This window comes from Rhinolophus ferrumequinum, chromosome 27, assembly GCF_004115265.2.
Source record: "Rhinolophus ferrumequinum isolate MPI-CBG mRhiFer1 chromosome 27, mRhiFer1_v1.p, whole genome shotgun sequence".
In the NCBI taxonomy this organism is placed as follows: Eukaryota; Metazoa; Chordata; class Mammalia; order Chiroptera; family Rhinolophidae; genus Rhinolophus; species Rhinolophus ferrumequinum.
Window position 1 is genome coordinate 16,499,864 of NC_046310.1, and position 288,358 is coordinate 16,788,221.

General features: G+C 40.1%; 5 protein-coding genes and 1 pseudogene across 6 annotated transcripts; 1 reads left to right on the forward strand and 5 right to left on the reverse strand.

Moving 5' to 3' along the window:
* Window positions 1–53,499: 53,499 nt before the first annotated feature.
* On the reverse strand, window positions 53,500–94,694 carry DESI2 (desumoylating isopeptidase 2). 2 transcript variants are annotated; one of them, XM_033099619.1, is made up of 5 exons: window positions 94,145–94,687; window positions 69,108–69,180; window positions 66,473–66,566; window positions 64,852–64,993; window positions 56,574–56,959 (listed from the first exon to the last, which is right to left on the reverse strand). In XM_033099619.1, exons 1-5 carry the CDS (start codon window positions 94,184–94,186, stop codon window positions 56,726–56,728), a joined length of 585 nt encoding a protein of 194 aa, XP_032955510.1. In that variant the 5' UTR covers window positions 94,187–94,687; the 3' UTR covers window positions 56,574–56,725. The 2 variants fall into 2 exon arrangements, with proteins under 2 accessions (XP_032955511.1, XP_032955510.1); XM_033099620.1 differs by lacking the exon at window positions 66,473–66,566 and having other exon boundaries at window positions 53,500–56,959; window positions 64,852–64,988; window positions 94,145–94,694.
* Window positions 94,695–97,928: 3,234 nt separating this feature from the next.
* Window positions 97,929–179,388, reverse strand: CATSPERE (catsper channel auxiliary subunit epsilon). The gene is made up of 22 exons (XM_033099352.1): window positions 179,289–179,388; window positions 174,809–174,857; window positions 174,186–174,259; window positions 173,581–173,650; window positions 171,360–171,430; window positions 167,224–167,248; window positions 163,089–163,166; window positions 158,227–158,333; window positions 150,412–150,904; window positions 143,351–143,828; window positions 138,709–139,151; window positions 131,187–131,245; window positions 125,764–125,839; window positions 121,736–121,788; window positions 119,225–119,275; window positions 118,782–118,815; window positions 118,634–118,713; window positions 111,357–111,456; window positions 109,871–109,957; window positions 105,598–105,755; window positions 99,001–99,054; window positions 97,929–98,082 (listed from the first exon to the last, which is right to left on the reverse strand). The coding sequence occupies exons 1-22, from the start codon at window positions 179,351–179,353 to the stop codon at window positions 97,929–97,931; spliced, it is 2,859 nt and encodes a 952-aa protein (XP_032955243.1). The 5' UTR covers window positions 179,354–179,388.
* LOC117018414 (proteasome subunit alpha type-1-like) lies at window positions 127,191–127,962 on the reverse strand (annotated as a pseudogene).
* On the reverse strand, window positions 132,210–133,715 carry LOC117018413 (transcription factor Dp-2-like). Its single transcript, XM_033099353.1, has 2 exons — window positions 132,617–133,715; window positions 132,210–132,406 (listed from the first exon to the last, which is right to left on the reverse strand). The coding sequence occupies exons 1-2, from the start codon at window positions 133,591–133,593 to the stop codon at window positions 132,223–132,225; spliced, it is 1,161 nt and encodes a 386-aa protein (XP_032955244.1). The 5' UTR covers window positions 133,594–133,715; the 3' UTR covers window positions 132,210–132,222.
* A 2,382-nt stretch (window positions 179,389–181,770) lies between the features above and the next one.
* On the forward strand, window positions 181,771–214,412 carry ADSS2 (adenylosuccinate synthase 2). The gene is made up of 13 exons (XM_033099657.1): window positions 181,771–182,079; window positions 189,751–189,853; window positions 190,737–190,805; window positions 192,763–192,813; window positions 201,697–201,763; window positions 202,025–202,132; window positions 203,104–203,185; window positions 205,188–205,314; window positions 206,577–206,731; window positions 208,273–208,397; window positions 209,964–210,061; window positions 211,545–211,694; window positions 213,267–214,412. The coding sequence occupies exons 1-13, from the start codon at window positions 181,897–181,899 to the stop codon at window positions 213,317–213,319; spliced, it is 1,371 nt and encodes a 456-aa protein (XP_032955548.1). The 5' UTR covers window positions 181,771–181,896; the 3' UTR covers window positions 213,320–214,412.
* A 4,172-nt stretch (window positions 214,413–218,584) lies between these two features.
* On the reverse strand, window positions 218,585–259,209 carry C27H1orf100 (chromosome 27 C1orf100 homolog). The gene is made up of 6 exons (XM_033099370.1): window positions 259,083–259,209; window positions 257,099–257,287; window positions 237,298–237,366; window positions 230,806–230,901; window positions 226,344–226,513; window positions 218,585–218,676 (listed from the first exon to the last, which is right to left on the reverse strand). The coding sequence occupies exons 2-6, from the start codon at window positions 257,116–257,118 to the stop codon at window positions 218,585–218,587; spliced, it is 447 nt and encodes a 148-aa protein (XP_032955261.1). The 5' UTR covers window positions 257,119–257,287; window positions 259,083–259,209.
* Window positions 259,210–288,358: the final 29,149 nt, after the last annotated feature.

A 288,358-nucleotide genomic window follows, 5' to 3' on the forward strand; every position in this document is an offset into this window, starting at 1 on the left:
CAAGTTTGTTTAGGGCCAGTTACAGTGAAACTTGGGTACAGAGTCCCGAATTACCATACCAGCTATTAATAAATAATTCATGCATCATGAATTTAATGAGCGTGGTAAACCCAGCACCAGATCTGTTACACATGAGCTGACCACTCTGTGTATAGGCCACCACGCCTCCTTCCTGCTTCGCTGGCAGCCTCCTAGTTGGTCTTTCAGCCTCCACTCTAGACCCTCATATGTGGTCTTTTTCCCCAAAACAACAACCAGAGTTAGTTATTCCTTCAACACAAATCTGAAAAGTCATTCCCCTACTCCCAACACCACTGGCTGGCTCATCATACTATTTAGAATGGAGTCAAAGTCCTTAGTATGGCCGGCTTGGCCGCCATCAGCGGGCCTCTCTTACCCGCTCTGATCTCATCTGCTGCTTTCCCCTCTTCATCCTACACTCAGGCCCCACTGGCCTCCATGTTGTTTATCCAACACACATGCTCATTCTTATTTCAGGGCCTGGAATGCCTTCCCCCAGCCTGGACGTCTCCTGGTTCTGTGCTTCTCACCATTCAGGTCTCTGCTCAAATGCACGTCCTTAAAGAGGCCTTCTCTGACCACCCTAACTAAGGAAACACTCTTCCTTCCATGACTCTCTATCCCTTTAGCCCACTTTATTTCTCTGCTTAACCATGATTGTCAGGATACATTGCATTAGATATTGGTTTATTGCCTGCTCCCACGTATGCTTGACCATAAGCTCTTAGCAAATATTTAACAATTTCATTCTCAGTTTCTGGCACATAGTAGGTAGTCTGTAAATATTTGTAGAATGAATGGATGAGTGAATCAGTAAATGAGCAGGCCAGGGAAATCTTGACTACCTCCTGTGCCTGCCATGGCCACATTTAATCTACTAAATGGCAATAACTCAGGAACAATCTTGACGTACTTTATTATCAATGTAGAAACCAATAGGTACTTAGGAAAGAAGCGTTAACATTTTAGTGCTCACTATGTTCCAGGTACTTTGCACATATTATGATTGTTATTCCATTTCATTTTTTCCCAGCCACTGCATGAGATAGATGTTTTCATGTTATAAAGAAAAATGTGAGATTGAGAGAGATGACAAATTTGCCTGGAGTCACAAAGTTGGTTCTATAAGCTGCACAGTCTTACAAGCTACATGAAGTTCTACGTGCCATGCCCACCTGAGAGTCATTCATTAGGTATGTCATTGAATGTTAGTGCCGGGAGGAAATTTAGACCTCATTTAATCCAGTCTTCTTTCCTTCACAGGCAGAATAGCTAAGATCGACTGGAGTACTTGTCTGCCTCTTTCTGTTCCACGTATGTACGGTCTTTTCCTAGTTATTTGCAGATTCCATATTTGCAAATTCACCTCCTTGCTAAAATTTATTTGTAATGCCCATATCAATAGCTGTGGCACTTTTACGGTCATTTACAGTCATACACAGAGTGGTGACATTTTTGAGTTGCTCGGTGCGTTCGTTTCCAACTGAGACTGAATAAGGTGACACTTTGTCTTCTTGTATTAGCTCTAATACTGTAAGTTAAATGTCCCTTTCATGGTTCTTTAATGCCTTGGTGTTTTTTGTTTGTTTGTTTGTTTTGGGGTGTTTCTTTTTTTTTTTTGCATTTTTGTATTTTCTTTGGGGATTTCGCTATATAAAATGTCCTGCAAGTGGAAAGCTGCGGTGCTGTCAAGGGTTCCTGAGCACAAAAGGCTGTGATGTCCTTTACAGAGGAAGCGAGTGTGTTGATAAGCTTCGTTCAGGCGTGAGATACAGCGCTGCTGGCCTTGAGTTCAATGTCCATGAATCAACAATGCTTATTAAATTAGGTGGCTTGAAACAGAAACACACATAGACCAGGTTATGTATTGATTGATTGACAAAACTGTTGTGACCAGCGGTTCCCTGGAACCTAACCCTGTATTTCCTCTGGGAATTCACTAACTCAGTCTTTGGGAGCAACTTTATACAACATAACTATGGTGAATGAGAATCGAGTAGTTTTGTAAGATACTATAGAGTTGCATCTGGTTACAAAGGACAGTAAGAAGGGGCGATGTTAAAAAAAAAAGAAAAAAAACAAATCCCAATCCCTAAGAGAACTACTTAGTTGTCATTTCAAAATATGAAATGTGGTTGCCGGTTAAAACCTACTTAAATCTCTAGAGCTTTAGAGATTTGCTCTCTCTAGAGTGCGAACACTGTGAGAAGGTAAAAACAGCTGTTCTTATTGTCAGTTTCTGATTGTGGGCTATAATTTTAGCATTCTTATTTTTGACCTTTTCGAAACACAGCCATATACTCTCATGGTTAAATGGGAGATAATTGTACGGTGGATAGAGCACTCAATTTCTGGGAATGAGTCAAAACTCTGATGCCTCCTGGGTGTGTGACCTTAAGCAAATCTCAGAACTTTTCTGACCTTCAGTCTCTAATCTGTAAAAATAGAGACACTAATCAATATTAGCTAACTTTCAATCTCAGGTATTCTAAGGGTTTTTCACCTAATCCTCATAATCCTGTGAGGGAGACATTAATACCGCATTATTCAGAGGAGGAAATTGAGGTTCAGAGAGGTCAAATAACTGGCTCAGGCATCACACAGCTCAAAAGCACAGAGCTGGGACTGTGAGCCCAAGATACTCATTTTAACCACAGCCCTCCAGCCCTTCGGTGGCCCTCATCACCTGCATCCCAAACAATGCTGGATGGTGGCGTAAGTGTATAAACCCCAGTGCTGATAAAATATAAGGTATTAGTATTTTTTTCCACCAGGTTTAACATTTTGAATGTTACCATTTCAAAAGGGAGTTTTCGCTTATGATGTGTGGTTTCCAAAAAGTTGGAATCATTCCATATGCTTTCATCCATCCATCCAGGGACCAACTTTTTTTTGGGGGGGCGGGGGTCAAGACTCATTTCTCATGTTAAACTGAAAAGGAAAATTTTAAGTGGACATTTTCTTTGCAGCAATACTCTGTGGAACTTACCTTTTGCATTTAGAATGGGATATTTGTGTTAGGATTTGAGTGTGATTTTCCAAAGGCACATGATGTGAAGACATAAATCTGAAAATCGTTTCACTGGCAGTAACACACACTAACTAAATTTGTAAAAAAGGAAGACAAAAGGAGAAAGAGGGTGAAAAAGTAGCAGCCTACAATCAGGGAGCCATTAAATGTCTGTGCAAACTAATAAAACAGCCCCTGGAAACTACATCCCTCTTTACCCCAAAGAGTTTGTCACTAAGTTGGTACTAACACTTTTTCCGGTGGGTTTCACTCACTCACTCCCTCGCTCATTTATTTACAGATCTTTTTTGATCGTCTGCTTTGTGCCTGGAACTCCTCTAGGCGCAGAGGATATAGCAATGAGCAAAATAGAAAAGTAAGCTTCTCTCAGGAAGCTGACTTTTAGTGAGGAGAGATGGGCAAAAGGAGTGCTGTGAAATGACACTGTCTTAGGCACCCCCTCTCTCTCTCTCTCTCTCTCTCTCTCTCTCTCTCTCTCTCTCTCTTTCTGTCTCTTCCTCACTCTGGGGGAAGCAAGCTACCATGTTATATGCAGCCCTCTGGGGAGGCCCAAAAGGTGAGAAACTGTAGCCCCCGCCAAGTCAGCGGTAAACTGAGGCCTGTCAACAACCACATGAGTGAGCGTGGAGGTGGGTGCTCCAGCCAGCAGCCTAAGGAGGCCGCCTCCTGAGCACCACCACAGCCAATCCCGCTCGGCTTCGCTGCTCCAGATTCCTGCTGCTCAGAAACTGTGGGAGCTAATAAATGCTTGTTGTTTTAAACTGCTAGCTTTGGGGGCGATTTGGCCTGCCACAAGAGATAAGGATCGCAGTTCTAAACTCTTGTGTTTGTGCTTCTATTTGCATCCTTGGCCAACCTCCAACAACGAGGTGAACCTGAACATCCTTCTATTGTGAGCTCAGAACCAGGCAGCTGAATGGTGCTGGAAAATCCCCACAAAACAGGGCATAGAGTTTTCATGTTCACCGATGTCACCTGGACTCGCAACACAGCCCAACCATGCTTTCCTGGTGAATGCTCTCATTTTCAAACATTCTCCGCTGGTTTTAAACCTCAGACCCCTTCACCTGCACTCCCCCTCAGTAGATGCTCTCACCCTGTAATTGAGAGGAAGATAGAAGCATATGCTTCCTGTCACTCATCCCTGGTGTCCGGCACCCTCTCCCCCTTATTTTCTTCTGCACCAGAGAAAGAGCCGTTCCATTAAATCTAAGGTCAATTTCTTCACCTTGAGTCTTCGTTCCATCACTTCCTTCCTTCCCTGTTTACTGGCTCAGCTCCATGAGGATATAACCAAGCTGCAATCGCTCCAGTCTGTGAAAGAAAAACATCCTCTCTCCATGCACATCCTTCTCTATCTACTGCCTGTCTCCTTCTCCCCTCCACAGCTACATTTCTTCACGTCGTCTGTTGCCTACACTATACTGTCTTTATAACCTAACCTTCAGTTACTGCTATTCCGTCTGGCTTTTGCCTTCACAAAAACTACTTCTGCAGAAGTGACTCGTGATCTTCATGATGACACATCCAAAGGCATTGTTTATTAAGGGAAAACAACAAAAACATGTTGTTATGGAAAATTCCCCACACAGACATGCGTGGAGAGAACTGTGCTGTGGACTTCCACGGCCTCAGCCCCTGGCTCCCACAACTTGTGGCCAGTCTCCTTTCAGGTATCCCCACAGCTCCCTCTCCCGCCACCCTGGGATTATGATGAAGAAATACCAGCTTTCATATCGTTTACCCCCAAATATCTCAGTATCTATTCCAAAAATATAAGAACTCTCAAAGGCCCTTCTCCATTCTTTATTTCGAGAGATCATTCAACGACATCTAACATTGTGGTTTATTCCTCCCTAAGCATTGACGCCACTGCCCTTTCTTACTCTTCTCGGTTGCTCTTCAGCCTCAAGTTTGACATTTTCTTTGCTGGATTTTTCTTCTCTATTATCTCATTTCCTTGGGGCTTTTCCCTTTACCCTGATGCCAGTTCCTACACTGCCCTGAAGGCCCAGCCCTCCCAAGGCTGCCCTCACCATCCACTTCCATAGCTGCCAGTGAGGGCCTGTGGCTCCATCCTTTTTTCTGAACTCCAGGCTCTGCTCCTAACCTGACAGCTCTCCTTAGATCTCTCACAGATACTTCCACTTGACAGATTTAGAACTAAGCTCATCATCTTTCCCACCAACCCTCCCCGCCCATTGTGTTCTTCATTAAGAGGCATGACACTTACCCAGGTACTCAGTCTAGAAACCCAGGGATCATCTCTGCTCCACCCCCATCACTGTTACCCCCGCCCTACCCTCCCACACCCACAGCTAATTGTTAGCAAGTCCTATTGATTTGATTATCTAAATAAATCTACTATCTACTCACTTCTTTCCATCTTCCTTATCTCCATCAGAATCACCATCATCATTCAGCTGATTACAATAGTTTCCTAACTGGTTTTTCTGCTTCCACCCCAGCCTCCTCCCACCCACCCACCCCTGAACCATTCAGCTCCATTGCAGCCACAACATACAAAATCCTATCTTGTAATCCACCCCCTAAAACTTTTCAGTGGCTCTTTATATATTTAAAATAAAGACCAAAACTCATAACAAGGACCTGCCCTAGGTGCCCCTCATCACGGGGTCCCCCAATTCTCCAGGCTCATCCAGTGCCATTTCCCTCCTGGCTCTCTAAGTTATTGCCAAGATTTTAGAAGTATTTTAAGTGGTTTGTTGAAAAAAGCTGGACTTAGTAGGGAAGTATAAAACATTTAATTAAACTTACTTTGTGGACCCATTCTCTCTTACGGATAAAATTATGGATATGTCCCATAGCTTTTTTGGTTTCTATATCTGTCATCCTAATAACCTCATTTCAGGAAATTTTAAAGTCTCATTAATAGTTACATTGAAATTCCAAATTTCTTTAAATTCTGAATTCCCCCTTTCCCAAGGTTGGGCCCACTTCAGGCTGGGAAACCAGCAACAGTTTCTGACCCCTCTGGGTGGAGTTGGGGAGACAGTGAAATGGGGGAGAGAGCAGGTGTCCCATGGCGGGCAGGAGTGTAATCTGGTGATGGTGGGAACAAGTGGGGCCCTTCTGACCCCACCTCTAGGTGGAGCGCTTAGTGAAGTCCTTGGATGACACTAGGCGGTGCCCATCAGGGCGTCCACATATGCTTCCTGGAAACCTTCCCCTTTGCCCTGCCTCAGTGGAAGCACAGCTCAGTCCTGAGTGATTCTCTTCACTCTGCCCACAGACAGGGACAGTTCTGCCATGGCCTCTCCCCTTAGACGCCTACCTTCATGTCCCCCCCAACTCTAACTTCTCTCAAGGGGCTTTGGAGCCCTTCTCACAGGCTTGAGTAAGGAGAAAGGAGTGCAAACGGGATACACAGCACAGCTCCCAGGAAAGTCTCTTGTCCTCTTCATAAAGTTAGAAGACAGTGGGCATCTAATGCTGGTGGAACTGGCTTGGATCTCTCCCTTTACGTGTCTGGTGTAGATGGTAGAGTTTGGCTACGGCAGAATCTCAGTTGACAAAGTGGGTAACTTGGCACCTCTTGTTTACTATCTGGTCTTTGGAATCCTTGCTGAAACTATGACAATGAAAAGGGTTACATTAAACATCAGGATATGATAATTGACATTTTATTTACAGACTCTTTAGAACTCATGACTAATCAAGATACAGTCAGTCTGTTAAAAATGAAAAAGAAAAAAAGAAGAGTGAAAAATAATTATTCTAAAATTTGAATTATAACTAAAAAAAAAAAATTCAGTCTGACCTTGATTTCCACTAGTCCAAATTAATGAGATTTGAGGTAATTTACAGTGGCATAAATTTAAATTCTTGATAGAAGTAATCTTTTTTTAATTTTAAGAGATTTCAAACATGCCCCAAAATAGAGGGAATGACATAGTGAGCTCTCAAGTATCCTTCATCTGGCGTCACCAATCAACTGTGACCCATTTTATTTCATTTATATCATCCTACACATTTTTTTTTTGCTAGACCATTTTAAAACAAATCACAGGCATTGTATTATTTTACTATAAATCTTAAGTAGCTATCTCTGAGAGATAAGGGCATTTTAAAATGTATGCCCTTAATAAATATTATTTTATCTAATAAAATGACCAATAATATTAACAAGCCCAGTCTATATTCAAATGAATGTCTCCAAAATGTCTTTTTACAGCTGATTTGTTCAAATCAGGACCCAAACAAGGTTCACAAACTGCCTTTGGTTGCTCTTTTAAGTTTATTTTAATCACCTGTTTTACATGTCTTTTTTATTCATGACATTTCTTTGTTGAAGCAACAGGTCAATTTGCCTGTAGAATTCCCTCCCATGTTGGATTTGGCTGATGGATTTCTGTTGTGTCATTTAACTTGTTCTTCTACCTTTCTATTTCCTGTAGGCTGGTATGTAGCTCCAGAGGCTCGACTAGATTCAGGTTCACTGGCAAGAATAAATCATAGTGGTGCCATGTACTTCCTATTTCTCACTGGCAAAGACGGTCAGTTGATGTGGAATTAGACTGATCACTTCATCAGCCTTGCAGCTGACGAGTTTTCATAGCTATTGATGATTGTGGCCTAGACCCATTAATTAGTGGCTGCCATGCTTTCTGGTTTTACTAACTGGACTTCTAGAAAGAAGAACTTTCCTTCATCAATTATTTGGTTATCTTGAAGTACAGGCTGAATAGGAAGGCAGGATAGATGCTTGACTCGTTTCCTTCATTTACCAATTTTCAGAAAAATATGTTGTTACTATAGCAATCTCCAAAGACAGACAATAAGTTTTTGTGTTTGTTTATTTTGTTTTTGAGGAGGGATGATTTGTGTCATTATGAACTTGGATTTTTATAATTTTTTTAAACCCATTGTAGCCATTATTCTTTTTGACATTCAAATTGTTTCATTTTTGGCTCATCAAGTTGGTTCCTGTATCTTTGATAAGATCCCAGAGGTCTTTGATAGTTTCCTTACTTCCTGACATAACAGATGTCCGTGGAACAAGCATCTTGTACATTTTCTGCCATGGACCTGGGCTCAACCATTTCTCCAAAGAGCTCTGTTTTTGTTTGTTTGTTTTTAGTGGGTATAGTATTTGGAAAACAAGAACTGGTTGCTAGTTGAGCTCAGTTATGGGGGTGCCATTGCTCTTTCAGTGGACAGAGGTGGAAAGAAACATTTTGTTAAATACTGACTTAATATTGATATTCAAATTAGGACATTTAGAATCTGGGCACTAGGGATGCCCATTGCTACCCTGTTTACCCAAAAATAAGACCTAGCCGGACCGCCAGCTGTAATGAGTCTTTTGGAGCAAAAATTCATAGAAGAGCTGGTATTATATTATATTATACCCAGTATTATATTATACCTCGTATTTATATTATATTATTATATTATATTATATTATATTATAAGGCCCAGTTTTATATTATAGTAAAATGAGACCGGGTCTTATATTAATTTTTCCTCCAAAAGACGCATTAGAACTGATGGTCCGGCTAGGTCTTATTTTCGGGGAAACACAGTATTAAATGTTGCTGCTTCTTAGCTTTTTCAGTAGACAGTTACTGCCTACTAAATAATAGTGCATATTAGTGAGTTACAGGATTTTAATTGAACTTTTCTGGATGTTATGCTCATGTCGTTTATTTTATGCTAAAAGTCTTGGTTCCTAAGATTTGCTCTATCTGTCATCTATATCTACTTTTTGTCCTTGGATTCTATCCCACTAGGGATATGTAGTCAATGCTGTGTTTTAGTCTTTCTCTGTGGATATGCCACCAACTGGATATGCAGTTAGATTCATTTGTTTCAGTTGGACAAACATTTTGAAATTTTAAAAATTTCCCTGTCCTTTGTTAATTTTATAATAACAACATTTCCAGGGGATATGTTTAAATAAATATCTTGGGTAAATGCATCCAGGAGAGAAGGGTCTCCTTCCTTTGTATCTATGCTCTTCTCCTGCCCCTAAAATGTAGTTAGGGCGTGTGCAAACTCACCTTTATATGTACTAGGCACCCTGCCAGGGTCGTTGCAGATACCATCTCCAGTAACCATTTCTACTGCCAAATGAGGGAGATATTTTTGTTACTATTTTGCAGATGAAGAAATTGGTTCTCAAAGAGGTCAAGTAACTGCCCAAGTCACACTATTAGTAAGTGGAAAGGCCGGAATTCAATTTTAAGTGTGTCTTGTCTAAAACCTTATATTCTTTTCCAGTCTTCCCTGTTACTTGTCAGTAATAACTCTATCCCATGTGTAATATTTAAGTTGAGAGCTTTTTGCTACTCCAGTTCAGGAGAGATGTTTATTTTTCACTGCTTAAGACTACATTTGGCACGTTCCTAGCAGCTCTCTTGGTAATGACCCAAACTGGAAAGGGCGCAGCCGCTGTAGAATGAGAACAAAAGAATTACTGCTAATGTGACAACCCGGGTGAATCTCAGAAATAGAAGGTTGAGTGGGGAAAAAAATCATATGTGAAAGAGTATATGTTGTATGTTACCATTTATATAAATTTCCAAAGGAGACAAAATGAATCCATGGTCTAGAAGTTGGGAGTTGGGGTCAGAGAATGGAAGGAGGCAGCAGTGCTGGGTGCTGGCTGTTCTATTTCTTTATTTGGGTGCTGTTGACAGGGGAGTGTTTGCTTTGTAAAAGATCAACAATAGGTGAATATTATTATACTGACCCTTACTTAATGGAAAAGGAAACTGAGGCTTAGAGAAGTTAAATCATTTGCCCAAGGTCACGTAACAGTGGCTGAACTCGGTTCTGTCGGAGTTCAGAGCCTTTTCTTACTCACTGCATGTTCATCACAACAGGAGAGATGGAGGAGATGTCTGGATCCAGGAGGGCGCCAGTTGGGGCATGAGGCTGGCAGGGTACCCAAACCAGGGGCAAGCCGGGAACAGAGAGTGTTCCTCAGGCACCTGGGAACATCCTAGAATGAAAGAGTCTGGGTTTTGGTTCTGGGAATGAGGCATGGGATCCATAAAGAGCATTAGGGATAAGGTAAAAGCCATGGTGTCCACCCGAGTGGAGATTCTTTAGCTGTCACTGTCAATCAGCATCCCACCTGTCCACTGCCAAGATACTGTCATCAGAGTGGGAAGGATATCTGACCCCAAAGTGTTTCTAATGGACGAATATATGAAATCTCAAAAAGTAACCAGCATGAGTAATTCTAATCCATTCTAGCGCATGTATACACATGTACCCATGGACGCTGTATCACACTTTGGGGATCGCTGGAGAGGTTATGGCAAACTGACATAATAATTATTAGGGTAAAGGTGAAGATTTATCGTTGTGCTATTTATGGCAGCTTTGGAGAAAAATTCTAAAACTCAAAGTATCTTTTTTTCTCAGCCTCTGAATGATGCATAAGCTTTTTATTTCCTTAGCAGTACAAACCATCTGAGGCTTTTATTAACAGAAAGATGTTGTATCACTTGTTCTCCCCTTTGAGAATAGATAAGCAGCTATTACAGGAGAACCACTCTTTCTCACTTAAGATGCAGGCCTGTCAAGCTTAGACTGAGCTCATATCAACTAAATTGTATGAACAGCAGCCCTTTCCGCACACACATAAGGAAAGAGCGTTCTTGGATGAGCAGTCACAACTGGCCTCACCCCAAAGCCTGGGCCCTTCAGGGATCATCTCTCATTCTTCACTAGCCCTCAAAGACTGGCCCTGGTGCTGTGTTATTCTCAGTCCCCCCACAGTGGTGGGGGATGTATTTGAGCCAAGAATGTTAAGTGTTTCTGTCCCCATCACCAGTGGGCTATCATCTCTTACCAGAAGACCACTCTGAAAACTTTACCTTTCGTTCTCCACATGTTAGGTCTTAATGTTTTGTTATAATGGTGTATGAGGGTTTATCATGGTAACTTGTGAACTAAACGCAGGCATTTTAAAGGAGAAAGCTACAGTATTTTCGTATGTACACTGTATTGACACGTTGGCTCTAACTTTCCAAATAAAAATTGCTAGCCCTGAACACGCACTGAAGTAGATCGCAGGATAATCGCTTTCCTTATTGTAATACTCATGCGGCATTACGTACATTTAAAATCCCCTTTTTATCAGTGTAAGCACAGACCCTGTGGCAACAAAGAGCACAGCCAAGTGTCAATCCAAATAATTATCATTGCATTACCCAGTATAAAGGTAAGTGTAAAATCAGAACAAAAGTCCAAGGGGTATTTGTATTGCTGGGAGAAGAGTCTACAAATTTCTGCCATCCAATTTCTTTATATTATTTGAAAACTTTTTGTTGGAAAAACTTTTTGTTTACAGACTCGTAAAATCACACAAAAATGGATGGATAATTTAATGAATTATCATAAGGCATGTAATTAATAGTTAATTTAATCTTTCTATTAAACTAATATTCAATATTAGGTTACTAAATTTAAATTTAATTTAATATTGACATAGTATTATATTAATATTTAATTATAAGGCATTTATTAGTGAATCATTATAACACCCTGTAACTACCACCCAGGTCAAGACAGAATTTGCCAGCTACTAAGAAGATCCTCCATTTGTTCCATCTCAATCATATCTTTCCCCCAAGTAACCAGTAAGATAGCTTCTTGCTTGTGTTTCTTTATAGTTCTTTCACCCAAGTAAATACCCTGGGATTCTATAGCTGTCCATTTTAAATGTTTGATATGATTTAAAGTCTCTAAATCTTCAAGTTTCCCCTGATCCCTTTCTCAGTCTCACAATTTATGTGTTGGAAAACCTGAGTCCTTTGATTTGTGAAATTTCCTATCATCTGGATATTGTTGACAACATACGCTTGGTGTATGTAGTTCAACGTGTTCTGGATTTTCTACCAATTGCAGCTGAATCAAGCTGAGGCTCAATCCCTTTGGCAAGACCACAGGTGGTAATGTGATCTTGAATGAGGAGGCACAAATGCCTGGTTGACTCCCTTTTGTTATGTTAGTGACCATTGGATACTTAATGCCTAAATCCATCAATTCACTGGGAGTTGCAAAATAGTAACATTCTAATCCTATCACTTCCTTTTCATTTATTAGGTGTGATACTTTCATAAAGAGATACCTCCCTGAGTCCACTGTTTGGTTTCCCAGTGACACAACTGATGTAGGAAAAGCAAGAAAAATGCATGATTCTTTCGCATTATGTACCAATATCTTCAAGCTGGATCCTTAACATCTTTCGAATGTGACCATTTAAGTTTTTAAAAAATATATAATTATGAACATTTGGATCTAAACAATTTCAATCCCTTGAACTTATTGAAGCAGAAATTGTCCCATCTTTGGCAAGTGGATGTCTCTTGCAATTGATTCCTACATTCTTCTTCCAGGACCTAGTGGTCTTCCATCGCTTCATTGCTGTCTGATATGACAGGATGATATGACAAGCGTCAGTGTGTACATTTCCTGTCCCAAACCAGGAATCAGTCATTTCTTAAAGAAGCCTTGGTTTCTTTTAGTGGAAAATGGTATTTCCACTAATAATAGAATAATAATTGGTATTGTGGTGGTTTCGTGGGCCTTTTCAGCGAATATAATATAATGTAATATAATATAATATAATATAATATAATATAATATAATATAATATAATATAATATAATATAATATAATATAAAAGATATACCCCATGAGTCTACACTGGTACTTCAAATTCAAATTTAGGACAACAAGGTTTTTACTTCTTCTGTCTCACATTTGTATACCCATTTTTTCACATAGAAAATATTACTCTCAAAAACAAAATGGATGATAGAATTAGAACATTCACTACTTACTCATTTGTTTTATCCTGTATTACTCACAACAATTTCAAAGCAACAATACTAATACTACCACTGCCAATATGATTACTAAAAACAGTTTAAAAAAACCTTGTTTTGGCATGTTCCCTCACCCTATTCTTGAGCCCTTTAAAAAAACAGCTATACTCTGTCTACATTGTCCGAGCATATGGCCATTACAAATAATATTCACTCTTTCCTAACTCTCATTTGGACTTAATGCTACAAGTAACTATGCATTTAGTGGTTACCACCAGTCTATCTCAGTGTCTCTCCAGCAAAAGTTTTATTCCCATCAGGCTCACTTTCGCTGTAAAAAGAGGAGGATGCCCTTAATAAAATCCAACCTGCAAATTCTGTGAACTCACTTGCACTTACCTACGTGTTGGAGAATTTCTCATTTATAACCTACCATCCAATCTTTGTATTCGACGGCGGTGGCGATGAGGACAGTAGGCGGGAAAGAGAAGGCGGAACTTTCTCCCTTCCATTACCCCAAACCAGGATTTCTCGACCTCAGCACTGTCAGGATTTTGGTCCAATAATGCTTTGTTGTAGCGGCTGTCCTGTACATTGTAGAATGTTTGGCTGCATCCCTGGCCTCTACCCACTAGATGCCAGGATTGCCATTTTCCCCATCCCCACCGAGTTGTCACCAGCAAAAATGTCCAGATATTGCCAGATGTGCCTTGGAAGGCAAAATCCTCCCAGTTGAGAACCACTGGTTCTCATGAATTGCTGTTTTGACCCTTACGAATTGGGCACAGTGTCATTTTAAGCAGTTAGCCCCTGAGTGACATGAACTAATGCCATCTCATATTTAAGCAATATTAAAATTACTTGAAAGGAAAATCTGTAACTGAAAGTTAATAATTACCTCTATTATAATAATAGCTAACATTTGTATAGCATAATATTCATACAATTTACAAAACTATTTTCACTTATACTGTTTAGTAAACTCAGTAGGGATTATTAAATCTTCCTATTTTATAGACGAGAAAGCAAAGTGATTATCTTGTACTAGATGAAAAGAAAGAACAGGAAGCAGCGGAATGAATGACACGTTCTCGATGAAGCTCTCATCTGCGTTGATTGTGTTATGGATCGTTTCTACTTTTGATGCACAAGAAGAAATACATACATGCCCACATATTCACCTCTTCGTTTTGTCTCTAACTCTATGGAATGGTTCTTAAAATTTCCATTTTATTTAATTTTCTTCAGGAATCCACCATTATGGGAGGCTCATGATGTTATTGCATATTTTACCACCAGGTGTCGCCATAGTATACTTGCACTTGTTTTCTTCCATTGGTGAATTCCTAATTTATTAAATTCCCCAAGGATTGATATTTCAGCTAATTGTAAATAAATGTATCATACAACTCAAAAGAGCCCAAAATGCATAATGAGGATTAAAGAGGTGATTCTCAACCACTGCACAGAGGTTTGGGGCCTGTTCTGCATCTCTGTCCCTCCTACCAATATCCACCTGGCTGCTGCTTTACATTTTTAATTATAGGACTTCTGTTTGGCTAGACTTCAGATGGTTCTCCAGGTTTATTGTTCTATACTTTAGTTGTAATTTTAATGTGTTCACGGAAGGACGCAGGCATAGTGTTTATCTACTCCGCCATCTTGGATCCAGAGATGGAGGTCAGTTTTAAGCAAGTCTATTATGTTTGAATAAAAGTGTAAACATTTAAATATCTCAAAGTACTGCCCTTCATTCACAAAATAAATGAAAAAGACAAAGTAATATTTAAACAAATAGAAAAGCTAAGTATAAGTTAAGTACTTTCTCTCGATTTTTATCAATTATTAGCTCACTTTAGCTTTTGTTTCCTGAGTCTGAAGCCTTTTAGTGCCTCCCAAACTTTAGTGTGTACATGAATCACCAGGGATGTTTGAATATATAGCTTTAATAGGTTGGTTTGGGTTTAATAGGTCTGGCACAGGACCTGAAATGTTTCGGGTTCACCCTCCACACTTTGAAAAGGAAGAATCTAGGTCCTTGGAGGTGCTGACAGTCATCCAGCACTCACAGGTGTGGCCTCGTCTGACTTTTTGTTTTTTAATAACTTGAATGAGATGTAAGTTGGAGACCATGCACTTCAGCCACTTAAATAAAGTGTACAACTCAGTGGCATTAGTGTATTCTCAGACTTGTGCAACTATCACCGTAATCAATTTTAGAATATTTTCATCATCCTAAAGCACTCTCCTTATAAACTAGCAGTCACTTTCCTCCTCCACCCCCTACACCTGCCACTCAAGCCTTCGCACAGGACCAAGCTCCTTTCCTTTGACGTTTAATACATATTTGAACAGTTTTTAAACTTTACAGTAGGGGAATGTGGGTGGATTCCCACTGTTAACCACAGGAAAGATGGAGGGTGCTATAAGTAAATCTCAGTAATGCACATGAACACACATAGACACGTGTGTACGCACACCCCCACACAGAACTGGATTTTGGGTCTGACAGAGGGCAGCAACCCTCCATAAGTGGAATGGGGAGGAGTAGGGAAGATGACCTTTTTCCATTCATTCCGCTTCTGCACAGGTCTCACTGTGGTGACGTGATAGGGGGCAGGCCCAGGCCAGAGGACGGACTCGCCAGGGAATGGACTGACAGCCTGGGAGCCCACGTTTCTGGGCCACCTGAGGGCAGGCAGGCAGGTAGGCAGCTCAGAACTGTGTTGCTGATGCGAGGAAAACTAAGACCAGAGCAGATGGCTGCCTTCCCTTCGCTGTTTGGGAATCTGCCCTCCAGCGGAGTAACAGGAATGAACCAAAGGTGGTGATGGAGGGCTCTGATGATTGTTGGGGTGAGCAGTGGGCTTCTCTGTACAGTAGTCCCCCCTTATCTGCAGTTTCACTTTCTGTGCTTTCAGTTACGGTCAACTCAGTTCAAAAATATTAAATGGAAAAATTCTAGAAATAAGCAATTCATAAGTTTTAAACTGTGTGCTGTTCTGAGTAGCGTATGAACTCTCGAGAGGCCCACCCTGTCCTGCCCCGGATGTGAATGGTCCCTCGCCCAGCATGTCCACGCTGTAGATGCTCCCGGCCCATGAGTCACGCAAGAGCCATCTTGGTGATCAGACTGACTGTCACCGTATCGCAGTGTTTATACTCAAGTCACCCTTGTTTTACGTAACAATGGCCCCAAAGTGCAGAGTAGCGACGCTGGAAGCCATAAAGTGCTTTCTCTAAGTGAGTACAGAACAATAAGGTGTTTTGTGTGTGTGTGTGTGTGTGTGTGTGTGTGTGTCAGAGAGACCACATTCACAGAACTTTTATTACAGTCCATTATTATAATTGTTCTATTTTATTATTAGTTATCATTGTTAATCTCTTATTGTGCACAACTTATAAATTAAACTATCACAGAAAACATAGTATATATAGATCTTGGTGCTCTCTGTGGTTTCAGGCATCCATTGGGCGTCTTGGAACATATCCCCCACAGTTAAGGGGGGACAACTGTATTCAGTTCTGCCAAATCGAATTCAGACCGATATCTCTGAAGTGCCAACACAGCGCAGAGTGGTCATCGTTAAACACCCATCATCCACCCACTAGGTTCTTCTTGATAAGATCAGAGGTGTTCCATTATGAGGGAGGAATGAACAGAGAGTCAGCTGCTATGTTGCTTCTCCTAGTCAGTCTTTGCAGGTCAGTTGAGCACATTGTGATGTACAGTTTGACAGAGTGAGAAGCTTTTTACCCAATTTGTGCATATAATGGTAGTACCAGCCCTTAGGGAGGATTTTACCGTTCAGAAAGGACGGACTTTCACTTCCATCATCCTCTCACTTACTTCTCAGGCCCAGAGAGGGTGATTGTCTTACCTCTGGTAACTAAGGAGGCAATCGCCGAACCAGCCCCTCCCGGCTGAGGGCAGGCTCTTCGTAGCACACCTCCTGTCTCTCTGCCTAGGAGCGTCCTCAGGTAGGCCTCTGTTTTCTATTCAAGTCCAGGAGTCAAACCACGTATAGTTGTGCAAATTAAGTCACACTCTTGAATCAAGTGCTGTATAGAATTTTGTGCAGTGATGGAAATAGTCTATATCTACACAATTTGACACAGTTGCCTCTGGCCACAGGCCACATGTGGCTAGTCCTACTGAGGAGCCGAATTGCTCATTTGAATTAATTTAAATTCATTTGAATGCACATAGCCACTGATGGCTTTTGGCTCCAGTATCAGACTCTGCAGCTCTATGGAGAAAACAGACATACAGAAACCTCTGCTTCTGGGACAGAGCTGTAATTAAAAAAAAAGATATCATCTTAAAAGGTTTGAGATGCTAATGACGAGAAAGAGTGTCAATTACTGTTAAAATTTTTAACCAGCAGGCGAAGGTCTCATTGCAAAGAAAAAAGTTGGAGTGTTAAAAAGAGAAATCTGAGGGGTTTTTCCCCCCCTAAAAATAGGATCTTATTAAACAAAATCTTAACAGCAAAATAAATGGGCTTTGGCAACTGTGGAAATAATATATGAAGAGGAATTATAGTTGTAAACGGCATGAGCTTGGATGAACCTCATAGTCTCTTTCTTGCTAAAGGAGCCCTCCTTCATTTGTTAGGAAAACCCTGACAAGTCAGGAAAGCCCTGACAATGGCAAGGATAGATCTTGGCTCCAATAACTAGGAAATGTATTGCTTTGGCCATACCAGTGGTTCTCAATACTAAGGCAGTACCTTAGCGTCACCTGGGTATCGTTTAGTACAACAGTGGGGCCTGTGCCCCATCTCCAGAAATTCTGATTTAATTTTAAATGGCCCAGGCTGGGGCCAGACCAAACCTCAGTGATTCTACTCACTAATCACAAAGTGATTCCAAGAAACAGCGAGGGCTGAGAACCACCGACCTACAAGGAGGAGCCGAAAATCTGGTCACTCTGATCAGCTAATGCTATTAATTCAAGGGAGACACAGACTCTCAAATTCATTTAAATAAAAATTCAAGAGAGTCTTGAGTTTTATTTTACCTCCTTGCTGGTGGGAGGGAAGCGACAATAATCCTGTTCTTGTTTAAAATAAAACTCACACGTGTTTAGAAAACAGAGATATCAATTTTAATGGAATTACTACTACCAAGGAACAAATTATTAAGTGACCTAATCAGTACTGTAGACATTTTAAAGGTTCAGGGTTATTTTCAAAACAATCTCTGAAATCCGAGGATTTTTTACCAGCTCTTTTGCTGGCAGTAATATTTGCAAAGGTGGTTTATGATGCAGAAAAGCATCTGCTTTTCTCAGGAAAAGAGAGCATGCTTTTCTCCTTCTCATCTTGATTAGATGCCTTTTACCAGCCCTTAGAAGAGCCTGCAATTTTCAAGGCTAAATGCTTGTGAATTTTATCAGCATCGAGGGAAGGGAAAAAAAGCAAACCGAGAAGATGAAAACTTAAAATGTGGATAAAACAAAAAGACAGAGAGGCATATTAACAAATGGAATACGGAGCTTGCAGCATTTTGCAATGGCAGTGCAGACCTGTTAGCTTACAGAGGTCTGATCAGCTGCTGTTTTGCTGCAGATCTCACGCCATCTCTGAGGAAGCACAGTGTTTGTGGCTCTTCTCCAGTCCCAGACTCCCCATCCAGAAAAGTCCAGGGAGTCTGTTACCAGATGAAGCAGGATACACTAGTCTCTAAGGATCTGTATCGATAAGATGTCACAGCTTCTCTAGATAAGCCTGCTCCATGTTTACTTCTACTTAAAACTGGACATATCTTCCATGGGTTGAACTTGTCCCTTTCCTATTATAGCTATGATGACAGAGATCTACCCCTTTGCATCCTTTTGAGACTAGACAAGCCCTTTTTAAATCACCAGTGAAATTCTTCCGGGCCAAGCACATGCAACTCCTGTAACTTTTCTCCCTACTAATAACAATAATTTCCATCCTCCAAGTACCTACTTTGTATCAGGCACTGTGGTAAGTACTTTACACAAACTTTCATTTAATCCTTCACTAGTCCTATGAAGTGGGTACCTTTATTCCCATTTTACTGATTAGGAAACTGAGGTTTAGAGAGGTTAAAGTGTTTTTTCCAAGGTCAAACTACTAAGTGTAAGAAGCTGAAATCAGCCCACGCCCTCCCGGTCCATAGACCACGCTCTTCACTGCCTTGCTGGGCCTCCAGCAGTGTTGATGCAAAAAAAACGGGTTGTTGCTGTCATCACAGGAAAGAATTCAAGGATGCACAGAATAAGCCAAGCAAGTGGTGGATTTATTAAAGGACAGTCCACTCTCACGGGAAGACTGGGCAGGCAGAAGAAGAGCAGCTGCCCTGAAGAACAAAGAGCCTTAGGAATTTATTACTTCTAAAATGAGGGCGTGAAATATTCAAGTTTCAGGGACGGCGTTATAGGCGTTCCTAGGAGAGTCCTCACTGACCACTCTTTCCCGTAGGGAGGAGGGATTTTTGTCCTTATTTGGCTCTTGTTGGAATTGTCATGCTGACACAGGGAGCAGAGATTTTTCTTGGCTGCCATGCTAATAGTATTATAATCTGTTATAATTAGCTAAAGTTCACCGAAAGTGACAAGACGGCGTCCTGGGTCTGCTCTTGGGCCCCCAAATCTAGTTCTAGCTGGTCTGGCAGCTGCACTTTTCTTAAAAAAGATGACCTCATCTCCTTCCTTCTTTGCCTCCCCTCACCTCCTCCTTGCGTTCCTCCCCCTCTCTCCCTGCAGCTCTACTCTCTCTGCCTATGGGAACAGCTTCATAGAAGGGAGGTCAGAGAGTGGCCCCGCTGCAATCATGTCTCTGCAGTCCTGGAGGATGTAGGCTCTGAAAACGAAACCTCACGGCTAAGGTGACTGCTAAGATAGTCAGGCTGCGGAACCGACCCACTTGCCTGGGTATCGGCCTTCCTGTCTATGAAAAAACACGTACTTGTGAGTACCTGCCCTGTCGCTGCCTTGAACTCTCCTAGCCACTGGGGTATGGCAGTGACCCAACAGACAAAACTCCTTGCTCCCAGGGCATTTTATAAGGGAGACGGACAATTAAAAAGAGAAGCAAAACATGCAGTATGATAGGAGGTAATACGTGCTATGGAGGAAGAACGCCTGGCTTGTGGTCCAGGAGGGCAGTGCGGCTGGAGCAGAGTGAGTGGGTACCACAGGGGATGAAGGTGGAGAGGTGAAGGGCCAGGTGGCTTTTGTCTACATGACATGGAAACACATGGGAGGCTTTTGAGCAGGGGGATGATGGAATTTAACCAGATCATTCTGGAAGATGTAGTGAGAATTGACTACAGGGGCAAGATAGAAGCAGTGAGACCTGTTACGAGGCTATTGCATGAATCCAGGCGAGGGATGATAGAGGTTTGAACAAGGGTGACAGCAGTGGGGGAGATGAAGAAAAGTGTTTGGATTTCGGATATGCTTTGAAGGTACAGCCAAGGAGATTTGCTAACGAATCGGATGTGTGGGGGGCAACAAAGAAAACAAGAATTATAGCAATGTCTTTGGTCTGAGCAACTAGAAGAATGAACTTGCCTTGCATTGAAACAGGGAAGACTCTCAGAAGAGCTGGTTAGTGGAGACTTGGGAGCTCAGCTTGGGGCCTATTCTGATGCCTGTTAAACATCCAAGTGGGCGTCAAGTAGCAGTTGGATATGTGGGTACGAGTATGGAGCTCAAGGGAAAGGTTCTTGCTGAAGATAAAAATGTGAGAATCCTCATCATGTACATAATATTTAAAGCCATAAGATGAGATGAGATTTCCTCGGAATTCATATAGCTACAAGAGAGAAAAGGTCCTAAGATTTAGCCCTGGAGCAAGCTGACATTTAAAGATCATGGGTGTGAAAAAGAACTGACAAAAGGACTTGAGAAAAAGTGGCTAAAAGGTAGGAGAACGAGGAGGGTGTGGTGTCCTGGACACCAAGAGAGGGAGGAGATTCAAGGAGAGAAAACATCAGCTGTGACAAATGTCCCCAATGGGTCAAGTGAGAAGAGGGCTCATAGATGACAGGGAATTTCACTGGTGACCTTGAGGACTATTTAGTGGTTGCTAGGGGTGAAAGCCAGGCTGCAGTGGATACAAGAAAGGAGGAGAGAAATGGGGGTGGCAGAAGGACAGTATATTGAATTCTTTCAAGGAGTTCGGTTGTAAAGGAAGAGAAACGGGTGGTAGCTGGAGAGGGCAGCCAGGTGAAGACGCTTTTTAAGATGGGAGACATATAGTATGTTTATATGCTGCTGGGAATAATTCAGCAGAGAGAGAATATGTGATGGTGCAGGAGAGAAAAGACAGGTGTGCTGGAATCATGACCTTGAGTAGGTGAGAGGGTGGAGTCCCATCCCCTGAAGGATGTCTCGGCCAAGGCAGGGCTGCTCAACCCTGGGGGTGGGGGTGGTTGGAAGTGGTGGTGGGAGTGCTTTTTTGATGGCTTTGATTTTTTTTTTTCAATTTAACTATGCTTTCTTTTTTTTTTTAATTTTATTTTTTAAATTTATTGGGGTGACAATTGTTAGTAAAATTATATAGATTTCAGGTGTGCAATTCTGTATCACATCATCCATAAATCACACTGTGTGTTCACCACCCAGACTCAGCTCCCCTTCCATCACCATACATTTGGCTTTGATTTTCTTGGTGAAGTAGGAAGCAAGGTTGCTGAGAGGCAGGATGGGAGGGAGGTGTTGAAGTTTTGGAGAGAGAAGGTATGAAATCATCCTGTGGGTGAGAGAGTGAACAGACTATATCCATATAACATGTTTGTGGGGCCTCACTCCGGCTCCACTTGACGCGACTACCACGAATTTAAAGGGTAACTGACTCGAGGGTGAGTGTGTGTTTTTCTCCAGTGATTGGGCCAGGGCACAGGGCCAGAGTAGGTGAACAGTGAGATTGAATCAGTGTTATGGTTTCATCAGAGGGCCTCCAGTCAAGACAGGGGCAAGGGAGTGGAGAGCACAAGTGAAAGATCGTAATGATTAGTTTCAGAAACAGGAGAGAGGCGAGGAGGTGAGAAAAGGGGCAGGAGGCAGGGAGAAGGTGATCAGATCTCTAGACAGCAGGATTGTAGGTCTCAGTGGGGTCATAGGGTCATTAGAATTGGGGTACACAGGAAGTTCGCTGCACAGATAGAAGAGATGGTGTGAGAGTGAGGTCTGGAGGGGCTGCAGGTATTGGCAATGACACGGTTAAGGGCATGGCCCTGGATGTGGGTGCTGAGACAGGAGGGGAGGAGATGGGGCCTGGTAAGCCAAGGCTGCCCAGGCCAAGCTGACCAGCGCTCCTGCGGGCCAGTCAGGACTCTGTCCTCACAGGGAGTCTCTAGTATGCACCGTGCGGTCCAGGGGCCAACAGCTTTGTTTGGGAAGGAGCCCCAAAGGTGACCATTGGGGAAGGAAGAAGGCAGGGCAAGGAGAAGGGAACAGAACAAAGAAGGGCTGTTCTCGCTTTTGCACCAAGTGCTGTATTTATGATTTGGACTGCATAACCTTTTCTCCCACATAGACTCATAGGCAATAGATGAGTGATCCTACTAAATGGCCGGCCAGCCCAAGGAGATATTTTGCCTAAGTGTGCAGCCTTGAAGCCACAGCTGGGCTTGAAGCTGGGCCTGCTGAAAGACACTGCTGGCAAACTGACTTTCATTGTATTTGGCCTCACAGGAGTGGGTTTCGCACTAGTAACTTGCCGCTGGGGAGCAGACAGGAACGATCCTGCTCTAGGAGGGCAGGCGGGGGGGTGGGGCAGGTACGTGTGTATGTGCAGGTGTGCTGAGGGAACAGGATGGATCAGTATCCTCTCTCCCCACTCTGCCTGCTGAGAATGGCTGAGGGGAGCTTCTTGCGTCCACTGGAATCCTCACTTTGCAGCTGTGTCCTCATGGCTGTCACTCCCTGGGGACCTTGGACCTGGCATCTTTTCTCTGCCTGAGAGTGTGCTGCATTGTCTCCTGTACCATGCAGCCATCTCTGTAAGTTTCCATTCTCTTTGCCACGAAAGAGGCTCTCTGTGCTCACTGCTTCCATTAGCTTTTCCCTATCCATCCCATCATCCTCCTGCTGTGGCCGTCGTCGTGCAGGCTGGAGTCCTTCGAGCTGAGAAAGGGTTTGATTTACTCAATGACGTGGTATAAAGGGCTCTGGGGCTTGGGGAGACACTTACCCTCTCTCATGCCTAAATTTCCTGATCTGTGGAAATGAGCAATAATTTGTATTTTCCTATAAAGCTCCTAAGATGTTCCTAATGCGATAATTATGAAAGTGCTTTGCAAACTGTAAAAATTACCAGTTAATGTTTGGTTCTCTTTGTAGAAGTAACAGCAAATGAGGGCAAGAAATGTGAGAGGGAGGGAGGGCGCATGAGTGAGAATTACACCCTGCATGGAAGAAAGCCCTAGATGATGTAAATCTTAGAGGAGCCAGCCATCCTAGACCAGATTCCCATAAAAAATTAAAACCAGGAAGAAATAAAGAAAAGAAGTTAAAGTTCATTGCTGAAGAACCGTGTTTTTCTTTTAGCCTCCGTGGGAGGGAAGGTTATTACTTTAGTGTGGGAACAGGCATATAATTCAGTTTTTCCGAATCAGAGCCTTTTGATATGTTACCATGATTCACAGGCTATGACTCACATATTAAAATTCTCACTAGTATATTACTAATAGTTTATATTCCTTAAAAAGAGATAAGATAAAGTAGAGGGATTACATAATTATTTTCTTTGCAGTTTATACCTTGGATTTATATAACTTGATAATTTCAGGAAGAGAAACTTTTTCTCTCCCCTGCAAAGAGAACAATCTCATTATTTTTTTCAGTAATCACATTTTCAAAATGCTTATTATAATCAACCTTAGCACTGCGATTGTCACACTTTATAAACTACTATGTAAGAAATTAACTTTTCTAAGTCTAGGAAGAAGGTTAAATTGATATGATCCTCCCAAGATTTCTTCTCTGTCCATAATTATTCTAAATACACTTATTATGCCTTTTTGAATTATATTTATCACTTGGAATTGTTTATCAAGACTGAAAAATTCATCTGTTTATCAAAATTCAATTAAATACACTACTTTCCTACTCCCCACTTGTCATGAAAAGGATCAATCAAATGTAATAAGAACAGTAAGAAGCAAGCCATACGAAAGCTATTTTAAAATAAATTTCATTTATTCTATTTTATTACAGACTTAAGCATATGTAATTACAAGTACTCTAATGTGTTAAATTCAAGTCCAATTGAAGAATTGAACTTTGTGAGATCTTATTTATTTATTTATTTATTTATATTTTATTTATTTATTTTTTTAAGGAGGGCACAACTCACAGTGGCCCATGTGGGGATCGAACCGGCAACCTTGGTGTTATCAGCACCACGCTCTAACCAATTGAGCTAACCGACCACCCCTATTTATTTATTTTTTAACTAAAGTTTATTAGGGGGACAATTGTAAGTAAAGTTACATAGACTTAAGGTGTACAATTCTTTAATACATCATTTATATATCACATTGTGTGTTCACCACCCAGAGTTAGTTCTCCTTCCATCACCCTTACCCTCAACTACCACCCCCCCACCCCCTTTACCCTCTGGTTAGATCCTATTTAAATCTGTGCTGTTGAATGTCAAGCTACAAACTTTCTGAAGAATGAAGGAGTTCAAGCTCTATTTTAGCTCAATGGCCTCGACTTCATCAGGCCAGGCCTTCCCTGACTCCACAAGATATTGAAATAATGACGATGCTGCGTGTATATGTTCTTTTTCTGAGTAAGCACAGTGGTGTAGGCACTTTGCATCTATGCATTTTCATCCATCCCACAAAACTCAAGTTTGAGGAAACAGCCTCAAAGAGGTGAATGAAATATATGCCCAAAATCAGTCAGCTAGTGGCTGGGCTGGAATCGCCTACCACGTCAACCTCTTTCCAGCATTGACATGACACCTAAATAAAACTTCTACAAATGAAAGGATACACTGACTCTGAAGAATTTTAGCCAGGCGCTGGATTCGGGCCAAAATTTTAATTTGGGGGCCAAGTCGTTTAGATTGGCTTTCTGCCTTGATTGGCCTAACCAGTCATTTTCCATTTCACCGGGTGCCTATAGATTTGAATCTCCAAGAATATGCACTTGGAAGAATTCAGAGGGAAAAGAAAATTGTTTTGGACAATATATCTTCAAAAACGTATCCAGATTTCCCTTTGTGCTGTGGCTGTCTTCCAGAGCCAGATGTGAATCTGGTTTAAATCATTTTCTTTCTGCTTAGAAATTTCAAAGCAACAATGTTCAGGAGGAGACCCAGGGAGGGTAGGACAACAACAAAAGTGGAAGAAAATGTGACTGCAAGCGTCTCACGTGGTATCACCTCAAGGTAGTCAGCTTTGTCTAGATTTTCCAGCCGTGGCCCCTGCTGTGATTGGATTGGAATTCTGTGTTTTTGCAATAGTGTGAGTATCCCACAGCCAGGGTGTGCTGTTATCCTTCCTGTCCTTCCACGTAAAGCAAAAGTGGTGCCCCCCAACCCAGCTGGACTATAATTTACGGGAATCAAAACAGAAGCAGAGGAATCTATTCCCAGTCCAGGAATTTTGAGAGGCTAAAAGATACTAGCCAAGAAAATGTGTTTTCTCGGAGAAATGAATTTATAGGAGTATTATCTTCTAGGACATTTCAAAAGATGTTATCAACAGACCCAGTGCCCATTCCCACCCACCCCTTTAAAATATGTTGAATTGAAGCATAACGTACATTCAGAAAAGGATGTAAGTCCCAAGTAGATAGCTCAGTAAATTTTCACAACGTGAGATACCTGTGTAATCAACCTCAAGTCAGGAAGTAAGACATTACCACTAACAAGAAGGCCTCCATGGCATCCACTCTCCTAGCTTTAGTTGTTACAGAATAGGTTAGATTTGTCTGTTTTTGTACTTTATATAATTAGAAATGGGAAGACAAAGAAAGATGTTCTAAATGAAAGAGCAGAACAACAAAGCTCCAGAAAAAGGACTAAACAAAATGGAGATAAGCAATCTACCAGAGGTCAAAATACTGTTTTAAGAATGCTCAGTGATCTCAGTGAGAACTTCAACAGAGATAGAAAACATAAAAATGGAGATAGAAAATATTTTTTAAAAGTCAGAAATACAATAACTGAAATAATACATTAGAGGGAATCAACAGTTGATTTGATGAAGCAGAGGTTTGAATCAGCAATTTGGGAGATAAGGCAGCAGAAAACACCCAATTAGAACGGCAAAAAGAAAAAAGAATCCAAAAAAAATGAAGATAATTTAAAGGGGCCTCTGGGACAACATGAAGCATCATAGGGGTACCAGAAGGAGAAGAGAGAGAGCAAGCAACTGAAAACGTATTTGAAGAAATAATGGTGGAGAACTTCCCTAATTTGGCAAAAGAAATAGATATACAAGCCCAGGAAGCACAGACAGTCCCAAACAAGATGAACCCAAAGAGGCCCACACCAAGACACATCATAATTAAAATGCCAAAGGTTAAAGACAAACAGAGAATCTTAAAAGCAGCAAGAGAAAAGCAGTTAGTTACCTCAAAGGGAGCTCCAATAAGACTGTCAGCTGATTTCTCAACAGAAACTTTGCAGGCCAGAAGGAATTGTCAGGAAATATTTAAAGTGATAAATAGCAAGGACCTACAACCAAGATTACTCTACCCAGCAAAGCTATAATTTAGAATCCAAGGACAGATAAAGAGCTTCCCAGACCAGAAAAAGCTAAAGGAGTTCATCACTACCAAACCAGTATTACAAGAAAGGTTAAAGGGATTTCTTTAAGAAGGAGAAGAAGAAAAAAGGATCAAAAATATAAATAATAAAATGGCAATAACTACATACCTACTAACAATTACTTCCATGTAAATGAATTAAATGCTCCAATGAAAAGACATGTGGTAGCTGAATGGATAAGAAAACAAGACCCTTACATATGCTGGCTAGAAGAGACTCACTTCAGATCAAAAGATACACACAGACGGAAAGTAAAGGGATGGAAAGAGACATTTCATGAAAATGGATATAAAAATAAATAAATAAAACCACCTGGAGTAGCAATAGTATACCAGAAACAATAGACTTTAAAACAAAGGCTATAACAAGAGACAAAGAAGGACCCAGTAATCCCACATATGGGTACTTATCTGAAGAAACCCAAAAGACTACTTCAAAAAGATATATGCACCCCTATGTTCATTGCAGCATTGTTTACAATGGCCAAGACATGGAGACCACCTGGGTGTTCATCAATGGATGAATGGATAAAGAAAAGGTAGTACATATATACAATGGAATATTTACTCAGCCATACAAAAGAATGAAATCTTGCCATCTGCAACAACATGGATGGACCTAGAGGGTATTGTGCTGAGTGGAGTAAGTCACACAGAGAGAGACAAATGCTATATGATTTCACTTATGTGTGGAATCTAAAGAACAAAACAAACAAATAAACAAAACAGAAACAAGCTTATAGATACAGAGGACACTTTGATGGTTGCCAGATGGGAGGGGGGATAAGGGAATGGGTGAAAAAGGTGAAGGGATTAAGAAGTATTGGTAGTTCCAAAACAGTCATGGAGATGTAATGTACAGCATAAAGAATATAGTCAATATGTATGGTGCCAGGCGGATACTAGACATACCAGGGTGATCACTTCCTAAGTTATATAAATGTCTAATCACTATGTTGTACACCTGAAACTAATATAATGTTGTATGTCAACTGTAATTGAAAAAAATTTTTCATTGTTTTTTTTTAAAAAAAACAGCTTCATTGAAAAAAAAACAGAGAAACTTGTCTCTTTCACTGGTTTCCATCAGAAATCCGTCCGCTCCAGCTTTCATAGAATTTTATGTGTCAGTAGAATTTTACTGAAGGTTTTTGGAGTACAGGTGGCTCATAGTACTACAATGGACAGTGTCCCTGTCTCATACCCTGTCCCTTTTGCTTTCTTCTTTTTCAGAAGTTCCACCAATTACTCTCCTGTTCTTATGGGCACTAATTTAACAAACATCTTTTGTTATTTGAGAATGCCCCAGAAGGCCTCACTCTTAGCCTTTAAGGAAATTGTCACAGCATTTCTTCCAAACATACATAAGCTTTCCCAAAGAGATCTAACAAAATAAAAATTTTCCCAATTCATTACACCTCGACCAGTGGTAATGAATTTTCTCTATGTTCAGCATTAGTCTGGGCCCAGGGAGAAAGATAGGGGACTACAACATATGGTTCCCTATTCTCAAGGCATTTAGAGTCCAGTTGGAGAGATAATAAGCATGAAATAGTCAGGAAATACTTCAATGCCAAGCTGTGTGGGAATGTCCATGCAGTGGGGATTGAGAGATGGGCTAGGTCAGTGCAACTCAGTCGGGGGGTGGGTGTGTGTGGGGGGAAGGATCTCCAGGGGCTCTTCAGGATGGGCAGGATTCAGTTTGGCTGAGTGAGGGGAGGGGAATGGTTCAGAGAATGAACACAGCATCAAAAAAGTAATGAGCATGGCAAGAGGCGTGTGAGTGCATGGGGTGTGTGTGTGTGTGTGTGTGTGTGTGTGTGTGTGTGTGTGTGTGTTCCAAGAGGACATTGGGCATTTGCTGAGTACTGATGAGAAACAAACTTGGCTGAGGGGATGGGGTGAAATTATAGCCCCCAAAGCCAGAAAGAGATGTAGACCTCGGGACCCAGCGATAACGGAGATTGCCAGCAAGGAAATCAACAAGAGGACACCCAGCCTGACAGCAATGAACAGGATACACTGCAGTGGGTGAGGAAGACCAGCTGTCACCCGAGTGTTACATGTTGGGAAACGGAGATGCGAAGGCAAATCTCAGGGCAAAGGAAGCCTCCAGACTTGATCTCCAATTGACCGTAGGGATAAAGGAAAGGGGTATGACCCTCTCTGAGTGCCCTGCTTAGAATCAGAGTGAGGGGGGCCCCTGGGGCGGGTTTAAGGTGTTTTTTAGTTTAGACGTTTGTCTCTCCCTCTGCAGCCCTCTCTGCCTCTCCCGTCGTCATTCTTTCATCTTCTGTGTTAATTCTTGCTGTGACGTCGCTATACCCCACCACCAGTATGGCTTCCCGAGGCCCTGCTGAGACAAGGCTTCTGATGGCCCAGTGATTAAATAATCAGTGAGTTGATCCCGTGTCATGCTGGGAGGGAAATGCTGTCTAGGTTTTTGAGAACGTTGAATTGTTGGCTCTGAGGAAGGGAATCTTATCCTGGGAACTGTGGATAGATTTCGGGAGGTCCATGGCCTTAGCTGGGAAGTTTACTGACCTCTAACTGAAACCCAGCATTTCCTTCTTTTATATAAATGCAGCCAACAAATGGCAGCAGCATTAGCAGTCCCGATGACTCACCAGCAGAATTCACATCTCTATATCCCATTGCCACTGTGTCAGATATCAGGAATTATTCTTCATACTCCTCACTTTCACAATTTTGACAGTTATAGTAGACCTGCTGTTCGATCTTGCTGTGAAGTACACTAATAACGAAGCAGATTATCACAAATTTTAAAAATATATTTGATTTGGTTCCTTTATAATCCTATCTATGTATTTTAATGCATCCAGAAACATTAATCTTAGAAGAAGCCCATCGACTTCACCAGATTCGCAAATGGGTCCATGGCACAAAAATGGTTAAGAAATCTAAGTTCTCGTTGATTTGGGTCTAAGCTGTGTTCCTTTGCGAGGAGTTGCCGTAATTCACTGTAAGTATGATTCACACTGTACAGAACTGCCACAACATGGGGTTAGACGGAGCATGGTTGCCTGGAAACTAAGGTCTGATTAGATTGTTACTTTTTTTTTTTTTTTTAAGGAACAAAAGCATGGGGTGCCTGTAGAAGGCTGACACGTGATCTCCTTACTCCCACTATCTCACGGCTACGGTGGGAGCCTCCAGGCCCCTCGCCAGGCCAGAGAGCACTCTTCCCTCCCTGCATTCCATGACTTTCATTCCCTTTCATTTCACGGCCTGCAGCTGCTGGGGTGGGGAAGGTGGGGACCAGCATATTTGGAAATAATCATAATAGTCTTCCGTGTCTTCAAATATTTATTACGTATTTTTTACATAAAGGACCACTTGCTGGGTACTAATGTATTGCAACGAACCTCAGTTTCCTTGTGAATTCATAATAATATTTCACACTTTATTGCACCTAACAGAGTACTTTCACACTTCCCATTCAACGCTCACACTTTTGAAGATGATACTACAATAGTCTTCATTTCTCAAACGAAGACACTGGAGCTCAGAAAAGTTAGGACACTTGCCCCTGGCAGGTGGCAGAGCCAGGGCTTGAAAACAAACCCTTTGCACCTCCACTGCTGCTTCTGTGGGTTCGGGCCTTGGTGCAGGGACAAGTCCTCTGACCTACTGCTGGGGTCAGTTTCTCTGATGTGCCTTGTGACCAGGGGCTGAGGGACGGTGTGGGTGATGGCCTCTTCAGGGCCCTGGCTTCCCTAGGCGAGCGGCCCAGGGATGAGGGATGGCAGTGACAATCACCATGTGGCAGCTTGGAGAAGCTCCCAGGATATGTTCCTTCCTCGTGCTCCTAAGTGTGGCTCCCGTCATAACTGCCAAGGCCATAAATTCCAACAGGTAGTGTAAAGCCATCGTTCTGGACCAGTGCCCATCGGCATGTAGCCCGGGCCTACAGGAAAGTGCATGACAATGGAAGAGCCACACTTCACGGGCCCTACCCCAGCCGGCAAACATCCCATAGGCACCCCCAGCACCTTTGGCTTCTCATTGCAGTTTTCAGTTCCCTGAATCTTAACTCCGAACTGGTTGACCTCTGTAGATGGTTCACCTCCTGCAGTTCTGTGCTGATTTGCTGGAGTGGCAGGTGGTACATTCAGCCAGGGTCACGATGGGTTTAAGGAGAATCCTGATGACTTGTCCACTTGTGAGACGGGTAGTGCACATGGCGTGGAGACACCGATGGTGTGTTCCTTGTAGAAATCGAAGCCTCCAACTTGAGACTTTGCTGTGGCTGCAGTGTTTCAATCTGGATGTCAAGGAACACCAAGTCCTATTTTTTTTCAGACTTCTCCACAACTTCGTATCTGAGAAAGACTGAGTGTTAATGATTCCATTGACAGAACTTGAGGAATGTTCCAGTTACAAAGTGTTACGCGTTCTACTAGGAAGAAGAAAAGATTTAAAAATCTATTTGTATTACCTTCCAAAAAAAAAAAAAAGTGCAATCTGAGAAATTGTAGTGTTTCTGCCTCAGAGATACCAGGTGAGCAGTTGACTTCACAGATTCTGTCCCAGGGATTGTTCACTGTTCTTACAAATGCTTTTGTAGAATTGAAAAGCCGAAAATAGAGCTGACGATAACATTCATCACCTAAAAGTATACATAATTTGGAAGGTCTGCTAGATACATTGATTTCAGGGGCTGGCAATTTTCTGCTGAATGATAGCTGTTGTGATAATCCCCTTAGATTTTCAGGTTATAATGCTGCTTAGTGCTGAGTGCTGTTAGAGATTTTAAGTTCATATTACCTGAGAAATGGAAGCTGTATGTACGGTATATGTCATTCCAAAGGAGGTAGCAGTTCTTATTCACAGGGCATAAGCTGACTTTGAATTTGAGAAATCCCAATTCCAGCCTGATTTTCTAGTGAGATATTGTATGACCTTGAGAAATTGCTTCACATGTCCTGAAAAACCTTAGTCTGTCCTGTCCAACAGAATGCATGTTTCTTGCTTGAAAGGGTTTTGAGTGCATTGAAGAAAGGAATGGATACCAATGCATTTATGTCTATGTAAAGCTTGTGTATGATGGTAAAGCTCCTGAAGTGACATGGCTTTCCAGGTCCTGCATCCACACATACCTACCCAGAACCTCTGTCCCAATTCCAGTTCCTGGGGGAGACATTTTCTCTGACTCAGTTTGGGTTCTAATTTCTGTGTCGTGGGAGGAGTGAGGTCATTTAATACAAGGGTTGGTAGCTGGAGCAATTTTTAGAGAGGGGTGGGGCAAGCACTCGTCTCCATCTCCCTGTCCTACCCCCTGAGTAGGCCTTCCAGTCTGAAGGAGACATTCGGACAACAGGGCAGTATTCAGACCTGGTCCTCTCCAAGCTGGGAGAACAGGGCTCCCCTGTGCAAAAGAAAGCCGTAAGGAGACTACCTCTGCCAATATCCCATCATTTCTCCACACCTCCCCAGGGTGGGAAAGTCTTGAAAATATATCTGGCCTGAACATTTAAGTAGTCAATGTCTAAACCACAGAGATGTCAGCCTTTATTTTTCTTCAGAAACAATATTACCTACCCACCCACCTATTTTCTTTTGAGGTTGTGTTGGCTAGTGGGTGTTAAACAAGAAATTTGTTGACTGAAACAAGTGTTTTAAGTTTCCTTAAATAACACAATTGCCAAAATAAATAAATGCAGCCCTTGGCCAGCTCTCTTCCAACAAAGCAGAGATTGGAATGAGGCTGTTTACCCAGCCATTGAGGGCTTGGCCCCAGTTGATCTGCATTTCATGGATCTTCTGCCCGGCTACTTCAGGGGTTTCTGGCAGAATCATGCAGCAAAATGCCACAGCCCTCCACTTGGCATTGGCAGCAAAGGCTTTGGCACCAAGGGCCAAGGGGGAAGGCACCTGGGAAACGGTGTCGCTGGTAATTATTGTCCTGTTTGCTGCTCCTTAATTATGGCTATCTCTGAGAGCCTCACACCTGTCCTCAGAAAGGAGCAAATTTGGTTGTGCCCATCTTAATTGTGTTGTCACATTTTTTTCTTCCCCAGATGTGAAAACTGAGACAACAAAAGAAAGTAATTTGACTTTATGGTAATCATTTTGATTTTTTGATTTAGAAAGTCCAAGTACAGTGAGAAAATCATTCCCTGGGTTTCTGAAAGCACTTACAAATAGGTTAGCTTGCTCTCTATGGCTTGTGGCCCTTTTGTGGTAAAATGTGGGGGCACATCCCCCTCTTCTGACATCTTACCTCCTGGGGTTTCCTCTGGGCTGCAGACTGTGCCAAATTAGGTAGAAATCTAGGTCAATTGCCCCAGCAAATCTCACTTGCTCCTGAAATGGCTCAGATAGTTGAGGTAGGTAGTTTCAAACTTCTGTTCAAATCACCTGGATAAGTGTGTCTATTTTCCCAATCACACTGCACTCGGGGGCTGTGGTGACAAACTCTCTTTATGCTAGTGTCTCCAAATCTTTTTCCTTTGAAAATTCCCCAACATGCATAGCAATAGGGAATATAACAATCCCCATGTATCTACCACCCCAACTTTTACAATCATCGGCATTTGGCCAGACTTGTTTCATCCATCTGTTCTCCCCTCTTTTTTTCCTTGATATTTTAAAGTAAATTTCAGCTATCATGATGTTTTACACTTAAATTCCTCAAGATGTCTTATTGGAAAACTACAGTGTCACCATTACACCTAATAAAATTCACAAGAATTCCTTAATGCCAACTAATACCAAGTCCATATTCAAATTTCCCCCTTTTACAGTTGATTTATTTAAACTGATACCCTTACAGGTTTCACTTATTGTACTTGGTTGTTTCTGCATCAGAGTTTTCAGTGGAGAACTCAGGGCAGAGGATGGAGAAGGGTGGCTGTGTCCAGGTCCCAGACCCCTTCCCTCTGAATGTCACTTCCTTTGGAGATTCTCTCTGGAGTCCCTGTGCCATTACCTTAGGTGGATATGAGTTGTACACAGTTCCCATTTAAAACTCTGTCTCATGACTATCCAAAAATCCTATAGCTTCCAGATCACAAATAAAGTACCTTGGCATCATCTAAAAAAAACATTACAAAGACAGCAAAAGAAAAATTGAAAACTCAAATACTACACGATATAAGGTTTACAAACCATAGGTCACAGACTCTACAATACTTAACATGATTAACAAACACATAGAGCTCCTTCCTTTGCACGCCCCACTTTTAGATAATAAGAGTTTATTCTATTCCCAGAAACCCCGTGCAGCTTTATCCTCATCCCTTTCCTCCCAGCTCCTTATCTTCATGTGACCAGGGCCTTGCTATTTCCCAACATCTAATTGTGTGTCTTGTCCTTCCCGAAGAACAGTATAAAAGTTTATTCTCTCATCAAAGTCCATATTTTTGCCCAGTTCAAACCTTCCAGCCCTCTTACCCCTTCCTCGGCAGTTCCTGATTTTCCATCTGGGAGGGCGAATCAAATTCCCAATCAATCCACAAGCGTTTCTTGGCTTAGCCTGTCCTGTTGTCACTGCTTAGTTATAGAGCCTTCCACAGAAATTCACTCTTCAGTGTCCTTACCTGTGAAGTGGGGTGTGGTTTCTATCAATCTGTTATGAGGCTGAAATGAGATCATTCCTAAAATGGAGAGTCAATGAATGAATGTGATGGTCCTGATGGTGATGGTGATGATTCAATATTCCTCCTCCTTCCTCACTCACCTCCCTACCACCTCTGATCTCACAGGGAAGTCGTCCTGCAAAGGTCTACATTTTAGCAATAGAAATGTACAGCAGTCCCCCCTTCTCCCTGGTTTCACTGTCCACAGTTTTGGTTACCCGTGGTCAACCACAGTCCAAAAATATTAAATGAAAAATTCCAGAAACCAACAATTCATAAGTTTTAAGTTGCATGCTATTCTGAGTACCTCACTTCTTCTCATCACGTCAGCATTGTGTCATCTCACATTATTGCAAGAAGAAGGGTGAGTACAATACAATAAGATTTTGAGAAAGAGAGCACATTCACGTAACTTCTATTACAGCATATTGTTATAATTGTTCTATTTTTTATTGTTTGTTGTTAATCTTTTACTGTACCTGATTTATAAATTAAACTTTATCATAGTAACATATGTGTAGGAGAAAACGTAGTATATTCAGGGTTTGGTACTATCCAAGGTTTCAGATATCCACTGAAGGTCTTGGAGCATAACCCCCACGGATAAGGGGAGACTACTGTACTACATGTAAGGAGATGAAAAGGTTTCCTCAAGGTTTCCTCTTAGGTGGAAATATCTATCTGTAGGAAATTATCGCACTAATTGAGGTAGGTAAGATTTTATAGTCAGTTGTCTGTAAGTGGCAAAATATCAATGAAAAGGGGAAAATTTGTTTGCTATGGATAAGAGGGAGGAATGTTTGGGGTTTTTATTCTTCAGAGGAGGAAAAAGCAGTAGAGAGAACAGATGAGAGTTGCAGGCTTGAAATTGCTAGGAAGAGTGAGAGAGTTTGGTCAGGGAAGGTCACTGAGCTTCCACAGAGTGACACCTTGAGAACTGTGACGCTATGCTTTGGGAAGTCATTTGTATTTTTGTTTTCCAAATAAGTATTTATTGGATCGTTGGATGGGTGGAAAAGAAGTGATTTGCATATGAAAGCGCGTTGGACCTGTGGATGCTTGTGAAGGTGGAGCGGGTCACATGCGACCCTAGACTTCTGACGTTATTGGGGTCACATGTTCCCACACCACATCTCTCTCTTTTCTTAAAATTTTTATTGAGGAATATTGGGGGACAGTGTGTTTCTTTAGGGCCCATCAGCTCCAAGTTGTTGTCCTTCAATCTAGTTGTGGAGGGCGCAGCTCAGCTCCAAGTCCAGTCACTGTTTTCAATCTTTAGTTGCTGGGGACACAGCCCACCATCTCATTTGGGAATTGAACTAGCAACCTTGTTGAGAGCTCGCGCTCTAACCAGATGAGCCATCTGGCCACCCTTCCGGAAGCTGAGCGGCAGCTCATTGTCTTCGATCTAGTTGTGGAGGGCGCAGCTCACTGGCCCATGTGGGAATCGAACCGGCAACCCTGTTGTTCAGAGCTCACGCTCTAACCAACTGAGCCATCCGGTCGCCCTCATTTGTATTTTTATATTTCTATTTTGTGAGCTCCTTATTCAGTTACCTCTCCAAAATTTCCATGAAGGTCTACACATTTCAGAACGTTTCTTGCTTCATCTGAAGGGGTTCTGTGAAACTCAGAGAGTGGAGTACATACAGAAAGAGGAATTAAGAGACAAAGGATTTGCAGAAATCTTGGGGAGAATGCTTTTCGGTTTCCACAGGCCATGGTTTTGGGGGCTTCCAAGGGAGGCCCTGTTTGACAACAAGGTTGCACTAACATTTCAGTAGCCTTGACATGCTGATACTAAGATCTACCCCCACACAGTAAAAGGCAGAGAATCTGCTCCCCGCAGCTTCACTATAATAGCCGACAAACATTTGAGGGTATAATTACCCAATGTCCTTAAATCCAGAATATACTTTCCTAATACAGGAACCGGGCCTTTCCTAGGATGCATTATATTTCATCAAAATTTTATTTCAAAATATCTGGAGAAAACATTGGTTCTTATACTAAAGGGTAATTTTGGAACAGTCATCTTGTAAAGTCTATATACTAGAATGGAGACAATTTCCATAGAGAGAAGACGCCAAATCTGTTCTATTTTGTTCAAATTCCATACCCCACTTCTGGCTCAGTTATCTGGGTAATGGTAGATGGCATCCTGGGTGATGCTTACAAATGTGTCACCTTTCACATATAGGGATAATGTCACTGACTCAGCCTTGCTGGGACTGTACTGGCTTCATCTTTTAGTCCTACGGCTTGGCTGGCGCCGCTCCACCTGTACTTGGTTGCATGGTCAGCAGGTGCCTGAGCCAGGGGAGGGTTAAGCAAGTGGTAGAGGTGAGAAGACTCCTGGGCTGGGGCCCCCTGGCCCTGGCTCTCTCCTACAGAGCTAACTGACCTTTCATTGTCCATTCCACAAAAAAACCAGAGCCATCTGTTTTTCTTCTATCCCGTATTTCTGTATCCCAAATTTTCCCGGGAAAGTTTCCAGGAATTTGAGCTCACAGAGCTTGTCATTAGCTCTAGGATTTCAGAAACAAAAGCACTGCTGGAACTCACATGAGGACAGCCCGTGTGTGCTGCGGAGTGTTTGGCGCAGGAGACATTAGCAGGCAGAGACGGAGAGGATCCACCAGCAGCAGGGCTGGTGTTTATTGAGTGCTTGCTTTGTGTCTGGCTCTGTGTTAAGGTCCTACATGCCTTGTGTGGTTCGCTCCTCACGATGACACTGTGGGAACAGGCCCCCCTTGCTCTGATGAGAAGGTCCCTAACTTACTCAAGGCCATATTGCTAATTCTGAATCGTGTCTGTATGACCCCCGAGCTAATGCTCATAATATGCTATTCTTTCTCTTTTTCTGGATTTTGAGGGTACCAAAGGCTATGTCCAAATCTGCTGTCACTTCTTTAAAATCTTGGTGGGGATAAAGCAATTTCCAACACCCCATTATTTTATAACTTTGGAGACTCCAGGTCACTGGCGCTATCCTGGGTACTTGTGTTAGGACAAGGTGGGTCTGAGAAGTCGGCTTCTGCTGAGCTGGGGGGAATCTGAAGAGTGCTCTGGCCTCTGGCCAGATTTGGGTCCAGGGGATCTCCTGAGGGACCTGGAGGAAGACTCCCTCAAAGTGGGAGTTTTATGGAGAGTGCCCTGGCTCTCCTCATGACCCTGGTAGGGTAGCGAATAGAAACACAGGATGTGGGATATAAAACTGAAAGCAACAAAGGAACAAGACAAAAAAATAAAGAAACAAAAACTCATAGAAGCAGACAACAGTTTAGTGGTTACCAGAGAGTAAGGGGGTTGGGGGATGGTAGAAAAGGGTAAAGGGGATCAAATATATGGTGATGGAAGGAGAACTGATTTTGGGTGGTGAACATATAATTGATGATATAGATGATGTATTATATAATTGTACACTTGAAACCTATATAATTTTACTAACCATGGTCACCCCAATAAATTTTAATTAAAAAAAAATACAGGGTGCCCAGTTAAATGTGAATTTCTGGTAAACAAATAATTTTTAGTATACCCATGCAATATTTGGGATATACTTACACTAAAAGCTTATTTGTTGTTTATCTGAAATTCAAATTTAACTCAGTATCCTGTACTTTATCTGGGAACCCTAGGCCCAGGGTCCTCTAGGACTGAGCAGCTGTGGAGTGTGACAGGTGTCAGAAAACTCCAATCTCAGCCAGGCCTGAAGTCTGTCTGAGGCTGGACAGAGCTTCTCTTGGTGGCCTGGAGACACTGGGTGGCTTGAGAGCAGCTGCAGAAGCACAGGTCTGGCAGGAGTTGCCCGGAGAGCATCCACACAGGGATCCTTTGCCGGGAGAAGCCAGAGCATTGGGGCACCAAGGAAGCACCTCCTGGAGTCTTGAGAATGGAATGACCTAGCAGTAAGAGAGGGGTTTGAGGTAAAATAAAATGGGAGGCAAAGCCAGTCGGTCAGTGTGTTAGTTGTCTAGGGCTGCCATAAGAGAATGCTACAGACTGGGTGGTTTAAACCATGGAAATTTATTTTCTCAGTTTTGGAGGCTGAAAGTCCAAGATCAAGGTGTCAGCAGGTTTGGTTTCTTCTGAGGCCTCTCTCCTTGGCTTATAGATGGCGACTTTCTCCCTGTTTTTTTTTTTTTTTTAAGATTTTTATTAAAAAATATAGCTAATATACAATATTATATCAGTTTCAGGTGTACATCATAGTTATTCAACATTTATATACCTAAAGAAGTAATCGCCCGCCATAAATCCAGCAACCATCTGACAGCATACCATGATATCACAATATTATTGACTATATTCCTCATGCTGTACGTTACATCCCCATGACTTATTTGTTTTATAACAAATAAATTTGAACCTCTTATTCCCTTTCACTTTTTTCCGTCTTTCTAAAATTTTCGATTACAGTTAACATTCGATATTATTTTGTATTAATTTCAGGTGTACAGCATAGTGGTTAGATATTTGTACAATTTGAGAAGTGACCCCCTGGCTAGTCTGTTACCCACCTGGCACTATACATAGTTATTACCATATTATTGACTATATTCCCTATGCTCTACTTTACATCCCCATGACTATTTTGTAACTACCAAATTGTACTTTTTAATCCTTTCACCTTTTTCACCCTGTCCCCCAACCACCTTCCTATCACCCTGAGAAATCTAGTACCCATCTGACACTATACGTAGTTATTACAATAGGAATGATTATATTCTTTCTGCTATACCCTACACCCCCATGACTGTAACAACCAATTTGTACTTCTTAATCGCTTCCTGTTTTTCATCTACCCCATGAACCCCCCTCCCATCTGGCAACTATCAAAATGTTCTTTGTATCTATTTTTTTTTTTATCTAGTGTGTTTCTTTGTATCTAGTGTGTTTCTGTTTTGTTTGTTTGTTTATTTTGCTCTTTAGATTCCACATATAAGCGAAATCACATTGCATCTGTCTTCCTCTGTCTGACATCCTTAACTCAGCACAATACCCTCCAGGTCCATCCATGCTGCTGCAGATGGCAAGAACCCGTTCTCATCCATGGCCGAACAATATTCCATTATACATATGTACCACCTCCTCTTTATCCATTCATCCATCAACAGACACCAAGGCTGCCTCCACATCTTGGCCATTGTAAACAATGCTGCAATGAACGTATGGATGCACATGTCCCCTTGAAGTAGCATTATGGGTTTCTTCAGATAAATATCCAGAAGTGGGATTACTAGGTCCTTCTTTCTCTTGTTATAGTGTTTGTTTTAAAGTCTATTTTGTCTAATATGAGTAGTGCTACCCTAGATTTATTTTTGTTTTCTTCCACTTCTATTTTCATGAAATATCTTTTTCCATCCCTTTACTTTCAGTCTGTGTGTGTCTTTCAAACTGCAGCATATGTAGTCAGCATATGTAAGGATCTTGTTTTCTTATCCATTTAGCCAGCCTATGTTTTTGATTGAAGCATTTAATCCAGTTACATTGAAAGTAATTGTTGATATACATGAAACTGTTGCCATATTATTATTCATATTTTGGATCTTTGGGTTTTTTTCCCTCGTCCTAAAGAAGTCCCTGTAACATTCTTTGTAATACCGGTTTGGTGTTGATGAATTCCTTTAGCTTTTTCTTGTCTGGGAAGCTCTTTACCTGTCCTTCGATTTTAAATGATAGCCTTGCTGGGTAGAGTAGTTATAGATCCTGGCTTTTCATCACTTTGAATATTTCCTGCCAATCCCTTCCGGCTTGCAAAGTTTCTGTTGAGAAATCAGCTGACAATCTTATGGGAGCTCCCTTATAAGTTACTAGTTGCCTTTCTCTTGCTGCTTTTAGGATTCTCTGTTTGTCTTTAACCTTTGCCATTTTAATTACAATGTGTCTTGGTGTGGGCCTGTTTGAGTTCCTCTTGTTTGGGACTCTCTGTGCTTCCAGAACTTGTATGTCTATTTCCTTTGCTAGGTTAGGAAAGTTTTCAGGATTATTTCTTCAAATAGGTTCTCAATCCTTTGTTTTCTCTCTTCTCCTTCTGGTACCACTATGATGTGGATTTTGTTATGCCTGATGTTGTCCTAGAGGTCTCTTAAACTATTCTGATTTTTTAAAATTCTTTTTTTCTTTTTGCTGTTCCAATCAGATGTTTTCTGCTAGTTTGTCTTCCAAATTGTTGATTCGATCCTGGGCTTCATCTAGTCTTCTCGTGATTCCTTCTAGTACATTGTTCATTTCAGTTATTGTGCTATCTTCACTGCTGGCTGGTTCTTTTTATGGTTTCTATGTCTTTTTTTATACTTGCTATCTCTTGTTGAAGTTCTCACTAAGTTCCTTGGGCATCCTTATAACCAGTGTTTTGAATTCTGTCTCTGGTAGGTTGTTTGCCTCCATTTTATTTAATTCTTTTTCTGGAGTTTTCTACTGTTCTTTCATTTGGGACATATTTCTTTGTTTCCTCAGTTTGGCTGCCTGTGTTTGTTTCTATGTATTAGGTAAATCTGTTAGGTCTCCCAGTCTTGGCTGGGTGGCCTTATGTAGTAGGTGCCCTGGAGGGCCCAGTGGCACAGTCTCCCTGGTCACCTACTCCAGGTGCTCCAGGAGAATCCCTTGTGTGGGTTGTATGTGCCCTCCTGTTATATTTGGGCCTTGATTGCTACTGGCACATAAAGCAGTAGGATTGCCCCTCAGGCTGATTGGCTGTGGGATTTGGCTATGTCCACAGCTTATGGGCTGCGGTGCTGGGGGGCTTACCACCCAGAGCGGGATTTGCCCCAGCAGGCTCTGGTGCCTATTGAGATCGCCCTTCGTGTGTGCCGCTTGTGGGGCTTATTGTGTAGTTCTCTGCTATGGTCTGAAGCCGACCTCTGAGTATGTTGGTCCTGGGATCTCTTGGGAGGAGCTCCAGAACAGGCCCAGGTCAGCTACTGCCTGTGACTGGTCGGGGACTCCCTGGTAGGAGCTACAAAGCAATCCACAGTTTGTTGCTGCCTGTACTGGACCTGGAGGCATGTGGGAGAAGCCACGCTGTGAAATGAGGATGGCTGCCACCAGTACCGGGCCTGGGGTAGCTCTGCAAAAAGCCAGAGCACCCCAAGTCCTGCTGCCACCTGCTGCCGGTTGCTGGCTCTGGTAAGGTTCAGCTGGCGATAAAGCCTCCTGCTGTAAGGAGTTGGGTATATCGGGGTCTCAATGAGTCAGCAGGGTGGAGCTGTGGGGCTCACCAGACCAATCAGATTCAGATTTGGCTGTGTGGGGGTGGGCTCAACACAGGAAAGATGGTGCCCGGCTGCAGGGAAGGACGACTCCTCACAGGGAAAATGTCGACCGTCCTCCTGTCCTCCTCCTACAGCCACGCACCCCAGTCTGCTTCCGTATGCTTCCGACATCCTCCGAGTCCCCATCCCTCCGCCGGAGCCCAAGGTGAGTGCCTATGAGCGAGTGAGTCTGTGTACGGGCTATTTAAGAGGATGGCTGGGTTTCCTATAGCCTTCCATCCTCCCTGGGCACTCGGAATCCCCACTGTTTTTCACAGCCAGATATTGTAGGGGCTCCTCTTCCAGCACTTGTACTCTAGGCTGGGAAGCCTGGTGTGGGGGGCTGGGGTCTCTCATTCCTTGGTGGGGAATCTCCATGGCCGAGGTATCCCTCCCAATTTTTCATCTGCTACACGGAGCTGTGGGGCCAGCCCCTTTCATATCTCTACCCTTCCTACCAATCTTGACGTGGCTTCTTTATATCCTTATTTATAAAACTTCTGTTCAGCCAGACTTCAGATGGTTTTCCAGGTTGAATGTTCTATAATGTAGTTTTAATTTTTTAAAAAATTTTTATTGGGGAATATTGGAGAATAATATGTTTTTCCAGGGCCCATCAGCCCTAAGTCGTTGTCCTTCAATCTAGTTGTGGAGGGCGCAGCTCAGCTCCAAGTCCAGTCGCCGTTTTCAATTTTAGTGGCAGGGGTCACAGCCCACCATCCCATGCGCAATTGAACCGGCAACCTTATCATTGAGAGCTCGCAATCTAACCACCTGAGCCATCCGGCCGCCCCTCCGGCAGCTCAGCGGCAGCTCGTTGTCTTCAATTTAGTTGTGGAGAGCGCAGCTCACTGGCCCATGTGGGAATCCAACTGGCAACCCTGTTGTTAAGAGCTTGTGCTCTAACCGACTGAGCCATCCAGCTGCCCCAAAGTAGTTATAATTTTAATGTGTTCATGGAAGGATGCAGGCACAGTGTTTATCTGCTCCACCATGTTGGATTGTTTTCTCTCCCTGTGTCTTTACATGATCTTCCTTCTCTGTTGTGTCCTAATCTTTTATGAGGACACCAGTCACATTGGACGAGGGAATCTCATTTTAACGTAATTACCTTTTTTTGACTCTGTCTTCAAATATAGTCATATTCTGAGGTTCTAGAGGATAGGTCTTCAAATTATGATTTTTTGGGGGGGAGTGGGCGGGGCAAAATTCAGCTCATAACAGCCAGAAAAAGATTCAGGAAGCATGTAAACTGATTTGTCCAGAGGAATGGCTCTGTCGTGGTGCCCTGGGGACCTCGTACATATCCACATAGGCCATATGGGCCAGGTTTGAATTGTAGCTGAATCTAAATCTTGGCAGAACACCCTGTAATCCTCCTGGAACATGAAGGCCTGGGAGATGTGTGAGGAGCTGTAAGAGCATTTCCACTGGCCTCCTGTCATCCTGGGAGGCTGTGGTGAGGTAGTTTCTCATCATCTGTCAGGTTCTGATGATGCATGAGACTTTCTGTCTTACCTTCCCCCACTTAGGACACAGCTGCAGGCTGTAACACAGCTGCAGTAGGGTGTTCTACCATTCACATTGCAGTCATCTGGGCCCTTCTGATTCAGTGTTGTCCTGTGCTGTGGGGAGCTGGCATCTTTGGCTGCTTTTCCTTGCACTGTCCTTGTAAATAATGTCCCAGTTGGGGCTTGTTGTTTCTTACCAGCGGAATCTGTCAGTCAGGATTTACCTTGTGCTTGAGTGTTTGGCACAGGAAGCAGGAAGCACAGACAGCCTGAATCCAAGGAGGTGGCACCCGTGGAGAGTTGGGGAAGAACCAAATTACACATAAAGCTGTTCTTAAAGGGGAATGAATGGCTTGTGGGGGTCAGCTCCGTGCAGCCATGCCAAGGTGAGGGGGAGAACAAAGGATACTGTTAGAGTATGCTCAGGGGTGATGGGAACCTACAGGCTCTCGCCCAGATGATCGGAAATTTTAAAAGTTGCTAGAAATAAGGACTGGATAGCAATTCCCCCCCGCCTTGTTTTTGTCATCCAGAGGCTACACAGACATTAAATGCTATGCCCTGTCTATCGATGGTGGACATTTTGGAGGCTAGGTATACTAGAAGAAGGGCACTATACTGGTAGGATGAATAGTTGAAAGCTCAATAGCAGTATAGTCATTTAATATCTTGGGGTTCAAAGATTCTGGGGTTCTCCTTAACTTATAAGCTATGTTATCACAGGTAAATGATTTTACCTCTTTAGGCTTATAGTTTTCCCAATCAGCACAATGGGAATATTACTTCACTTGGGAACCACTTCACTTGAGTTGTTGTGAGGATTGCATAATAACAATTTATTCACTATGCACTTATTATGTGCCCAGTATGTGCTAACTGCTTTATATGTATTATCTCATTTAATTCTCCCAACAATCCCCAGAGGTAGGATTATTATTATGTCAATTTTACAGATGAATAAACTGAGGCACTGAAAGGATAAGTAACTTGCCCAAAGTTAGAGCTAGTGAATGTTGGAGCCAGAATTCAAACTCAGGCAGACTCACTCCAGCGCCTGCTCACCTGTTAGTGGGCTACAAAAAAAAATATGCAAAATGCTAGGAAAAGTGCTTAGCACATAATAACCATGACACATGGTAGCTATTGTTATTTTAACTTTTCCTTACTTGAACTTGAGAAAATGGACAAGCGCAAAAAAGTATATGAAGAAGCAAGTCAAAAAAATGTTTTTTGTGTATTTTTTTCAAAAATTTCAACAAAAATCCTGTTTGCGATCAGAAAAAAATTATTGAAAAAAAAAGTCGATCATAATCCTACAAGGAAGAGAGAGGCCTTTGGGTTTGGCCCGATAAAGAAAATCAGGTTTTGAGATCTCTCCTGAAACTCTGGTTCCCTGTTGGCAGAAAAATACAGAACACCTGAAACCAGTCCACAAAATTGAAGCCTCCAGGGAAACAAGCCTGGGACTGAAATTCGAGCCTTGCGCCAGCGGAGGTCAAGCAGCCACCTTCTGGGTGGATGCTTAATGTAAGAGTAAACGAGGCACTTGGACCTCACGAACTTCCAAGATCCCTTCTCGCCTGCTTGAAGGTCACATCTCAAAACGACCCGACAGCAATTTGGCTGATTTATTTGTGGTCGGAGGAATTATCTGGGCCCCTGGATTCTGGTTTCTCCTCAGTTGCTGAGGGTGTAGATTTGCACTCGGTACCTGGAGGGGAGGATGGATTCTGCGGGGCATTGTGGGGTCACCATTCGCGTTTCCCTGGCAACCTAAACCACTGGGAAGGGCTCGGGGCACATCCCCCGGGAGGTGGCAGAAAGGGACTTGAGGTCTGAAACGGAGGGACTTCGTGTCCTGGAGGCCTCCGCCGAGTTGCCCAGCCCGTCCGTTTCCGAGACTTGGGCCGCGGCCCGGTGCCCTGCGCGCTCCCAGAAGAGGCCTGGGCTGCGAATGGCGGACCCGCGGCCCTGGGGCCCCCGGCGCAGCGGAGGGCGGCACGAGCTGCTGGAGAAGATAGCGCGCCTGAAGCGGGGCGGCCCTCAGCGCGGGGAGCCCGAGGCGGCGGGGCGGCGCGCGGCCACCGGGGACGGCGGCTCCTGCTCGGGCTGCTGGTGCTGGCGGCGGCTCTTCCCGCGGGGCGCCGCTCGCGGCCCACTCAGGAAGAAGGCCAAGCACGGGTGGCCGGCCAGGGCGGCCCAGGAGCGCGGCCTGTGGGGCCCTCCGAGCCTGCAGAGGCTGCTGCAGACGCTGGCGATGTGGAGGCGGCGCTACCTGCGGCGGCGCGGGGACAGGCCCGAGCTGCTGGAGGAGATCCCGCTGCTGGAGCTGGACCCCACGCAGGGCGCCCACTAGGCCGCGGCCGCCGGCGTGGTGCGGGGTTGTGTGTCGGGCCGGCGGGCCGGCCCCGAGGACCGCGATGCCCCACCCGCCCCCCTGCCCCCAGAGCGCTGGTTTTGTTTCGTTTAACAAAGGCAAGAAGTGAAAATAAACCCAACACCATATGAATGAAAGAACATGGAGTTTTGGGGGATATGCATTTGAACCCCAACGTCTGCGCGTTGAGTTTTTAGTGAAGTAAACTGCTCCATCCTGCACAGTTCTCGCGCCCCAAGCCCCTGCCACCGTGCGGGCGAACCAGCGGGGCAGTTGCCGGGGCCCCAGCGCCCGCTCTCTGGCAGCTGCTACCAGGCTTGACCTGGTGAACGGAGGCGCCGGGTTGTCTGTTCCTAAACACCCCGAGGAAGACTGTGGGAGCGGCAGTGGTTTTCAATCTGTGCAATGCCCTCGGGGATTAAAAACTATTTTAAGTGGGATGCTGAGCTCTTCACCTCACATCAGCATGAGCAAACTCTGCTTTTTTGTTTACAAGCACTTAGGGACCTTTGTAAAGCAAACAGCATTAGAACCAAGGCTTGTGGGCGGGGTGAGGGGGAGTTTGAAAAACTAGTTCTAGAGGGAAAGAGCGAAGGGAGACTCCTGGGTGGGTCTTTAGCTTCTTCCTTTTCCTCATCGATATAAACCTGCCAAGGATACTCTAGCTCTGTAGGCTTGTGAAGATGAAAAGTAAAATACTAGGCGTGAGAGTGCCCGACGTATGCTGAAAGAGCTGTACACAGTCAAGGCATTTATTAAACATGGCCTTTGGGTGCAGATGCTACATCAGGGTGTTGGGATAGAGTACCTGCTATGGACCCTTCTTCCCCTATTACATACCCCTCAACCCCCACCCTGGAATTTTACAGTATTTAATGGTACTAATTTTTAGTTCTGATCTCCCAGCGGCTGGAGTAGTATGAGCACGTGACTTGTTCCTCCTCCTCCTCTACCCGTCGTCCTTCAAACAGGAAACCAGTGAAAAGAAATGCAGTGTCTCATCGTTCAGCCACTTTTGCTTGTGTGTTTTCTGGTGCTGATATCCCAGAAGCACACCTTGGCCAGAGGAGGCAAGTCAGAGTGGGTCTCTGCTGAAGTGCAGGCCTTTTAGTTGCCTCATTTTGAGGCTTTTCTAGCCTCAGATTTTCTTAAGGTGGCTCTGCCTCAGGCCACTTCAAGGAGAAAACTGTTTGCTGTGAGGATACCCTGAACAGAAACTGAAGTGAAAGACTTGCTCTTCCCTCTGCCTCTCCTGAGACCCCTACCCGCTGTCTGTCCTCTTCCTCTCTCACTATTGATAAGCCAATCGCTCTGTATTCTTCTGGCCAGATACGAGGGACAGATGTGGTCTCATTGACTGAGATAATTGCCATCATTCTTGGGGGTGAAGCCAGGCTACTTCATGGGTGGCCCAGAGCCAGCCTACAGTCTAGTTGCCTTAGGATCAATGGGTCCACCCCTGGTCCAAGCCCCTGGTTAAGAGAGGCCTAGAAATTGCTTCCTTGAAAAGGCAGTGGAGGCAGCTCATTGTGGGAGTGGGACCTAAGGAGGAAGATCCCTAGCCGGGTTCTTCTCAGAGAAGAAAGTTCAAGAGATATCCTAAATCGCCTTAGTGAGTTAGGGCAATGCTCTCTGAAAGAAGGGCAGGGAGACGGTACATTTGGGTCACCACTGGTGAGCCCAAAGCAGGAGCCTCGGCTGTGTCGACAGGTCCACAAGCTCGGGGTTCCAGGGGTTTTGCTCTGCCTGGTGCTGCAAGGGATGTATACAGGGCGAGCTCTAGGCAAGAGAGGCGGCCTTCTCTCCCCAAGGGAGAGGGAAGATTGAAGAAGATATAGATGGTTAATATATATATCGGGGTACCAAAAAATGTACACTCATGACTTGTATTCATCTTTTGTCATCGGTATATATTGAGTATTACAATTTTAAAAGTGTTTCTTCTTTCTTAAAATGTGTATACATTTTGTTTGCACCCTCTGTATATATGATTTACACACGTATATATACGTATATATAGACTTTATACAGCACATATTGCTGACAACCACTATGTGACTCGAATCATTTTTTTAAAAAATATTTTTAACTGTGGTAAAACACACATAAAATTTACCACCTTAACTATTTTTTTTAATTTTTTTGCAGATAGATGTGCAATTTTTCCAGTAGCATTTTAATTAATGTTTTCCCCTTCTTCTGCCTCACACCCTCGCCAGTTCAAGCCATTGTTTCTCAGTCTAGTTGTGTAGGACCCAGCTCCTGCCTGGCCCATGCTGGTATTATGAGCACGGCGCTCCAACCACCTGAGACACCAGGCTGGCACATCTTCACTATTTTTAAATGTACAGTTCAGTGTTATAAATTACATTCACATTATTGTGTAACCATCATCGCCATCCATCCTCAGAACTCTTCTCTTGCAAAACTGAAACTGTATCCATTAAAAAATAACTTCTTATTTTCCATTTTCCTGGAAACCACCATACCACCATTTCTATATCTATGGGTTTGACTGCTTTAGCTACCACATACAAGTGGAATCATATAGTATTTGTCCTTTTGTGGCAAGCTTATTTCACTTAGCATAATGTCCTCAAGGTTCATCCATGTGGTGGCCTGTGTCGGAATTTCCTTCCTTTTTAAGGCTGAACAATATTCCCTTGTATACATATACCACATTTTGTTTATACATCCATCCGTGAAAGTAACTTAGGTTACTTTCACCTTTTGGCTATTGCTACATAGGATAAAGCTTCTATGAATATCGAGGTACAAATATCTCTTCAAGACCCTGCTTTTTATTCTTTTAGATATATACCCAGAAATGGAGTTGTTGGGTCATACCATGGATCATATGGTAGTTCTATTTTTAAGTTTTTGAGGAACCACTGTACTGTTTTCTACAGTGGCTGCACCATTTTACATTCCGACCAATGGTCACAAGTGTTCAATTTCCCCACATTCTTGCAAACCCTTGTTATTTTCTGGGATTTTTTTATAGTAGCCATCCTAATAAGTGTGAGGTAGTATCTTATTATTGTTTTGATTTGCATTTCTTTCCCTAATGATTACTGAAGTTGAATCTCTTGTCATGTACTTATTGGCCATTTGTATATCTTTTTTGGAAAAAAATCTCATGTTTTTGCCCATTTTTTAATCGGGTTTTTTTTTTTTTCCCTTGAGTTGTAGGAGTTTTTTATATATTCTGGATATTAACTCCTTATCAAATATATGATTTGCAAATATTTTCTCCCATTCTGTAGGTTTCTTTTTCACTCTGTTGATTGTGTTTTTTTGCTGCACAGAAGTTTTAAATTATGATGTAGTCCAGTTTATCTATTTTTTTGTCTTTTGTTGTCTGTGCTTTTTGTGTCATATCCAAGAAATCATTTCCAAATCCAAAATCGTGAAACTTCCCCCTATGTTTTTTCCTAAGGGTGTTATAGTTTTAGCTCTTACTAGGTCTTTGATGTATTTTGAGTTCATTTTTGTATTTGGTGAGAACTGCAAAAACTCTGAGCATAAATACTCCATTCAAACTGCTGCACTAAGAGACTTGACCAAACTTTAACATGGCTTCTTCTAGCAGTCTAAGGCCCATCCCTGGGACAACCCAGCCCCCTTTTGATATCCTGTCTGGAAAAACTCAGGGCTGTCAAAAGAATTTTCTGTTTGTTTTAGCCAACACCTGAAGATAGGCCCCTGAACTCCCTTTCTTAGAGCTTTTTCTAAAAAGGACTTAAAATTGTGAATGGTTCCTTTGTCCCTTTGAGATGTATATCCTATAACTCAGGAGTATCTTTCTCAAGGACCTGAGAGCCATTCCTTTGAAATGTAATCATCTGGAAGGGTAAGGCTCTGTTTCCCAGTTTTGGTGGGAGGATAGAATCCTAACTTTGATAATTGCCAGCTAGCAGGCACAGCTGGCTTAACCACCTTCACACTGACCAACCCTTCATAAATTTGCACTTGACCTACCTCTACACCCCCATTCTCCTTTTAAAACACCCACTCACCTTTGCGCGAAAAGGGATGGAGCTCGGCTCTTTCCCCCACTGTCAGTAGTTACTGAGTAAAATCTATTTTCATCACTTTAATGTCCAGCTTTGTCTTTGACAGTGGCATAAAGTAAGGGTCCGACTTCATTCTAGGACACACTTCTTGACCAGCGAGAGAGCTTGAGGTGAAATAGCCCAAACAGGGAGGTATAAACAGGTCCAGAGGAAGGATCTTCCTGTGTCTGCTGAGGAAACCCCTCTCTCTCCATCCCTCCTTAAGCCAGTGTTCCTTTCTAAGTATGGTTGGCAAACACCTGAGTCAGAACTATCTGGAGTGTTGGTTAGAAATGCATATTCCTGGGCTCCATCCGGGTCTATTGGCTTAAACTATTACAAGGTGATGCCTATGGGTACCTGTTTTCTAAGCTTCCCAGATGATTCCTAGGCCTACAAGTTGGGGAGCACCTTGATGGGATGGGAGCCGTGGGGGAAAAGGCTCAGTGGGCCACTGCTAGGTATTTCCCAAAGGCCCACTGCTGGCCCTTTCCCAAAGCTATGCCAAAAAGGCTGCAAGCTGCGGTGGATGTCTACACTGAAGCAGTAGAAAGTAACCGTGAGAACCAGCAGTATCCACTTTTTACATAAGAGGAAACTGGGACTTAGAGGGGAAATGAACTTGTCCCACGTGTCAGGGCTAGGACTAGACGAGAGATTTCCTGTCTTTTCCCACCACATCAGCAAATGGGATTCTCTACGAAGTTAATGCCAGGCCCTGAGTGCCCAGGTGGGGAAGGAAGTTATAGACAAAACTCCTAAGATGGGTCAAGTATAGCTAACAAGGGAGTCACCTGTGGTGAGCTCCTAAAACTCTTGTAAATTTCTCAGTGATGAAAGCACTACGTGGGAGGATCTTTTGTTCCACTGAGGCAACTCTGGGGGGGCTCTTAGGTGGGGGCTGGTCAGCAGAAAGACCAAAAGCCATTATTAGAAGCTTGGAAGTTTCAGGGTGCCTCTCACCCCACTCCGGAGAGGGAAGAAGGGCTGAGATTGAGTTAATGAGCGATGACGTCTGTGTGAGGAAAGCTCAATATAATCCCAATAGTGTGCGGTTCAAGGAGCTTCCGGGGGGTGAGCACATGCACGTACTGGGAGGGTGACAACACCCCAACTCCATGCGGACAGAAGCTCCTGTGCTCGGGACCCTCCCAGGCCTTGCCGTGTGTATCTCCATCTGGCTGTTCATCCGTCTCTTCTATCACGTCCTTCAATATACTGGTAAATGGTTGTTCCCTGAGTTCTGCCAGCCACTCTAGCAAATTAATTGAGTCTGAGGAGGGGGTTATGGGAACCTGGGATTTCCAGCCACGTTGGACAGAAGTTGCGTGTAACCTGGGGCCGCCTACTTGAGATAAACAGGTGAAGTGGGGGACCGTCTTGTGGGACTGAGCCCTTGACCTGTGAGTTCTGATGCGGTCGTATCTCCAGGTAGACAGTGTTAGAATTGAGTTACAACTCCCAGCCGGTTTCGTGGACAATTGCTTGTTGTGGAGAAAACCCCACACATTTGGTGACTAGAAGTGTCAGAAGTGAAATGTTCTGTGTGGAAGTAAGAGACACATAAGAGGAGGAAGTAAGAGGAGGAAGAACTGGGTTTTTTTCCCCTAATACAGAGGTCAACTGCCTAAGTTGTTTATTTTCAGTGACGCGTATATTGAGGTTCTGAACTGAAATGTGTGTGGGAAATGTGGAGGATTTGAAGAAAGAGGAGGTATGAAGTGTCACCAGAGTGTGGGAAAGCGGACTCACAGGGGACTAGTAACCTGTGGTGTGGTGCCAAGAGCCTGTTTGAGGTTTTTGGACAGGAATACTGAACCCAAACCAGTCAGCGCAGTCGTGTGGTTTTGCTCAGCAACATTCAGCTGGTCAAGCGCAGACACAGAAGTCTGGTCTGCACAGGGCTGGGGTTGCCGGGTCATGATGGTGAAGGGAGATAGGGACGCAGACGTGGAGGGTTGTGAGAAGGAAATGATTTCATGATTGACCACGGAATTTAGGCTGGGTGAGCAGTAAAATAAAGATGCGGAGGGAGGTGATGTTAGTAAAACAAGTGCTAGACTTAATGGCTTTGGAATATTGATAAGGTCAAGACTTGTGGTGTGGAGTACTCAGTGTGGGGTACTCGGTGTGGGGTACTCGGTGTGGGGTATTCAGTGTGGGGTACTCGGTGTGGGGTACTCGGTGTGGGGATACTCAGTGTGGGGTATTCAGTGTGGGGTACTCGGTGTAGGGTACTCGGTGTGGGGTACTCTGTGGGGTACTCGGTGTGGGGTACTCGGTATGGGGTACTCGGTGTGGGGTACTCAGTGTGGGGTACTCTGTGGGGTACTCGGTGTAGGGTACTCGGTGTGGGGTACTCGGTGTGGGGTACTCGGTGTGGGGTACTCGGTGTGGGGTATTCGGTGTGGGGTACTCGGTGTGGGGTACTCGGTATGGGGTACTCGGTGTAGGGTACTCGGTGTGGGGTATTCGGTGTGGGGTACTCGGTGTGGGGTACTCGGTCTGGGGTACTCGGTGTGGGGTACTCAGTGTGGGGTACTCGGTGAGCTGGGAAGTTAGGTGGTGGGCAGAGATGCTTGGAATGAAGACTGGCAGTTACTGGTGGTGACAAGTCTAAGGTTTGAGCGCATGACAGAAGTGAGGTGGGAGTGAGGGGAACGAGACTGAGCTGCTGCCACTGGTTCTCAACCGAGGAAAGACTGCCTGTCCTCCGGGGGCAAAACGTGTGGGGACATTTGATGTGGAAAGCACTGTGGAGGGGGTAAAATGCCGGTAATTAGTGGACTCGAATGACAGGTGTGGAGCCGCCACATGTCATGTACGAGCAGGACTGTCTAGCACAAGGGGCAGTCCCACTTCAAATGGCCCCAGAGCCCCCCTTGAGAAACACTGGGCTAGCGTATTGGATGGGTCATCTGTATGAGTACGATGTCACTGAGAATGATGACAGGAAAAGGGGTAGAGGAAGACAGAGCAAGACGAAGGGAAGCAGACGTGGGCAATGAGGGGAGCAGCTGGCAGGATGGATAGCTTGGGTTTCAGTGGGGCTAGACGGTTGGAAGGAAACGACTGACACTTCCCAGTGTAGGCCCAAGGTATGATCCTCTTCGGGAGGGTTTTCCTTTTGGGGAAAAGACCAGGACAGGTTTGGGACGGCTCGGCATTTCTCTGGGTTCAGAATACATAAGGAAGTAAGTAGCTGCCTGCCACCAATTTACTTTTTGAAAAGTATAGCATAAAGCCATTAATATCTTTTTTAGCACAGACTTCTGCAAACTTAGAAGAAGGCCAGTATCTGGATAAGGTGAACTTCAGGAGCAGATAGTAAGGGGGACAAGAAGAGACTACTGTCCCTCACTGTATTAGGATGTTTTCGCATGGAAGACCAATTGCTCGACCAGATCTGAGTTTGTGACCAACTCATCTAGTAGGAACCTAGTTAGAATGGGAGAAAAGTCCCCCTTGGTTCCTGTCCTTGAGGTGAGAATAAATGAGTTGCAGGTGATTCCTACTTAGCAGAGAGCAAACAGGCATTGACCACAAAAGACCACCACTCTCTAACAACACTTAATTCAAGAGCAGTTTCTGAGTTCGTGAGGGGAAATATTACCCGACTAGGTAGGTGCAAGACAGTCAATGGAGGACAAAGGGGAAGAGTTAGCGGTGCTAGCCAGCAGGGAGACGAGGAGCGCAGTCACCCAGGCTCCTGCACGCAGATGCTCTAGGATGGGGAGTGTGTGTGTGTGCGTGCGCGCGCGTGCGTGGAGGGGGCTATTCCTCTGCAGGAGAGGAGCGGGCTGTTCTCCTTTCCCAGCCTTGCCTCCACTCCCCAGAAGCTGGGGCTGGGGTGGTTATGCTCTCCTTGGCCACTAAGGAGTTGGCCCTTGGACTTGAGCTCAAGAGGAATTCATGTGAGAAGCGTACATGTGAATACACGAGGAATACACGGTGGAGTGGGGCTGGCTGTGTCTCAGAGCAGATGGGTGTCTTGGGTTTTAAAAAGAACCTCCCACCCCCGACACAAAAACGTTAACAGTTGCCGTTTCCTGGAGGTCAGAAAGCACTAGAGACTATTTCTTATAAAAGTATTTTTTAATAAATTGATGTATTTCAATGTTAACATGATAGCCCAATGCTATTATCAAGGTAGCAAAAGTGAAGATTCCTGGTATTTTTTATATAAACACTATGAATGACAGTACATTTGCATTCAACTTCACAAGAAATTGTCTTCAGGTTCATGAAAGTTCTTTAACAGCTGTAACACCTTTCCAACAGTGAAGATGTATGTGCATTGACTGAATAGACAACGGAAGTCTAAGAATGGAGTGCACTCTAAAACCACACCGAAGAGAAGGGGATACAGTGGTGGTATGGCCAGCTTACTGAACAAAACCCAAGTCTTTGAAACTTAGTCACTGAAAGAAAACCCAGCATGTATCAAAATTACAGAGTAGTTTACAGAAACGGAGCCATAGGAAGACACACAGATTAGAGCCCTGAAGCGGTGACCATGTGTGTTTCTACCCGTTTTGTGATGGAAAGAAGCGATGGACGAAGTCCTGCAGCTCTCTGTAGCGTCAGCTCTCCGCACACGGAATGCTCTCAGCTGGCTGGGACCAGAGTTCCCTGCGCTGCACAAATGCTGGTGAAGGTAACTTGCGCGACTGCCATGGGTCAGAGCTGGATTTCAGGCACCAAGTGGATGCTCTCTTTACGACCACATCACCGCCTTCTACAATTCACAGGCCACACTTTCCAAAATTGATACCCCTTTCTTAGGGATAAAAAAACCAAAAACCAAGAGCTTTAAAACAAACAGTAGAAACCAGCCGCTTCTGCCCCTCTAACACTATATTACTGTCCAATCACCCCAGGAGAAATATGCTTCACTTGGTTACAACTGCAAAGAGAATATGACTCCATCACATGTATTTTAATGACCGGATTTTTGATATAGGATTTTTCTTAACAGAGATCAGGTTGGAAGCAAGATTTGTTTCCTCAAAGGGCAAGGAACAGCAGGTTAAAGGCTGGTTAATTACATCCATTCTCAATTTTGAACTGTAGAGAAGGAATTGACTTAAATGAGATTTTCTAATTTCTTTATTTCTCAACCTCAATCTCACATCCAGAATTTTATCTGATTGTTAGTATGGTAACTCGCCTTAGGCCATGACTTATTTCTACTAGGACCCTTTACACTCTTTTGAAAGCCCAAATGCTGCGGATCAAAGTAAATACAACAAAATAATAAAATCGTTTGTGTGCTGAGGTGCTGGATTCTGGATAAGCACAGATGGCATGTTCCCGGCTTTGCACCAAGAAGTGTCTAATGAATGGCCACTCCTTTATGTGTGTCAGTAGCCCAGATTTAAGTCATGTACACTTCAATGCATTAGAAAAAAACTGTCATCTACCACATTATTAAAACAAAACAAAACAAAAACCCCAAGCAAACGGCATCAAACACTTTTCACTAACCTGGGTTTTGTGATAAGATTCTTCTTTGAGAGAACAAATTCACTGCTAAAATGTTAGTGTTTTATCCTAAATCTCATCTTTGAGACCTGAACCAAGTGAACTTTTCATAAAGATCACATGTTCCTTTCTTCTTTCTGTCATATCTCTTCAAACAAGTGCTCTGTTCCCCTCAAAAAACTGAGCAAAATTTGTAAAGGCTTTCCTCTCCAGAAACAGAACAGTCAGAAGCATAAATTAGGTTAAGTGGCTTCATTTTCCTCAAGTCAATGCTTATAACACAAGGTTTATTTTCCCTATGAACAGGGTGTGCTTAATTTGATAAATTGAATCAAAATCAGCTTATGGAAAAGTTAAAAATGTAGTTTACTAAAAGATATGTATCTTTACAAAGAGAATAGCAAACAATGCAATCTAGAAGTTTAAATAAAAGTAGATGACTTTAAAATTAATATGTATAAAGCTGAAGTCACTGCCTTGGATAACTTATACACTGCATCCAATATTTTACGTAGGACATTCATTCTTAAGGCAGAAAAATTGAATTTGACATGTAATGACTTGGCTCTTACATCCAGGGGTCAAACTGGGAGTAGACTTGACCAAACAGATTCCTTGCTAACAAGGACTTATTTATCTGTGGTGACAATTTCGTCCTTCGAGTATGTTATGTAAGAGACATACATTTGAGGTAACAGAAAAGGGAGAATTCTAAGACACACAACCGTGATTTTTAAACAAGAGGTTGATGAGACTAGGCTTTCTATTATGAGATGAAAATACTCTCATAACAAAGTCACAAACTCAACATTATCTTTCTGATATGGTACATGAAAGGTCTGAAATATCAAAGAATTACCTTTTTGGAGTGTATCACTTTAGACTAGTTTTCAAGGTCTAGTATAAAAGGTAGCCTGAATAGTTAAAAGCAGTTGAATGTCAACTCATACTGCTACTCACAAGGCTACCATTTAGGATATTTCTACCCCAGCAATAAAATCCTGTGCAGGGAGGATGTCAATAAGTATTAAAATAAAAATGAAGCCCCCCAACACATGTGCAAAAACCACTCGTCAGTTACGCAAGAATATATGAAAAACATCTTAATTACAGCCAGACGGACACAATAATGTACCACCTGTCTAGGTGGATGGACCACTGGGATGAAGCCACAGTCCGACGGGGACCTCAGGAGACGTGCTCCCTGGAGTGGGAGGCGTGGAGTGCTGAGAGGAGCTGGGCCCCGAGTCGGGCCACCTGTCCCGCACACCAAGGTCCCGAGCCCTCAGGGCTGTGTGTGCTCTTCACCTCTCTGCATCCTGGTGACAAAACCCTAACAAAACAAACAAACCTACACGACAATTCTTAAGCAGGTGACGGTGACTCTAATTGCATGAGTACCTTTTTGTGTGCCTAGGATTTATGCCATAGCTCTGGCAATTGTCGGAAGTGTACAAAGATTACCTGCCTAATTTTTAAACACGTGAAGATTTTCTTCTTTCACGGTGGCAGGAGTCCATGCAAGATTTGTAAACAGCGATACAAAATACTGTAAACATAACTTAACAGAGTTTGTATAAAACAGAAGAAGTAAATCCAAATTTACAAGTGGGTAAAAAAAACAGAGGGCAGCTTCATACAAAGTTCTCCCTCCGGTGCCAAGTGATTTGATTACAAATAGAATCCTGAGCTGAAAAACTGGGGTTTGGGGGAGAGCCATCTTTGCATACGAAATATCCAAAGGACGCTTACTGTTTTACTTTTCTCTGTGATATTCAGCTGCCAGGGACAGTTCTGATTGTGTGACTTTGGAGACATTTATAGCTTAGTGTGGCGCCCCGGCCTGGAGCCTGCTGCAGTGCTGGCCATGGCAGCGGACGCCACAGCGTCCTCGGCTTCCTCTAGTTCGTCCTGGAGCTCTTGGCTGACGCTGGACTGCAAGGCTGCGGGAGTGAGCCACTCCTTCGGGAGGCAACTCTGCAGAAAGGGGATACAGGAGCTGAAGTAGGCCAGTCGATTGATCCAGCGAGGAATCTCCTTCCCACAAAGAATCTAGAAGAGAAAGAGTGCTGTGTTAGGTGAGAGGTTAAGGTGACCTGGTCCACTGCCAAGGAGCCGTGGAGGGCGGCGGGAGGGAGGCGGCCGTTCAGAAAAGCCACCGCACATTAGCGTTTGGTGATGACGTCAGGCCTTGGATAACAGGCAGGGTCCTAACTTGGGAGCCTGGGGCCCCTACGGTCAGCTCCACTCCCTCCTTTCTGAAGAACCTTGTCAAGCTGCCTACTTTTCCATCTGTAAAACTGAACCAATTCCATTTGGCGTCTTTCTTTCTTTGATCCTTGCAACTGCTCTGAGATACATGTAGAAGTACTTTGAACAACACAGAAGACGACTTGTTAACAGGAGATATTAGAGGCAGAGAAGCTCCAGGCAGTTGGAGCAGTCAATCTTGGATAGTTTCCTATCTGTGAATTCTCCTTTTTCAGATTCTTTCTCCTTCCCTCCGGTCTCTATCACTCCCTTTTTCCTGGTCAGCATTTCACCCCTTCGCTTTTGTCCTCGACCCACTTTTTCCAAGGAGCTCAGACTGGCCCAGAAAAAAGTGTCTCCCAGGGGAAGACCTGGCCCTGTGACTCAGGTCAGAACAAGGCATGGGAGCCTGGCTGAGCTTGAGCGCGAAGTCTCCACCAGGGAGAGCAGAGGTGGAAATGGGGGCCAATAGGGGCCCCTCCAGCCGACGGTGCGCTGTCGCTCCGCCCACTTCCTGGCCCTATCTTGTCGTTAGGCCTCCCCAGCCCCCTCCCCCACTTCCATAGAAAGAGCTGGGTCTTCGTAACACCAACTTTACTCTTTATTGGCCTCTTTCCCTTCTGCAGACAACACTGGGTTTAACTGACTCCCCGCCCTAGTGTCTCTGGCATTTTTGCCTCCGGTTATGTCAGAGACTATGACGACGGGATCCAGAAGTACCATTGTCTACCTTAGTTGATGACTTGGGAAAGTGATTTCAAAGTATCTTAAGTCCCCAAATTAGCTAATATGTAAATAAGCTGACACCTGTAATTACGCCATGTAATTACAGTACCCTCAAGACACAGCCTTAGGCCTTAATGGTTACTGACCTTATATGACACCATTCCCATCTGTCTACTCTAAAAAACACAAACAAATGTTACATTATATTTTACACTCAAGGCACATTTCGGGATATCTGCACAGCTGAAGGTTAACCCCAGAAGTGGGGACAAGGAATACGTAGGTTAATGGAACAGACACTGCTGACCCCTCAGCAGGCATTGCCTTCATTCTGCTTCCTAAGTCCTGCTTTTATTCAGGGATCCACCTTCTTCCATACATCCACAAGCTTCACGGGAAGCTGACTTCATGCCAACTCCTGGGGGTGCAACGTGATTAGCCTAAAACAGTTTTGTAACCTACAAGCCACCTGTTTTTGCAGATAAAAGTTTACTGGAACACAGCCTTGCCTACTCGTTTATTTACTGCCTGTGGTTCTTGGGCTACAATGGTAGAGGCAGAGCCTAGTCCATGAATGATTCACAGGTTACAATACTTATTATGTGGCCCTTTCAGAAAAGTGTGCTGATCCTCGGTGAAGTCAGGATCTTTTAAACATCGAGTCAAGAGCCACTAGTAGGTCCTTCAGCATTTAAGTTGAATTTTAGAAATGAAATAGACTGTGGATAGTAGTAATTTTGGTTATGTGTACATGTGAGCATATATTGGGTCATGATGTAAAATTAATTTCTTACTGTGGGCAGTGGTGAAGAAAAATATTTGGTTTATGTAGCAAAATTGTGTTTGCATTTAAACTTCAACCCAGTAATCTTTTTTTTTTTTTTAAATTGGGCAATATTGGGGAACAGTGTATTTCTTTAGGGCCCATCAACTCCAAGTAGTTGTCCTTCAATCTAGTTGTGCAGGGCACAGCTCAGCTCTAAGTCCTGTAGCCGTTTTCAATCTCTAGTTGCAGGGGGCACAGCCCACCACCCCGTGTGGGAATTCAACCAGCAACCTTGTTGTTGAGAGCTCGCGCTCTAACCAACTGAGCTATCTGGCCGCCCCCCAGTAATCCCTCTTGTAGAAGTCTATCCCACAGACACACTGGCAAAAATACAAAAGGGGGCATGCACAGGCTTATTCATTCATTACAACACTTTGTATAACAGCAAAAGACTAGAAGTAACCCAAATGTCACTAACAGGAAACTGTTTAAATGAATTTTGGTACATCCACAGGAGGACTTCTCAGCTCTGAAAAGAAATGAGTATCTCTATACACTGCTCCAGAGTGAACGCCAGGATACACTGTTAAGTGAAAAAAGCAAAGTGGAGAAAAGTGCATATAGGATGCTTCCAAAATGTAATGGTGGACAGGCACAGAATAAGTTACAGATATTTCCATTCCAAAAGGAACATGGAAGAAAGGAATCACTAATTCCAAGCAAATGTGAAATCTGACCGGGCAGCCTCCTTTAGGTTTCAAGGCCTGGGATTAATCCTGTGGCCCTCAGTTCTGTCGTCTGTGGCCCTGCAGCTATCCTTTTCCTACCTGCAGAATTCTGGGAATCCAAGACCTGCTTTCATTTTGTTCTGTCCCTTTCAGTTTAAATTGGCACTGTTTCTGCTAATATAACATCCTCAAAAATGCTGTGAGTCTCCCATGTATGCCATGGGATTCACTCTTTGAGACAAGAGGTTCCTCCACAGATCTTTACTGGAAAGTCCACCTCTATTCCTGGTTTCTGCTGAGATGGCTGCGAGGATCCATGAATCACATGTTTAATCTCTTCAGCAGCCCCAAAAAGTTACCCAGTCACACCCTTGGCCTTCTCTCCACAGTATGCTCTTCTAATAGTAAAACCCCTAATTTTAGCATCTTTTGCAATCTGGATAGGCTGAGAAATTCCAAAATCATCAAGTGCCGATTCCTTTTTCACTTAACAGTTCTTCCCTCAATTTATCTTTCTTCTGCGTTTTACTATGAGCAGCGAGACCAGGTCAGCACTTTGCTTAGAAATCTCTGGAGCTGAAAATGCAGGTTTTCTGCTCCTTGTTCTGCTTCCCACCTAACTGCAGAATAAAAATCAGTTAAGCTTTCTGCCACTATGTAACAAAGATTCCCTTTCCTCCAGTTTTCAATCCCACTTCCCTCATTTCCTTCTGAGCTCTCACCAGCAGCACCTTTAATCTCTATTTCTACTACTAAATAGTCTGTTCAAGATGATGTAGGCTTTTTCAATCAAACTCCTCAACATTGCTCCAGCCTTTATCTGTCACCCAATTCCAAAGCCAGTTCTACATTTTTAGGTATTATTACAGCGGCACCCCATGTCCAGGTACCCACATCTGCACTGGCTCCCTATGGCTGCTTGACAAATGAGCAGAAACTAAGTGGCCTAAGACAACGCAGTATTTTCTCTTACAGTTCTAGAGGGCTAGGATAGAAGGGTAGAGGGCGTGGACACTGAGAAGCTAGATGTCTGTGAATACATTTGGTTCATTTTAGATTTGACCTTGGAACTGCAGAAAGATTTTATATAACACAAAATTAAACAGAGAAGCAACCTCGCCCAACCCAAAAGAAAAAGGAAAAAAAAAAGGGATAAATGAAACAAAGGACCCTAACTATGTATTGAGTTGGTGGCATAACCACGCAGAAAGCAACTACTCCAATAAGTAAATTATTCCTCACTGGAGTAATTTCTACCACCAGCAATATTACTGGAAACGTTGAAGGCTTTTTGCAGTTCTTTCTGTCTTTAGAGTATTATTCAATAGAGGTAACAGTGCGTTTTGTTGGACGTTAAGAAAAACCTTCTAGCCTAAATTTGAAGTAGAAATATCACTATGAACCTATAGAAGAGTTCTAGCTCTGTCTACAGGAAAAAAAAAAATCTAGGAACTATCACCAGTTCAGAAGCAGTGAGTGACCCTAGTGCTCAGATCAAGGCTTCTAAGAACAGCTGACCCTTCAACAACGCGGCTCTGAACGGCACTGCTGCGGACGCACGGCTACACGGGACGGCCGCACCCGAACCCCGCATTGTTTGAGTGTCTACTGTATTTATTATCAGAAGGAAACAGTTCCGAGGTAGGAAACACAGAGATGAGCCTGGAATAGTTTGTCACACCAAAAACCAAAAAGGCTGTCAAAAATTATCAGGGGAATTTCAGGACTCAGGAGCCAGCCTGAAAAGCCCCCCATAGGTCAAAGATGGGATAAGAACAGTAACTGCACTGAACTAAAACTTATTAAATATTTTAAATCTGGGAAGGAGGGGAAATTCATAACGACACTAAAAAAAAAAAATAAGGTTCCCTTTGAAGAATGCCAGGGAACTGTCAGGGATTCCCAAGACCAGGTTAGATAATCTGCTGAGGACTCACAGGTCTTAGCATATAGTTGTATTCACAGCTATGATTTATTACAGTGAAAGGATACAGAACAAAACTAGCCAGGGAAAAGGCATAGCCCCAAAGAAACCAGGCACTAGCTTTCAAGGGTCCTCTCCCAGCGGAGTCACACAGGAGTCACTTAATTACCTCAGTAAGAAGTTGTGACAACACATGTGGAATGTCTCCTGGGGAAGCTCCTGAGAGATCCAGCAGCCAAGGTTTTTATTTGGGCCTGCTTCCATAGGCAGCCTCTCCTTAGTATGTACCAAAATTTTGGATTCCAAGAACCAAAGCAGGTGTTTAGCATAAATCACACTGTTTGTACAAACAGGTCAGGCGCAGGGAGCCACTCTGACTGACTTTGGGAACGGTGGGAACCCTCCTGAAATCCAGATTCCCAGACGCCAGCCATGGGCCAACCTTGCAAGCAGGCCTTTCTGAGGACGGCAGTCTGAGGTCTGCTGTGTTAACCCTTTTCGGCACAGCCAGGAATCAAGTCATTTTTTGAAGACTATTAAGCAAAGGGAAAGAATCAAGCATCTACCTTGCCTTACTTTATGTGGACTACACCTCAGGGTAACAAGGCGTATGGGCTTTATTTAGATCCTGATTCAAACAAACTCTTAAAAAATTATGACAACAGGGAAATTACAATGTTGTATGTTTGGATAATATTAAGGAGTGAATGTTAATTTTTTTAGGTTGGTAACATACTGTGGTTATGTTAAAAAGAATCCTTATCTCTAGAGCTACAAAGTAAAATATTTACAATTGAAATGAAATAATACTTGGGATTTGTTTCAAAGTAATCTAGGGATGAAAGCAGTACTTTCAAGTGGATGCTTATGGATGAAACAAGATTAGCCAGGAAGTGATATACAGCCTCATTATCGCTCTATTTTTACATGTCTTGAATTTTCCACTTAAAATATTGACTTACAAAAGGCATTTAGACCAGTGGCATTTAGTCATGGTAATGCTATTCCTCTTGCTAGTAACTGGTTTAGAGATGGGCATTTGACCCAGTTCTGGCCATAAAACATGGCCTGCTTTTGAAAAGGGCAGGAGGTTCCAGAAGAATGTCTCACTGTTTGTTCCTAAGGGAACTAAAGGGAGAGACAGAGTTTTCTTCTTCATTTGGATGTTGCTGCATCTGGATATGGTGCCTAAAATCGCTGCAGCTACCTGCAGACCCTAAAAGGAGGTACCCTGAGGGCAGAGCCAGCATCCTAAGGATGGCAGCTCAGAGACCTGAGAAGACCTTAGGCCGCCAATGCCGTGCACTGTTGAGACACGGACCAGACTGTCGGGCTGGCCTTCTGGGCTTCCTGTTTTGTGAGAGAACACGCTTCCTCATTGTTTAAGCCAGTCTGAGTCAGACTTGAATAAATCGAACCTCAGAGTAGCGGCTGGCAACTATCGGTAAAGCGCCAAATGGTAAATATTTTAGGCTTTGTGGGCCTCCGGTCTCTGTTCCAACTACTGAACCCTGAAAGCAGTCAAGATGACAGGTCAACACGTGAGCATGGCTGTGTTCCCATCCAACTTTATGGACGCTAAAATCTGAATTTTATATAATTTGTACACTACACGTCACTATACATACTTTTGATTTTTTTAACCATTTAAGAATGTGAAAACCATCACAGCTTGCAGGCTGTACAAACACAGGTGGCAGGCTGGTTTTGGCGTGCAGACTGTAGCGGTTTGCTAGTCCCAGCTGTACAGAAAGCACCTGGTAACTAATGTTCAATGATGATGTTAAACTGGTAACTATGACGCTAAATGATGGTAATGCTTCAAATTTTTGGAACCAATGCTGAACAGAGGACATATAGCAACCATCAATTATAATTAGCTACGATCTGGTCTATCTGCAACTGGAAGTATTACAGCTCCAAACTGCGCTCTCAGAGGTGTGGATGCACACAACACCCATTAATGCTTTTAGTATCTACCATTCAATTTGTTTGCCTTCATTATATGGAGTTGACTAAACTAGCTCCTGACATCCCTCGCTATCCAGAGTGCTCATCGCAGCTCTGTCACTGACAAACTGGTTAAGTGACTTAAGCACCGAGTCTCAGTTTCTTTAACAATTCAGCACTGATATGGGGAGAGCATGATAACTGTGACCTCTAGAGATGGCCCCAGGGACATCCACAACTGCTCCGTGGGCTCCAAGTGTAACATGGCCTCAGGGTTAGAGCAGGGTTGACGTGCTGTTGTAGATGCTCAAGAAAGCTATTCACTTATTTGGGAGAGAGAGTAGTCAGAGCCAGAGGAAGTCGTGATAAAGCATAACAAGCACTGGACCAGGGAGTCAGAGTCTAATCTGACTTATCCATAACAATCTTTGATAAGTCATTTCTCGAATCAGGGCCCGTTTCCTGTCTGTAAAACGAGGAGACTGGATTAGATGCTGTCTGATGTCTCTGCCAGTTTTTACACGCTATGGATCTCTGAATGCATTTCCTACCGATGTAATGCCTAGGCTTAGGAAAGCTCTGAACCACCTTCCCTTGCCCCTGAAAACCAGCCAGGTCACCCCTACAGTATCAACGCTCCTGTAAGACTGGTGGTGCTTCTCCGACATTCATATTCACATGAAGCACTGGGGACCATGTTAAAACGAAGATTCTGGCTGAGTAGGTCTGTGGTGGGGCATCTCAAATTCCAACGTGAGGCATCTCAAACTCCAACATGAGGCTGATGCCGCTGGTCCCCAGAACACACGCTGGGAAGCTATAGTCCTGTTTGAAAGCTGTACTATGGAAGCCATAAGTAAAGTGAAAAGGGCCAGGGAGGAAAGCATCCTGCAGAGGCCACGCAAACAGCAGCTCACTTTCTCCTTTCCACCTTCATAATTTCTGCAGCATTGGTGTAGCCACCGCAACCAGCTGCTACGAGTCAGAAAGCTGGGAAGCTGGTTCAAGAACTATTCAATTCTCTAGACCTTATGTGATCATCTTTCGCTTTCTTCCTTTCGTTTTCTTTTTGGAAGGTCCCATCATTTTGTCTTCTGCTTAGGATTCAAGAATCAGGAAGGCAAATAAATGACTGTGTGAGAAGTTGACAGAATAAGATTTCAAGACAGAAGAAGTGAATTACTTATTAATAAGTAAGAGTCAGGGACAAAACCTGAAGTTGGCAACTAAAATTTAGGAAAAAAGATATCTTAGTGGTTAAGAAGCCGAGTCTCTTAGGCAGTCATTTCTTTAATGTAAAAGTTTCAGGGTATAAATGATTTAGAATAAGAAGAGACAATTATCTGTAATTATTCTCTACCCACTGCAACGTCATGAATATAAATACAAATATAATTACAAGTTAAAGTTGCGCTGACTCCAAAATCACTGACATTAGAAAGGTCATTCAGGCAAGAGAAACAGATATAATAACATCAGATTTTATAAAACATGAAGAATCAGGAAAAAAAATGAGTCGATTAAATATAGAGGGAAAGCAAGTATACTAGGAACTGTTACTTATTTGAAGAACTTCTAGTTAGGATAAAATTTAATTTACCTCTGATAAAGCTGAAGAAAAGTGATTGCAGTTTTTGTGCATCAAATGGTAAGCATTGCCTTTGTATTCTTTTCCCAGTTCTTCTACAATTTTTTCTATATCATCTTCTAAGAAATCAGTGCTCCCTAAAACAACAGCTTCTCTTAAAGAACAAAAAGAAAAAAAAAAAAAAAGAAATAAACATAGCCATGTGAGTTTTAGGTATTTATAAAAAGCGTGTTTAAAAGTTTGCTTATTTCCAGGAATATCATGATTGATGTAACAAAGCAGGGTTAACGTAGTAAGACTAAAGGTAAATGAGATACTAAAAAAATTTCAATTATTTCAGTTTCTATTTTTCCACAATAAACTCTTAAGTACAATACTTCTGAATAATACAAATGCAAAATAAGTCATTTTCTTTATAAAACAATGTCATTATATTAAAAAGGTAATATCAGAGTTATTTTTACAACTATTGAATAAGTACTTCTACTATTAGAGAACCAGATCCAAACTGCAAATATTCCTGCTTAATTACACCTGCCATCAAATGGCTGGCCATATTCTCTTGTAGAAATAATCTTTTAAGTTATCTGCCATTGTGCTGCAGTGAGATGAATGTCAAACGACTAAATTTTTTTAAAAGCATTTTAACCCTCCCCCTAAGTCTACCTCCCCCAACTACTACCCTATAAATGCAATAAACACTATTCAGTAGAAGGTAGAATTTTTGTCCGATACAGGTAAGGTGTCCTAGAAAGCAGAAAATACTTAGAAAATCCTTTCTCTAGTAGTCTTGCCAGAAGGGAGACCTAAGGAACCGATCAAGGTGGTCCCTCTAGCGCTCTTGCAGGTACGTGTTCCTATTCGGTGACAGGCTAAGAGAACCATGAACACAGTAATGATAAACATGTGTGGCCCTATCCTGAATCTCAGTGTTATGACCTCATTTCACTACTTTACTTTCACTTGGCAAGTTAAATATTATAGGCCCAGAAGTTTCTTGACAGCTTCTTGAAACTACAGTTCTAAACATCACTTTCAATACAAGCCTTAATTAAGGAATGGAAATCTGATTATTAGCGTTCATATTTTCGGTGCTGTTTACTGCTCATAAGGCTCCAAGTACACTCGTGTCCGTACATTTTAGGTTTATTAGCACACGTAATACATGCACCTCAACATCAGTTTCCTGGCTAATCAACTGTTTAATTATTTGGAATTAATAAACAAGTGTTCCTTTCATTGGGAAAATGAAGAAATTTTTAAGTGTTAGGTAGGTCATAATGAAGCTTTCCTCCACTTCCCCAAATAGGAGGTTGAGAGTAAGCAATCATTAGATATGAATGTTTCTAAAGCAGAACCTGAGTTACACCAAAGTAAAACATTTTTAAAGTACACAGAATAACTTATAGGGGTCCCTCTATAAAACCAATAGACTAGGATATTTCAAGCACTTTATTTGGCCTCTTCTCAGCCTCACGCAACCACTGATTTTAAAATAAAATGTCAGCAACTAAAACCATGTTAAAGAAACATTTTAACTTCCTAGATTTTAATCTACTGAATGAATTCTCTTTGCCTGAAAACAAGCTTTGGCACCTAAAACAGTGTAATAAAAATTATCCTCCCTACTTACTTAAATTTAAATGTTTCTCCTAGTTCAGAAGCATTTCCTGGGGAAATTTCAAATATTCCAGAAAAGGGATAAGGATGGCCACCATAAGCAAATTCTGAAAAGAGAAAACTCATGATTTTTAGTATTTATCACACAAAATTTAACCAGAACGCTGAATTAGCTTTAATGAATGATGAGGATAATGATAAATATTGTTCAGTTTATTAATGCTTTCACAAACATCTCACTTAGCTGTTACTAGTGGAGAACAGTTGACACAAAAGACCTGAAACTCTAATCATGAAAGACACTCAAAGGTAATGCCGACTTTGTTTTTCTTGGCAAGACAGTGACTAACACTCAAAGATGAATACAGCCTGTCTGCCTACCTATCATGTCAAACTAAGTAGGTGGTCAGTTCAGCCATTTGCCACTTTCTAAATTAAAGTGATCAAATTTCAAACTTGTACTTTACTGGAAAAACTGTCTAATAACAATGAGTTTCCATGGTACCTGGCTGAAGAGTCTTGGTTTACATTTGAATAAGAGTGAAACATTAGCAAACCTGAAAAAGTAAATTCAATTCCTCTCATTCAAGAAAAAATAAACTGCCAAATGAATACATACACCCACTCACACACACTCTCCACAGCAAATCTTTTAGCTAAAAGGGAACTACTTGTACTATAATGAATGTGTATCCAGGCTCATCAGAACAAAAATGGAGAATGGTTTCAAATCCAGAAGGAACTAAAATTTCTGGCTACAATTCTGATATGAGATGCTTAAATATTTAAGTGGCAAATCATAGTGGGTTTATTTAAAGAATTCCAAACAAATGTTTAAATGAATCTCATCGCTTAAAACTCATTAAATATAATCTTAAAAGGTCTTAGAAAAAACTATGGGAAAGAACAAAGCAGATACTAAGTTTACTTTTGATTCAGACTTTTCAGAAAAAAGCAATGATATAGATAACAAATAAAATGTTTAATGTTCAACTCTGAAACACACAATTTTTTAATAATAAAATTTTATAAACCATTGTAGATAATCAGGTTGAAAATGGAAAGATTGTATTTGGATTTTTAACTTTCTCAATTACAGTAAGGAAAGTCATAGAGCCATTTAGTCTTCCATTCAAGACGCAATCACTTTCAGGATGATATTCCCGCTAGCTTTGCTAAGCTCACGTGGCTATATTGTGAACCATGTTTCTAATTATTTCTAAATCATTTTATGAAGGGAAGCAATGACGAGGCAGATATCAGAGCAATGGGCTAGGATATAAGATCGTTTGGGGTTAAGTCTTCATTCTGTTCATTACCAGCAGTATGACTTTCAGCATTTTTGAGCTTCAGTTTTTTCACTGAAAAATGGAGAAAATGCCATATGCCCTTATTTACCTCACAGCAGCATGGGGCATGGTTCAGAACTTGATGGCACTTTAAAAACTGTAACACACCATACAAATTCAGTCAAAAAGGAACAGACACACTACTTTGGCAAAAGCCAACTCAAACATGGAAGCAAAGCCCCAGACCGCAGACCCACTGTAGCAATGCTCTAACTCCTGAAACTTTCAGCAGGAGCCGAGTGGCTTTTTGGGGATTATTTGGTAGATACGGCCTTTCAAGTAAAATTAAAGAGCAGATCTTTACAGCCAACATTTAATATGCTATTAACGTGCAATATAAAAAAGGGACAGTAAACACAACATACTGACACACTTAGTAAACGAGCCTTTTCGTTGTATATAGTAGAGAAAGCTGGTGTGTAGTCTTCAGGGAACTGAGTGAACGGCAGTACCACATTCTAAGAGGTCACAAAGACTGCCTAGCTGAAGTGAATAAAAGCGTTTCTGCTACAGGGTGAGTTTATGATTCAAACTAATGTATTATTACAACCCTGGTGAGACCAGCGTGTGCTCTGTTTGATGCAGAACATTATGCTTACGACCTGATATCTTACACCAAAGCGTGGGAACACAACAAAGGAAAAGGCTGCTGAAAACAGAGCTGCTAGGTTTGAGTGGCTCCTGTCATGTTTATCATAATAAAAGGTAATAAAGAATAAAACGGGCTGAGTTAGTACAAAGGCCATCATTCTTGAGCAAAAAGCTAGATATAATCAAGGGCAGGATTTGCTCAGTGATATTTTAAAACTTCAAAACTGTACACTCGTATGTCTACAAAAATGAATTACTGAAATTCCCTCAGGAAATTGGCATTTCAAGTTTGACACTCTCTAGAACCAGCCCTTTTCCAACCAAAATGATTGTTTTTTATCATACTATTTTTCAAAGTGCAAGGTTTCTTATGAACTCCAACATATATTACAGCAAAACTGTCATGGTATAACATGGTATATCTCAAAAGGGAAATATTTTTAAAGACATAGTATTTAGAATAAAAGATACTAAATGAACGTACATTGATGTGCTCTGGTATTTTCTCCCCCAATACATTTAATTTTGGGCATTTTTCCAAATATGGTATAAACAAATATGGGGAGATGTTCTTCTACTTTCTGCAATAACATAGGGAAGAAGTTAAAAAAAAAAACAAAAAAAGGAAGAGCTGTAATGATGATTTTTCAACTCCTTTAAAGGAAAACAAATCTTCAGAAAGTATGTTTAAACTGTGAGTACACGTACCTCTGCCATACACTTCAATTCCCGAATGAAAAACTCCAATTCCAATGGATGAGGTGTACTCGTTCATCCAGTACTAAGAAAAGAAAGAAAGATTTAGAATATCTGTTCATTCACAATTCAACTCCACATTACAGGAAGCTCCCACATCGGCCTTTCTAATCCCATTTCTTGGTATATTTCCTTACAGCTCTAAAGTTCCCATGATAACGACCCATTTGGTGCCGTCTCTGTGCTTTTGCTTGTGCCATATCCCATGTGGAATGTCTTCCTGGGTCAAAATGAATGTCTCAGTTTGCGTACAAACTCATTATCTAAGGCCTAGAGCATAAGCCACGAAATCTAAACCTGGTCACGTTGGGGGAAAAATGGATATAAAAACTCTCCTGTTAGTGACTTTTAAAAAAATCACATAACATCTGCTTTCATATTTATTTTTCTTCTATCTTAAGCTTTCCCTTTCATTCTCTGGTGAGCTCCCTGAAGACAGAGATATTTTATTCTTTTTCAAAAATGTTTTTTTAAAAAGACATACACTCGTATATCACATATATGGCATGTGTGTCCCGATTGAGCTCAAAGTTTGATAATGTTAATACAGGAATAAACAGTATGAGGCACAACGGTTAGAACACCCTTCTTACCATTGGCATGAAGAAAAACTTCCCAGAAAAGGTAATACGTGAACTGGGTTTTTAAAGAACAAATGAGATTCCCCAGGCAGACAATTTTGGGGGTGATGTGGGGTGGAGGGGGAAGGAAGGAACTAGCAGGAGGAGGGAGGAAGATGTACAGAGCTGGTGGTACATGAAATGATGGGGCATGAGCGGTGGAAGGGGTGAGAAGGGCAGGCTGGGGAGTCACACCTAGAAGACGGGAAATGAGTTACAACTTAACACGTGGCGAACACTTCACAGTGTTACAAACCTATCAGATTTCTCCCAGGTTAGAGAACAGATAATATGTCTTTAATTTTTCTAGGTTTATTTAAATTTTAACCTTGGCTCCCAGACCCCTAGCCAGTTTCTCCCAGACCTGGGAAAATGCACATTCTCATACATTACTAGGAAAACATAAATGGATAAAGTTGATTTTTTCCCCTTAAAATGTACCTAGAAGAAAAATTAAGCAATAATAAACAAGAAATATTGGAAAAAGAACAAGGGACTTTCTCATCTAGGTATCAAAATATTTATTAAAACAGTATGGTACTACCGCATGAACAGATCTATATATATATATAGATATAAACATAAAAGAATCTGGTGTATGATAAAAGCGGTGTTTACAATCAATGATAAGGGATAAATTATTAAAAATGTATTGACAAAATTGATAATGCATACTTTTCATGTATTCAAAAATTCTAGTGTCCAAAATAATCATATAGAAGAAATTAAAAAAATTTTTAGACGAGAAATAACCTAAGCAAAACAAAACCCAGAATTTATAGAGGAACACAACATATTCAGCGTAAGCATTTACAACGTTTACTGTGTAAAACCACATCAACAAGGTCAGAAGATAAACAACAAACACAGCGGGAGAAAACACTTATAACATATAACAAAGATTAGTATGAGAATCCAAGTGTCCCTCTAATTCTATTTGGCTCCTGACTTGGGGGAGCCTCAATTTGGATGGCAAGTTAGGAAAGTGAGGGATATCTTTTTATCTGATTTTGGATGGAGAGTAGTGAGGGTACATATAGCAAGGGATTCCTCAAAACATTTATTCAAATCTATTTAATTCCAGAAGTTTGGGCAACAAAAGTTCAGACAGCATGGGGCACTGTATCTGAAAGCGCCATTAAAAAAATAATAACACCCATGACAATTGAGAAGAAATTAGGGGCCAACAAACATGGACTCACAATCTCATTAGTAAACAGAACAATAAGCTACCATTCTTTTTTTATCCATTAGATTGGCAAAATACAAAAAATATTGCCACTACTTGGTATTGGTAAGGCTGTGAGGACACTGCAGAAGAGTGAATCAATGGCAGTTAATTAATAGATTCTACCTCTTGGAATCTATTCTACAGAACTACTTGAGCATATGTAAAAGCATATTCCAGGATATTAACTGCTGCTGTCTATAATACTGACAAACTGGAAACAATCTAAGTATCAGTAGAGGAATGGTTAAATAAATTATGGTAACTTTGTATTATGAACTATTATACAGCTACTAAAAAGAATGTGGTAACTCAATATATAGACATAAAAGAGTATCTAAGATATACAAAATAAAAACACCAAGTCGTAATATATTACCTATAGCATGATTACACTTTCATAAAATAAATATGACCTGTGTATATGTTTACATGCTAAACAAAACCACCATCAACTACAACATAAAAAAGTTTGAGGCATACAGAATAAACTGTTAACAGTTTGGGGGAGGAGAATAAAGGGATACTTTCACTTTTAACTCCGTATAGTTTCAGATTGTTTCTCTCAATTTTATGAAGAATGTGTATTACTATTTTTATCATTAGAAAAATGTTATCTTAAAATAAAATATTATACTCTCTTAGCTTAACAGCTTGGAATTTATTTGAATCTTTATATTATCATACAAGAACAGGCTGCCTATTCACAAACATCGTAAGCAGCACTGTAACTATCGGCAAAACACCGGTAACGACCTAAGTGTGCACCTACAGAGTACTGGCTGAATAAACTCTGAAATGTTCACACAATATCTGCAATATGGCAGAGCTATAAAAAGAAGAGGGATGCTCTCAAGGAAATAGATAGGGAGTAATTTCCAGGACATATTTACTAGGGGAACAAAAGCAGAACAAAGGAGACATGGCAGAATGACAGAGAAGCTGGTCTGAGGTGGCTTCCATTGCTCGACTTCAGGAAAATATGACTATCAAAAAGAATAATGGACTATAACTTATCGAATAAAAGAATCTGAGTCCACAGTAATACAAAAAAAAAAAAAAAAGCAGGAAAGGAGAAAGGAAAAAGAAAGTTGGGAAAGCTCTTCTTTACAGAAGCCAGCTAATAAATGCAGATGTAAAGGCAGAATTTGGTGAGTACCGTTTTGCAGCCCCCAGTGAAACCGGCAAGGATCATGGATGCTAAAACCACTGGGCTGTTGAGGAACAATGGTCATACTCTCAAATACCAACCTTACACTTTCCTAAATTGTAAGGAAAAAAGATACCTCTGCAACGGAAAAATATGAGTATCCTATAAGCCAAGCAATTAAACTGAGTATTGGTCTCCTGATATGATGAAATAGAAAGCTACAACATTTCCCGTTAACTTTTCTTGTCAAATATGTTAAATAGAATGTAACCGTAAGGACAAGTCACGTAAGTCTGGATTGTGGGATATTCCATAGGAAAAGTAGCCTGGTCTTTAAAAAAAACAATGACATGAAAGTAAAAAAAAAAAGGGGGGGGGGCGGCTATTCTTTAAAGATTAGAAAGACAAGACAAATGTAATGAAGGAAACTTGACTAGATCTTAGATTAAAAAAAACCAGACCTTGGGACATCTGGGGGAGCTATTATCAGGCACGATACATTCGGTGATAGGGTGACAAGTGAAAATTTCTTGGGTGTGGTAATAGTGTGGTTAGATAGAGAATGTAATCTTAGGAAACACAAGGTGAGGGATTTAGAGATAAAAAGCTGTAATGTTTCTGACTGACTTTCTGTGCGAGTGTGAGTGTGTGGTATGGGTGGTTTTTACTGGTGAACCTAGGTGAAGAGTATACAGATGGTACTCTTTTTTATTTTTTAAAGAGGTTAATTTATTGAAAGCAAAGGATCAGAGCTCCTGTGCAGGACAGGGTCCCGAATGGGGATGTCCCCAGATTGTACTCTTTTACCACCTTTTTTTTTTTTTTTTTAAGGTTTAAACATTTTCATAGTCAAGAGTTTTGGGGAACTAAAGAGAACGATCGAGTCCTTGCCTCCTTACAACGGAAGTGATGCCTTTTCAAGTTTCTTCTTATCTTCTTCCTTTCTCCCCTTTTTCAACAGAAAGTAGAAAATATCACAAGGTGATCACACTGGTCTGCATAAAAATTCTGGTCTTTTGGTAGTTTCTTTGGCAGCCAACTCTTAGGACTTAAATTGCTTTTTCCATTTGAGAAATTCCATTGTTTATACTGTTTGCAGCCAATAATTTGGTCTATATATTGCCGACTTCCTTAACAATGGCAGCAACAGGCTTTTGCTCTGGATGTTAAGGGCTACTTTAAGGTGACCTTTCCCTCTTTTTAAAAGTGAGCTTCTCTTTCAAATATAGAATATTTACCAAAAAGAGATACCTAATGGTTTGTCTATAACATCTACAATAAAACACTGCAATGTTTTACACTCTTAGTAAACCGAACATTTTTTTTTCATTTAATGTCTAATATCACCTAATTTAAACAATTTATCTTTTACTTGAGCAGTAAATAATAGTCTTCCCAAAGTGCTTTTATAATAAATTTCTATAATGGGAATCTAAATGTTTTATTAAGAGATAGAAAGGTTTTCATGGGATAAAAAAGATCATATTCAACCAGTGACTTTTGGCCAAAGGGTAAAACAGGGTTAGGATGGGAATTGTACTTGTCAGAGTGGGGATCAGGAACTCAGAAATCTTTGATTCTTTGTGCTTTCACAAATAAAAACGATCTCTTCCATGCTTAGAGATTTCATGCCTAGAACTCCTCCTGTATGCTGCCTGGGTATGTACTTACTATACTACTTTAGTTTGAAATTCCCTGAATTCAAGACTTTATATTCTAAAAAAAAAAAAAGGGTATGTTTTGACACATTTTATAAATTAGGAACTCTGTAAAATGAGAGAACCTTAAAAAATGTATCATCCGAAAATGTGGTCAGCCCTTTGGGGTTCTGTATGAGATCTGACCTATATAAGGTTTCTAAAGAACTGCTGAGATACTACAGTGAAAAATGAATACGTGATAGCTTTGCAAGTGGTAGTGAGTGTTATCTCCACTCTCGGAGCGTTGGACAATCAGGTCAAATGTTTTTGCTCAAGGTTATAGGAAGCCCACAAGTTGTGAGGAAAAGGATTTCTTAACCCAGAGACACTTCTTTGGACAGCATTAAATAGCAGAGGGCTACCCGCTCCTCACATTTTTTTCCCCAAAGGCTTCTCAATATTCTGTGGCAGGAATCACTATTGATGTTGATTACTCACTGTTAGCAGTAACAACAAGAGATTCCACAGTTTTTTTGCTTTTAATGTTTCTTTGTATTTTATATCTCTAGAAAGGCCCTCAAATTTAAAGGTTAATTTCTTTGGGAGATTAAAGCAACTATTTACTAGTTAGAAATCTATGAATAGATATCTCTACTTACCTTACAGAAATAAAAGAGATTGGAAGTAATACTATGAACACCAAATTAGGTAACTGAAATGAAATGGACAAATGCCTGGAAAGACACGAACTACCAAAACTGACTCAAGAATAAAAAAATCTGAATAGATCTATAATGAATGAGAATGAAAGAAAAGAGAATGAATTAGTAATTTAAAATCTACCCAAAGAAAATAGGCCATGACCAGATGATTACAGTGATTTCTACCAAATATTTAAGCAAGAATCAATACCAATTCTTCACAAACTGCTCCAGAAAACAGAAGAAAAGGGAAATTATTTCCTAACTCATTCTATGGGGACAGAAATAACTTAATACCAAAAACAGACAAAGAATCACAAGAAAACTAGAGATCAATATCTCTTGTAAATAAAGACTCAAAAATCCTCGACAAAACACTAGCAAACTGAATCTAACAACATATAAAAAGGTTTACACACCATGCACAAATGGGATTTATTCCAGGAATGAAAGGTTGGTTTAGTACCTGAAAAAAATCAACTACGATAATATACTGTATTAATAGACTAAAGGACACAATCCACACGGTCATCTTATTAGACGATGTAGTTACCCTACGACAGGGAGGATTGCAGGGAAATGAGAAAGAACCACTGCTAATGGGTTTCTTTTTGGGGTGACGAAAAATTTCTAATACTGACTGTGATGATGGCTGTACAATTCTATGAATATACTAAAATCCATTGAATTATACACAAAGGGTGAGCTGTATGGTATGTAAACTGTCTCTCTTAACTGTTTAAAAATGCTAGGAGCAGAAGTAAAGGATCTACTAATCTATACCAAATGGCAGAAGAGAGTATCATTTTATACTTGGCAAATCTAAACAAAACCTATTCTGTAAATACCGTAAGTCCCCCAAGGCTAAATTTTCCTTCAGATACAGACTTTGTCCCTCCACCCCTAAAAAGGAATTTGGCATTATAGCAAAGTTTTCTTTCTGTTAGCAAAATGAAAACCAAGAAACTCATGAAGAAAAAAGTGTCCACTTCTCTGTTCTTATTCTAAAAAGAAAAATGGCCCACTATAAAATTTACCATGAGTGAAAATACATTGAGTGAGGGACCCTCGAGCAAAAAGAAAAAGTGGAAAAAACTACTAGCTACCCTAAAACATTTTCTAGTATTAGGTTGGTGCAAAAGTAATTGCGGTTTTTGCAATTTTTTTTAACCTTTTAAACCGCAGTTACTTTTGCACCACCCTAATAATACAAAAGGTGGTCCAATTAGTTCTTGATCTCTAATCCCAATCAAAAACGTTTAAATAGGTTACTTCTCAAATTACAGACTGTATTCTTAATTCCAGACAGCGGCCTGTGGAAAACAGGGTACAAACAACACATCAAGAAGAGAAAAAACAAAACAAACCCCCAACTCTTTATATATGTATTCTGGTCAGCCACCAATTCATAGATGAACAGCAAACACATTACTGACGCGAGTTTTAGAATTTACATTATGAAGTGAATTAGATGTTTTTCTTTCGTGTGATTTTTTTTTTTCTGAATGGATTCGGAAGGAAAGAGGGTAAACCTTCCATGGAGAGTTGGTCAGAGAGATGCCCTCTAAATGTTTCTGCTCCTGTTAGGGCTTCCTAGCGCTATAATTAGCAGGCACGCCTGGAAGGCTCAATCTTTTAAAACTGGGCAGGCTGCCTGTGGAAGACAGGCGTTTAATTCAAGGTCAGCGTGCCTTATCCAGGCCTTCTGCCTCCCAGTCCTGCCAAGGCTATGCAGACAATATGGGTGATGCACACTGAGTGGGGATTTAATGAGATATTTGTAAACAAACAAAACGTAAAAAGTGTATGAGGACGGAGCCTTTTCTGAATGATTTCAGTTGTGAAGCTCCTTCCACAATGACAGGCTGTTGCTGTTCATGCTGAAGTCATTGCTGTGCACTCATAGTTTAAGATTTCTGAAATTACTAGTGTTTCTCCATGCTTATCTAGCGTCGTTTCCATCTGTTGTTATTACTTAAAAAAATTATTTACTACCATCCAAACACTGCACATGGCATCTCTGGAGATAAAAATCTCCCTACATGGTCAACACTGCCTCTCAAACTTGCTCTGTGGAAATTCATGCTTTTGTGGAACACTGTAAAACACTGATATTTTCTCACAGAAAATATACATAAATATGCAACATGAAATCACAGCCAAGAACGTGTATCCACAAAAACAAACAAAACAAGCTGCTAAATTAGATATGACTGGATGTTAGCAAGATTTCTGTTAATTTTTGTTGGGTATGTCTTCATTGATTTTGTTGTCTAAATAATAGCAGATGCCAAAGTTTAAAATTACATACTTGGGAAAAATGGATAATTCGGGACAAGTTTAACCAAAGGCTTAGCTTTTTATTTGAACTGAGAAAAGAGCACTTTTACTCCTAGAGCTTGGTTCAAGTGTAAGGGGACAACCAGTACTCGGGAGACTCGTTTGAGAACTGCTCCGAGATAACTGCAGAAGTTGGGATGAAGAGTGACATGTAAGGACACTGGGGACAGCCTTCTAAGTGTTTAGCACACAAAGCCATGCTGTGTGAGGCGGGAGTGACACAGAATACTAGGGGACGTCCACAAAAGGAGCCTGTATATTCCCGTTTACCCAGCGCTGACACTAGATAACCCCTCAGGGATTCTAGGGGTTTTCATTTCAGTTAGTTTACAGTATGCTTCTCCTCAAACCCTCCCAACATACCAAAGGAAAACACTAAACCAGCCAGATGCTACCACAAAATAGTCTCTCTCAAACCATGACACAGCTGAAGTTACCACAGCTCCCCGTCGACCACCATCCTAAACCATCCCTACGTCTGTCTGGTCAGCTAATCTAAGGCTATCTTTCCCTTGCGGTCACACAGGAAAGCCCACGCCATTCCTCCATTCCAGTTTAGGTCACAAGGACAATGCTTCCAGTATGTTTGAATTTACTTGAGATTATTGCTCGGATAAAAAGACGTTGACCCAAATTTTACAGTAACACAAGGTGAAGGATTTGAACTATAGTGGAAAAGGCTGAGTGTCTGGAACCTGGGGCTCTCTGCCTTATGTTTTTCATAAATATATGGTAACTTTGAAAGGTACCCGAGCTGTCTCAAAGGTTTGATTCCAATTCAGATCTGGAACCAGAATGCCTGGCTTCAAATTGTGGCTTCACTGTTTACAAGGTGGGTGACCTGGGGAAAGATACTCACCCTCTCTGAATTTATAAAATGGAGCTGATAAATAATGCTACTAGCTACCACACCTGTTGTGAGGACTGAATGAATTAATGCTGTATAAAATACTTAGAAGAGTGCTCGACATTCACTGGTGGGAGTAGTAAACACCTATGTTTACTGACAATAGGATCCTTCCCTAATATTTTTGTTCTAGGAGATCAGGTCTGGCTGTTACTCCGCAGAATTTTCAAGAATCTTTCGGGGCGGGTATTAAATAATCAGGAACAGTGACTCATTAAACTGACCAGCAAACAGTGGCAGAGTTCATTTGACGCTACTTTAAGAGACTCCTACAAGTAGTTATTCATGTTCTGGAGAAGCACAAATTTGGGTAAGAGCTGCCTGTAAGAAAGGCATTGGATGGAAATGGATCCTTATATGTCCATGAGGGACACGAACACAAGGCTGGGGAACCTTCCCTTGTCCCTTTGGTGCTGGCACCTTCTAGCCCTGCACTTCCTACGACCATGCAGATGGTAGGATACAGAAGTGGGCCAAGGAAGGCCCAGTAATACACACGTTCCCTCCTCTGACACCAACCAGTGTCACTGGTGTAGAAGGCTTTACAAAGCATGCTAGGTTAGTAATTTAATAAAAGATAAGAAACAAGTCACAGAAAAATTATCATCTTAAAATATGTGGGAAGGCAATAAATACAAAAACAAGCACAATTACTTTGGAGCTGACTTTTGCCCCAATGCAAACAACTGGCCTAAATATTTCCATTTATTATTTTAAAGCACTGTCTACAGAAGTGAATTGACTGTGCTATATTATAATCATATATTAAAATGTTACATTATTCTTCTGACAGAGACTTTCATTAAACTTCATTTTAGTCAGTGATTCGCCTTAGCGATTTACTAAAATTTTGGTTCCTGTTTGCAAGCAACAAAACGATAAGTGCTATCTCCCTAGTCTGGAACTGAAAACACTTAATATAGCCACTTAGGGTCTGAGTCTGACTTCCTTAAAAGGTAGTATTAAATGATCTGAGTCAGTTATAATTATGACTGTTTCCTCTAAAAAACTAGAACCAGTGTTCATGAGGATTAAAACAAGTGTTTTATACTTAGTGCCCATAAAAAGGTACTGAGGGAATAGAGGAGGTGTTTCAATTATTGACTTAAAAATCCACACTAAACCGTGACTAGTGGAGACTGGGGGATAATTACTGTAGTGCCATCTCCTGAACAGCCGTGCTGGTGTCCACACCATTAAACTACCTTATGAGGTCTTACTGGTACCACTGGGTTGAGTCTCAGATAATCTTACAGCAAACGCTATTTAATATTAAACCGTATTAAAATGCTGTCTATGGTGCCTTAGCATCGGGCTAGTCATAAAATCGAGTCAATAAAAACTCATGTAATGAACTGAGAGATATTCTAGTATCTTTTTTAGGTGAAATCATGAACACCCAGGGCTGTCAGTTAACTTGCTTTATACTGTAAGGATAGATTCTATTCCATTATTATTATTATTTCTAAGAAAATGTCCAATCTTTTTACTACTAGAAAATATTGAAAATAAGTACGTCACACACTTTCTAGGTCTTAGAAAAAATTCTTTACGTAACAAAAACGTTTTCATTACAATGTTATTTATAAATTCTCAGTAACATTCGGTATTAAACCTCAATCTTTGAAAGTAATCTGTCCTGATGACAAAAGACTTGCCAGTAACTTTTTAGTTAATAGTGTCTCAAGTTTTGTAGTTTATTTTTACTTCTTTTTGAGACAATGTAGCCAAACATAAACATATGAAGAAAGCTAGGGTAGCCATACTGCCTCGTTCACTGGGAAAGTCAGGATTTACATTTGCTTCGGGATAACTACTCAGCCTGCACGCGTTCCCTCTCAAGTCCCACCCAGTGGTGATGACCAATTCTAAGGTTAGCCTCCGCTGCCCTTCTGAAGGAATGTACTCCAGTCTTCAAGGCTCGTAAGCACTGTGCTGAACTCGCGAGTGTGAGTTCACAGAACTATGTGCTTAACACAGTAACCTCAATAAAACCGAGGACAAGGTGGTGCTATGAATGTTGCATAAAGCTCAAGTTTCCGCCTCTTTACCGATTAGGCAAACATATTTTCAAAAACAAATTATTGTGCTGCCAAAAGACGTAATTTTTAGGATCCACAACAAGCTCCACACAGGACACTGTGAACTGATAAGTTATTCAAAGGAGAATAGATTTTTAACAGTCCAATCAATAGTGAACCAAATGCCCCTTGAATATTTTTAAGACTAAACCTATTTTATATAATCCACAGTTTGACTCTACCAGTGATGAGAAATGGATTAGGCAGGGTACCACCGTCAATTCTGATACCACACCTATAGCAGAAAACCAAGTTCTTGGCAAGTTTCTCCCATCAGTCACTTTAGCTGTGTCTATGGCTGGTGTCAAGTATTTTGGTAAAATCTTGTCTCTCCTTTTAGGCCTACTTATACTTGACTACCCCCCTCAATTAGGCTCTAAAGTACATGAGGTCTGAGACCGAACCTTACTCAATTCCGTACCGTTCATGATGCTTAGTGTATTGTATTATCCCCAGACCACTCAACTACTTGATGAGTTGAAATGGAGCAAGGAGTTTGTAACGCTTTCCCTTTCTCCTGTTGCCAAGCACTAGCAGTATAGACACGAAGGAAGTTCCTGTTCATGGAACTTGCATTCTTGAAAGGTGTCTTTCCATTGCTGGTTGCAGCCCATTTAATCCCTGAAATCATTTCAGTGGGTTGCACCAGCATTATTTTAAATGAATGAAAAATAATGGAATTGAACTTATCAGAGGACATCACACACAGCAGGGTGTTTCCTGAACACTGGGTTTTCAGTTACATGTGTGTATAACGGGCATGATGTAAAATTTATTTCTTGGTCGGTCCCGGATAAAATTGAAAAACACTATTCTAGAAGGGTGCCCTGTATCTCAGTTTAAATATTACTTAAAGTCTTAAAGTCTCATTTTAAATGTTTACTTACCAGCAAAGCTATCAATAAAGTTAGACAACTGTGTTTCAATAGAACACATGCGTCCTGTGCATCAGGGACGCTGCTAGACACGGGATACAAGGATGATTAACTCAGTCCTTGTGTCACATTAAAAATGTAAACAATCACAATTTGACAAGTGTTAACACAGAAATAAGTGCATAGGTAGTAAGTTAATAACTCATTTTTTTGGATGCCACTCTAAAACGTATTTTCACTTGTTTTGTCTTTCATAAGGATAACAGTCCACGTTAAATATGTACATCACATCAGGAGTGTTCAGGCAAATAACCTGTGTGATGTCATATAACGAGTGGCTAAGCTGTAAATGGAACCCAGGTTTCCTGGCCTTCACTTACTGCTTTTCCTGTCACACAACTCTACTTCCTTATAGAGACCCTCACGTGGCCTTGACTTTCTTTACACAATCTTGGAAGTATTCTGAACAACTTCAGAATAAGATGGAGGTCGTTACTATTAATTCGTCATTCTTCCTAAGTGTGAAATTATGGTGACCCTTCACGTACCATCACAAGTAAACAGAAACAGCCATCACCTACTATTTGCCTCAATTCCATATACTAACCTTCATATCTGAAGGAGAGAGACAATCTAGGGGATATGTTCCTTCTGGAAACTAGAATTTCAATTGTACTTTCAACCAAACCACTCTTTTCCTACTATTCAGTAACCAGAATGTACACAACAGGTTATACTCAGAACTGTGGGAGACAACTGTCAAGTTAAATTCCTTACCTGGTGGTTCCTTTAACTTATTCTTGGACAATGAGTTGGAAATTATAATTACATAATAGTATACAAATCAATCTCAGGCTAAGTTGTTTGTTTTCACAATTTCCGCAAACACTTAAAGATAAATTAATTCCATTACGTTTATCTGGCCGAAAGGCTAAAGACCAGCTCTCAACTCGAACACACAAGGGACAAAAAAAGGCTACATGATTAACCCGAATGCTACACATGTACTACGATGGAGATTTCAGAGCTCGTGTCAAACATACAACAGCCTGCTTTTAACGAATGCTTCAGTTTGGGTAGCAATCCTTCAGATAAACTAAGGAGATTCCAAAGATCCAGTTACTACCAGCAAATGTTATAAGTGCTGGAAGTATTCAAATGCAAGCTTGTTTACCTTCTATTAACCTGCAAATAACAAAATTAGCAATAACAATAGCTAACACTTTCTAGCTTCTAGTGCTTATCACGTGCTACCATGTCTCCCCGAAAACAAGACCTAGCCAGACCATCAGCTCTAATGCCTCTTTTGGAGCAAAAATTAATGTAAGACCCGGCATTTTATTATGTTATATTATATATATTATAATAGTAAAATAAGGCCGGGTCTTATATTAATTTTTGCTCCAAAAGATGCATTAGAGCTGATGGTCCGGCTAGGTCTTATTTTCGGGGAAACACGGTAGGTATCAGTCTATGCATTTTATGGAAATTGACTCATGATCCTTACAATAACCCTATGGACTAGGTACATTTTAGAACGGAAGAATACTATTACTACTATTAGGGAACATCCACATTACTGGTCCCATTTTAGAAACAGAGACAGGTTACGTAACTTTCCCAAGGTGACACAGCTGAAAAGCAGGAGGTAGGATACAAACCCATGAATTCTGCTTCCAGGCAATCCCACAAAGACAACTGCATTACATTACAGTTGACCCTTGAATAACACGGGTTTGAACTGCACGAGTCCACTTATAGACGGAATTTTTTCAGTAAGTACGTTTGAAAAAATTTGCAAACCACGTAGCCTAAAAGTATCGAAAAAATTAAGAAAAAGTTAGGTATGTCAAGAATGCATAAATTATATGTACATATTTTTTCTTCCTTATGATTTTAATAACATTTTCTTTTCTCTAGCTTACTTTAAGAATTCAGTATATAAGACACATAAAACATACAAAATATGTGTTAACTGTTATTGGTAAGGGTTTTGGTCAACAGGAGGCTATCAGTTGTTAAGTTCTGGGGGAGTCAAAAGTTCTATGTGGACTTTCGATTGTGTAGGGGGGTCGGTGCCCCTAACCCCCATGTTGTTCATGGGTCAAGTGTACTTAGAACCGATTCCAGACAGCAGGCTTGACCAAGGAGGAAGCTGGTACCGCTTCTTGCTGCCCCTGCCTCGGCCGGGACTCTTCTGCACATCAACACTCCTGTTCTGAACCAGTGCAGCCGGTGTGGGGCTCTCCCTCGGCACCTCCCAGGGAGACCCGATAGGAGAGCAGCGAGCTGCAGTCCCCTACAGGTGAGCAGCCAGGCAGAGAGAGGGCTGAACCCCTACGCCATTGCTGGGGTCCAATCACGTGCTTCTATATCCTGCAAGCAGCAGCAATGGGCAAGGTGGCACAGTGGAGACCAAGGAACTGCTTCAGGGTGACAAGTCCTATGCGAAACTGCAGGTGAGCCCAACAAACCTCTAAGAAGTAATTACTGGGTATCCCGCTTGCCTCCGTATTTGTTAGTCTTTTAAAAGTAATACATTTCTGAAGAAGCTGATTAAAGATACAAACCCCTAGTATGGAGCATGGTACGTTATGGCTCATGGTAAATGTGATAATACAGTTTGTTCAGTTCAGATGGACGAGGACTGGATAACAATACAGCATGTTCACATACTGACCGGAATGTCAGCAGAGAGGGGAAAACGGAAGAGGCAGAAGAGAGTGGTGACAATTCTGAGGGAAGTCCTTGCAAGGGGGAGAGAGGACGGGAGCCAGCACACAGTGGGAGGTTTGACCTCAGAGAAGGGCACGGTGATTCAGCCCATCCATGAACTAGGAGGGAGGGCAGACTCTCGCAGGATAGTGGTGGTGGAAGGATGGGAAAATCCTCTCCAATTGCCTCCCCGCCAAGTGAAATAAGCAGTGAAAACTTCAGCGGAGAGTCGGAAATACTGTAGTTGTCGTGGAGAGTAGGCAAGTCGGTTGACCAGAGAATAAGGACTCACTGCCAGACAGCATTTCGGGTCCTCGTGGGCTTTGTAGTCACGATTTTAAAGTGAGATTAGTCAGTATGGTTGTATGTTTTTCTCTAGCTGCATTCAGGTGCAGAGATGGAGAGTTCACGGAGAGGTCAATTTGACCAGGGTGGTCAGACAAGTATGACAGAGGCCATTTTATAATGGTAGGCTACGGAATCCCACCTAGATGAGGGGAGTATGGGGGTGATTAAGGATTCGGCTCACGTGACTGTGGGGAATGGCAAGTGCAGAATGCGCAGGCAGACTGGCAGGCTGGAGACCCAGGGAAGAGCTGATGCTGCAGCTCGTCTGGAGGCCGAATTCCCTCTTCCTTAGGGAACCCCCGTCTTTTCTCTCCGGGCCTTCAACTGATTGGATGAGGCCCACCCACATTGTGGAGGGTCATCTGCTTTATTCCAAGCCTCCTGGTTTAAATGTGAATCACAGCCAAACTACCTTCACAGCAACATCCAGACTGGTGTTTGACTAAAACCTGGGTTCTAGCTCGGCTTGGTCAAGTTGATACACAAAATTAACCATCACAGCAATATTCACACATGTAGGGGATATTCTTGTCACTACCCATTCATGAATTCTAGAGAAAACAGAGTGGAAGTTAATTTAGGGAGGGGTGTAAGGTTAGGACAAATAAATAGAGAAACACAGCACTTTCCAGGGATGGGCGGAGGGGGAGAGACAATGACGAGGGGCACAGATTTCAGTGTCGGAGCTCTACCACTAAGGGCACGGTTCTGAGGTTCTTCAACTAAGCCTGTTTCATCGTCTTAAAAAGGGACATTATACGAGGGAAAGGCTTAGCAATGGCTGACATACGGAAATTACTCAAAAATGGTAGCTCTTATCATTATGGAAAGACTCAGTATTGTCAGTCTATCAATTCTCCCCAAAAATTATTCATAAACTTAATGTCACTTAAAATTTCAGTGAGTTTTCTGACAAATTGATTCTAATTTTTATTTGAAAAATGAATGTGAGAGAAATAAAGAAAATTCTGAAAGAGAGTAAGAAAAACCTCCATCACCAGATATCAAAACACACTAGAATACTGCAATTGAACATCTGATAAAAGTGCAGGAAGAAGCAACTAAATAAATGAATAGCATAGAACGTCAAGAAATGGGCTTATATATCCATGATAATTTAGTGTACGATAAAGGTGGCATGTATTTCCAATTAACAAGGGGAGCTATGGATCATCCAATAACAGGCTTTCCACTTGGGAACAAACATGTAGATTATTTCTGTAATTTTAGACCAGGGAAAATCATGACGTGAAGCTGAAAGGTCATAAAACAACAACAGTTTTGACCACAGGTAACTTAAAATTTCTGTGAGGCAAAGGACACTGTAAACATACTTAAGCTTAATAGGGGATTTCAATTTATTTACTGTCATTTCATAATTTATATGCTTGGTTGTACTTGTCTTCATTTTACATTTTTCTTTTTGTTTTCTCTCTTATACCATATGGACTATGTTTTCTTTGCTCTTTCCCCTCTAGATCTGACTTTATCCCAACAATACGTACATGAAAAAAAAATGTACACCTACACTCCAATACCATTAAGAATCGTATCTGCGGACCTACCTCCTCTTAGGTAGGGCTGCTGGATGCTTTTGCCTCCTTCCTCACCCAAGGGTTTGATCAATATAATTTGAGACTTATTTTTTTAACATCATGTTCATTCTCGTTGAAGAGTTAATTCTGGATATTGGCACTGTTTTGAACCATAGCTATGTAATAGCATTTCCCTGTATTAAACAACTCTAGATGCCCATGGCTTTTTCTTTTATACTGTCACCACCTCATTCTTAAGTTCTTGAGTCATCTTTTAACTCCCCTAAGGTACCTGATATTGTCTGTGTCCTTTTGCACACGAGTGACAACTAGAGAAGCTGTAACATTCAGACAGAAATGTTTTCCCTTTCAATACTCTGTAGATAAATCTCGATTTTATTTATTATTTAGGCTTTGGTGTCATGAAAGAAGTCTGAAGTCAGCTTGATTTTGTTCCCTTTTTGCTTGTGTGTATTTGCAGGAAATTCTCCTTTATCCTTAAAATCTGAAAGTTAAACCAGGCTTTGGTTGAGTGTTCCAAACTTTTAAAAAAGTCGGCCTAGCACTTGATCCCTTTGGATACTGACACTGACCTTTCTCATCCGAGTTCTCAGAGACTTTCTAAATCTTGCTATTCTCTCTTTAGTTTCCAATCTGTTGTTCAGTAACTCCTGCCGCATTTCACATTCAGCAACGGTGCTTTTCGCCTTTGTGGAATGCATCCTAATCTCGGCTTCTCCTTCCTTGGTGCTGCCTGCTCTATTTTCAATGATCCTCATGAACCTACTTGAGAAATCAGAAATTACCCTAAAAACCTCTCGTTTCTTGCTGTACATTTACTTAAGAAGAGGCATGTGGCCCAAATGATCCTTTGGACTTGCTTATCCTCTGCGTAGAACGTTCTTTCCCTAGATAGGCACACAGCGTACCCCCTTCACCCTTCAGGAATGCCTGCTTGGTGAGGTCTTTCTCAGCCACTCTACCTGAAACTGGAGGAGAAACTGCACTGCACCTTCCTGAGCTACACTATCCCTCCCCTTTCCCGGCTTTATTTTCCTCTTTGACCCCACTGCCACTCAATATGCCATGTATTTTACTTATTTATTAAGTTTATTCTGTTACTAGATGGCTCAGATATATATGAGGTAGGCATTAACTCATTTAACTATTTGCATGTATTTTATGGATACAAATTTCAAAAAGCAAAACAAAAAAAGTTCCACTTTTATCACTGGGGGAAAAATATTATAGAAAAGATGCCAATTCTTTCCAAGTTAACTTAATTGTTTAGTGCAATTACAATTACAATTACAATGAAAAACTAACATACTGGTTATGTATCCCATAGAAATGAAAGCAGGGATTTGAACACATATTTGTACACTTACGTTCATAGCAGTATTATTCACAACAGCCAAAAGGTGGAAGCAACCCAAGTGTCCATTGATAGATGAATGAACAAAATGTGGTCTATACATACAATGGAATAAATACTATTCAGCCAAATACTATTCAGAAAGGAAGGAAACTCTGACACATGCTACAACATGAATGAACCTTGAGGATACAAGTATGCAAAGCGAACTAAGTCAATTATAGAAAGACAAGTGCTGTATGGTTCCACTTACATGAGGTATCTGGTCAAATTCATAGAGACAGAAAGCGGAATGGTAGTAGCCAGGGGTTGAGGGAAAGGGGAAATTGGGAGTGCTTTAATGTGTACAGAGTTTTAGTTTTGTAAGATGAAAAAGCTCTGGAGACTGGTGGCACCACAACATAAATATACAATACAGAACTATACAGCTAAAAATGGTTAAGACAGTAAACTCTAGGTGTTTTTTTAACACAATTAAAAAAATGACAAAAAAAAGGTATGGAATTTTTTTCAGAGAGCCTTACAAAGTAGTCCTAAAAAAGAAAGTGAGTAATAGCCGAGAAAACTTGGGAATAATCATCAAGGAAACTGACCAAGCCATATACTAAGATATACTGTGAAATTATAATAATTAAATAGTGTAGTAATGAGTAGACTCAGTAATTCTGTATGGACAAGAATTTAGGAAAGACTTTTATTTCAAATAATGTGGGGTCTATTAGTTTTTAAGTTAATGTTTTGGGGGTAGGGGACCACCACAAACACCAAACTACATTCCAGATAAACTGAAACTTAAAATTATTTTCATGTATCTCATTTCCCTTTATTATTTTTCTGCCTTTCTTATATTTTAAGATTTTTTTTGGCAACCTTCCCATTAAATTCTAGTAACCAACTAGGTGACACTTAAACAATAATGTTGTTTTGGAATTTAAATAATCTTGTAGAAAATCTGACAGTCAACAAACGGAAAGTACAAGTACATCCTGTCTTAAGAAAAATCCATTTAACAAAAGAAATCACCCAAAATAGTAGGCTCTCCTTGGTATTTAAAAGTATTTCACTTACAAGTTTCATTGAATTCTATTTCGTTAACTTCATCTATCATCATAAATGTGACCTTGGAACTGATTTCACTGCAGGTTGAAGGGCCTGTAGACACTAATGTGCTTGGACCCTTAACATGTGAGTATTTGCCAATCATAAAACATTTCCATACTTTATTTTTTGAATACTTCAAATTTTCCATTTTAAGATTTATTCCATGCCAAGTCGAGGGACTGCTGAAAGGGAATACTGAACATATTTGGGTTTACAAAATACCTTTCATAGATGCTGTGGTAGGCAGAATGACTTCCTAAGAAGTCTACACCCTAAGTCTCCAGACCCTGTGACTATGTTACATTATGTGCAAAGGGACTTTGCAGATGTAATTAAAGTTATGGACCTTAAGATGGGGAGATTATCCTGGATACTCTCGTGGGTCCCATCTAATTACACGAGCCATTAAAAGCAGAAAACTTTGTCTGCATAGAGGTAGGACAGACGCAGCAGAAGGGGAGGGCCTATCTGTTTGAGGAGGGAAAAGGACTCACTGTGCTTTGGCTGGCTTGAATATGAGGAACATAGGTAAGAAATCCGAGAAACTGGGAGAGGCTCCTGGCTGACAGCCAGCAAGGAAAGGGACCTCTGCCTTATTTATACCTGCCAGCAACTGAATTCTGTAACAACTGAATAACCTTGGTAGCAGATTTGCCCCTGAGCCTAGGCTGGCTGACCTGTGAGACCTGGAGTAGAGGGACAGCCTTGTCCACCGGCATTTCTGACCTTCAGAGTGTGAGATAATAAATCTGCTAAGTTTTTGGCAATTTGTTATTGCAGCAATAGAAAGAAGATACACAGAGAGACTGAATTCTTTTCGATAAAAAATAAACCAAAAAATAAAATAAAATAAAAGATACTGCCGTGGATAATGTAGGACAGATTATGATTGTCTTTTTTGTTTGTTTGTTTTTAGCTAGACTCATGGGTCAGTTTCTTGTCAAGTGGTGGAAGTGGGACTGACCCAGAAAGTGTACGTGGTACGAGAAAATTAAAACTAGTTCCTATTAACTAGTTAATCTATGTTAAAATTCAGGAACTGATAAGGTTTTTGGAAAGATTACGTTCCAAGGAGTGACTAAGATCCAAGTTCAAAAAATAAACATTAAAAAATTTCCTCACTTTAGTCCCATGGTGCTTAAAATAAAAAAACCCACGACAAAGAAGAATATTTGATATATTTCCTATCCCATTCCCATGACTTATCCCCTTCATTTGGTCTCCCTATTTCAACAATCTAAGCTAAAATCCAGCTTTGTACTAAGTAAAAAAAAAAAAACTGAAATAGATATTTGGTACCAAAGGAAGGGGGATCAGATGACTTTTTCATGCCATTTAAGCACCATTCCTGACAAAACTGTCTAATTGAAATCCTATTCATTGGTAAATATTTACTTACATCTTCTAGTGACAGGCCCTGTGCTAGACACTGATGATATGTATAGTACGATGCAATGAAGGCACTTAGTCTGGTGGGTCGCACAGAACTGTGTAATACAGGCAGTGAGGAAGACAGGTAGAAAGTACAACTAGGGCACAGACATTCACCCAAGACTGATGAATAAAGCCTAAGCTACAGCTGGAAGGGGCAGGGGGTTGCAGCTGATCGTTTCTGAAACAGGACATTTCAGACAAAAGGACGAGCCTGTGCGAAGACACTGAGGTGTGCACCAGCATATAGCCTACTTGGATAACCAAAATATTTCACTGTGTCAGCATGAAGTGCGTATGTTGGGTGGGGAGGGAAGGCGTGGGTAGGGGTTACATCATCAAGGGCATTAGACTTTATCCTGGAGTTGAACGTAAGCAGAAGAATAGCACAATCATTTAAGTTTCAGAAAGATTCCTTTAGTAACAGAAGGGAAGAAGGGAAGATGGATTAAAAAGAAGTAATACCAGAGGCTGGAACTAGTAAGAAGGATACTACATTATACAAACAGAGGTAATGAGGACCTGAACTTGAAAAGCAACAGTGGAAATGAGAATCAGGTAATCAATTTAAAGAATACTAAGAAAATAAAGTATGGGACAGACACAGGTTCTCGGCTAACTGCTATTTCCAGCTCCCCGCTTTCCTTACCCACAACTCATGGAAAAGCCAGAATCTCTTCCTCAGCTTCCTCACGGGCACATGCGAGCCCTTTCTGGACTATCTCTTGGGAAAGGAGGGTGGCTCTGGCAAAGCCTTTTCTTTCTATTAAATGGAGAGAGGTGCATGTAGAGAAAGGCCCAACTCACCTGTGTTCCTTCATGTCCTGCTGAATGAGGATACAGTGTCTAGTGCTGTGACCGCCATTCTACAACTATGAGGGGGACAACCAAGCACAAAAGCCAACATGCTCAGGAGAGCAGAAGAGAAGGGTGCAAAGTCCTGGTCCCTGGTGAGCTGGCTGCGGTGCTGAACTAACCCGGGGTCTGTTTACCTGTGGACTTAAGTATCCTTCCAGTTTAAGCCACTCACTGTCAAGCTCTCTTACTTTCAGACAGAATCAACCAAAGTAAGAGACAGGGCCTGGTGACTTGAGTATGAAGGGTTTGCAATAAAGAGGAATTTAGTTTTACTTCCAGGGTCTAGCTCGGAAAAGTGAGTCGAAGAAGGTGCTGCTCACAAGATAAAATCACAACACATGAGGTATTGGTGTGGGGGTAAGGGGTTGGCTCGAGCAAAGGGGACAGGTCTGACGTGGGGATAGGAGGGAACGAAGAAAGTTTGTTCCACATTGCTTCTGTAACATTATGGAATCATTTAGATGAAGAGTCTGGAACGCATCCAAAAAGTCCACCGCAGATCTGCTGATGTTCAGAAGTTAGATCCTATCACACGTGCGTGACCGCACACTCTCTTGGAAGAGTGTAATGGAAATAGGAGGGTCAAAAGAATGGAGACCAGACCAAGACTTCCTCATTTGAAGAGTCCTAGAAAGGGTCTCTTTTCTAGTAAGGCTTTGAAGATGGTGCAGATACTATTTAAAAATAGAAAGGAAATTGTTTAAAGAATTAGTCTACAAACATCATCACACCACTGCATAACTTTATTTTACAATTTTTTATATTTTATGTAATTTTTTTATAATCAATAATAATTCATTCGTAGCCAAGATAATCTGGAAAGCATATAACCTGGATCTATGACAAATGAAGACCTTGTGCTAGAGCGACTACACCAGCGATGGTCCCCGCCACGGAAACTAATCTGAATCACCTGCTTTACCGTGTATGCCAGGAAATTAGGAATACGTGAGGAACCTCATTCCCAAGACTTGGAAAATAACTCCAGGACATGTCTTATTGGTGGTAGATCACTCCAAAGTACAAAGAGAAACATAATCTCTGAGAAGGTGACAGCAATAATTTAGCAGCGGCTGTGTGTCAGATTAGATAACATTATAAGGATTATACTATTCCTCCATGAGAAGGAAGTTAATACAGGCGGCCTTGATACAATTATTTTGTACATGTGACACAATTATAGATGAAAAGAAATGGTCGGCAGCTCCCAAGTTAGGGAATAGTAAACATACAGTCAGAGCTACAGCAGGTGACAGTCTCACAGACAACTCGCGCAAGGATATATGGCAAGAAGTCCCTATAAACAGTGATTATAAGCGCAAACCAAAAGTTGATTTTCATGTTTACAAAGTTTGGACTCTAGACAGCTGATGTACTAGGCGTGTACAGACCACAGCAATCCTCATCAAAGGCATCTATGATGACTAGGAAGTACTACCAAAGAGAAAAGGAATATGCCCTCGGTTATCAAGCAAAAATGTCTCAAAACCCACTAGTGACTTGAGAAAAATGAGTATAATAAATACAAATTTGTACTTCAACCCATTGGTCTCAATGCTAACACATAACTCTGATCATGCTGCCACGAAAACTTTTCAGTGGGTCCCCCTGGCTCACAGACACCCCCTCAGCCCTTCATTCCAGCCCCAAACTAATAAAAAAAGTTCTAGTCAAACTTGCAGTTTTGTCTCCTTTCATGCATCCTGCACTCCAGTTATATTGGCCTAGCTGATACTTCTCAAGTCCAGCCTGTAACCTGTGTTTTCCTGCTCCTGCCATTCTGTTCATGTCCATTGTTCTCTGCCTGCAGAGATCCTACCAATCCTTCAAGTTTTGCCCCTGTTATTTTTCAACATGTAGTCCCCTCCTTTACATCTTATTCTGCTCTTATCAAAATCACAGTATTCTGTTTTGAGTTGTTACTGCTATTGTACCTCCCTTATGATATTCTAAATTCCTTAAAGAAACTCGTTTTTGTGACTTCTACAGGAGCGTAATTAAATAATTGTAAATAGCTGTATTAATGACATAAAACAGTCATAGATCAAAGTCTTCAAAAGAACATACAAAGACAAGTTTATTAGAAGTCTAATAATTCAACTATTTATCAGTTTGGTATACATTCATATGTTCCTTCTCCTTCTGTTGATAAGGAAAAAGCAGTATGTAAGAAATAAACATGGGAAGTATTCAGTAGAGAAGATAATGAATCACTGTAGTCTAGAAATTCCAGACCCTGTTTTTAGTTACCTGGGCACGTTTAACTTACCTTTTTTTCTACTCGCTTCCTCTATAACTACCTATTTTTTACCAAAGTGATGTGAGGAACAAGATCTTTGTTAATTAATTAATGTTTTTAACATCTTTCAGAACACTCCTCCCTTAAAAATATACTGGTTTAAATGTCTTTAGCTTTTCCTACATTATCACAATTAGCAATGATTTTTGTGATTCATAGAATACCTAAAGCATAAAGGAGCCCATTATGTGCCAAAGAATGTACTTTCAGTTTTATTAAAAAAACAAACTACTCTCTTCCTCTACGTCCACAGATTTCTTTTAGGCTATGAAACTGTGTCCTTCTGGCCACGGCATAATCCCAATTTATAGAGCGGTTTAATAATCTAGAAGAGGAGGTATACTATGCTCTCAAGAACAGAATATATCCTAAGGGATGGTTTGTAATAGTCTTCATGAATAAACAAGAAACCAAATTCAGATCACTACGGTGGGGAGTGGGGGCAAAGAAACAGTAAAGTGGTAATGAAAAGTCTTGAAAAATAAAGGTAATCTATCTGATCACAAAAAGTTTAAATCTGGAGAATTATTTCTTAACCAGTGACATAGGCCAAAGACCTTAAAGCGTCATGCTTTTCAAGGACCTCCAGTTCTGATTACTTTCCTCTGTAACTTTTTCTACCATGTTTCACTTTTCTCTGTATGTTAACCTTTCACTTCCAAGCTCTTATGAGAACTCAAGTCTTAGGGAGTCTCTACGTCCTCCTGACGTAAATCCCAGATTATAATAAGGGCATTCCTTCCTACCCAAGATGTTGCACTGTAAATTTAGAAACTATAAACAATGCAAGGGAAGAAAAAGTTGAGATCTGTGAATGAGAACCAAGACTCCTGACCTGTCGTATTTCTGCCCTTCTGCATCTTTAAGCCAACAAAAATAAGGACGCGGACTTTCTCATTTGCCAAACTACTTAACAAGAAATTTTAAGAAAAACGAAGACATTACAAAACTAAAACTAATCCCCAAAAGCAAACGCAGGCATGTATCTAACTGCAACGTAATTTTTTACCGGGTATTTCAGTTCTAATTGTAAGGCAAACCAATACTTGGACTCGATTCTGTGTGCTTGCAGTACTCCAAAGTCAGATGACATAATAAACAAGTTCTTCCCTTCCCACTCCTGTGGTCACGTCAGAAACCTGTTGCATCACCTGGAAAGTGGTCTTTACAATCTAGGAAAGGAGCATCATCACCACGATCTCTAAATAATTCAGCTGTTTTCTTGATAAATTTTAGCCTCATTTATTTTAATGAGGCTGCCTTGGAGGTAAGGGTGTGTTGACTCCTGTTCGTCTTTAACGAGATTCTAGCACAGACATCGACAGCTGTGACTTTCTGGACTTACAGGGACTTGAGAGTTTTGAAGACTTGATGAGAGATACATGGTTGGGCAGGAGCAGGGAGAACATGCAATCGAGACGGGGGGAACTGGGGCACGGCCGGAGTCCCGGTGGTGGGAGTGAGAAGTCAGACCTGCGACGGAAGCTTTTCGGAAAGGACACTGCTCATCGGCCAAGGTGTCGGGCCCCGGGCCGGGGTCCGGGCCACGCTAGGGGCACGCGAGAGATTCAAGTCGACGCGACCCTTGGCCAAAGCCATTGGGCAGACTGGGCATCACTAACACCCGCGAGGATTAGAAAATAAGAATACTCCCCTTCCCCCACCCTCGGAGAACTAAGCTGGAGGCGGAGACGCGAGGCAGGAAGCGCAAGGGGCCGGGGTCCGAGCCGGACCCGCGAGAAGATGCCTGGGCCGGGGCTCGGGGCCGCCAGGGGCCGCACTCACCATGTCGTACACGTTGAGCACCACTAACTGGTTAGCCCCCATCCTCCTCCCCGCGGCCGCCGCCTGGTCCTCCAGCCGCTCCGTCTCCGCGGGGCCGAGGCCGCTCCCACCCCCGCGGACGCTTCAGGGAGCCAGAGCTGGGCACTAAGCGCACAGCCCGGCCCGCGGAAGCCGGCGCGGGAGCATCGGGAAGCCGGGCCGCTCCCGGGCGCCGCCGACAGGACCCTCTGCGCCGACGGGGCCGGACGGGTGGCAGGCCCGCTCTGGCTCAGGCACCTCCCCTAGGCGGCAGGCACGTGGGGAAAGGCGGGGTCGGAGCGAGGGGCGGGCGCCGGGCGCCCCGGGGGCGGGGCCAACCCGGCGCCGGGGCTGAGCCTGCCTGCACTCCGGGTCTTTACTGCTGGTACCCCGGGACCTAAAATGGCGCAGCTTCTGCGCCTCACCACCATAGAGGAGCGGGGTCCCAGAAAGAATGTAATTCCCAGAATGCGGTGGGGGATTCCCCCACTCGCTGCCTGAAGCTAAAAGGCGGAGTCTCAACAACTACGGTCCTTCGTCGTGGCGCATTTCCAGCCCTCGACTACAGATCCCAGCATGCTGCGCGGGTCCCGATCCTATCAGAACAGGATTTCCCGTGAGACTACAGTTCCCAGTATGCAGTGCTGGAGGGGACGTCTGCGCCTGATCCTTTGCGGTCCGCCCTTGGCTGGCTTTGAAGTCTTTGACTCCTCAACGTGCTGTTAGTTTCTGTCACATTGACCCCAATGAAGCCAACGAAATGTGACAAAATACTATAGTAATGACCCGGTTTTCCAAATCCCTCCTCACCTTTTTCTTAAGGGGCGGGAGTGGGGAAACAGAGGAAGGCGGATTACTGGTGGCGGAAGGGGTTAACATGTGTCCAGTTAATCCTCAACATGGAATTTTACATTTTATGAAACTGTCTTGTTGGGATGGGAAGAGTGTACAGTACTTGTAGATTAGCACAACCCTAGGACATGGTTGGTGTTTTTACATGCATTCAACAAATATTTGTGTGTCTGCCATGTGCTAGGCAGTGTTATAGGCCCTGGGGAATAGGGAAATGAGCAGGAGGGAGGAGAAACAAAATATCAGTGATAGTTGCTTTGCAGAGAATTAAAATAGGATGAACTGATTGAAAGTAATTTTAGAGTGGCTGCAGTGTGAAGGTCTCTTGACAAGGTGAGTTTTAAGCTGAGATCTGAATGACAAAAAGCCAGCTCTGCAAATATCAGGACAAGTATCCCACTAAAAGGGCACCTCAAAGCTAATTGATTCAACCAATCAGGAAGCTATTCCACAAGTGCATGCCAAAATGTGACTTGGGCACTGGGGGTAGTTGGAACACAGAACATTAGAGAGCTTTGGAATATTTTGGAAGTAGAGTACAAGACTTGCTAATGGGTTGGGAGTTGAGTTTGTTAGGGAGAGAACGTTCAAGGATAACTTACAGATTTCTGACTTGGGACATTGTGAGGACGGTGGTACGATTTATAAGGTGTGAAAATTGGGTAGAACAGGTTGGAAGTCAAGTGTTATGGTTTGGTCATGTTGAGATGCTTTGTAGACATCTGTGATGTCAAGTAGGTATTTGAATAAACTGGAGTCTTGGCCATTATACGAGGTGTGACAATTAAGTTTGCGAACTCATCCTAGAAAAAGTGCTACATACCTCATTGCTGAATATCACTACAGTCACCTTGGAAGTACTCCCCTTGGGAAGCTATGCACTGACGCCAGCACCTAGTCCACCCTTCAAAGCAATTTTGGAACTCTTTTTTCTGGAATGGCCATCAGAGCTGTCCGCGTATTACCCTTGATGTCATGAATGTCATCAAAATGTCTTCCTTTCAATATTTCCTTTATCTTTGGGTAAAGAAAGAAGTCATTGGGGGCCAGATCAGGTCAGTAAGGAGGGTGTTCCAATACAGTTATTTGTTTACTGGCTAAAAACTCCCTCCCAGGCAGTGCCATGTGAGCTGGTGCATTGTCATCATGATGCAAGAGTCATGAATTGTTGGCGAAAAGTTCAAGTTGTCTAACTCCTTCATGCAGCTTTTTAGCACTTCCAAATAGTAAACTTGGTTAACTGTCCAGTTGGTACAAATTCATAATGAATAATGGCTTTGATATCGAAAAAGATTAGCAACAGCATTGCAACAAGTTTGCGAACTTAATTGTCAGACCTCGTTGACTCTAAAGTCTTGGGACTGATTGGATGACCTAGGAAAAGGTGTAGCTAAAAAAAGAGAAAGGCCAATGATAAATCTCAGTCCAGGATCCTTCATTTAGAGGTCAAGTGAAGGAGGAAGAGGAGACATGCTGCAGTAGGAGGCTTGGGAGGAGCATTCCCTAACCTTCCTACCAGCCTACCTATGTCTGTTTCTATGTACTCTTCACTTTCAGCACTGGGTCCCATTCTGTCTTGCCTACGCAAGGATTTTAATCCAGCAGGTACATCATCAATTTTCCCTAGCCCCTGGATTATTCCTATCAATGTTCAATAACATCTTCCTGAGCTCATCTCTGCCTTCAGTTGTCCTCCATTTCTTTGCTCCCTGTCACAGAGAGCTCCCTTGAGTTGTCCACACTTGCTGTCTCCACTTCTTCATTTCCCATTCTTTTGTTCATGATGAAAAGTTTTATTTTTTATAATTAATTAAACAGTATAAACTCAACGTGGTGGGAAGCAATATCAAGAAAACAAATACCATCTGGAATTACATGATTTTAAATGTGGTGGCTATCACCCTGTTATTTGTCTTTGTGTAGAGACATCAATTTACATAAAGAGAAAATTTTATATACTGTATTTCTGTTGTTTGCCCTTTCCTCAGTTTTGAGAGTTTTGTTTATATCCTCCCCTCCCTATGTCTCTTGATACATCTCCTCACTTCCTTTCCACAGTGATACACATGCACATAATGTAAACAAAATGATAATGCATCCTTCCAGACTTTTCTTCATGCTCTCATATACAGAGCTTTTGTTTTATATAATGGGGTCATACTGTAAATACTTCTCTGTAGCTTGCTCTTCTCATTTAATGAAACCTTGTGGAAAATCTTTTAAATTACTAATACAGGCTGATTAATATGGTCAATATACAATCATTTATTCAACCATTTACACACACACACACACACCAGCTTCTCTGGTTGAAATCTGAGTGTTACAAATACTAGTTGTTTAGAAAGCTGTGATAACATCTGGACAAATTAAGAAGACTATTTTGAATATTAAAATAAAAATTTTAAACTTAGAACATCAGCTTATTTTCAATATCATAAGTTGTATATTGCATGTGTGAATCTACCATTAGAAAAACTTCTGAAATATGTTTAAGACAGATTGTTTAAATATACACACATTAAGTTTTTTTTATAGATATTGATAGCCATAAGTTTTCATGTGACAAGTTTTATGCAAATTAATAATATTTGACACATTTATACATTTTCAAAAGTTTCTTTCTTAGGAAGGATTGTAATAGCCAAACTTAGTTTTTAAAATTTATTTTTTTTTAAAGTCGCATGAGAGTATATAAACAACCTGAAGATAAATGCAAACACATTACGAATAAATTTAATAGCAGTGTATATGAAAATATTTCTGTTTTGGATAATTTAAGAACATTTTTCAGATTTTGAATTTGATGATACTATGAGTTCAGACTTGGTATTTCTTGGTCAAACACATGGTTTCAATATAAGTATTATACACACTCCTACATACATACATTCATAGTAAACTTTCTTTTTCCCTAATTACTCTTTTGCTTTCTTTCAGTTTTGTACATTGGTGTATAAATATATTGTCTATAAATCCTCATATAATGGAAGTAGCTCAAAACTAGAATGCTAAAGAACAGTAGCATCAAGAGAAGGAGAAGAGAAGCAACCAGGTAGCCATTTGGACTGAAATAAGAAAAAAAAAGTCATTAGAAATTACTGTTCATTTTAGTTGTTAATTTATTTAGTTAAACCATTTTTTTAATAGCTAGCTACTATGCCAGTGACAGAAAACAAAGATGAATAAGACATCTTGTCTATCCTCAAAATGTTTACCTCTTAGTGTTTGAGGCTGACCAGGGAGGAAAATAGACAGTGTGATAAATATAATGAGAAAAGTGACTGCAAAAAGGCTATAGTTTCCCAAAGCTGCCTAGAAACATGTCTTATCTCATTTGCAGATTATTTGCACTATGAGCCTCCCATTAGCACAAAAAAATGGAGGAGTCAGTAATATTTGAAGTAGGGCCATAAATAATTGTTTTCCACTTTTGTTTAATATTTTTACAAAAACCAAAACCAAACAAACAAACAAAACGCAGGTCCAGGAGAGAGAAGCAAAATCATTTGCCACCCCAACTTTAGAGTTAAGACATTTCACTCTGCTCCCCAAAGAAACTGGAGTGGGGTCCAGGGAAATGCCCTTACTACCAGTTTCCCGATGGATAGATACGTCAGGACGATGGCCAGTGTTCGAGGGCTGACTCAGGGTCACTGGGGGCACAACCACTGTCCCCTCCCAGTCCCATTGTCACAGTCTACTGCCTGCCCCTTAGGTAGAGTTGAAAGACGTGTGTGTTGGGAAGACAATGGCTGTTGAGGGGAATGGAGCAAAAGGGGACCCCAGCTGCAGTAACAATTCTCAGGAATTCCTTCCTGCTGTACCCCTGGATAACAGATTCATACAGTTTCTAGGACATCACACATAGGGCAGAGATATTAGGGACCCACCCAGGGAAACAGGAGAAGGGTCTTTCCTTGTGAGCTGCCACCCATGTCTTTGACAACTTCCCTCATTAAAGCCTGATTAGACACAATCATTACCTGGGAATCATTCCATAGATCTCTATTGCAAATACTGCCGTCAGGGGACAGAAACTGCAAATTAGAAAAAATGATATCAAAGATTAAGTACAATATATCAAGATTCCATTCATGTGTCTATGGTAACAATCAAGTCATATACAATCTTAAGGCGTCATTTTCTTGAGATTAGATACATTTACAAAACAGCGGTGATGATTTTTCCGTATGTGTGACTTAGGCTGCTTGCTGTAAAATTCCCAGAGCTTGTCAGTGCAATCTCACTGTCCTCCTAACAGCTTTACACCATTTCAATTCCCAAGGCAACAGCAATAATGATATTAGTAATAATTAACAAAAATTATTGACAAAAATAATAAACAGTTAATATTTATTGAGCATTAATACTTATTGAAAATGAATACTAACTGAGCAGTTGCTATGTACCAGGCCAGTGTACCAAATGCTTTATAAATTATCTTGGCTAATCCTTACAGCAACCCTCCCTGTTAGATGAGAAAACTGAGGCTCAGATAGGTTAAGCTCCTTGGAAAAGTTTACACTGTTGTGAGCAGCAGAATTGGGATTTGAATTCAGGGTTTTCTGATCAAAGTGTCTCTGCTGTTCACCGATGTAGGTGGACTCCTTCAGGAAGCTGAGATTGTCAGGAAATTCAATATATGAAACTTATGTTTCTAAAGTTACCGAGTTTCTCTCATAACTTAGCAGACTGCTTGGAATGAGACAACTTATAGCTAAATAAACATTAATGATTTGATTTCACCTACCTTCATGTGGAAGAAGAGAAAAGGAGCTTAATTAATTTTAAGTTCCAGCAAAGTTAGGGATTTTTACCCAGGTTCTTCATTTAATCCGCAGAATACTATAAGATAGGTATTATCGACTCATTTTACAGACAGAAATAAGTTCAAAGAGACAAAGCAATTTACTTAGGACTGCATAGCTACTAGTGGCAAAATTAGGATTCAAAGCAAAGTAGACTTTCTAAAACAATGCCCTCAAGGTCTATCCATGTTGTTGCAAATGGAAGGATTTCCTTTTTTTTTTTTTTTTTAAAGATTTTTATTGACAATTAACTAATGTACAGTGTTATTACTAGTTTTAGGTATACACCATAGTTATCCAACATTTATATACCTAAAGAAGTGATCACCATGATAAGTCCAGCAACCATCTGACACCGCACCACGCTATCACAATATTATTGACTATGTTCCCCATGCTGTACATTACACCCCCATGACTTATTTGTTCTATACTTGAAAATTTGAACTTCTTATTCCCCTATACCTTTTTTCCCCTTTTAAAATTTTTCAATTACAGTTGACATTCAATATTATTTTACATTAATTTCAGGTGTATAGCATAATGGTTAGACAGTTGTATAATTTAAGAAACGATCTCCCTGACTAGTCTAGTACCTACCTGGTACTATACATAGTTATTACCATATTGTTGGCTATATTCCTTATGCTTTGCTTTACATCCTCATGACTATTTTGTAACTACCAATTTGTACTTTTTAATCCCTTCACCTTTTCCACCCTACTCCCTATCACCCCAACAAATCTAGTACCCATATGACCATACAGTTATTACAATATTATTAACTATATTCCTTATCCTATACCCTACACCCCCATAACTACTTTGTAACAACCAATTTGTACTTCTTAATTCCTTCTCCTTTTTTCACAAACACCCCCAAACCACCCTCCCATCTGGCAACCTTCAAAATGTTTTCTGTATCTATGAGTTTGTTTCTGTTTTGTTTGTTAATTCTGTTCTTAGGTTCCACATATCAGCAAAATCACATTGCATCTGTCTTTCTCTATCTGATATACTCCACTCAACACAACACCCTCCAGGTCCCTCCATGCCACCACAGATGGCAAGAACCCATTGCCTTCCATGCCTGAGCAATATTCCGTTGTATATATGTACCACCTCCTCTTTAGTCATTCATCCATCTACAGACACCTAGGCCGTCTCCACATCTTGGCCATTGTAAACTATGCTGCAATGAACATATGGATGCACACATCCCCTCGAGGTAGCATTTTGGAATTTTTTGGATAAATACCCTGAAGTGGGATTACTGGATCCTTCTTTGTATCTTGTTATATGCTTTGTTTTAAAGTCTGCTTTCTCTGGTATAAATGTTGCTACCCAAGCTTTTTTCTTTTCCTTTTTTTTTTTCCCCATTTCCATTTTCATGAAATAACTTTTTCCATCCCTTTATTTAAGCCTTTGTGTGACTTTTCAATCTAAAGTCTTTTGTAGGCAGCATGTGTAAGAGTTTTGTTTTCTTATCCATTCAGCCACCCTATGCTTTTGATTGGAGCATTTAATCCATTTACATTGAAAGTAATTGATAGATATGTAACTATTGCCATTTTATTATTCATAATTTTGATTTTTTTTTCTGTTTTAAAGAAGTCCCTCTAACATTCTTTGTAATACTAGTTGGGTGGTGATGAACTCCTTTAGCTTTTTCTTGACTTTTTCTTTATCTATTCTTTGATTTTAAATGACAGCCTTGCTGGATAGAGTAGTCTTGGTTGTAGGTCCTTGCTTTTCATCATGTTGAATATTTTGTGCCAATCCCTTCTGGCCTACAAAGTTTCTGTTGAGAAATCAGCTGACAAACTTATGGGAGCACCCTTCTAAATTACTAGTTGCCTTTTTCTTGCTGCTTTTAGGATTCTTTCTTTGTCTTTAACCTTTGTAATTTTAATTATACTGTGTCTTGGTGTGGACCTGTTTGGGTTCATCCTGTTTGGGACACTCTGTGCTTCCTGGCCTTGTATGTCTATTTCCTTTGCCAGGTTAGGAAAGTTTTCAGTCATTATTTCTTCAAGTAGGTTCTCAATGTCTTGCTTTCTCTCTTCTCCTTCTGGTACCCCAATGGTGCGAATGTTGTTATGCTTGATTTTGTCCCAGGGGACCCTTAAACTATCCTCATTTTTTTGGATTCTTTTTTTCTTCTACTGCAATTGGGTGTTTTCTGCTACTTTGTATTCCAAATTGCTGATTCGATCCTCTGCTTCATTTATTCTGCTGTTAATTCTTTGTAGTGCATTATTCACTTCAGTTATTGTATTCTTCACTTCTGACTTTTTAAAAATGGTCTCTGTGCCTTTTTTTCTGCTTGCTATTTCTTTGTTGTATAACCATTGTTTTGAATTCTGTCTCTGGCAGGTCGCTTGCCTCTATTTTTTAAAGTTCTTTTTCTGGATTTTCCCCCTGTTCTTTTATTGGGGATGTATTTCTTTGTTTCTTTATTTTGGCCTCTCTGTGTTTGTTTCTATGTGTTAAATAGATCCACTGTCTCCCAGTCTTGGGCTGGTGGCCTTATGTATTGGATGTCCTGTAGGGTCCAGTGGCAAATATCCCTGGTGACCTGAGCCAGGTGCTCCAGGAGTGTCCCTTGTGTGGGTTGTGCATGCCCTCCTGTTATATTTGGGCCTTGATTGCTATTGGCATATCAGTAGGTAGGACTGACTCTCAGGCTGACTTGACTGGCTGTGTGGTTTGGTCACATCCACAGCTTATGGGCTGCTGTGTGGGAGGCTTATCCCACTGAGTGGGATTTGCACCAGTGGGCTCTAGTGCCTGTTGAGATCACCCCTTGTGTGTGCCACTTGTGAGACTAAATTGGTCAGTGCTCTGCTGTGGTGTGAAGCCAACCTCCAAGTATGTCGGTTCTGGGACCTCTTGTGAGAGGCTCTGGTACAGGCCCAGGCCACCCACTGCCTGTGACTGGCCAAGGGCTACCTGCTAGGAGCTATAAAGCAATCCACAGTTCATCGCTGCCTGTGCTGTACCTGGAGGTGTGTGGGAGAGTCCACGCTGGGAACCAAGGACAGCTGCCACAAGTACCAGGTATGGGGTAGCCCCGCAAAAAGCCAGGGCGCACCAAGGCCTGCTGCTACCTGCTGCTTCCTATAAGTTTCAGTCACTGATAAAGCCTCCTGTGGTAGGCAAGTTGGGTGAGGCACTAGAGTGGGAAGAATTGTGGTCACCAGGTTAATGTAAATCCTGTTTTGGTGCCAGTGCTGAGCCAGGAGTGACGCAGGAAAAGTCTGAGAGCACACTGAGGCCAGTTGCTGCCCACCTGGGCTTGCTAGACTCTGATAGTTTTCCAAGAAAGAGTGCAATGGGGGTGCGGCTGGCTGCTCGTGGAGAAAGTGCCTCTGGTGGTGCAGGTGCATGACTTGGGTGGGGCGTGCTCCCAGGGAGTCTGCAGGGCAGAGCAGCGGAGCTCACCAGGCCAATCAGATTCAGATTTGGCGGGAGGGGGCGGGCTCAATACAGAAAAGATGGCGCCCACCTGCTGGCTGGACCGAAGAAGGACTCCTCACTGGGAAAATGTCTGATGTCCTCTAGTCCTCCCTGGGAAAGCCACACACTTCAGTCTGCCCTTTCAAATGTATCTGAGGCCCCTTGAGTCATCATCCCTCCGCTGGAGCCCAAGGTGAGTGTCTGCGAGCGAGTGAGTCTGTGCGTGGGCCGTTTAAGTAGATGGCTGGGTTTCCCACAGCCTTCTAGCCACTGAGATGATTGGAATCCCCACTGTTTTTCACAGCCAGATGTGGGTGCTCCTCTTCTCGGCACCAGTACTCTGGTCTGGGGAGCATGGTGTGGGGGGCTGGAATCCTGCGCTTCTCTGGGGGAAACCAAGGCAGCTGAGATATTCCTCTTGATTCTCAACTCCATACACAAGTGTAAGACCCGTTCCGCGTCTCTGCACCTCCTACCAGTCTCGACGTGGCTTCTTTGTATTTTCAGTTATCGGACTTCTGTTTGGCTAGACTTCAGATAGTTCTCCAGGTTGATTGTTCTATAATTTAGTTGTAATTTTAATGTGTTCATGGAATAACGCAAGCAGAGTGTTTATCTACTCCGTTTTGGATCTCTCCTTTTATGACTGAATAATATTCTATTTCATATATATATATGTGTGTGTATATATATATATCAATCTTCTTTATCCATTCATCCATCAATGGACACTTAGGTTGTTTCCATGTTTTGGCTATTGTAAATAATGCTGCAGTGAACATGGGGTTGTGGATATATTTTCAAGTTAGTGCTTTGTGAAAATTCTCTGTTAATGTGACTCCAAACTATGACATTTTTGATTCTTTCCACTAGAAATTTTCTTCCCTCTTGACTTGTGTGATGGTGGCATCTCTTAGTGTAACTCATTTATTGGACTTTGTTGAGTGAAATAGAAATTTTATTCTTTCTTGTCATTATTCCTTTAGACAAATTGTCTGTGGAATTGTTCTTCCCTGTCCCTGGGTAAAATATTTGGGCAGAAAATTTTCAGGTAATAAAAATCCTAGTCCAATCTACTTATAAAGCTTTCATCTCTCAAACATTAAGAAACTTTTTCCTTCCTCACACTTGGGCCTGAATCATGCTTAAAAGTAGCACTGGGGAGAGGGGTTTGGACATTTATTATCTTTTCTTCACTAAACTTCCTCTTCCACTTGCTAGCTGCTGTTTCAGAAGCTTCCAGAGCTGGGCACATGTAAGAGGAGAAGATGAAAACGTTATGTGGCTGAGAGACTGTGTATTGGATGCCAAATATTAACTTTTTCTCTTGAGGGGAGAGAGCTACTGTGTTTCCCTGAAAATAAGACCTACCCGAAAATAAGCCCCAATTAAGATTGTCAGCCAGTACATTATGGCAATGTTCCATAAGAAGATGACCCGACTGCATTTGAATAAATGTAGATTGTTGTACATGAAAAAAATAAGACATCCCCTGAAAATACGCCCTAATTCGTCTTTTGGAGCAAAAGTTAACATAAGACCCAGTCTTATTTTTGGGGAACTATGGTATAAGACCCGGTCTTATTTTGGGGGAAACACAGTAGCATTCCAACATCCAACACGCAGAATGGGTTCTTCATACACTCCCACCTTGTAACTGGGAAATATCACCTGATATTTCATGACTTTGGGGATGCTTTCTCTGGCTGGCCATTTACCAACCGCGCCTCAGCTCCTGGCTTCCTATGGTTTTCCCCACACATTCTCTCTCTTTGGGGTCACCTTATCCTGAGGTGGATGGTCCCTTTCACTATGATCCAAGTCCAGTTTCTTTTCATGTGTTCATATGAACCCATCTGAAACTGCACACATTTACCCCCAACATTGGTGAAAGGCCCATTTCCATCCACCATATCATTCTTCAGCCTCCCTTTGAGTCAGTGTACCTGTAGGCAGCCTCCTACCTTCAGACTTTCTAGATGAACATTAAAATAGTCTTTGTTCCCCCAACCAGTTTAATTATAAGCACCTTGAAGGCTGAGGTTTCCCGTATGTTATATTTGCATTTATCACAGCCAAGAAACATGGTAAAGTACGCAGATGTAATTATGAATTAAATTAATGTTCAACATGAAATCTCATCTCCCACCTCTATAGAATGTGCAATGTGATTGCTATAAAATGAAAAAGCAAATATGTAAATAAGAATAACAGTATTGGATATCTGGGTGACATCAAATTAAATCAAGGAAATAAAAATTTAATATTGAGGGACTAGTGCTAAAACTATTATAATAAAACATTTATATTCACCTATAGTTTGGATCCAGGATCTTCACTCGAAACACGTACATTCCGGTGTGGTGCATGGGCCATACTAAATGGTTATGGTTAGACTTATTGATAATCTCATATGGTTGATTTAAGTCTCCTGGTTTTCCAATAGCATAAGAAAAACAGTGCTTATAGTTCTGAATAGGAAACAATGACAAAAACCTTAAGGTTATTTTCTGACTTTAACAAACAAAATTATATTCTCATATATTTATCTTGGCAAATTAGTTAGAGATATAATGGTTATTACCTTCTATCATTTTAGTGCTGTCTAGTAGTCTTAGAGGATATATTGGGTTAACATTTGATAAAAAGTGAAGCTTAGTGAAAGCAAATGCTATATTTATTTTTTATTTGCAGATGATAATAAATTAGGGTGTTGAGAGTATAAGCATATTATTTCCCTAAATCAAAAAAGCATAAAATCCTCCAAGGATGCTTAATTTGGGGATAGACACTATTTTGATCATTAGGTATATGTGTATATGTATATCTCTATCTATCTATCTATCTATCTATCTATCTATCTATCTATCTATCTATCTACCTATCTATCTATAGATACATCATAAGTATATATATATACACATATATAGCTATATATAGAGATAGATATATAGATATTATAGAAATGAAATGCTGTTTCATTTCAGGTATAGGTTTCAGGAAAAGAGCACCTCTGATTGCCATTTTTAGTTAATATACAGTTCAGTTACATACTGTACAGTTAATTATACCCTTCAGTAAGGGTAGCTTTACTCACAGGACATAACTAGTCTTCTGTTATATTCAGACTCCAGACTGAGTCCGCCCTTTTAGTGGTGAGCATTGTGTTTCTCGAATTCAATAGAACTGAACATTTAGGGCTGTGTGTGGGCACTCCGAATCTTTCTAGAATGTAAGCCACTATTTCAATGGTTCTTAAATGTGGATCCCAGGCCAGTAGTATCAGTATCACCTGGGAACTTGTTAGAAATGCAAATTTGCGGGGCCCACCCCACATCTGTTGAATCAGAAAGTTTGGAGGTAGGGTACAGAGATGTGTTTCAACAAGTCCTCTGGGTGATTCTGTGTACACTAAGATTTGAAAACCACAGCGCTATATCCTACTGACTGAGGCAAGATCCATGACTGTTACTCACCAGGTGGTTCATTGCTTCCCAAGGAATATGTTATTTTGGCAGAATCTTAGAACATTTGGGTGCCCTTTATGAGATTTTGGCATATAGAGATCACTTACACTTATCCTTAACCCCAGACCCTTGAATGCCTTTCAGCAAAAAGTCAGGAGGGCGTTTTGTTTTTAAATAATTCCATTGCTAGTTTAATTCCTTATGATTTCCTTTTTTTTTTTTTTTATTCCTGAAAATTTAATGGCCGCTCATGGCCTCTGGCTGCTCATGGCAGCCCAGCTCCAGGGAGAGCCGTTGTTCACAATCTTAGCTGTAGAGGGCGCAGCTCACTGGCCCATGTGGGAATCGAACTGGTGACCTCAGTGTTAGGAGCACAGCGCTCTAACCACCTGAACCACCAGGCCGGCCCTCTTTATGATTTCTTACTAGTGGAATAATACTCTTTATAATTGGTAGATGGTCTATATGCAATTAATTAGTTCTACAGATATTTATTGAGCACCCATAATAGGTTCGATGTTGGGGCTACAGCAGTGAGCAAAAGAAACACAAAGTCTTCTCTGTTGGGGAGACAGAAAATAAATACAACAAATAAGCAGACTACATAATGTGTCAGTGAGTTATAAATGCTAATGACATTAAAGAAAACGGAAGGGGACTGTCATGGGGTGATGGTAACTTTTTCGGGGCAAGTCTTCATTGACTAGTTGATTTGTAAGTAAAGACCCGAAGGAGGAAGCTAGCTAGTCATGGGGGTGGTGGCAGGAAATCACGAAGGCTTTTTTATAACTAAGTCAGACTGGAACCATTGCATGGTTTTGAGCAGAAGAGTGACATGTTCTCATTTATGTTTTAGAAAGACCACTCTAACTGCTGTGTTGTGAGTAGATTCATGGTGGGCCAGGCTGAAGCAGGGACGCCAATCAGGAGTCTGTTGTTATAACTCAAATGGTGATGGTTGCTTGAGACAGGGTGGTGGCGCTTGGGGTGGTGAGGAGTGAACAAATTTAGAATATACCTTGAAGGAAGAGCCAACCTGAAAGACCAAATGGGGCATAAGATGATACTTGGAGTATTTTATCCTGATCAAACTGGAAGGATGGGATTTCCATTAACTGAGGGAAGAATGTTGGAATGTGTGTGTTGGGTGGATAACAGAAGCTCAGTTTTGGACATGTAGAGTTTGAGATGCTGATGGAAGCATCATCAATTTCCTTTTTTTTTTCTTTTTTGGAGTATTCACATCAGTAAACATGTTGTTATTTCTCTCAACTTATTAAAAATAAGGCCCACTCTTCACCTCATCATTCTACAGCTACCCCACTATTTCTTTCTCCCCTTTACTGCAAAACTCTTCATCAGTGATATCTCTACTTGCTGTTTTGAATTCCTTTTTCCCACACTTAAACCCACTTCAGTAAGGTTTTGACTCTCACTGTCCCCCTGAAACCAACCCTGTCAAGGCTACCAGTTATCTCTAAGTTGCTAAAGTAAATGATCACTTCTCGTTCCTCATCATAGTGGACCTATCTTAGATTTGACACAGTTGATACCTCCCTCCTTCTTGTGAGACTTGATTACATGATGTCTAGAAAACCACACTCACCTGGCTTTCCTCCTGCTTCTTGGATTATTCCTTTTTCATCTCCTTTTCCCCTCTTACTTCTCTAAATACTAAAATGACCCAAGGTTTAGTCCTTCTCTTTTTATCTCTATATTAGGGGTTCCTAACCTCATAGTGAGCGTGTGTGTGTGTGTGTGTGTGTGTGTGTGTGTTTGTGTAAGTTTTCTTTGATGGGTCTGTTTATCAATCTGGTGAAGCCTATGAACTACCAAGGATACCTCCTTAGAATAATGTTTTTAAAAACATAATATAAAATAGGTTACAATACAAGGAGAAGTAGTTATCAAGAATTATAGTTGACAAAATATTGAAAAACAATATGGCAACATATTGCGCATTTAAAAATATTTTCTTTAAATAACAGGATCTAGTACTGTGTTTAATAACTACCATATTTTCTTGGTAAAGTAGGAAGCAAATTCATTAGATAAGAATGAGGATGGGGGAAGTTGTATTGGGAATTTTAGGAGCGAGGAGAAAGTATTCAATAGCCATTTACAAGAGGAGGAGAGAAAATGAACTAGAGAAATACAGTTAGGTTTGTTGGACATTATTATGGGACCATTTTAATCATGAAGTTAAAACGAAACAAGTCAGCATGGGTATGTTTTTTTCTTACCACAGTCAACTGCTAAGGTGGATAGCTGAATTTAACCAGATTGTGATTTAGTTACACAAGTATGAGGAAGTCAGAAGAGGCAAAGGAATTGAGGGTACATATTAATAGAGTGATAATTATTGACCATGGAATTTAACCTGGATAAAGAGGGAAAAGATAACCTGGAAGTGGGGTGGGATTGGTAGGATCAGTAGATTAAAGGTTATGTTGGGGTTGAAGGATTGTTCAAAGAGTTGTTAGAGTAAAGCTTCTAGAGATAGGTTCCTGGAAAGATAGGGGGTGGTGGATGGAAAGTGGGATGTTTGAAGTGGAATAAAGAAGATAATACACAGTATTTGTATATATGCCTGTCTTGACGTGCATAGATTGTCATGTTGAAGCAAAGTAACATTCTTATTGTAGGGTGTACATTTTATAGGGTGAAGTACCTTCTATGTCAGTTTTTACTCATGATATGTGATTTGATTTTCACATAACATATATTAACTTCAATTCAAGAAAATTCATTTGTAAAAAATGGAAAACTATATAAGATTGACAATTGGCAGCTATATAGGAATTGAAACTTCAGGATTCCTTTTGAAAGACTCACTCTCAATGTTTTAATATGTTTGTCAGGCTATTTAATAATCTGTAAACACATCTTTTCAGCAGAGAAAATTATAACAAAGTTGTTAGTAACACAGGAGCAACAGAAGATTAAACAGAAATTAAGATGAAGCATTTTTTGAAATCATAATATAATCCACGAGAAAAATGGGACTTGATTTACAAAACCAAATTTAAATCCAATGTGTTTCCATCAAACTTTTGATAATACTGAAATGCCAAATTACTTAATATAAATAAACAGTTGCAAGGTAATGCTTTTCTTACCTCAGGTCCCCAAGCTTCTTCTAATGGGAGATGCTTATTAAGTTTAGTCATTGACTTCCATGTCTGGGCTTCATGTAAACAACCACTCTGCCAAAAGATTATATATGGTATATCAGTGTATTCCTAAGTATTTAATATATTTTAATGCAGTTGAAAATTATATATTTATTTTTTTATTATTTAAATGTTTGCTGATATACAGAGAAGCAACTGACTTTTGTATATTGACTTTGCATGGAGGGAACTTAAATTCTCTTACTAATTTTAATTGTTTCACATATTATCTGTGAATATGATGGTTTTATTTCTTCCTTTCCAATCCTTATACATTTTATTTACTTTTATTGTTTATTGTTTGCCTTATTACAAAGATCAGGAACAATATTATATAGAAGTGGTGATAACTGGTACCCTTATTTCATTCTTGACTTCAGGCTTTCACATTTTCACCATTAAGTATGACGGTTTCTATTTTGTTTTTGTATCTATATTTTATTAGGTTAAGGAAGTTACCATTTATTTATAATTTTCTAAGATTTATTTTTAAAATAATGTCATATAAAGATGATAATTTTCAAATAAAGGGACATTTCATCAACTATTATAATAATCTTATGCCTTTTCAATTTTGCTGGATATAAAAATCCTTGTCTTACATTTAGTGGTTTAAATATTTTACTCCATTTTCTCGTGACACAAAGCATTGCTATAAAAATGTCTGATATTTTAATTTTATTTTCCTTATGAATTGCTTGCTTTCTGTCTAGATGCCCACTTGGGTTGGCTGTTCTGATTTGATGTTCTCAAGTATATGTATGCTTTTTCAAGATGAAGCTTCAAATCTTTATTCTCTTAATATAGTGGATTACTTTGATTTTCAAATGATATCCCAATTCTTCATTTACAAAATAAACAAAACTTGGTCTGGATGTATTATTTTTTAATATATTCATGAGTGATAAGCCTTTTGTGCTGTGGCCTGCAAAGTGAAAAGGCAGAGTAAAGGAATTCACTATGGAGGCTGAGATCCATCCGTTACAGAGTATGGAGGAAAAGCAACGGAGTGTAGGAGCAGTGAGGCCAAGGTCAGCAAAGAAATCAAGTGAGATGAAGCCTGGCGAGTGTAAGTTTGATTTAGCACAAATATTATCAATGTCTCAAAGCCTAAGGCAAAACCATAAATAATCAAACCTTAAATACAGTGTAGAGAGGAAAGAAAATATCTATAATTGCATCATCCAACTATAAACATTATTTTTTCTGACCTCTTTAAGTCTGTTTTATATGGCGATCATAAATTAATTTCATAATTCATGTTTTTTCATAAATTAATTTTAGTAGTCATAGAATATAGAGGTAACGTGTTTTTTTCCCCCCTACCCACAGCTGACTGGTTTTATTTTCCTTAGGAAATGTATGTATTTATAAAGTAGAAAGGCATGTCTGATTGCATGTTAAATTCTATTTGAATTGTAGGACGACATACCTTCTTCATAGTATTATTAAAGCTATAGTCATCCCTGCCGTGTATTTCCCACACTATGAAATTTGCCTCCACATCTTCAATATAGCCGTTGTCATTGTATCTGAAAAGAACAGAAAGGACAAAATAACAGTTTAGTATAGAATAGAGGGGTTAAGAGCTCCAGCTTCCAAGTCAGATGGGCTTAAGTTTAAATCCTGTCTTTATCCCTTACCAGTGTGACCCTGGGGAAGTTACTTAAACCCTTGAAGCCTTAATCTTGTCTGTAAAATAATAACAGTACCCACTGTACAGGTTTCCTTCAATTCTCTGAATCAACCTAACAGTAATGAAGCGGAAAATTTTTTCATTCTTTTAACAGTTGGAGCCATAAGTTCTCTTTGCTTTGATAGGAACCATATATCGATAAGATGAGCCCTGCCGGCTTGGCTGGTCGAAGGGAGAAAGATGGAGATGAGTGATGAAAGGCAGCAGGCCACAGCAAGGATGCCCTGGTGTCACTTGATAAACAAATATCCGCTGGGTGCCTGCTGTGTACCAGACTGTTAAACCACAGAAGGACGATGATGAGAACAAAGATGCTGCAGATCTCCCTGGAAGGTGTGGCTGGGTGGTGTCAGGGGACCAGCAGCACCAGCGAGAACTGAGCTGATTGAGAAGCGGAAGTCATCAGAAGCTCCCCGGTGCGATGGTCGTGGAAGGCCCAGGCTCAGGGGACATGGGATGACTTCCTCCAGTCGCAGACACCCGCACACAGTCCAATACGGAAAGAGTGCCCGTGCCCCTGATACTGGCGCTGCAGACATAAACCCCATGGAGCCAGGAGGAATCCTTTACCCCAAACTCAGAGAGTTTTTAAACGAGACGTGTTACTTTAAATGGTTAAGATCATGTTTTCCCCTGCATTTATTGTATGAAAATAGGGGCTTGAGATGGAAGCTGAAGTTCACTTACTGATAAAGTCATACATTTGCATCCAGTTTTGTGACTGTTTTAAAAATGGTTACACATCTTCCTTCTCCACCAGCCCATTTTTTTGAATGCTACAGTCCCCTGTACCTTTTGGATGGAAATTTCACTTAGGACCTTGGTCTTGGGCAGGTTGCCTCAGTGTCTGATATATTTTCTTGTGTCACCTCTCGGTATCCATTCATAAAAATAACAGGTCCCTGGCAGCATCTCTTTGTCCACTGCCCAGATCTCTGCCTGACTTCGCAGTCATTCTACCTGGCTTTACAGGTCTGCTAGAAATTGCTGCCATCCGCTCCTGGTTATAAAACAGTTATTGTCCCATTCTCACAAATGGGGCAGAAAAAATTTAAGTGGCAGATACTGGTATCTGACAAGCGATTTTATTTCCATCTTAATTAATTGTTCGAAATTGTAAAGAGAGGAGGAACTCAGGTGTGACTAACTAGGGATTGGAGTAATGGTGCTTGACTTTCTTGGTGCAGGAGAAGGGTCCTAGAGAAGTCTAAACACTAATGAGAACTCTGGCGCCTCCCCAAGGAAAAGACACACACGTGTGTGAGCACACACAATTTTGTACAGTTTCAGAGATCTGAGTCAGATTTTAGCAAAATTCTCATTCTAGGAACTTCGGAAGGTATAGCATGTCTTGTTGCATCTTCTGAAAGCCATCACATTCTTGAATTATTAAGACTAGTCGCAAAGCCATATGTTTTATCTAAATAAAAAGATCTTGGAAGTCTGCGCTGGCATCTTTTGACATTCGCGAAAGCAATAAGCTACAGTGTCATCTAGTGGCAACAAGGATAAATTGCATGACCCCTACTTTCTGGGTTTACAATGATTTTTGATGTTTATTTCATTGAGAATAAGGAAAAAAAATACTTGCCTGGGTAAGCATGGCTCATTTTCATGAATGTTTATTCATGTAAGATAGAATACTAATTAAACCTGAGAAATTTAAAAATGTCATCAGCTGGCAACTAACTGCCCTACAATGTGTACCTTTCTCCACTGTGGTAGTTCCACTTTTGTAACCGGGAAGGAGAGACCTCTCTGTAACATGTTTTCAATCCTGTGTGACCACTCTGGATAGCCCATTATATTGTGATGCTTTAATACCTGGGGCCTGGCTGTCCCTGGAGGGACTGACCCTCCAGGGTTAATTAATTGCTGGAGATAGCAAATAATTTGCCTTTGAGCATGCAACCAACCAATCCAGTGGTTTTCACATGCAAACCAACAAATCCAGTGCCCCCTTCCTCAACCACCTCCTTCCTGGGCTCTCACACTCCCTCTGGGCCACTATCCACCTGCCCTAATCACCTCAGGGCCAGGTGCCAGCCACCTATGCTCAGAGCCCGCTGAAATTATTCAAAATAGCCAACCCCAAGCCTGCTTCCCCTGCCTTATCCATTCCTTCCCACAGAAAACACAATAAAGGCTCTTGCCCCCACTTTCCCCTCATTATCTCTGCCTCCTGACAGACCCTGATGCTTCCCTGGGTGGCCCTGTGTGGCCTGCTGTCCTTCCTGTTTCTTGGGACCCGTACGTATAATAAGTTTTTACCTTCCTGACGGTCGTTTCCATGTCTGTGTGTCTTACCGTATCTGATTCAAATGAATCCTGAATACCCTTAAAACAGCCATACTACCGATTCCCGACCTCTCTGCCTCATAGTAGGGCAATTAGGTCCCCCTGTTTCCTCTGGGGTTGATTCTAGTTCGGGATGGGTTGTCATGGAAGTTGAGAAAGCACAGGGGCAGCTGGGAGGACTGACATTCCCAGTTGGATCGTACACCCAGGACTTGCCTCATTCTTATTAGTGTTTGATGGTGGGTCTGTTGTGTTATATGTAAAATTCTCCCAACCGTGTTCCAGAGCCACTCTCTCTAAAGGTAAAGAATTTATTATAATGTAGAGCCCTAGTGTCCTGGTGACCATCCCTGTCTGCCGGTTCCTCAAAGCTTAATTACTTAGCACCCAAATTTGCCTCTGATAAATACCGAATCGAATACCCAGTTATCAACGATACGGTGCTGTCATTCAGCTGAACTGGACACTGAGCCTTACTGACCCGACTCTTCCTCTGTAGTTAGCCTCTAACACTTGGTTGCTTTTCCTAAGAGAATTGGAAGCAACACACTTTGTCAAGTGATTCCTGGTAGCAGAGACATAAATACGTTACCACTAGAAAAAGAGTGCTCCCACAATCGTCCGAAGCAGTGCTGCTCCAGCAGTCCATTCTCGGGCCCCCGCCTCTTCCATCCTTTACATGTCCTCTCACCTGCCCCTTGATCTCATGGAGACTTCCAGTGCCCCGATTCCTCCCTGCTTTCTGATTACACGGCAGCGCCCTCCAGCCTCTCTTCCTTCCCTACGCAGCCCAGTCTGATGGTTGATCATCTGAGCCCCTCTCTCACCAGCATCCTAGATTCACTCAATTCATTTTTACTTCTTCCCTGTAAGTATCAGAGGATCTGGGGCAACCCGAGTGCCCCAGGGGACAGTCTTACTTAGAAATCTTCCCTTTTTTCAAGGGTCACGTGTTTTTCAGTTTTTGCTCTCCACTGCTTCTAAACTATTATTACCTTTTGCTTAGAGCATATATAATTGTTATTGGGCAGAGTGTATGTCAAATAAAAGCTACTTTGCCATTTCTAGAAATTCAGTTCTGGATGACATCTGTCTGACAATTTCTGGCCCATTGTTTTCTGTATAACTTTTAGGACCTGCTTGTCACATTCTGCTAAAACCCTGATGGAGTTTTTATTGGAATTGCCTTGACTTTGTGGATGGATAGATTAGAGGAGAAATGATACCGGAAGGATGGGATTGCTGTGAATTAAAATGGGAAAGGCTATTGATGGAGCAGGTTTTGATGGAAAGATTAGGAGTTCGGTTTTGTACCGGGTAAGTTTGGTATATCCATTCACTATCTAAGTAGAAAAGTGATATATTTACTCAACATCTAAATGAATGTATGGGTCTGGCATTCTGGAGCTTTGCAGACACTGTGAGTGCTCACCAAATATTTTTGTGCCTGTTTACATTTTGTAGCCCTCCTTGGAGTTACACTGGGGCCACAGCATTAGGTTCCAGAGAATAGGATATGGGTAGAAGTGGTGTAAGCCACATCTAGGCCCAACCCTTTAAGGTATCCCCTATAATCCTCCAGTCTTTTTTTCCCCAGTTTTCTTTTTTCATAGTGGAAACCTACGAGGTCATGTCCAGATGACGTAGCTATGATATATGTCAGATTATGATGTGAAAAGAATTAAGCCCTAACATACTAGGGTTTACTTGTTACTGCAGCATAACCTAGTCATATTTGACTAATACAAGGGGAGCTATTCAGACCAGTGATAGAGTTTGGGGCTTTATCAGTATATTGAGACATTCAGGCCCATAAGGCTGGATGATATCACTAAAAGAGCAAGTTGAAATAGAGAAAAGGAAAGAAAGCCCTGAGCCTTATGCATTCTAACATTAAGAGGTCACAGAGAAAAGGAGAAATTAAGAAATTAAGGAGTAGCTACCAGTGAGGTAGCAGGGAAAGTAGGAGAATGCAATATCCTGGAAGCCAAATGAAGAAAATATTTCAAGCAGGAGGGAATGCTCAAATGTGACAATTCTTGTTAATGTGATCAAGTAAGGTGAGACCCGAGAATTGCACATTAGATTTAGCAATACGGAGGCTACTGGTGACACTGGCTAGCAGTGAGAATGGAGTGGTGGGGGTAAAAGTCTGACTGGGAGGGATTTGGGAGAGACTAGGAGAAGAGTTGGTGACAGTGAGTATAGTAGCCAATGGGGTAGTGGGGTGAAGAGAGGGTTTTTGCTTCGGTTTAAGGAAAGAACTGCATGTTTATATGATGAACGAGTAGAGAGGATAAAGTTAATGATGCAGGAGAAAGAAGGGACAATTTCAGGAGCAATGTTCTTAATTAGGAAAGGGGGTGGGGATACAGTTCACAAATGGAGGGACAGGCCTTAGATATGCATGCAGTTCATCTATGGTGATAGGAAGACAGACAGAGGTCATAGGGCCAGATGCTTGAAGACGAGTGGATATGGTGGAGGAAGCTTGGGGAAGGTCTCTTCTGACCCATGTCACCTTTGGCTCACTCATCTTCCTCGTTCTCTCTTTCCCTTACCACTCACATATATCAGTTATCAAACTCTGCCTATTATAATCACTAGTTTTTTTCATAAATGATTCTTCTTCTTTGCCCTTGTTGCTATTATTTGGTGATTTCCTCCCTGGACTAATAATACAGTTTACTACCTGGTCTCCTTACTTAGACTTGTTTCCCTGAAACTCATCATCTTTACTTCTCCCAGAGGGAACTGGCTAAAGAAAGTAGTTTTTGACCATGCTGCTCTCTCATAAGAATGGATAGAAAGCCTTCCACCATCGGGAATGCACTTAGCTAGTTTCCCAGCCTCTTCTGACACGTCAGTCTTCGCGGCATTCCCCATCAACATTATACTGTTTGAACTAGACATTTTCTTCCTCAAACTATCATTTTTGCTTGAAAGGCTCAGCCAGTGGGACTCTTTCTTACCTTTCTTACTTCTCCTTTCCCTCCCTCCCCTGCCTTCAGCTAAATATTCATTATCCTTTAAGACTCAGTGACTCAGCTCAAATGCACTTTTTCTGGGAACATTTCCCAGAGTCCCTCTTCCTTCCATAACTAAATTCAATACTTTTGCATTTCAATACCAACCACCCACAACATTTCCTTCTATCATTCCACTTAGCATACCAGCCCATACTCTATGTTTATCTAATTCATCAGACTTTTGCCCTTGAGAGCAGAAATCCTGTCTTATTTATCTTTGAATTCCCCGTGCCTATCACGGTAATTGGTGCAGAGTAGGTATTTAATAAGGATGAATTGAACCGAGGGGTGCACTTCTTTGAGAGAGGACACTAAGATATTTTACCTCTGGGGGATTAGGCACTACCTAAAACACACAAAGAAAAATACTAGGCCTCAGTGGGAGGAGGAGTGTGGAGGGTGTCCGGGCAAAGCAATGGGATGGTTAGATGTCTAGAACATCACAACTAAACGAGAGAGCAGACCAGCCTGATAGCTCAGAGAATCCATGACAGGGAGTAGAAGAAGGTACCGTGAGGGTGAGAGTGCAGCGTAAAATCTGAGAACTGCCGTGGGTGAGACGTGGGGGGAAGAACATGCTGGCAGAGGCCTTTTGGATCCCAGCAGAGAAAGCTCTGAGGGCAACACTCAGTTGGAAGTCCTGATTCATTACTCCTTACCCATCTAGGCTGCGGGATCTCAGAAGCCGTCTGTAGCCTAAGAAGGCCTCACAAGCTGAAAGCCTTGACTACAATTTTGATGTTTTACACGTAGGAAATTCACTTCCGGTAATTTATCCTAATGGCATATCTGGACTGGTGTCCAAACATGTCCATAAATACATAAATGGATATTCACCACAATTTTGTTTATACAAGCAAAAAAAAAAAGGGGGAAATATCAGTCATTTATCTCTTATCTTTTGATATTTTAAATTTTGTGACAAACTGTATAACGTCTATAATCATAAATCAAGAATAGAGTCAGAGAAGCAAGCAAATGAATACAAAATTACTTGGAAAAGCCTTCCTCATAGTATTTTATTATGCAATATTATTTATAAGAATTAAGTTAGAGATAATATTTTTGAAATCTCCTCAATATACTGTCCCTTGTTAGGAATCTAGTTTCTTTCCTTGTAAACTTTTAGTTTTTTGTTTTTTTTGAAACATAGATGGGTCTATTTATTTATTTATTTATTTATACTTATTTACTGATTTTAAGGAGGGTGCAGCTCGCAGTGGCCCATGCAGGGATCGAATCAGGAACCTTGGTGCTATCAGCACCATGCTCTAACCGACTGAGCTAACCAGCCACCCCGCAAGCTTTTATTTATTATTGGCCCATGAAAAGAAAAGTCATGTGTCATCTGGGGAAGGTAGTTTCCATCAAACAGGCAGGGGTGCCGGTAGGAACTTGGGGAGAAGTTGAGAGAGGATAAAGCGAGGGTTAAGAGACAGCCTGCATCCCTGAGAAGAGTTTCACCTCTCTTACACACTTATGTCTCACAGCTAACTTGTAACCTCCTTCAACACGTGGAGATCATGAATTGTGCAACTTTGTGTACCTAGTACTGAAAACCTAGTGGCACATATATTGGGTGCTGAAAAATATTTATTATTAAATATAGGATTAATTAGCTTTCTTTTCACGCTTTTGAATGGAAACTTTCAAAGTAAGTTCAAATTTAAGTGAGAATATACTTACAATTGAATCAAAGGGTGAAACTTTTCTCTGAAATGAAGTCTCAATGGGGAGCCATATTTTTTCCAACTATATTTTACTCTCTAGAAAAGGAAAAAAGCTTTAGTTATTTTCTATATTTGGCCAACTGATAAAATTCTAGTTTTCTTACCAAGTTTTTAGATGGTCGATCCCTCAGGTATGACCTGTAAAAAAAGACATTTTTCATTACTTATCTTTCCTCTTTTCAAACTTAAACATTAAAACTATGACTTTGTTTGGGTAAGGAAGTATCACAAAAGGCAAAGAGATAACCATAAATCACAAAATACTCCCAAAATATGTGGAGGTTAAACAACACACTTCTAAGTAACACATGGGTAAAAGAAGAAATCTTAAGAGAAATTTAAAAATATTTTGAACTAAATGAAAATGAAAACACAACTTATCAAATTCATGAGATGCAGCAAAAGCAGTGCCTAGAGGTAAATTTACAGCAATGAATGCACATGTTAGAAAAGACTGGTGCTAATAGGAATATAAATACTAACCGATTCTAAATTATTGGTACTACATTAATAAAAAACTCAGTGCTTATGTTAAAAAATTTCTTACTTTTCAATAATGTAAAAGAAATCAGGCTGAAAATGTCCTTTTTCTTTAAATCTACAAAAAAAAAGATAATGAAGTTGTAATATCATCATTCCTTATATACTTGCACAAACTTGACTCATTTAACTCAGTTAAATCATTTAACTCAGTAATTCTCAAACTTGAGAGTATCACAGAATCATCACTTATTGAATTGGAATCTCTGGGATTCATGTGTTGCCCTAGCATTTCTACTTTTAAAAATCAGTTTCACAAATGTTTCTGAAGACACCAGAATTTGAAATCTACTGATTTACCCCGTATATTTGATACATGTGAAAAATTGATAGAAAATCTATCAAAATGAAGACAAATTTCTTTGGACAGTTTTATTCCTCACCCATTTTTAAAAAACAGGTTTCCAATTGCTACTAGAGACTCAGTTGTATAGGTAAGGTGCTACTTTAGGATTCACATAATTTCTAGTTAGGGTTCATGCAGACCTAAGGCTATCATGGTATACGAAATGATAGTGTTTTTAGTAAGTTATTCATTTGACCATTTTTGTTGGCTGCTTCTAGTCTAACTTAAAAGGAACCCTAGTCAGCACTGTGTTTAGGTAGCTATTGGAAGCCCAGACCATCTCCCGCCCTGAATTAATCCCCAAGAGATGCCCTCCTCCATTGACAACTCCTCTGTCAGAAATACCTTGGAGCCCACAGGTCTCTCTCTTTTTTTTTTTTAGATTTTATTGGGGAAGGGGAACAGGACTTTATTGGGGAACAGTGTGTACTTCCAGGTCTTTCTTCCAAGTCAATTGTTGTCCTTTCAATCTTAGTTGTGAAGGGTGTCGTTTGGCTTCAAGTAGTTGTCCTTTCAGTCTTAGTTGTGGAGGGCGCAACTCAGCTCCAGGTCCAGTTGCCATTGCTAGTTGCAGGGGGGTGCAGCCCACCTTCCCTTGCGGGAGTTGAACTGGCAACCTTGTGGTTGAGAGCCCACTGGCCTATGTGGGAATCGAACCGGCAGCCTTCGGAGTTAGGAGCATGGAGCTCCAACCATCTGAGCCACCAGGCACCCCTCCCCCCACACACACGTCTCTTTTGGTGGAATGTGAAAACCTTGGGCTCACCACAACCTGAATCCAAGATATTAGGGTTGTTTTTAGGGTTCCAGAGCAGTGGGTCATTGACTAAGAGGCCAGGAGTAAGGTTCTGAGATCTGTTTTTTAAACATGTTCTCCAGGTGACCCTGATGAGTAACCAAGCTTGACAATTGCTATCTAGGCTCTTCCATAAATAGATTGATTCAAGCTGCTTTGCATCTCACTAAAGAAGGAAATCTTTATGCAGTGGTACTGGAAATTGATTTTGCTAACATGTTGTTCAGAGCAGTTATGCTCAAATTGCAATGCCCCTGCTCATCCCCTGGAAATTTAGTGACAATAGAGATTCTGACTCAGCAGGTGTGGGATGAGGCCACAGAGCCTGCATTTCTAATACATTCCCAGGCGATGCCAGTGCTGGTCCATAGACTGTACCCCCCAGGAGCAAGCATGAAGACCATCCCAGAAATAGGGTGCTATAGGCTGTAGAAGTCAGTTAGCTTTTGTGTTTCTGGGGAAAGGAATTGCGGGAATAGACAATTCCTTGCTGAATGAGATGGGAATACTTACGTATCAATCCAGGAACTGATTATTACAATTCAGTCCTCAAAAGATTATTGAAATGACAGATGAGCAGACATTTGCTTTGGATGAGAGCAAGTCATTTCATAAACAGACTCAGAGAACAGTCAGTGCCCCCCCACTCTCACCCCCACTCCTCACCACGGGAAAGGAAGGGCAATCTGTCGCTGTCTCCGTTATCCATTTAACCTCAGTTAAACAGATGTGTGTATGCTGACCTTGATTCTCTCCCGGTAGCAGGAAAGAGCTGTGGCACAGGGATGACACAAAACCCAGGGTACAACACTGCAAACCACAGTAAAATCAATGAAAGTCATACCTTGGGACCCACTGGAAGAAACAGTGGTCGTTCTGCGAGGTGTGCCCTAAAAAATATTCCCCCTCAGCAATGGTGCAGGAAACTGAGACTTCTGAAATGTGGATAGAAGCAATTCTCTGATGGAAATAAAATCACAACTGGTTTGGGTGGGATGGTACAGAGTTAAATGTTTCTCCCTCTCATTTCTCTAGGAATGAGTTGTAGTCTGAAGAACTGAGAGAGGTAATGGCGAAAGATGGTCACTGGCTTATTAAAAGTGAAAGTGGAGAAAAATGCGAATAATGGAGAAAGGTTAGTTCTTTGACCCTTTTAGTAGGATTCAAATGTAATATTTGACTTGGCAAAAAGTTCAAACAATTTTGGTTTGGACAAATGGTCAATTCAATTTTTGCATGCCAATGTCAATTCAATTTTGGATTTCATTCTGGACATGTCAGTCATTAGACTAATATTACCACTAGTAATTACCATTTGGTTCACCATTTGTTTTAAAATGTAAAGAGTAAGACAGTTCAAATGCAAACACACTTACCCTTTAACAACAATGAATTTACTAGTATCACAGCCAACAGCTATTTGGAACACCTGAAATGAAGTAATTTCGGTAGTGAGTTCAGTGGTTCTGCTTCATATGGTCTGAAATATTTCTATAGCTAAAAGTAACTGCATTTTAGACGTAAAGCAATAACCTTCACGTGGGTTTTGATCTACACACTGCTCTGTGCTGTTTTCCTCCTTCTTCGATCACTTTTCTCTCTTTTTTCCCCCTCATCAGCTAATTTTTTAATGAAGCACATTTTCAGGATCTATGTTTAAATACAGACATTGGAATAATATGGCTTAATCTGAGCCCCACACACAGGTAACCGACAGTTCTCATACATTTTCTCCCCAGGAATGACCCGTTAACCTTACTTATCTGTTTTTTTTTAAATTAAATTTATTGGGGTGACATTGGTTAATATCATTATCTAGGTTTCAGGTGTACAATTCTGTAATCCATCATCTATATATCGCATTGCGTGTTCGCCACCTAAAATCAAATCTCCTTCTGTCACCATCACCACGTATTTGACTCCCCTTATTCTCTTCTACCTGCCCCACCCTTTCCTTCTGGTAACCACGAAACTGTTGTCTGTGTCTATGAGTTTTTGCTTATTGGTTTGTCTTGTTCGCTTGTTGGTTTCAGTTTCTTTGCTTCATTTCTCCCTTACTGCTCACGAGGCCCAAAGGTTAGTTCTCTGATTTCTTACATCAGTATCTCAGAGAACTGATCTAATCTCACCTTTCACCAGCATCTCTACAGCCATGGCTATCAACTTTGTACTTCCAGCTGGCACCCAACTCAACTGGCATGTTTCTATAACATACCTAGTTATTAATTTGACTTCTTTTTAACCAGAGTGCTGGTTCTTCCTTGACTGGGTGGGATGAGTGGTTCTTTTTCTGCATAGCTCCAGGACACCTTACTTTTCTGCTGTCTACCCTGCCTTCTCCCCTCTCCCTAGCTCCCAGGCTATCTAAGTGGGGTCTAGACCCTTGCATTGTGTCGTAAGCATGTCCTGTATGTCCCATATTTCCACGAGGCAAATCTGAAAACCCCTAGTACTTCCTACCCTAAAGAAGGAGTTGGGGATGAGGAGGGTGGGGATAAAGAATGATGTCCAGCCAAGTTTGATTAGGTCTAGAGATTTTTCCTGCTAAACCAAGACCTTTCAGGCTTCATTTGAAAGGCATGCCCCACAGCAGGAGTTCATGGATTTTGTCTTCTGAACCACCTGCTCTCACCCTCAGGACCTGACTTGTTCTTTCAACAGCTCTGCCCATGGTCCTTGCTGTCCATCATCATTAAATCCGTAAATGTTTTCCTATCAAATGCATTCAGAAACACGGGCCTGCCTTTTCTCATTACTATACTGTCCATATAACACACATGGTTGACTGAGGTCCTGAAATCTGTCATGGTCAGGGCCCCCCGACACTTGATGTTCTTATTCATCACGTCCCTTTTCTTCGGGGCTTCATTGACAAAGAGTCACCCCTTTAGCCTCAGAATCAAGAACCTGGACTAGGATTAAAAATATGAGTTGACCTGCAGGTGGATATCTTGAACACGAACGTGGGTACAGAGTATGGGAGGCATGAATAAGCCTGTATTCTTGGGTACCCACTGCTGTAGGGCTGACACGTCCCCCAGGACTGGACACCGAAACAGAGAAAGTCTGACACCCTAAATGAAAACAATTAGTGCATTGATTTTCTTTAGGTAATATTATTCTTCCAAGTGCAGAAACAGGGCAGGAGTGTTCCTGCCTTAGTTCAGAATTAGATACAGCACATTCCCTCTAATTGGACAGAACAACAGGACTGAGACAGAAATTCTAAAAGCCCTCAACACAGAAATGTTGGTAGATAATGGATTAGACAGAGCGTAGTCATTTCTTCTTCTGGGGAAATCCATATTGGAAGGAATCACCAAGGCCCTCTGGGGACTTGCTTACTCGGGGGGCTTCACTGCATTCTGGATCTCGGTGCATAGTTAAAAACTGAGATGTAGCCCTGTGGGAGTGGCCAGTTTTATTTACTCTTCTGCTGCAGGCTCTAAAGACTAAGTGACAAAGACGGCAGGGTCCTGTTCAAATGGCTCAGTCCATGGTCCATTTGGTCCAGAGGTTTATCAGGGCCTAACTTTATCCAACTAGAAAAGAAATCTGTGGGCCAGGGTTCCATGTACATAACAGAGTGGAGCCCCGTGTCTCTCTAATATTTATCTGGGAGGCTGATGACGCTTACTGGTGGGTACAGGGGCACAAAGAAGGGTCCTGGGTTCGAGAGCATCCCTTGTAGCTGTGTACAGGTTTGATTTTCTTGGCTAGCTAAAGGACCTACCTCCACAAGGCTACGTTTTCCTGTTGCCTAAAGGGCTATTGCCTGTGTCTCCATTCTATTTCAGTGGGCAGCTCAGTATAAATGACCTGGGATACAGAGGGCAGCTAGATTTAACCCTCCTCTGGGTGTGCCAAGGATGAAAGAAAAGAGAGAAAACAGTCATGTTAATTACTTTGTGACAGGCACTGTTTTGGACACTTTGCATTCATTATCTCATTTAATACTCTCCGCAGAGTAGATACATACTGTGAGATAGATGTTACATTCCCCCTTTTACAAATGAGGCAGCTGAGACTCAGTGTTTAGCAGCTTGCCCAAGCCAGTAGGTGGGAGAGAGCTTGGATCTGAACTCAGGTTAGATTAACCTGCTTTTGCAATGTCTGGGCCGAGCAGGATAGGGTGAAATGGGATCCCTAATGAATCTGTTGATTAGAGAAGGAGAGGGGTGCAGGAAACCAAGGGGCTTCGTCTGGTATGGAAAGGTGTCAAGCAGCTGAAGATGGAAAACACAGACCTGGGCTGGTGCTGTTTCTTGCTTCCTCCGCAGATTACCCTGGGTGGGTGGCATGGTAGGTGGACGGGAGTGGTTGGTATGCACCTGCAGGCAATTTCCGGGGGAAGCAGTGTGTGTCAGCAGCGCTCCAGGATGGATCACGTCTGCCTCAGTTCAGGGCTTCCTCTAAACTCAGGGACCCACGCCCTGCTAGGCACAGGTTCCCCGTGGGGGAGTCCTGAAAGGCAGGGACGACGTCGCGTTTAGCTTTGAATTCTTCCTGTGGGTATTGTCTTGTGTTGTGCCTGGCACCTAGTTGGTGCTCAGTCTATGTTTATTGATTGGTAGTTAGGCTGAGAAGGGATAAAGAGAGGAGGCATCGCTCAGTGTGGAACGGGGACTCCAAGGAGGTGGTGGGGGGGAGGAATTTGGGTTTACCGTCCCGATTCCTCGCCGTTACATTACCGGAACTGCTCTGCTCTTGTGTGTGCCTCTCGCGGGAACCCCAGGGGCGGCTGCCTGCCCAATGCCGCTTATTCTTCTGCAGTGGTTTTATGCATCACCTTCTTCGTACTTTTCCCATCCCCCTCAAAATCGCTCCCTCTTTCATCTGGGCTCTTGGAGAAGTGTGTCCTATGTTCTCTTAATGCTAGATGGTTTATCCCTACGGAAGTCTTTTCGTCTTTGTAACTCCCATTACTTAGCACATAGACTGAAACCTAGAAACACAGTAGGTAAGCAATACGTTTTTTTTGAATGAAGAAATGGTTAAATTTTTGAATAAATAAATGCCAGATAAATATGGACATGATGGCAGTCTTCTCTGACAAACTGTATCTTCCATTAATTTCAGTGTTCCTTTATGAAGCTTTATTTATGTTCAGAAATGAATAACTTGACACTTTTTTGTATGTGTTTATATCTGATTTTCTGTTTCCAAAGTAAAATAATGCTATCTCAACAGTGAAGCATTATAAAATGTTACTAAGTATTAGTAACTGACGAAGGGATCCCCCAGTAGGTCTAGTACCGACCTAGCACCATACGTAGTCATTACAATATTACTGACTATATCCCCTGTGCTGTATTTTACATCCCCGTGACTTGGTTTTATAACGGGAAATTTGTACCTATGCATTATTGGAGCATTTGTTTTTCCTTCTACCCATGTCACTTACCTTTTGGGCGATTGGACATGCTTTTGTGTATTCACTGGGCCTAACCTGAGCAAGCAGAAGACCTGTGTTCTGGTATCTAGGAGAAACAACACACACAGGTGATTATAGACTCACAAGGGAGGTAGGCATGGCTCTGCCTTTCTGCAGAGCAGATGAAAATCCCAGGTACCAGATGAGATCGACCCTCCTCCCCTGAGGAATTAATTCTAGAGGCCTGTGGGGGTGGGGGGTGGAGCTTGCTCGCTGCTTCTGCTCAGGCAGTGGTGCACTGTGGTCAGTCAGACCTGAAGACACTCCCACCTCATGGTGTTCCATAGGGTGGACATAATGGGAAATAGAAGTGGGCGTCTATCAGCATTTCAACCCCCCTGTTTCACTACCACCCTCTGTCCCTGGAGGGTGGAGCTCTGCTGCTGACATCTCTTCCTGCTTCCTAATGGCATTATGGGGCCATCGCCACTGCAGCAGTTCCTTCTCTAGCCTCTGTGGATGTTTCCTTCCTATTGACAACACCTTTGGAACAATAAAGAGTAAGTGACGAAATTAGTTTTCTGAACCACATTACGCGGCATAATATGATCTGACTGCAACTGAAAGGGAGGTCCCGCCTTTTGAGCTCGTGAAGTGAACGTAAATTATTATGTGCTCAGGCAAAACAGGAGGACTCAAAAATCACAGAGGAAGACATGTTGAAAACTTCATTCACATCCCTTCCCTGCTAAGGTTTTCACTTTTGGACAAAACTGGGGAAATAACAAACACAAACTAACCACAAACGAATGTCATTTTTCTCCCAACATTCATTATATTTTATAATATTTAGTAATCGTATATTAGATATAAAATGTAATAAATAAGTGAGGACACAAAATAGCATCCCTTTGTATTTTTAAATCATGGTACCATATTTCATCAATTCTAAGATACATTTCTTTTTTTTTTCTCATTTAACAACTTTGAAATCAGGAAGCATCTTATAACTATGCCAATTACGACCTTTGTTCTATTTGCTGGAAACTTTGATTTGATAAATTCAGTAATACAATATGATTTGTAAAGGACATTAAGGTAAATATTGCCTCTTCATTTTTCTATACAGTTTTTCTGCCCCCCACCCCCAATACAGCAGATGAAACAATTTTACTTCACTGTTGTCTTTAAAACCACAGACACCATGTTCTTCATGTAAAAAATCAGTGCAGATAATATACTTTCTAGAAAATGATTATGTAGAGCCTCTCAAAGAAAAATGCATCCCATTATATGGTTTCAGTGAAGTTGCTTGGAAAAAACTCACATCTGGACTGATTCCAAAAACATACCATTCCACCACTGCATCTTTTGGTTCAAAGTATAGCTTATTGTCATCGGTACACGTTCTTCCATTCTTACATATTTGACAATACACATATAGACTGATTTATTACTTAATGCTCCATTGCTTCAGCAGCCTTTTCTGCAGGTTGAGCAGGTTGTGCTTTTCTCTGTGGCCTTTCTTCAAGACCTTCCAGGAAGGGAGACACATATCATCATCATCATCAGATATTGTAAACTCCAAGTCTTTACTAACACTTGCAATGGAAACTTTCTTTGCAGTTAGGTCCTATTCTGCTGGAAGTGTCTCTTGTAAGGCAGGCAGACCATGCTTAACCAGTTCATTCAAATTGTGCTCCATAAACTCAGAAATATGTCTGTCCAAGTAAGTACGAGCAGACTAAGGACAGGCTCCAATGGACATAGCTCTGCAGTCAAAATAGTTAGCAGATGGACATGTTCGGAAAATAGGAGAGCCATATCACCATCACCAGCAATAAGCACCCCAGCACCATATGGTCTCCGGCCATATCTTTGTGTTGGTATCTGGGTCTTGCTTCCAATTAGAGATATGAGACGAGACACAGGAAGAAGTCTGTCAAATACAAATCTGGAATCCAAATACTCCTGGCGCATAAAATTACATAACAGTCCAGCATTAGCAGTAAATTTACTACTGAGATACCAACATGGAGAATTTTTTTCCGATGAGCTGCAAGTTCTGACTGTGCTCTTTTCAAAGCCACCAATACCGCATGGGTTTTTGATTTCAGACCAACTGTGGCTGAACCTTGTTTGACAGCTTCCATTGCATATTCAATTTGATGAATCCTGCCCTAAGGGTCTCTAAACAGTGACATTATTGTCATGCTGGTTGCGAAACATGATTTGGTCACTGGTCTGGCTGCAGCCTCCTGCAAAGCTGAGGATCAAGGCTCTTTACAGTTTTTCTTAGAGGTGGATTTCCCCCAATCTCCCAGGGCTGATTTCAAAGCTTTTGGTATTTTATCTCAAGTCTCAGACTGACACTAAAGTATCCTTGACAATTTGATGTGTATTCTACAGCGACAGAATTCTTTGTAAACATCCACAAAACCAAAATACCCAAGAGAACCCATAACTTTAGAAGAATCAAGAGAAACATTGGTGGGTGAGAGGGAAAGGGATGAATTGAGCCTCTCTTGACTATTATGTCTAAAGTAGAATTTTCTCCCCTCTCTACCACTTCATTCTGTTTTATTTTCTTAACAGCACTTAGAACTATTTGGCATTATCTTGTTTATTTATTTGAGTACTTTCTGGTTTTAGGCTACCACTCAAGATATATCCCATGACAGCACTACTTAGTCCGTCTCGTTCACCACGTATTTTGAACACCTAGAAAGTGCTTGGCATAGAGTGGGGGTACTCAAATTCACTTGGCATAGCAGCAGACTAAAGAAAAATGGACTTTTTCCTAGAAAGACAATGCTATTTTTCCAGAAAATGTATCGTCAGGATATAATGACAACCATATAAATGCCATAAGACACAATCTAGGTTGGTGGTCTTCCTCCAGTAACTAAGTGCTTAGGTGCTGTTTATTCCAACACTCAATTTTTATTTGATTCTACTCATAGTTAAACACTTTCTGGGATATTAGAGTTCTGGTTTTTGCTTAAGTATGTAAAGACTATGGGATGGGAATGAATGGTAAAACGTGCTTGAAATTTACTGAATTAAGAAATAGCCCATTTTTTTACAGTTTCTTTTTTCTTTTTTTCCTCCTTTAAGGAGGCTCATGATTAACTTTATTTGGACGCTTTTGGGATAATATTTTTCTTACATTGGAATCATTTGGCTTTGGAAACATTCTTTTAGAATAAACATCCAGTTCTTATGCATTTCAAAATTATTATCAGGATACTGTATGTATTAAGATTTTCTGGTGTGCTAAAATCTTTCTTAAGGGATCTCTTTGATTAAAGCATGATACTAAGTGATGATAATGCCTGGTGTACTGATCTCGGACCAGGCTCCAAGGTTCTCATCATCAGTCTGCCATTAACCAGCCCCGTGAGGTTGGAGAAGATGTTTAACTTCTGTGGGCTTGATCCCTTCATGTGTCAGATGACCTTCTCAGACCACGATTTTTCACAAGACCTTTTTAACATTATAGAAATCTTTGAATATAAACTTTAAGTTCAAATTTACTTTTCCCAATTCTATCCTTTGTCAAGAGAACATATTTGAGCTCTGAAACTAGTCTTGATTTTTCTAGACAAGTTTAATGGAGTCCTAACTCTGGGAAAATTTTCCTGAAAAGTCAGATTAACATTCTATAACCATCGTAACATTTCTCTTTTTTCCCCTTTATCTATCATTTCTATTTTTAAAAATTTTCAATTACAGTTGACATTCAATATTATTCTATATTAGCTTCAGGTGTATAGTATAGTGGTTAGACATTTATATAATTTACGAAGTGATACTATCTATTAGTCTAGTACCTACCTGGCACTATATATAAAACAACAAAGAACAAGTGTTGGTGAGGATGCAGAGAAAAGGGAACACTTGTGCACTGTTGGTAGGATTGCAAATTGGTGCAGCCACTATGGAAAACAGTATGGAGGTTCCTCACGTGGCCATTCTCACAGGTATGGGGTAATAGCTCACTGTGGTTTGAATCTGCATTTCTCTGATGATTAGTGTTGTTTTCAGATCTATTGGCCTCTTTGGAGAAATGTCTGTTCAGGTCCTCTGCCCATTTTTTAATCAAATTTGTTGTGTTTTTGGTGTTAAGTTGGATGAGTTCCTTATAAATTTTGGATATTAACCCCTTAGTGGATGTATTATTAGTGAATATCTTCTCCCATTCAGTGGGTTATCTTTTCATTTTCTTGATGTTTCTTTTGCTGTGCAAAAACTTTTTAGATTGATGCAGTCACAATTGTTTATTTTTCTTGTGTTTCCCTTGCCCAAGGATATATATCAGGAAAAATAGTACAAAGAGCAGTGTCAGAGAATTTACTGCCTGTGTTTTCTTCCAGGAGTTTTATGGTTTCAGGTCTTACATTTAAGTCTAATCCACATTGAGTTTATTTTTGTATATGGTGTAACAAGTTGTCTAGTTTCATTTTTTTTTGCATATATCTGTCCAGTTTTCCCAGCACCATTTATTGAAGAGACTGTCTTTACCTCATTTTATATTCTTGCCTTCTTTGTCATAAATTTGCCATAAAGGCATGGGTTTATTTCTGAGCTCTCTATTTGTTCCCTTGATCTATGTGTCTGTTTTTATGCCAGTGTCATGCTGTTTTGATTGCTATAGCCTTTTAGTATAGTTGATATAAGGTAGCTTGATACCTCTAACATTGTTCTTCTTAGTCAAGATTTCTGTGGCTATTCGGGATCTTTTGTGGTTCCATATAAATTTTAGTATTATGTGTTCTAGTTTTGTGAAAAATGCTATTGGTATTTTATAGGGATTGCATTGAATCTGCAGATTGCTTTGGATAATGTTTATGTTAATTTTAGCAATGTTAATTCTTCCTGTCCATGAGCATGGTATATGCTTCCAATTATTTGTATTTTCTTCAGATTCTTTCTTCAATGTCTTATAATTTTCTGAGTACAGGTCTTTTACATCCTTGGTTAAATTTATTCCTAGGTATTTTATTTATTTTTTTGATGCAATTGTAAATGGGATTGTTTTCTTAATTTCTGTTTCTGATAATTCGTTATTGGTGTATAAATATGCAATCAATTTCTGAGTATTAATTTTTTTATCCTGCTACTTTACTGAATTCATTTATCAGTTCTTATAGATTTTTTTAGTGGAAATTTTAGGGCTCTTTCTTACAGTATCATGTCATATACACATTTTTTTTGCATTTCCAATTGGATGAGTGAGAACCTTCGGATAAGTCATGTTTCCATTTAATCACAAGGAGTATTCTAAATTTTTACACAGAATATTAATTTCACATCTATCCAGACATTTTAAGGAATTTGAAATCTGGATATTTAAAAGGATATGAGGCCACTTAAGTAAAAGAATACCTACAGAATTAATAGCCTGAATAGCATATTTAACATGAGTAGTTTCTTTTAAAAATCATACTTACTGCAGCTGGAAGTAATCATCCACTGCCTCATAATTTACATTCTGAGAAAATGTTATTATCTGAAAAAGAAGATAAAAAAGTTTTAAAATCTTTCTTTAGGTAAAAAAAAATCATATATTTAACATTTTCCAATTTTTCTTTTCTATCTCAGAAACTCCAATTATGTACATATTGCATGTACTTTGTCACTTTTTTCTTTTAATTTTATATTATCATAGTCCTTTTATTTGTATTGTTTTTCTCTCCCTCCTCATTTGATTTTTGTTATTGCAATATTCTCATTTTTATTTTTCATTTATATCCTGAGCACATCAAACTTTACACTTTCTCCTGTTTTCTAATAACCTTGTCTCTGGACATTTTTATTTCTTCTTTGAGGGTTTTAAATGATTACAGATAACATATTGTCTGTAATTTTTGAGACTGAGGAATCATTTGCCTGAACCTTTCCTCTGTTGTTTTTGGTGATTTTTTTAAAATGTCCATTTGCTTTTTGCATATGTTCTTGCTATTTTATTCCATCTGGGGCATATTTGTAACTACAATCCCCATCTCCTTAAATCACTTTATGGTAGTTCTTTGTTTTATATACAGAGGGTGCCAAAAAAATGTATACACATTTTAAGAAAGGAAAAAACTGTATTAAAATTGCACTGATGGAACCGCTTTGGGCATCTCTTGTAATTGCAGAAGTCAATTGTGAATTGTATTCATCTTTTGTTATCAGTACATATTGAGTATAACAATTTTAATACAGTTTTTTTCCCCTTTTTAAAAATGTGTATACATTTTTTTGGCACTCTCTGTACATACTTATATATGTTAATATTAGTCTCTTTCCTTGAACATGGAACTAGATTTATTGTTAATGTAATGACCTTGGCAACCTTCAACTTTATTACAAAAGATTGTATATTTTGTGTTATATCACTTAGCATCCAGCTTATGTGTAAATAAACTTTGTCTCTGAAATAAGATTTTTTGCTAAGATTTTTCTTTTCTTTTTTTTTTTTTTTTTTTGGGTTTTCTCCTGTCTTTATTCTGGGGAGGAGGAGTCCTCCTCGTCCTCTTCCTCGTCTTCGTCGTTGAACGAACAGGGGGTCTCGCCTCGGGACTCGGAGCAGTGAGAGGCCGCACTGCTGGACTGGTGACTGTTTGGGGCAAGGAACTGCCCAGTTGCTAAGGCCACTTCAGCATCCAGGCCTAACCCCTGGTTTACACTAGCAAACAATTAAAAACACACAGGCTCATTAAGTGGCATATGTTTTAAGCTTTGTAAAACAGGAGTAAAAACATGGGAAAGGAGGTGCCACCGGCGAGCTCTGCCAAAGTCTGCTCAGGACCTGTGCCCGCAATGACATGCTGGCTCTTCCCTCCAGGGAGGGCCAGGGCTCCGTGGCTTGCCTTTCTAACCCTGAAAAAATACGTACCTTGATTGGGACAAGGTGGCACCAGTGGTCAGGTCTAAATTTGAAACTGATTGGGTAGAGTTCAAAAGTAGTCCCTGATTTAACCAAGAAGGTCCTGTGGAGATATCTGTGATATAACCTTCTAAAGCCTTTGGCACCAGTGATTTAGCAAGTTTCAGGTCCTCCAGGGAGCATTTGCCGGACTCCAGGCCAAAGGACATTCCCATCCGCTTCAGTACTTCTATGTCATCATGGATCTCAAAGGTGTTGTCAAAATTAAAAAGATACTCAAACTTGTCACTGGAGATGCTGCAGTCTATGACTGTTTTCCTGCTTGTATTGATGATTATAAATGGCAGCTGAATCGTGGAGTTCAGAGCTGGAGGGCCCTGGTTCTGCTGCTCATTTTGCCGATTTCTCTGGACCAGGTTTTTGAAAGCGATTTGCTGCAGGAGAAGTTCTTGCAGCTGGGCCCGCTTCTGCTTTATCGGTTCTATCCGCCTCTGCTTCTCTATCTCCAGGTTTTGACATTCCTGAGCAGAATTGGTAGGCAGGCCAATCCACTTGATTTCTTTTTTTTCCTTTGAAATTATATTCATTGCCATTAGCACATTTAAAGCATCATAAACTCTTCTCCTAATGTTCTTCTGGTCATAAGCCTGCGAATCAGCTGCCAAATGGTTATTTGTATTGGTGAACTCTGATACCAGCTCATCAGCTACTTCATTATATGATGTTGTACCTTTCCGCTGAACTTTCTCACACACTTTCATTGAAAAATGTCTCAAGCCTTTTCCATTTTTATCTCCTTTTTTGCTTCTTTTACTTTCTGAAAAATCAGTGTCTATAAATTCTCTAGCCCGTTTTCTATCACCTGGGACCCAGCCAGTAGCTTCTGCTATGTGTGTCTGAGTAACCATTGCTGGTGCAGGGGTATATGGACTCCCAATCAGAACACTTCCTGAACTGGTTAGTCTCTGTGGTGTGCTTATAATCATTTGGGGTCCAACATTCACATTTATTGGTTCTAAGGTTTTTGGTAAAATCTTTGTTGGTGAGTTGGTGCTGGAAACTGGAAATGCAACAAATGAAATGTTACCTGGTCTAAAGAAGCATGCCTCTCACTCTTGCTAAGATTTTTCAAAGGCACAAAATCTTTGTTCTCATCACAACATATTAGCCAGAACAAAATTGATCTCTCTCTAAATATATATACATATAATTTTATATATTTCAAGATAAATATATATGTATAAATATTAAATCAATTCAAAATAAGATTAGTTACTTGAATGGAAGACCTTAAACTGAACCTGGAGGTCCAACGAGTCCGGGGCTCATGCTGCCTGCATCACTCAGCCAATAGCCTGACACAGGAGTTGGGTCATAGAATAAACATTTATTATCAGAGCATCGGTGGTCTGAGAAGGCAGCGGGTTAACACCTCCAAAAACTGCCTTCACATTCTCAGACCAGCCTGGGATATTTAAGGGACAATAGGGGCATTCCTCCAGAGGCCATTTGATGGTTCCAGGGGTCTGCATGGAGCCTCCCCTCTGGCAATGTGGCTCTCCATGTGGTCATCAACCCAGGAGCAGTGATGACAGTAACCTGGAAAGAATGCTAGGCCATAAAGATTGTGATCAGTAAGCATGGGGTATTGTGATCTGGCAGCAAGCATAAGTTTCAGGGTAATTATCTAAAGTAGGTGATATTCCAAATTCAGGAACTGGGACAGGGGATATTCCAAGTTCAAACCACAGAGAGGGGGTTGATCAACTGTTAAGCTCTAGGACAGGGAGAGGCAAGGCCAGGGACATTGCAAGGCCTCTGTTGTAGGGGTCCCAACAGGGAACCTGTTCCAAAATCATTAAAAACTTCTAAAAGTAAACATAGGTGGCAAGCTTTTTGACATTGGTCTTGGCAATGATTTTTTGGATTTAACACCTAAAGCAAAGGCAACAAAAGCAAAACAATTACATCAAACTAGAAAGCTTGTGCACAGCAAAGAAAACGTCAACAAAATGAAAAGGTAACCTAATGAATTGGAGAATACAGTTGCAAATCATAAATCTGATAAAGGGTTACTATCCATAATTTCTGAGGAACTCAAACAAGTCAACAGCAAAAAAAGAAACAATTCAATTAAAAAAAAACAGGGAGAGGATGTGAAGAGACATTTTTACAAAAAAGATACAGATGGCCACCAGGTGCATGAAAAGGTGCTCAACATCACTAATCATCAGAGAAATGCAAAGCAAAACCATCATGGGATATCACCTCACATCTGTTAGAATGGCTATTATCAAGAAGACAGGAGATAACAAGTATTGGCAAGGAGGTGGAGAAAAGGGAACCCTTGTGCACAGTTGGTGGGAATGGAAATTGGTGCAGCCTCTATGGAAAACATTATGGAGGTTCCTCAAAAATTAAAATCATATGATACAGCAAATCCACTTCTGGGTATTTATCTGAAGGAAACAAAAAGACTATTTCAAAAAGATATACTTATCCCGACGTTCATTGCAATTTTATTTACAGTAGCTAAGACATGGCTGCAATCCAAGTGTCGTTCGATTTTTGATGAATAAATGGATAAAAAAATGTGATATACACACAATGGATTATTATTTTTCAGCTACAAAAAGAAGGAACTCCTGCCATTTGCAACAACATAGATTGAATTTGAGGGCATTATTATTTTATTTATATGTGAAATCTAAGAAACAAACAAACAAAAAACCTAAAAAACCAAAAACACCCCAAAATAGCCCTATGAACTGAACTCATAAATGCAGAGAACAGATTGGTCATTGTCAGAGGTGTGTGTGTGTGTGTGTGTGTGTGTGTGTGTGTGCAAAATGGGTGAAGGCAGTCAAAAGGTACAGACTTTCAGTTATAAAATAAATAAATCATGGGGATATAATGTACATCATGATGACGATAGTTAATAATACTGTATTGTATATTTGAAAGTTGCTGAGAGTAGATCTTAAAAGTTCTCATCACAAGAAAAAAATTTGTAACTGTGGGTTGATGGATGTTAACTAGACTTGTTTTGGTGATCTTTTCACAATATGTACAAATATTAAATCATTATGTTATATACCTGAAACTAGTATAATATGATATGTCAATTATATCTCAATTTAGAAAAGAAGTTAGCTCAATTAAGATATTAAAAAATAATTTTAAAAATTTCAAAACAACTTTTGGTTTAAATATCACTGAGAAAGTAGCTAGTAGCATTAAGAACTTTTCAAAATTAAAGTTATCCACTTTGGTATATGAGTATTATATTCAATTTTTTAGAAAAATGAATGATTAGCTGTAATGCTTAGTGCCATGCTAGCTAATAATTAGCCTGAGAAGTTATAGTGATACAAGTATGATATAAGCAAAGTTATATTATATACAAGGTTATTATATCATACTACTCTTAATATTCATCAAATCTAAGATGCCATAGGATGTAAGACTCATACATATTTCAGAGATGTTAAGTGTAAAAAAATAAAAGAGCCTAGAATTCAAATATGGTGGTAGTAACATATACACATAGTGCTTACTAAGTCCTATATATACATATTAATTTATTTAATCCTCAAAATAATTATTCTTATCATTACTTAGATGAGAGAACTAAGGCACAGATTCAAAAACTTCTCAATGTCATCAGTTAGTGATAGAGCCAGTATTTTATTAAAACACAAATTTTTCATTGTCCTTGGTCATTTGCATATTTTGGTTGGTAACATAATTTGATGGGCTGACTTTCAAATTGGCAAACATACATTATACATCCAATTCTTAAAAAGGAATCCTATAAGAGTGTATGAATATACAGATCGGGGATAATCAAAGAAAATTTCCTTGGGCTGAGGAAAAGTGTAAATCTTTTGTTTTTGTTCTGAAAGGAGGGGGTATTTTAGCTTCAGAAAAGTTAATTACATATACTCCTTGTTTCTTGAAACACAATCCTGTCTCATTTTATTTATTGTAATTTTCCCCTGTATCTTCTTCTCCCATACCCTTCCCCCATAATAGGCACCCGTAACATATATCAAACAAGTATTATTCATTTTACAAGGCTACAAAGATACCCAATAACATATATCAAACAAGCATGATATACCTCAGCCTCTTAATCACTGAACACTATTTTTCACCCAACACTGTTTTAAGATCTATCCATGTCACTGTATGCAAATCTATATCAGCTTTATTTGTTTCCATATCTGTTAATGCCGAATTGCGTTATTATTGTAGTTGTGGAATTAAATGCTATGGACTAATGAAATATGAGTGTATGCCTGTAAAAAGGGAGTATTGTTTCCCTGAAAACTAAGTTGCTTTGGAAAATTTTGATAAAGCAACCCACTAAAGAAATTGCTGAATTAGGTATGAGACAGATCACAGTAAAAGACTGAAAAAAATTATAAAAATCTAGAACTTTGGTTGTTTTAAGTGTCTTTAAGTTTTTTCCCCTCTATTTTAAAGAGACTGAAATGGGAACTCAGGCATGATAATATCATGAATAAGGTTATACAAGAAAGGAGATGAGGAACTCCCTAAGTGGACTTATTTAAAAACAAGCAAACAAAAGTCTGTGGTCCTGTATTAAAAGACTGACTAATGAATATATATTCATTTATTTAAGTTAAAGTAAATGTTTCACATATATCAGTTTCAGTTTTTATGATTCTCAGCTTCAACAGACTTTAAAATTACCTGAAGACTTTCATGCCTTTGTATCAGTTAAGAGGCCCACTATTACATAAGCTTAAGGAAGCGGGCCTAGAAGAGGAAGTGTTTGATAAGGCAAGGGTTTCAAGGTCTGGGTGGTTGTAACTAAATGCTATTCTTGCTGAAGGATAAAATGTAGCATAGCATTCTGCAGCTGTAGCTGTAAACAGGATGAACTTGCCAGGAAACAACCAGATAAGTGTAGCCAATTGCAAAGAACAAATCAACATATAAGTAACCAAATAATGTATGTAAGCAATAGCTAAGTCTCCTTTTAGGGAGACAGAGCATTGGATGTGAATCCTCTGTCTCCTTTACTTGCTACAAGTAAATAAAACTACCTAATGACGACCATGACTTGTTCTTGAATAGAATACCCCAAGCGGTGAACCCCTTGAACCCCTTGAGTTCGGTAAAAGAAGTGGGGAATACAATACACAATATTTGGGAAGACATTTTAGTAACACATAAAATGCTTATGCTATAACAGTAATTGGAAAAGTAGCACACAAAACAATATACCCAGCACACGTAACACCTATTGTGATAGAATTTTTGCAACGATGGCTGCAATTATCCCTCCCATTCCTATATGCATGTCCTTTTACAGTATACATTGGCTGTTCTTCCATTAAGAGACAAAGTCTATTTCCCCATCCTGTTAATTTGGGATGGTCTTGTGAATTGCACTGATGACTAGAATGAGGTCAAATCTAGGTCCCAAGAGGCCTTGTGATTTCTGCTCTCACCATCTTGGAACGTTGCCCTGAGACTGCTGTGAAAAGAAGTCATGTCTAGTCTGGAGGATAGAAACCACATGGAACAGAGACAAGTGCTTCAGCTGAAACCCCTTATACTAACAAGCCAGTGCTTGCAGCAACCACTTGACATGTGAATGAGGCCATCTTAGGTCATACTGTGCCAGACAAGCCACCAGATGACCACAGCCTCATGAATGAACCCAGATGAAACCCACTGAAATGCCCAGATACCCACAACCCCAATTGTTGACTCACAGACTTGGTTATTGTTTGAGACAATTAGGTTTTGGGGTGGTTTTATACTACAATAGATAGTAGATAGGACTCTACAGAAAAGCCAGGCATTGGGGAAAAAAAAAAGGAAGCAAACAGTAGAATTAACAGTCAGAATTTTGCAGAAATGTATTTTAGGTGCAAAGAGTTCTTGGATATTGAGAGTGAAAATTGTGGCTCAGGAATTAATAATGGCTTGTCCTATTGTTATTTATTAAAAGCATGTATATTTCTCAACGTTTTCCAGGCCTAGAAGGGAAATCTGTTTTTAAAAACGTTAATACTTTTACATTTATTAAAATCAAAATAATAAATTTTAAAATATTAACTTACCATGGTTTTAGTGCAGTATCCTAAGGCAATTTCATAGTGAATATGATGTTTCTCTTCTAATATTTTTGGGCCATATGATTCCACAATCATATACAGACCGATGTTTTCTGGATAGACTATTTGAACCCAAACTGACAGGTTCTGTCCCTTGTCCAAAAGGTAATAAATATGAGAAGTATTATGATAAAATGCCATGAAGGGACATTTTTCTTTTGTTTTGAAAGCTACACTTTGTGCTTCCAGTTTTAAGGGATATTCCTGTGGATGTATTGTGCCATTGTCAAAAACATGTAAGAGAGAGATTTCAGCAGATGTATGCAAGAAAATTGATGATTTTGTTGCATTATTTGTCCATAGATGTAGCTTTGTTGCATCTCTAACATTAATCTTGAAATAAAACATTATATTATTCTCCATTTTTACCAAAATATTTCCATAATAATCTGGAAAAAAAGGACACAAGTGTGTTATTCTAAGTAACCATAAATCCATGCTGCTTTATTTAAGTGCACTTTTAACCAAAATAATTTCTTTTATAATGACGGAGTATTTATGTACTTTGAGAAAACTAGAGTGCAGAGGCACAAACCTACAACTTTACACAATGCTGGATAACTTCTGCTTCCGAGTAGAGCAGTTTTTCCCCCCTGGATACCTTTCTCCTGGCATTCACTGTATCACTTTTATGTATCACATCATTTACAGAGAAAAAAGAGTGAGTGTGTTAAATAATAATGAGCATGACAGGAATGGCATTATTAGGAAGTGTTGTGTTACTGAGGCAGGATAAGTAGTCTAGGAAATGGATCTCCGCCTCCAGATACAACATGAGGCAACTCCCTAGTTACATTGTCATAAGAAACTGTATCCAGCACCTGTGGCTAGAGAAACACAAGAACAAGTTTAATCTGGCAGGAGCAGTATCCATGACTGGGACTGACATTTAGCTAATTATAAGGTCATTCATATTGCAGTTACTGCGACTCCCATCATGCACCTGATGCCATGACAGTTCCTGAGATCAAAAGAGGAGGAAACTGAGGGTACCACCTACTGGGAGGAGACAGATGAGCCACATCAATGTCACATCCCCAAGTCCTGAGCCTGGAGGTATAAAAAGCCCTGATCAGGGCTTCCTCAGGATGACTCCGTCTTTGAGTTCACCTGCATTTCCATCTCAAGTGTATACTTTCACTTTAATACACTCCCTGCATTATCCTACATCTTGAATTCTTGAATTCTTTTTTGAGCGGAGATAAGAACCTGGTCACTGCTGTTCCGGGTTGAGTCCTCTCTTGGACATCCCTGTGAGCCTCTGGCAACATCTCAGACTAAATTACATCCCCCCAAAATGCATATGTTGAAGCCCTAACTCCCATTGTGACTGTATGTGGAGGTAGAGTCTTTAAAGAGGCAATTAAAGTTAAACGAAGTCATAAGGGTGGGACCCTAACCCAATATGAACTAGTGTCCTTATAAGAGGAGGAAAAGACACCAGATCTCTCTCTCTCTCTCTCTATGCACACAGTGGAAGGGCTATGTGAGGATACAGTAAGAAGGTGGCTGTCTTCTCGAAGCCAGGAAGAGAGTCCTCACCAGAAACCAACCTTGATGACACCTCGATCTTGACTTCTAGCCTCCAGAAACATGAGAAAATATATTTCTATTGTTTAAGCCACCTAGTCTGTGGTATTTTGTTATGGTAGCTCTAGCAGAAGAATACAATTGGGATGAAGGAATAGGGGTAGAATTGACACCTCTTCAGGTTCACTCTGTAAATAACAATACATTTTCTTCTCTTAATACAGTATTATGCTTAAGTCATAGAGGTTCATAGATAATACGTCTCTTAACCTCTTTGGTTCTATAGCCATATCTGTAAAATGAACAGTTAAACTAGTTGATTTCACAGCTTTCTTTCCAGATACAACATTCTTTATGTACAGCTTCTAGGGATATACTTTCTTTAATTCTAATTAAACTTCTAAATGAGAAACGCCAATATTTTTAGGATCAGAATACTTTAATAAGGTATCAGTGTCAACATACCTTTCCTTATAGTTAAGCTCCCATATAGTTATAATACCAGTAGGAATTTGACAATATAATAATGTTCATGAAATTGTTACACTGACAGGTAAGATTAATATGAAGCTTGAAATATTTTTCAGAATATATTAGTAAAACCGCAAGGGTAAAATGCCTTTAATGCTGAGGCAACACACACTGGAAATCAAACACCAGTGTTTTCATGTCAGTAACCCTTCAAGTTTTGCCATGTTGTGAGGGGCAGAATTATGGTGCCACAGTGATTTGGGCAATCCAGTGACTAGGAAATTTTCTCATATAACTTCGATTTCTTTCTGCATTCCATTTTGTTTTCTTTGCTTTTGGCAATAAAGCCATCCAGGCTTACCAAATCCTTGGCCTGTTGTGTTTTGTGTGTGTTTCTAGAAATTTCACAAGGTGGCAGGAGAGAAAACTGTGGGTGGATGACATAATAAAATATATCTCTGTCGAATGAATAAAGTAATTGTAAGATATGTAATATGATGATAGATAAAATATAAAACCTCACAAAAAATACATTGTTTTAGGCTTTTATAGAATGTCCAAGTCGTTTCGTGATATGATCCCTGTTTTCATTAAACAATCTTATTTCTTACTATTTTTTGCTTCACACTCTGCTCTCTAGTTATTCTGAACTAATTTCAGTTCTACAAAGTTGCCTTGGTCTCTCCCACCTCCAGGTCTTTGCTACCTCAATCCGCTATCCTGACTAGTGATCTAAATTTTCTAATATATTTTCTCCCCCTAGTTTCAGTTTAGAAGTCATTTAATCCATGCTGAATTTTCTGATCTCATAAATCTGGGTTAGATGCCCTTTTTTGTGTGCTTTCCATCACCCTCTCTTTTGCCAATCATACTGCTCATTAAAAACATTATTAAATGAACTTTGGGTTAAATGAAGTTAAGATGAAAATTAGGAATGATTTAAAAAATAATGAGAATAAGAACACTATATATAAAAGTTTGTGGGATGCAGCTAAAGCCATACAGAGAAAAATTCATTGCCTTATGCTTATCCATAGCTTTAAATGCTTAGAAAACAAGAAAGACTGAAAATAAATGAACTAATTTCATTTAAGAAGTAGGCAACAGAACATCAAAGGTACAAAAAGAAAGGAGAAGTGAAGAATCGATGACAAAATAATGAAAAAAGGAAGTAAATTTGAAGAATAAAATCGAGTCCTTTTGAAAGGAAAAGAAAACAAAAACAAAAATCCCCCAAGGTCATAAACAATATCTTGCAAGCCAAACTAACAAAGGATGGGGCTCAAACATCATTATAAATGAGAAAAAAAAATACGATTCCAAATATGTGAGAAATTTAAAGATTAAAATGCGATTTAAAACCGTTGCTAATAAATTAAAAATCTCAATAGAATGATTTTCTAGGAAAATACAAACTTTTTAAATTGACTCAAGAGAGATGAAAGATTTGAATAGACCAATCACAGAAAATAAAAATAACGAAGAAATACAACATTTGTGGTTGGGAAGACCTAATATTGCAAATATGCAATCATTTATTCAGTTAAGTATTTACTGACTGTCTACTATGGCTACACTTCCTAGACACTTGGCAGGGAGACATTAATAAAAACAAAACAAAACAAAAAACAGAAAGATCCTTCTTTTGTGTAGTTTCTATTCCCTCCAGGAAAGGCAGCCAATAAACATGAAAATAAGTAAATGATATAGTGTGTTAGGTGATTAAGGCTACAGTAATCAAAATAATGTAGAGCAGAAAGATGAGTGAAACAAAATGGCCTAGAAACTGAACTCAGTTAACAGGAGGAATGAATACATATTAAAGGTGGCATTTCAGATCTGTGGGGTAAGGGTTGTTTAACAAGAGTGATTTGATGCTAAGTGAAATAAGACAGAGAAAGACAAATACCATATGATCTGACATACATGTGGAACCTAAAGAACAAAATAAATGAACAAACAGAACAGAAACAGACTCATAGATACAGAGAACGAACTGATGATCGCCAGAGGGGCAGGGGGTTGGGAACTGGGTGAAAAAGGTAAAGGGATTGAGAAACACAAATTGGTAGTTACAAAATAGTCATGGGGATGTAAAGTACAGCATAGGGAATATAGTCAATAATGTTGCAACAGCTCTGTATAATGCCAGGGGGATGCTAGACTAATCGGTGGGATCACTGTGTAAATTATATAAATGCCTAACAAATAAATAAGCAACTAAGTACTAAGTAACTAACTAAAACTAACTAAATGCCCAGTTTGTGGTATTCTGTTGTAGGAGCCCTAGGAAACTAATACACCACCTGTTGCTTCCTACACTGAAAATGCATACGTAACTTGCTTAGATGGTATCTGCTGATTGACCAAAATGAACCCTGAAAAAAAAATCCCTGAGTTTGCCATTTTGCTATGTGAGACCATAATTAGCATTAGTAGAATTTGATATCCATATTTAGGTGGTAAGAAGTGCACATAGACCTATCAAAAGCATCATATGTTTGTGCATTTAAAATTGTTACATCTTCTTAAGAAATATGTCTATTATGAAATCTAGAGTAATTTTTGCAGAATGAGAACATCTCACCTATTAAAACATCATGAATAATGCTGTCATGTGATAATCTTGATAGATTTCCAGATTCTGTAGGTGTTTGTAAAACTCCAAAATCAGTGAAATTGTAATAACAATAGTAGATTCTATGTTTGTCCCATAGTATTAATTGTGGCAGTGCTGAATATAGAAAATATGGAATTATAAAACTGTCAGTTGTGACAGTTAATGCAAAGTCTTGGTGCACCCACTGTTTTGTATCTTCGTTATATATCACTAGGTAAATTTTTTTAATAACATTACATGTAACGCAGTAATTTAATAACAAGGCAAGTTCCAAAGGGTGGCCTGTGTACTCAACATTGTGTATAGTCAGAGTAGCAGCTGGTGATATATTTAGAATTTTCCCCAGTTTTTTAGTAGTAATTATTTTGACAAAGTTAAGAGAAGTATATCCAAGATAAACTTCATTTCTTGTCCAGATTGCCATGCTACTTCTTCTTTCGGTATCCTGTGACAAAATTGAAATTAATTAGAAAATCTCTGATTTTAGGGACAGTCCTAACAATTTCTGTCTTCTAACTTGCTACATTTAAAAATAAAACAGTAATTACTAAGATTTAATTTTTAGTATATTTCCGAATAAAACTTCAGGCATAGAAATACATGATATAGAAATATGTCATATTACATATAACCATAAAAGTAAGGTTTTTTCAATAATTTTATTCTTTTACGTACTGTTTCTATCAGTAGAAATAATTAATCTTAATTTACTTTTAAATCCTCAAAGAGCATCAGCCTTCCCTTTTCTTATGTATTTATTCTCTTTATCCAGGAATACTCCTTTGACCATGATGTTTACTAAGGTCAAGATATAAGGACACTTCAGAATTTAAATAATTTTTTGGAATTCCAACTTCCTTAAATATTAGATAGAAAGAAGAGAGATCTTAAAACCTTAATCAAATCAATACTACCTTTTTATGGACACAATCTGTTAGAGAAAAAGGCCATTCAGAGACGGCTATGTCTGAAATTCAATGTCTAATTTCATTTAGAGAGCCAAGGTCCTCCTTCTCCTCTGTCTCCCTTCCCCAGCTGTTTCTAATTCTTAGAGATTTTTATTTAAAATGTAACATCTCGTAATTATTACTATATTATTGACTATATTCCCTATACTTTACTTTACATCCCCATGACTATTTTGTAACTACCAATTTCTACTTCTTAATCCCTTCACCTTTTTCACCCTGCCACCCACCCTTCCTCCCATATATCACGCCAATAAATCCAGTACCCATCTGACACCATACATAGTTATTAAAATATTATTGACTGTATTCCTTATGCTATACCCTACATCCCCATAACTACTGTGTATCAACAAATTTGTACTTCTTAATCCCTTCCTCTTTTTCACTCGCTTCCCCAACCCCTCTCCCATCTGGCAACCATCAAAATGTTCTTCATAAGTTTATTTCTGTCTTGTTTGTTTATTTTGTTCTTTAGCTTCCACATATAAGCAAAATCACATTGCATCTGCCTGACATACTCCACTCAGCACAATGCACTCCAGGTCTAGCTATACCACCACAAATATCAAGAACCCATTCCCTGCCATGGCTGAGTGATATTCCATTACTTATACATACCCTCTCCTCTCTATCCGTTCATCTATCAATAGAGACCAAGGCTGCCTCCACATCTTGGCCATTGTAAACAATGCTGCAATGAACATATGGACGCACATGTTCCCATTAAGTAGCATTTTGGGTTTCTTTGGACAAATACCCTGAAGTGTGATTATTCAGTCCTTCTTTGTCTCTTGTTCTAGTCTTTGTTTTAAAGACTATTTTGTCTAATATAAGTATTACTACCCCTGCTTTTGTTTGTTTCCATTTTCATCAAATATCATTTTCTGTCCAGTTACGATCTGAAGTGAGTCTCTTGTAGGCAGGATATGTAAGAGTCTTGTTTTCTTATCCATTCAGCCATGTTAGCTTTTGGCCAGGTTAGGGAAGCTTTCTGTCATTATTTCTTCAAATAGGTTTTCAATTCTTTGCTCTCTCTCTTCTCCTTCTGATACTCCTATGATGTGAATGTTGGTACGCTTCATGTTGTCCCAGAGGCCCCTTCAACTATCCTCATTTTTTTGGATTCTTTTCTCATTTTGTTGTTCTGATTAGGTATTTTCTGCTACCTTCTCTTCTTTTTTTTTTTTTCCAAGTCAAGTTGTTGTCCTTTCAGTCTTAGTTGTGGAGGGCACAGCTCAGCTCCAGGTCCAGTTGCCATTGCTAGTTGCAGGGGGCGCAGCCCATCATCCCCTGCGGGAGTCGAACTGGCAACCTTGTGGTTGAGAGGACATGCTCCAACCAACTGAGCCATCCGGGAGCTCAGCGGCCTCTCAGCTCAAGGTGCTGTGTTCAATCTTAGTTGCAGGGGGCGCTGCCCACCATCCCTTGTGGGACTGGAGGAATTGAACTGGCAACCTTGTGGTTGAGAGGCCACTGGCCCATGTGGGAATCGAACCGGCAGCCTTTGGAGTTAGGAGCACAGAGCACCAACTGCCTGAGCCACCGGGCCGGACCCACCTTCTCTTCTAAATTGCTGATTCAATCCTCTGATTTATCTAATCTGTTGATTCCCTCGAATGCATTTCAGTTATTACATTCTTTAATTCTGGCTGGTTCTTTTTTATGGTTTCTATCTCCATTTTTATGTTTCCTATCTCTTTGTTGAAGTACTCCCTGAGATCATCGAGCATCTTTATAACCAGTGTTTTGGACTCTGCATCTGGTAGATTGCTTGTCTCCATTTTGTTTAGTTATTTTTCTAGAACTTTGTTCTTTTATTTGGGACATGTTTCTTTGTTTCCCCATTTTGTCTGCCTCCCTGTGTTTGTTTCTATGTATTAGGTGTGGCTGCTATGCCTCCCAGTCTTAGTACCGTGGCCTATGTAGTACGTGTCCTGTGGGGTCCAGTGGCACAGTCTCCCTGGTCACCTGAGCCAGGTGCTGCAGGTGTGTCCCTTATTTGGGTTGTATGTACCCTTGTTATAGTTGAGCCTTAGTTGCTGTTTGCACGTCAATAGGAGGGGTTGACCCTCAGCCTGATTGGTTGTAAGGATGGGCCATAACTACCGTGGAGGAGTTGCTGTGCTATACTGACTCTATGGAAAAGGATTCATTTAGCAGGGTTGTGGTACCTGCCCAGTCTGCCCTTTGGGTTTGTCATCCTTGGAGGTTGCTGGGTGATGCCCTGGCTCTGTTTGAAGCTGGCTACCGGGCATGCCAGATCTGGGCCTCCTGGAAGACATTCAGTCATAGCCTGTTCCCTGCCTGTGGCCACCTGGCATGAGCAGCAACATAGTCTCTATTATAAATTTTCATTAGTGCTGCTATAGTGCAAAGGCATTTAGAGATAATATACATAAACAAATGAGCATGATTATGTTCCAATGAAACTATTTACAAAATGTGGCAGTCTGGTTTACACTGATGGGTGATAGTTGTTCTGACCCATTATGTTGTTTATTCTTGTACATCCTTGCTGATCTTCTTTCTGCTTATTTTTATCTATTACTGAAACAGGAGTGTGGAAATCTTCCAATAAATTTTTGGATTTATCTATTTCTTTATTCCATTTAATTAATTTTGGTTCACGTATTTTGAAACTTGGTTGTTAGGTGCATACATATTTAGGATTGTTGTCTTCTTGAAGCATTGACCCTTTTATCATTATATTAATGCCTTTTTTGTTCCTGATTGTTTTCCTAGTTTGTCTGATATTAATAAAGTGACTCCAGCTTTCTTTTAATTAGTGTTTGATGGTATATACTTTTCCATTGTATTACTTTTAAACCAACTACATCTTTATATTTAAAGTGGACTTATTATATAAAGCATACAACTTGGTCTTTTAAAAAAATCCAACATGACAATCTGTGCTTTTAAATTAGTGTTTTAGGTCATTTACATTTAATGAAATTATTGACATGCTTATACTCAGCTCTGCTATTTTATTGGTTTGTTTGTATCCTCTGGCTTATATCTCTATGGTTCCCTTTCCTGCCTGCTTTTGGATTATTTGGAAAAAACAGTCTCAGTATTCCATTTTAATTTATCTGTTGGGTGTTTAAACTCTTTACAGCCTACTTAGAATTAAAACTAAGATTTCAAGTGGAATGAAGAAATCTCACTACCCCATAGATTCCTTTACCTTATTTATGTTGTAATTGTCATATTATATAAACATAAATTAAAACTCCCACCAGAAAGTGTTACATGTTTTAAGTTTTGCTATTACCTGTCATACATATTTTAAGGAACTTAAGGGTATAAAAATCTATTATACCTACATGTCCACCATTCCTGTTGTTTTTATTTACTCCTGAGGTTTTAAATTTTCCATTTCTCTTCCACCTGATAAGCTTCATTAGGCATTTATTTCTTTTAGAGCAGGTCTGCTGGTAAAAAATTCTCTTATTTTCCTTTATCTAAGAATGTCTTTATTTCTCCTTAATTCCTGAAAGATATTCTTGTCTGGAAATAGAATCCTAGGTTGATCTTTTCTTTTTTTTCTTTCAGGACTTTAATAATATTGCTCCATTGCCTTCTGTCACCTGTGGCTCCTGATGGGAAATATACCATCACTTGAGTCACTGTTTTCCTATGTATGATGTCATTTTTCTCTTGTTGCTTTCAAGCTTTTTTCCCCTTTTGGTTTTCAGTAGTTTATGAATTTCTTTGCAATTATTTTGTTTGGAGTTTGTTGAGCTTTATGGTTCATAAATTTATATTTTCTGCCCAACATGGGAAGTTTCTCATCATTGTATATCCAGATTTTGTTTTCTACATTGTACACTTTCTACTCTCTTCCTTGGACTCCAGTGATATGAATGTTAAACCGTTTGGTCTTGTCCCACAGGTTTATGAGTTTTGCTTCAATTTTGATAATTTTTTGTACTGTTTAGATTGGAAAATTTCTATCGATGTAACTTCCATCTTATTAACAGTTCCCTCTGTCATGTCATCTCCATTCTGCCATTGAGAAAATTTAATAAATTGTTACTGTAGCTATTCTATTTAAATTCCAAAATCTCTGGTTTTGATTCTCAAAATAATTTTTAAAATTCTTGTTCTAGAGGATAGTTTCATTGGATGTATATAATTTTAGGTTGACATTAACTTTATTTCAGTTATTTCAGTATTTCACTATCATCTTCTCTCCATTGATCCTAATTGTTTTTATTGTCTTTGTTTACAATTTGTCTTTTCTGTTTGAATACTTTTAATGTCTCATTAGTCTTTGATACACCACAATTTCATTAATTTGTGTCTAAGTGGGTTTTCTTTTTCCCTATATAAACTGGAATTTATTAGTATTTCAGGATTAAGGATTAATATCTGTCTTTAAGTCTGAAAAATTCTCAGCTCTTTCCCATTCTCTCTAATCTTTTATTTTGGATTTCTGGTTGGATATATGTTGGGTCTTCTCTTTTCCATTCTCTCATCCATTCTTACCCTGTTTTATTGTTGTTTGTTTTCCACAACTTTTTCTCTCAGTTTTTCATTTTAATTTTTTCTTATCTAATTTACAATGCACTAGTAATTTTTCTTGTATCCAATCTTCTATGTAAGCTTTCCATTGAATTTAATATTTCAATTACTAGTTTTATCTACATTTATTACATGAAATATAATATTTTAACATTTATCTTTACATATAAAATTTTTAAAAATTGTAATTTGCATACAATGGACCAAATAGGAAATACATGTCATTAAAAGATTTATCACAAAGTAGAAGGCTGTGTAATAACTATGCAGATTAGGAAATAGAATATTGTCAGAATTCCCAAATACCACCCATGATCTCTCCCAATCACTACATCTTTCCTTTCCAGGATAACCACTATCCTAAATTTTATGGTAATGACTTCCTTACTTTTAGTTTTACTAGTTGCCTTGGTTTGATAGATTTATTTTTTCCCCTTATGATTTCCATTTTCTTATGAGATTTATTTAAATCTCATAAAGATGTTTTATATCTGTCAATCCCAATAGCTGATATCCTTGTAGGAATGATTCTGCTCTTTGTTGTTTCTGCTGACTTCCCTGGCATCTTGTTTCTTCATATGCTTTGACATTTTTGAACGTGAGCTCAATTTTGTCAGAATGTTATTTCAAAACCTGACTTTAGGGTTTATTCCTCTGGAAAGAATTTGTATTTGCTTCTGCTTGGCACCAGGCTTAATTATTATTATTATTATTATTATTATTATTATTATTATTATTATTATATATATATTTTTAATCACATAGGTATTTGTGCCCCAAAGTGCATGTGGGTTTCGCATCTGATCGTGAGTTCTAAAGATAGACCTTTTCTCACTATTTATGAGTTAAAGCTGAGATAGATTTATCTTGTTCAGGTCCAAGGCTTTGTTTTCAAGTACCAGAGGTCTAAACATCTGGGATCAGCACATGGCTTCTGGGCAGCTGAGATTTTGGAATTTGCTTATGTCTCTGGATTAGTGTTCCAAGATGCCCTCTCTCCTCTCAGAATTTCCCTTACTTCCACATAAGTCCAGCTATGTGCTTAAAAGCAGGTTTAAATTTTTTATGCAGCACTTTAGATGTTTTGTAATGCAGTAGCTTAAGGATATCTTATTCATGATATTGTCAGAAATGAGAGTTAATTCATTGTTGAGAACACATGGAGTCTTTGTTTGGGGAAAAGAATTGTTTTGATCTTTTGCCAATGTCAAGGTAAAACAAAGCTCCCATAATATGACTAAATGACTCTACGTAATAATATATAAGATTCATTTTATTCTCTTTTGTTGGAGGAGCATCTCTGTAAAGAGGTCTCTGAGAAGTTAGGTCAGGAAGATAGATCTATTTACAATCATAAATAAAATAACTGCAGAAAACTGCATAATATAGTCCGTTATATATATATATCACTGAATTAAATGGTATGGTAAGTATATCTAAATGTGTAGGTGTAATAAACATATGTGTGTACATATATATATACACACACATATATATACTAATATATATATATATATATACTATTTTACTAACCTTCAATAAATATTTTAACCAACACCATTTTCTTGATGTAATGCCAATAATTCCATCTTCAGGAAGGTTTTCATTGCTCCCCAGTCTTGTAAATGTGGTAATATTTTTTAGGTAAAGAGTACCTCTTATTAGAAAAAATATTCCATCCTGGGATAGGTTCACGTCAGACACACTGTGTCTTTCGTCATCAGTCAGAATGTTTGGAGGCACTCTGATTCTGGTCCAAGTACGAAATGAATCGTTTGTTTGAAAGGTCTCCATATCGGCTACCACAATAGCAGAGGAAACAAGACAAGCACTCCAGTCTGACATTAACTGACTACCACGTGGTGAAGAGATTGGTAAAAAGCCAGGAATCTCGGGTATTGTCAACAAAGGAAAAGTCAGCAGGAAAAGAGTATCTGCAATAAAGCAATCTTGAAAAGCCACTTTATATCCTTTGATCTCCTTTATTACATCTTCTGCTGACATTGGCACTGAGATTTGCCAGGCCCTAAGAAGCAAAAAATAGAACATGTATGAATAAAATGGTCTCTTTCTCTTCTCTCATCCGTCTTTCACAGTGCAGGCATTTATCATCTTTAAGTTTTTTTAAATCAACATAAATCTGGGTAAAATAAATCAAATAGTATTAAAATGTTACCACTGCCCCATTTCTCCTCATTCTTCACTCTTGTTCCCAAAGGAAAACAATATTGACTCTTAATGTTCTTCTGCAATGTGTCTTCATATTCTCAAATATTCCTATAGAGCTCTGTTAATATATAATTTTTATACATTATCTATTGGCTTCTTAGATGACAGATGAAGATGTATGTCTCATGAACTATATCTACTGATATATCTTTTCTCTCAAATTAATGTCACAGTGTTTAGCTAAATCTATAGTGATTAATTATATTGTTATTACTATGTAAATATTGTTTACTACTGAGCTAGTTATGTACTATGATTATGTTTTCTTTTAACTATATATACATTTATTTATTTATAATATTTTCCCTAGAGTTGATAATTATTTTATTTTGAAAATTTGTTTAGTTTTCTAAGTTTTCCAATAGGTAGCTGAAATGGCACTCCATAACATTTTCCATAGGTAAATACAGAGGTAATCTAGTAATTGTTTCCCAGGATTTCCTTTCACTATTGTCTGGGTTGATTCCACCATTTACTGGATCCAATGCTTTGATATTTTCTGTTTTGCTAAAGCACAATTCTTTAGTATCTCTCTGCAAAGGATATATGAACATAAAATTTTTTGAGACCCTGAATGTCGAAAAATATCTTTAACAGACTTGCTTGCTAATTTAGCTAGGTAGAGACTTCAGAACTTTGAGGGCATTTTCTCCAGTCTTTCTGTATTTAGGTTTATTAATGAGAAGTCAGATGAAACATTCATTCTTGTTGTTCTTTAAATGGGTTGCCTTTCCATGAGTTTTTGGGATCTTCCCTTTTTTTCTTGGTATTCTAAATTTTGACAGGGCTGGGTCTATCTTTTGAAGTAGACATACAGTGGAATTTGTGAAAACAAGCACTCTCACATATATCTTAGAAATCATGGAAAGTTCTAAGGAGCGTTTCTCAGCAGGCCAATCCAGGAGACATCAAGCTGTAATGTAGGATGGTCAATAGATGCTTCTTTAGTTTCCTACTTCCTCAATGAATACATCCTTGGCTTGGTGGTGATGGCAATCTGCCCACTCACAATGAGGTCTTGCCAGGTCAAGAGGAACCCATGTTGGGACAATTGTAGGGTTGTCACCAAACTTCTGTGCACTAAACCATGCCATCATGAAACTCAGTGCAATTACCGCATTTTGCAAGCGACACCATTTACTCTTAACATTGGTTTCAGTACATTTTTTAAAAATCGCCAGTACCATTTTGTTACATTGTCCACTGGTTGTATAATAATCTCACACATGCAGCCTCATTACAACCAGGTATCAGTGACTATTTTAAATGGAAAATTGGTTAACTGCAAGGCCCAGGAAGGACCCAGTACTCAAGGTTTGACCAGGGCATACTGAGCTTTTCAATTTTCCATGTCTATCATTTTTATTTTCAAACCTTTTAGTTTTTCAATTGTGAATATACACTTTTCAATTTTTTTTCTTACCTGATTCCCATTTTATAGCATCTTATTCTTCTTTTATGTATATAATACCTTCTATTTCTGAGAATGATTTTATATTTTTTGTGAATTTTTTTTGCTCCCTACTGTGCACTCTTTCCTGAGTTCCATTGTTCTTTTTATTGATTTAGGTCTCTGACATCCATGTTGGAGACTTTCTGTAATTGTCTGGTGATCTTTGGCTGTCCATTAATATTTAAGAGAGAAGCAGTAATAAGCTTAGAGTCAGTTGTAAGGGATGCCCCTTACTCCTCTTGTGCCCCACCTGTGCTTCTGCCCTCTCAACTCCAAACTTAAGTTCTTTAAAGTAGGTCTGATCAGTTAATCAAAAGAAGAGTTCTCTTCTGTCTTTCCAGGAGGATATATGCTAGGTTTCCATATTCACGGAGCAGGGCTGGAGAATAGGACTGATGACACACTGGGAGTTCCCATCACATTAGCATTTTCTTCTGCAAGCTATTAACTAACAGAATTTCTGTGCTCTAAGTCAGTTACTACTTCTCTCTCTGCTTTCTATCTTCTGTTCTTGTGTTCCTTCCCATTGTTTTTCCTTATAGGCTTGCAAATTTAAAAAATTTTCTCCCTGTTATTTTAGTGAGACTATAGAAGAGAACAGAGATAAATAAATTAAATATATTTTATCTGCCATGTTTTAATTTATCTCATTTAGACTGAATTTCATTAAGTCATCTTCTGCTTTGGAACTTCAGTGGCCCCTTAATTATGCCCAGGAAAAAATTCAAACTATTTCAAATGATTTTCAGGGAATCTCCATTATTTTTTTCTATTCAGTTTTATTTGCCAGTTTTATATACTGCCAGTTTTATATTCAGTTTTATATACTTCAGGTGTGTTCCTTCTTTTTGCCTTCCAAAACGCTTTGTATTCTTCCTCTCTCTTGGAGCACCTATCCCCTTTTTTTCATCTCTGTATTCTACTTGTCCTTCGAGTCCTGTCCATGAACTATATGTTCTACTTTGCTTTCTTGTTTGACCACAAGATATATCTTTTATAGGGATAATCTTTTCTAAACCCAGATTGATCAATCATGTGGACAGTATTTTATGGCATCCAAGACAATGTTTTTTAAATGGACCTCTGATATTCTCTACATATGTATATTTTATTCATATTTTAAAATATATAATTAATTTAATAATTTTATTATTAATGTATCACATATATAAAAGAGTATGTGCCACACACAGTTTAAAGAATAACACTAAGATGAATACCTGTGTACTAGTCACCCAGATCAAAAATCAGAACATTACCAATACCTTGGAAATTTCCTATATGTCCCTCTTCCTCTCCCTCTCTCCCTCTTCTCCCACTCCTGCTTGCAGGTAATCACTGGCCTGATTTTGTGTTTGCCTTCGTGTTCACATTCCTGCGCCTTTAAAAACTAGTTTTGCCATATGCCTTATTAAACAATGAAGAATGCAAGGAGAAATTAAAAAGTCCATCAGTATAGTTGGAGACTTCAACACCTCTCTATTAGTAACTGACGGATCCAGCAGCAGAAATCAGGACATAGTTGAACCGAACACCACCATCTATTAACCATATCGAATTGATATTTAAAGAACACTTCACCCAACAACAGCAGAATACACATTCTTTTTAAATGCACATGGAACATTCACCATATCCTGGGTCATAAAACACAACTTAAAGAATTTGAAAAAATCGAAATCATATAAGGTATGCTCTCAAACCACAATAGCATTAAACCAGAAGTCAATAACAGAAAGTTAGCTGGAAAAATCCCATCCCCAGTATTTGGAGATTAAATGATAAACTTCCAAATAACACATCAGTCAAAAAATAAATCTCAAGCGAAGTTTAAAAATAGTTCAAACTAAATGAAAATAAAAATACAACAGCAAAATTTGGGGGGATGAAGGGAAAGCAATGCCTAGAGGGAAATTTATAGCATTAAATGCATACATTAGAAAAGAAGAAAGATCTAAAATCAATAATCTAAGCTTCCACTTTAGGAAACTAGAGAAAGAAAAGCAATATAAAGCTAAAGGAAGAAGAAGAAAAAAAGTACTAAAAATTGGAGCAGAAATCCATAAACTGAAAACAGAAAAACAATGGAGAAAATCAATTAGGACCAAAAGCTCGTTCTTCGAAAAGTTCAATAAAATTGATAAAACTTTCTAGCTGGGCTAACTAAGGAAAAAAGAGAAAGGACACAGTATACTAATATCAGAAATGAGAGCGAGGCCATCACTACTGATCTTATGGACATTTAAGGATAATGAAAGAATACTATGAACAATTCTATGCCCATAAATTTGATAACTTAGATGAAATGGACCAATTGAAAGAAACAATCTACCGAAATTCACATAAGGAGAAACAGATATAAGGTGAATAGGGATATATCTATTAAAGAAGTTGGAGAAATAATTAATGACCTTCCAAAGCAAAAAGGACCAGGCCCAGATGGGTTCAATGTTGAATTCTAACATTTAAGGAACAAATGATGCCAATTTTCTACAATCTCTTCCAGAAAACAGGAGCAGAGGGAACACTTCCCAACTCATTTTATGAGATCAGCAGGATACCAAAACCAGATAAACACATTACAGATGAAGCTACAGACCTTTTGAATCCAACTATGTGTAAAAATAATTATATACTGTGACCAAATTGGACTTATTCCAAGTCCCATGCAAGTCTGGTTTGACATTAAAAAAATCAATTAATGTAATCCATCACATCAGCAGGTTAAGGAAGAAAAAGTATGTAATCATATCAATAGATGCAGTAAAAGCACTTGACAAAATCCAGCATTCGTTCATGATAAAAACTCTCAGCAAACTAGCAACAGAGGGGAACTTCCTCAACTTGATAAAGGAGCATCTACAAAAACCAAAAGCAAAAGCAAACTGAAACAAAAAACTTAATGGTGAGAAACTAGATGCTTTCCTCCAAGAAGAGGAGCAAAGCAAAGATATCTCCTCTTGCCCCACCTATTCAACATCATACTGGAAGAGCTAGCTAACACAGGCAAGAAAGTGAAATAAAAGGTATACAGGATTGGAAAGGAATTAATACAATGCTCTTTGTTTGCAGATGACATGATCACCTATGTAGAAAATCCCAAAGAACAGACCAAACAAACAAACAAAAATCCTGGAACTCATAAACAACTATAGCAAGGTTTCAGGATACAAGGTTAATTCCTATGCTTTAAAAAACTAGTTTACCACTTATATGTACTATTAAACAATATATTATTTAGTTTTTCGAGTTTTTGCACTTTATAAAAATGGAATCATACTGTATTTTTCTATTGTGACTTATTTTTTCATTCAATATTTGTGAAATTCACTTATGTTGATTTGTGTTGCTGTATTTGATTCACTTTTCACTGCTGTGGAATGTATATACTCATATTCTATGGCATGATTATATCACAGAATGTTTATCCATCTATGCATAAAAATTAAGAGTTTTGATTGTTTTTTCTTTTTGCTATTAGAAACAATGCTGCTACAAATATACTTTTACACAAAAGGGCACCTGTGCCTAGGTTTCTCTAGGGTATACACTGGCATTAAAACGCTAAACCTTTGGTATGTGCATCTTCATCTTTGCCTCATAATGTAAAATTATGTTTCAAATTGGTTGTGCCCATTTACACTTCTACTAGCAATGTGTGTAAGTGTTCCCATTGTTGCATATTGCTATGGTTTGAATGTTTGTTTCTCCCCGCAGTTTACATGTTGAAATCCTAATGCCCAAAGTCATGGTATTAGCAGGTGGGGTCTTAGGCAGGTGCGTGGGTCAAGAGGGTGAAGCCCTCATGAATGGGATTCATATAGAAGAGGCCTGAGAGAGAGCTCCCTTGCCCTTTCCACCAGTGAGGGTTCAACAGGAAATCTGCCACCCAGAAGAGGGCCCTCACCCCACCACACTGGCACCCTGATCTCAGACGTCCAGCCTCCAGAACTGGGAGAAATACATTTCTGTTGTTTATAAGCCACCCAGTTAATGGTATTTTGCTAAACAGCAGCCTGAACAGACTGAGACATTTCCACCAACAACCTTCTAAAATGTTAATGTATTTATCAATCTGGTCTGTGTAAAATGGATCTCATTGGGCTATTAATATTTTTCTTTGATTACTAGTAAGTTTGACCATTTCATGTACTTATCGATGAGCTGATTTTAGCAAGTGTTTACCTTAGCAAACGTTTACCTTTTGATTTATTATAGAAATCACTTCCTATCCTGAGTCACTATCCTGAGAAATCACTGTCCTATCCTGATAGAAGAAGATATTCTTCTATCTTTTTCTAAATTTTTTTCATTTTAACCCTTCATTTGTATGTCTTCTGAGATTAATATCATATTATTATTTATGAGATTATTTTTATATATGATGTAAGGTAAAGAACAGTCTAATTTTTAAGTAAAGCTTTATTCTGTCCCTATTGAAATGACCTGTAGTTTTATTCCTTTAATCTGTTTATGTAGTAAATTACATGAAAAAATTAAAAAATAGTATACTAACCGTGCACTTCTGGTATAAGTGGACTCAATCATATGTCATACTTTTTTTTCATGTATTGCTAGATGTCGTTTGCTCAACTTTTACTCGGGATTTTGCATCTAGGTTCATGAATGAGATTAGCCTCTAATTGTCCGCTCTCACATATTCCCTTGCCTGAATTTGGGTATGCTAACTGCCTTTTGCTGCTTCGGACTGGAATTATCTGCTTGTGTTAGTGCTTTCTTCCCTACCTCCCAAACTTTTATAAAATACTTGTTTAAGACTAGCAGGAATTTTAGGTCCAGATTATTATTAGTTTCACAAACATTTTCTCTCTCTGGATGGCACCCTTTACTCTATCCATGAATTGAACTTCTTAGCCATCTCCTTAGAAGGCATCTGCTTTCTTAGAGCTCTGTGGGAAGGCCCTTGTATACCTTGCCCATCTGGATTCATTTGGAACGCTTCCCCGATTGGCTAACTTTTTATTTCTTGTCAATTATGCGGAGGTCAACTCGTAGGAAAACCCTGCCTGACTCCCTCCAAGCCTTAGCTGGGGCATCCCCTGTGTATTCCACGTCAGCCCTGGCTCACCTCTATCATGACATCGACTTGTTTCCTCGTCTCCCCCACTAACTGTAAGGTCATTGAGGGAGGGAATTTGAGCTTTCAGTTATAAGCACCTTGCCCTGTGCCTAGGTGCTCAATACACTAAGAGAGGCTGTGTACATCCCATCAGAACCTACTAACTTCAACAGTAAGAGATTTTACTTGTCCGGCAGAATTTGTGGTGTGTGTGTGTGCGTGTGTGCCTGCATGCACCGGCTCTGACGCTAGTAATAATTGTGACATCAGTCACACCACTGTGTCTCACTTTCCACCTTCCTGAATAAGGCTCTTGGATTGAGGGTTAGCTGTTAATACAAAATGTGAAACTGTAATCTCGAAGTCTGACAGACACTTTCTGTGATGGACACTTTCTGAGTTAGTAACTAGTTCTCATTAGCACAGTTTGCTGATGTATCATAAAAGAAGCTCCTCAGAAATTACATATATAATAGACCATGAAATTCCACTAGGGTTTTAAAACCTCTTTTACTTTAAGTTTCTGATACTTATTGAACTGAATTTTAAAGGTGAATTTTATATTTGAAATTTAAGAATTAAATACCCATTCTTCATTTTCCTATGTGGAAAATAAACTTTTTTCTTCAGAAATGTATATATGGCAGGCTTCTGTCCCAAAGCAGCCAATTGCTTGCTAAGTATAATGGAATTCTGTTAAAAAAGAAAAAAAACTTTTTATTCTTTTCATAGCCAAAATTATTTGGAAATTATATCATGATACATTGAATTTATTATTTTAGTTAAGATATCATTTACCACATTTTCAAGATTCAGGTTTGTTTGTTTTCTGCCATTTGGTCTTCTCCCAATTAGAATATTAAGAATTATAAATAAGTCATAATACAATTTCTAACACGTCGAAAATACTATACACAATTAGAATCCTGAGTGAACTGAGACTATATGAGGACCCTTAAATAAATACCCTTAGTTTTAATATCAATGAAACACACAACGGAGTTTCTAAAACTAATCTTTTAGAATTATTTCTATATGAGCCTGCATTTCAAAACAATATACTCTTTCAAGGCAGGTTTCAAATGTTATCTTGAGGCTTTAACAAAAATTCTCTTAGTATGTAGATAAATATGACATGCTCCCTCTTTTTCTCATGAGATTTAAGGAGAAGTTGAATTAGTCAATTCAATTCAATTACTCCTAGTAATATGTTTTTAGAATAGACACAACAGTTTCATTGTGGGGAATCCCTAGAATTACAAAATCAGATAATGAGGGACAGTCTAGAATTCCGTAGGTCACTTCTACCCTGATCATCCAATAATGCTCCTTTTAATTTCCTAGAAATACGTCAAGTACTCACAAAGGAGCCTTTGAGACTACTATGCGTGTTAGTAAGGCTGTAGTCATTGAGACTATGGGATTGTTTAATAGGAGGATTTAACTTTTGAGAGGAGGAATGGTGGTCAGGAAAGGCCCCCGTGAAGAATACACATTTAATGCTTTTGATAAAGAAGTATAGGTTTGCTTGATAAATAACCAAAATAATATATATTTTAATTTTGTTTCTGAAAAATCTTATTCACTATTCAGAGGAATAGTGATAACATGATATTCAGAGGGATAGTGAACAAATGCAAAGGAAAAGAGTAAATGAAACATCCTTAATGTAGCTTGGATAAGATGGAAATAAAATATAATAAGCAATACATACAACAAGATGATAGAAAAAAATGACAGGCCAAGAAAAAGTTAAGACAATAATGTAAACAAGCTTAAAAACATATTTGTTTTCATTAAGAGGATAACTCATGGTCATTAAAGATAATTTTATAAATATAGAAAAAATTACCACATAGAAATTATCAAAAATATGAAAAACACATTTAGTTTCTTAGGACTTACCAATCTGTAAGCTATTGTTATGTATTCATGCTATATAACCAGAAGACTATATAAATATCATTTTTAGTGATAACATGATATTCTATTGAGTAAATTATCATCATTGACTTAACAATCCCCTATTGGACATTTAGGTAGTTTTATTGTTTCACTACTATAAATAGTATTGCTATGGCCATCATCAGATATACAGTCTTTTCCACAGTTGTGACTATTTCTCTTTTGATTAGACATCTGCACTCGCATGTTCATTGCAGTATCATTCACAATAGTCAAGATATAGAAACAGCCTAAGTGTCTGTTAATGAATGATTGGACAAAGGAAAGGTATAAAATATAAACCCTACATGAGGGCTGACAATTAAGTTTGCGAACTCATCCTAGAAAAAGTGCTACATACCTCATTGCTGAATATCACTGCAGTCACCTTCCAAGTACTCCCCTTGGGAAGCTGTGCACTGATGCCAGCGCCTAGTCCACCCTTCAAAGCAATTTTGGAACTCTTTTTCTGGAATGGCCATCAGAGCTGTCATTATATTACCCTTGATGTCCTGAATGTCATCAAAATGTCTTCCTTTCAATATTCCCTTTATCTTTGGGTAAAGAAAGAAGTCATTGGGGTCCTGATCAGGTGAGTAGGGAGGATGTTCCAATACAGTTATTTATTTACTGGCAAAAACTCCCTCACACACCGTGCCGTGTGAGCTGGTGCATTGTCGTGATGCAAGAGCCATGAATTGTTGGTGAAAAGTTCAGGTCGTCTAACTTTTTCACGCAGCATTTTCAGCACTTCCAAATAAATAGTAAACTTGGTTAACTGTTTGTTCATTTGGTACAAATTCATAATGAATAATCCCTCTGATATCAAAAAAGATTAGCAACATAATTGCAACAAGTTTGCAAACTTAATTGTCAGACATATAATTATCAGATCTATCAATACCTATCTATCTATATATATGTATACACACACACACACACACACACACACAGTGAAATACTATTCAGTCATTAGAAAGAAGGACATCCTGCCATTTGCAACAATATATATGGAACTTGAGCATATTATGATAAATAAAATAAGTCAGAGAAAGTCAAATATTGTGTAATCTCAATTTTATGTGGAATCTAAAAAGCTGAACTCATAGAAACAGAGAGTGAATGGTGGTTGCAAGAGTTTGAGGAGATAGGTGAAATGGGGACATGTTGGTCAAAAGTACAAACTTTCACTTAGCAGATGAACAAATTCTGGGGATCTAATGTATAGCATGGCTAGTATAGTTAATACTAAATACTTGAAAATTGCTAAGAAAGTAAATCTCAAATGATCTGATCACAAGAAAGAAATGGTAATTATGTGAGGTGATGGAAATGTTAAAAATGTTACTGTGGTAATCATTTCACAATATATAAGTGTATCAAATTAACATGTGTACACCTTAAACTTACACAATGTTATATATCATTTATATGTCAATAAAGCTGGAAAAAAAGAGAAACCAACACTCATTTAAAACAAAACCAACCCAAAATTCATCGACAGTAGAATGGATAAAACAGATGTGGTATGTTGAAACAATGGAATATTATACAGCAAAGGAAATGAACAAACTATAGGCATATATAACATGGATAAATCTTGTATAATGTTGACACCCAAAAAAAAGCAATATGCACCATGTATATAAAACAGGATTCCATTTAAAATAAAACAAAACCAAAATCCACTAAACTGCACTGTTTAGGAATTATGTGGTAAACTAAAAGTAAACGCTGAGCAATTATTACCATAAAGTTCAGAGGGACGGTTACCACTGGGGGAGGAAGGGATTATGTCCGTCCATACAAGCACCTCTAGGGTGGAAGGAGAAATTATGCTCATGCAGGTGGGGCATATGGGGATGTTCTACTGTTAGTGTTTTATTTCTTGAGAGTGGTTATATAGCTATTTATTATTATTCAGTAAACTGTATAATTAGCTTTTATGCTTCTTTCTTCATGGTATAATTCACAGTTAAAATGGTAATTAAAGGGAAAGAACCTCAAAGAAACTAAAACTCTGAATCTTTTAATATTTTTAAAGCACATTATAGAAATAAGTTATCCTGTACCCCATCCCCGAGCCGCACCCTACTGCGGGTCCTCTGGTCCCTGGTGTGGGTGTTGGGAACTGGGTGTGGTTCAGAGAGGGAGTTAATGTGATGAGACACAGTGGTGGGTTAAGGTTCAAAGATGAAGTAAAATACAGGCTGTGTGTTAAAGATAAGAGATTATTTAGAGTTCAAAGTCAGGGATGGTTAAGGAAGAGAATGAAGAAGGAAGAGTCAGGATAGAATTAAACTTGGTTGTCTGTTAGGCACGTTACACTTGTGGCTGATAAAAACCCAGACAATTTACATTTTATCAGAGCGATTTGGTTGATGATTTATCCAAACTGTAGCATTAAAAAAAAATCCCCCTCAAACTACTATGCATGTGAAAAAGGTCCTGGTTTGGTCATGGCAGGCATCTTGGAAGCAGTGATGCCTGATATGAGACCGAAAATATGAGTAGATGAAGAAAGGGCATGAGCAGTGGTTCCAGAGGGAACAGCATAAGCAAACACACAGAAGCACGGAGGCACACGGCAGAGGATGGCTGCTGGCGCCTGGACAAGTGGAGCACTGAGGCCACAGAAGAGTGGCAGAGATAGAATCTCCAGGGCTTTGCGTACCATGTTAAGAGTCTGAGTCAAGAGTCTGTGGAGAGCCAGAGAAAGGTTTTAAGGAAATGACATGGTCATGAATAAACATGGAACAACAACAAAAAGAGCGAAGTATTAGGTATGCATGGACCAAATAATATTAAAATGTGCACATTTGCACTCAAGAAGATCAGAAATTAAGTAACAGTAATTATTAGAGTATTTAATTACCTTTAATTATTTTTGTTCCCTGTAAAATTGATTGCCAAATAAAACAATTAGTTGATTGGTTATCATTCTGATTTGTCAGTCCAACTTTCATGAATTTACCATTAGTCATGAAAAAATCATACAGATCTTGACTCATTAATATGTAAATAGTTCCATCAGAAACTAAAATTGCTCATTTTATATTTCTCTTCAATACATTTTAATTGTAACAGAAGACAGAAAAATCTCGAGAGGTAAATTTATAACCACTAAAGAAAGGACTGTATTGCACCTGTAGGAAATTGATTAGTCACTAAGTGATAAAGGATTCAATAAGACACTGGACAGATTTTTGAAAGATGACTTCAAGATAGATGCTCAAGGAATACCTGCTAGGCATTTTAAATGTCAGCCTCTTCATGAATAATGAAGTTCATAGAAAATTCAGAGTACTTAGTAAAGAATTCTAAGGAAAGATTTTTAATTGTAGAGATCGAACACAAGTTCAAAATCACTATAATGAGTAAATTAAACTTAATGAATAATTAAAATGTGTTTAATTAATCCTGGGCCACTTAAAACAAATTATTCACAGCCCTTAAAAAAATGTAGCATATTATTTTATCTATGATAATAATGTTTCCACCTACTAGTGAAGGTTCACTTGCATTCCATTGCAGCTCATTTGGGTCTGCATTTTCTGGATCGACTATCCATATAATGAGAACCTACAAAATAAAATGTGTTTGCATTTCTTTACTTTTTGGACAAATTTCATTTTTAGTTGTGGTAAAACATAACCATAACAATGCTTTCATTTATCTTTTAAAATTTGATTATCCCATTTTAAAAAATCAAAGCAATATGTGTGTGTGTGTTTTTTGACAGCGAAACAATCTAAAGACATATGAAGGAAGAGTTAACAATATCCCTGTACACTCCTGAGGTAGCTAATGTTTAAACTTCATAGGAATACTTATATATCTTTTTTTACACTCACAAATAGGTGCAGCACACATACCTCCACACACACTTTTTACAAAAATGAAATTGGACTCTACATGTTATTTGTAACTTGCTTTTGTCACTTGATACACCATGGTCATTTCAAAAGAGGTAGATCTAATTCTTTTCTTTCTTATTTTTTTTTGAATAGACAACTCCATATAAATGTTAAAATATATTTATATCAAAAATTGGACTGTTTTGAGTCCAATTAAAAACTTAAAATCTAGGTATTTTTTAAAGTCATTCAACAGAATTTGAGAGTGGTTCTTGATACAGCTCCTGTGTCATTCTTGTTAAATTTATTCTTAAATATTTTCAAGTCTTTACTAAAGTTATCAATTTATAATGATGCATATTTCTTTTTCTTATCTTATTACTTATACTATGATGTTCATGACCATGTTAAATAATAATGGTGACAGTGAGTATAGTTCCTGATTTTAACTGAGTTAGAAGTATTTAATTATTTATAATAATTATTGTTAGTTATTTGTGAGGTAAATGTTTTTTATTAGAATTAAGTGGTTCCCTTCTAAACTTATTTTATTTAGGGTTTTCATTAGGAATGGCGGTTGAATTTTTAAATTTATGATATGATCATTTATTTTCTTGTTTATTGTGTTGACAGACGGATATTGTTGTCAATTTTCCTGATATTGAACCGATGCTACATTACTGAAAGATACGGTCCTTTTCAATTTTTTTTAATACATTGCTGGATTCCATTTGCTAATATTTTATGTAAATTTTTTCATTCATATATACAATATGAATATATGACTAATACATATATTGGTCTGCAGTTTCTTTGTTTCCTTCTTCCCTCCCTCCCTTTCTTTCTCCTTGCTTACTTTTGGTATTAAAGTGGTGTTGGATTCAGAAAACGAATTGGGGGAACTTTCTCTTCTTTATGATTGAGTGAGGCTATATTATTCTTTGTAGATTTTTCCTTTATCATGAATAATTTGCCTTTTTTGCTTATTAATGGCTTTTGGGCTTCACATAATTTTTATTTGATATTAATATCATAACCCCAATTTCCTTTTGATAGTATCAACCTGCTTGCATCCTTTTCTTTCCAAATTTTTCATTACTCTGCTTTAACTATGTAACATTTATAAAAATGAGATTTCTGGAGTTTTGTCATCTATCAGGTGGATTTAATCCAATGACATTTTGATTACTGATATAATTTAAATGATTTTTTAATCTTGTTTTTGTTTCCCTATATTCTACATTTTAATTTCTCTTTATTTCATTTTTGTTTTTTATTGCCCCCTATTGAATTGATAACATTTAAAAAATTCTTCCAGAACTCTAGTTTTTAGAAATTACACATTTATTCCTATTACTTTAATGGATACCTTAATTTTTTACATGCATATATAATGTAGGCTAAAATTAATCAGTATCCCTATCCTGAATATTTATAAGAACCTCATAAGGACAATTTCAAACTCAAATCCCCCTCCATTCTCCATTCTTTTGTTGGCTAGTATTTTAATTTAACTTTGCTTAAAAAACATTAGTCATTATTAAAATGTTTCAATTGTCAATTGTTTTTTTAGATTTATTAGCAAACTATATGGTTTATTTGCTCACCATTACTGCATCTAGTACTTCAGTTTTTCAAGCTGAGAACTCATGTCTTCAGTTTTGAAGAATTCTCCATAATTATCCTCTTTCAGTATTATCTCCAATTCATTTTCTTACACTTTTGGAACTCTTATTATATGTATGATAAATTGTCTCAGTTTATCCTGTATTTGTCTTTACTTCTCTTTGGATATATTCCATCTTTTCACTTTTATGTGTTGCATTCTACATGACTCCCATTCCAAATTGCTAATTCTGCTATTTTTTCAACTGTAACTTGTTATTGAATTTTTATTTTAGGTGCCTATTTTTTTCATTTCAAGACATTAATAGTATGTTTTTAAATGTCTGAATGTTGTATAATTATGAATTATCCCTGTTCTTGTTATTTTTTTTTTTGTTTCTATCCCTTCTTTTATCTCTTTGACTATTTTAAGTAGGGATTTAATAATCTTTCAGATGGTTTTCACTTTTAGTTTTGAATAGTATGAACTTTCTCCATTTTTATGTGTATGTCTATTTCAGGCAGTTTGTTGTTTTTGTGGCTTAAACCTTTTATTTTGAGGTTATTTTCCGAGGGTTTGTTTTCAACGAGAATCCTGTATACTCTTGGTTATAGAAATGGTTTTTGCAATGACCCCTGCCTGGGTCTTATGTGTTTTACTGCTTGCCTTTTTGTATTTATTACTTGGCTCTAGGTTCTCCAACCTCTTAGACTGTTAACCTTGGATATCCACCTGAAACTTTGTGTAGGTAACTCCCTATCCTTTTACAGCCCCCAAATGATGTATCATTTCTTTGTAATCACTCTACGTCAGTGAGTGAAACTTTACTAGTTCCCATATAACAGACCTCGTAAAAACTCTAGTGTCATGTAGGAAGATTAGTTTCAGCTCCTCCTTCTCCCACAGGTCGAAGGCTTCACTTTCTATCTGTGTACACACATTGAAACATCACCCCTTGTCTACTAGGGATTATATTCTGTCTAATACTCTTAGTTCAGAATTCAATCTTACAACTCTGGCTTTCAGTTCTTTCATTATTTCTGAGAAATAGAAAGTTCCTTCACTTGCTTTTAAATTCTATTTACACACATGCACCTGTATTAATGTAAAAGTCTACACTAGCATTATACACACACACACACACACACACACACACATTTTCTAAAGGCATTTCTATATGTTTTGAGTGAGATGGAGGTTATTCTGCATTATCTCGGCCTGTATAAGTATTCTACTTCTACAAGTTTCCTTCTATTTTCGATATTCAAATTCCTTATCCACAAATAACACTCTTACTGGCTTTATTGCACTGTTATAGGTATAGCCTTAATTAAAAATTCTACAATGTCAATTGTATTTGGAATAGGTGTACATACAGACACATGGGCTCAATCAATCATCTTGATTCAATGTAGAAAGTTTATTACTATTTTTCTCTCTGCCTCTTCTTTCTAGTAAATCGCTGCTTTTAGAAAATTAAAATATCTACAGAGCTTTAATTTCCAAATATTACCACCTCATTTCAATTAAAAAACTTTTAAATATATCTATCATATTTCTAATCATCCTTTAGTCCAGATATTAAACAGACTTCTGATCTCAAGAGTCCTTCAGAGTCTTAAAAATTATTGAGAATTCCACAGAGCTTTTGTTTTACATCTATCCATCAATATTTACCATTTAACAAATTAAAATTGAGAACATTGAAAGATATTGGTGTATTTTAAAAACTACGGCAAACCCATTACATGTCAACATAACTAACATATTTTTATGAAAAAAACTATTTCCCCAAACAAAAACGTTCTAAGAATGGTTGTTTTACATTTTACATGAAAAAGTCTTTTAAAATATCTGGCTTAATAAAAGACAGCTACTGATTTTCATCTGTGTTCCTGCATTCAAGCTGTTGGTATATGTTTTGGTGGAGGTATATGGGGAGAATTTATCCTAATACAGATATGAAGTTGGAAAAGGGTAGACCCCATGGACCTCCTGAAAAAATCTGTGGAATCCTACAGGGCCTCAAGCATACCTTGAGTCCCATTGCTCTAAGCACATTTTGTGGAAAAATTAGTTTAGACAATTCCTCTCCTGGTAAATATGGAAGATAAGAAGGAAATAATATAGGAGCAATACATGGAGGATATATAGCATTTAAAAAAAAATGTTTTACCTGGGTTAAATTGTGATAGAAATTCCTGTTGGGAAAAAAAAGAATCATATTTTAGTACACAGCATGCTAAGTATTAGTTTGACTATACTACTGTCAATATACATGTCTCTAAATCTTGGAATAATCTCTTTATATTCCATTATAGATAAATGATTAAATGTTAAATGTAAAAACAGCTACATGTCTATAATTAAATATAATTATTGATTCTCATGTGTCACCATAGAGAGCTGAGGGGCTTGAATCTGCAAGCATGCTTTCTTAACAATAGTGAGGTTGACAGGGCCAAAGATGCATGATTAATGTTAAAAAAATTGACATTACCATTTCATATTAAAAAAAACAACGATAGTGTTACAAGTTATAATCTATGTCAAAAACAAATTAATCAATTAGCACTGCAAATTCTTCATTCACCACCAGCCTTTCAATGTAAATTTTGTGAAAGGACCACATTCTTTTGTATGTTTAGTTGTATGTTTTGCAGAAAGTGATTTTTTTCACTTTAAAGTTACCTGAATTTTTAAATTATATAATGTAAGTCAATCCCTTAGGACTATGTTCTTTCATTTGCTGAGTACTGCACAGTGCCTAGTACATTCTTAGGTATAAAACAGAATGAAAGTATTTTGGGAATCAGTAAATGTGTACGCAGTGAGTTTCTGAGATCATATAATGAACATACTATTTTAGACGTTCAATCTGATATGTTAGAAATCTACTAAAAATAAATACTATAAATCTTGATAACCCAAAGTTTATAAAGTACCAGGTTCATCAAAAAGACCCCTAGCTCCAGGGCTGGTATGTACTGCGTGGTGATATGCTACTTGTCAGAAACACAGGAAAGAAGCAAAGAAGTTGGTGCATTAATAATACTGAAAAGATTATGAAAAGTAACCTTGTAGAGTGACAGTATCAGTTGATGTTAAAGGGACAATTCTGATTCCCGTGGAAAAACAATATCGGTAGCATTTTGCTGGATCTTTATCAGTTTGCTTGGATTTCTTAAAGTTGGCACAGAGTGGAGTGTAAAATGAGAAGAGGGCCAAGGAGAGAAACCTGGATTCAGCTGACATTTCAGGTAAGGACAGATTACAAAAAGCAAAAGAGAAAGACTGGGGAAGAATCATTATAGAACTAGAAGAGGCTCATGTCACCAAGATGGTGGAGGAGGAGATCCCGGCCTCTGTCCCCACCACAAAGGCCAACAATCACACAGCTATCAACAGATAAAAACAGGGAAAAGCTGGCGGAGGTGAGTGATCGGCTTCTGAGCCTTTTGGGATACGGCAGGAAGGACCTGCTTTGGTTTCACTCCACACAGAGATCGTGGAAGCTGAGACATAGAGAGATGGAACAAGGAAGAAGAGCAGGGGCCACCAGCATTGGCCACACAGTGAGGGCAACAGTGACTCCCAGTGACCGGCTCTACAGAGAACCCAGCAGCTTCTGCCCCTGAAGAAACCAATGGTCAGCACAGATCCCCTGCCGATGTCACCAGCTTTCATCCCCCAGTTTCTGCTTTTGCAGATGCCAGATGTCTGAGTCCCTTTCCATTTCCCCATCCCCACCACTGACAGAGAACGGAATCCCCATAGGCAGTCAGCCCCAGCTGTGCAGTGCGAGATGCCACCCGAGAACCCATGGCTGATCCCCACCACCATGTGGGCACACGGGGCTTGCTCCTGCGGCTGGGCACTTGCCTGCCCCTGGTCCCGGTCTGCCTCCCGTTACTGGCCTCCTGTGCGCTCCTGAGGTGAGCCCTGCAGTTATGGAAGTGCACCTCAACAGCCAAGGCCTCCACAGTTGTTTGGGGCCTAGATCTGAGCCAGTCTCCTGTCACTAGTCAGCCCTGCTGGACTCACCTGCATGCATCTCGCTGTTCCAGTTATGCACTTGTACCCCATTGGCACAAGTCCTCTCACGGGTCTCCACTGCCACGCCTGCAGCCATGGGGAGATCCTGCAGCCACAGAAGCGGCTTATGGTTGTGGGTGCAGATCCAGCTTTATCTCCTGTCACTGGCCTGTCCTGCTGGGATCACCTACAGATAACCCCACCAGCTGCACTCTGCAGGCTCAGCTCAGATCAGTGGCTTCCACTGCTGAACACGTACCCAGGGTGAGACCCTGCAGCCAGAGGAGTGCATACCGACAGTGAGGGGGCTCCCCAGCTGCTGGTGAGCCTGCACTTGGCCTGGCCTTTGCTATTGGTCCTGGCCCTCAGCACGATGTGTTTGTCTGCAGCCCTCCCTACCAGTACACAGGCACCGACAGCTGGTCCCCACAGCTTCGTGCGTGCACACCACTGGCTTGGGCCACCGCTGCTGCCTGCTCTGGTCTCTAACCACTGGACCTGGAGGCACTACTGAGGACCCAATAGCTCTTGAAGTCACTGCGGACACCCCACAGCACTCACCAAAAACCATGTGTTTGCCCATGTGGCCTAAGCTGACAAGACATCATGCCCTCCTGGATACATTCAATAAGTGGGTATGAGAAAACTAATTCATGTAGAAAAATACACATGATAGATGCATGGGTATTCGTTTCATTCTTATTCTTTAAATGCTATTTTTACAGGTGATAGATTGTGAATATTTGTACAACCTGCTCGTACGTAACAGAAAAACACTTAGTTCCCCCTGAGCTCTCTCTTTTCGGCTAACTTACCCCTGTGGGTAGGTACTTCTTCTGGGTAGGTTTTTGCTTTCTTGGAGGGAGCATATCTGGATCAGGGCAGTGTGGAGGCCCGTTGCTCTCACCAGCTCTTGGGGCTCAGTGTGTGTGTGAGAGACTGGAAACCCATGACACTGGCTATATAGATGCTTTCTTGGCGGATGCTCCAACCTGATGGTGCGCATGTCTCTCCTTGGGGGAAGTAGAAATAGCCCATTTGGCCCCAGAGCCAGGGTCTTTTCTCCAATTCAGATGTACCAGGATTTTTTCCCCCAAAATATTCCCTTGTCTGTTTCTCAATTGGTTCAAAACCTACAGAGGGGGAGCTGGGGATTTGCATATCTAAACCCCGCAACTGAGAAAGAGTCTGGTTTCATGAGGAGAAGAGACTCAGGCCTTGCTTCCTGCGAAGACTCTGAGAAGCTGGTAGTGATCTGGACAGGAATGGCTGAACGTGTACTCCTGGAGGGGCTCATGAAATCCAGTTATCAGCACTTTCAATCCAAACATTGCACATAAACTGCAGAGCCATCTGACTTTCAGGGACCATGTGAACCAGGGCAATGAAACTGTCAGCAAAGCCATGATTTATTGCAGACATGAGTTTTCTGATCTCTTCTGCCCAGGTCTCATGCCAATCCTCACCTAAGCATGTGGCCAGTGAAGTGTGGAGTTATGGAGTTAGTACCATATCAATCACACGAAATTAACAATTTCACCATGGAGTAAGGACAGGAGAGCTCCTCCAAAGGAAGGGATGTCAGGTAGATAAAGAGAAATAGGTGCATTACAGGCATCTGGAGAGCAGGGGCCACATAAGACCGTTCTTTGTATCTGACACAGCGCTTAGAATAGTGCCTTGACTATGATACTAAAAAACTTTCTGATTCATTGATGTTTTTTACTTATCAAAGTGATTTTATAATGCAGTTAATTATTTTTTCTTGTTCCAGTTTTCCCTTCTTTGTTATATTCATTCACTGTCATGTTACACTGGGTTTGAAGAGCTACCCAAGACAAAGAAAATCCTTCTGGAATTTACTATATATCATGGAAATAAAGCAGACTTGTAGAAAAACCAGAGTCAAATCCCAATGCTATCTTTTAGTGGCTGTGTGTTTTTGTCCAAACTTTTTGACCTAACCAGGCTTACATTTCCTCATTTACAAAATAAAGGTAACAATACTTACATTTATGGTTATTATGAAAATTGAGAAATAATTTACATAAAGTATGAACATGTAGAAGCAATATATGTTCAAATAGTGGTTGGCATTGTTATTTTTATTGTCCGTTCAATATTAGTTTAGCAATATATTTGAAAATATCTTGATTGGTGAATGAAAGCTTATAGGAAACTATAATGTAAGTAATCCATTTGTAGTTAATTTAAACTTAAAGCTAAATACTCTTAGAAAGCATTTATTATCTTTGTATTTAATATTGCAGTACTTACATGACTTTATAATACCACAGAAAGCAAACAAGAGAACTGTCCACAGATAAATAGCGTTCTTCTTCTAAATCCTAAAATAGCAAAAGAAACTATGATATATTAACTTAAAAATAAATACAAATTTGGATACAAGCATAAAAGTCCCAGAGGAACTAAGTTAGTTATCTAAGATTAGAGAAAGTATAATGAGTAAATTTCAGAATAGAAGTAATAAATTTTTGTCTAATACTAGTTTAATTTTTTAGATACACGCTGTACTTCAGAATTTACTATCATGAGTGACAAATTTGGATGGCTTACTATTTCTAATATATTTGTCCTTGTGAAATAGTAAGAATTATATATGTCTTTGCCCCCAGAGCCTGCTAATATTTTGTCTTTGACCTCAGTTCCTGAAACAGAGCTTCTAAAACTTTTGTGACGTCCTGAGTGAAAGGAGGGTCTGACACAGAGATCCTAAATTGCTTTTGTTCTAATGAGGTGACTCTTAGTGGGCCCCTGGATGGGAACTGGTCACTAGAAATACCAAGCCATGATTGGACATTTCAGCTCAACCGTCCCATCCTCTGGAGAGAGGCGCGGGGCTGGAAAATGAATTAATAATCAATCATGCCTGTGTAATGAAGCCTCCATAAAAAATGCTTCAAGTATGGGAGTCCAGAGCTTCTGGGTTGGTTGACATCCATATGCAGGCGGGGGGATGCATCCCAATCCCACGGGGATAGAAGCTCCAATTCCCAGGATCCTTCTGAACTTAGCCCTATGTACCACTTCAGCTGCCCGTTCATCTGTATCCTTTATCCTAGCCTTTATTATAACGGGTAAATGTAAGTGTTTCTCTGAGTTCTGTGAGCTGTTCAAGCAAATTATTGAACCTGAGGAGAAGGTTGTGGGAAGCTGGATTTATAGCCAGTCAATCAGAAGTACAGGTGACAACATGGGATTGGCATCTGAAGTGGGGGCAGTCTTGTGGGACTGAGCTCTTAACTTGAGGGGTGTGATGTTACCCTCATGAAGAATGATAGGACACCCCACCCACCTGGTGTTAGAGAACTGGTCAGTATAGAACACCCTGCCCCCCTCAAAAGTTTTGTCACAGAAGTGTTCTCTGTGAGTGAGAGGACAAAGGAAAACAGTGAATTTTCCTAGACAGTCTTCCTCACTGAAATACAATTCAAGTAATTTTTTTCTTTAATTGTTCTCAACCAGAGGTGATTTTGCTCACCAGGGAACATTTGGCAATGCCTGGAGATGGTTTTTGTTGTTATAACTAAGTGCTTTTGAGTGTATTTCAAAAGTCACATGTAATTTCTTAAAGGTTATACGATCTGATAACATTATACATAAATGACAAATATGGCCCTATATATGCAAGTATTTCTGTATGTATTTTTTTTTTTACATAACATTACACATTTATATGGGCTTCCAACATAGGACAAAAGTGAAAGGAATACTTTACTTCCTCAGGAATTGTGTTTATGAAACTGGTAAACACTCATAAACTCAAAAAGCCAAATTCGAGTATCTTTCAACCTATAGGGATTGAAAAATGAATTAATGTTCACCTGGCCTCTCCCACATCACTCTATCTACTTGTTCCCTGAAAATAAGATTATGAATAAAAAAAAAAAGGCATAAGCCCCAAAGTAAAGGCAGGATTTGTTATGTGGAGTCTCTGTAGCAGTGGCTTTAGACATTTGTGTGGGAACATCAGCTGTGAAGTGTGTGGCCAGTACTTTGTTACTAATTAATAAAATGTCAATGTTTTGAAATGCTTTCCTTTTTTTTTATAATCTAGAGAGAATTCAACATCACTCTCATTTAATTTGCATTCACATATGCTTTCTTGAATTGACGAAAATATAGTAAAAACAAATCTGCTAAAAATGGCTTTAATCCTGGGTATTTTCATAGGAGTATATGACATGAAGCCCACTTAGCTGGGAGTGCTATTATCATTAAGATGGTAACTTGAGCTTTAACATACTTACTAATAAAAAGGCTAAGGTAAAAATCATGTATCATTTCATAACTTATAATTTGCTATGAGCTATACCTAAAAATTAATGACATACAATGATTTTAAAATAGCTCTTACTTAAGTTACAATGTATGCTATTTAAAACAGGTTAGATTAAGTTGAAAGCTCAAAAAAAGGCAAAATAAAATGTAACACAGATGATTTTTCAAGTTTAATAAGTCATTAAAATCAACTTACTGGGCCTTTCACAATGGGTTTTATGGTATGAACACCAGGAGAAGAACATCGCAGTTCTGTCTTGGGTGATCTAGCATTTTAAAGGAACGAGAAAGGAGACATATGTCAAGATGCATAAGAGATTAATAATAATTTCCCTACTACTTTTTAAGCCTAAAAACATCAATTGGGTGCTATTTAAAAAATAAAGACTATAGCAACATTTTACTTCTATCGTATTTTCAAAGTGATTTTATTTTTCTTTTCACATCTATTTAATGGGAAGAAATTTACATGAAATCACAGGCTTGAATCTGAATATCCACATGAATGTTTTGTTACGTGTAAATACACACATACAGAGGGTGCCAATAAAAGGTATATACATTTTAAGAAAGGAAAAAAACTATTAAAATTGTAATACTCTATATATACCGATAACAAAAGATGAATACAAGTCACATTTGACTTCTGCAATTACAAGAGGTGCTCAAAGTGGTTACCATCAGCATCCAGACACTTCTGATTATGGCAAACTTCTGCTTAAGCAATGTTGACCAAAGTGTCCACTTGTATACATTTTTTTGGCACCCCTGGTATATTGACATTCACGGTGAAAAGCTTACGTTTTATTTTTCACAGAACAAGTTCTTGGCACACTCCACTCAGAAAACAATGTTCCTTCGTACTCTAACTTAATCTAAAAAAGAAGGCAAAATAGTTCAAACAATAAAATCTGATGCAAAATTTTCATTTCAGTGTTTAGACATAGGGTTCAATTTTCTGGGTCATTATTATTTAAAGAAAGAATAACTAAAATTTGACTCTTTTGAAATTATACAAAGTAATACGACAAAGGAAAAGTAATGTTTTTGGGACACATTTCACTTGTCTCCCCCCAAAACTTTAAGATCTTTGTTTTATTTCAAAAATAATGTATTAAGTATCTCGGAGAAAAGGAAACAAAGATGAATGAGACATGGTCATCTTATCTGTATCATGACACAATTTTGTGAATATTAAATCACAACAACACTCAAAACAACATACATATTTTTGCCACATACATATTTAAGAACATTTTTTGGAGAGGAAATCTCTATTAGGACGATAAATGAAATGAAGGAAGTTAAATAAAAAGATAAGGATGATACTGTATGATATGATTGGATAGGATTAACTCTGACCTCTGCTCTAAGTTAAAAGAAATTAATACTTAAGTACAATTTTAAAAAAATTAAACACTTACAGTACTTCTGGTACTCAAAATGTGGTAGTTTGGGGTGTTAGTGGAGTACCTGTGGAAGAAAAGGTCACATTGAATATTAAAACTAATTTCTCTTCCAGAGAATAGGGATTCTGTTCTCAGGGCATGTCTGGGCTGTCAAGAGCTTTATGCTTTCTGCCCAAGCACCTTCCTGGAAAATGTAGTTAGGTCCACAATTGAGGCTATCAGTGAACTAAGGGGTGTTGGGATTTGCTCAGTACCTGAAGACACTAGAATGAGAATTACATATGCTCCTCGGTTTACAAGGGGTTTGTGTCTTGATAGACACATCGTAAGTTGAAAATACTGTAATTGAAAAATGCACTCAATACACCTCACCCACTGAACACGTAGCAGCTTAGCCTTGCCGACCTTAAACGTACTCAAAACACATTAGCCTGTAGTTGGGCATGATCATCTATCTCAAAGCCTGTTTTATAATAAAGTGTTGAATGTCTCATGTAGTTTGCATATCAATATCTCATGTAGTATGCATATCAATTTCACACTCTCATAAAGTTGAAAAATCACTAGTTGAAAAGTCGTACGTTGAACCATCTGAAGTTGAGAATTGTCTGTAAGTACTTTCACATCTTGTTTTTGTTTTAGGATGAAAACTGTTGAAGAATATTGGCTCTAATACCTTCACTTATAAACTGAGTTAAAATCAAATGCATAAAGATTGAAAATCCATAAAACTATTTTTGTGCGAAACACGGAAATTTGAGCAAATTTCTGTGAGTACTTGTTCATTATCATTTCTATTATTCAGGGTACTTTAATTTCTGTCTATATGATCCTATCTAAAGCACCACAGTCTGATAGAAATATAATGTGAGTCACCTATGTGATTAAAAATTTTCTAGTGGCTACATTAAAAAAGTTAGAAGAAACATGTGAAACTGATTTTAATAATATATGTTAGTCAACATATAATCAATATAAAACAATTATTAATGAGATATTCTACATTCTTTGTACTGTCTTTGAAATCCAGTGTGGATATTACACTTACAAAAGATCTCAATCTGGAGTAGCCACATTTCAAGTGTTCAAAAGCCATATGCGGTCAGTGGCTATTATAAAGCATTATCTTAAAATTCCTTCACCTTCCCTTTGCGTCAACAATCTAATCCATGTCTACATTACACACCTAATGGCCATTGGAACTGCTCCATCCCATTTTTTCAAATATGAAAACATGTTCATGTATTTTTATGTATCCCTATAAATTAAAGTGAGATATATTTTCATCAAAGGCTTTTTTTTTCCAAGTAAGTACAAACCACCTCCCACTTCTTATGAATCGAAGACCCTTTTCATTAGAGTAAGAAAGACAAAAACCTCAGGAGAGAGAAAAATGGAAGTGGCGGATTTTACATTTTAATTTACAAAGTTAATACATGAAATTTAATTTGTGAATGAAATCTGGTAGCTACATGATAAAACTACTTTTCCTGGCAAGCCCACCTGCTCCTTCTTCAGCTTCCAACTACTACTAGGGCTGGGGACAAGGTATGGAGGGGACAGTAGTTAAAGAAGTATTTAATGTATTGATTTCATCACAGACAGCTATTATAACACCTTCACATCCATGCTTTCTTAATTATGTCAAATATTTAATGTGTTATTGTTGGAAATGGATCTGGGAAGACCATAGGTATGGGGTCTGCAAAGGGACCATGTGCCAATGAAAGGGGCACTGTCATCTCACTCTTGGACCATAAGTGTATCTTTCCTATTTTCTCTAGTGTATTCCCACTCTACCAGTTCTTCAAAATCAAAGAGAATTCTTGACCTTTACTCCTTCCTTCATCTCCCAAGAGATAAGTCCCTTCCTAATTCCTCTTCTTTTGTCTCTCCATCCAGCCGAAAGAATATATTCTTTGGGTAAACCATTTTCTCTCAAATTCCCTATTCATCCTAGTGTACATACCCAGAAATTGGTCCTAGATAAGTCATACTCTTGGGCATCTGACAGAAACATGTGCTAAACCATTCATGTGGGACAGCCATATATTGCAGGAAGTACAAGATTCTTCCCACAGAAAGTCCAAGCCCCATCGAATATACTGGGGGTGCCAAAAAAATGTATACACAGATTTGCATTCATCTTATTTTATTGGTATATATTGAGTATTACAATTTTAATACAGTTTTTTCCTTAAAATGTGTATACTTTTTTTTTTTGGCACCCTCTGTATTACTGTAAGACAAAAAAGACTTTGAGACGAAAAGTATTTTCAAGGACAAAGAAGATCACTCCATTATGAATGTGACCCAATAGAACTTGCAGAGCATGAGAAAACACCTTCTTTTCAAGCACACATGAAACATTTATAAAAACTGATCATCTATTAGGTCATAATGCGACTCTCAACAAATTTCAAAGAACAGGTATCGTGTGGACACTGCTCTCTGATTATAGTACAATTAATGGAGACATTATTGACAAAAAAATAATCAAAACCTTTACAAATTTGAGTTAAGAAACAAACTGCTAAATAATTCAAGAATTATGGAAGAAATCATGATAAAAGTTAAAACTAACGAGAAGTGAATGATAATTAAAAGATTACATATCATTTTTTATGGGATACAGCAAAGCAGTACTCTATGGGATATTAATACCTTTAAATTTCACATTAGAAAAAAATAAAGACCAAAAACTATTAGCTAAGTTTCTGGCTTAAGATATTAAAGAAAGTATCAGGATAAGGGCAAAGAAAATAGAAGAGAGAAAAATGATAACAGAAATCAATATATCAGGATAAGGGCAAAGAAAATAGAAGAGAGAAAAATGATAACAGAAATCAATAAACAACAAAAATACAAAGATGATTAAAACAGACACACTTATGACAAGACTGATCCAGACCAGAAAGACAAAGGAGAGATGGTTAAATAACAATAACAAAAAGGCACTATTTTGAAAAATTACATGAAATAGACATTTTAATATATGTTACCAAAACTAACCCAAGAAGAAATAAAAGGCCTACGAGCCCTATCACAGGTTTCAAGAAACAAATTACCCTAGTCTTATATTATACAAACTCTTCCAAAGGACTGAAAACGAGATAATACTCTCCAACTCATTTTGTAAATCCAGTGTAACACCGATATCAAAACCAAAACTAAGATATTATGACAAAGAGAAATACAGACATAAAAATCCTGCAGAAAATATCTGCAAGTTGAGTACAACAATGTGTACAGAGATAATAAACCATGACCAAGTGAGATTTATCCTGATTATGCCATTGATCCTATTAGATAGCTCTTTACAAAAGAAACTCACCTCTTAAAATATTTACTATCTAGTCCTGTACAGAAAAGTTTGGTGACCTCTGGTGTACAACACAACAAAGTTTACAAACTCCCTGAGTTCACAGACCATTCTGAATATTAGCTACCACGATTTAGTGATCCATTATTTGCCAGGCATGAGCTGAGAGCTTTAACTATATGATTGCATTCAAGCCGCACAACCACCCCGTGAGAGAGGTTTTCTTATCTTCATTTTATAGAAAAGAAAACGAAGGCTCACAAAATTCTGTCAGAATGCTACGTTTTTGCTCTTTATCACTATTTCACTTTCCAATGGGGACTCTTACTATTTGACGCCTCCATCTGTCCAGTGAGGTAGGTGCCCTGGATCCCTTCAGTCTGAAACCTCTATAATGGTTTGATTTATTGTTGGTATTCTTACATTTTAATGTTAGCAGGTAATAATTATTGTTATAGCAAAGCCTCCATTAAACAGAATGTGCACAGAATGTGATTTTGCTGGTTAATCGTCCGCATTTTAACCTATGTTGAAAATCTTCCTAAAATATGTTGAAACACTGTGCAACCCCGCAGTTACCAAATACTGAACAAAAGTCAACTTGCATTGAGGATCTCAGAACTTTAAAGTTCTCGTTCCCCAAATGAACTCACTTTACACAGGAATCACATGTCCTTACATTTGTAGTGTTGGCATTTTGTAACGCACTTTCTCACAAATCATTCAACCACACCATCAACAACGTACCTAGTTATCCTAGTGAAGTGTCCCAGCCTCCTCCCCGTCCCTTCCCCAACGCCGCCCCCCACCCCCCCAACCCCCCAATCTCTGATGGCAACCTTTTGGCTCATTTGCTCTTCTCCTCTCTGGCAAAACCAGAGTGCGTTAGGAGGAAGCGAGTTTAAGGAATCACAGGGACTCAGCTGTCCAGAGGACAGACATCTGAAATTACTACGATCCTAGAGCAGCGAAGTCCTAACAGCGTCCCCTCATTTTCCGCCCTCATTCATTGAAAACTCTGGGACTGGGACGGCGGTTTGCTGCTGCGGGACGAGGCAGTCGTCTGCACTGCCGGGTGGTTCCTGGACACGGAGGAGCCGGGATGAGGCCCCCATCTGCTCGGCCCCAGGGGCGACCCCCGCCGGGGCCCCTGTCTGCGACCGGAGTCGCTACCTCCACAGAGCCCAGCCGCAGCAGTTCAGCCACAACAACAGCAACACCACTCCTTGGGCTGACATGACGCCACGGACTCAGCTCAACCGCCCAGGTCGTGCCAGCCCTAGCCTCGCGCTGCCGGGGCGGGGGGTGGGGTGGGGGGCCGGCGGAGCCTGCAGCTGGAGGCGCTGGGGGGCTGGCGCTGCAGGCCAAGGTCGGGCCTGCTCACGCGTGACAGCAAGTGCGCGTGTGTGCCAGTGCGCGCCGCACCCTGCGCTCCTTAGCTACAAGTTCGTCGCTGGAGTTGAAACTCTAAACCATGTTTTAGGAAAGGCAGAACCATGGTTTTTTGGAATAAAATAGCAAAAGCACTTCGGAAAATCGAAGTTGGCTGAATGAAGGTGAAACTTTTAAATTATAATAGTTTATCTTTTAGCCCAAATCTTCGTTGTACACAACTATCGTAAGAGCAAATACTTACCTAGCAGTGCTTTCCAGGAAACCGGTACTCCATAAATGATGTTTAAGTTGAACAGAAATGAACAGTAACGTGTGTTTATTGAGCATTTACTGTATGCCCAACACCACCTCGTGCGCTTTAGTACAAAGATGCAGGACAGGATTCTGGTTTACAGAGGGGTTTGTAATCTTGTGGTAAAGCCAAGATAAACACCAAAGTTGTCCCGTAGTATAATTTATCTGTTTACTTGTCATACACCAAACAATCCAAATCACTAAGGGCTGCAGTTGTATCTTTACTCCTTCTTATGTCATCAGTGCCCAGCAGTCTGTTTATAGGTTTTCAATGTTTACTGACTTAATGAATCATTGAATAAAGATAGAAAATACTAAAATCTGATCTAGGAGCCATTAGAGAAAGTGGCTGTATATAAATGATTTGGGAGACACTACATTTAATGCGATTCTAGTCCCACTTCCCCCCCACCCCCGGGAAGTAACTATATCAGCATTAGATGTCATAATTAATGTGTTACAGTTGGAAGAGCACTAGATCAGCAGTACGTATACTCTGGAATGTAGCGGCAAACGAAACACTAAGAAGAGTGAATATACAGAAAAGGCCCAGGTGTCAATTCAGCCATCACTGGAGCAAGTTAACTTTTAAATTCTATAAAATAAGGATGTGTTACCTACCTCATATGGTTGTGGGGAAAAAACTAAGTGCACCATCGGATCTCACATTTACTATACAAGGTCAGACAAGTAAGTTCCTAAACTACTTCTAGATAAATTGCTACATACCTCATTGCTTAATATCACTACGGTCAGCTTCGAAGTACTTCCCTCGGGAAGCTATGCACTGATGCAAGTGCCTAGGCCACCCTTCAAAGCAATTTTGGAACTCTTTTTCTGGAATGGCCATCAGAGCTGTCCTTGTATTACCCTTGACGTTTTGAATGTCCTCAAAATGTCTTTCTTTCAATATTTCCTTTATCTTCGGTGGTAAAGAAAGAAGTCATTGGGGGCCAGATCAGGTGAGTAGGGAGGGTGTTCCCATACAGTTATTTGTTTACTGGCTAAAAACGCCCTCACACAGTGCCATCTGAGCTGGTGCATTGTCGTGATGCAAGAGCCATGAATTATTGGCGAAAAGTTCAGGTCGGCTAACATTTTCACACAGCCTTTTTTCAGCACTTCCAAATAGTAATCTTGGTTAACTGATTGCTCAGTTGGTACAATTTTGTAATGAATAATCCCTCTGATATCAAAAAAAGGTTAGCAACATCGTTGCAACAAGTTTGCGAACTTAATTGTCAGACCTGGTATAACATCAGTAATTCACTCCTCCTCTCTGAGCCTCTGTTACTAATGTGTAAATTGAGAAGAGTTAGGAGTCTACTTGATCTCTAGATTTTCAGGTCTAATGTCCTCTACCAGTAATGCTTCACTTTTGAGTTTGGCCTTTTTGATCCCTCTTTCTGTCTCTGTTCTTACTTCTAGAACTTTACTTTCCAATTCTAAACCTGTATGTTCCAAATCCATACCACTGTATTATGAAATTCCATTCCTTGTATTGTTTACACTTTATATCATCCCTTAATAAAAATAAATCATTAAAACAATTTTAAAACGAACACTTTCAGAGACGGAAATCTGCAGATGGCAGACACTTAGGCACTTCAACCCAGAGCTTTGCATGCCGGGAGTTGTAGTCCGACGCTCGAGCGAGCACCTCCGCGCCTCTGCAGTTTGAAGAACGGGAGGAAGGGCGGGTAGGCGGGGCGTTGAGGCTGAAGCACGCTCGAAGCCCCGCCCCTGTCCCTTTTCGCTCTCGGGGTTCGCACTGGAGTGGCGCGCCAAGCCTCGGAAGGGGCGTGGCCTCGGTCCGGGTGGCGGTGGTTGCGGCCACCAGGGCCTCTTTCTGCGGGCGGTGCTGCCGGGGCCGGCCTGCGCGGGGCAGCCATGGTTCCCCCTTGAGTGGCCTGTGGCGCGGAGCGGGGCGGGGCCTCGCTGGAGGGTGGTGGCCTGGCGGGGGCGGGGGCGGGGGCGGGGCCGCCTGTGGCTCCTTCTTCCTCTGCATGTGGCTGGCGGCCGCAGAGCAGTTCAGTTGGCGCACTCTTCGCCTCCCTCGTCTCCTTCGGCTTCTCCTCGCGTCACTGGAGCCATGGCGTTCGCCGTGACCAACCCGGCGGTATCTTCCCTGCCCAACGGCGACTGCGGCCGCCCCAGGGCGCGGCCCGGAGGGAACCGGGTAACGGTAGTGCTCGGCGCGCAGTGGGGCGATGAAGGCAAAGGAAAGGTGGTGGATCTGCTGGCGCAGGACGCCGACATCGTGTGCCGCTGCCAGGTGAGGCGACCGGGCTCTGATGGGAAGCCGGGCCCGGGACCTCGGGCCCAGAACCCGGCTCCTCCGTCCGAAATCAGGTGTCACCTTGAGCTTCTCTCTTGCTCTGAGCTGCGGCGATGTGGAGAAATGGCGGGAGGTCAGAGACCCCAGACCTGGGGTCTTGGGTTGTGGGGTTAGCGTGACTCTGGAGGAAAATGCGGGTTGGCCGGGACCCCGGGGGAGATGCGCGATGCCTGGGGATTGGAAGTTTTCGGTCTGAGGACCAGTGCTCGGCTCCAGGACTGGCGCCGGGGTGGGGATGGGATACGGTCCGAGTTTGAGGAGCTACCGCCCGAGGCCTGCGCTCCACTCCGAGCGGAGACTAACTCGGCCTCATCCTCCTTCCCATCACCCTCCCATCCAGTGAAATCAGGTGAGAATGGATTGTTCCGAAACGCCCTGAAATCCAGGCTCTCCGTTCTGCACCTGCAGGCCCGGGGCTTGCAGACCTTTGCCTCCTCCGGTCCACTTTGTTGACATGAGAACACACGCCAGGGCTTTGGACTGTTTCATGGCCCCGTTTTTTTCACTCTGTACCCTGTGTATTAATATGAAAGGGAGGTTATTTTTACTTGCTGGTCCCAGAGGACAGAATCCCAGTTCTTTTAGGAGTGAGGCAAGTAAATACATGAATGTCAAATTTGGTATTTAGTAATGTTTACACTGTTCCACTCACATCGAAAGTGAACTTTCGGGAAATAGAATGTACTTCCTACCGGGAGACACGTGGTTTTCAGTGTACGCTTTCTTCCTATTTGTCGTTTGCTTTGCAGCAGCCCAGAGGCTAGGCCTTTGCAAAGGCTTCTAAGTAACTATTGCCAATTTCAAAATTCGAAACAGTGGCGCAATAACCACTTTCCAAACAAATTGTAATACAATATTTGAAGTTAACTGCTGTTTGTTCTGGTCGCAGGATATTTCTTCATGAACACATATAGCCCAATATGGTGATGCCCTGCTGGCTATGTTCTAACAATTACTAGGCCCTCTTGATTCGAAGCTTTCTACCTAAAATTGAATAAACACCATTTGAGCATGCAAAAACAAGGTACATAAAAAGCTAAATGCCAGTATTCTGACTTACCTTGCTTTTCTGCATGCAAAAATCACCCTGCCCATTCCTCAGCTAAGGTAGCTGTGGCCTAATTGGCTCTTCTTATGATTTATCACTAGCACCACCACCACCTCTCCCTTCAGTCCAACCTTCTCTCCTTCTACTTCTCTGGCAACACCCATACCGTACTTATTAACGCTCCTGAAGCTGTTGCCATTGAAATGCTGTCCCATGCTGTCTTAGGAGCTAGTTGTTCCAGAAGCCCAGCCTTCACCTTTTGTTTCCAAATCAGATCTGGCCGTGCTGTGGGGAAAAAAGTATAAGAATACCTGACTCTCTGCCTGGTTGGAAGGGGAGAGAGGCTGAGGCCTGTCTGTCTCCTTCACTGTCATTCCTGACCATCTTCCTTCCCTGGAAATAGCAGTAGTCAGGCTGAGCAACATTATGGCTTGTGAGAAGGTTTTGGGAATGTAATCATTATAGCATTTATTAGAAGAGATCCTCAATTTTAATATCGCTTTGAAAAATAGTAGAATTAATTTGTAGATTGGAGGTATTGCTATGTTACTGTGAAAGGAGTCTCGAAGGTGGTCATGGACCAATCTGCTCTGATGCCCTTGGAAAGTCTAGGGAGAAGTGATTGAGGAGCCAAGTTTTGGCTTTAAAATGTTAGCTGAAGATAGAGAGGAGAAAGAGATGAGCAGACTTGTTAGGCAGGCTTTTTTACCTGTAAACTTCTGACTTACTGTCTTCCTTCTAGAAGAGACTAAAATATTTATATTCTTTTAGTGCCTTTTGAGAGCTTATTATTAGAAGGATTCTTTTTAGTTTTGTTAGTGAAAGTAGATGAGTAATGGACAGATTTAAGCATATCTCTTGTGATTCATTCACCTTGGGAACGTCGTATCATTTGGTCAGCCCTAGTAAGCGGACGTCTACTTAATGAGGTTCTTCTGGCTTACAAAATTGAAGGATATGGAATGTCGAAATTCTTAATGATTGTGTGTAGAGGGCTGGGAAAAGTCAACATTAGGAAAGACATTTTGAGCTCAAATTGCCTTGTTTGATGATTCAAATTTTGTATATTGATGAAAAGATGTACTTTGTTTGAGTTTAATAATTTTTTTGTCATAGTCATGCCATAAACTTAAATTTTATACAGATTGTTTCTCCAGAAGTGGCATATAAATAATGTATCCATGTTTTGACAATGGAATCATAAAATAAGGAATTTCTTCTGATATAAAATACAGTTTTTAAAAGGAAAACTGACATTGCATTTAACTATGTATTTTAATATATAAAATGCCTTTTTGGAAAGAATAGATGCAAAGCTAGTGGCATTTTCTATTTCAGATGCAGGATTTATAGGGAGTTATTTATAACTTGGTAGATACTTTAGATCCATAAATAAGTGTGTAGGGCTTGCATTAAAGGACAACCACTACTGATGCCCTAATTTTAAATCAATATGTTTTTTAAGAAGAAGAGAAGAATTAAGTATAGGATCAAATCTAGGCAGAGTTCATTCATCCAACAGTCACATAGTGGGTATCTACAGGGGACCAATTAACCCCAGAATTAAAAAGCTGAGAAAGGCAGGCAGGAATTGTGCCTACAAGGAGTTTACAGTCTGGTGGACAGCTGTTACAGAAATCAGTACTGCCAGGGTGGGGACAGAGAAGGGTTAAAGTATGGGACTAGGAAGACCCCTTTCTGGCAGCACAAAAGTAGTTTAGTTAGGAAGCCTAGTACTGTTTCTCCCCCCAAATCCTCTCAAAGTAAACTATTATACTTTATTTCCTTTATTTTGTTGAGTAAAAACTACAGAGATTTTAACTATTGCAGTTTATACCAGGCTGTAAGCAAGGACTTGTTTATTTTCTTGGAGAAAGCAAGCTTGGTAGTCTTGGTTACAATGACAGGCATAAAGTTGCCTGTGATCAGGAAAAACTAGAACAGTATTCCCTTTCATTGTGCTGGCCGCCCCCCATCTCCCCCCCCCCCCCGGGGTTTTAAAGTTAATATAAAGAGAAAATATTAACTAAAATTAATTATAAAGGGAAAGTAGATCCTGTCACTTGACTGTATATATAAAAGCTTGCCATAAAAATAAACTCAGTGGAAAAGATGGTAATTTGTAGCTAGAGGCTAGTATCTGCTGAAGGCTCTGAAACCAGCTATATTAATAAGTGATAAAGAAGTGTAAAAGACATATCAGCAGCAGACAGAGCCTTTCTCCTTGAAATAATCAGAAACATTGCAAAAGGGAATGATTTAAGTGATATTTAATGCCTTGACCTTACACAGCTAAAAGGGTTGTCTCCCAAACCACTTCCCATTATTTTGGAGATGGTAGATAGAGACTTAGCATGTAAGGTAAACCATTCTTCCAGGTTTATAACAATTACTATTTCTGTGTCTACTGACTATCAGGGTTGCTTTTTATATGCGTTGTTAATAGTACTTCCCAAGTACATACATAAGTGTGTACCAGTGTGTGCTATACTTGGTTAAATCTTGCTTTTTTGGATTCCGGTGTTTTCCCTACAAGTATGTAACCTTTCTTCAAAAGAGGACTTGTTCCTTTTTGTTTTCTTCCATAGCACCTAGCACTATGTGTGACAGAGAGAAAGTAAAACTTAATATATATATTTATTGGGTGACTGGATTACCCCTAGAAATTTCTTTGAAATCACTAGTTTAACCCTTTCTGGTAAATTATTTTAACATCCCCTTGGACAATTTCATTGACTTGGCATGAGTTTAAGGTGGATTCCCCAGTATTTCTTGCATTAACATTTGTAACTTAGTATTTGAACTAGTATTTTTTACATTGTGCCATTATGTTTAAAGGCTTTAATAGTATTAAAGGCTTATCTCTCATATCTATGATGAAAATAGATAACAGATATTTGTATCTTTTTGATGCATTTCCTCAGCATATTTCAGTCGAATGCCATGCAATTCTAGCAAATAGTTTTTCTCTCTTGAGGGTAGTAAATCTTCAAGTTTGGTCAATGAGGAGGTCTCAAGTTCTTCAATATTTAATCCTATCTTATTTGTATGTATAATATACCATCATCTCTACGTTTGAGGCAGAAGTTTTTAAATTATATGAGGTTACTTCAGTGGTGTTTGACCAGTATTATTCTTTTTTTAAAAAATTCATAAGAATGGGTGGATCAGTTGGATAGTTTCAAGTATTTCTAGGAAAAACTGTTGCCTAGAACAAATCTAGAATGAACTGGTAAACTGATACATACTTTAATGGCTTACTGACTGAAACTGGATACAAATGTAGCTGTGTTGTCCTTTGGGGACTGTGTCAGATTTTGACACCAAATATTAGTGTGGATGAGCTCCGTACTAGTAGGTGAAGATTGGTGACTATAGAATACTGTTATCAGTAGGAAAAGGGACATTGAGATATTGAGTATTGCCTAGGGAAAGCAATTGAAAAGAATAGTAAATAGAGGGTAGTTCCCATGGCTGCTCTGGCTCCACAATGGGGTGGTTCTTTTTTACATTGAACCAACTTTTAATTATATTTAATTTAATATAATAAAATTCTTCTTTAAAAAATAGGAGGTCCCATGAAATTTGAAAAAACAGAGTTTCTATCTGTATCAAGCTTTTAAAAACCTTTTTAAAGGAAGGATTTTATTGGTGGGGAGAAACGTTTTTGACTTGTCATCTGAAGTTCAATTTCAGTGTGTTTTTAAGAAAGTATTCATAAATGTAGTTAGTGATTCGGTGTTTTTATCAAGCATTTACAAAGAGCTGCATAGCGTCATTGGCTTATGCATATTTTGGTTGCATATCTGGTCCTCCCATCTGTGACCCTGGTTATCTCTGCTCCTTGTTCAATAAGCGTGTATAATAGAGTTGATATCTAGAGTCTGAAGTTTCTTAATTAGGAACCTAAGATCCTCCAAGGGCCATGCCCCTTTCCACTTTTATTGTGAGAAGTTGTTTCATAATGGTAACTTAAGGTATAAAATACAAGTTACCTGAGATTTTTATCACTTGTGTGACATTTATCTGTGTATGAGATTGAAAGGTAACCAAAGTAATATAAGGTAAAGTGGATATCTTAAGTCTTTAAAAGATAACTGACCAGTGCACTTGGATGTCTTTGCTAAAAAGAAATTCCGATACCCTCTTCCTATCTAGCGTGTCTGGTTACTGCGGAATAGTTTAATTTGGTCAACTTATTGGTAGTAACATAACGTGCTCTGCTTTGAAATCAGAAGCTTCTTGCAGTTACATGAATGTCCTCACACAAGAACAGTCATCCTTGTTTATAATTTATTGCTGTGGATTGACAAGGGTAGATTTGGCAGTAGTGAAATGGTTCATCTGGAAAGACAGACACAGGTCTTACTGTCTTTACCAAGAAAGCAGCACAGGGCATAAGCACGGATTCCAGATTGTTAGGTCCCTAAGCTTGAAGACTCTAAACAAGAAAGAGGAACGCTGTTTTTGGTTGCTGGAATAAAGGCATGGGGCTTGAGGCCCTGCTGCTCTCTGCTGCAGTCCATAGCGGATTATAGGAAACACTCTCCTCTCTTGATTGATGCTCATTTTGAGCTGTGTGATTACAGTACCATGTTCATGTAGTCAGAGCAAAAAGGACAAAGAGAAGACACGTAGAGGCCTAAGTGGCCTGAGAAATGCCTTGGCTACGTGCATGAAGTCATTAGCCCTCTACACCGGGGCCTCGACTGTTGCTGGAAAAGAGACACCATTGTTTCAGGGTGTGGACACTGTCACAGCAGGGGCTCAGCTGGGAGAGTGATTTTGGGAAGAAGACCTAAATTTGTATAGCAAACTAAATTAAGGATTAGGACTCACTTGTGCAGACGAAGGTCCTTTCATTCCCTTCCAAACTTTTTTTTTTTTTTAATCTCCCCTGGACCTTCGGAGCTTCTTAGTTAGAAACTTGCACCTAATCAACATTTCTTCATCCAAACTTTTATTCTAGTGTTGGGCTTGACAACCTTTGGTTCTTTGGAGCCACGGGAAAAAAAAAATCAAAACACTTGTCTTCTGTCTGTTTTAAACTTAAAATCTAATTGGGAAGCAAAAGCATATGTGGTAAAACAGAATAGTTACAAAATAACTAAATACTCATATCTTCCCTGTACCCTGTTTTAGTTTGTTCTTGACAGCATCACTATTAAAATCTGGAAGGTAATCATTTTTATATTTAGTTATCCCTGTGTAGGATGTATACATACTATGTCGCACTGAGTTTGTTTTGTGAATCATTTGGGTTCTTTGTTTGCAAGCAATGGAAAGAGACGGTCTCAAGCAAAGTGGCGATTTGTTTGAAGGAAGAGCAGGATGGCCAAGCCCCTGAGTGGCAGGAGACAAAGGCAGCCCCGGGACTTAGCAGCCAGAACTGGCAGCCTTTCTCTTTAGGATGCTCCCGTAGGTGACAGGCGTCTCTAACTCTTAACTTCCTTCCTCTCTATTCAAAACCAAATTCCCGAGAGAGAGGAGCTTGATTGGGTCAGGCTTGGATCAAGTTTCCCTGCTGGATCAAGTTACTGTGGCCAGACTGGGTGACTGCTTTGATTTGCAAAGTAGGGGAAAGGTGGGGAGAAGAGGGACTGAACTGAATTGCTCTTCCACAGCTCTTTGTTTGTGTAACAATTAGTTAAACATATTCTGTGGTTTTTTTAGTTAAGTAATATAAACCTATAATTAATTGATTTGTGTTTTCCCCATTCTTTTTAAATTTAGGAATTAGAAAAATTATTTTGTCACTTAATATTCAGTTTCCTCTACCTAACTTTTATCAGTTGACTTCACATTTTGCTTTTATAGACCAATTAGACATGAGCTTCGCAGAATGGAAATTTCGCCCTGGGTTTGTAGTATGATTCTCAGCTTTAGAAGTTCCTCAACCCAGTGTTTCACTTTATCCAGAGATGAGCAGATTCAAGGGATATGTCACTAACCGAACTCACTAGACTGATTTATAAGTTTTAAAATTAAGGTCTCAGGATAACCAATATTTGAGCGAGTTACTTGGAGATTTCCTAGTTAATAAATCCATATAAGAATACAAATTTCAGATTACAAAGTTGCTTGACACACTCAGGACAATGGGAATTACATGAATGATTACATTAAGTTAGGGTCACTAGATATGTTACTCTTTTCTATTTTAGTGATTTTTTTTGTTTAGATAAAATATCATCGATAATTAATTAGATTGCTACATGTCCAACATGGTACCAGAAACAGAATAACAAACTAATTGTTCCCTGTACTTTTTCATTTATTTTCTCTTTTAAGAAGAGATATGTCTTCCTATCTTTCAGAAACTTGAGTTGTTTAATTTCCAGATCCTGTCAGGAATAATAAATAACTCAAGTGTACTCTAGTGAGGAAAGGTGAGAGGATAGCCACTCAATTGTAGCCCGTAGAGAACAAGTATTCATGGCAAATACTTGGGTTTCCTTAAGTTACATTGACATTTTAGCAGGAAATCATTAATTCACTTTGGAAGGAGATTATTACTTGTCATATTTTGTCAGGTTCAATTTTCCCATCTTATGTTTCAGGGAGGAAATAATGCTGGACATACAGTTGTTGTCGATTCTGTGGAATATGATTTTCATCTTTTACCCAGTGGAATAATCAATCCAAATGTTACTGCATTCATTGGTGAGTATATACTGAGCCACTTGAGGATTTTCCTCCCAACTGGTAATACTGCTCATTTTTCATTATCTAAACTGGTTTCATCACTCACTAATCAAATGATTAATCTTGACCTTGGCACCTTCTGGAATACACCTAACTTTGGCTACTTTACAAAGCTTTTCCATCCTTTAGCACTAATACTTTTTGGAATGATTGCTTTGCATTTCTGTAGGATCATTTGCAATCTTAATTCTATAAAGAAGTATTAGATCATCCAATCAGTTTTTTAAACACTATGACGCACAGTAGGAAAACAAGCCTATGATTCATAAATGGATTCTGAACTCTTACAACATGTGATGCAATCTGATGTTTTCTATTTTAATTTTAATTTTTATTTTATTGGGGAATATTGGGGAACAGTGGGTTTCTCCAGGGTAGTTTTTTTTTTTAAATGCTAATCACCATCCATTAAATCTATTGTATGACCACTAATAGGCTGTGATTCTCCAAGTTGAAAGACATAGATCTAGAATCTACTGTGACCTGGTTTAATTTACCTAAAACTATGTAAGTAGTTTCTTTCAAAATAACAGTTTCACTTTGTTTCAAAGAGCTTTTAAGTTGAATGTGATATTAGTGTTTTTTATTCTATGTATTATGTACTGTTGTGTGTTTACATTATACTACTGTTTAAAATTTTGAATCCTTTCTGTGGTAACTCCCTGATAAATCAGAATATCCTATTAATCAAAGTCCTTCACTCTTCTATTCTAGATAAATACTACTCTACTATTCTAAATATAGACATCTAGATATTGTAGATATCTATGTTTTAATATCTTTATTATGTCTGTATTATAAATATGATGTTTAAGGTTGGGATTTGTTTGTTTTCCTTTAGGAAATGGTGTGGTAATTCATCTACCCGGATTATTTGAGGAAGCAGAGAAAAATGTTCAAAAAGGAAAAGGTATGAAAGAATGAATCTGCTTTGCCTGGTAACCACTTTTTTTTGGTAAAGTTTTATTGGGATTCCATGCCAGACAAACTTAACATTTTTGTCTTGTGCTTTAAAATTGCAGGTTATTGTAGGACAAGTTTTTTTAATGTCAGTTATTAAATTGTATTTATAATCAGTATTTAAACAATAGACAAACATATGGTCATTGTATAATCTTGATTTTTTTTAACATAATTGCTCATCTGTAAACTTCAGGGAGGTAGAATTACTTATTATATCTTGGCGGCAAAACTCTAGGAAATGTATGAGTTTGCTCAAATTAGCATACCCTCTGCCCAAACCAAAAATTAGCTTAGGGCAGCCAGGAAGCCACAGAAGCCCATTTTGCACACTGTCAGTCTTGTTTCCCAGAGGACCTAGAGCTCCCTCGGTTGCTACAACCCAGAGATAAAAGAGGGCTATTTAGGTCTTTCTCTCCAAATGAGAGAAACGCTCCTTCTATGCAATGTATTCTTCCATCTCCTTTAAAAAAAATTTCTTGATTTCCTACCTTTCCTAATGTCTTTTGGATTTTTGGATGTCTGTTTACATTTAGCTTGGCTACTTCGCTAGGTTTTGAGGGGATTTTGGCAATGTAAATAATAATACACAATTGAGAAAAATCATTAGTGTAGTTTCCCCTTAGCTTAGCTCATATTTAAAATACTCAATTCTATTACCTTATTAAAGTTTTTAAGGTTTAAGGGTAGCAATCTGTCCTCACGTGTTTGTGACAACTAAGTCTGACTTCACAGAACCCTGTCTTGCTACCATCTCTGGTGTCCTCTCTGCATTTTTATTTATGTATTGGTGTCAGCTTTTTTAGTTGGTAAGCTTGAGGTTCCCATGCTGCCCTGTGCTCTCCTTCATCCCCTCGAAAAACTTGACTCTGCTCTCTTTTTCCTTCCAGCCTGTCTCGCTGAATCCACTTCGTAGAGTTTCTTTGTAATATTTTCTTTATAATATTCCCTAAACTACCTTTAGAGTACACATTTGCATGTCAAAAACAGCTATAAAATGGAAGGCTTAATATTCCGGTTTATCTTTTAGCACATTACCCAGGAGGTTCTCCTCTTCAATCTATAAGGAATAATTTTCAAAATAAATCTTTGGATATTATCAAAATTAACTAATTTTTAAGATCTAAAATTAATTTTGAAAATGTTTGGAGCTTGGTGGCTTATTCTTAGAATGCATATAGCCTACTAAGATTTACTGTCTTTAAAAAATATATCTGTTTAGTTTCATTTATCCACTCATTCAACAATTTTTTTTGAACATTTATTCAATGACTGGTCCATGTTATGAAAACCCATGGCCCCTGTTCTCAGGCATTCACAGTTAAACGGGGAGATATGTATATCATCTATCTGTCTGTCTGTCTGTCTGTCTGTCTATCATGTACAATTCAGTGTGCTAGTATAATAACTGATAGTAATTTGGAAGAATTAGTGAGAATATTTTATTATTTTGTTTAATCACACTTTTTATAATTGTCTTTGGGAAGTAATTATTTGTCCCAAATAACAATTTGTCTTTTGGGACAAATAATTCCCCAAATTAATTTCGTTTTCTCGAAATTCTCCCTCTGCCCTACACACCTTTCTTCCGCCTCCAACAAAAATATTTTCTTACCATTTCCTTTCTGGATTCCTAGAAGTAGATTATGTGGATATAGCTGGCTTGAGTTTGGAGCTTTTTAGAGCAAAACATTTAGAAATGTAGAATTTGTGAATGCGTTTGTATATATAATGAATGACAGATGAGCAAATTCTTGTTAAACATGTTTCCTATGCAGAAGAAAAGATATGAAAGTGATTATTTCAGTGACTAACACTTGTAAATATTGTGTTTCTAAAGAAATTAAGATTTAAAAATTATTATACAAAATATTCAAATAAATGTATCTTCCCCCCCTTCCCTCTAGGACTGGAAGGCTGGGAAAAAAGGCTTATCATATCTGACAGAGCTCATATTGGTAAGAGGGACATAATGCATTTATATATAACTATCTTTTTATCAGAGACTTTTCAAATGAAAGCATTTTGTAGCCAATTTTGTCTTTAATTTTAGTGAAAATTAAGTAGGGTGGATTGTAATAATTGGGTTCCAAATACATAAAATCTTATTAATTTTTTTTTTGTTTTTGATAAGGGCTAGGCTAAAATTTACCTATTGCTGAAGGAAGAATTAGCTAATCAAATGAATAATATAAGCAACATTTCATGAGACATCTGTAATTCTAATAAAAAGCCATATTGAAATACAGAGAGCATTTATTTGCACACATTAATACTCATATAAAAGTTCCGTGTTTCCGCGAAAATAAGACCTAGCCAATCAGCTCTAATGCATCTTCTGGAGCAAAAATTAATATAAGACTCAGTCTTATATTATATTATATAAGACCCAATCTTATAATGAAATAAAACCTGGTCTTACATTAATTTTTGCTCCAAAAGACGCATTAGAGCTGATTGTCTGGCTAGGTCTTATTTTCAGGGAAACATGGTAGGTCTATCTGGCAAATCTTTAGAGTGATTTTTTTGTGCCTAAAATGTAGTCATACTGCCTTTCAAATGATTCAGACTTTATTCAGACTAGCCTTCTCCATTATTTTAAGCAAACTAGATTCTAAAATTAACTTCAGCCACCACCAATAAATTTGAGGTTTGTTTCCCTGTTATTATCCTATCTCTGAAGTGATAGAATTGTTAATTAGCAGTGACATGATTAAGGGACAATAACTAGGAAAGAGAAAGAAGAACTATAAACCAGATAAGAAACTTCTATATGATTGGTCTACTTAAATGTGGATGTCTCCTGAGGCAATAGCTGCTCTACTTTGAACATTGGCCTCCATTTAAGAGGTAGCCCCGTCAAAGTATCAGTCAGGTAAGCAAATGAAACCCTTTTTGGAAGGAAAGAAGGGGGTTGTAAATCTGTCGTTTTTGTTCGTTATTTTAAGCTTCTGATTTAAAAAAAAAAAAAAAAAATGCTCTTTGCCTGTCATCTATATAAAAAATATTGCTTGATTACTAACTTACCTTAGTACTTTCGTTTTAAACTTTTATAGATCATCATTTTAATGCTATAATATAGAAAGCAATGCAGTGTTACTGGTATTTTTTCTTACTGACATGACAGTCTGTTAGTTATATAATGAAAAATATATTTTTGTGTATTACTTTTATAGTATTTTTATCTGCTTACACTCACTAATTATTACCCTTATACACATTATATTCTGTTATCATGAGTCATCATTAACTCCTTTCCCTTTCATGGTTTTTATGGTATACAGCCTTTTGGTATTTATTGCCTCTGTCTTATAGACAAAATAAGGCACCGTGTTAGATGATGAAAGCCCCTGCTTATCTTCAGAACTTTCTCTGAGTCCTTTGTTGTCTGCTATGTGAAATTCAATATATTAATCTAAGGGCCACAATTTAGGATTGCACAATAGGATGGTACCAAGTAAGTACCCTTGGAGTAACTTATGACCTTAATGTAGGTAATCAGAATCCAGCTATGTGTAGACAGAAATGTATGCTGATGCTGTCAGTTGTTGGAAAGAACATAGTGTTCAGCACGGTCTGTGTTCCTGTCTGGATTCTCCACCTTTCTTCATTACAAACGTTTTGGGTGTGTCACTTGACAACTTACAAGTTACTTAACTACTTCAGACTACAAAAACTAAAGAAAGGCAGAGTGATCAAAGGACCAGAGTAATTGGAAAGGAATGTGGTTTAAACCATAACAAATGTGAATTAATTTTATAATTGTATCATATTTCTTTAATAATGATTTTTCCTTTTTTATTAATATATATCCTTAAAGGAAAGTTTTTCTGATAGAGGATTAAGTCCGGAGAGGATAGCTCAGACTAAAATTTAGATGTTAGTAGTAATAGATGTAATAATATATGTATGCTTTAAAATATGTGTTATTAAAATGTTTATAAGAAACATGTATTTTTAGTACAGTCAATTCTAAAATGATGAAAAGAAGTAAATGGTGTCATTAAAAAATAAAACTAAAAACTAACTGGAAAGTTGCTGGGAATCATTGCCATGAAATGGCTTCAAATTTTCAGGGATTCTCTTACCAGAGGACTTATAGTTCTATAAGCTCCATTATGATTATAGCATTAGAACCTTCATTTCAGAACTAAGCACAAGACCTAATCTGGTACACAGATCTTTAAAAACATTAATTTATTTCTTTCCAAGGATTTAAAAAATTTCCTATAAAATCATGCAATTAAGTCAGCACAAAGTATGATGGGTGATACGGACGGAGTACAGTGTAACAGAGTCATACTAGATTTTGGAATTTTAGGGATCTGGACCCAAATGTTGGTTGTGTGCCCTCTGGCAAGTTATTTATCCTTAAGGCGTTGGTCTCGCCATCAGTAAAACACCTCACACAAGGCGGTATCCATGAGGGAAAGAATTTTATCCGTTTTATTCATATATATGCCTAGCATCTAAGTCAGGTCCCCCGATTTGGTAAAGATCTACTGCGTTTTCATACTGAAGGACATTGATCTGTAGTTTTCTTTAAGTTTTAGTGTCTTCATTTTTCTGAAAGAGTATGTGTAGGATCAGTATTATTTCCTCTTTAAATGTTGCATAGAATCTTTATGGGGATATTTTTAATTATGAATTCCATTTTTTAATAGATATGGAGGTATTCAGGTTTTTCTGTTTCTTCTTGTATCAGTTTTGATAATTTATGTTTTTTCAAGAAACATATTCATTTCATCCAACTTGTCAAATTATTGGCATAAGGTTTTTAATATTTGTATGTTATCCTTTCAATTTCTGTAGAGTTTGCGGTGATGTACTTTCTTTCATTCCTGATACTCGTAATTTGTATCTTCTCTCTTTTTCTCTTGATCAATCTAACTAGACCTTTATCTATCTTTTGATACTTTTTTTCAATGAATAAGCATTTGATTTGGTTGATTTTCTGTATTTGTTTTCTATTTCATTGGTTTTAGCTCTTTATTGTTCCATTCTTTCTATTTTCTTTAGGTTTAATATGCCTTCTTTTCCTAGCCTCTTTAGATGCTTATTAGACCACTGACTTCAGAACTTTAACTATTGGGAGATTTTTAGCAATTTCTCTCTTATTTATTTCTAATTTAACTTTGTTGAAGACAGGATATATTTTGTATGATGTCAGTCTTAGATTTGTTGACATGTGTTTTATGGCCCAGTCGATGGTCGATTTCAGTTAATGTTCTACATGCACTTAGAATATGTATTCTGTTCTTGTTGAGGAGAGTGTTCTGTATATGTGTATTGATTACATCAAGTTGGATGATAGTGTGTTCAAATCTTCTGTATCCTGATTCCCTGTCTACTTGCTCTGTCAATTACTGAGAGACTTGTTGAGACCTCCAACAATAATTGTGGATTTGTCTTTTTTTTCTTTTCAACTCTGTCAGTTTTTGCTTTCTGTGCTTTGAAGTTCTGTTAGATACATTTATGGTAAAATTATGTTTCTGATGAATTAACTCTTTTGTCATGAAATGTCCTCTTTACCTATGGTAATATTCCTTATCTTGAAGTTTACTTTGGTACTACTATAGCCACTATTGTTTTCTTAGAATTAGTATTTGCAAGGTGTATCTTTTTCCATTCTCTAACAATCTGTAACTTATCTGTATCTTTATATCTATGCCACATTTCTTGTAGACAAAATATAGTTGAATCTTACTTTTTAGTCATTGTGATAATGTGCTTTTTAATTGCAGTGTTTAGACCATTTACTTTTAATATAATTATCATTATGATTGAATTTATTTCTTTGTTTTCTATTTGTTCTATCTGTTCTTTGTCTTTTTTCTTCTTTTCCTCAGTTTTTTCGTTTAATATTTTAAATATTATCTCTACTATTAGCTTATTAGCTATATCTCTTATTTTATGAATTTTGGTAGTTGCTCTAGGATTTATAATATGCATCTTTAAATTATCATGATCTATCTTAAAATAATACAGGCATACGTTGGAGATATTGTGGGTTCAGTTCCAGACCACCATAATAAAGCTAGTATTGCAATAAAGCAAGTCATAATCTTTTTGCTGGTGGTGGGCGGGAGGTCTTGCTTTTAATTAAAAAAAAAAAATGCAGTTACCTGTGAAGCTCAATAAAACAAAACACAATAAAATGAGGTGTTCTCGTACAAAGTTTAACCTAAGGTCCTTAAAACAAAAAATGCTTCCATGTCCCTTGTTCCTTCCTCTGTGTTATTATTGTCATATGTTTCATGTCTCTATTATTATTAACTCCACAATGCATTAAATGTTTTGCTTTAAAGTCAGTTTTCTTTTAAAGAAATTTAAAAATGATGAAGTTGTTTGCCAGATGTTTACATTAGCATATTTAAGCAAGTATACATGGAATTGTGTATTACATTATAATTGTGTCCTGTCCTATTGAGTCTCATAGCAAAATTTGTAATATAAGAGATGCTTGTTAAGGTAAAGAAACCTGAAAAATGGTTGAGACCTTAAAATTTTTTTTTTTAATCATTTGAGGTCTAGGTTTGTTGCGTGTCTGTCCTTTGATTCAACAGCTATTGAATGCCTATTCTGTGCCAGGTGTGGTACTGGGCACTGATGATTCAACAGTAGAAAAGAAAAATAAAAATCCCTTAATGGAGTTTATAGTATAGTAATGAAGACAACAGGAAGACAATAATAAGATAAATATGTAATAAATGTATCATGGCATATAGTGATAAGTTCTGAGGAGAAAGTAAATCAGAAAGGAGACAGGTAATGTCAGGCAGTTAAGAGGAGGTGGATGGGACCCACAATTTTAGATAAAGTGGCGAAGGAGGTTTCACTAAGAAGATGATGTTTGAATAAAGACCTGAAGGAAATAAAAGATAAGTAAGTTCTAGAGATATGCTGTACAACAATGAGGCTATAGATAACAATACTGTGGATATTCAAAGCAACTTCAAAGACTTGTCTTTCAAAAATGGTAATAGTGGAGATATTAAGGCTCCATGCCTCCATGAAGCTTTATGAAAGTAATTATTCTGATTATACTAACAGCTTCCTGAGGCCTAGAAAGACCTAAGAAAATATTAGCTCTTTGGCAAAGTACTAAATTAATTTATGAAAAATACGGTCCATCTGCTTTCCATCAACCATTTATTTGTGGTTTGCCAGTTGCCTTTGTAACTTTGAATATAGAACATAAATATTGAAACGCTAATGTTGTTTTATTCAAAAGAAGTGGCCTACTCCAAGATCTCAGTCTTGTCATAACTGATTTCCACAGTGAGTTTGATGAAACAGCTTTTAAGAACTATTCTGGTTCCTAAAAAGTAGATAAGAAAGGCTATTGGCTGGGCACCAAAATAGGAACATGATAGTAAACTAATTCCTGTAATATGTAACAGCTATTTATTGGCCAAGGTTTAGAATGCTTGTCTTAGAAACTAGTATACATTTTAACATACCACGTAATACAGCAAGGTGCACAAAAAGATACACATATTTTATTCCTTTAGTCACCATTTATTATACCATATTATACAGAGTACCCTGAAAAGCTACTCTGTGTACAAGGAGGTGAAAAGACCTGTACACCGAAAACTATAGGACACTGATGAAAGAAGTTAAAGAAGACACAAATAAATGCAAAGGTATTCTGTGCTCATGGGTTGGAAGAATTAATAATGTTAAAATGTTTGTACTGTCAATGTGATTCTTATCAAAATTCCAATGGCATTTTTCATAGAAGTAGAGCAAACAATTTTAAAATTTATATGGAACCACAAAAATCCTTCAATAGCCAAAGCAGCCTTGAAAAAGAATAAATCTGGAAGCATCATCATCCCTGATTTCAAACTATGTTACATAGCTTCAGTATACAAATCAGTATGGTATTGGCATAAAAACAGACACGTAGGTCGATGGAATAGAGAGCTTTGATATAAACCCATGCATAGTCAACCAATTTATGACAAAGGAACCAAGAATATGCATTGGAGAGAGGGTATTCTGTTCAATAAATGGTGTTGGGAAAACTGGACCACTGTCTTACACCATACATAAAAACTAACGTAGTGAGATAATAAAGACTTGAATGTATGACCTGAAACCATAAAACTCCTAGAAGGAAACGTAGGCAGTAAGCTCCTCAACATCTGTCTAGGGGCCAGTTAATCAGAGAGTGGTTTTAGGTCAAGTTTCCTAGAATTTTTCTAGTTTCTCCACCTGTAACGACAGTATTAGTGTTGTAATACTTCTAAGTAGTTCTTTTACAGCTTCCACTACTAGTTCTAGGAACCTTGCATCAGTCATTCTGTTTAATATTTACACATTTCTGTTTGATATTTACACATTAATATTTACAATAAATAAGTTAATATTTACACTTATTTATTTGGAAACAATAACAATCATTAGTGAAAAGAAGCCATTATTAAATATACTAAACATAATTAAATAGCACACTTTATTTTTTTGTTGTTTTGTAAACTTTTTATTAAAGTATAATTGATATGTATTAGTTTCAGGTGTACAACATAATATATAAATTCAACATCTATATACCTTACGAATTGATAAACATGACAATTCTAGTAACCTGTCACTGTACAGTTATTACGATATTGACTCTATTGCCTATGCTGTAAATTACATCCCTGTGACTTATTTATTTTATAACTGGAAATTTGTACCTCTAAATCTCTTTTATCTTTTTGCCCATTCCCTCTGGCAACCATCAGTGTGTTCTCTGTATCTATGAGTCTGTTTTTGTTTGGTTTTGCTTGCTTGTTTGTTTTGACCTTCAGATTCTACATATAAATGAAATCATATGGTATTTGTCTTTCTCTGCTGACTTATTTTACTTATTTCAGCATTAATACCATCTAGAACCATTCATGTTGTCACAAATTGCAAGATTTCATTTTTTTTATGGATAATATTCCATTGTATATAAATACCACATCTTCTTCATCCATTCCTCTGTTGATAGATATCTAGATTGCTCCCATATCTTGACTATTGTAAATAATGCAGTGACAAGGGTGCATATGTCTGTTTGAATTAGTGTTTTCAATTTTTCAGGATAAATGCCCAGAAGTGGAATTGCTAGGTTGTATGGTAGTCCTATTTTTTTTTCCCTTTTATTGGGGAGTAATATGTCCCCAATACAGGGAGTAATGTGTCCCTCTGGGGCCCATCAGCTCCAAGTCATTGTCCTTCAATCTAGTTGTGGAGGGTGCAGCTCAGCTCCAAGTCCAGTCGCTATTCTCAATTTTAGTTGTAGGGGGCGCAGCCCACCATCCCATGCAGGAATCGAACCAGCAACCTTTGTTGTTGAGAGCTTGCACTCCAGCCAACTGAGCCATCCTGCCGCCCTGGTAGTTCTATTTTTAATTTTTTTGAGGAAGCTTCATACTGTTTTCCATAATGGCTGTACCAATTTACATTACCTTTAACAGTGCAGGACTGTTCCCTTCTCTCCACATCCTTGCCAACACTTGTTATTTGTTGTCTTGTTGATAATAGCCATTCTAACAGGTGTGAGGTGACATCTCATTGTGGTTTTGGTTTTCCTGATGATTAGTGATTTTGAGTATCTTTTCACATGTCTGTTGGCCACTTGTATGTCTTCTTTGGGAAAATGTCTATTCAGGTCTTGTGTTTCTGATGTTGTGTTGTATGAGTTCTTTATATATTTTGGATATTAATCCCTTATCAGATATATCATTTGCAAATATCTTCTCCCATTTGGTAGGTTGCATTTTTGTTTTGTTGGTGATATCCTTTGCTGTGCAGAAGCTTTTTACTTTAATATTATCCCATTCATTTATTTTTGCTTTTGTTGCCCTTTAGTACACTTTAAAGGGTGAATTTTATAGTTTGTCAATTATATTCCCACAAGGATTTTTAGAAACAATAAAAAAAAAAAAAACAGAAAGAAAGAAAAAAACCTTGGTTAAAAGTTCAGAGACCAAAATTCTAGCCTGCTTGTTCCATAAACTAGCTATTTATTGAATCAGTAGCTATTTGAGAAATTGTAGGCACAGGAAATCAACTAATAAGCTAAACTGACACGGTTCCAATCCTCATGAAGTGTTGGTGGGAGAGAGTGGAGGTGTGCAGGCCTAGGAAGAGGCATATTCAGAAAGGAGAAGTATATGCCTGTAGCCAAGTACTTAAAAGAATGCCCTTATGCCAGAGGTCAGAAAGGGGGCAGAATGTAGTGTAAAATGAAAGGGCAGCCTATACAAGGAGGCCATGTAAAAGAGTTTTATCTTCTTCTTTTCAGCAATAGAAAGCCATTGAGTTTTAAAGGCAAAGGAATGGTGACATCATATCTATGTCTTGGAAAGATGGCTTTGGCTGCTTTAAAAATTATGAATTAGAGGTGTCCAAGAGTGGAAATAGGCACACTCATTAGGAGGCTAGTTTCGATGAGAGATGATGGAAGCTTGGGACTAGTGAGGGAGAGGGACATGTCAAAATAATCCCTAGATTTCTGAAGTCCAGAGCTCAAAGAAAAGAGGATGTTTTAGTACACTGAACTTTATAGCATTGTTGGATAGGGTGTTCCAAAATTACCCTTTACTGACTCATTTTTAACATAGTATAGATTGCAATAAATAGGAATGAATGAACAGGCATATTTTCATGTTAATACGCATATACGAGTTGATATTGTAACCTTCACTCCCACTATGGTCGCTTTTAAAAATGTATCCATTTGATTTATAATGAAATTAGATTGAAGGGATTTATAACTTTGGTAATTTAAAATGCAGTATATTTTGCTTTACTGTATTATCTTTGTTTCAAAAGGTTTTGATTTTTTCTCCCCTCAGTATTTGATTTTCATCAAGCAGCGGATGGTATCCAGGAACAACAGAGACAAGAACAAGCAGGAAAAAAGTATGTTTTTTTGGTTTGTTTTTGGTGCAGTTGAAGCATATACAGACCTTTATGCTTAAATTCTAGGTGAGGTTGAAGAAAAATAAGTATTAAAATACCCAGTTTAGATTTCAGAGAAAATCAATAGAATTATATAAATAAACTTACAGGGAATAGCATAAACAGAAAATAGTCATAGTAACTTCCTTATTTGTGATGATCTGAACACAAGAACTACATCTTTCTTGTCTAACTCAAAGCTTGTTTTGATTGATTTTTAAGTTTGGGTACCACAAAAAAGGGCATTGGACCAGTTTATTCTTCCAAAGCTGCTCGGAGTGGACTCAGGATGTGCGATCTGGTTTCTGACTTTGATGGCTTCTCTGAGAGGTAACGAACTTGGGTTTCAAAATGGAAAGAGCAAGTGGATTTTTAGAATTTTTAAAACCCACGATGCCAATTGGTATTTTTGTTTAGAATATTAAAGTTATTTTTATTATATTCTAATTGGTCCTTTATTTCAAATTACTTCATGAAAAGTAACATGATGTTATTATCATAGCATCACTCCAAGAAGACAAAACCAAAATTATATTTAAGGACTGAAGGTTGGAATGGTTTGCTGAGAAACAGAGATGTTTCCAGGGAATGCGGCGGTACTTTGGTGGAGCCACCACATCCTAGGGCCTCATGTTTTCAGATCCAGAGACTCCATTTTGTCCTTTCACCTAGAATAATTAGCCTCTCACATACTGAGGTACTGGTGAACTATTGTGTACCACGCTTACCTTGCAAAATAGAAATAACACATTGACACTTAACTCTCTGTAGAAAAATCTCCATGGGAAACCTAATAATCACCAGAAGGCAATATGGTGACTCAGTTAGGGGGAGTTAGTTATTGTGTTTATAACAGGTGGGATCAAAAGTATGACATGCTCTGTCCATTTTCAGTCAGCACTTCGTTTGCACTGTCAGGGCACTTCCACTGAGAATATCAGACCAGTTGCTAACGTTTGCTTCTGTCTCTCTTAAAAGCATCATGTAAACCATCCCCTTTTGTTTTTCATACAGTATAATTAATTCAGATGTATCTCTGGTGGTTACAGATTTCAGTTATTTCCCCCCTACACACATGTCACCTTAATTATGTTGTTGATATTCCTAAACTTGAGTAAAACATATTTTGAGAGTATCCTTTATCATGATTGATCCTTTATTAATTTTTATTTCTCAGAATGTTACTTAAGTTTGGGGATTAATTTTTTTAAGATCACTTATCTATAGAAATCATTTGAATCAAATGTTTTTCAGAATGTTTTTGAACAGAGCTAATGTCTTGACTTTTCTGTATTTCTCAGGTTCAAAGTTCTAGCTAACCAGTACAAATCTATATACCCTACTCTGGAAATAGACATTGAAGGTGAATTACAAAAACTCAAGGTACTGTTTTCTTCTGACCTTTTTAGTGTGCTTTTAAAAACTACTTTGCCAAAGTGGCATTAGATCATGCAGGCTTTGTGTTAGGGACCGAAAATATAAGGATGAAGAACATACGGTCTTTAATTTCCTTTATGGAAATTACATTGTGCTGAGAAGTTATACATTAAATAGTTTATAGTATAAGTGCCACACAGATATGTTCAAGTATTATGGATAAGAACTAGTAAAGTGATTTGTGTGCCCTTTTTAAATCTAAAAGCATATAGACCTAAAAGGACGTGGCATGTTTGAATAACTTCACATGATGTGGTTTAACCACCCCTCAGAGGGGAGCAGGGAACAGGAGTCAAGGACCTGAAAATAAAGTTAGACAAGTAGGGACAAATCATAGGTCTTGTAATGGTTTTTTATGCAGTGATAGGGAGTTTAGCTTTTGTCTTGGAGATAATGAAAAACTAATGAATAATTCTGAGTGGAAAAAAGACTAGATTTGTATTACGTAAAAATCACTCCTTAGCTATGTGGAGAATAATCAAAGGGATGAGAGAGAGGTGATGACTTTGAAAGCCAGCCGCCCGTTTAGGAACCACATTGGCCCAAGTTCAGACCCACAGTTGGCAATTAGAAAGTGTCGGTGGTGCCGAGTTAGTCAGTAGTCAAGTCTCCTAACGTCTCCACACTTCCATGCCTCCACAGTTTTTGGTGAATTTCGAGCTACTTCCTGTGTCCGATTGTTACTCCTCTTCTATAAATAAGTGTGAATATCAGCTCCAGAAATGACTAGGTATTTACAAACCTCATATGCCATTCTAGAACAGTTGCAGACCTTAGGTCTATCCACTTACTAAATTCCAAAAAATGACTTCCAAGGAAATTCTAAATTGGATATCATTGTATTAATTGTAGCTTAGAATAGGCTGCCATTTTCTTTACATTGTGACATGCAACAAATACTTGAAATTTATTACTAGCAACTTGGAAATATTTATGTACTAAAGTGTGGGTATTGCTTTCCGATTCTATTTTATACATGTTCCATGTGAATGCAAAGTAGATGAATAACAATGAACAGAACTGGGTAAAAGGTTCTTAGTAGGTGATATGTGTTGAACCAGGACTTAAAGGAACAATGGATGTGATGAATGATTTGGTCATTTCAGGCATAAAAAAAGGACTAAAACAGGAATAAGCATAAGATTGACCATACTTTCATCAGTGTGTATTAACTTTCTCAGGACAATTCATGAGTGGAACTTGGAATTTCTGTAGTAGTCTTGTTAAATATTTAAACACGGTTACAACTAGGTTTTATGGTAGTTATGCTGCAGGCCTTGGGAAAATTCTTGTTTTAATTGAATTTTAAAATCAAGTAGTTTTATTAACACTTCAAATGTTTTGAGAAAGTTTTATAATGCTATGTAAAACAGCATTTGATATTATCTACTAGTAATACTGCTGAGATATTTTACTATTAATATAATGGAATACAATGGCAAAAGAATGTTATCAATTATTAATATTCGTATGCTTGGCAATGTCACCTGTGGCCCTCACCACAGTTTGAGAATCACATTCTGAGATTCAAGTTTTAAAACTCATGGTTACATGGATTATAAATGCAGCTTTTTAAATGTTTCACAAAATATGAAAAGCATAACGTAATATGCTGAATTCTTTTTATTTTCTTGAAAGCTGGATTATGAAGTATGAGTACTTGGCTATTCGGAAGGCTTTCACCATTATTTGCAGTGAGGTTAATACCTTTGATTTTCATTGTATCTCTGCTTTTCTCGAGCTAGTGTCTCTTTGCTGGTTCTGGAGAATCAGCATGAAAGACCAAAGGTAATCCACATGCTGCAGTAGGGTGAGCACCATCAGCTGCCCCTTTTTACTTTGCTTTTGTCAGTGTTCACTGTCGTAAAGTCAGGTAATTTTTACTTGCACTGGTTATATTGTAGGTTTATTAGTCTACATTGAAGTTGGTTTTTGTCTTTGTATATAGGGTTATATGGAAAGGATTAAACCAATGGTGAAAGATGGAGTTTATTTCCTATACGAGGCCCTACATGGACCACCAAAAAAAATCTTGGTAGAAGGTGCAAATGCAGCACTACTAGATATTGATTTTGGTAAGTGAGATATGACTTATGGGGAGCTTAACTGGGCCCTGATGTACTTAAGATATAAAAAATTAATGTTAACATGAAGGGGTTTTAAAACAAGGCTTTTAGCTTATATATATATTCAGGAATGGTAGAAGTTTGTCATCTTACATTAATCTTTTTTGAAAGGAATATTGCGGAAAACAATACACGTGTTAAGTTTTATAGTTCATCAGAAAAATGAAATCACTATTTGAGTCAGTGGATTTGGGATTCTATAACCTGATTTTTATTGGTTGATGATTCAATTCTAGACCTCATTTCCTTAGAACTGTAAGATGATTAGCTGAATCCTGTGGAAGATCTTTATCTTTAATTGAGCTTAAAAAAATATGTCAGGAACTAATATACATTGTTATTAAACATGGATATTCTAAGATGTATGGAAGTCAGTTTAATTAACTCCCTGGACATCACATTCTGAGTGGGTGTAGAGCATTTTCTCCATCTTCAAAAAGTTAACACTTAACATCTTCAAACAACTGGGATTAGTTGACCTTTCCCTCTAAACATGATCTCTTCAGGATTAAGTCTGATTGTTCTCATCTCGTATTGACGTTTCACTGGCTTTTGACTTCCAAGTCCAAATAAACCAATAAAAGAAAGTGTATTTCTATATAGTAGGTATGTATTTTGATACCATATATGCCTATGCAGTCTGGAAAGAAAGCAGAGTATCTGATAAGCATACTGAATACTTGAAGTACGAAGAAGATCTTGGCAGGGGGAATACACCACTCTTAGCTTAGTCAAAAGGTAGGAAAATGCTGAAACACCATAAAATTCTCAGTATCCTGTTGTCTCTCTAGGTTGCAACAGTAATAATAATACCTTATTCATAACAAAATAAATTTGTTTAAAATAACAGGAGAGTGTTACACTACACAGATTATAAATCTACATAGTGGAATAACAGCAGGGTTTTGGCATTAAATTACTTAGCACTTCATTAGATGAGTACCTGCCATACAGAGCTGAGTAACTGTGTCTGCGCTCAAGGAGCGCTCCACTGTAAGCACTGCAGGTGCAGCTCTAGCCACCTCTGTTTTTATCTCATTACAGACAAAAAGAATCAAGAAAAAAACATTGAAGCTTTGACAGGGTGGTTACAGTTATATTCAAGTCTGTCAAATACCTAGAATGTACCCAAATGCAGAATTTTCATAGTAGTTCTGTTTTTAAATAATGTATATCTGTGTGTGCATATTAATACTTGTTTCTATTTTTAGGAACTTATCCTTTTGTCACCTCTTCAAACTGTACAGTTGGAGGTGTTTGCACCGGATTGGGTATGCCCCCACAGAATGTTGGAGAAGTGTATGGAGTCGTGAAAGCTTACACAACTAGGGTTGGCATTGGTGCCTTTCCTACAGAGCAAGACAACGTAAGCCTATTTCTCTGTAAATCTCATTCCAAAGTTTTAAAATAAAAATTCATACTTTTTTTTCTTTAATGAATTCTTGTCTTCTGGGCATGTCACTTAATTGGCTAGATTGATCAGAACAACATTAAAAAAACTTTATGCGTGAGGTGGCCAGTTAGCTCAGTTGGTTACAGCGCGGTGCTCTTAACAACAAGGTTGCTGGTTCAATCCCCACATGGGCCACTGTGAGCTGCGCCCTCCTTAAATGCAAAAACAAAAGCAAACAAACAAAACTGTATGCACGTCTTTATTGTTAGTGGCAGCAGGTTGGCAACAGAAGAGGGAGGGAGAGAGTCCCTAAAGGGAATTGTAATTGCAAGGCTACAGGAAGGTGGGTTTACAAAGGGCATTAAGACAGTGGAGGAGAAAGAAGTTAAAAATGACAACTACCTTTCAGCGAGAGCTTATTAGGAGCCACGAGTGAGGGAGGTGACCTCTAAACACTGTCTAATCACAGCCAGCGCCTACCTGGTGGTGACCTGGGGCCAGGTGCTGCTTAAGTTCTGTGTACTCAGAAGCTCTTTGGACCCTCACAGTAGCTCAGGGAGCTGGTAGTCTCACCATCCCCATTCTACACAGGAGGAACTGAGGCACTGAGAGCTGATGTAACCTGCCTAAGGCCACACAAATAGAGCTGGGATTCAAACCTGACAGAGCAACATTTAAAAAAATACATAATTGTAATGATGTCAGAGTATAAGAGGTAAGGAAATGACGGCCGTAGTCAGTATGGCGTAAATTAGGGAACAGATAGATCGTAGAAAATTAGGTTATAGGAAGTGGCTGTAGCTTAGATCTCAGAGCATTGTTTTCAACCTTAAGTCTCTTTAAAAGAGCATTGTGTTATCAACAAGTACTTATTACATGCAAGTTTGCCTAATGGTATTCAGGAAAATCATCAAACTACAATTGTTCTTGGAACAACTTACCTTAAGTTGTTATTTTAAATACTAACAACTTAGTTTTATATTTTTTATATGTTAATCTAAATTTTAGGAAGTGATGTATATAACATCATAAAAATATTGTTTTTAAGTTAAAGTTTATTGGGGTGACAGTTCTTAATTAAGTTATATAGATCTCAGGTGTACAATTCTGTATGTAATACATTATCTTTACCTCACATTGTGTATTCACTACCCAGAATCAGTTCTTTTGCCATCACCATATATTAGACCCCATTCACCTTCTTCTAGAGCCCTCTTCCCCCCTTACCCTCTGGTAATCCCTAAACTATTGTCTATGTCTGAGTTTTTGTTCAAAATATTGGTTTTTAAAATAATGGTAAAAAATGAAACCAAAAGTGGATGTATTCCAAGTAACGCCTCCCTTGCTTTTAGAATCCACCATCTCTATGGAATTCTATCTTTGACTTAGTTATTTCCTGAAAGATATTCATCTCAAAGAGACTTTGTTTGACTTGTTACATGATCTTAAGTATAATTCTACTAGATTTACAGCATTGGTATTCTAATCCTAAAGTTCTATTTTCTGTTCCCTAGGAAATTGGGGAATTATTACAAACAAGGGGTGGAGAGTTTGGTGTAACTACTGGAAGGAAAAGAAGGTGTGGCTGGTTGGACCTTGTTTTGCTCAAATATGCTCATATGATTAATGGATTTACTGCGTGAGTATTTTTAGAAACATTCATTTCGGAAATATAGGACTATTCATGGTCACAGATTAAATTCTATAGAATGCAAACTTGAGGTAGTGTCTTAACAGAAAACTTTCTCCCTTTAGTCTCTGAATGAAATTTTAGTTCAAGGTGGAAGTGGACCAAGGTATAGAAGGGTACCCAAGGAGAGGGACCCCAAGTTATCTTCCCAGACATCCAATGTTGGAAGAAAAGAGTTATGATACTTTTACATGTGTATGAGTATGGAGGGAAGTAAGATGGGTGCGTAGGTAGGTAGGTAAGCAGATACCATGTTTCCCCAAAAATAAGACCTAGCTGGACGATCAGCCCTAATGTGTCTTTTGGAGCAAAAATTAATATATGACACGGTCTTATTTTACTATAAGACTGGGTCTTATATAATTAATATAATATAACACAATACTGGGTCTTATTTTACTATCCTATAAGACCAAGTCTTATATAATATAATTAGTATAAGACTGGGTCTTATATTAATATTTACTCCAAAAGATGCATTAGAGCTAGGTCCAGCTAGGTTTTATTGTCAGGGAAACACGGTAGAGAGAGAGAGAGAGAGATTAGATAGATTAGATAGATAGATAGATAGATAGATAGGTAGATAGATGGAACAAGCATAGAGTGTACGTCTATACAGAGTGGAGGCCATGTAACAGTGATTTAGTTAGTGCATAGGGTTGATTGATGTCTGACACTGGATTCAAATCTCAGATCCATGTATTATGCTATGTGACTGGGCAAGTTAATCTTTCTGTGCCTTTTTTTTATCATCTTTAATATCTAGATAATAGTGTTACCTACTTCATAGGGTGTTTTGAAAATTAAGTGAGAAATGTTGTGAGAGCATACACCATGTTGCCTGGCTCACTGAAAATGCTCAGTAAGTTATTAACACATATACATAAATATGTAAATAAATGTATTCATGTCAATTACTGAGGCTTAACTCCTAGCAAATAACAGAATAAAGGATAAAAAGTATATTTGTTCAAATTACTTAAAGTAATTTGTTGGTGAGCATCCCAAACCTAGTGTTTTATATAATTTCCACAGATTTTTCCCTTAAAGCTCTGTTGTCCAGTCAGTTTATTGGGAGATTTTGATGTATCACGAAGAGTGACCTTGATGTGTGTTCTTCCCTCTCCTTTGACAATTTCTGACCAAAAGGTTGGAGGTGATTATAACCAGAGTGCAGAAATGAGGGTTGATGGCGTCCGTGTAAATACGCATGTCTCGTGGTCCATGTGGGACAGTGAGTTCAGTCCCACACCACAGCATGCGACCTTCACGTCAGGCAGCCTCCCAAAGTAGGTGTTGATCATGAGAAAGCTAAGCCAGAGTGTGTGAGTCAATCAGTGAAAATCTATTATAATTAATAATGATTATAACTCACTAGTAGATCAGTTAAATCATTTTTTTTAATGAGAAAAATACATCAGTATATTGTCCCGTTGTGTTTTATGTGTGGCATGCTTTAAGACATAATTCTTTAAAAGTTTGCTGTTTTAACATTGTCTTTTCTTCCAAAATTAGGTTGGCACTTACCAAATTGGATATTTTGGACATGTTTACAGAGATCAAAGTTGGAGTTGCTTACAAGTTAGATGGTGAAATCATACCTCATTTCCCAGGTACTCTTTTTTTAGGCCATATGTAAAGAATATCATTAAGTGAATGTATTAGAGCAATTTCATAAAGCTCTTCTGTATAATTTATGACATATAGTCAGAGGCTTATTATGTCCTTTGTAAATAATACCAGTACATTCACTTATTGGCATTTGTTTCGTAGCTGCTATGCATTTGGGTACTGGGTCTCAGAAAGCAAACTCAAAAGTAGGAAAGAAGAAACATGAGCCCAGCTGCTTCTGAATGTCATCTGCCTTATTGTGAAACTAATGTACATCTGTGTTACTTATTGTGAAAGTAACGTCTCTGTTACTTTCCCTTGAGAAATGGGGGGTAGGAGGAAAGAGCCCGAGCCTGTCAGGGTAAGCTAGGCCTTGATACATTAACCCACCCTGTCCTTCAAGCTGTGTGAATGACTGTCTAATCTCTGTTTTGTGTAAAGTGGATGGATGTAGGGACACTTCCTACTTGAGGACATGTGTCTTTTTTCAGGTACATCTTTAGTTGTATGATTTCTTCAGTTATGCAGGAAGTCCCATAAATGTTTCTAGCTTCCAGAAACAGGAACCGTTAATTTGTTTAGCCCTCCAGTAAGACTGGGAATACGCCAAATGAAGGGATATTGACTAGCTTAGTGAAGTTTGGGAGGCTGGTAGGTTTTGTGGCTAATGAGGAGCAGTCCTTAGGAACTGAGGATGGCTGCAAGTTCTTAGAAAAATGTGTAGTGATTATGTTAGTCTGACATCTGGGCCATCTCCAGTTTGGTTTCTCTTAACTGTTCTTTTCCTTGATTGAGGTTCACTGTTTCTATGTCTAATGACTTTTGGTTGAGTATTGGACATTGTGGGTAATCCGTTGTAGAGACTCAGATTCTGAGTGTCTCGGTCCTGAAAAGGGGCATCTGGAGATAGTCTGGCATCCACTATACAATCTCGAGCAAAAGAAACTGGTCTGCTTTTAGTACATTTTCAGTTTCTGTTAGGGCATACAGAGAAAATGGTTAGGTGAGATAATAAAAGAAAGTTCCATCAAAGCTTTTCTGCATAGTCACAAAAACAATCAGTAGATTTCCCAGATGAGAGCAAGTATTCAGGCCTTCTTTCTGTGAGATTGCTGACATGATACAGAGCCACAGTCCCTAATTCATCATGTAGAAATCAAAAAAGCTCTAAAAACTGAAAGTTTTAAGTTTGACACCAAAACTCACTGACAACAAAACCTGACTTGAACTGATGTCAGAACTAATCGTCTCCCTGCTGAGAGTGAATAATCCTGTGTTGCTGTAGAAATATGTTTGATTGTAAAAATCCTATCCCAGACGGTATGTGGACCATTCTACCTTTCTAAACTCTGAAAACTTCTAAATTCCAAAACGCATCTGGCTGCAAGGATTTTGACAAGAGATTGTGAACTTATGATATATTGAAAAGTTGTTTGACAATAGGCAGTGTACACAATGAACAAATATACTTTTTAACTTATTCAGCAAACCAAGAAGTCTTAAATAAAGTTGAAGTTCAATATAAGACTCTCCCAGGATGGAACACAGACATATCAAATGCAAGGACATTTAAAGAACTACCTGTTAACGCACAGAATTATGTTCGATTTATTGAAGATGAGCTTCAAATTCCAGGTAAATATAAACACTTCAGGAACAACTAACTTTGCTTTTTCTACTTTCGGCTTAACTGTCTACCTTTGAAATAGGATAAGAGATCTTTATTCATAGAGTGCTCATGATTTGTGTAGATACCCAGGACATAATAAAATAATTTTATTCCTTAGAGTAAATATCAACATCTTTTTTTAACCCTTATTATGCCTGAAGACAATAGATTACCTCTCACTGGTTTTGACCCTTAGTCTGTTTTTACTCCATGACATTCGTTGTTGTTTCTTTCTTCCTCTTAATAACAAATCCTTTTGTATCTTCACCACCATTAAAGTGGCTTGTGGTTTTATTCATTTGGGGTTAAACCACCCTTGAGAATTGGGGAAGTTTCTTGAATAGATATTAGAAAATAATAGATACCGAAAATAGGAAATCTAGTTTGAAAAAATAAGAAAAAGTAAGAAAAAAAATAAAACTTCTTTATTAAAAAAAAATATAGAGGGCGCCAAAAAAATGTATACACATTTTAAGAAAGGAAAAAGCTATTAAAATTGTAATACTTAATATATACTGATAACAAAAAAAGAATACAAGTCATATTTGACTTCTGCAGTTACAAGAGGTGCTCAGAGTGGTTACCATCAGCGTCTAGACACTTCTGATTACGAAAAACTACTGCTTGAACAACATTGACCAAAGTGTCCACTTGTGTACAGAATTTTGGCACCCTCAGTATAAGCTGGTCAGTGAGTTAGGCATAACCAAGTTATCGCTGTGACTAGTTACGTGAAGTTTTTCTTCCAACACATTGCTTTTGCCTTTTTATTTGCTCTCGAAATTTGAGAGACAAAAAATGAAGTGGGTGGGATCCTTTTATATGGATCCTCCATGTAAAATCTATTATGTACTTATTCTCATTTTGTTTTGTGGTTCATCTCAAACATGAATCTTGTTTTTCAGCCACCCCTTCTAGTTTGATGTCCAATTCAGTAAGCATGTTTGCTCACTCCTCTTAGTCAACATCTTTTGAAATATAAACAAGTGAATTTAGTAATGACATCTGTAAAATACCATAAAGATTTATCCATGAGGTGCAGCTGATTAGAGATGCCCATAGGCTGGTACAGTAGGCGGTTCTTAAGCTGTGCAAGTTAAAACAGTTCTTGTCCAGGTATTTCTGCTTTTTTGAGACGTGAAAGTGACCACAACACTTCAGTATCCTCTTAGCATCATCCATTTATGAAAGGTGCTTGTCTTCTCTAGTTATTAGGAACTTGATCAAAGGTTCTTTAGGTCCCTGCTAGTTTGGGCCAAGATTTTTCTAGCCTCATTATAGGAAATTGAGGAATTGTAAATATCAGGCAATTAAAACAGGAAACCATAAGGCAGACTTACCCTGTGCTAGATCTCAGCTGCACATTCTGATAGTTTAGAAACTGGCACAATCTGCTGACAGAATAGAACAAAAAGGTAACAAAAGGCACAAAAAGTTACATGGTGACAATGAGAAAAGTGGGGGGTCCATTAATCCCAAAGATTGACCATTATAAATGAATTAATGCTATTCTTACACTGTTTTCCTTCCCTTCCCAGTTAAATGGATTGGTGTAGGTAAATCCAGAGAGTCTATGATTCAGCTCTTCTAAGGATTTCCAGTGACACAAGAAATACTCCTTGAGAAGGGGGGGAAAGGACTTTCTTAAATATTTCATTTATGATCTACAAATTTCAAGAATAAAGACATTGACGTGAGTTGTAAGCCCCACCGTTGTTTCCAGTCTTTTAAGATGGATGGCTGGTGTGGAGATAGACTTCGGCTTATTCCAGTGTCGGCTGCCTTAGCTGGCATCATTGCCGAAATCATTTGTTGCTCCTGCTGCTCATGGTGCCACATTATTTTTTTTTAAATGTTTAGTAATAGTATAACCCATGTTGTTTGAAATCTAAAATAGAGTTACTTTCAATGTAGTTCTTCTTCATTATTGTCATTGTGTGTTCATAGGTTTTACCTCTATTAAATGGTGAGAACAATTAATGCAGTTTTGCACATATATTTTTACATTCTGATCATTCAGTTCTGTCATTGTAATCTTTGCAGCTAGAAAAAAATGATGGTAAGAGAGGAGTTCTGTAAACTTTTGTAATGCTATAAATTCTGTTTAAATTGTGAACCGTTTATTTTCTGCTGAGACCATTGCAAATTTGAGCTTTGGTGGGGGAGGGTGATATATTCATGGGTCCTTTAATTTGTACAGAACACAAAACTTACTTCTTTCTGTAAACTGTTTAATACATTGAACACTTAATTCAATGTTCAAAGAGAAGAGGTGTTCCCTAAAACAACAATCTTAATGTTAAAAGATTAGTCATTAAAAGATCTGTTGTGATATTTGGTGGATATTTTTCTTTAAGTTCAGACATTAATTCTGAAATGCATAGCCTTCCTATTTTGTCATACCATTATTTCTAAATCTAGTGGATTGATTTTTCAGCATTGTGCCTGCCAATATGCCTACAAAATCATCTGTAAGCATCCAAATTAACCCAAATTGTTGGTCATGCCTTTATTTCTCCTTTCTTGGTAAAAAAAGAGGTGTTATTTTAACAATTAGGCCTAACATATTGTGTTATAGATTATATCCCGCAGTGAACTATTTTAAATGTTTAAATTAGGTGCCACTTAAATTTATTTTATTATACCATCAATAGCTGATTAAAAAGAACAAGATATTTCTAGTATGCTTTGTGTATTGTGTTTTTGTTCTGATAACAGGATCAGAGAAGTAATGGTAATCCTAGTATATATAAGACGGTGCTTTATTCCTGCAGTCTGTGGGGATACAGTGGGAAGAGAGGAAAAACAGAATCTTTGAAAGGATCTAAATATCTTATCTTCACTAGATATATTTTTATTGATACTTTTAGTTCAAGAAAAATTCCAAAATAGGAGCAGCCTTGTTGGATTCAATAAATCTAAAGGATAATACAGATAATCTTACAAGCCCATTACTGATCAGTAATGACCTTTATAGAAAAATGATCATTTACACTTAATATATGATAAATATTTTTTATTTATTCTTTTGGAAGTTGAATGGGTTTTATTTCTCCTGACTCTTTCATCTTCCTGGTTGGATTCCAAATTAGATTAGCTACCCAGAGATGAAAGCTCTTAGAGGTAAGTATTTTAAAGTCTACATTCTTATCTTGGCTCTAAGCATTGCCTTATTGAAAAAGTGTAACTAACGCTCCTATTGATGTTGGTAGACATTTACTGATTTTTGACCAGTTCGAGTGATTCTTTCCTGTTTGCCTTTAAACGTGAGCTGTTTGCTGATTAAATTGGTTACGAGAGAGGATCTATTCTTTAGATACAGTTCAGTCTTAAAAATCATAGATAACTACTCAAATAATAAATCTTTATTGAACAAGTGTATGCCGTAATCCCCCCTTACCCGAGGGGGTATGTTCCAAGAACCCCAATGAATTCCTGAAACCACAGATAGTACCAAACCCTATATATACTATGTTTTTCCCTTTACATACATACCTATGATAAAGTTTATAAATTAAGGACAGGAAGAGCTTAACAATAACAAAAAATAGAATAAGTATACTGTAATAAAAGTTACATGAATGTGATCCCTCTCTCTCAAAATATCTCATTGTCCTGCACTCACCCTTTTTGTGATGATGGCAGATGATACAGTGCCTTTGTGATGAGATGAAGGGAGGTAGAGACGCTGGACAAAGGGCTGATTTGTGGGCTGGAGTGAGGCTGCAGGAGATTTCACCACGCTATTCTGAATGGTGTGCAATTTAAAACTTATGAATTGTTTATTTCTGGAGTTTTCCATTTAATATTTTCATACCACTGTTGACCTCGGGTAACGGAAACTGCAGAAAGTGAAAGCGTGCATAAGGGGGGACTGCTCTATGCTAGATTCTACTAGATACAAGTAATGTTATGTGCTGCAGTGGAAAAGTGCAGGACAGTATGAAGGAGAAGCTCATCTAAGTTTGAGAAAGGTCAGAGAAGACCTTTAGTAGAAATAACATTTAAACAGACCAAAAGGATGAGTAGTCACAGGGACAATGTTCAAAGGCCCGGGGGCTGGAGAGAATCTGGAAAGTTGGAGCCATAGAACAATAGGAGCGCGGGGCTGATGGGGTTGATGAGGTTGACGAGAAATTGGAGGAAGACTAAGCCAAACAACCAAAACATGTTTTATATGAAAGGAGGACTGTAGGCCAAAACGTAATAGATATACTTAAGGAGGCATAGTGAGAACACAGAAAAATCCTGAAATAAAAAACCTGCACTCTAAATTTTAAAATTCAGTAGAAGGGAACTGCATGGCAGAACAAGATATTTAAATAGAGAGATGGCTTAAGTACTATATACATGTCCATATATTAATTGATTAATATATTTGAATCAGAATGCCATCCTGCAAATGAGTATGTATGAATTTAATACCATTCTAATCAGATTCACCATGGTGTTCTCTGTAACTAGACAAATTATGTTGAAGTTTAGGTGGAAAAACAAATGTGCAAACATTCCAAAGATATTTTTGAAGAAGGAACGTGTTGAGGGAGGGTTTTCCCCTTTATGATGTAAAAACCTAAAGCTGCTATAATAAAATATGATCTTGTCACGGGAAAGAACAAATACATAAGGGAAATGGAGTCGACACATTCCAGAAATAGAGGTGACATATATGGGAACTTAATATAGCTTAAAAATGGCCTTTCATTTTATTGGGAAAAGAATACATTAAAAAAATAAATGGTGATAGCCAAACTTCTCAACATACAATACAAATTTCAGATAGCATAAAATCTAACTTATAAAAGTTTTAAGTAATGAAAGTAATACAGGAAAGTACATAATCTTAGAGAGAGCCTTCTAAAGAAAAAGGAAACTTAGAAGCCCTAAATAAAAATGAACAAATTAGACCAGATTAAAAGTTTTTAAAATACTATGAACACAGTTTAAAAAAAAAAATCTGAGAATAAAAAACTTGGGAAACAATATTTCAACACATAGCCCTGATACACAAACAGCTGCTATAAATAAGAACATGACAACTAATAGAGAGATGGGCAAAATAATCAATACGTATTAGCCAATCTACAGAAAAAATAAATGTAAGTGGCCCAAAACATGAAAAGTCATTCACCTACTGATACAGACAGGAAAATGTTAGTTAACACAATGAGATAATACTTTTTATTTCTCAGATAGATGAATATGAAAAGTAAAATCAGTGCTACCCAGGATATTGAGAAATAGGCACTTTCCTATACAGCTAGTAGGAGTGGCGGGGCAATTTTGCAATTTCTGTTACAATTTGTATTTGCAATCCTTTGACCCACCAGCAATTCCACTGCAAAAAAAAAAAAAAGGAAAACACAAAAAAACCCTATTTCACATGTAATTGTCTTATTGGAAGCACATGAATGTCCATTGATAGCATAACCATGGCCTTCTATGAAACCTTTAAAAACATTTAGTTAGATTTACATGTATTGATTATAAAGATAACCATGAAATGTTGACATAAACATCAATTTTTCTATAAGACCACACTGTTTTAATGCTATAACTTTCCAGTATGTTTTGAAATTGAAAGTGTGATTCCTCTTACTGAAATCCTACAGTGTCTTCTTTCATCACACTGGCATGATACTAGAAATAAATAACGGAAGGAAAACTGGGAGGTTTCTGGTCTGAAGCTGTGTGAAAAATGTTTCTTTGATAATTTTCTTTACTCGTTTTCTCTGTTCTGTCTCTATAATGCTTATTAGTCAGATGATAAATCTCCTGATTTATTGCTCTGTGCCTCTTCCCTTTAAAATTTGTTTGCCTTCTTATTCTATATAGAGGTTTTCAGAATTTTCTTCCAATCCTGTCCAATTTTTAATTTTAGTAAACATATATTTTTAATTTCCAAGAGCTTTGTTTGGAAAGAATTGCTTTTTTGTGTTTATGGAAGTAATTATTTTTGACATGTTCCTTGTCAAATGATAAAGTTATTTTGTTAGTTTATTTTGGGTTTTGTGTTCCCTGAATCCTGTTTCCTCTGGGCTCATTTCTGTTTATTTTGGTCTTTGTCTTTCATATTGCGTTATTTTTTCAATTCTGGTAATCTTTGGTTAGCTCTTCACATCTAAGACTAAGACAATAGAAAGATATATGAAACTCTGTTCTTGGGGGAAGTTTGTTAGCTGGTAGGCTTCACTTTGGGGTGTTGAGTTGGGAACCAACTAGTATGATGGTGGGTTTCTGGGGGCCACAGTGTAGGATTCTTTCCTTTGGGATAATTCCATTTCTTTAGAGAAGACCCCCTAGGTTTTGGCCTGGGGAGTTGATGCCTAGTTGTCAGGCTTCTTGCCAAGATAGGAATGGTAAGCCTTCTGTATACAGACTTTCAATAAATTCTTTTTACCAGTCCCAAATCTGACTACATACAAGCATTATGCCATATCTAGCTTTCAGTATCCAGAATACTTTCAGAGTTTTCCCCCTTGGCTCCATCCCCAGGTTCCTTTTTCGGTTTTTCAACAGTGATGCAACTATCGAGCAGATGGAATTATATTCTTACCTGGTCCCACGTATAACCAACCAGTGGACTAAATGTAAGAGGTTTATCAGCACCAGCAACAAGACTGGTAGTGGGGCTAAGAACAGATAACAAGTCCTTTTAAGACTGGGTCTTGATTCCCTACCCTGGACTGACCAGCTTAATCTGAAAAGAATTTGCAATATGTAAATATTTTAGGATTCCAGCCATGTGGATACACACTTAAAAGTAGTTGTGTTATTATTTTAGTCTAAAAGAGTTACCTAAGAACACCAAATGTTTTGTTCAAATGCCATAGTTATTTAGTTTAAAGCTTTTATTTCAACACCACCTCTCGTCACCACAGTAGAGCTCTGGTAGTGAATTAAGTGGTCGAGGATTCAATAAAACTGTGGCCAATTTCTGGTTCCAATCTGGAATTTAAACAAAATAATTATCTCAAAGATGTGGAGAAAAAGAACTTAGTCAAAAGGTTATTTGTGTGGATCAATCCCTGACTAGGAGGCATATTACTGAATTCTGCCAAAATATACAAAAAATGAAATCACATAAATTTTCATTTTAGCATTTTAATTCTAGACGACGCCCCCAAGCCCTGTAACTTTTACATGATAAATGGGCCACTTTGTATCATCTTTGTATCAAACTGTAGTTGTTACCATCCCTAAATTTATACCCACTGGAGTTCCCTCATATCTTATAAGCTCTTGTCTATAATCTTGTCTTACCTCTCCTTGTCTAAAGGTAAGGGTTCAAGGAAGGCTTGCATCTACACTTAAGAAACCAAAGACCAGTATTTCAATGACAGCATTGTAACAAAATTTTATTATGTACAGTGCTGTGCACTATATTAGGTGTTTTACTTACATTAAAGTCTAACCCTCAGAGGCCCACTGGTATTATCACCATCTCGAAGAGATTAGTCAACTTGACCAAGTTTGCAGGATTTGTGAAAAGAAGAGCCCACATTTGACCCAGGATGACCAGGCCCCAAAGTTCCTAATGTTTTCACGGTTCTATTCTGTCTTCCACAACACTTCAATAGCTTTTAAAGAAGTTAACATTTCTTGCTATTAAGAATGGATAACTTTTTATTAACCCATTTCAATTAACCCTAGAAATGCCATCCCTGGAGGGTTTTTAAAATCTAATTTAATTAAATGTGTAGTCAGTAAGCATATGACTTCTCAAGGCTTATTATTATGGAGTTAAGTAGCAGCTCTGACCTTCTCGAGGATTACACTATATTCCAGGGAAATAAAGTAATTTAGAAGTTTGAGGACTCCTATTCCATAGCCTTAGTGATCCTTGTTGTAGGAGTTACAATGGAGCGCAATTATATTTAACCAGGTAAATTCAACAATGGATGTTCTGAGAACACATGACAAGCTTTTGGGGCGAGGGGTTTCCTTCTGCCATTCCATTTAGCACGTATATGTGCCCACAGACAGTGGATGCTATCAAGCCTGAAATATGCTGTACAGATTTGGGGGTGAACAGAATGTGAAATGATTTTTTTAACTCTCCAAGTATGTTAGCTCTGGGGTCTCTTGGGAGGAGCTTGTGTGTAGGCTCTGGTCTGCCACTGCCTGTGACCAGCCAGGGACTACCTGGTAGGATCTACAGAGCGATCTGCTGTTGTTTGCTGCCCGTGCTGGTCCTGGAGGCACGTGGGAGAGGCCACACTGGGAACTGAGGACGGCTGCCACCAGTACCAGGTCTGGGGTAGTTCTGCAAAAAGCCAGAATACCTTGAGACCTGCTACCACCTGCCTCTGATAACACCTCATTCAGTACGTGAGTTGTTAGGTGAGGCAGGGTGAGGCAGGGTCTCAGGGAGTTGCTAGAGTGGGAAGAATTGTGGCACCTAGTAAGTTAGTGTAAATTCTGGTTTGGTGCCAGTGCTGAGCCTGGAGCAACTCAGCAAAAGTCTCAGAGCACACTGAGGCCAGTTGCTGCCTGCCTGGGCCTACCAGACTCTGATAGTTATTTAAGAAAGAGTGCAATGCAGGTGAGGCTGGCTGCTCTCAGGGAAAGTGCCTCCTGCAGTGCACGAGTTGGGTGGGATTGGTCTCAGTGAGTCAGCAGGGCAGAGCAGCAGAGCTCACCAGGCCAATCAGATTCAGATTTGGTGGGTGGGGGCGGGCTCAACACAGGAGAGATGGCGTCTGCCTGTGGGCTGCAGGGGAGGAGGACCATACAGGGCTTCCAGTCCTCCCCCCACCGCCAGACATCTCAGTCTGCCCCTCCGTGTGTCTCCGATGCCTTCCGAGTGACTGTCCCTCCGCTGTAGCCAAGGTGAGTGCCTGCGAGCGAGCGAGTCTATGCGTCGGCAGTTTTAGAGGACGGCTGGGTTTCCTGAAGCTTCCCGTCCCACCCAGATGGTCGGAATCCCCACTGTTTTTCACAGTTGTGGGGGCTCCTCTTCTCAGCACCAGTACTCCGGTCTGGGGATCATGGTGTGGGGGACTAGGGTCCTTCACTTGTTCTGGGGAAACCAAGGCAGCTGAGCTATTCCTCCCGATTCTCAACCTCCACATGCAGGTGTGGGGCCCATTCCATGTCTCCGCTCCTCCTACCGGTCTCGATATGGCTTCTTTATATTTTCAGTTATAGGACTTTCGTTTGGCTAGATTTCAGATGGTTCTCCAGGTTGATTATTCTATAATTCAGTTGTAATTTTGATGTGTTCACGAAAGGACGCAGGCACAGTGTTTAGTCTGCCATCTTGGATCTCTCAATAAGTCAACTTCTTGATTTAAACAAATGCTTACTTCAGTCCCTGTTCTTTTCTCTGTCCATGTCTAGAATTATAACTTTTCTCTGTTAGGTAGGTCTCTTGCAGACCAGCTTTTTGCCTGCCTGATTACTGTTTACAAAATAAGTGCCATCTAAGTAGCTCTCAAATCCACCTGATTCTCTTATTGCTACCATCCGTCATCAGTTGCCTAAACCACTGATTTCTCAACTTGGCTGCAGAAGGGAATTGGCTGGGGAGTTTTAAAGATTACATATGCCTGGGACCCGCCCCCTCCCCAGGAAATTCTGATTTAATTGGTATTGGGTGTGTCCTGGGCGTCTGGATTATATAAAGTGGTGCAGCTGAGGTTCAGAACCTTTCACCTAACCACTGCAATTGCCTCCTTACTCTCCACATTCAATCTTTGCCCCACTCCACCCTGCCCCGCTTTCCTTATCCACCGTTAGAATAATTTTTTTTCAAAATGCAGTTTTAATCACGCTGCCTCCACCCTCCTTCAAACCTTTCAGTAGTTTTCCATTAATCAGAGTAGAGGCCCAAACCTGCAAAAGGCCTGCAAAGCCCATCCCATTCTCATCTTGTCAGCTCTCCAGCCACGCCCTGCTCTGTCCTTGCTGATTTCCGTGCTCCTGCACTGGTGTTTCAGTTCCTCAAGCTGTCGTGCTCCTCTCACAGGCCCTTTGTACAGGCTGTGCTCTCCCGGAAGCTCTTCCCCCACTCCTTGCCTAGGTTTCCTCAGGAAACCTCTGACCTACTAGTAGTATAGGCTTCTAGAGCGCCAGATGGACTCTGCTTCACAGCATTTGCAGCAGGTGAAATTTTATGCGTATTTCTATGCTGGTTTCCCACTGAAGCTCCTTGAATGTAGAAATGTAGTGTCTATTATTGCTTCACCTTGTATTATTACCCAAACCTTGCACACTGACTGGCATGTAAGCGGGTGTTCATTATTTACTGAAGGAATATATATGAATGAATGACAATGCACCTGACATCAGATCTATCACCAAGTCCAAAATATCTGTGGAATGCATTTATTCCTTCTTATCTTCCCTGTGGGTACAAGTCACCGTCATCTCTGGTCTAAACTACTAAAGAGCTTCTTCACAGGTCTGTATGCCCTCCCTCCTGTTCTTCTCCAAACAGTGTCTGAACAGCAGTCAGAGTGATACTTTTAAAGTATAAATGATATGTCATTCTTCTGTTCAAAATCCTTCCAAGTCTTTCCCTTGCTCTCAGAATAGAATCTGAGCATCTACTCCTCTCTCCCTCGTTGACGACCACAAAACTATACTGGCCTCCTTTCTGTTCCTCAAGCATCACAAGCCCTTTCCAGCTTTCAAGCTTTTGCATTTACTGTACCTTTTGCCTGAAATGCTCTTTACGTGGCTCATTCTTATTTTCCAGAGCTCAGCTTAAACTGTATAAAGGTTCTCCGTGACTGCACTATTAAAAGTAACCTCCCTTAGCTACACTCCTCACCCTGCTCATTTCCCATATAGCGTCACCACAGAATTTTTAAAAATGTACTTAGTTCTTTTGCTCAGTATCTCCCACCAGAATCTCAGCTCCAGGATGGCAGGTGTCTTGTCTATCCTGGTCCCTGTACCCCAGCAAACATCGCAGTGTCTAGTTCATAGTGGGTGCTCAATCAATGACTGAATCATCTTACGGTTGTCCGTTTCCAAGGTGGACCCCAGGGAGTCTCCCCCGCTGGTATCCATGCCTTGTGTAATCCCCTCCCACTCTGTTTCAGGGCTGGTTGTGTGTGACTAATAGGATACCTCAGAAGTGACAGTGTGTGACTTTGGAGCCTAGGTCATGAAAAGCATCGTAATTTCCACCTTCATCTCGGATCGCTCATTCCCAGGGGAGGTCACTGCCATGCCTTCAGGACACTCGGCAGTCCCAAGGACAGGCCCACCTGGAAAGGCACTGAGGCCCCCAGTGACCAGCCACCATGTGAGTTGTCATGCTTGACAACTATGTGAGTGAGCCACCTTGGAGGTGGATCCTTTGCCCCACTCAAGCCTCCGGATGATGCAGGCTGACATCTGACACCTGAGAGACCCTGAGCCAGAACTGCCCAGCTGAGCAGTCCTCAAATCTCTAACCCACAGAAGCCATGAGATAAAAGTCATCACTGATGGTTTTAAGTCACTAGTTTTGGGAATGATTTCTTCCTCTGCAGTAGGTAACTAACATGCACTCAATCAAAGATTCAGCAACTCAGGCAATGACTATTTCAACATAAGTTCTCTAGAATTGGTCAGGCTTCCACCTCACCGAGTAGGGGCTGTTCATCCCTGTACCTCGTCTTACATTGCCTGGCCCACGCTTTCCAGGACCATATTTTAAACTGTGTATAGGTCTCAACTTGTCACCTCCTCTGCTTAAAACTATTATTTCTATCAGAGGCACCGACATTCTTGCAGTAGAAGTGAAGGGGGTGGGGGCGGTGCAATTAGCTTTAATTTCACTCCTGTGTATTTTCGAACACACTGTCCTTTTTCACTCCAAATGCTATTCCATGTGAGTCTTCTTTCCATTTCCCATGGAACCTCCTTAATTCAATTTAAGAGCAAGGGTTGGGAGTGTGGCATATCTGGGTATGACCTAGACTGACTTGCCAGCTGCTTGCTTGAGTAGGTTTCTTCAAGTCTCTAAGTCTCCGTTTCCCCTTCTGCTAACTGGAATTAATAACACCACTTCCTGGTGGCGATTAAGACTCATGGCAATTATGAGTGGTGCACACAGATGTGTGAGTGTGTCACTTGGCACAGTTCTGGGCAGATGACAGATAGTTTAAATCCTAACAACTATCCTAAAATGTGGACTTTGTACCTCCATTTTACAGAGGCACCAAAAAGGTTCAGAGAAACTGAGTGTGTTCATCAATCCCAGCTAGAATGTGCCAGGGCTGCAGCACTCAGAGCCCGAATTCTGCCTATCGCTTCCCAGTGTTTCATCCGCTCGTGTCACTGCCACCGCTTCCTGCTGTTTCTCTTGCCTGCAGTCGTGCCTTTCCTAACCTGTGCTGAGCAGGCTCACATACTAACATCCCCTGAAGCTGACTGACTCACTCCCTTGACTCTGATCCGACAGTGGCTCTTATTGTCCAAATTCAACTTTCCAAACTCCTCAGCTCCTCTTCCGTTCCAGGCATTCTCTCCTGCTCTACCACCCCCCGTTTCATTTCTCCGTTCCTCCTTTCTCCTTTGCCCAGTCAGGCCAGTGTCCTTCCTCATAGCTGGGGTCCTCCCTGCTCTCCCACCCCCCACAGACCTCACCATCCTTATTCCCATCCACTGCCCCTAACTGCAGTGCCCCCATCTGTGGTGTCCCCCCCATTTCTTCTCCACCATGCATATCTTATCCATCAAGGCGTAGCTCAGCTCCCCACTGATGTGCCTGCTTTCCTGGTTGGTGTGGGCCCCAGTGATCTGATCTTTCAACATAACTCCCCTGCTCAGTACTTCATCATTCGCTGAGAAGCTGATTGTTGCCTCATCTTCCCAATTAGATCGCGAGCTCCCTGTGGCTGAGATCATAGCCTGGGCTTCCTTTCACCTCCTATGGCACCTAGCCCAAAGCTAGGAACATGGTAGATGGTAAATATGTAACTGCTTTGCTAAACATTCACCTGGTTCTATGGGTTTGGAAAGAATGAGGAATTGTTTTCTAAAATAAGCAAGGGAGGAAACCTTTTGTATCTGTCTTTCTAACAAGATTTCCTCATAGAGGAATTGTCAGAAAGGTCCTATTTCCTATCACTTTGGAAACTAGAGGCCCACCTAGATTCCTTCACGTAAAGAAAACAGATGTCATACTTGGTCAGTCTTGAAAGGACAGACTGCTTAGCCAGTTGCGTGGGGACAGGAGATCCACTGACTCTTCCTGATTACCTTTCCTTTCTAACTCCTCCTCAGACCCTGGCAGCTTCTCTCCCCCCTGGCCTCTCACACACCTCAGCCCTAACCTATGCCCCCACCCCACCCCGTCTTCCTTTACCATAACCCTCTCATGGGCCTCCTGCAGGACCCCAACTCCTACCACCCTACACCTCCTCCCAGCATCTCCTTCCCTAAATGACCTAACTGCAGCCCCAGCCCCCTCCCCATTCCGTCAGCTCCCTCCCTTCTCAGGCTCCAACCTGCTCTAACCTCACAGAAACCAGCTACGCCCTACTTGTAACTTGGTATCCCAGACTCCTCCTGTCAGTCTCTGGCCTCATCCTGGCTTCATCTATTGCCACCCCTGCCCCGGCTCAGTTCTCGCAAGATCTGCTTGGTCCTGTCCGGTTCCACTCTTCCTGATTGTGTTGTTTGCTGTTCCCTTGAGACCTGAGTCTCAACCCTGCTCTGGATTTCATTGGGGCTGCGGTCTTTTCTTCGGGGAGAAAAGGAGGAAGAGAAAATGTTTCCCATGTCCCCCCCTCCTTCTACCAGTTTTCTTATTTTTGTAAAATGAAAAGAAGGGAATTCACTTTAAAGAAAACTATTCACTAAACAGCAGTACAAGTGACACTCAGCTGTGACAGAGGCAGTGTAGCTTCAAGGTCAAGCACAGAGCTCGGCCTGGGCCTGAATTCTGGGTCTGGAGAGGCCTGCGCCTGAATTCTGCTTCTGCCTACGGCACTGTGATTTGGGACTAGTTCCTTAACTGTCTCTGCAGCTTGGTCTCCTCCACTGGAAAATGGGGAAAACAATAGCACGTACCTCAGAGAGCTGTTATGAGGACAACGTGCAACAGCCTGCCTCAGTGTGAGAGTCCCCGAAATGGGGGGGTTCACTCATTTAGAAAGTCTGTCAATGAAGTAATTCTTTCTACTCACTAGAATGTAATGCATCAATGATTACAAGAATACAGGTAATGTGTAACTTGAGTCTGTATGCCCCCCAGGGTCCTATCTGTGGGGGTGCCTGCCCCTCAGCACTCTTACACATGCTGCCACATAGAGAAATACTACGTAGAGAATTTAGAATTTTTGAAAAATGCCTCCAAATGTCAAATAATTGTCATAAAGCCATTTAAAAGAAGAGAATGAGGAAAAAAGTTTCCTTGACAGTATGTGACAAAGGGTGTGATCAGAGTTGAGCCTGCTTCCTCTCAAGGACATTTATGCAGTGTCATCCTTGAAGTCTCCTATACAGGGAGCTAGGAAAGGAGGAAGGAGGAAGCAGCCCTCTCCCTGCACTTAGATCCACAGGCAACTTGGCTGGTCTCAGACATGCTACCTGGGTCGGCAAGCCCACGAGGGATGCTTGTCTGTGGTTCAGGCAAGGTTGATCTCAGAGTAAGAGCAATTGAACTGACTTACCAATCTTGTAAAATGGCAGAGAGTAGTCTCTTTGGTAAGTGGTTTCTTTATACCATGGTTCGGCAGGCTTTGAATGTCTTTGAAAACAAATATATCGGATGAGAGTTTGTTGGTCTAATTGAGGCTGATACTGACTTCTCTTGGGTGGAATTGCCAAGTCTATGAGAGATCTAAATGAAAATAGAAACAGTTTGCTGAAAACCCAGTAGATAAAAAAATCATCCCATTTTCTCATCTGCTGAAATCCATTCTCTCGAAGTGGCCAGAAGTTACCAAGATAGTATTGGCAAAACAGAAATGTGTGGTCAATTAATTTATGACAGAGGAGCCAAGGATATACAGTAGGGAAAGGATAATCTCTTCAATAAATGGCGTTGGGAAAACTGAAGAGCCACATACAAAAGAATTAAACAAGAGCCCTGTCTTATACCATACACAAAAATTAACTCAAAATGGGTTAAAGACTAGAACATAAGATCTGAAACCATAAAAATCCTAGATGAAAAGATAGGGAGTAAGCTTCTGGACATTGATTATTTTGGATTTGATACCAAAAGCAAAGTCAACAGAAGCAAAAATAAATGGGACTACATCAAACTAAAAAGTTTCTACACAGCCAAGGAAATCATCAATACAATGAAAAGGCAACCTATGAATGTGAGAAAAAATTGCTAATCATATTATCTGATAAGTTAATTTCAAAAAATATATAAAGAACTCATATAACTCAATAGCAAACAACCAAACCATTTGTTTTAAAAAGGAGCAGAGGATCTGAATAGACATTTCTCCAAAGAAGACACACAGATGGCCAACAGGCACATGAAAAGGTGCTCAACATCACTAATCATCAGGGAAATGCAAATCAAAACCACCATGACATATCACTTCACACCTGTTATAATGGCTGTTATCAAAAAGACAAGAGATATCAAGTGTTGGTAAGGATATGGAGAAAAGGGAACCTTTGTGCACTCTTGGTAAAATTATGAATTGGTGCAGCCATTATGGAAAACAGCATACCTAGATGTTCCTAAAAAATTAAAAATAGAACTACCATATGATCCTGCAATTCCACTTCTGGATATATATCCAACAACAACAACAACAACAACTAAAACCACTCTCAAAGAGCTATCTGCACCTCACGTTTACTGCAACCTTATTTACAACAGCCAAGACATGGATGCTATTTATCCATGGATGAATGGATAAAGAAAATGTGCAATGGAATATTCAGCCATAAAAAGAAGCAAATCTTGCCATTTGTGACAACGTAGATGGACCCTGAGAGCATTATGCTAAGTGAAATAAGTCAGACAAAGAAAGGTAAATACTGTATGATTGCACTTATATATGGAATCTGAAAAAAATTGAACTCGTAGAAACAGAGAACAGAATAGTGTTTGCCAGAGGTGAGGTTGAGGCGTGGAGGATATAGGTGAAGGTAGTCAAAAGATACAAATTTCTGGTTAATAAAGAAAATGTGCAATGGAATATTCAGCCATAAAAAGAAGCAAATCTTGCCATTTGCGACAACATGGATGGACCCTGAGAGCATTATGCTAAGTGAAATAAGTCAGACAAAGAAAGATACATTCAAAGATTACATTCACTTAGTTCTGGGAATGTAATGTACTGCTTGATGACTATAGTTAAAAATATTGTATTGTATATTTTGAAGGTGCTAAGACAGTAGATCTTTAAGTTCTTACCACAGGAAAAAATATAACTATACGAGGTGATGGGTATTAACTAAACTTATGATGGTACCTATATCAAATTATGTTGTACACCCTAAACTAATACAATGTTATATGTCAACTGTATTTCAATAAAACGGGGGGAGAAAAGGGTTTCAGAATACCACCCCATCCTATTTTGTGTAGATCTGGAAGGTTCTACATGATTATCTCTGGGTGATGACATTATGGGTAATTTTTATTTAAAAAAAGTTTTGATTATCAATGTTTTCTGAATGTTCTAATAAACGTGTATTTTAAAACTATCAAGTAGCGGAGGTGAGCTGGTATAGATGTACAAAATATTAAATGATTGGGTGAGATTTAGGAACATCTGAATCCAATCATTTAGTAAGTAGTCTTGATTGAATCATCATGATTCACCATACTTAAACAAGGTGACGGGAGCTGCTTAGTCATAATGCATGATTCTTACATGCTTGGCTAAAAACTTGATTGTAATGTGCCTTCTTTAAAGAGAGAGTGTGTTAGCAGAAGTGAAGTGCTTCTGCCTCCAGTTCAGAAAAAGCAAGAGCAAGAATCTGCTAGTGCATGTGGTTCCGGACAGGGGAGAGATGCTGAATGGGCAGAAAGGTGCTCTGTTGTGGATAGGCATGGAGAAGCACCAGGAATTCACACCCACCTCTACTTGCTCTCATTTCAAGCTTAATAGGTACTTGGTCCTGTAAAGTGAGTACCGGAAGCAGTAGGCAGGGGCCCTCCTAGTTCTGGACACCATGTTTTAAGAGTTGCTTGAACACATTTAAAGCACAGTTAAAAAGGGTGAGGAGACCAATGACCATTTTATGAGGAAGAATGGAAAAAACACAAAGAGTGACATCAAACAGCAGTCTTAATTCTTCTGGACACAGAAAACATCTGTGGTCACGTTACAGGGGCCTGAGTCATGGTGGGCCCATAGTAAAAAGGATTTTCTTATACTGGTATTATAGAGGGTAACTGGTTAATCTTCCTAAAACACAAATTTTTTCCCCCTAAGATTCAACCAATTGACTTAGATCAAGTGTTTAAGAATAAATAAGAATATACTTTACTTTAAAAGCTTAACTATACGAAGGCAGAATTTTGGGGAGTGATGGACTTGCTCTGTATAAATGTTACTGTTGGTTAATTGTACAATAAACCACTAGTCAAAACCCTCCCCCAAAACAACAACAACAAAAAACATTGGCTATCTGGTGACCATCTCAGTGTCTTGTGAGTCTGCGTTCTGTGTCACTGTAACTGTCAGCCCAGTCACTTGTGTGCTGCTGACAGCTCTGGCTTCTGAACCAGATCCTGTGAATGCCCCTGGATCTCTCCTGCTGGCCCGGCAGCCTGCTCTGCCTTTGCCTTGGGTGTTTCCACAGAACCAGACTAGTCTCTATTTTCAAGTCACACATCAGTGCCCTTCTGAAGACAAGACTACCGCTCAAAAGAGGGACTCTAATACTGAAAATATCAAATTGATGGAGTAATATATCTGGGGAAGGTAAGCCTAGAAGCTTAATGAAGTCATTGATTGACATTTGCACCAAGTATTCCCCTCAAGGCTAATCTTAGGCAGGTACAAGTCTTGTCAGAGTCAAGTAGAGTCCAGGTTCCCCTTGCCTGAGCCATCCGGGGGTGGGAGGACCGACATTTGGGTGCAAGGTGTTGGAGGTGGGAAACTGCCAGAATCCACAGAACACATGTGGAGAGTGTCCTATGGAGCTGGCCAGGAGGGGGGGTCTGCTTTTCCTTTCTTATCTCTCCTCTGGCAGAGGACGTAGCCCTAACAAGAGTCTAATATAAGTATGTATTTGAGTTGAAACAAAGGGCCTTAAACTGGGGAATCAGAAAATATAGATTCAAGTCCCTGCTTTTACACCAAACAGCTGTTCCTCGGGCAAGACGTGCCATGTCTCTGGGCTGCATCCTATTCATCTCATTTGATCAGAATGACCCCTAAAACTGCTTCCAGTTTGATCATCTGTGCTGCTGTACAGAAGCCAGGGTTCCCTCGTCTGAGCAGGGAGGATAATCAGGCGTTGACTTTATCAAAGGCAATTAAGAGAAACTTGTAAAATATTCCAGATGATGAACTCAACATTATAGCAATCATATTTTGCATGCTTACTCTGCTCTGGAATTTTACATCAAATGTTCTAACAGATTAACTGATACTCAGAGAAGGAGTGATAATTGCCTAAGATCAAACATTTCATAAGTTACTCAAATTGCTGTTTTTAACTACCATGGTTTGCAGCCTCTTAAAACTAGAATATAACATCAAAGTGCTTGTTTTTTTTGTTGTTAAAATCACATCCAAAAAAAAGCAGAAATCATTTAGGCCTAATTTTTAATTTTACTGTGAAGGAAACTGAGACTTAGGAAGTTTAAATTATTTGACCAAGTTGAAACTCTAAACTCACAGACTTCAAATTTCTCAGAGGATTTAATAAAATTCTATACTTATTGCTGATTATAAAAGTAATATATATTTATTAGAGAAAATCTGAAAAATAGAGAAAAAGATGGAAAATAAAATACAAATACTAATAATCTGACCACTCACAAAAACCATTGTTAACACTTTGGTCTATTTCCTTCCAAAATTTTTCTATTAAATTATTATTATTATTATTACCATTATTACAAAATGTGATACCCATTTTTAAAAATTTGTCATTCTAACTTTAGTGTAATTTTTGAAAATTAAGATTTAGAAGGTGCCTCACCTGGGAGATTGCTTGACACTATAATCAAAATGGACTCTTGCCAGCTGCCCAGGGTAGTAGCCATGGACGTCCTTTCCTTGATGAACAATGAATGTACTAGTGAAGAAAGTAAGAGTGAGAAAAAAAAAAGCATTTGTTACAATTAGTTCTTTACAGAAGAATACCAGCTGTAGTATAATAAAAAAATATATTTGATCTTTGTCCCCATTTCCTGGCACAGAGCTCCTAAAACTGTTGGACTTTCTTAATAGGAGTGTCTTTTTTATCCATTTTTCAGGATTCAGTTTTCAGGATTCATAAGGAAATATTTGACGTGTCAAGTATCAGGTTCAAAATATCAGGAAAAAAAACAAGAGGATATATAAAACAAGTGGGGCAAGTGTTGATAATTGTGGAAAAATGGGAATTGGTAAATGGGAGTTTCTTTTACTATTTTTCTACTTTTGATATATTTACAAACTTTCACAATAAGTTTGTTAAAAACCTGATACTTAAACTACATAATAAGTATACGGGGCTAAAAATGAAGAAGCACTGTGGTGGTCCAGACACAAGGTTGTTATAAGCCTGGAAGAGGGACTCTAGCCCTGCCTGGGAAGGATGGGGTGGGAGCCAGGTTTGAAGCACACACATGAGTGACAGTGTTGAAAAAAGTGAGGGAGTGCTTTGGGCATGAAGCTGAGGTGGGTGTGGATAGTGACATGCATCGGTATGGGGGGACAGCAGCCTAGGGGCAGTGGTGCCAGACTTGAGGTTTTGAAATACATCTTATGTTATAATGAATTACTTTTCCATTAAATTATAGTTAGAGCATCATATTGATATTTTAAAATGATGTTGCATTCTGTTATTTACAGAATGTATTTCTAACAGTAGTAGGGACATTACAAAATATTTGTTATTAAGAGAAAAGCAGTGTTGAGTCTGAAAGGTTGAGTACCACTGGTGTAGGTGGTAGGGAATCTTTGTAGGATTTTAAACAAGATGAATGATGTCATACAGTTTTTACTGTAGAAAGACTTTCACTGAGGGCAGTGCGAAAAACAAATTGGAGGGCAATCTGACTAGAATGCGAAAGACTGGTTAGGAGGTGATTATAGTCATTTATGTGGCACATGGTGAAGCTCTGCGCTTAGTGTTGGAAATATGATCGGAGCGGAGAAGACTGAGGTATAAGAGAGGGAGGTGTCCGAGACAAGGCTTAGGCTTCAGGCATTCCCCAGAACAGGGAACACGGGAAGGTGACACTGTTGGGACGATGACTTTATAGAGTTCGTGATAGGTGGGGTCTTTTGGGACCTTTTGAAAATTCTGAGCACCAGGAGATGCCACAAAATTCAAGGGTAAGAGTCTGTAGAAAGTAGTACATAGTTTTGCATGAAGTAGCTCGTCAAGTATGTGTTGGATGATGAATGCCAGTCCCACCAGCGTTTACTGAATGTATATAACTTATCCTGCACCTTGCTAGGGTCTAGCTGAAGCAGATTTGTCCTCCAAACGCTCTTTATGTGCTGAAATAGTCATCTGAAGCAAGGGTCAATGGGTCAAGAAGAGGGAGGGGTGTCTAGGGTTTGGGCAGGCAAATCAAATGGGGAAGAGATTCCAGGTAAGGGGAATTACAGAAACCAATACTCAGACCGAGCTGGGATCAGAGTAGAGTGTGTGGGGGCCGGTGGGGACCTTGCTGTCTGGTTAGTATGAAAGGCAAGCACTGTGAACTGGGCAGGTCTGTCTGTCTGTGCAAACAGGACCTCAGGGAGCTCTGATTTTCAGAAAAACCACAGGCTGTCTGGGCCTGCCCGTGGCTGGGATAATATGACTGAGCCCCAGATAGTAAATAACAGCGGGGGATTAAGTCATAAGAAGAGAGAGGAATTGGCACAATAATAGGGAACAAATGACACTTCTAAATGCACAAGAGTGGGAGACCTAGCTTTCTTAGCCACCCATCCAGTTTCTGAAGCATTGCCTTGGAAATGATTACCCCAGGGCCATATTACAGTTTATTAAGACTCCAACTAGAGTTCCAAAACGACACCGATTTCTCACAGTCGCTAATGTTGTTTGCAGTAGGCTGTGTTTTGACCATGAATTCTTCATTAGCATGCACACAACAAATACCTGTCGAATACAGGTAGTAACCTGAGCGTTGATTCTTAGAAACAGTCTGTAAAAGCTGTTTTGAGAATTGAGGAGCCCTCCACCAGCACCAGAAAACACCCTGCCACCAGTCCCTTGGGAGTGTCTCTTGGCAGGTGTTGGCCCAGGAGCGGAGAGAGAGTGGGGAAGTGTAAGCAGGTGGGTGGCAGAGGGAGGGCGGGCTGGGTGGAGATGCGGAGAGGTTTGGGGAATGAAGAATGGCACACTTTGCTTCTAGCTCGTTGGGCAGATTTTCCAACCTCTCCTAAGTGGCTTTCACCTCAAACAGGAGAAAGCTCCCAAGTAAGAGGTTACAACATCAGTTTTTGGAAGAGAATTTTTACCTCCTTAGGTGAAATGCATAGTCTGGACGGTAGTCAATACCCAGCCTCTCCCAAGGGGGTTGGGTGTGGGGCAAAACCGAAGACTGGCTAGGAAAGTACCTGCCTGCTCTCCAGACCTAGCCGAGGAGTCCTGCCCTGGACTTTGCTCAGACCCATCCGAGTGACCTGGCTTTCAAGATTCCACTATAGAAAGGCCTTTCCTTCCTTCTGGGTGGGAGAAGGACTCCACCTGTGTCCGATTTCACTATGCATTATTTACCAGTCCTGGACAGCTTGGCTCTTTGAGGTGCCATGTTCGGTCCAGACAAGAGCCAGCCTGTCTCCTGGGAGGGTGCATGTAACCGGAGGAGGACCTGGGCGCAGCCACAGACAGAATTCAATATGCACAGAGGAGGTCAGGAGTGTTTGTTCCCCAAGCGCCTGGCCCTGCGGCCAGAGGTAATTGCGTTACTGTGACTGTACAAGTCTCTGCTTTATAAAGGAGACTGTGCCTCCTGCTTCATCAAGTGTCTTTGCAGACACGATCTTATCTCATTCTCACGGTCACCTTGCCAGGTAAATATTAATACCTTGTTATAGAAGAGTAGACTGAAACTCAACGAGGGTAAGTGGGCTTCCTACTATCACCCAGCTAGTAAATGCCAGAGCCATCAATGACACCCAGTTCTCTAAATGCCATGGCATATCCAGAGTCATCTATATGTATGTACGATTACTCTTTGCAGAAGAGGTAAGCATTATTTTTGTATGAGCTCTGTGACTCTCTCACTGATGGGCAAACAGTAGACGTCATGTACCAAACGAATAGGAAAAGAAATAATGACACAGCAGTGTCCGCTAGAAGCTGCTTTTAATGCAATAAAACAAACACTCAGGTATTTATTCAAGACTTATGCATTTGTTCAGTTCAATAAAACAAATACTTTTAGGTGATTACAGTGTGCGTATAGTGATAAATATTGTCTTTCCACTCAAGAGTTCACAGTCCGGTCAGGGAAGCCATACTGAGGCAGCTAACTATTCACAGACAATACGGTGAGTGCTGCACCAGGCAGGAAACTGAGGCTCAGGGGGAAGGAGTAATTTATTAAGGGCACAAGCATAAGAACAGATGACGGGGGACTACCATTCCTGTGCCCCCATCTCTCAGACTCTACTGTCTCCAAGTATCTCCTCAAGGAAGAGGGGAGCCTCAGTTTCCTCTTCTGTAAAGTGGGGGTGATACTGTCCTCTCCATTAACGATTACATGAAAGTCAGTGAGACATTGGTAAACATACTTGGTGACTAAGGTTAGGTGTCAGGTGTTGTGATCATTTTAAACAAGATGAGCTGATTCCAGGGCAGCCTCTCGACCTCTCAGAGACGGCTTCCATCGATGTCTGTAACATCCATTCAGGTCTGACACAAATTCTTTTTTCTTTTATCTTCCATATCGTCTTGAGTGCATTCCACCTGAAATGGTCTTTTCGGGAGTATCCTGGGCTCCACAAGCCAACACGACACCCAGCCCTGTGCTTGAGTGACAGGCCTGCAGCTCAGGGATGGCATCAGCTAACATTTGCCATAATAGTGTAATTCTTATTATGAAAATTCTGTGAGGTCACGACTACTCGTGAATCATTTAATATTTTATTAGGTGCCCCTACGGGTTCGTAATTCAGTTTTCCCTAGGATAGCCCTCGGGGTCAGGCATTTAAGGATAAAAGCTTATGCTAAAGGAACAGCAGAAGGAAGGGCAGGCCTTCTACAGGTGCTATGCGTCAGCAGGAGGCCAAACCACAAATAAACGACAGAACAATTTTTTCTCATTGATTCATCATTCATTTAAATTTTTTCAACAAATGTGCGTAGAGGGCCTACCATGTGTGACAATCAGCTAGGCAGAGGTTATAATGGCAGGTTGTAGAGAGGCAAACAAGCCCCCTTGGGGGGCTAAGCAGCAGGTGCAGTCGAGTACAGGGATCAAGAGCACAGATGTTGGAGCCAGGCCAGTGGGTTGAAATCCTGTCTCTGCCAATTACTGACTCGCTATGGGATCTTGGGATAGTCACTTAACCACTCTGTGCCTCAATTGTACCTCCTCATCTGTACCTCAAAATTGTTGTGAAGATTAAATACGGTAATATGGACTTAGAACAGTGCTTGCCACAGAGTAGGAGCTACTTAAGTGTTAACTGTTATTCCAGGAAATAAACAAAATAACTAAGGTGTGATAAGGACCACGGGCCCCCGTTTCCTTTAGGAAACAAAAAAGAGTGTGAGATGGAGAATAACAGGGGGAGAGGTGGGCAGAAGAGGAGCTCCTCTGGCCAGGGTGGTCGGGGAATAGCAATCTGAAGCAGATGACAACAGAGGTAAGACTTGTGGATAAAAAGGGGCTAGTTAAGGTGGGGCAGGCGAGGGAGCGGAGAGGGAGCAATCCAGGAGAAGGAAGATGAGGTATGAAAAGAGTATGAAAGAGTGTGGTGTACGTGTTAAAGGAATGGAAGACAGACAGACAATGGGGCTTTGCAGACAGGCAGGACCAGTTCGCGTAAGGCTTTGTAGGTCCTGGCAATGAGTTTGGGTTTTATGCAAAAGGCAATGATTGCAGGGTTTTATGCAAAGGGGTGGGTGGGATGGTGGGTCCAATTTACATTGCATGACGCTCACTCTGGAGAATGGATTGTAGATCAGCAGGGGAGAGCCCATGGTGGTCTGGATCAAGCGGCGGCATGGAGTTGGCGAAAAGCATTCTGATGGGAGATCTACCTTGGAGGCAGGAGCTTGCTGATGGAGTGAACCCGCCATTGTTGCCAAGGCAGGAAAGGCATAGAGTAGACAGCATTGTGGGCGGTGATGGGGACCCCAGCCCTGCTCAGGCACAGTGCGCCTCCTTGTGGGGTTCTGATGGATTCACACAGAACTGAATCCAGCCCTGCCTTAGCACTGCGGTGCCCACCCCACTGTGTTCCAACCAAACGCTCAGGCTCCCCATGGCTGGCTCAGGCCAGGCCCAGTGACTGACTTGGTTCCATCGAATCCCAGGTAGCAGCAGCAAAGAGAAGTTTGTTTCCATTTTCCCCAGGAAATGAGACCACAGTTAAACATGTCCAACAGTGGATAAAACACGTAGAAAGACCAAGTGCTTATGGGGAGAAAGAAATCAGGAGACACTGGAACCCATCCCTGTTTCTCTCCACCCTCCCTCCTCTTCACGTGGGTTTCAAGGAAGGAAGCGTAGGCTGTGTACTTCCTCGGAAAGAGGGCTCTAAAAGTATCTAGGAATGAAACATCCTTCCCTCACCATTTCTTCAGTAATTTCTGGAAGGAAAGGACGTATCTTGTTAACTGAACATTATTAAAAATAACTAACCACTAAAATGAACATGAGGCTCCCTCAAAACCACAAAGCAGATGGACCTGCAAGAGTCAGACCTCAAAGTCACTTACTGTGTGAGGCTTCCTGCTGCCCCAATTTCATAGCTTCTACCTCTCCACAGATAGCATGACCAGCCATAAAGGGAGGGTGGGGTTAGGATGTACAGATTGTTATCCAATCTCTCTCAGCAAGATGAATTTAGCACAATAAAACCTGTCTAGGACTTGTTCTTCTTGGGCAATTGAAGAAAGAGTGAAACTCGTGCTTTGCTTCCGTCTGTGCAGTCACCTCCCATACGGCAGAAGCATGGGTGTGGTTTGTTTTATCCCAAGCAGAATATAGGGTTCCCCTCTAGAATTTGGGCTTACATCCCTCATGCTTCTTGCTAACGCCCTTCCCAAGCAGAAAGCAATATCCTTCTGATCAATTGGGAATTTGGAGTTGCCTATTTGCTTGGATTTTGACCATGAGTGTGGATTTTTTTTTTTTTAAGGCAACTTTCCCTAAACTCCCCAAAACTTCACTAGAACCCTTTGGCCGCAGTTGTCTGTCAATAACAGAGTAGCAAGTTGAGCAATACCAATTCCCCAGGTGCCTGTCTGCCTTGCCACAGCTGTGGACGGCGTCTTCATCTGGAAGAACGTTACCTGGGTGGGGTCACGGGGTGGCGGTCAATAAATTCTCTTAGCCAGATGGCAGTCATGATGGATGGGATTCTGGAAAAAAATTAAAGTGAAGGTTCACATTGCAAATTTATACACATTTCCAGGTGTGAGCTATCTAGTACTACAAAATCCTTCTTGAAAGCAGAAGGACTATCCATAGCTTCTGCTAGACTATTGAGGGAAAGAAATAGACTAGTAAAGGAAAGAAAAGAAATGGAAAGCATAAACCAATACATACAGATATGCTTTCCTTTAAAATAAAAAACACTGAGCCAGTCCCCTTTCTCACCCTTGTTAGGGTGCCTTCCTACTACACAAGCTTTCGGGTTAGGTATTACATTTCCCAGACTCCATTGCAACTAGTGTTCTGATATGAATTGGATTCCTCCAACTCAGATGTACTTAGTGAGATTTGGAAGGTGGAAACAAGAAGGAGGCCATTTCCTGCTGCTTGGACTTTTTCTACTGGCAAGCTAGTTTGTGAAGATGTGCTATGGTGTTTTTCTGTAGCAGAACTCCAGGGCCCAACCTCCAGCTTTGGGGGTGTTAGGAAACCTTTGCGTGGAAGGCAGCAGCTGAATCCTGTATTCCAGTGTCACACCCAGCTTTGTGAGTGTAGAGAGGGACCTTTCATGGCAGTGGTGGGGGCTTTGGGAATAGGTTCTTGAACTCAGTCGTTCTGGAAGCAACGTCCTTATTAGGGCACAGGTAGCTGCTTCCATGATGGGTCAGTTTTGTGGAGGTGGTCTAGAAGGTTCCTTGAGGTCTTCCCCAAAGTCTGCTTCTTCAGCCCTTCCAATGATTTTTGTAAGCATCTTATTATCTATACCAAACTCTTTCTGTTTCCTATATTGACCTCAGAGTTAAGCATAAAATATATATTGTTTTTGGTCCAAATTTTCATATTGCATCTGATTATCTACTGGAGAAGACTTGCCACAAAAAAAACAAACAGTACATCTAAACATTCACTTGAGAAAGAGTCAACCATGGGGGAGGAAACTGAATGCCTGGGTGACAGAGATGGGAGAAAGCCTTACATTTTTACAGTTTACCTTTTGTGCACCTTACAAATTTTGTACTATGTGTGTGTGTGTGTGTGTGTATATATATATATGTGTATATATATATGTGTGTGTATATATATATATATATATATATATATATATGGTCACGAGCTGCTTAACAATGGGGATATATTCTGAGAAATGCATCGTTAGTTAATGCCGTGGTTGTGTGAACATCATAGAGTGACTCACACAGCCCTATAGCCTAGCCTACTAGTGTAATTGTACCTGCTATAATTATATGTGACTGGCCGGGCAGTAGGTTTCTTTATACCAGCATCACCACAAGCACAGGAGTAATGCATTGTGCTATAACATTACAATGACTAAAATGTCACTAGGCGATTTTTCAGCTCCATTATAATCGTATGGGACCACCATTATGTATGTGGTCCGTCATTGATCGAAATATTGCTATATGGTGTGTGATGGAGAAAGACAGCTGAGCCTCTGATTTGCAAAAATGTGGCAAACAGTGTGGCAGTGGACTGAGACGCCTATGACCTGTGGCAAGTCCTTTCCCCACTGCAATGGACTGAGTGTTTGTGTCTCCCCTGAAATTCATATGTTAAAGCCTTAACCCCAATGTGATGGTGTTAGGACACGGGGCCGAGGTGAAAGGTCATGAGGGTGGAGCCTTATGAATGGAACTAGCGCTCTTAGAATAGAGACCCCAGAGAGCTCCCTAGTCCAATTTCTGCCATGTGAGGACACAACACAAAGTCAGCGGCTCGCCACCAGGAAGAGGACAGTCACCAGAACCCCACCATGCTAGCACCTTGATCTTGGACTTCCAGCCTCCAGAACGGTGAGAAACAAATTTCTGTTGTTTATAAACCATCCAGTCTGTGGTGATTTGTCATAGCAGCCCGAGAGGACTAAGTCACCTGCTCTGTACATCAATGAACACAGTACCTCTCTGGAAGGTTTACCGAGGCAATAATGTGTGTGAGTGTTTTGTGAACCTGAAAAGCACCTTTAAGAATAAAGAAATACGAGTTTCTATGTATGAGCATATATTACGTGGCAGGTGACGTGTGTTAACTCACATTAGCCTCCCAGAAACCCTACGAAGTATTACTGCTATTTTACTGACAAGATGTACTGAGACGTAAAGCAACTTCTACAAGGTCACCAAGGAACCAGGATCAGAAGCCATTTGGCTCCAGAAACATTTATCTTAACTACTGTACTACACTGAAACAACCACAGAGCACCCAGAACATCAGCCAACACAAAACTGGAATGACCTACAAGAAGCAACAACCAGGAAGGAGAAAGGACTGGAAAAGTGTGATGCCTCCCTTTTTCCTTTTATAGTCAAAACTAACTCATTGTCCACAGGCCAGCTAGCTGCTTTATTTCACCTCTGAGAGTGTTTTCAAGCAACTTGAAAATTTTCAAACAAGATTCCATTATAACAGAACTGTTTGGCAAGCCAATGGCGCCTGTTCATTATTATATAATGTGTTTTTACTTCCAGCACTGGCGTGATTATAAAATAAAAAGAAAGGAAGAAAGAACAAAAGAGAAAAATTGAGTCAACAAAGCTGAGCTCTTCCTTTTTTTTTTTTAATTTTAATTTTTTAAAAAATTACAGTTTGCCATTCAATATTATATTAGTTTCAGGTGTACAGGGCAGTGGTTAGACATTTATGCAGTTTACAAAGTGATCCCCCCAATAAGTGTAGTACCCATCTGGCACCATATATAATTATTATTATTGACTATATTCCCTATGCTGTACTTTACATCCCTTTGATGATTTTGTAACTGCCAATTTGTGTTTCTTAATCCCTTCACCTTTTACACCCTAGTTGCGCTCTTACTTAAACTTGCAAAGCTCTGTGACGGCTGGGGTTTTAGTTCACTAAAAGTGCCATGCTGGAGAGAAGAATGCAAGAAATTCAGCACACTGTGCTCCTAACAAAGAGAATACAAAGTGTGACTCTGATGATGGAGTGATTACTCAGAGCCTAGAAATTCTGAATCAGCACCATAGGGAATAAACCACTCCTGGGTTGCCATGCTTTGGCCATGCCATAAAAACATTTTCAGAAGAACCCACAACATCCCACTTTGAGGCTAAGCCTAAGCTCCCAGAATAATCAGAAGACTCCGGGAGTGGTAACAGACCTGGCATTTTGCCTCTCTGCAGAATTCCTCTACCACGTATATAAGGGATGCTAATCACATTTTGTGTGAGTAGTTATCATCGCTTGAACACCTAAGAAAATGTAGTTTGCAAAAGGATAGGTCAAGTCGTTTTATTTTAGTCAACCTTAAAAAATAGATTCACATACCAAATCTAAATGTGATCATTTCCATCATTCCCATACTCAGCCAACACTGCACAACCGCCGTTCTCAACACCGTGAACAACATAACTTTCATCTCCTTTAAAATACATAATTTTTTCAGTTGCCTTAATAGAAGATTTTTCCTCAGATGTGCCCCAAGTAAAACTTTTCCAGAGCAAACATGCGTTCTATCTGTATCCTCATCCTATCTTTATTTCAATTTCAAACGGGGAAACAGTTTTCTTTTTTTAAACTGAAAACATAATATGCTCAGAGTAAATAATGATGCAAAATAATATTAAAACCATCCATAAACAACTATTTTCATTTTTTATATTTTATATACATGTATATGTATATACTTAAATACTTGAGACCACAGCAGATATTCTATTTTATATTCTTTGGTTTTTATTTAACAATATGTCATGAATTATTTCCTACATTGCTACAGAGTATTCTTAATTCTAATACTTAGTGTTCTTTGATTGTTTGGTGAGGCCTGCCCATCACTCTATTTAAAACAGAACTCCACTCTACTCCCACCCCCAGACTCCTTCTCCATGCTCTATGTTTTATTTTCCCCCCAACACTACCACCATCTGCCATACTGATGGCTTACTTATGTATCTTGTTTATGTTTGTCTCCCACAGTAGAAAGCAATCTCCCTGAGGGCCGGGAGGTTTGTATGTTATATTCATTGCTGTATAACTAGGGCCAAGGATAATAACTGGCACACGGTAGACATTTAATAAATATTCATTGAATAACTGAATATGTCATAATTTATGAAATCCCCTAATGTTGGACATTTTGGTCATGCTGAACATCTACAAATATATTTTGATTCTATTGAATTTATTTCTTAAGCTACATTCTTAAGACTGAGTCAAGATTGAGCATCTTCATGGCTCTTATTTAGGAAAATTTCAGCCACTTTCATTAATTAATGCTGGCTTATAAACCACTGTGGTTAGACTCCCAGGGCATAGAAATTAAAATTTAATAATCAAATTTTTATTGTGCTGATTCAGAAGGTGAACTAAGGTCAATGAATAAAAGATGTACCTTGCAACAAATATCTCCTCAAAGTTAATATTCAACATGTTGACTTCAGGAACAAATATATAAGATTTTTTTGGCCAACTTTCTCAGCAACATTTTGGTATTATAGAATATATTATGGATCAAATCAGAATTTTATAAACTACAATAACATAGTAAAAAATCCTGATAACATTTGCCCATTTATGGTAAAATTTTTTTTAGCAAATTATGGGAAAACTTTCTCAACCTGATAAGGAACACCTATTAAAAACCTACAGCTAGTACCATACTTAATGGTGAAAGACTGATTTCTTCCTAAAATAAGGAGCAATGCCAGGATGTTATTTTCACCACTTCTACTCAGCATACTGCTCAGTCTTATCCAGTGCAATAAGGCAAGAAAAAGAAATAAAAGTTATGCAGATGATAAGAGAAGAAAACGCCCTATTTGCAAATGACATAATTTCTATGTAGAAAATCTTAAGGAATCTACAAATAAACTCCTAAAACTAGTAACTGTTTTTAACAGCATCACAGGAGACCAGCTCAACATTTAAAAAATAATTATATTTCTGTACTTTAAGTAAAAAATTGGAATCAAAATTTAAAACAACTGTTTACAACAACTAAAAATAAACATTGTGTATAACTTTAACAAGACATGTATAGGCTGTGTATGCTGAAAACTACAAAATGCTCACAAAAGAAATCAAAGAAGACCTGAGAAGACACACCACATTTGTGGATTAAAATATTCAACATAGTAAGGATGACAATTCTCCCCAAATTGGTTTGTATGGTAAAACTTCCCAGCAGAATTTTTTGTAGATGTAGACAAGCTTATTCTAAAGTTCATTTGGAAATGCAAGGGAGCTAAAACAGTTTTGAAAAAGAACAACCACATGCAGACAGAAAGGGGACGGGAAAGTTCTCAGCTAACACCCATTATCTACCAGACATTTTATGTACGGTATTTCATTCAATCCTCACAAGAATCCTGAGAAGTGTTCATTATTATCCTGAATTTGTAGATGTTAAATTGCACGTTTAAGGTCACACAGCTAGTGCACAAAAAAAGCCAGATCTGTTTGACTACAAAGCCCATTCTCCTACTGCAGTGCCATTCTCTCATTGACTCCCTCAACAAATATCTATTGATCAAGGACTTTTGCTTGGCACGCTACCAGGCACGAGGTAAAAAGCATTTAGCAAAAGATATGTGGTTTTGTTCTCGTGTTACTTACATGGTGGAGGAGGAGAAGTCAGGCATTAATCATAGAATTGCACAAGTCAATACAGGTCACATGAGTCAGCAACTGCTGAAACACAATCCTTTGACAAGGCACCTCTGAGGTAGTCAAGAGAATTTGTCCCCACTTCCTTTTTCAGAATTGTAAAGGAAAAGCCTTTAAGAACAGGTAAGTCACATTTGCGTCTGAAAACCTGGACATTTTCCCTGGTACAAAGCATGTGTGAGAAGCTTTCCTCGTGGAGATGGGCTTTCTAAAGTTTAGAAAACATTTTTTAAAAATTGGCATCTATTTTTATGGTAGGAAATAGTTAAAACTAATATTGTTTAAATCAAAGCTTGGTTCCTCCCAGGACTGTATCAAGTGGAACCAGTGGTAATTACCTGGTCACTTTAATCAACTTGTGAACCTCAGTAATATAATAATTCACAAGTTATCATTTAATGAATGTGTCCAAAGAACGGGCCGGAGCAGGATTTTAGATTCAGGGTCTCAAGATGCTAATGTTATTTATCTAGCAATTTTAGGAAAATTTAAGGACTAATCAGGGAGTGGCATTTAAACTAGTGTATAAATGGCAGCAATTGCTTTTCTTGATGAACTTTCTAACAGCAGAATCCTGGGTGCTCCCTTTCCTTGGAGGTGTGGCATCTGTACTCATGGCTTGGGGGAAGTTGGGCCCCTGCTGAAAGCCACACCAGACTGTCCTGATGGTGAACAGAAAGTATGCAGGTGGGGGGGCTCTTTCAGAATTGGTATGACCCATCAGTTGAGTCATCCGAGGAGTCTGACAGCAGCCTAGTTGACTGCAGCTACGACAGTTGCTTCCAGCTGGCTTTGAGCATGTGCGTTGTGAGTGAATGTTTAGAAAAGGGTTTTTAGTAACTGAGTTACTTTGACAGTTCCCTATGGCTTCTGTTTCCTCAGAAAGACTGACTGCCCAGTTCAGGAAGTTCGTTACTCACTTCTTCCTCCTCTTCCACCCTCCCCGCAATCCTACTGTGAATTCTGCTGCGTGAATGCTTTGCCCTTCCTCCTTCTCCAGTCTAAGTCCCACTCATTCTTCAGGGCCTAATTCAAGTCCTATGTCATCTCCTACAAGGCATCTGTTCTGAGTTCCAAATGGTCCAACGCTCACCTCTGAATTGCCAAAGCCCTTGATCAATTGTTATGTATTTTGGTTCTAAGACCTTTCCTCATTGGTTTATTGGTTTCTGAATTCATTTATTCATTCTATTGTTTAAGAAAATATTTAATGAGTGACAGCTCTGTGCCAGGCCTTGAATAAGGCTCTAGAGATTCTTTAAAGAGCAAGACGTGAGTTTCACACCGCGTCTTGCCTTTCCATATTCAATGTAAGCTCACAGACGTTGGAACCGTATTGTTTTGGTCCTCGTCATTCTCCCACCTCATTGTCTCGAGAAGTGTTTCCCATCCAAGGATGTGCTCTATGCACTCTCTGGAATGAGTGCGTAAAATGAAAGAATCCATCAACTCAGTAACCTGGTAACCTAGTTAACCATTTGTAAGCTTTGTTCTTCTTGTATCATAGACCGCCATCTCCCTTGGTATAAACATGTCCCATTTCTAAGAAATAAAACCCTTAACCTACAACTATGCAAATAATTCAAAGTTGAGAGGTATGAATATTCACTTTGTAAAAAGAATTCTTGGCTTTACAAATGGTTGGCCACACAGTTTCTTTAAATTGTGAGCTCCTGTCTCTAGAACATTCAAAATATAATCAGCTATTTAGTAATGCAACCACTCAGTGAGAGGAGAGAGATCCACAGGCAGTAACAACCATACTGGTGTTACCTGCGTGGGCTGCAGAGGGTGGAGACTTCCTTATTCTTAAAATGGGTCCTCTGTGGACAGCAGTTACTTCCGCTGCCTCCTGGTGTTGGATATACTGCAAAGGCGCACTGCAGAGCTATAGGACTTGATCCTGTTACATCACTCAAAGGGGATTGTGATGCACTGTGGGTTAGAAACTTTTGCTAGGTAATGCCTTTCAGGCCTTGGGCTTCTTAAAAGTAGGGGTCCTTTGGTCTCTGTGTGAGCCCAGCTGCACATGAAAGAAGGGGTGAAAGTTAGTGTGGAAAGGAAAACCATGTGGGCAAATAACCCAGATTGTTTAATCACTAGAACTTTCTTTTCTATGAAGATTATTCCAAGGACAACATAAAGTCAAAGGTCTGGGTGGTGCCGTATCGGCAAGTACTGCCCTTTGCAAGCTGGAATTGAAAAAGTCGGGGTTGGCAGAGGGGACAAATGAGTCCAGCTCTTCCTCCTGCTACTACTGAAGGCATCAGAGGAGGCTTTTAATTGTTTACAAATATAGTTTAAACCAGTCCATGGAGCATCGCAATAGCATTACTATACAGAATAGTAAGTCATAACCTGAGAAGAGAAGAATGGCAAGTGTGTTCATTCAGACCACCCTTTACCAAAAACAAAACCAAAATAAAACACCAGTATTAACCACAGTAGGCTGGACTGGATACAGGAACATCTCTGAGTTAAGTAGAGTTTGCAACTATGAAGTAAAGTATTTCCATGAAGCTTCAGGTGGCATTTAGGAGAGACCAGGGGCTAGGCTGGGGCTCCCACTGGGAGCCCTAACTTCTATGGAACAGACACAAAATAGTTTAATACCAGAGTCTTGGTGACAGCATTGTGTTGAAAGTAGACAGGTAGAGAAATTTAAAATATAAGAACAGAAGCAGTATCCTGGGCTCACACTAATAGAAATGGTAAATGATTCTCATATGTTGGGTAAGCACCTTCTATTGCCAGGCATTGTGTTAGCTATTTGACACATACCATCTCCAGTCCCAACCATGACCATGGAAGGTAAAGATATCTCAATATCTCAATTTGAAATGAAGGCTAAGAGAGGCTAAGGAACTTGCTGAAGTCAGACAGCCAGGTTATAATGAATCTAGCATTTGAATCCATTGAAGCCCAGGTTGCATTACATTTTAATTAAAATATGTTAATTTTAATTTTAAGAATAATAACCCATATTCTTCAAAAAGGAGAAAACAAACAAACAAAAAAATTCAGTATTATTCATGGAAAGATACCTGGCAATATGAAAAAGGACAAAGAAGAAAGTTAAAAAACAAACACAAATCTCACTAGTCAGAAATTAGCATTGTCCATAGTTGGTGAACATTTTAGCTGTCATTCTAAACATAAATGGATTGTCATTAAGCATTAGGTAGCATTGTAAACTGAACTAATTTTAGAAAACTTAGGATCACACTATACACGACATGTATGTATAATACAAAAATGTAACAATTAAATTTAAAAACATTTTTTGAAAGTGTCAAACCAGAAATAATGATGATTAATCTACACAGTATAGGAGGTTGTGTGGATCAGTCATCATAAATTCCTCTAAACAATAGGGATTGTTTTTGCATAAAGTTGCTCATTGATATAAGTTTCTTCAAGCTTGTGCCAGGCTTATTGACCTCTAATACAGTCTTCCATTCTCTGGCTTTAAAATGTCCCTCAAATTTATCCCCTGGGTTTTGTAAATTGCAAGCTAATGCTTCCTTTTAGGAGAGTATTTGTGGGATGCTCCTGTAAAATTTGGCCATAAAGTTATCAATCCATGATTCTGCCATGTCATATTGTCATTTGAATCTCCCAAAAGACAAAATACTGCCGGGTAATCCTGACCACCATTCAGAGAGGCAATCATCATCTTTTCTTACAATACCCAGATCTGATTTTCAAGTTTAGAAGTGTGCTTATTAAATAACTCTTTCCCAGGATCCACTGTTAGCTCACTGTTTGGGGTCATTTTCTCTCCACTTAGTATCTCGTTTCTGAGTTTCTTTCCTGGTGACATCAGAGAGCTCTGAGATCTTCATTTGCATAGAACATCTAAATATCCTTTTAAAATAAAACATGTGTTCATAATTCAGATAACACAGAAAAACATAGTTTGGAACATTAAAATAATCTGAAATCCTTCAATCCAGGGACACCACTTTTAATGTTTGAGCTCATTAAACGTATCGCAGATCTTATCGGGGTAGGGTGCTGTGGTATACTCAGAGTTCCATGAGGGTTGACATGAGAGAAGTCCTGACTTCTAATGACCCACATTTCATTCTGAGACAGAGCAACTGCTTTCCTGAAACATCCCCTTTCCTTTCCTTGCCACCTTTGAACATGGAGACAGCCCTACATGGCAGGTTCCTCTGCCATTCCTCTGGTCCCCTTGCTGGCTTCCCCTCGCTCTCTAACCTAAAGGTGCCTTTCAAACAGATGAGCCTTTTAGTCACAAAGAGGGTGAGGCCCCTGTAGTGGAGAATGTGGTATCCCACCCAGATTCTCCCCTCCAAGACTGATGCATTTCCACATCTCCTTAGAGTGTATGTGACAACTTGATAACCCACAATTGATTAATCTTAGTTGTAGGTTCTTGCTTTTCATCACTTTGAATATTTCCTGCTAATCCCTTCTGGCCTGCAAAGTTTCTGTTGAGAAATCAGCTGATAGTCTTATGGGAGCTCCCTTGTAGGTAACTAACTGCTTTTCTTTTGCTGCTGTTAAGATTCTCTCTTTGTCTTTAACCTTTGGCATTTTAATTATGATGTGTCATGGTGTGGGCCTGTTTGGGTTCATCTTGTTTGGGACTCTGTGTTTCCTGGGCTTGTGTATCTATTTCCTTCACCAGGTTAAGGAAGTTTTCACATTATTTCTTCAAATAGGTTCTCCATCCTTTGCTCCCTCTCTTCTCCTTTTGGTACCCCTATGATGTGAATGTTGTTATGCCTGATGTTGTCCCAGAGGCCCCTTAAACTCTCCTCATTTTTTTGAATTCTTTTTCTTTTAGCTGTTCTGATTGGGTATTTTCTGCTACCTTGTCTTCTAAATCACTGATTCAATCCTCTGCTTCATCTAATCTATTGATTTTCTCTAATGTATTCTTCATTTATGTCATTATATTCTTTATTTTTGATTGGTTCTTTTTTATGTGTTCTATCTCCATTTTTATGTTTCCTATCTCTTTGTTGAAGTTGCTCCTGAGATCATTGAGCATCCTTACAACCAGTGTTTAGAACTCTGCATCTGTTAGATTGCTTGTCTCTATTTTGTTTCGTTCTTTTTTCTGGAGTTTTCTTCTGTTCTTTTATTTGGGAAATGTTTCTTTGTCTCCCCATTTTGGATACCTCCCTGTTTTTGTTTCTATGTAAGGCTGCTATGTCCCCCAGTCTTGGTAGAGTGGCCTTAGGTAGTAGGTGTGCTGTGAGGCTCAGTGGTGCAGTCTACCTGGTCACCAGAGCTGGATGCTCCAGGTGTGTCCCTTGTGTGGGTTGTGTGTGCCCTCCAGTTATAGTTGAGCCTTGGTTGCTGTTTGCACGTCAATAAGAGGGATTGACCCTCAGACTGATTGGTTGTAAGGACTGGCTGTGACTACAGTGGAGGAGCTGTTGTGCAGGGGCTGACCCTACAGAGCAGGATTTACTTTAGCGGAGCTCTGGTACCTGCCCAGTGTACCCTTTGGGTGTGTCATCCTTAGAGGTGGTCGGGTGAAGTTCTGGCCCAGTCCAAAGCTGGCCACTCAGCTTGCCAACCTTGGGGCCTCCTGAGAGGAGACCTGCTGCAGGGCAAGTTAAACTGCAGTCTGTGTCCTGCCCTGGGGTCACCTGGCATGAGCCACAAAGCAATCCAGAGATGTCTGACACCCACACTATGTTTAGAGTTGCCTTGAGAGATCAAGCTGGAAACCAAGGCTGGCTGTTGCTAGTGCTAGGCTTATGGCTGCTCAGCCAGAGGTACAGGACATGCCGAAGCCAGATGCTGCTTGTTTAGGTTTTGTGAACCTTTGAGAGATTTGAGGAAAGTCTGTAGCATGAGCCAAGGCAGGCTATTTATACAGAAAAGCCACTGGAAGTGGCTTGGCTGTGCCAGAAATTTGGGTGGGGCATGGTCTCAGGGAATCACTAGGGCAGAGCAGATAAAAGGTGTTAGCCAGTTTGATGGACACTTTGATATGGCGCCTGCTGGTGTCTGCACACAGGGAGGGGGAGGGCTCAACAAAGAAACAATGGCTTCCACCAGCTCCTCCGTCTGGGAGAAAGCTGCCCCTCCAGTCCTCATACTGAAACCAGACAACTCAGTTGCTCCCCAGGTGTCCCTAGTGCCTTTTAAACTGCTGCTCCAGCACTAGAGCTCAGAGTGAGTGAGTCCATCAGTGAGTAAGTCTGTGTATGGGCCCTTAAAGAGAAGTGCCTGACAGTGCAGCTGCCCTCCGTCTCACTTAGCCATAATCTCTGCTGATTTGCACTAACAGAAGTTATGGGGACTTCTCTTCTGGAAACTGAAGCCCTGGGCTGGGGAGCCTGGTGCAGTGCTGGGACCCCTCACTTTTCTAGGGTGGACTTCCACAGCCAATATATCCCTCCTGATTTTTAATGGTCACACTCAGGGGTGGGACCAGCCCATTCTGCATCTCTGCCTCTCCTACCAGTCTGCAGGTGGCTTCTTCTGTATGTCTATAGTTGTAGGGCTTCAGTTCAGCTAGACTTCAGGTGATTCTTGATAATGGTTCTGTGGTTTAGTTGTAATTGATGTGGTCCTGGGAGGAGGTGAGCACAGCATTTACGTACTCCATCATCTTGACCAGAAGTCCAATTTGACTTTTATAAACCTAATGTTTTTAAGTCGGCATGTATCTTCTCTTCTTTGTGAGAAGCAGTGTAAGTTAAGAGCAAGAAATTTGGTCTGTCAAAACGACATGGGTTCAATTCTCACTGTGCTACATTACCAGTTCCGTTGGTCATTTCTTAATCTCTAAGGTCCAACGTTTCCTTTTGTTTGAAAAGTGACAATAATGATATTTCAAAATTAAATGTATTGAGGCAACATTTGTTAATAACATTATATACATTTCAAGTATACAATATTATCATATCTATATACTTTTTTGTGTGCTCACCATCAAAAGTCTAGTCTCCTTCCATTATAGTATATGTTTGTAATAGTATTATTATCTCTATCATAGGATTGTTGTGGGGAATAAAGAATAAATGCCTATAAAAACAAGTAGCACAATGATTTATACATGGTAACATTTCATCAGGCATTAATTGTTATCATTATTATTTCTGTTCTGGCGCATACACAAAATCACTCAGTCATTAAGAGGCTGGTCTCTGATTCCTAATTCAGCTCTGAAGTCCTGACTATGAGTCTAGTTCTCTTTTTACTGAACTACAGGTGGGGAATTAAGGAAGCAAATGCTTCTGCCATCTCAGGCTCAAATGTGCTGCGGTTGCAGGTTGTGTAATGACACGTGTATGCCTACGGCATTCAGTTAGACCCAGATGTCACTTTGTCATCTGGCTCCTTAGGGTCTAGATAAGATTGCTTCAAACCCAAAATATCATTAAATGAAAAAGTCTTAAGCCCTCTCCAAATTTAATCAAATTTGGGGCTGGGGAGATAGCAGGGTTATGGTTATGTTCTTATGTCATTTTTTTTTTTTTTTTTACTTCAAACTCCAGCTTCTTCAACTAATAAGTGTGATAGAAAATGCTATTCATACCTCAGTAGCCATTCTGTTCTTCCTCTTGAGTAAGAGAATCCTCAAATTTTAGCTGAATGTATAAGACTAAGAGACCACAGAGTGGGAAAGTTGTGCAAGGAACCTACTCTAGCAGAGGCTCTGAGGGGTTAGGTTCAGGGGAAGGGACATGCAGTAGGTGTTTTAAAGCCAAAAGACCAAGAACTGCTTCTGCCTCATATTAGGAAATCAGCATATGATGTTGCTGATTGGCTGACAACATCAAGGTTTGTTGGTTAGATGAGCACTGAGCTGGCTGGAATCTGTGCTACTCGTATCTGGGGTTCCTGCCTTGGATCATGGCCTCCAGTGACCTCCGATGAGTGAGGATTATAGTGCCCAGTGAAGTCTGCACCAGTGGCAGCAGGCTGGGTGGCCAGGTGGTGTTCGTCACATCTACAAGTGGCTCTACGTCTAATTCTGGCCAAGTAAATACAAATGGAAGTGTTCCGTGTTGTCTCTGGAAAATACCTTTTTAAAAAGAGGTATGCTCTTCTTCCTGTTGGGTAAAAACGCAGATGAGATGCTGGGATTTGAGCAGTCCTGGGACTGTGTGACAGGAACCGTGCATTTAGGACGGCAGAACAGTAAGTTTGAAGAAGGCTGGCTCCTGCATAACTGTGGAGCCACCACAACAATGCTTGACTTTGTTGACGTTCTTTGGACTTTGTTGAAGCTCATCTGCCAAGCCAAACCCACAAATGTGCTGAGCAGGACAAGACTTGCCTTCCTTAAAGGCTATTTTGCTTTTAAATAGGACTTTTCCACCCACTCACTCCCCTTCATTCATTCACTTGTTGAAAAAATGTTAAGTATCATATACTCATAATTCCTTCACTTTCTACTTTGGAAAGGACAGGAATTTGAGTACAAAAATAGTGACACTGAGAAAGAGCCAGATGTCATTGTCACTAACATCCTATTTTAGTCTCCAAGCCTTGTGTCGCCTCTGGGAAGAAAGGATTGACTAATAACGTGTTTGGCACAACACAATCAGAGTTTGCAGCCATGTTTTTAGTGCTAATAATAACTCTAGTAGGATATGAGCCTTTGTGTCATTTTATTGGAAACTTTTGTTTCTCTTCCCTTTTTTGCAGCATTATATAGCATGGCAGGCAAGTGGAAATATTTGTTCTTGCCTTCTAGGAGGCTTTGAAAATTAGGTCCAGTTTTTCTGATGCTGATCGCTTGGACTCTGGCTCCTTGAAACAGTGTCATTGGGAGGTGTAAGACCCTAGAGAAAAATGCCTGAGATGGGAATCTAGAACATGGACCATAGCAAAAATTAAGTTTATAGAAAATGAAATGCAAAAAAGAAAATGTTTACATAAGTTTTGGAACAAGAGTCACTTTTGCTAGTCGTTTCAGTTTCTGAGCTCTTACCACCAGCCTGACATGTTGCTGAAGTACTTTATGAGATTATTTTTCTTAATTCTTACAATGTTATGAGGTGGGTACTGCAAAACTCATTTTACCACGGAAGTAAATGATACCCAGAAAAAGGCACTAACTTGCTCATCATTACACAAGCAGAAAAGGTAAAAGGAAGCTCTGAACCCAGGTCTGTGTGGCCCCAAAATTTTTGCTTTGAACCATGGTTTTTCATGGCCTCTGTGGGGCATCCTTCAAGCATAGTGGGAAGGCTGTGTGTCGGAGACCTGGGCTGGCACTCAATAGCTCCCTGTCTTTGGCTGTGTACAAACTTGGGCCCATTAGCAGCAGGAAATCATTGCCCCATGACCCAGCTTTCCTGCTTCTGTGGTTTTCCATCTTCCCATCCATTTCATGCAATGACTCATTAATGTGGAGAAAACTCCTGGGAGGAGTTTATTGGGCAACAGAATAGGTGACGTTGGGGAGGGTCCTGCAGAAAGAGAGGGGATTGCTGGGGGGGTGGGGGGTGGTGTCTCGGTTCCTCTCCCATCCCATCACCCTCTGACTGCAGCCCTTTGTCCCCTGAATTGGGTGACTCAGCACTTGTGAGGGGAGCCAAGTCTGAAATTGCCAGAGGAAACCAAACAATTCTTATTTACCAAACTGTCAAAATCCTATCATTGCAATTAAGGAGATAGGCAATTAACTGTGTCTTAATTACAGCAGCTGCCACTTCATCTGAATGCTGTAATTTACAGAGAGAATGGGAGGAGACTTTAAATTAATGTGTGTCTTTAAACAATGAAAAACAGTGATGGAGCCCGAAGAAAATTGTCAGCAGTGGTCGCTGAGGCCCCTCCTGGAAAGAAGCATTGTGACAGAGATATGCTTACAGAATGCCATGATTTACTTTGCTTTTGTTGCCTAATGGCTGCATTCTTAATAAATAACAGAGTGACATTTTTATAGCCTATTTTGTATACAATGCAATTTAGTGATTTCAATAGCAATATCATCTGTGAAGCCCTCCGCAAGTGTCATCTCAGTGGTTTTTTTTTTTTGTTTTAACTCATCTTTAAAACAAAGATTTTTAAACAATCAGTTCAGACTCATGGACAAAGAAACAAGCTTCTAAATTCAGGATTTTAAAGGGTAGTCAGATTTGCCTCTGTACAACCATTCTTTGAGGTAAGCTTTATAATCACACATTCCATATGAGGAAACGCAGGTTCAGAGAAGCAAATAAATTTTCTCAGGGTCACAGAGCAAGTTATGAAGTGGTCAAGTCAATTGCAAGCCCAGATATGACTCCAGAGTTTGCTTTTCCCCTAAAGGCTGGTTGGCAACATGAGGTCAAGATACCACAGTGAAGGACCAAACAGGGAGAGGACAGAGCTGTGGTATATCCAAGGTGAGCATCACTTAGAAATCACTGGGTGTCAAGGAGGATGGCTGGCAGGTCACAGACTGGACTCAAGCTGATTCAGACCTCTGCCTCAATTCCTGGGTGGACCCAGGGTAGAGTGATAAGAACATAAATCTTTCAAGCTTGAACTCTGGCTCCTTGATACAGTGATATCTGGAAGAAATGGATAAATTCCTAGAAAAATACAATGTTCCAAGACTGAGTCAAGAAGAAATAGAAAAATCTGAACTGACTGATTACTAGTAATGAAATCAAATCGATAATCCAAAAACTTTTAACAAACAAAAGGCCTGGGCCAAATGCCTTCACAGGTGAATATTACCAAACATTCAAAGAAGAATCAACACCTGTCCTTCTCAAATTATTCCAAAAAATTCAGGAAAAGGGAAGGCTCCCAAACTCATTTTATGAGGCCACCATTAATTACCCTGATTTCAAAACCAAAGATATTACAAAAAAAAAAAAAAAAAAAAAAAAAAAAAATTATAGGCCATATCCCTGATGAACATAGATGCAAAAATCCTCAACAAAATGTTTGTGAACCCAATTCAGTGATACATTAAAAAGATCATATACCATGATCAAATGGGATTTATTCCTGGGATACAAGGCTGGTCCAATATCTGCAAATCAATTAATATGATATACCACATAAACAAAATGTAAGATAAAAATCATACAATTATATTAATAGATGCAGAAAAAGCATTTGACATAATCCAGTATCCATTTATGATAAAAACTTTCAGCAAAGTGGGAACAGAGGGAATATATCTCAACATAATAAAGGCCATATATGACAAACGCACAGCTAACCTCATACTCAATGGTGCAAAGCTGAAACCATTTTCCTTAAGATCAGGAACAAGACAAAATGTCCACTTTCACCACTTTTATTCAACATAGTATTGGAGTTGCTAGCCACGTCAATCAAACAAGAAAAAGAAATAAAAGATATCCAAATTGTAAAGGAGGAAGTAAAATTGTCATTATTTTCAGATGACATGATACTGTATATAGAGAGAACCTCAAAGATTTCACCAAAAAAACCTATTAGAACTGATAAATGAATTCAGTAAAGTAACAGGATACAAAATTAACATTCAGAAATCATTTGCATTTGTATACACCAATAACAAATTATCAGAAAGAGAAATTAAGAAAACAATCCCATTTACAATTGCTTTAAAAACAATAAAATACTTAGGAATAAAGTTTTACCGAGGAAGTAAAAGACCTGTACTCAGAAAATTATAAGACATTGAAGAGAGAACTTAAAGAAGACACAAATAAATGGAAACATATACCATGCTCATGGATAGGAAGAATTAATATAGTTCAAATGTCTATACTACCTAAGGCAATACATAGATTCAATGCAATCCCTATCAAATTACCAATGACATTTTTCAAGGAACTAGAACAAATAATCCTAAAATTTATATGGAACCATAAAAGACCTCGAATAGCAATGGCAATCTTGAGAAATAAGAACAAAGTGGGAGGTATCACGCTACCTGACATCAACTCATACTACAAGGCTGTAGTAATCAAAATAGCATGGTACTGGCATAAAAACTGACACATAAATCAATGGAAGAGAATAGAGAGCCCAGAAGTAAATCCATGCCTATATGGTCATTTAATCTATGACAATGGAAGCAAGAATTTACATTGAGGTAAAGACAGTTTATTTAATAAATGACGCTGGGAAAACTGGACAGATACATGCAAAAAAAAAAAAAAAAAGAAAAGAAACTGGACCACTTTCTTATGCCATATGCAAGAATAAACTCAAAATGGATTAAAGACTAATGTAAGACCCAAAACCATAAAACTCCTAGAAAAAAATATAGGAAGTAAATTCAGAGACATTACCCTTACTAATATTTTTTTTCTTTTTTTTTTTAATTAAAGTTTATTGGGGTGACAATTGTTAGTAAAGTTACATAGATTTCAGGTGTATAATTCTGTGATACATTATCTATATCTCACATTGTGTGTTCACCACCCAGAGTCAGTTTTCTTGCCATCATCATATATTAGACCCCGTTTACTGATATAGCCCCTCAGGCAAGGGAAACAAACGAAAAGATAAACAAATGGGACTACATCAAACTAAAAAGTTTTTTCACAGCAAAGGAAACCATCAATAAAACAAAGACATCCTACTGAATGGGAGAAGATATTTGCCAATGATACATCTGATAAGGGGTTAATATCCAAAATTTATAAAAAATTCATATAACTCAACACCAAAAAACCAAACAACGCAATCAAAAAATGGGCAGAGGACATGAAGAGACATTTCTTTAAAGAGGACACACAGATGGCCAACAGACATAAAAAGATGCTCAATGTCACTAAGCATTAGAGAAACGCACATAAAAACCACACTGAGATACCACCTCACACCTGTCAGAATGGCTATCATCAATAAATCAAGAAACAAGTGCTGGCAAGGATGTGGAGAAAAGGGATCCCTCGTGCACTGCTGGTGGGATTGCAGATTGGTGCAGCCACTATGGAAAACAGTATGGAGGTTCCGCAAAAAATTAAAAATAGAAGTACCGACTGACCTCATCTTAATTTTGTAATGACATCTATAACCACCCTTTTCCAAATAAGTTCACAGTCTGAAATACTGGGGGCTAGGACTTCAATATATAAATTGGGAGATGAGGGGGACACAATTTAATCCATAACAACCAGGATGGAGGTCATATAGTGTGGGTGATGTGTAGGACATGTTGAGTGGAGGGCAGAGGGAAGTGAAGCCAGAGAGAGACACTGGGGCAAGATTTTCAATAAGATGTTGCTCAATAATAATAATAACGGCAAACATTGGTTGAGAAGTTGTTTTATTCTAGGCACTACTCTCCATACTTCACGTGGAATATTTAATCCTTACCATTTTTATCGACGTGGAAATTAAGGTACTGGGGGACATACTTTGCTCAACTTTGAAACTTTCCCAAAGTTTCTCCAAAATGGGTTCATTTAAAAAAAGAAAGGAAATGATGAAGAAAAGTCACATTTCTGGGGTGCAGGAAAGCTGCTTTGATCAGGTTTCTGGAAGCTGGTTCAATGTGACTCCTCATTAACCAGCCTAAATTGTTTTTTCTCTCCTGAAAGTTGACTGGTCAGGGAGCTTTGAGTCAGGATTGAGTCATGGCTGTGGTATGTTCTTAGACCAGGAAACATACTTTGTTTTTTAAGCCACCAAGGAAACGTTTGAATAAAGGAGATGTGCTTCTATAGTTACAGGTCATCTGTGACTCATGATTTTTTGAATGGTTCACAACAGAGTTTGTGGATATTCTTTGCACTTAAAGCTGTCTTCTGCTGCCTTTCCCAGACTGTCCGGCACCACTCTTTGATGTCTTCTCAAAAACAAATCAAAAATTCATAATAATTCTGAAGCTGGGCAAACCAGTTCAACGGGCCTCAGTACAAGAAGAAAAAAAGGAAGAGAATTGAGTGGCAGGTTATTCTTCTCTAATTATTGGCCTTGCACAAATACTGTCTCTGGTCTTTCTGAATTACACCCAAAACCCCCAAATTCCAAGCTAGCATGGGGACAGAGAAATCCAGAGAAGAAGGAGAGCGGGTTCAAAGTCACTTCTCTCAAGGTTTTTGTTTCTGTTTTCCAGACCCAGGAGCATTTACCCAGAGATATCGATGATAACGGCACTATTTTCATAAACAGATTGAGCAGCCTCACCTGAATGACGACTGGGCCATCCAACGATACACTTTCAATGATTATGGAATCACAGAATCACATGCTAGAAGCAACCTCAGATAGCTCCAGTGCATTCCTCATGTGTTAGGAGTGACAGACGCCAAAGAAACAGCAGTGACTTGCCAAGGTCTCAGAGCTTGATTCCATACTCTTTTATGCATCGAATGCCTGTGATTAATTATGACAGTGGGGTGGACAGTTGCAAACAATAAAAACTGACGTGTGAGACATTTTTTTCTTTTTAATAACACTTTCATATATAATTCTCTCATTAGAAATTTGTCAGGCCAAATATATACCTGGAAACACCATTGAGTCTTTTCAGGGACTTAGAAATCAGAGAACCCCTTGATAGGTTTGAATATATATTGGCTTAAGAAGGCAAGTTTAAGTTTTCTGGGGGATTTTTAGGTTGTAATTTCCAATTTTAGTATATGTGCTGCCGAAGCGAGCACAGGTTGTAATTTCTACAAGTTCTTTTATATTCTCTTCCTCCTCTACCCACTCCACTGAGAAAGCACCCTGCTCATTAAGCCTCGAGCCTAGAGGTGGCCCTGTATCTAGTTAGGAAGAAAAGGTGGGGAGAGCGGGCCCTCTAAAAATCACTTCCAGGACCAGAAGGCAGTTAGGAGCTTACTTGTTTGAGGAGGATAGCTGCTTGGACAGTTTAGATGACTAAGTGAAAAGACCGTTATGTTAATCCTCCACAAAAAGCAGGTCTAATATTTTTTTCCCAGCGACGAGCTGATTGCCCCACTATCATTGATTGAACACTTGAGGTTTTATTTTTTCCAGATGATTATGTCACAGAAAGTGAGAGAGACTTTTAATACTATTTCTTTGATCTGTCAATCCTACAATGGTTGTACACTGGTTTAATTATTGTAGTTTTACAGGACAAGGCCCCCTTGTTACCTGGGTGGGCAAGTAGAGACAGCACTTATTGCCCTGAGAGACCTGTGGGTACTTGCCCCCTGGCACTGGTCCACAGTGCAGAGGGACCCACAAAGCGTCATTGGGAAGCTTTGTTGCTCTGGTTTGACTATGGCCAATGGACCTTTCTAGCAGACCATCACATCCAGCCCCTACTCCTCTTGGATTGCAAATCAGAACATGTTCACTGTAGCAGTTATTTGCACTTTGTCTCAGTTGTTTGCCAAGCCAAATCTGCTATATTTTGGAATATAAGCTCCATTTAATATTGATTTTTATTTAATTGGGCAGTCCAATTTTGTTTGGCTGTCTAACTCAGTTTTAGTTTCCTTTTTGTCACTTCTTCTTGGGCTCATTTTCCTTCTTCTTATTGTCATAAGCAGTCACGGTGTTGGTTCCCCTCGCCTTGCAAATCCCTTAGCATAATCCAACAGTTTTCATGCAAAAATACAATCAATTTGCCAAAGAAAATACAGGACAAAGAAAACCATGCACTATTTGGGACTTGCTTTATAGAATACCATGTAATAGTTGGGATGTACTTATACTAAAAATTATTCGTTGTTTATCTGAAAGTCAAATTTAACTGAGCATCTGTATTTTCATTTGCTAAATCTTGTCAACCTAAAATATAGCTAACTGCCTCTGTGACTCCGAGGTACAATAATGTACAAGCAGGGTCCATGTCCAGCTCACGACCTGGGCTTCCCTTCACTTCTCTGTCTCTAAAAATCAATGTCCTTTTACTGTCAAGAACATTGGAGTAGAGGGGAAGACAATAAGTTAAACCTGAAGATTTTATTATTATACGGTGGATATTTATAATATAATTGAATTGAAAATTTGATTTCTTTTTTTCTGACTTAAAAGCAAAATGGAAAAGAAAAAATACCCCCCACACTCAGTCCTCTTGTTCAGGCTTTCCGACCCACACGCTGATGTGAACTGTCATGAGCACCCCAGGATACCATCCCCGGTGCCCCCACTGGAATTCCTGTGGCCACAAACATACCATGGCTATCATACCCACCTCACATCCTATCAGTCTTCGAGTCAAAATCACCCATGCCAGCCTCCCAGCCCAAGGCTGAACTGGAGACAGTTCCTTTTTATTCACACCTGAGATGGCCCAGCTCCAGAGAAACGAAGCAATCTTGACACTCTGCTCAGTGGCCATAAAAACACAGGCCTAATTCCTGTGTGGCGAAGACTTCCTGTGCAAAGTATCTTCAGGGCGGAGCCAGTGACCCCCTGGTATTGAGCAATGTTTTCTAACACATGCCGTCTGTGTCAAGAAGGAAATAGCATTTGTTTATTTTTGTTTCTGTTTCCCTTGCCTTCGCGGGGAAGCGGGGGTGTGAACTGGGTAAAGGGGGTCAAATCTACGGTAACAGATGGAAACTAGGCTTTTGATGGGCACTCAATAGTGCACAGATGTTGAATAATAAAATTGTACCTGAAATTTATATAATGTTATTAACCAATGTTACCTCAATTAAAAAATTAATTTAAAAAAAGGAACTATCCCTCCCACAAAACTTTTTAAAGAAATGAGCCAGAATGGTTGAAGGTGGTTTCATTCCCTTCTCACCTACTTTCCGAACCTCAAATGGCAACGAACTTATCAAGTGATGGTGCATCTACACAGGTGAAATGTTAACGTAGTGTCTGTCACATTGTTCCTTCAGTTGATAACAGAATCCTAGCGGGTGGGATTGTCCAACGATTTCTCCCAAGGGCTTCAGAGCAAAGTTAGTGGCTTTCTGTATTCTGAACATCTAGATCGTGTGTGAAAAAATATTCCATTTAAGTTAGTACATCAGCCTCTAGAAAAATTACCCGTGGGATAATGATGCTCCCATTCCTATTTCTTGCCTTTTGGATCCATCACAAATCCTGGTATTTAAGGTCCTAAAGTTAAATATTCTGTCATGAAGCATGCAATATAAAATACAAGTGAAATAATCCTTAAAGAGAGGCCATATGCCGAAGCAGATAGAATGCACCTTGATGGGGGAATGAGCGCGTTAAGATAAATCATGTCCAGATTGCAAGGTGCAGGATAGTATGGTCTCCACCCAGATTCCCCTGCGGATCTGAAGGACTCTGGAAGTGCTGCTGGCTGAAAGCCTTCAGCTGTCAGTCTTCTCCAGAAGTTGCCTTTGGCTGCGGAGCGCTGCCTTGCCCCAGGTCATGTCCTTTGCACGGGGCAGCCTGTACCCAATGACTGTTCTTTGCAAGGGTAGAAAGGCTAAAATCCCTTGCCCCAAATCATGACAATTCTGAGTGGCCATCCCAGTATCAGCTCCCCATGGGGCCAGCTTAGGATTTTGTTGAGACCACAGCACAGTCCAACTTCTCCTTCCCATTATTTTTTTTCCCTTCTCCAGGGGTGTTACTCCCAAGAGCACCTCTAATATGCTTCCTCCATGCTTATCTCCTCCTCAAGTTCTGTCTCTCAGGGAATCAACCTATCCCTGATGCTACCAGGAGTAGTCTAAGAAACAGGCGCTAAGACAGGATTCTACAGCTGAACCACCTGCTGTCTTGTTAGCAATGTTGACCTCATATGGCTGGTGGTTGGGGCACGGCTTAGTCCTGGGAAACGGTAGCAGTGCAATTGTTAAAATGTTTGCTAGTAGTAAATTTGGATGGTGTACCTCCTGGTCTACCTTACCCCAGGGCCAGATATAGACGTGGTAGACAACTGTAGACCACGTCTATAGTCCAGAGCCTGCTGAAAGTATTCAAACTGTCCAATCCTAAACTCACGCAATGTACCTTTCCTGCCTCACTCATTCCTTCCCAGGAAAATCCCCGTAGAGGTTCTGGGCCATGCCCTTCCTCTCCTCTTTCTGACTCCTGACAGTCCCTTATCCTTCCCCATTTGCTCTGCATGGCGTGCCATGCCTCCTCTTTCTAGGTCTCTAAGTATAAACCTCTTCCCTCATGACAATCATTTCCAGGTTTGCTGTCTTACCATATCTGATTATCCAAATCCTGGGTACATTTTTAACATAGGGGTAGAATATAAAGTTGGGCAAGGGAAATTATATATATATATATTGGCCAGTTTTTCCTGGAGTTTCCCAAGGAGGAAACAGAGCCTGGGAGACCACACACCCAACAATCTTTTGTAGCTGGCCTGAAAGGGAGGTGGCACACTTGGAAATAAGTAGATTGGAAACAGACAGGAAAACAAGTCTTGAGTTGGGTCTGACGACTGTGCCTCTATAGAGTACCTAGCCAATGCTCAGGGACAAACGGGTCAACCAAGTCCAGGCCAGGCCAGGTGACCTTCTTGACCGTATCCTTCTGGACTATGACTTATGACATGTCACTAGCACAGTTCGCTCAACGAAGTTTGGCTAGATATTGAAGACCACCGATTTTAAAGTACAAAGGACTGGATTATGTGAGATATAAACAACAAGATTTCTAAGAGAATTATAGGCTGGAATATATGAAATTTTCAAACGCAGAACTAGGATTCTAAGTGGGGGGCGTCCTTCAACAGGCTGGGAGGGCTACGTGGGAGCCAGACTAGAGGCTTTGGTGGCAGGGGGAGAAGATAACCTCCTGTGTCATCAGCTCTGAACTCCTCACACTCCTGGTACCTTCCTTCTTTATAGTTATTGTCAAAGCCAATTGTTGTATAAGTGGAAAAATAAAGAGGAAAAGAAAAAAATTCGGGTAGGCTAACGAAAGTACTATGGGAGTTGGAGGGATGAAAGGTAAAAAGTAAACATAAGGAAAATAAAATTAACATGGAGTGAAATTTATAAAATAAAATAAATAACCCACTACTAGACTTATCAGGGGGATCACTTTATAAGTTATATAAATGTCTAACCATTGTACTGTATTCCTGAAACTCATATCATATTGAATGGCAACTGTAATTTAAGAATTAAAAAAAATTAAAAACAAATAAATAACCCACTACATCTGAAAGGTAATGGAAAACAATAACAGACAAAATGTTTTGAGATTTAAGTAGAAGATTAAAAGGTGAAACCCTTTTATTAACTAAATCAAAAGATGAAAACCCTGGGGAGATAGATTTTAGATTGGGAGTAGAACTATGCGTCACTGGCAGAAGGGAACTGCATTTCTCTTTCTTTGATAGGAATGAAAAGGAAAGAAGATCAGGAAAGAAAGTTGGTGTGAAAGGGAAAAACGTAAGTCTATAAAGTCGAGTTTAAAAGTAAAAATTGGAGGCATGCAGCACATGTGGCAATGGTGGCCTTAGAACTGTGCCTGGGCGCCCGACTGTGGGAGCACAGCCCACATTCTAGGCTCTGTGACCCAGACAGGCCTCTCCACTCTACTCCTCTGTCTGGCTTGAACACAGCCTCTCACAGTCATGGCCAAATTCTAAATCAGTTCCCTCTGAAAATGGATCTCATCCATCCAAAAAGAATATTTAAAGCCCTCGAGGAACACTGAACATGAGAAAAGTCAAGGCATCAAGATAAGAAAAGCGGGGTTCTCATGCTCCTTCCTACCCAGTGAAGAAAGGCTACCCCCAATCTTCAGAGACCTTCACACAAGACAAGGAATGTTGGCCGAACCTGAACCTGAGGAAGCTCAAATATTTGACATCTTGTCTTATTCTCTTCTGAATGTTTCCCCCATGAAAACCTTCAAATAATATCAAAACCAGATTTAAAAAAATTGAATGCTTTATTTTGAAATAATTTCAAGTGTATAGTCAGTTGCAAGAATAGTACGTAGAGAATTCTGTACTGTGAACCCCCATTATCATTTTCTGAATCATTTGAGAGCAAGCTGCAATCATAATGTGGTGTCACTGTCACCCCTAAATACTGCAGTGTATATTTCTGGATACAGCCCTGTTGTGGGTTAAATAATGTCCCCTCAAAATGTATGCCTACCCGGAACCTAAGAATGTGACCTTATTTCAAAATAGGGTTTTTGCAGACGAGATCGTCCTGGGTTTAGGATGGGCCCTAAGTCCTTAAAATGAGAAGACAAAAAAGGCCTCCAAGACATATAGAGAGAAAGGCCATATGAAGATGGAAACAGAGGTTGGAGTTATGCTGCCACAAACCAAGGAATGCCAAGGATTGCCAACAACCACTAGAAGCTGGGAGAGAGGCCTGGGATAGTTTTTCCCTCAGAATCTCCAGAAGGAACCAGCTCTACTGACTGATGCCTTGATTTGGGACTTCTGGCCTCCAGAACTGTGAGAGAACTTTCTGTTGTTTTAAGTCATATACTCTGTGACAACTCTTTATGGCAGCCCTAGGAAACTAATACAAACCCTCCAAGTGAGCAAATCAACATTGGCACACTACCACCATCCAATCCACAGACCCCGTTCAAATTTTGCCAGCTCAGCCAACCATGTCTCTCTTTTCTTTCCCGTCTGGGATACAATCAATCGAAGAACAGGCATTTCGTTTACTTGCCATGTCCCTTCAGTCTCCTTCAATTGGAATAATGTCTCAGAAGTTCCCTTTCATGTCCTTTGGTTTTATAGAGAGAGTACTGGCCTTTTAGGATGATCCTAGACCTGGTTCCGTCCCATAATTCCTTTTATTCAGAACTTGCTATGCATTCTTGACAACAGTGCCACAGAGAGGATGTTGGGCTCACATTACAGCACATGATGCTGTCCTGTCCCTCCAGTGGTGACGTTAATCTTGATCACTTGATCATGTTGGTGTATTCCAGATTTGTCCCCCCAGCAAGTCACCACAATCTCCTTTGTTATGACAAGCATTTTCTGGGGAGATTTTCTGGAATGGTGCCAACATCCTGGTCCTAATCAGCCTTAGCATTCATTGATGACCTCTATCTGAATAAATCGTCATCATTGTAGTGTCACATAGTGGTTGTTTATTTCCATCATGCCTTCTATATTTATTACTTGGCAGTCTACTGAAAGAAAGCGCTTTTACACACACACCCACTTACTTATTTATTCATTTGTTTATCAATATAAATTCCTGTTTTACTTAGTAAGTCACCTCCACACACTAATTTCCTTATTTATTCATTTATTTATCAATATAAGTTCTTACTTTATTTAATAAGTCAAAACCTGGTACTATTATATTTAATTTATCTTATCTTGATGTGTAATCTAAACAATTGGTTCCCAAGAAATTTGAGCCAACTTGACACTTCTTTTCCATTCTTTTTTTTCTCATTCGTATTCTTTTTTTCTAAAGGAAATTTAATTTTTAAATTTTAAAAAAAACTTGTAAAGATTTTTATTAAAATATAGCTAACATAGAATATTATATTAGTTTCAGGTGTACATCATAGTTTTTCAACATTTATATACCCAAAGAAGTGATTGCCATGATAAGTCCAGCAACCATCTGACACTGTACCACGCTATCACAATATTATTGACTATATTTCCCATGGTGTACATTATATCCCCATGACTTATTTGTTTTCTACCTGGAAATTTAGACCTCTTATACCCCTTCGCCTTTTCCCCCCATTTAAAAAATTTTCATTACAGTCGACATTCAATATTATTTTATATTAATTTCAGGTATGCAGCATAGTGGTTAGAAATTTATATAATTTAAGAAATGATTCCCCCTGACTAGTCTAGTACCCACCTGGCACTATACATAGTTATTAGCATATTGTTGGCTATGCTCCCTGTGCTTTACTTTACATCCCTGTGACTATTTTGTAAATATAAGTTTATACTTCTTAATCCCTTCACCTTTTTCACCTTGTCCCCCAACACCCTCCTATCTATCACCCCAACAAATCTGGTGCAATATAACACCATACATAGTTATTACAATATTATTGGCTATATTCCTTATGCTGTACCCTACATCCTCATCATTACTGTGTAACAACCAATTTGTACTTAATCTCTTCCCTGTTTTCACTTACCCCCAACCCCCCTCTCATCTGGCAACCATCAATATGTTCTCTGTATCTATGAATTTGTTTCTCTTTTGTTTGTTTTGTTCTTTAGATTCCACATATAAATGAAATCACATTGCATCTGTCTTTCTCTGTCTTATACTCCATTCTCAGCACAGCACCCTCCAGGCCCATCCATGCCACTGCAGATCGCAAGAGCCAATTCCTTTCCATGGATGAGCAATATTCCATTGTGTATACGTATCACCTCTTCTTTACCCATTTATCCATCAGTAGACACTCAAGCTGCCTCCGCATCTTGGCCATTGTAAGCAATGCTGCAACAAACATGGATGCACATGTCCCCTTGAAGTAGAATTTAGGTTCCGGACAAATATCCTGAGTAGGATTACTGGGTCCTTCTTTGTCTCTTGTTATAGCCTTTGTTTTAAAGTCTATTTGTCTGGTATAAGTATTGCTACATCAGCTTTAAAAACTTTTTTTTTGTTGTTTCCATTTTTATGAAATATCTTTTTCCATTGCTTTACTTTCCATCTCTGTGTGTCTTTCAGACTGAAGTGATTTTCTTGTAGGCAGCATATGTAAGCGTTTTGTTTTCTTATCCATTCATCCCTCCTATGTCTTGTGAGTAGAGCATTTAATCCATTTACATTGAAAGTGATTATTGATAGACATGTAGCTATTGCCATTTTATTATTCATAATTTTGAATCTCTCTTTTTTTTTTTTCCGTCTTAAAGAAGTCCCTCTAACATTTGTTGTAATACTGGTTTGGTGGTGATGAACTCCTTTAGCTTTTTCTTGTCTGGGAAGCTTTTTTTCTGTCCTTCAATTCTAAATGATGGCTTTGCTGGGTAATCTTAGTTATACGTCCTTCTTTTCATCATGTTGAATATTTTGTGCAACTCCCTTCTGGCCTGCAAAGTCTCTGTTGAGAAATCAGCTGACAAATTTATGGGAACTCCCTTATACACATACGTAAGTTACTAGTTGCCTTTCTTTTGCTGTTTTTAGGATTTTCTCTTTGTTTTTAACCTTTGTCATTCTAATTATAATGTGTATTGGTGTGGGCCTGTTAGGATTTATCTTGTTTGGGACTCTCTGCACTTCCTGGACATGTATGTCTATTTCCTTTACCAGGTTAGAGAAGTTTTCAGTCATTATTTCTTCAAATAGGTTCTCATTTCTTTGTTTTTTTTTTTATCTTCTCCTTCTGGTACCCTTATGATGCAAATGTTGTTACACTTCATGTTGTTCCAGAGGTCACTTAAACTATCCTTATTCTTTTTTATTTTTTGACTCTTTTTTCTTTTTGCTGTCCTGATTGTGTGTTTTCTGCTACCTTGTCTTCCAAATTGCTGATTTGATTCTCTGCTTCATTTAGTCTGTTGGTGATTCCTTCTAGGGCTTTCTTCATTTCAGTGATTGTATCCTTCAATGCTGACTGGTTCTATGTCCTTTTGTTATGCTTGCTATCTCTTTGTTGAAGTTCTCACTAAGTTCCTTGAGCATTCTTATAACCATTGTTTTGAATTCTGTCTCTGGTAGGTTGCTTGCCTCCATTTTGTTTAGTTCTTTTTCTGGAGCTTTCTCCTGTTCTTTCATTTGGGATGTATTTCTTTGTTTCCTCCTTTTGGCAGCCTGTGTTTGTTTTTATGTATCAGATACATCTGCTATGTCTCCCAGTCTTGGCCAGGTGGTCTTATGTAGTAGGTGCCCTGTGGGGCCCTGGCCCAGTCTCCCTAACCACCTGTTCTGAGTGTTCTAGGAGTGTCCCTTGTGTGGGTTGTGTGTACTTTCCTGTTATAGTTGAGTCTTGATTGCTATTGGCACATCAGTGGGTGGGATTGACCCTCAGTCTCATTGGCTGTGGGGTTTGGTCATGTCCACAGTTTACAAGTTGCTGTGCAGGGGGCTTACCCCACTGAGTGGATTTTGCCCCAGGGGGCTCTGGTTCCTGTTGAGACCACCCTTTGGGTGTGCCACTTGTAGGGCTAATTGGGTGGTGCTCTGCTGTGGTCTGAAGCCAACCTCCAAGTATATTGGTTCTGGGGACGCTTGGGAGGGGTTCTGGTGCAGGACCATATCATTCACTGCCTGTGACAGGCCAGGGAGCACCTGGTAGGAGCTACAAAGCAATCCATGGTTGGTTGCTGCCTGTGCTAACCCTAGAGGCATGTAGGAGAGGCCACACTGTGAACTGAGGACAGCTACCACCAGTACCAGGCTTGAGGTACCTCCACAAAAAGTCAGCACACCCCAAGTTCTGCTGCCATCTGGCAGCTGCCTTAAAGTTCAGCACTTGATAAAGCCTTGTGCAGTACATGAGTTGGGTGAGGCAGGGTCTCAGGGAGTCACCAGAGTGGGAAGAATTGTGGTCAATAGATTAATGTAGACTCTGGTTTGGTGACAGTACTGAGCCTGGAGCTACTCAGCAAGTCTCAGAGCACACTGAGGCCAGCTGCCACCAGCCTGGGTCCTGGGGACTCCAACAGTTTTTCAAGAAAGAGTGCAATGTGGGTGGGTTTGGCTCTCACGGTGAAAGTGCCTCTGGTATTGGACGAGTTGGGTGGGGTTGGGTCCCAGTGAGTGAGCAGGATGGAGTGAGAGGAGCTTACCAGGCCAATCAGATTCATATTTGGCTAGCGGAGGTGGGCTTAACACCAGAAAGATGGCACCTGCCTGCAGGCTACATGGAAAGAGGACTTCACACAGAGAAAATGCTGACTGTCCTCCAGTCCTCCCCCCCAAAGCCACACACCTCAGTCTGCTCCTCCGTATCTCTCTGATGTATCCGATGTCTCCCGAGCCACCATCCTCCGCCGGAGCCCAAGGTGAGTGCCCACAAGTGAGTGAGTCTGTGCTCGGGCCTTTTAAGAGGACATCTGGGTTTTCCGCAGTCTTCTGTCATACCCAGACGGTTGGAATCCTCACTGTTTTTCACAGCCTGCTGTTGTGGGGGCTCCTCTTCCTGGCACCAGTACTCCGGGCTGGGGAGACTGGTTTGCAGCTGGGCTTCCTCGCTCCCCTGGGTGAACCTCTGTGGCTAGATATCCTTCCTGGTTCTCAACTGCTACATGAAGTTTGGGGCTAACTAGTTTTGCATCTCCATCCCTCCTACTATTCTCAATGGGGCTTCTTCTTTATATCCTCAGTTATAAAACTTCTGTTCAGTTAGACTTCAGATGGTTTTCCAGGTTGGTTGTTTTATAACTTAGTTGTAATTTTAATGTGTTCACAGAAGGAAACAGGCAGTTTTTACGTGCTCTGCCATCTTGTACTTCCCTCTTTTTCCAAATAATCTCAGATTTAGCCAGTGGGCTCGCTTTCAACTGGCTCCTGTATCTTTCTGACTTGTCTCTATCATTTTTTAAACATCATAGTTTCTGGTACAAGAAGATATTTCAGGGTTACCTTGTTCCTGTTCTAACCCTAGAATGAGCCATTTCCTGGTTCCTTTTAGTGGAGAATGTATTTAGAAACCAAGGTTAGAGTCCCATGTGCTCATTGCTACAAGGATGTTGTTTCTGGGTCCTCTCAGAAATATATACACATTTTAAGAAAGGAAAAACTGTATTAAAATTACCCTGATAGTAACCACTTTGAACACCTCTTTTAATTGCAGAAGTCAAACGTGACTTGTATTCATCTTTTGTTATTGGTATATATTGAGTATTACAATTTTAATACAGGTTTTTCCTTTCTTGAAATGTGTATACATTTCTCTCTCTCTCTCTCTCTCTCTCTCTCTCTCTCTCTCTCTCTCTATATATATATATATATATATATATATATGTATATATGTGCATATATGTGTATATGTGTGAGTGTGTGAGTGTGTCTGTATATATATGTGTGTGTGTGTATATATGTGTGTGTGTGTATGTGTGTGTGTATGTGTGTGTGTGAGTGTGTATATATATGTGTGTGTGTGTATATATATATATATATTCTAACCCAACATAAATCCCAGCTCATCACTCAGCCCTAGACAGTGATGCCCCTAAGAGAGGAAGGGAAGGGAAGAGAAAACTGAAAAGCAGTTTGAAAGAAAAACATGGAAAAGACGTGTCAAGTTGGTTCAACCATCTGGGAAGCCAATGGCAGAATGTGAATTTTGAGTTTATAGCACTTTATTTTACACTTAAGTGAAGGGCATTACATGATATTCGGTCAGAAGAAGAGAGGTCTGAAGTCCACCTGGTTTCACCATGAGGTCTACAATTAAGTAAATCCAATGGGAAAACAAAGTGAGCTGGTGTGTGTGTGTGCGGGGGCTGGGGGTGGGGCACAGAAAGAGAAGGAAAGAGGTGGATATTAGGGAAGTCAAGAACCACAGTGGCAGAAATAAGGCTTTTCAGAAAGTCGTGGGGGCAGAACTCCTTCCCAGGGTCTCCTCTAACCCCCTGACGTTGGGGACAGTTCTTTCCCTACCCCGGGTCTGGCCCTTCCCCCTCCCGGGTCCCGCTTTTCCTTTTCCCCAGCACCTCTCCTCCTGCCCCTGCACTAACACTGGGGGTACCCTTATCATAGCCCCACCCCAGGCCCTGGTACCCAACCTACTTTCCTTTTATCCTCAGGGCTCCCACTGCCATCTTTAATCTCTTGGGGTCGTCTCCTCTTCCTACATTCTTATGCTGTAGAAAGCAAGGTGGATCTGAATTCAGGCAACTTTAGGATTTTAAACCCTGTGCTTTCCACTGTCTAGCTGTGTGTCTTCCAGGGCAAAGGATCCTCTGAGCACCTACTTCACCACCTTCAAACTGCGCACGACAGTATAAATCTCGCAGGGCCTACCTGAGTTGTAAGGGAGTAAACTAGCTTTTCCTTTCTTCCTGCACAAATCGGGACGGCTGAAGTTGGGTTGCTCATAAGTTCCCATCTGTCCCGAAGCAACAGTCAAGTGCAGTACTGGCAAAGACTTGGAGGAATGACCTTGTTTGTCTACACTAAAAACCTTTCCTAAGTAAACTTTAGATATGAGGAAGGAGATAGAACTCATGGCAAGAGAAAGTTAGCCAAAATAAACTTCCCGTGACTGGGTGACCTGGAGGAAATTGATAAGTATAGTTGACTTCTGTTTTGAAAGAAAGGAACAGCAAACGTAGTATTCCAAAAACTGCATACAGAAGTATGTACTTAAGTGGATTCTGGCACTGGGATTCGAAGAGTTAAGTCTAGTCCTAATTCTCAAAACTGCTTCATTTTAATTTTAGTATTTCCTATTTGTTACTTCCTAGGGTGTGTTGTAGGTCACAGGGCCATTAGGGGGGAAAAAAGTTACTGGAAAACCTGTGCAAGCTAACAGAGCGGGCTCTGACTGCCATCCTCCCTGTGACAGCCCCTCTCTACCGTCTCTGTCCAAGTGACACTTTCCAGTGTGGGTGAGGACTTCTTACGGAAGGGAGGTCAGGCACCTGGAATGTGTCACTTGAAGCAAGAACAGGTCCTCTTCCTTCCTCTGGGCAGTGATTGCCCTTTATTTTGGCAAAGATGCTGATTTGCCAATCTGTCATGGGGCAGATTTGTCAGGGTGGGGGCGTCTCTCCAGCCTATCGTGGAAAGTTTCAGTATTGAAGTCACTCAGGAATCTCCTTTTAAATCAGACTCCCTGAGGGAAGGCATGGAGGCCCAGGCTGCTCCTAGTGTCTCTAGCATAGCCACGTCCCCGAAGCTTTTTGGCCTTTTTGGCCTTTTTGGTCCTTTTTGGCCTCGTCCAAATAAATGGCGCTTTTCTGGTAGCACTAAAAATTCACTCTGTGACTTTCTTACTGGCGGATTTGGTTTCAGAAGGGAAACTAGCAGCCCTCAGTAAGCTGCTTCTGTACTGGGGGCTGGCTGCCTCCAGATGGCACCAGTGTGTCATTGTCCCCAACTAAATCTGCCCTGGATAGAAGCAAGAACAGCTTCTCTCCCATCTAATCCATTTGAGGAATTGCTGCTAAAACACATCTTCCTAATGATTGAGTTTTCTTCTCTGCTCAAAGCCCATCAGAGACTTCCTGTCGTCTGCTGGAAAAAGCCAAATGATCAGTGGTCTCCGCTTCAGATCAAGCTGAGATTCAGTCTTGTCTGAGGCAAGCAGGATGATGAAGGAAGCATGGGGCTTTGGGGTCGGAGTAGAGGGAGGAGGTGGTTTGTATCTGGGCAAGGAAGTTGTGTTAAATAACAACACCAACTGAGTACATTTGAAGATCTAATTGGCTTTATTAAGTGATTTGTAAATCAGGCAGCATGCCATCTAGCAAGGAGAAGGGGTCTCCAACGAGTGGTACCAAATGGAAGGTTTTTATAGTCAGAAGGAGGGCTGAAAACCCCCCTGGGGGGCTGAAAAGTTAAGAGTGGATTGTTTCAGGCAAGGACACTATCCCTTAGGGGAAGGCAGGGATCTTATCAGGCAGATTATCTCAGGAGCGTTGGTCAGGAAATTCCAGGCTGCTTGGTTTAAAATGGCTCTCCTGGAAGAGGCTGAAACTGCAACTAGGTTAGATATTAAGTTTTGGTTTGTTGACGTGGCTTAGCAAAAGTGACTCCATTTTGGCCTGTTGTTTCAACTGAAACAATAAAAACAACGAGCGAGAGGCAGATAACCTGATGTCCATCTCTGTTTCTCTATAGAGAGAGACTGTAGGCAGAACCCACAGGACCTACTTTCACACAGGAGTGGGGACTCACGCTTTGGTGCTCACTCTGCAGGTGATAAAATGTGACACACAGGGAAGGAGGGAGAGGGGTTGTCTCCTCTGCCTCTACCTGGAACACAGTGTGACTCCAGGGGTGAGGCAACAGCTGCCACAGTGGCAGTCCTCACATGGCTTCGTGGGCGACAAACAATGAAGGCACCAGGCCCAAAGAACACGAGAGGACTCTGTGAGCCTGCAGAACAAACCCCAGGGACCCTATAAACACTTGAGAGGATTTTGCAAAGTCAGATAACTTCTAATTAAGGGTGTTAGGGAGCGAGCCAATGAAATAGGGTTAGGGCGGTGGCTGGGATCCCATTAGCACCTGTAGGGTGGGAGGAAGAGTAGCTGTCCTAGTTCCTTCAAGGGGTGGCTTGTAAACAACGGAAATTTATTTCTCACAGTCTGGAGGCTGGAAGTTCAAGGTCCAAGTGCCAGTGTGGCTGAGTTCTGCTGAGGACCTCTTCTGTCCTCACGTGCTGTGAGGAGAGAGAAGCTCTCTGGGGTCTCTTTTTGAAAGGCATTGATCCCATTCATTAGGGCTCCCCCCCATGACCTAATCACCTCCCAAAGGTCTCACCTCCTAAAAGCATCACATTGGGGGTTGGGATTTTATTATGCATCTGGAGGAGAAGGGGACAAAAACATTCAGGCCATAGAAACAGCCATATACTTTATCATCCTGAGGGATTTTACTACTGAAGTAACTCAGGAACTCCTCTTTGTAAACCAGTCTTTCCTGAATATTTGCTATTTTATGACTAGAAAAAAACTATTGTTATTTTTCTATCACTGCTCTCAAATATATTCGGTCAGAAACTCTTTCTCCACTCCTGGACAATGGCTCGGGCAGGGCCTATAACTTCTCCAGTCACAAGAGTCCCCATTTTCACGTATTAGAGTAGTGTCACTTTTGAATCTAAAGTTAGGGCTTCAGTCTTTCCACCGATTCAGGGCTGAGGTCTGACCAGCAGCAGGTCAGCAGGTCTTCTTGCTCCAAGTCCTCCGCTCACTCTGCGGCTTTTGGGTTGGGTGGGGGAAGGGATGAGAGCAAACTGTGACACTCTGAGCATGAGAGGGACACTGGTAATAATTATGTGGGGCAACTGGCATAACTGGAATATTCCCCACCAGACTGATGCAAAGCCATCCTTTACCGCCTGGGTGGCCAGGCCCTACCCTGCTCTTGCAGGCTTATTTGTCATGATCCTCGTTTCTGACAGTGATGTGTTTGGGCCACGATGGACTGTCTCTCCCCACCCGCTCTGTTTCCCCCAGGCTTCCTTGGGAAACTGATAAAATGTGAAGACCCAGACTAGGATCTTGTTTATCTAGGGGATGTAGTGCTAGCTCTGTATCTTATCTACTGTGCGATTGTGGGCAAAGCCTCTGTCCTTCCTGAGTCTTGCCTTCTTTACCTGTAAAAGGGGAAAATGCCATCTGTTCCACCGGATTGTGAGATTCAATGACATACAATATATGGAACTGTGAGGTGAACGTCACATGGCCATTTGAATACTAGGATTTTTTCCTTACCATTTCCCCCTGCTCTCATTCATTTCTAGAGGAAAAGGGAGCCATGAAAGTAGTATGGAGAGTGTGGGGGAAATGGCACAAGTATTTGTATTTTGCTCTCTCGGATGTTCTCAGGATTTGTTTGGATTCTTCACATCCTATCAGCCTACACGGAGAAGTTTACTTTCTGACAATGGAAGCGTCTCGGGAGCTTTGTCAGTTGATTCAGTGATTATTCCCTGGTACCTACAACAGTATCTGGCACATAGTAGGAGCTCCATAAATATTTGCTGAGTGAATGTAGTTTCTAAGATAATAATAAGAAAATATATTGGTTGTGCTCTTTCCAAGCCCATTTAATTCCTGCCTCCGTTCGAGATTCCTGGCCCTGGGCTTGTTCAAAAGCTGTTTGTTGAGCCCTGATTTTGTGCTGGAATCTGTGGAGGAAGTGAGGAGTGGCAGATACAGAGATGAATAAGAAGACCCCTGACCTTTAAAAATTTAAAGTCTAAAAGGGAAGAAAGGATACAAATATAAATGAATATAACCCTTCCCTTTACTGTCTCCAGATGAGAAAGTATTACGAGTATCTTAGGGCTTAAGGAACACAAAACTCCATGCATTTCAGGGACCAAATTATGTACAAAAATATACCTTTACAAAAAACACACATTTTTTAAAGCCCTTTTTTTTTGAAAAGACTTGATTTTGCCTTTTTAGTTTTTCCTCTTAAACTATCTGATAAATTTCTGATTTCCTAACAGTGGTCATCCCTACCCATGACGTGCCAGCTTCTTCTATCCTCAACCTGGATATTAACTTGTAGTAAAAACTCTTTAAACAGTCATCTAACTCAAAATGGGAATCAGGACAGCCCATTGCATTGGATTCCCAAAAGGGGCTGGGATTCCTGGGATGAAGAGCTGCTCCTCTCTGACTGTGAAGATGGAATGGATAGAACCCCAGCTGAAGACAGATATGACTCTGTGTTAAATGCAAATTCCTAACGGGTGAGCAATTGGCTGGAAGGAAGCAGGACAACTGGGCCAGACACATGACCTTCAGAGTAGGTGGCAGATGGGCAGTGTGAAGAACAGCTAGAGAAGTGACTGGAGATCAATTGAAGAGCTAAGGAAATAGCAGTGGGTTCAGGAGAGAAATACAGACACGTGAGGCAGTGTGGGTACTTTGGACAGAGACCGATTCTGAGGCACTGGGGGGTCAGGAGGCCAGGGAGACTCCAGTCTGGAGTGTCAGGCAGACACCTGTCTGAGGACTTTTGTACTAAAGCAGGAGGTTGAGCACAGAGGAGACCTGGAAGCAGCCTGGCTTCAGAAGCCTGGGGTTTAGTCCTGACTCTGCTAAACGGCATCGAGAGTCACTGCAGCTTCCCAGACCCTGGTGTCTTCAACTGCCTAAGAGAGGGCAGCAGCACACCAGTGGTTCTCAGGCTTCGCTGCAAATTAAATCGCTGAGGGGGTTTTTAAAATCTACTGATGACTGGGTTCCATCCCTCAGACATTCTGATTTAATCGGGGTGGGGTAGGGCACAGGCATGGATACATTTTAACAACTTTATAGAGATATAATTCACATGTCAAACATCCACCTTTGCAAGTGCAGGATTCACTGGGTTTTAGGATAGTTACAGTTGTGCAACCATCACATCTATCTAATTTTAGAACATTTTCATCGCCCCCAGAAAGAAACTCGTGTACCTACTGGCAGTCGTTCTCTAGTCCACTAAGCCCTAGGAAACCACGAATCTACCTTCTGTCTCTATGGGTTTCTCTGGACATTTCATAAATGGAATCAATATGTGATCCTTTGTGAGGGTTTCTTTCCCTTCGCATAGAGTTTCAAGGTTCACCCACGTTGCAGTGTGTATTAGCACTTCATTCATTTTTTATGGCCTAATAATATTTCACTGTGTGGATATATAATATAGTAAGCATGGATAGATTTAAAAAAAAATACACTTTTTTTTTAGATCAGTTTTAGGTTCACAGCAAAACTGACAGGAAGGTACAGAGAGTTCCCATGTATCTCCCGACCCCACACACGCTCAGCCTCCCCCCCATTAACACCTCCCTCCAGAGGGTACATTTGCTATAATCGATGGACCTGCACGACATGTCATAATTACCCAGAGTCTATGGTTTACATGAGGGTTCACTCTTGGTGGTGTACATTCTATGGGTTTTGACAAATGTAAAAATGACATGTATTCATCCCTCCCTCCCTGTGAACCACTGGCAACCACTGATCTTTTTACTATTCCTATAGTTTTGCCTTTTACAGAATGCTACATCCTGGATAATTTTAAAGTTCTAATGTGCAGCCATGATTGAGAACTGCCGGCACGCATGGATGGGCCAGGAGAGACAATAAGAGACTCTGTCTGGCCAATAAGAGCCCGTCTCCAGTGGTACTGTGTATGCGTCCTCACTTCCTGGTCAGCTAAGAGTTTGTAGCCCTTATTTGGCAGTGAGCTTGGTTATTGGTGCTCTGAGGATCTGCTTGGATATGTGTCTGTGGGTGACTCTTTGATGATGAGTCCAGAAGGTTATAGGTTAAGATCTGGAAAAGGGAAGAGAGAAGGTGCTGCTAGAACCTGAAAGTGATTCCATGGAGGTTGTGTAGAATACAGATTGAGTTGTGAAGGTCAGAATAAGGTCACTGGTTGAGCGCCCTTGCAGCCGTGCGAGTTCCTCTCCTAGAGCCTTTGATGGGCCCTTTGGCCTATGGTCCATTCAGCAGAAGACCCCGGCTGGGTTCTTGCCAGTTAGATGGGTTGGTGCCAACCCACGGAAATCACCATTTACTGGGTCGAAAGAGATGGCCACATCTGTCCCCATCCTGTTCGGAATCTTTATTGCACCCAGAGGTGTTTCAGCAGCTGTTCAGACTATTAGTGGGAAGTGCGCTGATACTTCTGTTTCTGCTTTTTTTTTTTTTTTTTTTTAACCTTGAAAGAAACAGTGATTTGCAACACTATTACAAAACAAGATGAAGACAGAGGAAGGTGCGAAAGTCACAAATGTAGCCATGAAGACACCTCCCATTATTCTGGGGCTACCTGAAGAGACCCCTGCGCCCATAACTGTCCTCAGCAGCCTCCTCTCATTCAGCAGCCCCTGTGGTCTTTGTAAAACGTAGATCAGGTAGCATCTCCCTCTCCTCAACTTAGCACCTCTCAATTGCTTTCTTACCTTTAGGATGAAATCCAAGCCACTTGAGCTGGTCTTCACCTGCCCTGTGCATCTGGACCTTGCACTTGCTTTTTTTCTTCCCCTCTCCAATATATGCACAACCTTCTGTCTCAGCGTCAATGTCTTTTCCTTAGAGACACTTCTTCCTCCTCCACCTGTTGTCAAAAAAATTAAACTTTATTCCTTTAAGAAGAGTAGACCATTCTGGAATAGCTATCATAGGACATAAGATAGGTTGCCAGCTGAATTTAAGGAATGGCAAAATTAAATTAAAGCCTATTCTTACTTTTCTCCTGATATCCTTTGATTGCCTCCTCACACAGCTCATCACCATTTGGAGTCTATGTTTCTTCTGTTTAACAACCTCCCTTCTACTAGACTGTGAGCTCTGTGTTGGATGTGCTCCTACTCTGTACCCCTGTGCAGTGCCTGGCTGTGGTTTTGTGCTCAAAGAAGGGATAGCATGCATGGAGGGATTCCTGGGCGTTTGGAGTCCTGGGGGTGAGGGGACTCTCTGGGGCTGTGAGTACTTGTGGGAGCTGGGAGAGCTTGGGAAGGTTATAAGGAAAGGAGATGTTTGATTTCCAGAAGTAGAGTAATGTCATCAAGAGTTTTTGAGTTTGTGTGTGTGTGTGTGTCTGTAAGAGTATGTGTGTGAATGTGTGTGTGTGTGTGTGTGTGTGTGTGAGGGTATGTGAGTGTGTCTTTGGAAATGGTGCAGCACAAGAAAGGGAGTATGCTGACAGCTACAACAGTTAAGAGAGATAAGAGCCCAAGTGTGTGGAATAACCTTGCCGTCTGTCCTTCCTTCCCTGCCGGCCAGCCTGGCAAACTCTCGAGAGCTGCGCATAAGGCCTAAGGTGGGGGCTTAAGTGTGGCCCTTTGGCTACACTCTCTTCCTGACCCCACCATCAGAAAAAACCCCTGCTCTCAGGATGTTCACGTGTCCAGAGGGAGGTGGGGAAATTAGTGGAGACGAGAGAGCAGCAACTGCAGAAAGACGCCCCAAGGACAGGGCCAATCTGCCTCGTGTTGGAGGGCAGAGAGTCCATGTTGAGTCTGTGTCTTTGGGTTGGATATTGCTTGTAGAAGGCTGAAGAGAACAGTTGTTTGAAGGGGAAAGGAGGTTAATTGTTTTAACTTGAGCAGAGTAAACTTGGAAAGTGAGAAACCCTCCCTCTTCCAATAGGTCTCTGGTCCAAAACCACACCTGGCCTTGCATCCTTCTAATGACAGTCCCCACAGAGTTCCAGGTGTTCAGCCCAGTGACTGATTACGCGCCCTGCCGAGTTGAGAGGGACAAGATGGAGGCTATATATAAATCCCACAAAGTTTCAAAAGGTAAAAAGACGCGTGACGGATTATGAAAGCCCACACTGCTCTGGGGGAGTGCTGCAGCTTTCATTTCTGTCCTGGCTGACGTCTTGCCTTTGTTCCTTCTTGGAAGACAAGGAGGTCCTGTGGCCACAGTTCCCCATCTGGGAAATGGGGTGAGATTATCAACCCTGTGGGAACTCGTCTGTGCGAAGCACGTTAGAAGGCCTCAGGGTACAGCAGCTCAGTGCACTCTGGAGAGCCGGTGCCAGTATTCCCAATGGCAAAGGCACCAGGGCCAGCTGACACTTCAGGTGGTGTCTGAGAGACTGGTGGGGGCAGAGCTGGCGGTGACGGCTGCCAGGGAAGACCGCAGAACGGCGGCAGCTGTGGGGAGAGGTCAGCAGGCAGCCCCAGTGTCAGGCAAGGTGGTGCCTCTTGGAAGTTGATGGCTGGCATCCGGCTCTGCTCTGTCTCTGCTGCAGTCATGGAACCGCGCACATTGGCAGAAGGAGGCTAGCACTTGATGATGCCAGGTGGAAGTAAACTCGGAAAAGTCATGAAAGGTGAGCGCAGAGTTACTCAACAAAATGCAGTCTCTTGAATTAGGACGCACCCTGTGAAAGCTGATTCTGAGGTGAATCATGGACTCTTAAGATGGAAGAGGTGTGGGAGATGCTCTTCCCTAATCCCTCAGTTTTATAGAGGTGGGAGCTCAGGGTCAAAGAATTTTGGTGGCTTGCCCAAATCTCACAGATAAATAGCAACAGATGACTAGTAATTTCTTAGTGCTTTACTCTTTTCAAGATAACTTATGGCACATCATATGTCACATTTTTGGAATTTACTTTTCCCCCAAATCAAAGTAGCTTAAAGAGGCAACGTGGCACGGTGGATGGAACTCTGGTCTTTTGGGTGCTTGTCCACACTCTGCTTCTACACCAGGAGATAGCCTTAGAAATGGCAGTTAGTGCAATAATAAAATGTGTGGCTGAGTCACCGCCTTTCCTAACCCCTTGGGGTGAGAGGTGGGAGATGCACGTCCCCTGGGGAAGCAGAGAACTGACCCTGAGTGGGAAGAGAAGTGATTCTGGAGCACAGTCGGGGATGATGAGGGCTGTAATTAATATAGTCCCGTGATGGGACTTTCAGTGAACTACCCTTGAGCCCAGTTTCTGGAACACACGTTTCGCAAGCAAACAAGATGACCTTCCTGGGAGCCCGTGGGCTGTCATCACACTCTTCCTTCCCCCATCCTCAAAGTCCCACTGGCAGCTGCCGCAGTGCTGACGACCATTGTCAGAGCTGTGGTGACAAGCCTGCTGGCAGAAGTGGTGAGAGCTCAGCAGTGCTTCATCCGTGCCTAGAACGACCACAGTGACACGGTCCTCACCCTGCCCATAACAGCAGGGGACCCTCATGAAGGGGAGGGGGGCCCAAACCATATTGAATTGAACAGCTTTGGAGTAGGGCAGTCAGGGTGCCACTGCTCACCTGTGGATCTTAATGGTTGGGGGATGTTGAACGAATCACTTTACATCTGAGATCCAGTTTCTAAGACTGCAGAGTTCCTCTATGATGTCTGGTAACACCGTAGAGTAATTAGGGCTATTGTAAGAATTAAGTGAGGTAACAGGGTACAGTGCCTGGAAGAGTCCCAGGGTTTCAGGGGTTGCTCAACAAATGGTATGTCCTTCTGTTTCCCCCTTAGGGTTAAACCTCATTGAAATTGTCACCTGTGTTCTTAGTTGCCTTCCATTTGGGCAAATAAACATCACACACACACACACACACACACACACACACACACACTCATACATATTACTCTTGTACATAAATTCTACAATTGAAGGATCATAGACTCTCAAAGGCACCTTGGAAATGCCCCAGGTTTGAGTTCTCATTACACAGGTGAGGTCCATGTGGCCACAAGAGGTGATGTGGCTTGGCCAGGATGGCGCAGGCACAAGTGACGTAACCTGTACTCAATTCTAAGTCATATATGGTCTCCAAAATTAGTTGTGAGGTGTTTTGGGAGTGTGGTCCCATTCTTCAGTGGTTGATATCAACGTGCTGAGCTGTGTCTTTTGATACCAAGACCAGGGATGGGGCACGAGGCTGATGCATTATCTGGCTGACCCAGAATGTCTGATATAATTTCTTCCTCAAATATTTCTGGGATCAGAATGCATCAAGCCTGGCCTCATGCAACGCAACCTGAGAGCAGAGATATTTGAAAACTATTACGTTGCAATCTTCTGTGTACCATGATTGAAGTTGCCTCGGTTTTGTGGGGATTGGTGGGAGAGGGGGGCCGGAGTCAAGGTCTTTCAGAGAAGTTGTCTTGGCTAATACTAGATAATTCATGTAGAACACGGAAAGGAGGTGTCTCACTCTGCACACACAGCACGTACACGCACATGCACACACGTGTAAGCTCTCTCTAGCATGATTGCCAGCTGTCTGTCACCTCTTTCGCTTGGTAAAAGGGAAATAAGACACGTAAAATTGAAATAGAAAGAAGTCACCTATTGGTTCCTAGCCCGTTTCAGAAAGGAGCCTAAGTATATTTTCTATTTCCCACCTTTCTCCTCTTTTTCTTTTCTTTTCTTTTCTTTTCTTTTCTTTTCTTTTCTTTTCTTTTCTTTTCTTTTCTTTCCTTCCTTCTTTCCTTCCTTCCTTCCTTCCTTCCTTCCTTCCTTCCTTCCTTCTTTCTCTCTTTCTCTCTTTCTCTCTTTCTCTCTTTCTCTCTTTCTCTCTTTCTTTCTTTCTTCCCTGACAAGACTGGAAATCTCCTAAAAATTGTTAGATTCCTTCTCATCTCTGCTAAGCAAATGTTGTCTCTACCTAAACCTGTAAAAATAAATCATGATCAGACATCACTTAAGGGCAACATCCTTCTTGCTCATCTCTCCTGTGTATCCGCCAAGAAAATCAACTAACACAAACACACTTCACTCCCAGGCTTCAAAGATGGTGTTGATTTTTCCCTGACTTAATATTACTTTGCTCATTATGGAGAATTTGAAAATCATGTAGAAGTGAAACAAAGAAAAGTTACTTATAATCCTACAAACTCTGGAGCGATATGTGTTAAAATTTTAGTCTTCTTTGTTCTTCAAGAAAAGACCATTTATTAAAAAAAAAGAAAGAAAAAAAAAGAAACCCAAACTAATGCCAACAGTAACATTTTGAATGTTTTTATTTTCTTGACATTATAGCAGGAACTTTTCCCACGTCATTAAATAGTCTTTGAAAACATAATTTTTTATGGCTGCATATTATTTCCTCATTTAACTCTTCCTCAGTTTATTTAACCAGATTCCTGCTGTTGTACCTTTAGATTTCCAACTTTCCAATATTATATGTAATTCCATGATTAACCTCCTTGTATACAAACTGTTGTCCACATCTCTGATAAACCCAGACATCAACTGCGATTGTCCAGGTGAAATGGTCTCAAAACCCCTGATTCCAAAACCAAAGGAAGCCCAAGACGTCTTAAAGTTGTCTGCTACTTGATCGGGCACAGGTCCCCTGGCCCCCTCTGCCCTGGGTGTGATCTCCCCCTGGGTTCTGGGCCAGGTTCCCCTTGACATGGAACTCCACTCACACAAAGCAGCGATGTGTTTAGAAGACGTGACTGAAGATTTTGGGGTCCTGGGGTGGGGCTGCTCGGTAGTCCTCTCCTTCCTCCCCTTTCTGTTCCTCCCCGTCCATTCCTCCCCTTTCCTTATGCAGAGCTGAGACCTTGTCTTTGGCAGGCGTGAGGCCACCTGACACCCAGGCCCTTGAGAGTGGCCTCCCCTTCCACCCAAGCACTAATCAAGACTTTTTTTTTTTTTCTTAGCACAGATTGTTCCCTACCTAAGAGGAATTCTGGTGCCAGCAGTTAATTCTCACACTTAGAAAAGATGGTAGCGTAGCAGGGGTTGAACAATGTGAACACTAGGCATTAAAAGGTGTTCAAAGCCAGGAATTAGGTGTTGGATAAGAATGTAAATAACAGCATAATTTGTTTACACTGCCAGATTCCAGAGTCACCGTTTCAATATGAATAGCTGACTTAGCCACAGAACCTATGCCTGGGCGTTACATTTGCCTATTAACAACCCGATATCATACATAATCTAGAAAACCACAAATCAGAAGAGATTTTAGTCTCTGCCTAAACCACGCCACTCCTCCCCGTCCCCCATCCTGCCTTGCCCAGGTGACCTAACAATATGTCATATTCCTGGCACGTGTCAACTCCTCTTTCTGGAAGAAACACTTATTAATCCAGCCTTAGAACCAACATTGGATGCATCTAGAACTCTGTTCATTCTGTGAGTGATATGTGTATTAAAATGGATACAAAATAGGGAACAGGTATATATTCCATCATACAAAACTTAACAATGAAAAATGAACACCTAGCAAAGCAGGAACTCAGTCACTCAGTTTTAAATGGTGAAGGCTGACGGAGTGAACCTTCTGGAGGTGGTGTGATCAGGGGGAGCCTTTAGTTCAGTCAGTCAATCCAGAAAGTATTTATTAGGGTTCAGATGTGTTTCCAGATGTGAGAGAGCAGCAAACGTTTGTAAGGGAAAAAAACACTGGGAGGCTGGCGCCTAGTAAGTCACAGCCAGAAACCCAGGGGAAAAAGATGCATATGGGGTTCTCTGTCCAGGAAGAAATTCTCAAGCCTGAGGCTTCGAGTAGTCTGAGGGCGAGGTCTTGGGCGTCCTGAATGTGCAGCTCTGGTGTCTTCCGGATGTGTGACCACGTTGATGTGTGACTACCAACCAGGAAAACGCGCCTAGGATTTGAGTGTTCAGAGTTTTTATTGGGGTTTCATTTTGTAGGCCGGATGAATTGAATCATTGACCATGGTGATTGAATCGAATCTCCCTGCCCCAGAAACTGGGCGGACATCACACGGCTCAAAGAGCCACACCTCTAATCACATGGTTGGGTTTTCTAGCATGGCAAGCCCCATCCTGACAGTATTTAGGGAGCCGCCGTGAGTCACCTCGCGGGCATAAACTCAGGAGGGGTTCAAGGAGTCCACCATGAATAAGATATTCCCACCACTCCAGAGATTCAGGGGTTTGGAGGCTCCCTCCCAGTAACCAGGGACAAAGGCCAGTCAAAATCTTTATTATACAACACAGATGCGGTCAGACAATTAAGTTTGCGAACTCATTCTAGAAAAAGTGCTACGTACCTCACTGCTGAATATCACTATGGACACTTTCGAAGTACTCCCCTTGGGAAGCTAGGCACCGATGCCAGTGCCTAGTCCACCCTTCAGAGCAATTTTGGAACTCTTTTTCTGGAATGGCCATCAGAGCTGTCGTTGTATTACCCTTGATGTCCTGAATGTCATCAAAATGTCTTCCTTTCAATATTTCCTTTATCTTTGGGTAAAGAAAGAAGTCACTGGGGGCCAGATCAGGTGAGTAGGGAGGGTGTTCCAATACAGTTATTTGTTTACTGGCTAAAAACTCCCTCCCAGACAGTGCCGTGTGGGCTGGTGCATTGTCGTGATGCAAGAGCCATGAACTGTTGGTGAAAAGCTCAGGTTGTCTAACTTTTTCAGGCAGCCTTTTCAGCACTTCCAAACAGTAAACTTGGTTAACTGTTTGTCCAGCTGGTACAAATTCATAATGAATAATCCCTCTGATATCAAAAAAGGTTAGTGACATCATTGCAACAAGTTTGCGAACTTAATTGTCAGACCTTGTACCGTATTGCCAAGTTTTAATATATTTCCTCTACTTCTTCTCCCCAAACTTTTCTGAGATCTGACATATAGGGTAGGAATTATAACTACTGGGTTATATTAATAAGTGTGTCCTAAATAAATCTAAACAAATTATCCTAAAATAAGTGTATTCATCCAAAGAAGTGAATTCACTGGTCTATATGTAAAGCTGGCACTGCCCCCTCTTCCATTGTGTCCATTTGCCAATCACAGATGACGACGTGGGTGTGGAAGCACCGTGTGGCAGCCTGTCCTGAAGCATTCTTCCCCCTCTGAACTTCTGCATTCTCTTGGTCATGTCACGGGCACTGAAACGCGATGCTTGAATTTCCCAGGCCTATCTTCTTCAACACATCACAGAAAACTAATGGTTTTATCTGCAGCCTTATTGTGTTCACAATCACTATTGCCTTGTCAGGTCTTATGCACTTTAGCCCCGAGAGTTCAGCCACCATTCCTTTAATCCCTACTCTCATTTGGCTCACATGAGGACTTACAAGTTATGGGAAAGCTCTGAAGAAAACCCTCACCCTCTAGTACCTTCCTGTGGAAAGACCCTGACTGCTAGCTATCCCTCTCCTAGAGAACAAAGGAGGTAGACACCGGCTTTCAGAGGTGGCCAGAGGAAGAGAGAGCCCCAGGGTTCCATCCATAGGTTGGTCTTTCTGGAAGATGCTGGAGCAGAACAGTAAGAGTGAGGTGTGGGGAACGAGTGACTTCTCTGACTGTGGAGTTCTGGCTTGTCTCTAAGCCCTTAAGAGGGAGCTATTCACTCTGCAGGGCAGGGTATAACTGTCCCCCTTCCATCCCTCCGACCTGCCACAGGACTCCCCTTAAGACACAGCCTGCTTCCCTCTTCTGTATCCCTCACCAGCTAAAACACACAAGCTCACTGGTGACACTCAGGATCTGAGAGGAGGCTTCCTGAGGATGGGCCCAGGTGAACCACAAGTGAGTGTGGAGCTGGCAGAGCCAGCCCTGGGGGAAGATGGCCTGGAAACCTGAGTCATACCTCTTCACCACTCACCCAAAGATGTGATATCTCTTTGGCTCTCATGCTATCTTCTCTTTGCAAAACTGTTGATCCTGCTGCCAAATATACCCTCAGCTTGCCTCCTGCATCAGCAAGATGTGACAAATTGAGTCACGGGAGGACACAGAAAGGGCCAGCCTGTGAGTGGGAAGCCTCTGAGCTCAGACTATTCCCTTGGACATTTTGTCTGTAGGCCCAGCGCTGGCTGGCCCGCCAACCCAGGCAGAATTGAAATTTAGCACAAGGTGAGGACTGCAACATTTGGGTTGGTTCACCAAGTCCAGAGCTTGGCACCAGACATTCTTGGCTTCCTCCAAACAGCTGCACAGAAGCAGTGGCCAAGCCCGTCTTGTGTTTGATGAGTCATCGCGAGTCAGCACCATCCTATAGTGCTGCTTTAGCTGCTGTGTCTGGCTCAGGCTTTTTCCAGAAGACAAGGTAGCCCAATACCCAAGCCCCAGCTCTAATGGGCACTTCGTGATTCCATGTAAACAAACTTTAACCTCCGAAGGCTCATCTCCATGCCTGGTTATTTGCTCACTGGCTCTATGAAGAAAGGTGGGAGAAACTGGTTTGACTTGAATGGGAAAAAGTGAAAGCAAAGCGAATTTGACAGTTTGCGCATTTAGGAAAGCATTGGCCAGTGTGAATCCTTCTCTGTTCTTATCCTAAGGTCGGGGCTTTATACTATAGAAGGGTTAAGCAGCAAAACAAGTTTTGAGTCTGAAAAATTTTTACCAAGTATGATCAGAGAATTTACTTCTTTAGAGATTTTTAATATAAATGTGTACTGTGTATAAAGTTTCCGAGGTCACTTTTTCTATGCCTCATCTTATTGAAGCTTCACAAAACTCTAAGAATGAAGCATTTATTATGACCTCCATTTTACAGAAGAGAAAACAAGGTTCGTAAAAATGAAATGATGTGCTCAAATGTACTGCCACAAACAGTTGACTGGCACTTCAATAAAGAACCAACAATCTGATTCGAAATCCAATCTATGTTTTCCCCCAAACAATCCAATCTATTTCCCTGAGATATCTTAAATGAGAGGCTGTCTAAATATTTTGAAGAATCCTTCAAACAACCTGTGTTTTATGATACTTAGAAATTGATTTGATGGAAACCTGCGCCTCCCGCATGTGGCCACAAGATGGCAGGATAACCTCGATGATGGAGAAATTGGCTCCATTCCTCGCACCAGTAGAGGGCTGTAGTTCCTCGTTTCAAAAAGGGAGAAATGAAAACAACAAAAAAAGGAAAAACAATACAATAAAACTTCAGTCTCTACGCTGATGAAATAGGATGGTGGGAGGTTTGTTTTTCTTTTTTTCTTTTTCTTTTTTAAATGAGGCAGTGAAAGTTCAAACAAGTCTCCATTTTCACCACTGTGTTTGCTTTTAGAGGCACGAGGTCAGGACTTGGGCCAGCCGCCTAGCCTACATTATTCATCTGTCCAGCTCCAGCCCTGGAACAAATGTGAAGAAATGAAGTAGCTTCAGTCGAGGGGAAACAGTGTTGTTATTGTTGCTGGTGACAGTTCTATTTGCCAACAAACATAAAAACATACTTTGGAACCCGGAATGGGCTTGTCAGAGGGAACTTTTGTTCCATGTTTGGGCTGGGACGCTTCCAGATAGAAATCAGGCTGGCATTTGAACTTCAGGAGGCAGGGAGAGAGCTGTGCACAGCAGCGGCTGACCCGAAAGGCAGGGCCATCAGCTGCAGTTTTCATCTGGGTGTTGTTTGACTGCCGTCCATGAGGCTCTGCCTTGCCAACTCGGGTCACTGCCCTGAGTGGGTATTACGGGGGAGGAGGGCAGGGCTTGCAGTCCAGGATGACAGGCTCTCCACAAAAGGGGATACGCAGACTTTGGATTCTGAGCTTTGGGAAGCTGGGCCTCACTTTGGGGCTTTGGGATAGCGCAAGCGGTCCTGACTTTGCAGGATTCTTTTGGCGTCAGGTCCCAATTATGGCGAGATTGTTGGCAGCACCTTAGGATCCCTTTGCTACATGGATTAGTTACTCCAGGGACAAAGCCGTCCTTGCCGTGTGTGCTGGTGAGAGTTTAGGGTAACCAACTCATGGTAACGCCAGTCTTAAAGCATAATTCAGATGACCAATCTGCAGATCCCTGCTACTGCTGCATAATTCAAGTTGAAGGGCTTGTGCGGAGCTGTTTGGGGGCTGCCGCCTCTCTCTGCAGGTGGGAGAATCTCACGTGATGGACTGGACTTACGCTGAAACGGTATCTATTTGGAGAGGAGAGTGCGGTGAATGAGTACCCTGGTGAGTGTCATTTGCGCACGTAGAACTGAAAGGACTTGGTGGACAGCATGTCATTGCTCCTCTCATCACCGTCTCCAAGGCCCAGCATCACGGGACATTTTAAATTGAGCTTTAAGCTGGAGAGGCATCTTAGCGATGATCTGGGCTCAAACTCTCCTGTCTAAGTCGGGGAGTTCCCCCTAGGAGGAGTTCAAGAGATGTTCAATGAATGGACGAGCCGCTCCTTTTACAGATGAAGTGAAGCGATCGCCCCAATCAAACACCTAATTGCTGGCCGACCAGGGATTGGAACAGAGCCGTTAACTCACGTCTGCACTGCTTCTACTCCATCTTGCTTCCTCACATTTTAAAACTCTCACATTTATTTAAAGCCTTATCTTAATCTACAGCTTGCTTCAGGACAACACAGGAATATGCCAGAGGCAACCCAAAGAGAGACCTCTTATTTCCAACCTTCAGATTCATTTGAACCCCAGTTCCATCCATTGGGCCTTGCAAACTTCAACTGACTCGAGAGCAAAAAGTTTTATTTCCATCATTCAGCCTCAGATTTATGGACGTTTGTGATAAAGGAATAGAAGGCATTCAACAGAGCAGACAATTTTTTTTTTTTTTTTTGGTCAAGGGTCACATAGCAAATATGTCAGGCTTTGTGGGCTATACAGCCGTCTGTCACAACGACTCAATTTCGTGGTTCTAGCATAAAAGCAGCCATTAGAGAATGTGCCGATGAGTGAGCATATATAACCTTACTTATAAAACCAGGCAGGAAGAGGACTGGATTTGGCCTTTTGGCCAAAGTTTGCTGACGTGTGCGATGGAAGACTCGGTCTCGGACTTGTTCATCTTCAGCACATTACAGATCTAAACAACGGAATATTACTCATCTTTGCAGAGTGTACTGATGTTCAGTTGTGTCGCCTCAGCTTAATAAGTAGAATTCTTAATTGTTTCGATCGGGAACTTGATGGTCCTAATAAGGTGACTTGGTTGTGCGGGGCTCTTGTGTTTGTGTATTAGGCCATTGGAGCCTGGGAGGTAGGTGGATAAAGCTGACGTGATATCAAACCTTCGAGATGAGGAAACGGACGGGGGAGGATTGAACTCCTTTGTGACTGTCCAAGGCGTCTAATGTGTGCCGGAGGCTATGGTATGGCAGACCCTGTGCGCCATCATCTCAGAAGATCCTGGGAGATTTCCATTATGCCAGTTTTAGAGATATGTACTCAGAAAGATTAAGGAACGTGCTCAAGTCTTGTTCTAGAAAGCAGCGGAGTCTCCGCCGTACCACGCTGCCTGTTTAGTACGTAGGAATAATCACGTGCTCTAGAGCAAGGGAGGCATACTAAGAATCTGGACATGCTTAACTCCTGCACGTTGGTTAGTGCTCAAGAAATGTTTGCAGAATGTTAAATAAGTATTTGGTGGGATGACAAGCTCTTTTCCTTGCAATTTTTTCCCCTAATGTTTTCTATAAAAAATAACTGTCCCCTCCTGTCCCACATTGGCTCAACCCCCAGATTTGAGCTATTAAGTGTGGGATTTCCCCGTTATTCTGAATGATGTGGTGCAGGGGCCCTCCCCACACCCAGCAAACATCACGGCTGCAGCCAGTGCCCTGGG

Excerpts from the sequence above, each read along its gene's own strand:
- ADSS2 (XM_033099657.1), top strand. The coding sequence starts at position 181,897 with ATGGCGTTCGCCGTGACCAACCCGGCGGTATCTTCCCTGCCCAACGGC. Across the intron at positions 208,398-209,963 it reads ATGATTAATGGATTTACTGC|GTTGGCACTTACCAAATTGG; the intron begins GTGAGTATTTTT and ends TTCCAAAATTAG. Across the intron at positions 211,695-213,266 it reads AGATGAGCTTCAAATTCCAG|TTAAATGGATTGGTGTAGGT; the intron begins GTAAATATAAAC and ends TTCCCTTCCCAG.
- CATSPERE (XM_033099352.1), bottom strand. The coding sequence starts at position 179,353 with ATGTCAGCCCAAGGAGTGGTGTTGCTGTTGTTGTGGCTGAACTGCTGC. Across the intron at positions 174,858-179,288 it reads TGCGGCTGGGCTCTGTGGAG|GTACTCCACTAACACCCCAA; the intron begins GTAGCGACTCCG and ends TTTCTTCCACAG. Across the intron at positions 139,152-143,350 it reads TATTCATGATGTTTTAATAG|ATTATTATGGAAATATTTTG; the intron begins GTGAGATGTTCT and ends CTTTTTTTCCAG.
- DESI2 (XM_033099619.1), bottom strand. The coding sequence starts at position 94,186 with ATGGGGGCTAACCAGTTAGTGGTGCTCAACGTGTACGACATG. Across the intron at positions 69,181-94,144 it reads TGCTCAACGTGTACGACATG|TACTGGATGAACGAGTACAC; the intron begins GTGAGTGCGGCC and ends TTCTTTTCTTAG. Across the intron at positions 56,960-64,851 it reads TTTCTTCAGCTTTATCAGAG|ATTCTTTGTGGGAAGGAGAT; the intron begins GTAAATTAAATT and ends TTTCTCTTCTAG.
- C27H1orf100 (XM_033099370.1), bottom strand. The coding sequence starts at position 257,118 with ATGGCCCAGTCGTCATTCAG. Across the intron at positions 237,367-257,098 it reads ATGGCCCAGTCGTCATTCAG|AATCCCATCCATCATGACTG; the intron begins GTGAGGCTGCTC and ends ATTTTTTTCCAG. Across the intron at positions 230,902-237,297 it reads CACCCCGTGACCCCACCCAG|TACATTCATTGTTCATCAAG; the intron begins GTAACGTTCTTC and ends TTTCTTCACTAG.
- LOC117018413 (XM_033099353.1), bottom strand. The coding sequence starts at position 133,593 with ATGATTATAAGCACACCACAGAGACTAACCAGTTCAGGAAGTGTTCTG. Across the intron at positions 132,407-132,616 it reads GCCACCTTGTCCCAATCAAG|TGTAAACCAGGGGTTAGGCC; the intron begins GTACGTATTTTT and ends ATTGTTTGCTAG.